At 37.9% G+C, this 260,033-nt stretch overlaps 5 protein-coding genes across 10 annotated transcripts; all 5 read left to right on the top strand.

Moving 5' to 3' along the window:
* Positions 1–3,921: 3,921 nt before the first annotated feature.
* On the top strand, positions 3,922–35,590 carry prdm15 (PR domain containing 15). 3 transcript variants are annotated; one of them, XM_028467406.1, is made up of 24 exons: positions 3,922–3,973; positions 6,496–6,538; positions 6,627–6,720; positions 16,689–16,848; positions 17,859–18,011; positions 18,085–18,193; positions 18,296–18,352; positions 18,892–19,113; positions 21,626–21,826; positions 21,914–22,008; positions 22,080–22,167; positions 22,258–22,425; positions 24,363–24,457; positions 24,566–24,697; positions 26,136–26,276; positions 26,365–26,528; positions 28,314–28,393; positions 29,117–29,236; positions 29,466–29,597; positions 29,674–29,757; positions 30,753–30,928; positions 33,110–33,184; positions 33,285–33,503; positions 34,873–35,590. In XM_028467406.1, the coding sequence occupies exons 2-24, from the start codon at positions 6,508–6,510 to the stop codon at positions 35,395–35,397; spliced, it is 3,321 nt and encodes a 1,106-aa protein (XP_028323207.1). In that variant the 5' UTR covers positions 3,922–3,973; positions 6,496–6,507; the 3' UTR covers positions 35,398–35,590. The 3 variants fall into 3 exon arrangements, with proteins under 3 accessions (XP_028323207.1, XP_028323206.1, XP_028323208.1); XM_028467405.1 differs by having other exon boundaries at positions 22,080–22,425; XM_028467407.1 differs by lacking the exons at positions 33,110–33,184; positions 33,285–33,503; positions 34,873–35,590 and adding an exon at positions 32,535–33,068.
* A 15,151-nt stretch (positions 35,591–50,741) lies between these two features.
* Positions 50,742–68,757, top strand: ripk4 (receptor-interacting serine-threonine kinase 4). The gene is made up of 8 exons (XM_028467135.1): positions 50,742–51,037; positions 59,073–59,364; positions 60,064–60,212; positions 60,302–60,351; positions 64,418–64,576; positions 64,708–64,823; positions 66,514–66,751; positions 67,076–68,757. The coding sequence occupies exons 1-8, from the start codon at positions 50,835–50,837 to the stop codon at positions 68,314–68,316; spliced, it is 2,448 nt and encodes an 815-aa protein (XP_028322936.1). The 5' UTR covers positions 50,742–50,834; the 3' UTR covers positions 68,317–68,757.
* Positions 68,758–80,982: 12,225 nt separating this feature from the next.
* On the top strand, positions 80,983–113,108 carry c14h21orf91 (chromosome 14 C21orf91 homolog). 3 transcript variants are annotated; one of them, XM_028467635.1, is made up of 5 exons: positions 80,983–81,110; positions 86,753–86,886; positions 105,752–106,234; positions 108,858–108,920; positions 112,344–113,108. In XM_028467635.1, the coding sequence occupies exons 2-5, from the start codon at positions 86,760–86,762 to the stop codon at positions 112,523–112,525; spliced, it is 855 nt and encodes a 284-aa protein (XP_028323436.1). In that variant the 5' UTR covers positions 80,983–81,110; positions 86,753–86,759; the 3' UTR covers positions 112,526–113,108. The 3 variants fall into 3 exon arrangements, with proteins under 3 accessions (XP_028323436.1, XP_028323438.1, XP_028323437.1); XM_028467637.1 differs by having other exon boundaries at positions 112,439–113,108; XM_028467636.1 differs by having other exon boundaries at positions 81,013–81,072.
* A 10,064-nt stretch (positions 113,109–123,172) lies between these two features.
* Positions 123,173–128,870, top strand: LOC114475705 (protein BTG3-like). 2 transcript variants are annotated; one of them, XM_028466757.1, is made up of 5 exons: positions 123,173–123,283; positions 125,897–126,099; positions 126,970–127,107; positions 128,070–128,268; positions 128,353–128,870. In XM_028466757.1, exons 2-5 carry the CDS (start codon positions 125,915–125,917, stop codon positions 128,536–128,538), a joined length of 708 nt encoding a protein of 235 aa, XP_028322558.1. In that variant the 5' UTR covers positions 123,173–123,283; positions 125,897–125,914; the 3' UTR covers positions 128,539–128,870. The 2 variants fall into 2 exon arrangements, with proteins under 2 accessions (XP_028322558.1, XP_028322559.1); XM_028466758.1 differs by having other exon boundaries at positions 128,070–128,259.
* An 11,996-nt stretch (positions 128,871–140,866) lies between these two features.
* On the top strand, positions 140,867–215,894 carry cxadr (CXADR Ig-like cell adhesion molecule). The gene is made up of 7 exons (XM_028467414.1): positions 140,867–141,065; positions 183,660–183,829; positions 192,245–192,449; positions 205,286–205,441; positions 205,712–205,834; positions 209,151–209,289; positions 213,716–215,894. The coding sequence occupies exons 1-7, from the start codon at positions 140,999–141,001 to the stop codon at positions 214,005–214,007; spliced, it is 1,152 nt and encodes a 383-aa protein (XP_028323215.1). The 5' UTR covers positions 140,867–140,998; the 3' UTR covers positions 214,008–215,894.
* Positions 215,895–260,033: the final 44,139 nt, after the last annotated feature.

Consider the following 260,033-nt stretch of genomic DNA (forward strand, 5'->3'; position numbering starts at 1 on the left):
ATTCCTCTGCTCATTGAACTTTATACGACAGCTTTTTATTTCCTTATCTAAATTCTGGAAAGACTAATATCCCACCCATCTCAAGAAATTATGTATTATTCAGAAAAGATTTTTAAGATTAATTTCACATTCAAACTAATTTGATCCGTCAGCTCCACTTTTTTTTAATTTTATTTTACCAGTTTTGCGATTCTAACAATTCACAAGCTAAACATTTGTCCGAGTAAGCAAAATGTTTCCGTCACTATTCAAAAATGTTTTTAGCTTTTTTATTTATTATTTAGATGAATAATTTATTATGTTTTCTTTTTGTTTTAAACAAAAAAAAATAATATATATTACACACCTGCATAAGACAGAGATTATTTTAATTTCTTGATGTGTGTATTTTCTTCTGTTTTTTTTTTTCTTCAAACCTTTTATTATTATTTGGAAAAATTCTTTTTCAACATTATAAGGTTCTAAAAAATGTATTTATGATACATGTATAAGTAAGGTGCCACGGTTTAGTTTCACTGTTGCTTCATAGCATGATGAGACGTTTTTTATTTTATTTTTTTACATGTATTTAAGAAGAATTGACACATAGGATGAACATTGAATATGTGTCATAATATTAAGGATAATGGATGTTACAGGTAAAGCTGCAAGCCAAGGAGAAAGAAAGGAACATCACGTATAACAGTTAATGAATGCAGTGAAACAGGACACAGAGGTTAAAGGTGTTAGAAAATGTTTAAAAAAAAAAAAAGAAAAAGAAAGAAAGAAGCTAAAATTAGATGAGAGACTGATCACATGTAGCATTCCTCAAAGTCAAAATAACAGAAAGATGAAAAAGAAACACAAACAGAGATTTGTTTTAACATTTGGGTTTAGTTTTTTTGCCTTTCAACTTATTTAGAAATGTTACGTTTGGTATTTGTTAATGGATCATTAAAAGAAAATAAAAACAAAAACAAAAAATTGTGGGAAATAATAAACAACATAACCATGCGCAAATGCAAAGTTAGATGTAAATAAATTAGCCCTAAAGGTCAGTAAAACAAAATTCATTAATTTCGGAAAGAGAAAAAAAACGGTAGATATAAGAATGAAACTAAACATGGAAATAATAGAAGAAGTAAAAGAATATAGGGTACTCGGAGTGTGGATGGACGACAAGCTGACCTGGAAAAAACATATACAAATAGTCAAAAACAAAGTTGCCAAAAGCAGTTACATCCTATGGAAGCTTCAACAAATCCTACATACCAAATCACTTAAAACAATCTATTCTTCACTCATAGCATCGCACTTAAATTACTGCTCCGAAATATGGGGTAATAACTACAAAACGTATCTTGAACCACTATTTAAACAACAAAAAAAAGCTATAAGAATTTTACATAAAGTACCACACAACACACACACAAACGATTTATTTGAGAAGTCAAAATACCTAAAACTGCAAGAAATAATACACTACAACACACAAATACACGCATTTAGGGCTGCATCAAAAAAACTACCACATCGAATACAAAAACGTTTCACATACAATCGAAATCCCTATGAATTCAGACATAATAATGTGTTTAGACCAAATAGGGTCATATCAAACATTGGCAAACATAGTACTGTGTATAGAGCCATGAACCTCTGGAACAGCCTTGACGAAGAGACACAACAGTCAGATAATCTGAAACAATTTAAGGACAAAACGAGGAGGACATTTTTACACACATACAGATCTCAAGTCAACTCTTCATTGAACTCTACAGCGACGACATGGAACTCATCAACTGGTCATTGAGCGCCATTGACAAAATTTTCTCAACGAGGCAATTGCTTCAGCACGAAATACCGTGTCCAAAGGACACATACCCAGGTGGATATGTCATGGATGCACGAGGGAGAAGCCAGATGCTCTGTCTCTCCCAGCTGACAGTAGAAGATGTGGAGGACATCTATCTGCTAGGAGTCATGATCTTTGGCCTGCTAATGATGGGGGTATGTGTCTGTGCATGTGCCCTCCGGATGGATCGTAAGCTGAGGCGACTTTCAGAGGATACGAAGGTTCTCCGAAAGAAGAAGAACTTCACGTTTGGAGAGTTGGAGGAACGTAAACAACGACTGGAAAAGAAAGCCCGAGGAAATACGGAGGAAAAGGACAGTGAAGAGGAGTAACAACAGGAACAATGACTGCAGACGAGAACACATCACAAAAAAAAGGACAAAATAAAAAAAAAAGGGAAGAAACGAGGTTGGATGTAAAATTATCTGTGTTCAAATTAGGGGACGGATCTGGATAAGCATAATGCTTTTTTCCGTCGCCCTTTCCGGCATGCAAAAGGACAAAAAAAAAAAAAAAAAAAAAAAAAAAAACAATGATGTGATTTTGCTCTGAATGTCAAATGAATTTCTGTGAATGCAACCATGTCGAAAATGAACTGATTAAATAAATAAAAATAAATAAAAATAAATCATCTAACGTGTGAATATTATTCTAGAATAGTGTTACACAAACATAAGGATTTAATAAACTTTAAATCACAAGTAATTCAAAATTTCCAACTAATATACAAATGTAATTATTTGTGCCAACATTTTTTTTAATAAATGGAATAATGTTGTATTACCAGAGGTGAAAGTAATGGATTATAAGTACTCACGTTACTGTAATTGAGTTGCTCTTATCGGTAGTATATTTTTAAATCTGTAATTTTACTTGTACTTAAGTACGTTTTAAAAGAGATAAAATAATTCATTACATTTCTACACCGTTACTGAGTAAATTATACGTTTTTGTGATTATTTTTTATTTCAATTTCATGGTCCTTTCACCTGAGGTCAGCAGTTTATGAAGGTACATTGAACATAATCCATATGTTCTTAGTCGTGCAATTTCTGCTTTTCTACCTATTATGTTGTTACCCACATGGCTCATTAGGCTTAGCACTGTTTTCATAAATATGTGCCTTAGATTTGGTTTTCAATTTAATTCATTGGTGTTATTTTATTTTAAAAATAATTTTACATTTTGACAAAACTTTTATTTTATATCGATGCCTTTGTTGAAAATAAATTGAGTTCCAATTGTTAAAGCTTTAATCTTTCTACTCACGTTACTGTAATCGAGTACCTTTTATAGGTACTTGTACTTTTTAGAGTATATTTCTAAATCAGTCATTTTACTTGTACTTAAGTATATCTTAAAAATAATTACAGTAATTAGTTACATTCATACACCCAACCGTTACTGAGTAAATGAATATGTTTTGTTTTGAAATGATCATTGTGAAACTACAAAAAATTAAATGTCCAGACAACAATCAAATGCGTCACATGATATCTGACCAATCAGATTCAACGTAATGTATGGCGCCAAAACACCATTGAATGACAGTTATTTTCTCAGTTTCAGAGTTCCTAAATTTAGCTATACTTTAGGCCTGATAATGTAATTGTTTTGAATTGAATTATTTGGTGTTATTTCATTTTTAAAATAATTGTACATTTTGACAAACATTTTATTTTATACAATTGCCTTTGTGAAAAATAAATTAAAGTCTAAATGTGCAAAATTTCATCTCTTTCTTTTAAAGTTTACACATGAGATGTTTACTGAATGCAAAGGAACAGTGACAACATTTATTACCAAAAATAAACATGGGGGGTGAAAGTAACTATAATATATTTTACTTTGAGTACTAATTAATTTAGCTATTTTTTACTTGTACTTGAGTATTTTATGTATGACTTACTTGTACTTGTACTTGAGTACAATTTCAATCAAGTAACAGTACTTCTACTTGAGTAGGATATATCAGTACTCTTTACAACTCTGTGAATCACTCATTAAACGCTGACTGATATTGAGACTCCAAACCCCACAATGCAATGGGCGCCGCACGTTTCCGGTCCTGCGCCGTTCCTGGAGCGGATTGGAACCCGGAGTCAGGATTGGATAAATGACGGGTCTCTTACAGATAAGGTAACGTGTTTTTCAGCTAATTCATCCCGTGTTTTCTCCAAATGCCGACACGGTTTGGTAGTGAGTGTGCAGTGTGTGTGTCCAGCCTGTTGAGGGAGGACGGAAGCTGCCTCCACTGTCCGCTATTTGGCGCTGAAAGGCGGCTCTCCGGGTTGGTAGTCTGCGTCTCCGGTCCATCCGCCATGCCGACTGTTCTTTGTTACATTGTAGTGGAGACGAGCCGCTCAGATCGGAGTTAAAACCCGGCTGGAGTTTGGGAGCGACTCAAATCCCGGATCCCTCTGTGTAGTGTGTATCCCACGGTCTGGAGCTCCCAGTGTTGACATATAGCTGTAATGCGGCAGTGATGCGTTCAAGTGTCACTTACAACATGTATCTCATCTGCAGCCTCGAAAAGTTCACACTCACACCAACAGTGAAGAGTGCATCCTGTGATTTCATTTATCTCTATTAGGGCTGTAACCATTCGATTTTAGCAACGATTCCATTCGAATCACAATTCGCTGTTGCCGATTTGATTCAAGGATGATATTAGTTCATTTAGATTTAAACATTTTTATCCGAAGCGATTCAGTGACTTGAAATCGATCCAGTAACTTTTTATCCTAAATAACAACAGTAGGGCTCTGCGATATGGACCAAAACTCATATCTTGATATTTTCTCTCAAAATGGCGATATACGATATAAATTTTGATAATTTTATTTCAAATGAAGTCTCACCAGAAAGACATTGTTTGTACATCGACTTCAATGTGTCGGTGGTAAAAGTGAACTAGTGAAATGACATAAACACACTTGAACATCATGCAGAAGACGTGTCCTACACAGAGATTTATGCTGCAGACTTTCATTAACCTCCTATTATGTGTCCTACGAGTGTCCAACACCTCATAAATTCACCTCTCAGCACTAGTATGTGTTGTATTCAATGAAACAGACGCTATGAGCTCATATTAACCTGTGACCGAATTATTGTAAATCCACACAAATATAGTGCTGTTGTGAGAAGAGTTTTGTATATATATATTAGGGGTGTGTATTCCCCTGGCAATATGATTCGCATCCCAATACATAGGCCACAATACAATATGATATATCCCTCAAAACATTGGCTTTAACATGCCATGTGCCAACAACCTAAAATAAAAAAAATAACATACAATCTGCCTGTGGCTTTTAAACCAGCTTTGACTTTAGTGCAACATGACTGAGGTATATGCCTAGAACAACAAATAAATGTAGAAAGTTAGTACTTTCTTTTTAGATTTTATTGAAGAAACACAAGCTGGTCAACATGCCCAGGTTTCAGTGCACTTCTTTGTGCAGTTACAATGTCTCATGCAGTGGAAAAGACTTTCCTAGTGAAATAAAGGTACATTTTTTTAAATTTAATTAAATTTTTTGTTAAAGAAAATCGATATGGATGCATTTAGAATCGATCTGAGAAATTATTTCTTGTCAATATCAACTGGTGACCCACTTCTGATGGTCTCAACATCCCACAGTTTACAGCTGCTCACAGGTAGCCTGAAAATAAAAAATAAAAATATATATATATATATAACTATTTAAAGACACTTAACAGCAAATTGAACAGCTGGCGAAACATGATTATGTGGTGCATTAAACACTTCTCTATCATATATTATTTTCAACTTGACTGTAAAGTTCCGTGGGACACAATAGGAGGTGCATAGCGGCACACAGCAGTGGTGGCTTGAACTGCTGTCCTCGCGTTTTTGAAGACAAAGCTTTGTTCGCTTACATGTTGTATTACACGTAGGGGAGACAAAAATATTAAAACAATAACCAACCAAAAGACGTGCGAATAAAAAACAAATAAATATTGACTAAACTGAGCCGTTAGGTCGCTACATTCTGTGATTGCCAGAAGTAAACAGCCTTTCTGACATTTCAGGGGAAATTACGTCATGTTCCTGATATTGTAATTTTCTATATCACCAAAATAGAAATCTCGATATATTGCCCAGCCCTAGTAACCAGTGTAAGTTAAATAATCTCTGAATACTGTACAGTGCAGGTGAGGTTTCATAGATTCCTGTTGTTTCTTGTAAGGGAATCATCTATAAATGTATTATGGACATAAACAAACAAGTAAACAACATATATTGGCAAATGTCTTCACATTTTATTTAAATAAAGCCCAACCAACACTTTTAAGTTTAAATGAACAGGATGTTCACCTTTCTGCTCTCATTGTCAATAATCAATACATTTTCAATAAAAATAAATATAAGTTTTACTTGATTCTTCTGCTTGTTTTTTCAACATCAAATACAATAGTAAAAAAAAGGAAGTGCAACTGAGATCTGTTCAGGTTAAATGAGCAGTGGTTAAACCTGATACTTTTAGTTTTAACTTGATAGTGAGCCTGAGGCAGCTTCCTCAGAGCTAATGCTAACAAGCTAACGCCACCACCCAAATCACTTTAAGACCACTGTTGGTTTGTGCTTCTGTGTTTGATTCTTTCCCACACAAACCCGTCTCCTGTGTCTGCAGGCTGGCATAATAATGGCTGCTCAGGCACCAGACGAGTTCATCTGTGAGTATGAGTCCACCTCCAGCACTGCATGTGTGACACATCCAGAGGGAGGGGCTGCTTTGACAGGTGTCATGTGTATCCACGACAGGGTGCGAGGACTGTGGCCAGTACCATGACTCTGAGTGTCCTGAGCTGGGACCCCTGGTGACCGTCCAGGACTCCTTCGTCCTTAGCAGAGCTCGGTGAGCCCAGGAACTCAAATATCACACACACAACACCATCATCACACATCACCAAACCTAGTCCTGGAGGGCTGCAGTCCTGTAGCAGTACACCTGTCAGCAAAGAGATGCTTGTAGATGTAGGATTTCTACTGGGGGTGTGCATTGCCATGAATCCAACCAAACGATTCACGCTGGGTTCTCACCAGGTGGCACAGCACAGGGGGATCGCGTGGCGTGCGAGCGAGCGCCATTGGAAAATTTTGACCTTTATAACTCTCTGAGGGCCAGATTTAGTGAAGTAAAGCTAAAGTTGGGTGTTTTTGTTGTTTTTTTTTTAATTTTTTTGTTCTAGTCTTACTTTAAAGCTAAAAGTTGTTGAATTGATGATGAATGTAGTTAAAGAGTTACTGATGCTTGGTGTTGGTCCTCCACTAATAAATAATCACACACTTTAGAGACAAGAAATAACATTTTATTCAAAAGACTGATTCCAAGACGCGCTTTTCAAATTTAAATGAGGTATTATGTGGGACCTGCAGTAATATTAGAACAAACACACACACGCAGAGGACACACACAGTAGAGCTTTAATCGTGCCAAAAAAAGAAGACCCAGCTCGAGAGAACACGGCCTGAACCCGTCCGACCATAATGAAACCGATGTCTCTTTAAGCCCAAACACGTTTCAACCAGACGGTATTCACATCGGACCGCACGCATGTAGAATGATCTGTTGTGAGTTATAAACATGACGAGCACATTCATGTGATGCTACACGCTACGTCCCTGTTGAAGCTCTGTTTATATTGGACAGTAATTACGCGGATGATGCACCCAGGCAGAATCAGGGGCAGTTAAGTGGCTACAGGGGTCCTCAGGTAAAGACGGGAGCATCCGAGCAAATCGCCTGTATTAAATTGTGCGGCTGATGTACGCGTTTCTCGGTTATGCAGATTAAAAATAGAGTTTAAAGAACCTGTGCACGCCTGGAAGTTACTTTTGTGTCCAAGTGTGCAACAATTATTACGACGCTACCGATTAAAAGAGGAAAAAAGTACAGAAAATCCCCCCTACGCTGCTGAAAACTATGCCTCTGTAGGGGAGAAAAATTACAACATCGGGGGCCCCTATGCTCAACAGCGCTGGCAAGAACCTGATTCACGATTTGCTTGATATGATACGATGTATCCTGATATAACCCGATATTAAACGATACGATTTATTATGACGCCTTATTAGCGCCACAATAAAAGGGTTTTTTTTCCCAAACATGCCTGTTTTCCAGAGTTTTAGCCTCTGAAAAGTCACTTTCTGAGCAACTCTACATAAACAGGCTGATTTGCGTCCAACTTATGCATATTCATGAGTGGGCGTGTCTATAGACGGGATACTTCCTCCTCCCCGCACGGTGACATAGGGCCCGAGGTCGGCCCGCCCTCCTCCCACCCACTCCATAGCTGAGCTCACGCTGCTTTGTAAACACTAGACAGAGCGTGGGGGCGGGGCATTCACCAGTACATACATAGACTGTAGAAAATACATACATAGCACTGCGCGAAGGATGCAGAAATGCTGACCTTCGTGGGCGTGTCTGTTTATAAGTCAATCACAGCAGAGAGCTTCCTGGAGGCGCGGCTTCTCCTGCTTAGTGCTGCGTTAAATTCGTCATCAAAGTGGGAACGTGTCATCAAATTGGAGCGCGGTGTTTGGGCTCACCCTGCAGTAGGAAAGGAGCAAATCACCCTCTAACTAACGATTGAGGGAATCAATGAAAAAACCCTTTGGGCATGTGTATGAAGCCCTAATAGCACTTTTATGATGTATAAAGCACCAAAAAGTCAATTTAGCGTAATATGGGCCCTTTAAAATCGGAATATTTTGAGACTAAAGTTGGAATATTTTGAGATTAAAGTCAGAATATTTTTAGATTATAGTCATAATTTTATGAGAATAAAGGTGTATCTGAAAAAAGAATTGTAATCGTCTAGCGATCAGAAGTCCCTGTTGAAGTGAATGCAACTAACACCGATAGCCCTGAAGTCAACAATTTCCAGCCACTTCCTCCTCCACTGAAGAGGCTGTTTGCTCCAAATCAGTCTGGTTTTCTCGTCGGATCAATCGCAAAAGTATTCAAAGTGTCTTTTTAAAGTCCTTCAACTGATACCAGTGTGCTGATGATGGGCCAAAAGGCTCAGTATTTCACCATGTGTGAAAAGAGAAATATAATCTCACAAAATGCTCCACATTCTCCGTAATGTATTAGTGCTTCTCGAAGTGTGTGGCACGCCTCCCTGTTGGTGAATGGAGGTATGGACCGGGAACAAAATGTGAAACTAAAGTGCAAAAATATTGATTTAGTCAGCATGTACAGTACTTCACATGGAGCGAAACAATAAAGAAATTCTCAATAGCTGACTTAAATAATTAATTTCCTGTTTTTATGCAGGTGATTAGTTAAAGTTAGTTTAAAATTTTAGTTGAATACATTTGAAAATGTATTATTTGTCAGGATTATTTGGAGGGAAATGGGCGCAGGTGGGGTTTGAAAGTTCACTTTTGTTCAATGTGGGGAACACCCAAAAAAGTTTGAGAACCACTGGCTTACAGGACTCTACTACCAACTATGCAATGTTCAAACTTCCACGCAGATATTCCTACTTTTCAGATCTATTTTTGGAGCAAATTATTGTTGATTTATTGATCTATGAGACCTACATTATGGATTTATCTGATTATAAATGTTCCATTTCCAGCTGCTTTAAAGAAGCTGGAAGGTTGCTAGGTTGTAGACAAATTAAGTGTTTCCTGTAAGGCTGGTGATAAACAATAACAATATAAGTCGTGATAGACATATGATCAATGTCAATAGAAAATATTTGCAGTAGAATGTTCAACAGTTTCGCTGAACTTTGTTAAAAAATATTCTGGCCTAGAACCACCAGGCATTCTGGGGCATGTAGGCAGAGGACCAGCTTTAGCCGCCCAGCAGTCGCTGTGCACAGCAGCAGTTTCATGTTTCACCACCTGAAAGGATTTTTAGCACTGTTACATATATATTGTTACATGCACCAGAGCAGCCTTAAAACCTGAGATGGTGGAACAGCTTGTTTTCTTTGCACAAAACCTGCAGTGAAGTCATGGTTGAATAGTGCTTGCTTGAATTATTTTTTTCTTTCTTATGGTGGTTAGATATTTCCATTATGTGACTGCACTGAATAGCAGCTTTTTGTTACATGTCACAGATGTTTAACAACACAACCTATTACTTTATTCTGATTTCTGTTTGTATTGTTACATATGGTAAATGGACTTGATTTATATAGCGCTTTATCACCACACTGAAGCAGTCCCAAAGCGCTTTACATATCAGCTCATTCACCCAATCACTCTCACATTCACACACCAGTGGGACAGGACTGCCATGCAAGGCGCTAGTCGACCACTGGGAGCAACTTAGGGTTCAGTGTCTTGCCCAAGGACACTTCGACACATAGTCAGGTACTGGGATCGAACCCCCAACCTCTCAATCAGAAGACGGCCCTCTACCACCTGAGCCACGGTCGCCCTATACCATATACCAGTACGGCCTTAAAGCCTGAGAATGAGAAACAGATTTCCTTGCAGTGAAATCATGTTGAGTTGTTTTTGAGTTTTTGTTTTTACAATTTTTGACAGTATTCTCATGAGAACTTTCCCACACCATAGGCTTGAAGGTGTGTGTATCTGTGTGTATGTGTGACCTACTACGCACCTGCCAAAGTAGAACTGATATTTCCCACTTTGTGGAGGGCGCGGCTTTCCCGCAAGGACATTGGTAATTCATGCAAACTAAGGGAGGAGCAAACATATAAACGCTCGCATGGCACCTCTTTATTCACATCATTGCTCATTGTTCTCTGTGTCCAGGGTTGGGGTCAATTGTAATTGTAATTCCGTGATTGATAATTAATTACAATTATGATGTAATTCTAATTGTTATTTAAAGAATCTGTTGCTGTCATAATCGTAATTAAATTGTAATTGAGTTGAGATAATTTACTGTGTAATTGTAATTGCAATGTAAATTCTATGAAAAATTGTCAATTATATTTTAACGCAAACCTGGGTAACCATGTTACAGTTCTATGTACAGTTCTACACATATGTACGTAGTTAACAATTATTAAAATGTTTCATATCAAGCTTTACCACATTTTATTCTATTTTCATTGATTAGGAAGTCAGAAGATAACCAATAGAAAGAAAATTAGATGATAGATGTTTGTTTTTAGTGTAATTTACACCTGATTTAGGATCCGTTATAAGAGATGCTAACAGAAAGCTAACACAAGAGTAAGGTTAACTTTTATTAGGTTATTTAATTCAGGCTCTGTAATTGTGATTGATTGTAATTAAACTTTCATATATAAAAGGTTTACTGTGAATGAGGTTTTTGAAAAGCTCTTTCACAGTGAAAATGACGTAGAGGAGATGGTGTTTGAGACAGAAGAATGTGTTGAAATTGTGAAATTAAAGAAAAGCAAAAAGCTTTATAGAGATAAAAATTTGACTCCTATAACATGTCATCCAAAAAGTCCACCAGTGTCTCTAGTAAAGTTTTTAAAATTAGCTCTTCTTAATGTTACATCTCTTGTTAACAAGTCACTAATAATTAATGATATTATTTTGACACATCACTTGGACTTTTTATTTCTTAATGAAACATGGTTGAATGATGGTATCAGTAATACTATTCTCAATGAAAGTGCACCACAAGACTTTATTTATTTAAATAAGTGTTGTACTTCCAGGAAAGGTGGTGGAGTTGCTGCCATTTTTAAATCAATATTTCAGTGCAAAGAAATAACATTTGGTGATTTTATCTCCTTTGAATATATGTCATTCTTACTGAAGGGTGATTCAAGAGTTCTGTTTTTAGTCGTTTATAGACCCCCAAAATATTCTGGAGAATTCATGGATGAGTTTGCTGAACTGCTGTCAGTTGTATGCACTGAATACAACTTTTTAATAATAACAGGTGACTTAAATATTCATGTAGACAATAACATGGACAATACTGCCAAAGAACTCTATGCTTTAATGGATACTTTTAGTCTTAACATGTGACTGGTCCGACACACACTCAAGGTCACACTTTGGATCTGGTTATCTCTAAAGGTGTTGATATCTCTGCTGTTGATGTCAGAGACTTAGCTCTATCTGATCATTTCTGTGTCTTTTTTGACCTAGAGACTGTAACATCTGTTCCCCCTAGTTATGTGTGTTTAAAGAAAAGGTACATAAATGAGAACACAAGTGCACAGTTTATGGAAGCCATAGCAATGACACCAACATTGAGTGCTGAGACAGTTGATGATCTTCTGGATGAGTATAATAGAAAAGTCTGTAATGTCAAAGATGTGGTGGCTCCAATCAAAACTAAGAGAAAACCAAACACACAGAAAACACCTTGGAGGAGGACTGAGATAATGCAGAATTTGAAATCTGACTATAGAAGATCTGAGCGTAAATGGAGATCAACAAAACTCCAAATTCATCTAGAACTGTACAAAATAAGTCTGCGAAAATTCAATGATGGCTTGTTCAAAGCAAGGCAGCAATACTTTTCTGAAATTATTGCCAAAAATGTCAACAACTCTCGCACGTTGTTTTCTGTAATTGAAAAGCTCACAACCCCCCCAGATCAGATAGCCCCTGAATTACTGTCAGCTGGAAAATGCAATGAATTTGCTGTATATTTCAATGAAAAAATACAACCAATATGGTCAAACATCAGAACAAACCAGCAAAATCACAAAAAGCTTGAACAGCTTCAACCACTGAGGGATGAGTCAACTACAATGTTAGAGTTTATTACAGTGAACCCAAAAACAATAGAGACTGTTCAGCAGCTGAATCCATCAACGTGTTGCCTTGACACAATACCCTCAAACTTCTTTAAAACTGTTGTAAAGTCAATTGTCACTGATTTGTGTCAGATAATAAACTGTTCATTCCAATCAGGCACCGTACCAAAATCCCTGAAAGTAGCTGCTGTGAAACCGCTGTTAAAAAAGAGAACACTGGATGCCTCTATACTGGCTAACTATAGACCAATCAGCAACCTTCCATTCATGGCCAAGATCATTGAGAATGTGGTCTTCAACCAACTGAGTCAATTCTTAACATTCAACAAAATATTTGATAAATTTCAGTCAGGTTTTCGTTCTCATCACAGCACTGAAACTGCTCTTATCAAAGTGATCAATGACATAAGGTTGAACACTGATTCAGGAAAAGTATCTGTTCTCATTCTGTTGGATCTAAGTGCTGCATTTGACACTGTAGATCATACAATTTTGTTGCACAGATTGCAAACATGGGTTGGACTAAATGGAAAAGTAATGCAATGGTTTAAGTCATACTTGGAGGAGCGAAGCTATTTTGTAAGCATTGGAAACTTTGAATCTGACAGATTACCAATGTCCTGTGGGGTTCCTCAGGGTTCTGTTCTTGGACCCCTTCTGTTTAACCTTTATATGCTTCCTTTAGGACAAATTTTACAGAACTGTAAGGTTGATTATCAGAGCTACGCAGATGACACACAACTATATCTATCACTGAACCCAGATGACCATGGTCCCATTGAGGTGTTGTGTGACTGTTTAGAAAAAGTAAACTGCTGGATGAGTGAAAACTTCCTTCAACTAAACCATGACAAGATGGAGGTGATTGTCTTTGGTAACAAGGAAAAGAGGACTGCTGTCAGCAATTATCTTGAGTCTCGACCTTTAAAAGCTAAAGACCAAGTCAAAAACCTTGGTGTTCTGATTGACTCAGATCTTACATTCAGCAGTCAGATCAACTCTATCACAAAAACAGCTTCTACCACCTAAAGAACATCTCCAGAGTGAAAGATTTAATGACTCAGAAAGATCAGGAGAAACTGGTCCATGCTTTTATCTCCAGCAGACTGGACTATTGTAATGGTCTTCTGACAGGAATCCCCCAAAAGAGCATCAAACAGCTACAGCTGGTTCAGAACGCTGCAGCTCGGGTCTTAACCAGAACAAAGAGGTCAGAACACATTACTCCAGTTTTAAAGTCTTTACACTGGCTCCCAGTCAGCCTCAGAATAGACTTTAAAGTTCTGCTGCTGATGTATAAATCTGTGAATGGGTTTGGTCCAGAATACATCAGTGACATGTTAGTCAGGTATGAACCCAGCAGGTCTCTCAGATCTATGGACACAGGTCAGATAGTGGAGCCCAGAGCTCACAGTAAACATGGTGATGCTGCTTTTAGTTGTTATGCTGCAAAGAAGTGGAACAAACTGCCAGCAGAGCTGAAGTCAGCATCACATGTGAACATTTTTAAATCAAAGTTAAAGGCACTTTTTTTCTCTACTGCGTATGATTGAGAGAGAGATTTTTAGTCATGTTGTTGATGTCATGATGATTTTAATTGATTTTACTGATAATTTTAAATGTTCTTATTGATTTTAAACAATTGAATGTTTTATCATGTAAAGCACATTGAGTTGCCTTGAGTATGAAATGAGCTATACAAATACATTTGCCTTGCCTAGCCTTGAGGGGTCCCTGATTTCAACAGTGATGAGAATGAGAGTGTTGACCCTCCAGAAGACACAATCACAATCCCTTCCAAAAATGGAAAGATAATATAGTCCCCACTTCAACAGCAGGGTACAGTTAGTGCTGCTAATATTGTAAAAATGGTTCCAGGCCCCACCAGATATGCAGTCAGCCATGTTGAAGACAGCAAGTCATCATGTGTTCTAAAACTGAAAGTTTGACCTGATGGTTGTATGAAAGGTCATATCATCACCACCACCAATAGGGTTCATACTCTTGTAGAAATTAATGTTGTCGGTAAATTTGTGAAGATTTGGATGAAAACTATTCAAGATAAATTAATTTAAATTGAATAATTTGGCCTGATGGTGGCACTAGAGAACAGGTCAAAATGTAATAATGAAAATGTTATTTATGTATTAGACAACAAAACAAAGTGTCTGACACTTGTGTGTCTGGAGACAAATATCCCTGGGGTCAGAGTCAGATTGACCCCAAGAGTGAAATGTGTTAGAAATATTTGAGGATAATAGGAGGGTTAAGAATTTATTTAATGTCTATCTTTCCACAATGATTTATTTATTTGACAGTTTTTTAGTTTTTTTTTCCCACTGTTGTGTTGACCTCTTTTTAACAGTTAAGGTTACATTTAAAATAAAATAATTTTAAATTCATCTTCAGCCTTAATTTTCCCTCCTGATCCTTATTTTAAATAAGTTAATTAAAAATCAATAATTATCGATATTGGCTCATATGAAATACTTAGATCGCAATACATTGTCACAGCATGATTCCCAGCCCTAGTTTTATGTTGAAAATGAGGCATTTCCTACTTATTATTCTGCATTAACTTTCCCTCTAATTAGAGTAAAACCATGACATTTTAATGTTTCAGGAGTGTATATCAAACTGGCAGCTCTTCGGACTATTCAGTTCTTTTGAAGTAGTTCACCATTTCACAAAGGTTGGTGACCTCTGGTGTAAGGAATGTGTGTTAGCGCTTGTTAACAGCCACTCACTGCAGTAAGAGAAGATCTCGCCTCCAGGACCTGGATTGTAAATCAAAGAATATATATATGACAATGAGAGGAGATATCTTATTGATAATTAACAAATATCAATGTAATGTAGTGATGTATCTGTGATGTGTTCAGGTCCGTAAAAGCAGGGAGAGAAAAGCTGTGTGTAATTTTTGATTTTAGTCATGTTAGTGCTGAGTAGAATGTTTGGAATTAATCTGATGTCAGAGACGACACAAGGAAAGACTGTTCCTCACTCGTCATCTCAGGATGACTCAGCATGACCAGCACATTTTATCTATGGTAAGGAAAACAGCCTCTGACTTCAGTAGAAAGCCTCAAACATTAAAGTTCACCGTTAAACCAATACTAAATAATCCACTTTGATGTTTAGAGAATCTACAAGACAGATGATGCTGTTTTAGGAAAATAAGTCACTCTTGATCCCTCAGTCAAATGATTGACATGAGCAGAAACACAGGCCAGGGAAAAGCCTCTGTCTTTACGCGCACGGCTATTAAACTAAAAAATTATTTTATTACAATTGCTTTTGTAAAGTTTACCTTAAAGGGGCAGTATTGTGAAAAATTCACTATATAATGGTTTTGCTACAGTGATATACATTCTTTTAGCCTCATTCAGAGGGCCAATGCTGGAAAATTTCTGTTTCCTCCCTCCCTTCTTGTTATTCCACATTTTGTAAAAAGTCAGTACCAAACAGGCGAGTTAGATTTTTCTCGCGTTGTGACGTCCTAACGCGAAAACTCCTTATCCTGACAATCCTGGCTCCTCCTACCCTATCACAATGTGAGTTCCTCCCTCTCAGACTACCTCACAGCTAAAACAAACCTAGAAAATATACTGTATTATGGTTAATATCACAGTTATTATTTTTACGAACAGTTTATAGATAAACCAAAGAGCGCTCATGATCAGTTCCACTTTTAGTAGCCGTTATACCGGGTTGTATCGCTTTCATGGGATGATCTGTGGTGTTTGTGACCCGATGCAATGCAGTGGTCGGACAAAATAAGACTATCGTCTTAAATGGACTAATCCTGTGAGGTGAGGAGGAGAAGGGAAACTGTTAATGATTTACTGCTGCTGCTGCTTTGATAAGCACACATGCTGAAGCAGCACTGAACAACTGCCTGTTTTTAGGAACGCTCTGAAAGTGACTTTTCAGAGGGCTAAAACTCCAGAAAACAGGCGAGTTTGGGAAAATAAACCTCAAATACTCTGTTGTTGGGGGTTTTAAAATAGCATAATACTGGACCTTTAAGAAAGTTGATTATGTCCGTCCCTTTGTTTTGAAATGAATCCAGTCAAACCTTTGATGGAGATTTAAAATAATTGTATGCTGATTATTTTTTTATGATGCTGGTCTGGTTCAGGTCATCTCTACCAAGCAGCCTGGAGATCAAAGCTGTTTCCAATGGAAAGGAGGGAATATTTGTTCAGCGCCGGCTGGTCAAGAGGACCCGCTTTGGGCCCTTTGAGGCAAAGAGAGTTTCTCACCTGGACAAGGAACTGGAAGGAGCATTTCCTCTGAAGGTGCAGCTGGAGCAGCGACACACACATGTTCGTTAGGAGCAGACACGGGAAACTGACGGCCCTAGGCCTAGGTTTGTGTGGCCCCCAAAGTAAATGTACAGATTGGCTCCAAAAATGCACAAAAAAAACAAGATACAAGAATATAGAAAATTTATTTAAAATATACAAAAAGACAAAATATTGGAAGACAAAAACACAAAATGACTCCAAAAATGCACAAAATGACAAGAAAAACATAAAACAGACAAAAACAACAATAGTAGAGAGAAATATAATATACAAAAATACTTCAAAACACAAAGTGACATCATATACAATGAGAAAAGAAAAATCCAAAATGTCTCCTAAAAAAAAGTGATTAAAATGTACACCAGAAGACAAAAAATACACTAGATGAGTGCAAAATATACCAAATTATGGCCCCAGGCTTAGTTTTGTGTGACCCTCAAAGTAAATGTTCACATCATCTCCAAAAACACACAAAATGACAAGAAAAACAAAAAACAACAGAAAAAAATCTTACAAATTGAGGGAAAAATATATAGAGATTTCTCCAAAACAAAGCGACGACATACAAAGTGATAAAACAATATACAAAGTTACTCCAAAAAATAGTCAAATGTACCGGAATACTCAAAATACACTAAATGAGTGTGAAATATACAAAATGAAATAGAAATATACAAAAATTACAACAAAAATACAAATGACTGCAACATTAGATATTGAAATAATATAACATTTACAAAATGACAACAAAAACACAAAAAAAAGTAAATACATAATGAATGATAAAATAAACAACAAAAACACACAAAATGAGTGGAAAGTATTCTAAATGATTCCAAGACATAAACACTTTATTCTTTCATGTAATAATGCTGCGGTTGGTCATTGTTCCGAGTGTTAATAGTGTGACCCTCGAATCAGAGAATAATGTTTGTGGCCCCTGCTGTGATAAAAGCTGCCCATCTTTAATGTGAACACCTTGTCCTCGTCCCATTGGTCAGATCTTTCAGAAGGACGGCGTGGTGGTGTGCTTCGACTCCAGCAGTGAGGAGGACTGTAACTGGATGATGCTGGTGCGTCCTGCTACTGACCACAAACAACAGAATCTGACGGCCTACCAGCAGGACGATGACGTTTACTTCAACACCTCCCAGGTACCTTTGGCTACCTTTACCCACAATCCCTTGAGAATCTGGCCTTGACTGTGATTGATGGTGTGTTCTCCAGGATGTTCTGCCGGGCACAGAGCTCAGAGTGTGGTATGGAGCTTTCTACGCTAAGAAGATGGAGAAACCAATGCTGAAGCCTCCTTTTCATGCCCATCGGTCACAGCCAGGTGCACTTATTTCATCTTTTGCACTAAAAGTGGAGATAGAGGTGATGTTTTTGTAGATTTACTTCCATCCTAATCTAATGTGGTGTTATTTTGGTGAAACAGAGACAATAGAGAAGAATGGGGTGCAAATTCAGACAGTGGCTGAAAGTGACAACAGAGGTAAGAACTACCATTATCACACTTTATTTCTGGCGTTCTTACTATTGTTTTAAAGATAGAACATGTAATATATCATATTGTTAAACATATGGCTTGTGGGCCAAACCATGGCCACCTATGGCAGTGGTTCTCAACTTTTTTTTTTTTTGTGACATCATGAATTTTGACACCTACTGATCTTTTTACTGGTAGATGGTACAGCTTTGGTCCACTAAAATAAATTATTCCACTTGAGATTAGCTTTTCAGAAATGACAGCATTGAACTTATATTTGTAGAGATATGGAAAATTGCCAAAAAACAAATGTGACAAGTTTGGTAATTGCAGAAAAAGGGTAAAAATAAGCAAATTGTTCAAAAAATATTCTTCGTTTCTTGAAGGCATCTGGTGACCCCAAGGTTGAGAACCCCTGACTTAGGGAAGCAATTTGGCCCGTTGTGTGCTTTACAAACTTGTAAAATTATACATTGTTCATGCATAAAAATAAAAAATAAATAAAAATAATTGAGTGCTTTCTTGTTTTCTTCTGTGGATCCCAGACATTGTGCTGAGTCATCTTGGTGAGGTGAAGACACTGACAGTGCTCAGTGCTGAGCAGCTCCCACCACAGGAAGAGTGTCTGTTTCCCCCCATGGAAGAGGAGGAAGATGAGCAGGAGGACCAGAGCAGCCACGGAGCAGCAAAGCCAAACCTGAAGAGAGGAAGGAGAGCCAAGGGCCGCCGACCTGCAGCTGTGACCAGTAAACATAAAGGTGACAGAGGTGAGGTGAAACGTCTGCTAGAGTTCACATGATCAAAAATTTCACTTTTGACTTCACCTTGTGACTTTCATTATCTATTTCAGGGGTGGCCAATCCTAGTCCTTAAGAGCCCCTATCCAGCATGTGTTAGATGTTTCCCTCTTCCAACACACCTGATTGAATTGGCCAGTATCGTTATCAGGCTTCTGCAGAGCTTGATGACGAGTTAATCATTTTTTCGATTTTTTTTTTATTGCACTTAAAAATTACTGCAGACATCAGATATATTGTCAAAAGTGCAAAAATCAGATTACAACAAAAAAAAAAGTGGTGTACAAAACAAACTTTATAGTGGCAATTTCAGAGAACAAATGATCTTTGATTGATTTATCTATGAGGCCTCTTTATCTGATAGAAAATTATTTTTTTCTTTTTCCATAGTTTGGCTATACTGTGTATATATACAAGTGTTGGTCATATAATTAGAATATCATGAAAAAGTTGATTTATTTCTGTAATTCCATTCAAAAAGTGAAACCTGTATATTATATTCATTCATTACACACAGACTAATATATTTCAAATGTTTATTTCTTTTAATTTTGATGATTATAACTGACAACTAATGAAAATCCCAAATTCAGTATCTCAGAAAATTAGAATATTACTCAAGATGATACAAAAAAAAGATTTCTAGAAAAGTATGAGCATGAAAAGTATGAACATGTACAGCACTCAATACTTAGTTGAGGCTCCTTTTGCCTGAATTACTGCAGCAATGAGGCGTGGCATTGGGGTCTATCAGTCTGTGGCACTGTTCAGGCGTTATGAGAGCCCAGGTTGCTCTGATTGTGGCCTTCAGCTCTTCTCCATTGTTGGGTCTGGCGTCTCGCATCTTCCTCTTCACAATACTCCATAGATTCTTTATGGGGTTAAGGTCAGACTAGTTTGCTTGCCAATTAAGAACATGGATACCATGGTCCTTAAACCAGGTACTGGTAGCTTTGGCACTGTGTGCAGGTGCCAAGTCCTGTTGGAAAATTAAATCTGCATCTCCATAAAGTTGGTCAGCAGAAGGAAGCATGAAGTGCTCTAAAACTTCCTGGTAGATGGCTGCGTTGACCTTGGACCTAGGTAACACAGTGGACCGACACCAGCACTTAACATGGCACCCCAAACCATCACTGACTGTGGAAACTTTACACTCGACCTCATGCAATGTGGATTCTGTTCCTCTCCGCTCTTCCTCCAGACTCTGGGACCTTGATTTCCAAAGGACATGCAACTTTTACTTTCATCAGAGAACATCACTTTGGACCACGCAGCAGCAGTCCAGTCCTTTTTATCTTTAGCCCAGATGAGACGCTTCTGATGCTGTCTCTTGTTCAAGAGTGGCTTGACACAAGGAATGCGAGGTTTTGTTTCATAATCCTCTCCAGGGCGTGGTTATTTCTATTACTTGTACACTTTTTTCTTCCCTTCACCTCTCTATTAATGTGCTTGGACACGGAGCTCTGTGAGCAGCCAGCCTCTTTAGCAATGACCTTTTGTGTCTTGTCCTCCTTGTCTTTTGGACAACTGTCGGGTCAGCAGTTTTCCCCATGATTGTGTAGCCTTCAGAACTAGACTGAGAGACCATTTCAAGGCATTTGCAGGTGCACCAAGTGTCTTCAATATTGAACCTCTGCACAATATTCTAATTTTCTGAGATACATTATACAAGTTTCACTTTTTGAATGGAATTACTAAAATAAATCAACTTTTTCATGATATTCTAATTATATGACCAGCACCTATATACTGTATATGTGTGTGTATATATCAGAAAATGCTAATCGAGCAGCAGGAAGAAAATTTGGAGTATGTGAAAAGCTTTCTCTTACAACAATGAAGAAACACAGAAAGCTACAATATAACATTGCATAATTGAGGTTAAGGTAATTTATTCTCCCTGAGAAGAAGTTCACCCTGCAGAAAAGACAGGTGAAATAACATTCACACAATGATAAAACTACACAGACATGAAGGGATCGAACAATATTCAGACTTAATGTGCAATAACGTAACTGTGCAGATTAATAGGTTACCAAGACAAAACAAAAATAAGACACAATAGAAACACTTTTTGTCAACACAATAGCCACACATTCACTCCACATTTACCTAAAGACTCCAGTAAACCCAATGTAAGTTTTCTGTACTGTGGGAGAAAAATTCAAATTCATTATAAACTTACAAATTATTATGACTAACTAAAATAATATCCCTTTAATCCCGTTACGTGATAAAAATGTGTCTTTCAAAGTAAAAGTCCTGGTCTTTGATCCCAGTCTATACCTGTATATGCGTCGAAGTGTCCTTGGGCAAGACACTGAACCCTAAGTTGCTCCCCGTGGTTGACCAGCGCCTTGCATTACAGCTTAGTTCCATTGGTGTGTGAATGGGTGAATAAGTTGATATTGTAAAGCGCTTTGAGACTACTTTAGTGTAGGCATAAAAGCGCTATATAAATTAAGTCCATTTGTCATTTCAGATGGCAAACTCCCCGCTGAGAGCTCAGAGCCTGTCGCCATAGCAACAGATGTAGCGTGTAGCCCTCAGCTCACTTCCCCTGATGGCGGTACTGTCCTGAGGCGGCACAAAGTCAGAGAGCACAAGAGGGTTTACCGCTGCTCGCTGTGCAGCAAGGTGTTCCAGAACAGCAGCAATCTCAACAGACACGTCCGATCTCACGGTATGAGGAAGGTGATGCTGAAGATGATCAGCGCTGAGGTTATTGTCTGGGAAATGACATCTATAATCTACATTACTGTCTCTACAGGTGATAAACTGTTTAAGTGTGATGAGTGTGATAAGCTGTTCAGTCGAAAAGAGAGTCTGAAGCAGCACATCTCATACAAGCACAGCAAAAACATGGTACGTAGTCCACGAGCCGCATCCTGCAGGGTTTCAGTTCCAGTCCTCATGAGCTGCTTTTCCTTCCATAGACCGACCAGGACTACAAATACAAATGCAACACCTGTGAGAAATCTTTCCGCCTGGAAAATGCCTTAAAGTTCCACAACTGCCGTACAGGTACAGGTCCCTCATTTTTACTCGACTTGTTATTTTGCTCCTCCTTTATTTCTCACTGCACGGCTTCCTGTTTTTCCTTCTGTTTTGCAGATGACAAGACGTTCCAGTGTGACATCTGCTCGCGCTTCTTTTCCACCAACAGCAACCTCTCCAAGCACAAGAAGAAGCACGGAGAGAAGTTGTACTCCTGTGAGATCTGCAACAAGATGTTCTACCGCAAAGATGTGATGCAGGAGCACCACAGGAGGCACGGAGTGGGTGCGTACCTCAAACACACGCTGCAGATCCAACCGAACATGTGACATTAACATGTAAAGTAGGGCTGCAGCTATCCAATAGTGTGGTAATCAAGTATTCTATCGATAATTCTATTAATCAGATAAATTACATTTCTGTTCATTTAAAGCCTTGTTATGCAACAACAACCTTAATTGTTAAATAAAAGCCACTGGATGGAGCCATTAAGTTGGTGTTTTTCAACTTAGTGACCCCACGTGGAGTCGCTTGGAGAATTTCTGAAAAATGTAAATAGATTTTTTTAAGTTTTGTGATTATAATTTATTTATTTTATTTAATTAAAACAACTCACAATCTTAAACAACTGTATTTCTATACTTTAACTTTGTGAATCTAGTTCAACTAAAATGCTGTAAAAAGAAAAAAAAAAAAAAAATCTGAGCTCAGACATGATCAAAAACTAATTCTAGATAAAAAATGTCTTTGGCGTTTTGATATCATAATTTGGTCACGATCCAAAAAAGGTTTGGAACCACTGCATAATACTGCTTCTTTCCACTTGTTTACAAAATAAGAATCTTTAAAATGTTTGTTATCACTCGTTCTTTCCATCATTATGCTTTCTAGTTGTTTCACTGTTCAAATAGTTTTCTATAATCAAAATATTGTAGTTGGACACATTTGGGACTTGGATTCCGAAATATAAAGAAAGCAGGTACTTGAGCCAAAAAGGTTCGAGAACCAGCAAACAATAGAGCGGTTTACATAAAGTTTTGTCACATTATTGTTTAGTTTAACAGTGTTTCTCAAATGGGGGCATGGACTGAAAATACAAGAGTCAGTCTTGGTCCCACGCTGGCTGTAGATGACCAGAAATTATAAAAACTATAAAAACAATTCTATTCAGGAAGCACTAAATATTGTTTCTTTCCACTTATTTACAAAATGAGTTTCTTTAAAATGTGTGTTATCACACTCATTTATTCCATTATTATGTATAGTTTTAGTCTAAAAAAGGGGGAACTTGGATACAGAAATAAGAGAAAGGGAGTACTTGAGCCAAAAAAGTTTGAGAACCACTGTCATAGAATATTTCACAGATTTATGAATTAAAGGGCTTATTGCTTCAAATATGTAAGTATATTAGTATATATATGTTATTAAAGTGTTTTGGAGAACTCTGACATTTACATAATCTTGGCATTTTTGGTAATTTGTTTTGTTACCGTTATTACAATATGGGGCAGGGAAAATAGTATTACTCTGCAATAATTTTATTATTTTACATTACACATACATATTTATTTGTGTATGATCTCTACCTTGAAGCAATAAGCCCTTTAATTCATAAATCATTGACTCATTCTATGATATGATAAAATGATTACACTATTATAGAGGGACAATGTTTCGCCTGCCCCATATTAAATTACATTAAATTAAATTAATATAATAAAGAACAAAAAGTTTTTATGTTTAGAACTCATCTTATTACATTATTGACCAGTTATTACATTTTGAGTTTTGTTACATTTATTTTTAGACCAATTCGGGTCTTGTTGCATATCAGGCTCTAACGAGCCTAAATGTACAACAGAAAATAAGACAATTACTCAATAATACTACTTAATTTAATTCATTTTATTGAAAAATGTAAGCAAAGTAGAAAATTTAAAAGCGTATGTATCGCAAAAAGATTCTACTACATGCGGTGTCAACCTAAGACAACAAATACAGGCATAGTAAAAATAAATAAATAATTAAGGCATTAAGACATTGAAAATTCATTGATGATTTTTCGTATTCAAGAATTTTGAGGAATGGTTGCAGCTCTAATGTGAAGCAGAGAGAAGGTCCTCTGAAATAGATATCACCATAACATAATGATAAGGATCGTTGGTCCCTGAAAAGACTCCTGAATCCATTGCTGAGGTAGGATTAATGATGTTTGTGAACAGGATCAAAGCACATGAAGAGGGAGGAGCTTGAGGCCAACGGAGAAGAAGGAACCAAGTACAGGAAGGAACCGTCACCCTGTCCCATCTGTGGCAAGGTGAGTCCTCAGAGCAGCAGGTCAACGTCCTCCTCAGGACAAAACCAGGAAGCAGAGGATGTGATCAGGTGCTGTGGTGTGTGTGTGTGTGTGTGTGTGTGTGCACAGGTGTTCTCCTGCAGGAGCAACATGAACAAGCACCTGTTAACGCACGGGGACAAGAAGTACACCTGTGAGATCTGTGGCCGCAAGTTTTTCCGTGTTGATGTCCTGAGAGATCACATCCACGTCCACTTCAAGGTGACACTGAGGGTTACACCATGCAGGTGTCGTTTAGTCAGGATGGTGGATATCTCAAAAAATGCACAAACCAGTAATTGGCACATTTCACACCACCATTTATTAGGGATGTAAGGATATATCCTAAATCGGCTAAAAATCGATGCAAATAAGAGGGAATTAAAGTGGATACAGCACAGTATACCGTATTTTCCGGCGTATAGGACGCTATTTTTTTCTGTAAAAGTTGACGGTACAGCCAATGTGACGATGCGCTTTATGTGCATTTTTCAGTCAGTCACACACCTGTCCAGTGAAAACGGGTGTTGGGAGGCTGAATATTACTGACAGTCACCCCGACAGCGGAATGAATGAAATGTAACAGCCACTGAACATCACAGTAAACTGAATGTTCAAAAACGAGCTTCGGATAATGTGATGAAAGTAATGCTCTCACAGCTTTATTAACAGCAGAAATCATACATCTGTTGAATATTTGTTTTTATTTATAAATGTATATATAAAACAAGATTTCTGATTGTTTAAAAATAACAGTAATAGATTGACGTTTGTGGAGCGGTGCTGGCTCGTATGCATTTACGGGAAGAGTGAATAAACAGTACAATAAGGTTTAAAATGTGAGATATCTCAGCCAGTTGTTAATAGAAACAAATAATAAACGCCATAAAGTTGTCAAATTATTGCGTTAGCTTTGTTCAGGAGCGATCACTCACAGGGCTATGAGCCTGAGAGCTAACCACACACACGCACGCACACACACACGGAGAGGGAGAGCGCGCACGCTGAAACACTCGGGATAAAATAAAAATCAACCGGTTAATGATAGAAATGAACAGCATAAAGTTGGCAAATAACCACGTTAAGTTTGTTCAGAAGCGATTGTGTCTGTATTCTGACTCAGAGTCTGATGCTGCGCGGGGAGCGGACGGATATGCAGACACGGTGCAGTGAGGATGTGATTTCATGTGGAGATGGAAACTCGTCCATTGAAACTGATCAGAATACACGGAAACCTCCGTTAACCGGAGAACAGCAGCCCACCTACCTGCCCGTTCTGATTGGCCGAGTCGTTTAAAGGGCACCCTCATCAGCCAATAGGGTGGGGCCTTTGTCACGGAGCGGCCTTTCCGTGGATTTTTCTTGGAAAATTGCTAAATTATTGGAATGCGGCCAATACAGCGGTGCGTTCAATAGCTCGTAAAATACGGTATGTGCTTCAATACTCTGCTTCAACAATAGGGGGTGCTTTGGCTGTTTTAGTGCTGCTTGTTAAGATGTCACACTTGGCTGAACCAAGAGCAGCAGGAGAAGAGCTTTAATCGAGCCAAAAAAAGAAGGCAGAGTATCCTTACACCCGTAGTATTTATTAACATTCACACATATAATGTGTAGTGTAAATATCTGCTTTTGAAACATGACAGAATGTTTTTTGTTCCAGGACATAGCCTTAATGGACGAGCAGGAGAGAGAGGACTTCATAAAGAGGATCGGCATATCACCGGGCGACAGCGACGAAACTGACGAGGACGACGATGAAGACGATGCCGAGCATCACAAGTACAACTGCAAAAAGTGCCAAGTACGCCACGGGTGGACTCACAGAATGTTGGAGGTCATCCTTCTGTTCTCCTCTGTATGACGGTCATGTCCTGCTTCTTTGTCCTCAGCTGTCGTTTGCAAAGGGCAAAGAGTACCTGAAGCACATCATGGAGCAGCACAAAGAGCGCGGCTACGGCTGCAGCATCTGTAACCGACGCTTCGCTCTGAAGGCCACGTACAACGCTCACCTGGTCATCCACAGAGAGCAACTGCCTGACCCCGCAGTGCAGAAGTAAGAACACACACATTCACCTACCAACACGTGGATCACAAAATTACATTTATTCACCCCTGAGAACAATGGTTTGTCTCGATCAATGTTTCTCAAATGGGGGTACATATAATGTATTGATTTCATATCCATGTCCATCCCACCCCTTTCCTTTTTATCTTCTTTATTTATTTTTTTATTGTATGTTGGCCATTGTATTTATAAACTACTATTATTAGGGCCATAGATCATAGTCATCTTAAAGATGTAAATCATTGTTTTAGTCAGAAATAAAATGGGTTAAAAGTGGCCAAAAATGGTGGAAAAGGTGATGAAATGGGATATTAAAAAACACAGAAATAGGTTAAAAGTTCAATATCAGAGTGGCTAAAAACAGGGAGAAAAATGATAGAAAGGGTTAAAAGTGTCAATATTGGCTTAAAAGTGGCTGAAATGGGGGAGTGGGGTTTGGGTAATGTAATTTAAAAAGTAGCAACAATTGGTTTAACTTGGTAAATTGTGAGTGTGGTTAAATTGTCAAAAAAAAAATATGGTGAAAAGAGGTTAAAAGTGACAATAATGGGTTAAAATGTGTGACATACCCTTGTATCTTTATAAACTACTATAGGGAATTTATACATGTTATCAATATACAGTGGACATGTAATTGTATGAATCTAAAAGACTAATTACATTATTGTCCATTGCTAACATTGTATTATTCTGTTATAGTTTCCGGTTTAACCCCTTGGGTGCCTGCTGTGTTGTTATTGTTGTGTTATGTATTGCTATACTAGGTTGCTTCTCTGCCTTGTTTTTATTTTTATTTTTCCTGAAGGAGCTTACAGATTCAAAGATTGCTATGTAGTAGAGAAACTCTACAACAAAAAATTAAGTTTAAAAAAAAAATGTGTGACATTAGGTGGGAAAAATGGAGGAAAGAGTTTGTGACGAAAATGTCTTTAAAGTGGAAAAATTGCACAGAAAAGGCATTGAAATTTGATGAAGTGGCAGAAATGGGAGTAATGCAGCAAAAATGCATTAAAAGGAGCAAAAATATGGCAATAAAATGTGGGGAAATAGTAGGGTTGTTACTTTAACGTGTTAATTATGATTAATAAAAAATAAAGCATTAAAAAACAAGCGTGTGGCTCACAAAATTACATTTATTCACCACCGAGAACAGAGGTTTGTCAAATGGGGGTACATATACCCCAGGGGTACACTGTGCAATATTTATTTCATATGTAAATGTCTATCCCACCCCTTTCCTTTTTTATTTAATTTATTTTTTATTTTATATTGGCCGTTGTCTATATATTGTATTCTTTAATCATTTTTTTAAATTATTGCTGACATCTTTTACCCTATTTTCTTTCTACACATTTGTTGTGCTTTTGTGCCATGACAAATACAATGATTTTGATTCTGATGGCAGAGAGAGACTGTTTTATAATGTTTATTTTTAGTAAAAAATGATTAACTGTACTGGACTGACAGAAACAATAAAAACCATAGAACTAAATTTATTCAGGAGGCACTAAATAGTAAATACTGTTTCATTCAACTTATTGACATTACTTATCACTCATCCATTCCATAATTACACTTTATATTTGTTTTTTTCATAGTATTCTGAGCAAAACATTGTAGTCAGACAAAAGTGGTTAATTGGATTCAGAAATAATAGGGAAGGGGGTCGTTGAGCCAAAAAAGGTTGGGCTCCTCTGGTCTAGATTCATGTAAAAATACATATTAATGTAGAGTATTAAGTCATGTTTAATTATTTAATGTCACTCCCTAAAGGTACATCCATCCTTGTGAGATCTGTGGCCGAATCTTCAACAGCATCGGTAACCTGGACAGACACAAGATCATCCACACAGGTGGGATTTTACATTCATTTACAGTTTGTAAAAGCATCATCTAGCACAGTGTTTTTCAACCTTCGGGTCGTGATCCCATGTGGGGTCGCCTCAAATATCTAGTAGTTCATTAAAAAAAATGAATTAAATACTGATTCAATTATATTAAAATATTTTTCTATTATTTTTTTCAATTTAAAACACCAGACATTATCTCAAACTTTCACTTTCTCAAATATAAATCTAGTTTTAAAAAAAACAACTATATGAAGATATCTGACTAATCCTGGCTACTTGTTGTAACACAGTATAACAAACATGATCAAAAACTAATTCTAGAAAGAATATAAGTCTGTGGGGTCACCATAATACATTTGTGATATCAAAATGGGGTCACGACCCAAAAAAGGTTAGGAACCACTGATCTAAACAGGTCATTAGGTATTAATCAACATCTAAAAGATTCAGTAGGATATATGTGATAAAACAAAATATTTTTTTCTGGTTTTATTTGAAATAAGGTTGGACAAATCAAACATTTATCGATCCATCAGTTTACCTTTTACAGAAGTGGTTTTTGTCAAAAAAAAAAAAAAGTAATGAGTAAATTTTGGTGTATCAATGCATTAACATTTTCATTTTTTTCAGTAATTTACTGTATAATTTGACCTGAGAACTCTGTTTTCTGAAGCATTATTTTCCTTGTAATTGTGTGTGCGTGTGTTGAATGTTTGCATCCACTAGGGGTGAAGAGTCACGGCTGTGAGAAGTGCGGAAAATCATTTGCAAGGAAGGACATGCTGAAGGAGCACCTCAGGGTCCACGATGATAACCGAGACTACCTGTGTGCAGAGTGTGGGAAAGGTCAAACTGTTGCTCTCACACACACACACACACACACACACACACACACACACACACACACACACACACACACACACACACACAGACACACACACACACACACACACACACACACACACACACACACACACACACTCTCAGAGCTTGTCACTCATTGCTCGCCGTGTAGCTAAAAAATTCAATATATGAAACGATTTATGTTTGACTGATGTGACCCTGTGCACTGCAGGCATGAAGACCAAACACGCTCTGAGGCACCACATGAAGCTCCACAAGGGCATCAAAGAGTACGAGTGTAAAGAGTGTAACCGTAAATTTGCCCAAAAGGTCAACATGTTGAAGCACTACAAGAGACACACAGGTGAGTGCCTAAGCTCGTGTGAGCTCATGATGAGCACCAACACAACGTCAGTGATGTGATGTCACTGTGTCTGCAGGTATAAAGGACTTCATGTGTGAGCTGTGTGGGAAGACGTTCAGCGAGAGAACAACACTGGAGACACACAAACTCATTCACACAGGCAAGTGGTGCTGCCCGCGGCCCCCAAAATAAAGGTTCCAGAGACCAGGGACCCCATTGTACCTCAAGGTGGTTGAACACAGACATAAACATTGAAGAACAGTCATGTGAAGACAGGGCCATCTATAAGGGGGAATAAAGGGGAGAGTTTTGGGGGGCCCAGCCATGAAGTCAGCAAAATGGAGATCCATTGTTCTATGAATCTGTAATAACCACATTTCTTGATTTATCTGAATAATATCAACTGTTGTCCATGAAGTTTATTATTATTTGGGCCATAGTACTGTATATAGCAGTCTTAGAGATGTAAATCCTTGTTTTAATCAGAAATAAAATGGGTTAAAAGTGACCAAAAATGGTGGAAAAGGTGGTGAAAATGAATTTTGAAAAACACAGAAATTGGTTAAAAGCTGCATATTAGAGTGGCCAAAAACGGACAATAAAAGTGGTAAAAAGTCTTCAAAGTGTCAATATTGGCTTAAAAATGAAAGAAAGTAAAAGAAGAGGGGGGGGGGGTGGGGCAATTAGTTTAACTTGGCAAATTGTGAATGTGGTTAAATTGGTAAAAAGAAGAATGAAATACGGTGAAAAGAGGTTAAAAGTGACTAATGGGTTAACATATGTGACATTAGGTGGGAAAAGTAGTGACGAAAATGTCTTTGAAGTGGAAAAATTATGCAGAAAAGGTATTGCAATTTGATGAAGTGGCAGAAATGAGAGTAATGCAGCAAAAATGTATTAAAAGGAGCAAAAATATGGCAAGAAAAAGTGATACTGCAAGAACTGATATCCGTCACTTATTCTTTTGATATTGTCAGTACCTTACATATTTCTCACATCATTTGTATCTGAAATTCCAAACTAGGGCACAATAATAATGAAATTGGTCCTTTAAACGCCTAAAATCTAAACAAAACAATGGTTCACGTCTGTTGGCTGATTTTTGCTTGATTGAATAATAAAAATCATCAAAGCTAATCAGCTGTGTCCCTGCAGTGGGGAAGACGTGGACGTGCACTACTTGTGATAAGAAGTACCTGACGGAGTACATGCTGCAGAAGCACATCCATCTGACCCATGAGAAGGTGGAGGCCCAGTCGTGTCACCTCTGTGGGACCAAAGTGTCCACCCGTGCCTCCATGAACAGACACCTGCGGAGGAAACACCCTGAGGTGAGTCGGAGCGTTGTAGTTGCTTCCAGCTATAGGGCTGTGCATTGCCATGAATCTGACGATACGATATGATTCACAATTTGTATGTCACGATACAATATTTCCCGATTCATCCCGATACTAAACAATATGAATACATTGTGATATACACTATCAAGATATCGATCAAATATCAAATTTCAGTAAAATGGTAAATGGTAACTAACTGTAATTCAAGTACCAATATCAAAATCAAGTGGTATGTTTATCAAACTGTCAAATTACATTCTTCAATAAAGTTTAACTTTTGCTTCTACAACAGATTCTGATCTATATAAATCTATAAAAGTGTCCAGCATGTTTTATGAAAATAAAGTGCCATCAACTTCCAGCTAAAATGCATTGAGTTGTGAGGTGGTTTAACAAGGTCTGATGTGGTTCACTGACACATAGTGACCAGGCGTATACGTGCTGTGCATATGTTAGTGCTATTAAATTGACTTTTTTTTAGAAAAATGTAATTTAAAAAAAGTAGATTTTTTACTTTTAACAGATGCAAATCTGCAGGATTGCAGCCCTCCAGGACCAAGTTTGGACAACATCAGTCTCTGATCAGTTGGTCATCTTCTTGGAGAAACACAACATTTTTGACACTTTTCAGTCCGGTTCGTAAGCATCACTCCACGGAAACCGCCCTGCTTAAAGTGTCTCGTGATATTATGATGTCTGCGGACTCTGTCCTGGTCCTGTTAGATCTCTCGTCAGCATTTGACACTGTCAGTCATCAAATCTTGTTGACAAGACTGCGTGTCCTGGTTGGAATGTCAGGACCAGTCTTTGCGTGGTTCTCCTCTTACTTATCGGTGACGAGCTTTAGTGTCTGCAACTCAGATGCCGTCTGACTCTGCCGATTTGTTGTGCGGGGCTCCCCAGATTTGTTTTTACTTTATGTCCTTCCATTAGGAACAATTATCCAGAGCTTTGATGATGTTTCATATCATGTGTTTGATGATGATATTCAGCTTTACTGCTCTTTTAAGACCTCTGAAATCCAGAAATTAAGCTCTCTGCTGAAATGTTTTGCGCAAGTTAAAAAATGGTGCAAATTCCCTGCAACTAACCTCAGACAAACAGTGGTACTGGTCATTGCCTCTGATGGTGCCATTCCAGGGATTCACCAGTATCTGAATGACCTGAGTTTGTCTAATAAAACAAGCCTCAGAAATGTAGGCGTTATGTTTGATAAAGTAATGTCCTTAGAGCATCACTAAAAACTGCTAACAAGGAATTGTTTTTACCAACCGAGGAAAATCTCTAACAATTGTGTCCAGAGATAATCTTGAAATGATTGTCCACGCATTTGTGTCTTCTCGTTTAGACTACTGTAACAGTTTTTCTTGTCTAAACAAAAAGGAGCTGTTTCATCTTCAGCAGATACAAAACTCAGCGACGAGGTTACTGACTCACACAAACAGAAGGACTCATTACTCCCATTCTAAAAGCCCTTCATTGGTTCCCTGCCACTTTTCGTTTACATTTTAAAAACGTGGTGCTAACCTTCAGAGCCTTGCATGGTCAGGCTCCCTCCTACATTAGAGACTTGTTGTGTCCTTATACCCCCTCTCAGAAGCTGAGGTTTCTGGATCAGAACCTGCTCATGGTCCCTCGTACTCATTTCAGGACCAGAGGAAATTGCTCCTACCAGGCCGTCGCGCCGACGCTCTGGAACGATCTTCCGAATTCATCGAGCTCACTTGATTCTGTTGATGTTTTTAAGAGCAAACTGGATTAAGGGTTGTTTTATGACTGTGAATGTACTTTGTATTTCTATTGTAATTCAGTGAAGCACCTTGTGACTTCTCTGTCTGTGAAAAGTGCTAAACAAATAAACATTACTTACCTACTTATTTACATATAATAATCTAGTTTCAAGGTTCAAACTTAGAGATTTGAAAACTTATTTTTTAATGTTTACTCACTGTTAGATTCTGTGTTATCTCAGCTTTTAAGCACTATATTTTTTAAATAAACGATAAAATTAGAATGTTGTGCTATGCATATGTTTGCGCAATTAAATTGTTTTTCTGGATTGATACGGTAATCACACAGTAGGATGTTATGATCTATTGCCAAATCAATATTTTTTTACACCCTTATCTATCCGTGTCTGACTGAGAGGGAATGTTCTCCTTCTTCCTGGAGGTGGTGTCGGTGAGAGTCAGCGACTTTGATGAACTTCAGGAAACTATCGACGACTCATCCATCAGCATCGCACCGGTGGGATTAGGAAACCTTTTTTTATTCCACAACACAGATAATTGAGTATGTTAAAGTGTTTGTCTCATCTGAAAAGTGTGTGTGTGTTTTTCCTCCTCAGCCCTCTCTCACCCTGGACAAAGACAGCCCACCCCAGGATCGACCCGGCCGCGCCTCCAGACACTCCAAGAAGAAGCAGAGAGTGGCTGAGCCGGAGCTCTCAGAGTCAGACGAGTACACGGATTTCACCGAGACCCGACATGAAAACATGGCGGACTTTAACGCGGTCATCATCGGTGATGAGACAGAGACGAGTTCTGCTGTGCAGAGCATCCAGCAGGTAGGAGCACACGGTCCAATCCACACACCTAAAAACATCTGTCTGTCTTCTATTCTGCAATGGTTTGCCTTGGAAACGTCACCTGTGAGACGATGGAGATAATGGATGACTGTGGATCTATAAAGTTCCAACACATCACCCAAAATGATCAAAATAAATAATAGAGAATGGTTCAGATCATCACACTGGGCTAAAGTTAAAATAGTTTATAATCCAAATGTTTATCATTTTATTTAATTTTTGTTCTTACTGTGTGTGAGGGACCAAACAGCAACGACTCAAGAAACCAAGGTCTGATTTCCCCAAAAAAATATTACATTTTTTCTTTCATTAAGAAAAACAATACAATGTGTAAATGTTAGACAAAAATGGCCAAATCGGAGCCAACTGAAAGAAACCAGTGCCCGCATTCACAAAGCTTCTCAGATTCCTCAGAGAGCTCCTAACTTAGCCAAAAAATTCATAGCAAGGAATCTTAGCTTAAGTGATTCAGGAGGTTTCTGAGAGAAACTCAGAGCAAGGAGTTATTTTTTATCTTAGTGAGGAGGTGTGGCTGACCCTGTTGCTGGATATGATGCTAAGAGCTGTGATTGGTTGTTAGAGAAACAGAATAAAAAGCGCTTTGTGTTCCTAGTAATGAATGGAAAGTAAAATCAACTGGTCATACTTGGACTGCATTAAGAAATTCAATAATTTAATTCAGCAAAATGTAATAAATTTTGTACACAACTTAAAATGTTTGAACCTCATTCATATGCCGATTCTTATATTGATTTACTTATTGTTGTTAACCTTCCACGATTGTAATTTTACAGCTTTATGTATTTGATATTCATGGTGGACGCAGATGCAGCTGTCAGTATTTACTGTGATTGCTGGAGCTTTTTTACAAGAGTATTAAGTGAATTCTTTTAGTATTGACCTTCAACAATATATGCAGTAAAAAAAATAATAATAATAGTCCGCCTCAGCCAATTTTGAAATTCAATTGTAATAGCCAACTCTTGGAGGCCAGTATATCTGACATTTTACAACTAAATACGCAAAATGTAAATACTTTTACTAAAATGTTAAAAGTTGGACAAGGATCAATCAACAGCACTACCCAAATACATATAGTATGTATTCAGCAGAAAAAAGTAGGTTTGGGGATTAGTTACTCTTTAAGTAATAGCAGATGCTGCAAAAAAAAAACCATTTCCCTTCAAAATAAAAGCACAAGTTATTTTTCGTTTACTAAGTCTGTGACCTCCTGGCCAGGTACCACCTTTGGTTCCTGAACCAGGGGTAGAGAACCTCTGAGTTTATTCCTCTGTCAGACGTCCTCAGTGTAAGTGATTGTGAGCGTTGTTGCCCTGCTGTGTTTCAGGTGGTGGTTCTGACCGACGCCAACGTTCCGACCACGGTCTCCAACAGCTCAGTGGGTCTGACGAACATCACCGTCACACCCATGACCAGCTCCGCTCCTACTCAGTTCACCAACCTGCAGCCGGTGGCGGTGGGTCAGCTGACAGGCGGCGAGCGGCCGCTCACGCTGGACAACTCCATCCTCACCGTCACCTTCGACACCGTCAGCGGCTCCGCCATGCTCCACAATCGACCCCCCGAGCTAGTCCCAGAGACTGTGGGGCCCGGTGGCAGTGCTTCGTCCCAGTCCGTCGCTCACTTCATCAACCTCACCACGCTGGTAAACCCCATGGGACACCAGCTGGATGCACCCACCCTGGCCTGGAGGCCCGTCCCGGCTGTGGAGGGAGCTCAGGGGGCTCCAGGGGTAGAAGGAGTGCAGGATCAAGACACCCAGAACCAGGCAGGACGTTCTGGCCCGGGACAAGCCCCCCTACCTCAGCAGCAGCAGCAGAGCAGCGCCACACAGCAGATGTTCAGCTATTGATCAAACAGCAGATGTTCAGCTATTGATCAGACAGCAGGTGCAGGTCACCTCATCACCCTGATGCCTCTCCAGCTCATTGAAATCAGATCAACTCGTAAGGTTTAAAAAAAAAAAAATCAAAACCAAGCAGCTGTATGATGAGTTTACAGTAAAAAAAAAAAACAGGAAGATGCTACATTTCAAACCAAAGCGATGTTACATATTCAGAATGCCTTACCAGCATCTTTAAACGTGCATGTATACAGTTCCACCTGCTGCTGCTCCAACGTTAACACAACAAGCCACAAACATGTTTCTGATTAGATGTTATTTTTTAATGCTGTAAATCATTGTTGATGTTAATAATTTTTGTACTGTTCTTTTTTAAAGAAATGTATCTTTAATGTGGAGTCATCCTTATTTTCACATCTACACTCACATCTGTTCTTTTTCTTTTTATAGTATAATGGAAAAGTGGTTGGGGGCACATGTCGGGCTGTGCGATTATGGCCAAAATAATAATCATGATTATTTTAATCAATACTGTAATCACTATTATAACCACAATTCTTCTTCTCAATATTTTTCATGTTAAGGAAAAATCTGTATGTTCATTGCACTAGTTTTAAACAAACAATATGTGTACAGCTTACAGTGCAAAATTAAGGTTTAATGAAGCTGTCACTTACAGCGCGTCCAAAACTCAGCCTTCCAGTGTCAAGCCCAGGCACAAGCCCTCCACTACCAGTCACCATAGAGTCACTGAGCGACATCTGGAAGGTAATACCCATGTTTAACTCCCTCTAAACAAAAGACAAGTTTGTACCAGTAAACTGAAGTTGGCTGTGCCAGCCAGTTCGCCGAGCCCCCCGACTTACGCCGGGGCGCGGTGTCTCAATCCAGTCAAGCTTGCAGTTTGCTCACATGGAGCAACTGGGCATCATCCGCCGCTCTGACAGCCCATGGGCAGCCCTCTGCACATCGTCCCTAAATCCAATGGCCGCCGCCTCAATGACAAGACTGTGCCCGACCACTAACCGGTCCCCCACATACAGGATTTTTCGGCACACCTGTCTGGCAAGCGGGTTTTCTCAAAGGTGGACCTAGTTTGTGGATATCATCAGGTTCCGGTGCACCCAGCAGACATCCCCAAGACGGCAGTCATCACCCCCTTTGGGTTGTTCGAGTACCTTTGGGCTCAAGAACGCTGCTCAATCATTTCAATGGTTGATGGACTCAGTTCTCCGGGACATGCCATGGATTTTCGTATACTTGGATGACATTGTCATCGCCAGCGCCTCTGAGGTTGAGCATCCCACCCACCTGCGGGCCCTCTTCACGAGGCTCAGCGAGCACGGGCTGATCATCAATCCGGCAAAGTGTGCATTTGGTCGCTCTGCCGTAGACTTTCTTGCGTCACCGAGGATGGGGCGACCCCCCTCGCATCAAAAATAGAGGCGGTTGTAGCTTTTCCACACCTGCAGTCTGCGCGGTTGCTCAGAGAGTCAAGTCGAATGTGGTCGCCGACTGCCCCTTGATTACGTCCGCATGGCGAAGGACCAGACCTCTGACCCCAGTGTGTTGGGCCCTAAAGATTCAGGCTCCGGGTTACAACTGGAGGAAGTACCCTTTGGCGATGCGGGCGCGGTGCTCCTGTGTGACACATCCACAGGTCGGCAGCGGCCAGTTGTTCCCATTGATTGGAGGCGTTCGGTGTTTGAGGCGGTCCATAACCTCTCGCTGTGTGTCTGTGCGTTTGGTGGTGGCTAAGTTCGTTTGGCAAGGTCTTAAAACTACTAGTTTACGGGCAGCCGCTGCGAGTCCCGGGGGACTTCTTGCTTAGCACTACCGCTCCCTGGTCGGCATCAGTTCAACATGCCCCCCTGCAGGGCATCACTAAGACTTTCGCCCCCGTGCCTACTACTCAGCACTGCACGTCTGTGTCTAGGGTCCAGGCGGAGCTGCGTTCGGCAAGTCACGTATTCATTCAACATGACGCGCATCGTGCTCCACTTCAGCCCCCATATGACGGCCCCTTCCGGGTCCTAGATCACGGGGTTAAGCATTTGGTGGTAGACGTAGGTGGCAGGCCAGATCGTGTTTCGGTGGACCGCGTTAAGCCTTCTCACCTGGACTTAAGCCTCCCACTGGAGTTGGGGGCGCCCTCCCACGGTGACTTGTTTGTCTGATCTGACCCCCCCTTCCCTCGGTACTTGGAGTCGTAGGGGCCGGCTCGTTGTGCCTCCTCGACACAGTGACTTTGTGTATGGGTTCACCCAGTAAATGTGGAGTGGCGGGGGAACTTATTGTGTTGAGAAGGGTGTTTATAATGGGAAGTATTTTGTATGTTGCACATGCTGTTCTCTTCTGTGTGTTAGAGAGGTGGGGAAGAGCCTGCTTAAATGGCAAATAAAGATTGGAGTTCTGTGTTGAATACCCACCTCCGACTCCTTTTCTTTGGCTCCACAGTACTACCTGGATCTAGGTTGTTTCTTGTCGTAAAAACAGCAGAGAATCATTCCCCGCAAAACTGGCTCTGGCAAATAGATATTCCACCCTGACGGATGATTGTCCTGCTCCCGCAACCTCATCCTTTCAATCCGCAAAAGTCATCAAAAGCTGCCGGAAAGTGTTCGTCGATCCAGCTCCCCCAGCCTTTCCACCGAAAACGGCGCCGTCGTCCGTCAGCGGTGCCGAGGTCTGCTCCTCCTCTTGCAACATGGTCTCCTGCTCCTTAAGGATGCAGTGTCCTGGCGTTCGGCTGCTCTACCACACTCAAATCCGTGTCATCTCCAAATACTGCTACTGATGTTGTTTCACCTCACCTGAGTCGTCCATCAATGGTGACTGGTCTCTCTGAAGCTCCACCATGTTATCTGTTTCCCTCCATGACTCTAATAGTGGGAGACAGCGTAACCAGGCATGTTCGCTTTTTCAATGCCATTACTCGCTGCTACCCAGGAGCCAAAGTCTTAGACATTGTTGATGTTCTCCCATGCCTATTGGACTCCCTCCATTCTTCAGTGACTCGACTTGTTGTCCATGTGGAACGATGCCAATCTGAACAGACCAAGAAAGATTTTAATGTCCTCTTTGACCTGCTCAAAAAATGCAAACTGTCCGTGTGAATTAGCTGTTCTCTGCCAGTATTATCCCCCGGCATCCTGCGTTTCAGTCGGCTGCTGGCCCTAAACACCTGACTTCGCCGCATATGCAGTCAAGATGACCACCTTTTACCGTGTGGACGGAGTTCACCTGAACTGTTTGGGCAGTTCAGTCCTGACCGCTTACATCCAGCATGTTATCCACTCTGCTCCACATTGACTATTGTTTACAAACACCCCTTCCTCTGCGCCCTCACACAATACCAATAGACTCTCTACATCCACCTACAGGCCCTTCCTGGCACAACACCCTGTTCCTCTCATTGTTAACAAGTGCAAATGCATGTTAGCAATGTCCCGGTTTTAATCTCAAGCAGAGTCCAGTACAAACCAAAACCAGGTAAAAACAATGCTAATTTTAATAATCTTCGGATTGTGCCTTTTAATCAAAAATCACTTCCCTTTTATTGATACACCTGTTTCACTGACAATGACACTTTTTATTCTACGTTCTCCTTTAAACAAGTCTTTTATTATAAACGATTTGATTTTAGACCACAAACTTGATTGTTTAAACCTGGGTACAGACGCACCAAATATTCTCGCTGAGGCCTTGCCACCGAATTTTAACTTCTCTTTTAGCAAACATGATGGAAAGAGGGGAGGTGGCACAGCATCCATTACCACCAACAACCTTGCCACCGTTTTATTTGATTCTTATTCTTCTTTTGAATTTCACGCCTTAATTTTTAACAGTCTTCCAATTTTATGAAGTTTTTATCTATTATTTAACAACAAATATGATAGGATGCTTTTAATTGGTGATTTTAATCTACATGTAGATAACCTTTTAGATTATTTTGTGAGGGACTTTTTACTTACTTAGTTTTATGGATTTTACTCAGCACGTCATACAGCTGACTCGCAACAGGGGACACACTCTGGACCTGGTCATCACCCATGTCCACGTGTGTCCTCTGTTGATGACTTGGCTGTCTCTGACCACTACTGTGTTTTTAGGTCAGGCTACTGGACGCAAAACGCCGCTCACTTGGTTCTTCATGTTGATGTTCTTGTTCTTGTTGTTGGGTCGACTAGTTAAAATCGCTACTCATCTGTTATTCGTGAACAGATCGGGCTGAAATTGAGTAGGTGTAATCTATGGATACGCTCGGAGCCCAATTTTTAATTTGGGGCCCAGGAGGGCCCTAAGGGGCCCTAAAAGAAGAAAAAAAAATTAAAGTCCATTTCTAATTTATTTGCAAATCAAATATTACGATATAGAAATGGGGCCCATTACCCCGTACGTGTCACGGGGGCACCAGTGGGCCCCTATTTTTCCAAATAATGACTCCTTTATTAGTTCTTGTTAGATCGGGAAGCGGTTTGGTATGAATATGAGCCCTTTTTTTGTAAATAGACCCCCCATTTCCGGTAATTTCTAAATTTATGGGAACGTTGTCATGTGATATGTCGTTTCAAAGGTAATAGATTACGATTATGCCTCACACAATTCGATTAGAGGCCCGTGGGCCCACCCCCCTTTTTTTTCAATTTTCATTGAAATCGTTTTCTCATTTATTTGTGAGTCAAATATTGCGACAGTTGGTGGTACCGAATCATTGACACATACCAATATATGAATGGGGCCCATTTCTTTGTATTTGCCACGGAGAATCTATCTTTACCTGAGGAAACACTGGACAGTTTTGTCCTGGTTGATGCTGAGATGCTTGATAAAGTTTTCTTCACAGTCAAACCCATCACATGTCTTTTAGATCCAATCCCGACATAATTTTTTAAAACATTTTATGGATCTTTCAGGGATAAACTTTTAAACATTGTGAATTGCATTCTTCGGACGGGAAGAAGAGCAATTTATATTTTCATGATTTTAACAATTATCGACCAATATCCAACTTAAGCGTAATTTTGGAAAAACTTGTTTTTATTCAATTGAATGACTTTTGAGCTAATATTAATATTTTTTAAAAGTACCAGTCTGGTTTTAGAGTGAACCACAGCATAAAGACTGCCCTCCTGAAGATTTCAAATGACATCAGGTATAACCAGACTCAAAAAGACAAACAGTACTGGTTCTACTGGACCTTAGTGCCGCTTTCAACGCCGTAGACCACACCATTCTTTTAAACAAACACAAACACCAGGTGGGCCTCTCTGGTGTTTTTCACAAATGGTTTTTATCCTACCTCACAGACAGTTGGATATGTTCTCCTCTAAGGTCCATAAAATAACATGTGGTGTGCCTCAGCGATCATTTTAGGCCCTATTTTAATTAATCCGTATATGCTCCCTCTTGGTGATGTCATCAGGAGGCATGGCGTGAACTTCCAAACTTATGCTGATGATACACAGCTGTATATCTCAGTGTCTCTTGATGACACCAGTCCAATAGATGCTCTTTTTAACTGTATGTTAGATTGGGTACAATCTAAAAAATCATTTAAATGTACTTGGCATCAAATACATCACAAAAATAAAAAATAAATTTAAACACATCAAAGCCACGAGGATACTTTAACATGTGGGTTCACTTGAAATTCAAATGGGGTCGCCTGAATAGTAATTGAAAAATTACTGATTAAAAGTATATTTTCACTATTTTTTAATCATTATTCCTTTATAAATTAAAACCAAACAATATTTCTGCTCCCCGGGTGCCACACCGTTTCTAATATGTGTAAACATATCTGACAATAAATAAAGGTGAAAGCCCCAAATTTAATAACTTTAATTAAACAACTGTATTCTATACTTTCACTTTCTCAAAAAAAGAAAAAAAAAATCTAGTTGAATTAAAATTAAATGTAATATTATAGAAATATCTCAGCTGGCACATCTAGTCACTTTGTGCACTAGTTCTGGCTACTCTGTATGTGTAGCTCAGTATAACAAACATGATCAAAATGTAATTAGTAAGAAAAAAAACCTTGTATTCATCATTTACATTTTTGATCAAATCATTGATGCACATTTAAATTGGATACTTCTAGACAATAAGAAATCCAATCAGTAATACATTAACAAAGTTTTAGTTTGTGTTTTCCAGCAGCAGGGCTGCGAAATGGCGACAAATGTTGCAAATTAGTGTATGTACATTATAATTCTGCATCTATTTAATTATTTGTTACCTGTTATGGCCGATGGAAATCATTGTTTTCATTTTTTTTTTTTTTTTTTCTGAGATGAATTAGATATTTTTCTACATTACAATGATAATCTTAGACTAACGGACGCTTTCACAAAATCTAAATAACAGTGTTGTGTGACATTACTGCAGGGTTCACATCTTTCTGCTGATTCTAAAGGCCTCAAGGCAAATTCATGTGATCCTCAGTAACACATGAGGTGTAAATATGATTTGATTAAATAAATGTACAAAACAGGAAGCAGCAGTGATGTTTGTGATGGAACAAGACATTCTGGTTTATTTTCAAACATAGAAAACGACGACAGGATTCTGAGTACTTAGGGCAGCAAAGCATGCTGGGTAAATTATACATAGAAAGTGCAGCTGAGGAGAAATTTCAAAACAGCACACAATAGGTAACCAGGCAACATTTGTTAAATTATGATGAGATGAGATATGGAGAGAAGTTGTATCGACAGACACACAGAAAAATGTTCAACATGTGGTGAATCAACAAAAGCACAAAAAGCTGCTTTTGTTCTACATCTAAAAGAAGGAATGCATACCTCGACTTTTCAAGTATTTGTGTAGGAATGGGAGGTAAGTTTGAATTCAAATTGAGAATCAGAGCCAAATATAACACAATCGTGTCCCAGAACTGAACTCTGACTGGGCCTCAATTTTCCTAGAAACAACATAATCCCACATGAGTAAGAGAGAGCCACAATGGAGCTAAAACTCCCTTTTAAGCAGAAAAGAACCGGGCTTCAGAAATCAAACAGTGAGACAGGCTCAGGTTCCTCCACAGGGAATGAACCCATGCAGGCTTTTTGTATAACTTTAGTTTTTCATGATCTGGTTGGTTTGGGGTTTTTTTTCATTCTTGTTGAAGCCGGTGTTTGTCATGTCTTCTATTAGCTGTATATCCTATTCAATTAGCTTTTGTCATCAGTGGGTTCTTCTTGGTTCGTTTTTCAATGACACTCCTTTGTCCCTTAGATTGTTAATATTCTGCTCAGTTCTGTTACGAGAAATGAAAAGTGAGAGAGTGCTTCTGTCTATGGGGCATTAAATGTAAAAACTTGGTCATATTTTGAATATTTAGCTCATGTAAAACAGCATATTAAAAATGTGTACACATGAAAAATAAATGTAAATGTAAATCTAGATGTTACATTTAAATGTTAAATGTAAATGTAAATCTAGTTGTTAAATGTTAATGTAATCTAAATGTTAAATTTAAATCTAAATGTTAAATTGATCACCAGGCGCTGAGCTGCCCACTTTATATAATTTAACATTAGGAATTATATTTAGCATTTAGATTTAAATGTAACATTTAGATTTAGATTTCACATTAACATTTACATTTATTTTTTGTGTGTACACGTGATTTAGAACATGCTGTTTTACATGAAAGTGAGCTAAATGTTCAAAATATGTCAGCTATGAAACGGTGACTGAGCTTATCTGCATTGTCATTGTTGCCATAGTCTCGAGATAAACAAATTCATTTGTCCCTTTTTTCCGTAAATACGTTTGATTTTGGACTGTTTTGAGTTTTTAGATTTGGCCATTATTTTGTACGTTGCTGGACAGTTTTAGTATGTTTGAGTTTCTTTAAAGAATGGATTAGTAGGTTTGTGTGATACTGTCATACTGCCAACAGAAAGGTGTCAAAACCACGCTGGGCACAGTGAGCAGTATCTCAAATACCCAATGAGTTCAATTTGAATTGAACTCATTGGGTATTTTATTTTTAAAAAATGTAAATTCTGACAAATTTATACAGATGCCTTTGTGGAAAATGAATTAAGTTCCATTTGTGCAAGATTTTTTAAAGTTTCTACATGAGATGTTTACTGTATGCAAGGGAACAGTGGCAAGATTTATTACCAAAAATAAACATACAATAACTTTAATTTTGAGTACTATTTAATTGAACTACTTTTTACTTATACTATTTTATCTATGTACCTTGAGTACAATTTCAATCAAGTAACAGTACTTTTATACTTTAGTAAGATATATTAGTACTCTAATCTGGATGTGAGCTCTGATATCTAAACAATATCAATAGAAATGCTTTCAGTTTGAAAATCCATCTTATTGGCTTTGGTTTTCCTACATAATGACATTATAATTGCATTTTAAATGTCTTTCTGCATCTTGCGTCACTGACACTTTCATTGCAACGCTCAAATCACTCGTCCAATAGGTGGCAATGATGGTAATAACATGTGTTGTAACCCAGTACAATTCCACTTCTTTCTAATGACTGCATGGATTTCCTAACTCTCATTGTGACCTAGAAAAACAGCTTGACTGTAATTTGTTCATGCTTAAAACAAACAAAGCACAAACAGTTATGTAACCACACATACCTTCATCGAACATGCTGTTCAACATTTTTGCATTACACTTCTTCCTTATTTTGTCATCTATTCTACATCACCTCTCAGCTTCAAATGCAGTTTTTAGCTCCACGCCCTGGAGTTTGCATGTTCTCCCTAAGATAAGTTCAGATAGCTTTATTTGTACCCCAGGGGTACAGTTAGTTACAGCAGCAAGTAGCGTCAAAGAAAATAACCCTTCACATGCTAGGAATATAAAAACCTATTGATTAACATGGGTAAAATAATAATAATAATAATAATAATAATAATAATAATAATAATAGCAACAAATAACAAATGGACACACATTTACAATATTTACACACATTAATATTATATAATAATAAATATTACATAAATTATAAATTCAATGAAATATATAAAAAATATAGCATGTGAATACAGAATTTTCTTCAGGGTGTGTGACACTGCAGTTTGCATGTTTGCATCTCCCCATGCTTGAATTCCTGTAATGCAGGGGTGGGCCACTCTATCACAGCGGGGGCCACGAAAATGTGATTATATTTGATCCGAGGGCCCCATTATCAACATTAGAATAGTGACCAATCTAAGCATTAATACATTATAGGGGGAAAAAGGGTTTTGTTTTCTTTTTTTGTCATTATGTGTGTTTATGTAATTTTTTCGTGTTCTCGTAATTTTGAGTATTTTTCTGTAATTTTCTGCATTTTTATTGCCGATTTGTGCATTATTGGGGTCACTTTCTGTATTTTTGTTGTTGTTTTCTGCATTTTCTTGTCATTTTGTGCAATTTTGTTGACAGTTTGTATTTCTTAGCTGCTAGAAGTGGTTGTTGTGTCTGTCTTTGTTTTGGGAGTTATTTCGTGTATTATGTTGGGCTTTATGTTCCTTACAATTTCTTAAAATACATTTTTGGGGGATTTGTTTTGGGGGTGGCACAAAATTAGACAGAGGGCCACATTTGACCCCCGGGCCACCAGTTGCCCATGTCTGCTCTAATGGTTCTAAAACAAAACGTTGTGTTCCTGTGAGTTTCCAAAGTGGCTGTTGTAATGACTTTGTGTGTCAGGCATCCTGCGTGGGGTGTACCCCGCCTTGGAATAACAATGAAAGTTTTTTTTCCTCAGTATCTCATGTGTCTGAGTGCAGACGCTCTAAACCCTGATGGACTGACATCCACTCCAAGTAGAATCAACAACCTCCCCCATGACATGTGTGTACTGATGCCTCACAGCCAGTTCTTCCAGTTCCTCAATTAATTCTAGAGTCTAGGGTGGAGTGAAAAGAAGTGGTAAACAAAGGTGGAATGAGTGAGTGAGCGCATGCAGAGGAATAATCATTTAGTGCAGAGGACGCAGTCTGAAGCCCAGAGAGTTAGGACACTATTTTATGATCATATTGTGTAAGAGACGTTTACAACACAATTAAAGGGAGGATTTCATTTGCCATCAAGATTTTGTATTTTTGACTGAACAGTAAATGTCATTCCAAACTATGCATTCTTGGAAGTAAGCTTGCTGTGGTGCATCATTAGGGGATTTTCACCAACAGATAATTTCGTGCACTTGAGCAGTGAGATCCATTTTCCATTCAATACAATAAGGTGGAATTAAGAGAGCGGCTGTTATACAGCAAAAGATGGTCAGACAAGCTTTTCCTCCTTTGTTTCCAAGCATTCAAACACTGACAATCAGGCACAAACTATAAGAAATGTTGATTTATTTATTCTATTTTATTTTCCTTTAATGTTCTGTTTATAAAAAAGTGTTTCTCTTGACATCTTGGTCCGACTGTGTTCTTTGGACCACCTTTTAGCGTTCTGCCACTTCTCATTTTATTCACTCAAATCTGAAACACAAGACATTTCATGTCTAACATTAACAAACTTGTGTCAAGACAACACAAACTTCCACTCCACAGGGTGTCTTCTAGTGACTGAATCATAGGCACGATGCAAAATAATAATACATTTATTTTATATGTGGATTCTCATCAAAGACACCAAATCAACAACTAAAGGCGTTAAAAGGTGAAAGCATTATTACGTAATAGTTAACCAGCTAAGATGGGACACAAAAAACAAAAGAAGCATAATCACTAAACAGCATCTGGTACCAGTCTCCCATTATAGGTTATGGGATGGTCCTGAGGAAAACAGTGATGGCTGCCTCTTAAAGTGCTAAAAGTCCTTAAAGTCCTATCTCCAGCTCTCATTGGCCGTAAGGCAGACACACCCTGCACAGGGCACCATGTCTCTCACAGACAAACAAACATTCCATTCAACTTAAAAAAAAAGAAAAAAAAAAGTTGTTGTTGGATTAAAAAAGAAGGAGCCAGAGTTTCTGGATAGAACCCTCACACGCACGGGGAGAACATGCAAACTCCACACAGAAAGGGTCCAGGCTACCAGAGGATCAGACAGGAATCAGATTCTAATCATGTCATATCTGCTACTATAGATTCTCAACACGTGTGTCATGATCCTGTAGTTGGTGACGTCTGCTTTTTCACTGGTTCCCAGGAAAGGATTGTCATATAAAGCAGTACACTGACTATACACACTTCAAAGCAGGTATCTAATCTTTCCAAAGCACAAGTGTTTCTATGTATATATAACTTTCAAAGATGTAATCAGAATAAAAAGAGCTCTCAGACTAACATCCACCAAGCGCCAAATCTGCTCTTTGCCAGATATTGTCAGTTATCTGTTCATACTTTAAAGGATTGTAAGAAAATTCTATTCCCATTAATAACAATACAGTAGGTCCTAATGTAAGTTCATGAAATGTGTACTGTATACCAGATCCGATCCAGATAAAACTCTGTGCTCACTGAGGAACAAACTCGACATAAAAGTCAGTCAAATATAAACCGAGATATGAATTTTAGTCATATCGTCAATGATGAGAGAGAGGGATCTTTAGATATTTAAAACAATCCCGAATCACCGTATTGATTCGACCCCCCCCCAAAAAAAAAGTTTTATCTTTGGATAAAGTTTTGTCATAATCTGTTCAAATACTCATGGAATAATCCTGCTAACAGGTAAACAGATTATTTAGGCTAGAGTTTTTGGAATTTTTAAATGTAATCTGCAATGTTTTTGTTTTTTGTGTGTGTGTTTTTGATTGAGAGTAATTCCCAGATAGTTGAAGGGTATTTTTCCTTCTACATGATCTACTAAACATTTTTTTATTAATATTTTATCATATACTCCTGTTTGAATTCTGGTTTAAATGGCTCTTTTTCTTTGTTTGGGTCACAAGGTTCTGATTTTTTTTTTTTTTAAACGAGTTGTTATTCCATCTGGGATTAAGTGATATTAGACTAAAATAGATCGTGTAGAGCCGTGCCAGTAACCTCATAGTGGAAATGTGCCAAAAGTAGTATTTTTACAGTCATTTTTCAAAATAAAGAATGTGAGGTGTCAGCAATAGCAACAGATCACTCAAAGAAGCGACTGAATAAAGTGAGTCTAACTGTTGTTAACACATATTTTCTACCTGAGGCAGGCTGGAGTCGTATAATGGTATCACAGTGTCACAAAGATGTGTTTCTGAAAAGACACATTCCTGAGTTAATGGAAGCTAATTCCTTCATATCTGTGATACATGATTAGCTGCTCAACCTCAGGGTGATTAAAGCACATTAGTGTGAACTAGGAGTGACAATATCTCGATACGGCGATATATCACAATCACGATCGATTATCGATATGCTCCCTCTAAGTATCATTTTTTTTTTTTTTTTTTTTTTTTTTTAACCCCTTTTCTGCTTTTTCACTAAAATGTGCAGGAACGTCTTCACAGAAAATCTGTCACTATTTGTTGAAGGAACCAATATATTGTTTACTGGAATATTTCACTATAATGATGTCACTGGTAAGAAAGACCCTATTGTTTGTTTACAGAAAGCACTATTGGAGATAGTTATTCGTTTACATTGGTATGTTGACACTTATTTACAGAAATGTTGCACTAAAATAGTGTCACTGTTCATAGGACACTTTTTTTTAATTTATTGTCTTTCAGAGATATAAAATAAAAATAGTATTTTTTCACCTAATCTTTTTTTTCTTGTTATGTCATAGATGATCGTAGATTGATTTCTGACCAATATATTGATAATTGCAGTATCGTCATATTGTGAGATAATCGTTACCGTGAGCTGTGTTTCGCGTATCGTATCGTATCGTATCGTATCGTATTGTATTGTGAGGTACCCAGATCCAATGTGAACGCAGGGTGGCTGTATGTCACTCTCTAAACCTTTGAACATATTTTTTTATGTTGTTTATTTGAAAAATACTAATTTATAACAGGACAGAGGTGTACACTATACAAAGATACAGAAAGGGGACAAGCAAGCAAGAATCATACATACACAAATAAAAATAAAATAAAGTAAATCAGTTATTATTCCACTTCGAAAATATTGTTGTATATTGCTACAGTTGTTATGCTTTTTTTTTTGTATGAATAAAATCATCATAAGAGATGCAAACAGAAAGCTAGCACAACTTTTATTATGTTATTTATTTCAGGCTCATTAATTGTAGTTGAACTTTAGTAATTAAGAACAGAATTGTATTTGGCTTTTTAAGGATAAAAAACAATTTTAATTTAATCATAATTGGAAAAAATGCTGGTAACTGCAATCATAATTGAATTGTAATTGAACATGGGTAATTGAAAACATAATTGTAACCGAAAAATGTAATTGACCTCAAACCTGAAGTACATGCTAGTGTATTGGATAAGTGTACTTGGTACTTAAAAGTGTACTGAGCAAAATATACTAAACTATACTGAAAGCTATTGAGGAGGATTTTCCCGTTTTTGAAAAAATGCACGTGCGCAACACTCAACCTGCTCCCAAGAGGGAACGCCTGTTAAATGAGTGCGAGAGAGCATGCACAAGCCCAATCTTCTTCGTACATAGCTCTGTTTACAAATTGGTGTCAGCATCGCTCATACAAGCTTACGAGCTTCAACAAATGTCTGAAACGGTGGCTCTGGAGGCACATTAACACACGTAAAGGTGCGTTCACACCGAACGCCACTGTAGCGACTGCAGTCGCTTCAATCGCCCGTGATGAGTCGCTTGAACATATTTGACACTTTCTGGTCACTTTATCATTTCAGTGACGTCATGACCAAGGAACAGTGTGTGTGTGTGTCTGTGTCTGTCTGCCGCTGACTGTGGAGAGAGAGGGTTGATCACTTCTTCTCTGACCGTATCACAGACAGCGCTGCTTTTACGGTTTAAATGATCAACTTACGGGGTTATTAAAGGATGAGTTCACGCAGAATGTAGGTTTATGCTGCGTTCACACCGAATGCGTCTTCCGCAGCACCGAACGCGTCTGCCACACGAAACGTACCGCAGGTTTCGCAGGATCAAAAAATTTCCCCATTCGCTTCATTTGCGCGTTTGAAGTGAACCATCGCCCACCAGCGACACATCCAACTTGGTGAGTTTCACTGCCAGCTGAAGGGAGTCTCCTGCTGTGTTCCTTTTTCTCCTCTCATAAACATAAACCACCAGTGAAAAAGGCCGGTGTGATTAGTGGCTAATGCTATCCTAGCTCAGTGCTACAGAGAGAACTTTTACCTGCTACTACCACCTCCTCACTGACTCTCCTCCACGCCAAATCCTTCCTTGTCCGGTCCTGGTTAAAAAAGCTGTGTCCTACAGCTCCAGGTGGTCACACACAGCTTCTACTCCATGGTTGAATGGGTGAACAGTCCGGTGTCCGTGTTGACGGCCTGACGTCATCGTCAACAAAGACTCTGATTGGCTTTCGTCATGTGAAACAGTCGCAGGAGTTCAATATTTTCAATTCTTGCGAATGTGTGATTATGACAAAAAATCGGGTGCGCGCTCGCACGACCGACGCTCTTGACGCACGGATCGGACCGCACAGGAAAGATTTTGCATCTGGGATGCATCTATCTAATGACTTTGTATGTAACCTGGTCGCACGAACATTTTGTGACGCATCCAGTGTGAACGCAGCATTATTCAAGAAGTGAACGACTTTAATTTTGCCCCAGTAATTTCAAGAGGTCCTTGCTGCAGACCTCTGCTGCAGCCGTCTCACTGTAGTGGGTGGGAGGGGCTGACAGTGACAGCTGGGGTAGATGTCGCTTGAAGTTGCTTAAAAAGTTAAAATTTTTCAACTTTGAGCGACTTGGTCATGCTTGACTCGACGCTCAAATCACGCAAGTCACGTCGCTTGAGGAGAAATAACTTGAGGTTGCGTCATTTATATTGATTTTAATGTAATCTAGTCGCTTCAGTTAACTCCAATCGCGTTCGGTTTGGACGCAACTTTAGTGCGCATGTGCAGCAAGCGAAAACAAGCTGGGGACGAGCACGTACAACGGCCTTACGTCAGAATGGTTGACAGTTAGGAGGACCAATAGTTTAGATGATCCACCCAGAATTGGAAACCAAAATAACATAATCTACAATACCTTTAAGTATACTTAGTATAATATTAGCACTTTAGGTATAATTGTTTTTGGTAAGGGATAGTCTGGATAGAAAATGCCAGGGCTGAGTTTTAGTTCCAGTCCAACCCCTGCTGTGATGTGATGTGATGTCACAGCAGCAGATCCAGATCCAGCCCCTGAGTTCACCTGAGCAGGAGGAGGAGGAGGAGGAGGAGGAGCAGGAGGAGGAGCAGGAGGAGGAGCCACATTGAGCTGAAAAACAAGGAAGAGCTCACAGGCAACAGCTCAGTTAGTCAGTCAGTTTTTTTGGAGTCGACTTCCTCACATTGTGTCTTGGTGACGGATAAAGGAGGACTTTGCCCTGTTGATGGGTTCCTCTCACATGGACATGAATGTCCTGGATTCTCCACGTGGGAATATGGGACTGCTGAGGACCTTTGATTCATCTGAGTTTGGAAACTGGGAGAGAATAGGTGCAGGTGGATTTGGACAAGTCTACAAAGTGCGGCATGTACAGTGGAAAACATGGCTGGCTATAAAGTGCCCTCCTTACCTTCATGTGGATGACAGGTAATCCCACACAGATGTTTTAGATCTCTGCTCTAGTCACTTCCTATTTACATGTGTTGATCTGTTGTTCTTTAATGGTAGACAGCAGAGGTGACAAGTCATGTACAAATACTTCTCACGTACTCAAGTAGAGCATTTGGTTTTCTGGTGACTCGTTACTTTTTTCAACAAATATCTCTACTTTCTACTCCTTACATTTTAAAAATGAGCTCATTCCTTTGAAGATGACGTCACGACGTAAAAACATGCAAAGCTGCTTGTAAAAGAAACCTGGAGAACATGATTCTACTGAGGCTTAATAAAAAATGTTGGTCGTTGGAGCTTTTTTTGTGTTAGACTTAGTTTAATTATAGCTAACATTTTCAAGTTTTTAAAGATGTTGAACTCAAAGCTGCTCTGCATTTGTTTTACTTTTTTTTTTTTTTTTTACTTAAGTACATTTAGTAGCATATACTTTTTTACTTTTACAAGTTCAATACTTTTACTTTTACCAGAGTCATTTTTTATTCAAGTATGTATACTTTTACTTGAGTACTGAAGAGTAGTACTTTTGCCACCTCTGGTAGACAGAGACGTTCCCAGAGTCAGATTGTGTGAATGAATGCCAGGTACTGTGTGGCTTACTCATAGGTTGTCTAAAGGGTTGAGGTATTTCATCAGGCTGTGTTGGTGTGTGCGCTGACATGCTGCGTGAGGGCCCTGTAGGCCATGGGCTCAGGTCCACAGTGTTCAGGGTCACAGAGGTGGCAATAGTACTAGTACTCAAGTACAAGTATAGATACTTAAATACACAAATGGTAAAAGTATTGAAGTTGCTCCCTTACTTGAGTCAAAGTCAAAAAGCACATGCTACTAAAAGTAAAACAAATTTCCCTTCAACAATATTGTATTAAATCAGCAAATTACATATATTTTATCATTTAAAGAACTTGTAGAATACATGAAAACAAGTTAAATATGTTAACTACGAACACCTGGAGAATTTAGCACTCGTAATAAATACAATTTGTAAAAAAAATGTGTCAAGAAAAAAAAAGGTGCAAATGCTCAATTAAACAGCTTTAAGTTTAATATTAAAACTAAGGAACCTGCCCAACAGATCTTTTTACACTGTGACGTCATCTTTGAAAAGTAAGGAGTAGAAAATACTGATATTTATTTAAAAAAAGTAAAGGGTAACACTAAAAAGTCGCCAAAAAAAATATACTCAAGTAAAGTACAGATACCAGAAAAAAAAAACTACCTAAGTACAATAACATAGTATTGTTAGTACTGATCCCTATGTACTCACCACGCTCAGTCCAACATGAAAACAAGTCAAATCAAATGGTTTTAACTCCACAAAGTTCATTTTGTCTTCTTATTGAATATGTCATGGTTTCGTTTATTCAGACAGCTTTTATTCAAGATGTTTACTTTGATCTCCCGATATGTTTATCGTCTGCTGATTGCTTTGATGTTTTCTTGACTTCCGCGTAATAATTCCAGCAAGTTCGTTTTGTCTATTCTTCTTGAATAATATGTTAAGGTTTCATGTATTCAGACAACAAAAAGTTGCCTCAAACATGGGTTTGATCTTGAAAACAAAGCAGATCACATGTTCTTACAAAAAGTTAACATTGCTGCTAGTATGTAGCATTGAAAACATCAGTGTGAGATGCATTAACTCACAAATATGTCAAATCTGGACATAACGTCTTAAATATGTGAATATTGCTGGTGCTTCGTTGACTTACAAAGTGAGTTAGGGCTGCACGATTTTGACAAAAAACCTAATTGCGATTTGATTTTACGATTTTTTAAAACATTTTATACATTTAAATGCATATGTGTTTATGTTTTTCCAAATTCAAATGTTTTTTTCCACATTTTTTTTTTATTCCGTTATTTTAGAAATATTGAATAAAAATAATGAGTCTTTTAAATTACGGACGGAGCTTCACAGACACGTTAAAGTTAAACAAGTACTAGTGGCTCTGTATTTAGGAGTCAGTGATGATTTGTATAGTTTTTTGCCAGTTTAGACAGTGTTTGGGGTGGTTTAGGTGGTGTTTGGGGTGGTTTAGGTGGTGTTTGGGGAGGTTTAGGTGGTGTTTGGGGAGGTATAGGTGGTGTTTGGGGTGGTTTAGGTGGTGTTTGGGGAGGTATAGGTGGTGTTTGGGGAGGTTTAGGTGGTGTTTGGGGAGGTATAGGTGGTGTTTGGGGTGGTTTAGGTGGTGTTTGGGGAGGTATAGGTGGTGTTTGGCGAGGTTTAGGTGGTGTTTGGGGAGGTATAGGTGGTGTTTGGGGAGGTTTAGGTGGTGTTTGGGGTGGTTTAGGTGGTGTTTGGGGAGGTTTAGGTGGTGTTTGGGGAGGTATAGGTGGTGTTTGGGGAGGTATAGGTGGTGTTTGGGGAGGTATAGGTGGTGTTTGGGGAGGTTTAGGTGGTGTTTGGGGGGTCTAGGTGGTGTTTGGGGAGGTCTAGGTGGTGTTTGGGGTGGTTTAGGTGGTGTTTGGGGAGGTCTAGGTGGTGTTTGGGGAGTTTAGGTGGTGTTTGGGGAGGTATAGGTGGGTTTGGGGAGGTATCGGTGGTGTTTGGGGTGGTTTTCTGTGGTGTTTGGGTGGTTTTAGGTGGTTTTTGGGGAGGTTTAGGTGGTGTTTGGGGAGGTTTAGGTGGTGTTTGGGGAGGTATAGGTGGTGTTTGGGGAGGTTTAGGTGGTGTTTGGGGAGGTATAGGTGGTGTTTGGGGAGGTTTAGGTGGTGTTGGGGGAGGTCTCGGTTGTGTTTGGGTGGTTTAAGGTTGTTTGGGGAGGTTTAGGTGGTGTTTGGGGGAGGTATAGGTGGTGTTTGGGGAGGTTTAGGTGGTGTTTGGGGTGGTTTAGGTGGTGTTTGGGGGGTTTTAGGTGGTGTTTGGGAGGTATAGGTGGTGTTTGGGGTGGTTTAGGGTGTGTTTGGGGAGGTATAGGTGGTGGTTGGGGAGGTTTAGGTGGTGTTTGGGGAGGTATAGGTGGTGTTTGGGGAGGTTTAGGTGGTGTTTGGGGAGGTATAGGTGGTGGTTTAGGTGGTGTTTGGGGAGGTATAGGTGGTGTTTGGGGAGGTTTAGGTGGTGTTTGGGGAGGTATAGGTGGTGTTTGGGGAGGTATAGGTGGTGTTTGGGGTGGTTTAGGTGGTGTTTGGGGTGGTTTAGGTGGTGTTTGGGGAGGTATAGGTGGTGTTTGGGGAGGTTTAGGTGGTGTTTGGGGAGGTATAGGTGGTGTTTGGGGAGGTTTAGGTGGTGTTTGGGGAGGTATAGGTGGTGTTTGGGGAGGTATAGGTGGTGTTTGGGGAGGCCAGGACGGGGGGAGGGGAGGGCGGTGCATCTAAAAAGCAGTCCCCAGAAACATTTCCCCATTAAAAAAAAAAACACTTCCTTTTACTCACGGTGACGGCGTTTCCTGCAAGCTCGTGTCCTGTAACCATCTCTGATTGGCCAGCAGCCCAGGAAGGCGGTTCTATGCAGTTCTGATTGGTGAACATATATATCACTGCAATGATGGGAAAACCTCAGCATCTGAGTTTAGGTTATCACAGTAGTGAAAACTGGTTCTTCCAGTCTTAAGGTTGTTGGTTTGGAACTTAGTTCATGTGCAGGAGACTGAACTCATCCAAAAGTGAGGCCAGAGACATATATGGCAGGCCTGTTCTGCGTGCGTGCGTGTGTGTGTGTGTGTAAAAACAAAAAACCAGTTGTATAAAAGACTCACTCCACTGCTTAGCTTAGTTTTTGACAGATATGTCTGACATATTTTGCCACCAGCCTTCAAAAACTCTGACCTGGTTGTGATCTAGAACTCTTTTCCCTGTCTATCTTTTATTTGGCCTCTTAGTATTAAAAAAAAAAAGTGTTCCACATTTTGCCAGATCACCTTTTGCCTTGTTCCTATTGACATTTTGATCATTCTGTACCAAAAATTAAGCCAATCTAACGACAGTAAAGGGTGACACACTTTTTGAAAAATGTTATTGCTCAACCAAAGGATGCGTAACTTTCAAAGATATAACAATATACAGCAATATTAAGATCAGTTATATGGTGATGAATAGTTTCTCCCTGTATTTAAACTAAATGAGCAAGATATGGTGGCGTAAAAGCTTACAACACAACACAAAATGACGAACGCCACAACGCAACACAAAAATAAAGCACACACGTACAAATCCCACAACACGAACGCTCACAACACAACAGGAAAGCAGTCTGGTAAAAATCCATGAAGAAGAGTGATGGAAAGGATCAGGCCTGTGAAAGGATCGGGTACTGACACCAACGGTAATGTCACTCTTCTTCGTGGATTTTTAGCGCACTGCTTTTGTGTTGTGGCGTTCGTCATTCTGTGCTGTGTTGTGAGCTTTTACGGCCATCGCAGTAAGAACATTAGAACAGTTCAAAAACTATTCCTGAAAATAGAAAAAAAAAAACTTCAACATTGTGAAAAAGTGTGCCACCCCTAAATGTGCAGCTATTGACTCTATTTTTAAAATGTCAGTGTGAACAAGGCAAAAAGCGATCTCACAAAATTTGGGGAAAATGAATTTTGTGAACCACCATAAAAGACATCCCGCCCCAAACCTGTTTGACATAGGGTGACCAGACGTCCCAGATTTCAGATTTACGTCCCGTGTCCCGGTCGATTTTCACCAAACCATTGATTTGTTCCGTTTTTCACAAGCTCAGTCCCGTTTATTAAGGAATGAACGTCTGTTTCCGCTGACAGGCTTAAAAACGTGATTTCTGTTGTCCAAAACTATTTTATGTTAACTTAAAATGTTGCTTTTTTTTTTGACTGATGGCCACTTTAAATGTGGTTCAGCTGTTTTAATAATACATTTCATCCAAAAGGAAGAAATAGGAAATGTTTCTGTTGAAAATCTGTTGTCTTCTTTCGTTAAATTACTGTCCTGGTTTTAGGTTTTAAATATCTGGTCACCCGAGTTTTCCAACTTCAGGGGACGTTATCACATTTTAACATCTGCAAATAGCCTGAGCAGCAGCAGCAGCAGCAGCAGCAGCAGTGTGACCCTGACGTATACTGACCCATACCTCAGCAGCAGCAGCAGCAGGGACTCAAAGGCACCTTTGTCTGACTGCAGCGGGGCTCAGACAATGCAGCAAAGTGGTGGAACCGGTCCTACAGGCTCTGCTCTGTGCTGCCGAGAACTGTGTTTGGTTCTGAAGCTTTGCTGAGCAGCAGCAGCAGCAGCAGTGGATTAGTCCGAGGCCTCAGATCTTCTCTGGTGTCATGTTGGATTAGTGCAGCCTGGCTGATTTGGGGGCTTGTGCTGGTTTTTCTTGTTTTCAGCTGAAAAGAAGTGCTGTTTAAATTCATGTTTGTTCTTTGTATTGAATTGTAAATGTTGGCTGACAACCAAGAACAATTAAATATCAGTCAATCAATACCTAAAATACTCAAGCACACGTACAAACTAGCTCATAGTAAAAGTTACTAATTACTTTCACCCACCACGTTTATTTTTGGTGATAAATCTTGCCACGCTTCCCTTGCATACAGTAAATATCTCATGTATAAAGAGATGAAGACCAAATCTTGCTCAATTAGAACTGGAAAAAAAAAAAAAATTCCACAAAGGCATCTGTATAAAATAAAAGGTTTGTCAAAATGTGTAATATATTGTTATATTATTACATTATGTCGTCATACAGAAACCATCCCAGTGAGTTATTATTTCATATGGTCACGGGTGAATCTACTGAGTTTATTTTTTCTATGCCACGTAAAGTGAGCGTACAGTAAATCTAACGCGGTTTGCGGAAATGTGTGTGTGGTTGTTTTGTGCTTGGTTTAAAGTAAAAGCTGAATCCACGTGGAATCCGTGTCCTCTCTGTCCAGCCTTATAAAAAGTTTTGGGATATTAAATGTGCATTCTTTTTAAATAAAATAACACCAATTAATTTAATTCAAAATAAAAAAAAATAATCAGGCTCTAAGTATAGTTACATTTATATGAACTCTAAAACAGAGAAAATAATCAGCATTAAATGCTGTTTTGGTGCCGTGCATTACGTTTAATCTGATTGGTCGCCTATGATGTGATGCTTTTAATTGTTGTCTGGTCATTTCATTTCTTGTCGTTTCACAATGTCCGTTGATCATTTTAAAAGAAAAAATAATGATTTTCTCAAATGTAACAAATTACTTTATTTCTTTTAAAACGCACTTAAGTACAAGTTAAGTTTCTTATTTTGAAATACGCTCAAAAAAGTACAAGTACCCATAAAAGCAACTCAATGACAGTAACATAAGTACTTGTAATCCATTACTTTCACCTCTGCAATTAGTGTAACCAGAGAGTCCGTGTCTACAATAGAACCTGTTGTCTCTTTTGTACGTTTACATTTTTTTTCATTGGGTGGAAAAAGTGAATTTATGCCCCAGAGTTTGGATGTGAAGTCCAGTGAGAGGAGACGTGGGAGGTGTTTGCTTTTATTTGTCCTCATTAGGAAACTGGAGGAATATCAGTGGACAGATGAAGGGCAGCTCCATCCTCCAAACTCTCCCATGATTTTAGTTTTTAATTTAGTGTTCAGGTAAAAGAAAAAAAAAACGGATCAGTTGGTTTACAAAAGATAACTGTGAACCAAATAGGCCTGTGTATTATATTGAGATTTCTATTTTGATTATATAGAAAATTATAAAAATAAATATTTTTTTTTAGCTTATTGTGTATTAAAATACCATTGCTACTTCTCAGAACAGCATGAAACACATAGTCGGGTGGATTGCTGGATAACCCAAACCTTCCCCTAAACAAGCCACACTACAGAACTCACTCACACGTGCTGTCCCCTATAGGAGAAACAGCCAAAGGTGAAACATATTGTGCAGCTGTTTGTTAATAAATGTACCTGTGTGGCATCTTGTATCAGCAAATTTAACCCATATTTGTCCATCTGGTCAGACAGAAGTTTCCAACCTTTTACGGGTGGTGATGCCATTTTGATATCGCACATTTCTGGCAACGTCAGGGACTACTTTATAGAATTAGTTATTGATCATGTCTAATAAAGTGTGTCACAAATACGGACAAGCAACAAGATAATTTCATACTGTATTTTATTTGAACTACATTTATATTTGAGAAAGTTTAAAAGTAACTAAACCCCAAAACCGCTTTTTTTTCTGCTGAATACGAATGTATTTGGGTATGAAGTAGTGCTGCTGATTGATTCTGGTTCAACTCTCAACATTTTAGTCAAAGTATTTACATTTGGCATATTTAGTTATACAATGTCAGAGTGACTGCCCTCTATGGGGTGAAACCCGGCTATTATAATTGATTTTTGCTATTGGCTGAGAACAAGATCACGTGACGTTTTAGGACAATCTTGCGTCACGAACGAGCACTGTTGGCCCCGCCCCCATCACCTGTGGGCTCTACAATCTGTGGTGAGTAGGTTGGATTGAGAGAAGAGTAAATATAGAGGTATATTGAGTAATGAGTAGCTAGTTAACATTGCATAGATTGTTCTTTGGAAATTTTATAGTATAGAGTGGGCGTGTCTTCACCTCTCCAGGAGCCACGCCCATAATCAAGGCATTTTTTAATTTTGCCTCCTAGTGGCAGGTCAGAAGAAAGCAGGGGTTTAGTTACTCTCGACGCATAGAATACAGTTATTTGATATTTATTATGTGTCGTGTTAATTTTTAAAAGAATAATTTAAAAAGTCATTTTAATCAGTTATTTAAAAACATTTTTTTTTTTTTTACCAATTATTATTAGACATTTCAGATGGCCCCAATTTAATTCTACACAACCCCACATGGGGTCACTACCCCAAGGTTGAAAACACTGTGGTAAGACATTAAAAATATTGAGATTATTGCCATTTTGTGAAAAAATATCAAGATATGAGTTTTGGTCCATATTGCCAAGCCCGAGAACCAGAGATTAAAATGTTGATCGATATAACTTTAAAACTGTGTTTAATTTTGAGAAGAGACGACTGAGAAATAAAATGTGAACTCTGTTAAAGTGACCAATCTCTGTTGTATTGAAGGGATCGTTCTCAGCTGCTGGAAGAGGCCAAGAAGATGGAAGCCGCCAAGTTCCGCTACATCCTCCCAGTGTACGGGATCTGTGACGACCCCCAGGGCCTCGTCATGGAGTTCATGGAGACTGGTTCTCTGGAGACGCTCCTGGCCACGGAGCCTCTGCCCTGGGAGCTTCGCTTCCGCATCATCCACGAGACGGCGGTGGGGATGAACTTCCTCCACTGCATGAGCCCACCGCTGCTCCACCTGGACCTGAAGCCAGCCAATATTCTGCTGGATGCTCACTATCATGTTAAGGTATGGAGTCACATCACATCCTCAGTTTTATTCTCTCTTTTTCCTCGTTTTTCTTCTTTTTTTACACAAAATAAAGGTACAAACCCATTGGGGTTTCATTCTCTGATTAAGTTTTGAGCTCAGTTGCCACTTGTTGTCATGACAAGTTCTGTTTTTTTGTTTTTGTCTGAAGTGCGTGAAAGAGAAAGTTGACTCACTGCAAACTTAATCTTAGCTACAGCTACAAATAAAGTTACCGTGACCTTGAACAGGGATAGAACTCTCCTACTTTCATGTTTTAAGGTCAAATATAAACATTTTTGCTTGGAAACAAGTGGAAGGTCACCGTTTCTTTCATCCATTTTTAAATGACAGCCATGCTCTGGGCAGACAGGTGTCTCATAGCCTCTGTGCTCTCAGAGGAACGAGTGGGAACCATCTCTTCAGAAGTGTCATACATGCATGTAAACACCTCAGCCAGACGTGTCCAGACAGGATTCATTGAAATGCTATTAAATCTCCCTCAGTGGGTGTGCACAGCGCCTCTCCTCTCCTGCAGGCTCAGACACGGCTGTGTTTGCCCTCATCATACCATGACTGCACATAATGAGAGCTTAGCTTCCAATGTTAGTCATCAGTGTTGCCATGTTGGATGAGAATGGCAGTGTTTTTTTTTTTAAATTCTTTTGGATGGTCATTTATCTGAAGTCTCTCTATCAGATTTCAGATTTTGGCCTGGCTCGGTGGAATGGTCTGTCACGAGCCGAGGACATCAGCAGAGATGGTTTCTGTGGAACCATCGCTTACCTTCCACCTGAGAGCATCATCGAGAAGGACAGAGTGTCCGACACCAAGCATGACGTATACAGGTTGGGCTTATTCAATGACATAAATAGTTGTTAAAATGTGGTTTGAGTTTATTTCCTTTTAAATGACTTTTTTTTTTTTTCTTTTCTAGTTTTGCCATCGTCATCTGGGGAATTCTCACACAGAAGAAACCCTACCAAGGTGTGTGTTCAGACAGAGATTGTGATTATCATCTCTATTAATATTCTACACCCTGGATATGTTACTTTTCTGTGTTTAACAAAAAAAAAAAAGAGTAAAATATGCATTTTAGGTAATTGGGGCATTCAAACTAATGGTAAATGTTAAAGTGGCAGATTTTAACAACCTATAGTCATAGAATCCTGTGCTGCCTCTCCAATACGTATTCAAATAGGTGAAAATGTTTGATGAAATTGTCATATTTCTCTTTTTTCCCTTTGATTTCCTGTTTATCTGCTTATCGATATAATCTTCCACTTTTTTCTAAAAAAACATATGGTCAAAGCATCACTACATACACAGTACAATAAAGGTCTAAAACTTTAACATGTTATATATATTTTAAATGGGAACAATAAATGAATGTCCCCTGGGTTCCATCCTGGCCCCCTCAGTTCGCCTTAATTATTATTATTTATTTATTTATTTTCATTTAATTCTCTATTCTTTTTTTCTCCTCTTTTTTCTCAATTTTATTATATGTATTTTGTGTATGTGTATATATATATATATATATATATATATATATATATATATATATATATATATATATATATATATATATATATATATATATATATATAGTAGGAGCTATTCTGTGTTTGTTGTTGTTGGCATGTTATTTAGGTGTGGATATGTCTTATATATTATTTTCCACTAGGGACACTGACGGTACTGGGGTGTGTATATAGTGGCATAGGTCAGTGTTTCCCAACCAGGGGTACGCATACCCCTAGGGGTACGTAAGCCCATTGCAGGGGGTACGTGAAAAAAATTAAGAATTTATTTCCAAGATAGTAAAAAATATTCGCAGTCATTTCATAAGTCTGTTAATAATACGGTACGTGTGCGCTATGACTTGATTTTAAAATTTAAATGTCTGTTTAAAGGGGACATATTCAAAGAAGCTCCTTTTGTGGTAAATGTCATAAAAACTTTATATAGCACAGGCAGGTTGATTATTTGTTTTGTATTTATTTATTTATATTACTTATTATTTTTATTTCTTCCAATTTTTTTTGCAATTTCTACTAGTATTTTTCTTTGATAACAATATAATCATAATATAGTATATAATATATTTATCATTTTTATTGCCTTGAAGGCAACATCATTTTATGTTTGTTTAATTTGAGTTAAATAAGAAGATAATGCCTCAATATTAATTGTTCAATTTATGAAGATGAAATAAAATGACTTGCGTTGAATATTCAGATGTGTTATGTTCTACTTTTGGAGAATCATGAGCACGTATGAGTGAGGGGGTACTACTATATACACACCCCAGTGTCCTCAGTGTCCCGAGTGGAAAATAATATATATGACATATCCACAACTAAATAACATGCCAACAATAAACACAATATGGCTCTCACATATATATGAATATTTCTATATTGTCGCTTTCCCCCACAAAAAATAAACAATAAAGCAAAAATACCTAAAATGGTAAAAGAAATGTGAAAACTTAAATTAGATTTTGGGAATTTTTCTCACAAACAAAAATAACAAATAATAATGGCATAAAGATATGTATTTTTGTCACAGCATATTTTCATGTAATGTATTATAATGTTGCATGCACTGTAACTGATTACCTTTTATTATTAACACCTTTGTAATTCTAGATTTTTAAAAGAAGGTGACATTTGAAAAATGATGAATTCCAATATAAATGAAAAATGATTCATCTGATCAGTTGTTTAGTTTAATCCTATCAAGTTTGACATTTTCAAAACTAAGTTACATATTTTGGTTTCTTGTAATCAAAGCTAAGTCATAGCTTTAACAATGATTGTAATGGATGGTTGAAAGTGAACAAATGGTATGGATGGTTTGAAGTCACCCAAAGGACATGAAATAGATTTTGTAACACTTGAACTTTACATAGTGTTGCCCAACACAGTACTGCAGCAGTGAGTAGCCATGACTGGCTCTATTTGATTTGACCCCAAGAGGTCCAAACTTGATTTAAAATGATTCCTCTGTAGCATCGGTCACTGTCTATTTTTAACATTTATAGTTCTAATAAAACTACTCTCTTGTGGACGCATTTACAGTATGTGTGTCTGCAGGCAATGTGTGTGTACTGTGTGAATTCCAGAGGAGGCAGGTTAACGGACACAGATTAAAGGGAGGGTATTTTCATATTTTCCCAGGGTTATCAGGCAGCGGCCTGTTCTTTAAAGCCCACACGTGCAGCTTACTGAGGCCATAGACGGGTTGGCACAGGCTTCACCCACTATGTTGAGGACACGGGTGAAAAAATGCGAAGAATCCTGACCACTCCCAGCTTTTTCCTCCATCGACAGAGGATATTTGAGGTGAAACGATAATGATTAAAGCAGTGGTTTTTTAACATTATTGAAAGTACTGAACCCAGTAAGCTTTTTCCGTGACTTCACCCAACACTTCCTAATAGGAAAAACATAGGTATATATTTTATTCAGACACACTTTAGCCTTGGTCGATTTTTGTTTTGCTTCGATCAAAACACCTTTAATTTTTATAAATCATTTTCAAAAGAGGAAAACTATATTTCAGGATACAATATGTTAGAACAACACTGAAAAGGATGAGTAAAACAACATCAAGGGTTAAATTGTGTAACTGCCTAAAGGATGAAATAAAACAACATAAATCAGTTTAAAAAGCTTTTTAAGACGCATATCATTAGTAAGTATAAGAAAGAAGAGCAACAATTTAACCTAGGACAGCATTAATTTATAATAATGGTATAAAATATATTAATACTTAATAAACATAAAAGGTTTTTGTTAATTTTGCCACTCCAAATTTAAGGCAAGGCACGGCAAATTTATGAAATAGATTTTATGAAATAGATTTAATGAAATTTGTTGTAGATATGAAATAGTATATTAATATTATGTACATGTCATATACATACATGAATGTACATGTGTGTATTGATGTTTGATGTGCATGTATAAACTATATATAAAACTTGTGCACAATATATATTGTGAAAACAGCAATATAAGTAAAAAATTTTTGTGTGATATTATGAAGATAACTTTGTTTTGTTGTATGGGGTAGGTACAGTATGTATAGGCATAGCTCCAACCTACACCAGGGTCAGCGCCAGCCACTATTAAATGGGGGGACATTAAGAAAACTGCGGGGGGCACAAGAACACTCCGCACTTACGAGCACCCCGAACAACAATCTTTGGTACTTTTCCTTTTTCTCGATTAGAATGATTGAAGCTGCCATAAACTACACAAAGCATGGGCATTTTGATTATTTCATACGACAGATTCAAGCATTCAAGCTACTTCACTTCCTGCCCTCCATCTGAATTTAGCGCTCTATATCTATATCTATATCACTCTGGCGATGCAGTGATGTGACATTACATGAATCAACAGAGCAGGCTCCATCCGCGCTGTCAGTGTGTGTATTCAGTTGCTATAGCCAATCAGATTTCTTGACTTTGAGTAATAAAAAACTCCTCCTGTAGCGTGGGAAGAGTGGGGTGGGGGCACAGTCGATCAGCGCGGTGGGGGCACTGCCCGCGAATGCCCCCCATGACGCCGACACTGACCTATACCCTTTCGGCTGAACACTGCCGAAATAAAAATAAAATTCTTTTAATTAACTAGTTGAAAATATATTTTGTGTAACACATTTTCACTGTGTGTTTTGACCCCTGCTGAGACTGACTCAATGTACCGCTGAGGTTCAATCAAACCCAGGTTAAGAACCACTGGATTAACTGTACCTGTTACTTCTGAATGAGTGTCCTCATGCTAGGAGAAATAACCCACAATGCTTTAATTAGAAACGGTGGCATGGTTTTCTATATCTGAACACAAGGGCAGATGGAGCTAATAAGGCAGTGACCAGATGACAGAGGGGATTGGAGCCATTCACTGTTTTGCTACAATACAAATATGCTGCGACATTTCACTCCCAACACATATTGTAATTCACATTTCCTGAGAACATCTGAAATTTCCCAGAAACATCATTTTTGGTGCCAAAATGTGTTGTTCTTTTTCTCCAGGAGAGAACAATATCCTGCAGATCATGGTTAAGGTGGTGAAAGGGGTGCGGCCAGATTTGGGAGCAATGCCACGGTGTCGACCATCAGCGTGCACAGGATTTCTCAGCCTCATGCAGCGCTGCTGGGCTAAAATCCCCGAGGACAGACCCAGCTTCCAGGGTAAGTCCCTCATCTTTCAACTTCAGGTTGCCAAAAACATGAATGATGTCTTTTCCCCCGTTTCAATTCAATGCTTCCTGAATCAGATTTTTTTTTTGCTGAAAACAAACAAAGGGCTCTTGTCTTTTTAGAAATCACATCTGAAGCTGAAGATCTCTGTTTAAAACCTCAAGAGGAACCAAAAACACCAAGCTTGTCTACGTTGGAACCTGAGCATATGCCCCCAAGAAGCCTCTCCACTGAGCAGGTAGGACTACTAAAACACAAGTGGAACAATTGACCTGAGAAAACTTGTTGGAGTACTAATGCATTGACACACATCGTCAAGTTAAAGAAACACATTCCCCAAAAACAAGAATGTTTGAGACCCAAACATTCTTGTTTCAGGACAAAAAATTAAAATCTACACCGCTCATCAAGAACCGTATCATCATTTCTGAACTCTGACCTCCAGCATGTCCTAATGTACACATAACTAAGGAAAAGCCAAAGACTCTGCCTGAAACAAGCTAAAGTAAATCAGAATAGATGCTCCCTATTCCTTTTCTTAACATCGCTTTTGTTTTAGTCCCTTGTCCAATTGAACACTCTCATTGGTATATTAGTGTGTTAGTTTAACCTCTTATAGAATACAATCAGCATTATTGATGTAGAAACAATTTTTTAAAAAAAATTCAAAGGCCATGTTCAAAATGGCATGCTAATGTACTACTCATACTAAGTTTGATGTCAAATATAGTATGTAGTGGGTTCACATTAGATAGTATGCGAGAAATACCAAGATGTATACTATATCGAGACATTTTTTAAGTAAAGGTGAATGGTGGGCACACTAGTCATACTCAACCACCCCATGATGCATTGCGGGCGAATCATCACGGAATGTAAAGTCGTCCCGGGACCGGCTTTAAGCTAAGAAGCAAACATCCTTTTTTTTTTTTTTTTTTTTTTCATAAAAAGCATCTATTCTTGTCTTGTTTGTAAATGGGGCTCTTGTTTTGAAGTTAACCGGAAGTTTCATCAGGAGCATTACAGCGGGCAATATGGATTCTCCCAAATGTCGAAATGAAATACGAGCTTAATGGATCAAATGACCACATTGATATTCTACTTGGGCACTTTCTTGCTAAAATGCTTTCAGAACTTAAGGTGGAGTTATTTAGCCCCAGTGTGCTTGGGAAACTTGGAAGTATGCTTCACTGGGAACGGCCATCATCGGTCATCATCCTAGCCATACTTATAGTTTATAGTAGACAGTATATACAGTACTCATTGAAATTATAGTGTATAGTATGTTAGTGTGCCATTTCGAACACAGCCAAAGGTCTTACTAGAAAATGGAATGATAACAAACTTGTGCAAAATGTATTGGTTAGGACAGAAGAACCCTACTTAAGAACTATTTTCATTCCTTTAAAACTGCTCCTACTTTAAGGTGTACAACACTTAATTATTATTTTTTGTAATTGGTTACTTTCTTTGTAGACTAAGGTTCAGCCTGGATGTTTTTGTTTTTCCACGTTAATGAGTTACAGAGATTATGAGGCCAGTCATCAACCAGATGCATTCATGACTTATTAAAGTAGACATGAGTCATATATTTAGTAGCCATCAACCTCCTCATTGCCTCAAGTAGAAGGAATGTTGGCCGATGATATGTAACCTGCGTGCTGCTTCCAGGTGACTAGAAAGAACATCCAATTTACAAGAAGTGACAGCTATGTTGCTCTGCAGGGAAATAAGCAGTTATGACCATCTGTGTATTTTCAAGAGGGTTTTTCCCCTAACAGCACAATGTTTGCTGTAGGTCATAATCGGTACAGACGTGGATCGGAAACATAACTTAGCGCCTCAGTAGGAACGGAATTTGCAGAATGCTGACCAGCAGCTATTTCAATGCTATGCTAATTGAGTAAATTGTTTTTGTTTCTACATAGGTGAAAGACAACAGGCCTGGGCGTCCAAAGTCGGCCATGTTGCCTGATGAAGATTGCAGCTTATCAGAGTTACTTAGCCAGGTGGATTCTGGGATCTCGAGGAGTTTTGATCGGATAAAGAAGGACGGCCACAGCAAGGAAAACACATGCAAGAGGCTGTCTGGCGTCTCGTCGGCAGACTCCGCCTTTTCTTCCCAAGACTCCATAACACTGTCCTTTGAGAAAGAAAACACATGTGGTAAGAACCAATGTCCAGTACCATCTCCCTAAGCTGGAGTGGCACCTTACAAACCAATCAGGTTCTAGAGGTGGCTTGTGGAATTTAATCTGTCAGTATCTGTAGCCTATCCTAGTTTATCATGGTGTACATTAGGATAAATCTATTGCAGGAATATTCAAGATATCCCCACAAATTTAATTCAAACTCTATCTTACCTAAAACATGTTTTTAGACTTGAGGAGGAAACAAACCTTGGTGGAATCATACTGATTAACTCCCTGCTGATGTTAATAAAATAGAACTGAGCGTTTTCTGAATCCATATTTCTTTTTCACTGTCCAGATTCTGCTGAAGTCCACAAGCGCAAACTGTGTGAGGCTATTCGGATAAAAGACACTGCCAAGCTGATGAAAATCCTCCAGCCTCAAGATGTGGACCTTCTACTTGATGCAGGAGACAGTCTTCTCCACCATGCCATCAATTTATCTAACGAGGAAGCCGTGAAGTTCCTCCTCCTCAACAATGCCAATCCCAACTTGTCCAATGCTCGTGGCTCCACACCCCTCCACCTGGCCACGGAGAAGCATTTGAAGCCTTTAGCAGAACTGCTGCTCGGTCGAAGGAGCACCAGTGTGAATGCCAAAGATGAGGACCAATACACTGCGTTGCACTGGGCAGCTCAGAATGGGGATGAGGCTATCGCAAGACTTCTGCTGGACCGTGGGGCGGCCATCAATGAGACCGATGGCCAGGGGCGCACCCCCGCTCATGTAGCCTGTCAGCACGGGCAGGAGAATGTGATTCGAGTGCTGTTGAGTCGTGGTGCAGAAGTTAAAATTAGGGGCAAGGAAAACTGGACAGCGCTTCACTTTGCAGCTTGGCAAGGGCATCTGGGTATTGTGAAGCTTCTGATCAAACAAGCCAGCGCCGACGTAGACGGTCAAACTACAGACGGCCGCACTCCGCTGCATCTGGCATCCCAGAGGGGACATTACAGGGTTGCCCGGATCCTGATTGAGCTTGGGGCAAATGTCCACCTCACATCAGCTGGGTCAAACACTCCTTTACATGTAGCAGCAGAAACGGGCCACACCAGCACCTCTCGTCTTCTGATCAAGCACAAGGCGGATATTCACTCTCAAAATACCCACGGACTTACGCCTCTTCACTTGGCGTCACAGCGAGGACATTTAGCAACAGTCAAGATGTTGATAGAGGAGGGTGCTGACCCTTACAGATCCAACACAGCCCTACGCACCCCGTGTCACATGGCAGCAGAAGGTGGGCACTGTGAAGTCTTGAAAGAGCTGCTTCTTCATTGTCCGGATGGGAGCAATCTACTAGACGAACAGGGCCTGAGCCCATTACACCTGGCGGTGAAAGGCGGATACTCGAATGTTATCACAATGCTGCTGCCTCAAGAGTGCCAGGACTTAGTCACAGAAAGTTCACTACAACCTGCAGCGGAAGAGCTCGTCACCCTGGACGACTCCAGGCAACTCCAGAGGAGAATCGTCATTCTCAAACTGACTGAGCAAAACAACAAAGACTACCCAACACACTGTGCCTCAGCTTCATGCTAACAGAGGCCAAAATACTGCATTAAGTGTTAATAAAATGTTGTTGTTGTTGTTTTTGATGCCATTGCTGCCTCAGAGTTGATAGGTGACAGTTGTTCCAAATTTGACTTTTAGGGACATCGAGCACTGTAGATATTTTCTTAATCGTCTAAAGATCTTTTTTGTAAATATGAACACTGTAAATAATATGTTTGAATACAGCTTTTTGTTTGAATTTGGACTTTTGTTTACTTTTTTTTTTACTGAAGAAGCACACCTATTATCTCTTTTGTGAGAAGGTTGCATCCTTTTGGAACCTGCAGCACACTGCAGCTGGTTGGGTTTATATTTAAACATTAACTTTGGCTCATTAGATCATCAAGCCAGTACTTGTAGTCAAATGATCAGTGTTCTGTGCCTGTTACATATGAGTGCTGCATCATTCATTAAAACATTCATAAAAGATTCTGAGGCTTTATGTTGTTGTATTTTGTCCCAGTGTGACTTTCTGCTGAGTTCATTGAGACAAGGTTGTCAACTGATGAGTTGGGGCCCAAAAGTGAGTCACCTGCCTGCGTTCATTTGGTCTTGGGCATTTAGCCTAGGCTAATGCTAGACCTTAACATTTTCAAGTGCAGTATTAAAGTACTTCTCTTTGTTTCTTTATACTTCTTGTTCCATCTGAATTTTCATAGGTTCGTATTGTGCCGTCTTTTCATCTATTTAAGATATTAAACATTATCTTAAATTGGGTTGTGGTTTGTTGTTATGAAGTAGATTTTTAGTTTCAAAGGCTGACTAGCTGATACAATAAATAAAATCAAATACATAAAAATGGCTTTTACAATGAGAAGCAGCAGTAATTACCACATTTAATTATGTTAGAAAGGGAATTAAAATGATTCTAGACCAAAATGGCACAGACTGTGTGTGTGTGGTCGCGTTGCTGCAACTTACAAACCAATCAATGATGTTAATCCCGTGTGAATCAGCCATGTCAGTAATTTGTAAAGTAAAAATTCCCCCGCAAATGACCTACTATATTTTGCTGAACGCCGAGGCCATGTGATAATACTAATCAAATGCGAATAGGCATCTCTGTAATTTGGACAGAAATGGGCGGGATCTGTTGTGTGATTACGCGTTGTTTTATTTCCGGTGTCACGGTCTGATTTTACCTCGTACTGAGATTGATTATGTACGGTGGCTGGGAAGTGTCAGGTGAATGCATTTACAGAAACCAACACAAATGCAAAATGGCCACAACGGAAGTGTTTCCGCAACGGAAGTGTTTCCGACAGACCGGTATTACGATATGATAGCCTGATATGAAAAATATAAGAGTATCCTAATCAACTTTCACTTACTTTCATACGTGTTTCGATGTCTTCTTGGGTTAAAAACATCTGCCAGAATTGTGTCCATCTGTAATACCGTCTTAGGAAACCACACACACCTGCAGCTCAGCAACACGCAAAGGTAGATGTGTCAAAAAAAGGACACATATGATGTGTGTACACAGCTGTGTAGATATGACATATATCTACATGTGTAATGCGCAATGTGCATTACACATGTAGATATTAATACACTGAACTCAAAGATGCTGCTTGCAGGCTAAAACTAGCCACATTGGACCTGAAATGAAGTATTGTGTTCTCTAAAGCTAGCATTATATGTCACAGCTGTTATAGATCCACAGGTCTCTAAGATAGTACGTATGTGTGTTAACTGAAATAACATACTGTCTAAATTCACCAGTTTCCAAAATGTGTTGTTATATTTTATAAAAATTATTGTTGTTGCACGTTATCATAGAAATAACATGAATTTATGTAGACCCCAAACATAATAGTTAAAACACTTTTGCCTTTGAAAAGACTTCATAAAAACAATAAAAAGTGTCCTCATCAAACTGAAAGCAAAAGTAAAGCAGATTTTTGGCATTGCATCAGACTATGGAACACCGTACGTACCTTCAAAAATCCAGCACACAACCTTCAAACAAACAATATTGTTGCTTAATGTATAAAAACTGGATTAAGGATAGTTTCCCGCCACCACTCTTGTTTCAGTCAAATCTAAACTTTACCCGTGAAATATTTACCATACTTAAATAAGCCCATTTCCTACCTTTTACCACAACAAATGCACAAGGTGTGTGAACCACTTATATTTCTTCTGTGCCCTTCACGGCTCATGTTTCTGCAGGCCTGTGAAAGGCAGCGTGTGTGTCTGTCTCAGAGGGTTTGCTGCCTCTCCACGAGCACGTGTTGAGAAATGATCAGGATGTTGGCTGGATTCGACATGTCTGCATCTGCACCTCCACCTGCAATGTTATTCTTTTTATGCCTGGATCTACTTGGGAGCATGTGGAGGTTGGCACAGACCATGGGAACTGCCCCTGAGGGGGATCACAGGCTGGAATATGATGGATGAGTGAAAAGGGGCTTCGACTGCATCCAGTCGTCTAATTCCTCAGACCACTTTAAGTTTCATCACTCACTCACGCCAACATGCCATCGCTGACGCCCAAAGGCTCAGCTCTTTGTAACCTGAGAACTCGGTGCGGGTGGCTGAGGCTTGTAATTGTCCTGTTTTATAGCTCGTTCTTGTGGAGGGCTTGAGTAAATTGTGTGTAATCTGAGGCTTCTGTTACGTGTACTCAGACCTTTGCTCTGCCTGTCACCAAGTGATCTGTCTCAGCTTCTTGATCGAGGAAGATGATGTGCTTTCGTTCCCTAATCTCATTTTTCTATCTACTGTCAACAGCTGCTGAGTTTGATTGACTCAGAGGCTTTGTTGGTTTATGTTGGATTAAAATAGATGTGCGCGATCCAACTTTTTCATTCAAGGAGCTGAATTACCTGTTTTTATAACTTCCTAGCTTGAAAAATGTCATATTGTCAGATTCAACAATGTGCGTGTGCTAAAAAAAAATTTGTTATTCCGTAAAACTTTTCTGCAAGTGTGTTCTTGTATGGCTTGTTTATATTCCAAATTCCATTTATACGTTGAGATCTGAGCATGTGACGTGCGTTTGACCATGTACATGCAAGCTTCGGTATTTATACATTTTTGACGTGAGCGTACGCTGATCAGATCTCACGTTAGGTCTGACCTCATGTACATAGTCTAATCAGAGTCTGAAAATAAAGTATTAGATAAGCCTCAGCTGTCAATTAAGCATATGCAGACACACATTCAGAACAGATCAAAATGGATTCTATCTATAAAAGCAAGGAACGTCTGTGTGTGTGTTTGTGCGTGCATCTGAAACTTTGTCAACGGCTTGCGCATATCCCGAGTGTATGCATCCGTAATTTTGGAGTAATTTGGTCTTTCCAAAACCAATTTGAAATGACCAATCCACACCGTGGAACTCCTGTCAAACTATGTTTTAGAACACTGAAATTTTCAGGAAATGTTGATAATGGGTCAAGGAACAGCTGATTACATTTTGGTGCACCCTGGACAGGGCTCCAGTCCATCGCAGGGTGACATAGACAGACAACCACTCACTCTCTCATTCACTCCTATGAGCAATTTAGAGACTCCAGTCAACCTTACAGTTATGTTTTTGGATTGTGGAAGGAAGCCAGAGTACCCAGTACCCACATGCAAACTCCACACAGAAAGGACCCAGGTGTCCACCCCAGGGCTTGAACTCAGGACCTTCTTGCTGTGAGGCGGACGTGCTAACCACTAAGCCACCCAGTGCGCCCAGCACTGTACTAGATAAAATAAATTAAACAAGATAAAATAAACTTTAAAAAGCCCACGTTATTACAGATACCAAATTTTGTTTTTTTCTTTCATGAAATACCATATAACTCACACTAATAAACTCTGCTACAAAACCCAGTGTGTACACATGGGACGCAGTGCTGCTATGCTTTGTCTTGGAGAATTAGGTCCTTTTTGCCCCCAGTGAGGTGCTGTGCAGAGGAAATAGGACCTCGTTCATGTATTATATGTAACTTTTACAAATGCGCTGCGGTAATCAGTATTGTGATGAACTATAGATGAAATTGGCTGAAGGCACAATAAACAACATTTGCTAATTTTTAAGGCTTTTTGTTTTTATAGCATTTTGATCGTTCATTTATTTTTATTTGATATTTATTACCTAAAGCGTGCGTATAACTGAGGCCGATATAAACGTCATACCCGTGTATGTTTCCAGGATCTCTGTTGGGAAGTTACTTGCAGCGCACACAGGTGGGCAGACGTCACCTGCTCAGTAGCTGATCCTCTGCCGCAGACCACTTAAATGTGCTTCTTTAATTCCAGTTTTCACGCAATCAGAAAACACATCTTGTTTTTGCTCCACCTTCGATATGAGGATGCAAATTTTTATCTTGGAAAAGCCTATTTTCTTGTTTGACCTCAGTGGGTGGGGCCTCAGAAACAGGAGGTCGTAACAAGGTAATGACGATTGAATTCAGCCGCTGCATTTATCAACATCCGATCACTTGTACGCTGGGATTGGTCAAATACAAATGTTTCATGAATCACACATTGGTCCTGTCATACGACCAAATGAGCATTTAAATTTGCACCCGTTTTCACAAAACTTTGATAAATGAGGGCCAGTGTTTCAATTAGGCTGTGTTATAATTCCAAGTACCTGCTAGTCTCCATTTAACTTCCCAGAGCTTTGGAACCACCCAAATGTGCACACAAAAAGCATGAAATCTCAACTCAAAAAGGTCACTTAGTGTCGCTCACATCTTACAATTTTAAAATAAAAACAGAAATACATGAAACAAGTGCAGCTGAACAACAGATAAGGAGAATCAGTATATTTCTGACTGACAGCCCTACGTTTCAGGAATGTCTAAAGTTATGATAAAGTTAAGATATGACAAACAGACCTCATGATAGCATGACTACCTACTATACCCAGAATATCGTACATGTCACAACCTGCACTTTGCCATCATATCCTATAAACACATTCATTCTCATACAAAGGATGTGAGACATTCTGTCATCGTCGAAGTTAAATATATTCTGCACTTTTCCGGTTTTGTGTGAAGGTGTTTGAGTTTGTTGAGATGATGAGTGAGCCGTGTCTAATAATATGAAAGGTCCATCTAGTCAGATGAGGTGTCTGATTACCTCTTTGTTTGCATAATGTGACAGGGACTTTCACAGAATAGCTGAGTCACACCTGAAGGCACTGTTTACAGTGACAACACAGCCTTCATGGATATATTAGGTCAGCTGATGAAAGACTTCTATCAGGAAGCAAAGGTAATCAAATAATAAAACACAGAACTATAAATAGTGTTTTTCCATATGTGTGTTTCCTCTTTCCAAGCAGCGTATCAACAACAACAACATGTGCTCTACTCTCTGTGAGCGGTGGCATGGTGGAAGTCGCCTCCGGTGTGTCATAATTTTCATCGCACTCATCTTACCTCCTCTCTGCCTCACAGAACTCGCTGAACAAGATCAGAGATCTTACTTTAAGATGTGAAAACAAGCTCCAACACGTAGATGTGGCCTCGGGGGCCAAATGTGGATGTGGGTACATTCTAGATTCATTATCAGTCGGTCAAAGTAACTGAGTGAAAGACACTAAAAAGATAAGGATTCTTAAAATTATGTTTCTTTGCTGCATTAGCTTGAGCTAAACCTGACTGACATCATGCAGTTTAGTCCAACACAAAAGCAGCTGTATAGATAAGAGTTTCCTGACGTCCGTGACGATAGTCACAAACAGATGGTAGAGGGCAAAGTCCATTACAACATGTGTAAGGTAGAAAACATGCCCACAGTAAGCAGTTTACAGTCACTGTGTCAACAGCAAGGGTCGCTCCTGCATGTTTGTCAATGTAGGTGCAGCTCAGGGACAAGACAGGATCTGCCCAGAGATGACATCATCATATTTGGTGAACCAGAAATTCTCTCAATAAAACTGGAGCCAGAAAACTGTTGATAAACAGGGAGAGTTTTTGGTTTGAAAACAGAGCAGATAGACTCTATGTTAGATGCATCTGCGTATTTGAGCATTCAAGGTTCAAGGTTCTTTATTTGTTGTTTCAATGTATTTACATATAAAAAAGCCTCTCAGCCATTTGATGAACACAATAACAGTCAAACAATAGGTCAAGACATGACGTTGGTATACAGTGTACAGACAAACAGCGTTAAAAAACATTAAAAAAATAAAAAACTGTAGCAGCCAGATCATGTTTGTATACGTGTAACAGCTGAGAATAAATAAATCAGTATAATAAATAGTAAAATTATAAAACAGTGAGCTACCATAAGCAGTAAAGGACCTGTGTGGTACACAGCATAATCATGGTGTAATGACTTAAGTAAAGGTCTGACTGTGATTTTCAACAGGAAAAGATCCTCCACAGGAGGATTGAGCAACTTTTTTTCATAGCAGGGGACACAAAAATGTGATTGTTTGATCCGAGGGTCACTTTAAACATTCATGTGAATAACGACATGACAACTGGAAAAAAACAAAGGATTTAAGTGTTTTTGAGTCATTTCAGGTTTGTTTTTTGTTTTCTGTATTTTTGTTGTCATCTTGTGTATATTTTTCTCTCATTTTGTGTGTTTTTGGCAATATTTTTTTATTTGATTTCAGCTCTATTTAATAGTTTTTTGAGTTATTTTGTGTATTTTTGTTGTTTTTTTATTTTCTGTCCTGTTGTGTATTTTTTTTCATTCTGTATATTTTTGGAACAACATCAGTTTTGTGTTTTTTGGTCAATTTTTTTTGTGTATTTTCATTGTTTTGTGTTTTGAAATCATTTTGTGTAATTTTGTTATCGTGTTGTGATTTTCTTCTGTTATGTTGTGTTTTTGGAGTCATTTTTGTGTATTTTTGCTGTTTTGTGCTTTGAAAACATTTTTTATAATTTTGTTATCCTTTTGTGTATTTCTCTGTCATTTTATGTGTTTTTTTTAAATTTTTTTTTTATGTTACCATAGTTTTTGGAGTCATTTTGTGCATTTACTTTGATGGCCACACAAAATTACACTCAGGGCAACAGTGGCTCCTAAGCTTACCCATTTATCCATGTGTGCTCTATACTCGCTCACACAAATCCCTTTTTGTAAGCACTTCCTTGATGTAAATAAATCATTGACTTTAAGGAAAAGCCTGTGATAAACCCCACACACCAACAGCTGCTGTCTGTGCTATTCATTATACACAACAAATGTCATATTATGCATCTATAATGATATACAGCAAGCTACAGTTTGATTTGTTTTGCTAGCAGCTTAAGGCAACTGTGAATTTCAGCTTATTTATATTTAATGAAATACTTTATAAATAAACAAAAAATAAATTCCTGTGATATCCTTGAGGGATATCTGGGGACTTTTTAACAACAATATCTCTGAGATGGAAACTTTTAAAGCCTGTGTTTTTGTTGCTTGGTTCTGGAAGCTGGAAGTGCTGTTGAGGTTTAGTTTAAAGATGTTTATCGCCTCTCATCCAAAAGGCTTCTTCAGGTCTGAAAATGGAGATCTGACGTTTATACTGAGCCTACTGAAGGATTAGTTGACTCAGCTAAATTATTGTTGTTGCTTAAAAATCTAATTTCTAATCTACACTAATCTATTTAAAAGAAATATTGTTATTTTAGCCAATATTGGGCCTATTCTTAAAATTATAATGAAATGCGATGTCCCAATAGATGAGATGCTAAAACTAACTTATTCTTGGTAGGACATCAAAAGCTTTGAGCAATCAAATTGACCATTAAAATATCCATTCAGAGAAAAACATGCTTTATTGAGTTCATAACTTAATACATCAGTCTGTAATTTGAGCTACTCTGAAAGATACTGGCGTGGTGAGCATCTCGGGCCAGTTGTTCAAAACATTTCATCGAGATCCTATAGGTTCCCAAAGTTTCCCAGGGCAAGATCCGGCACCTCCCAGATTTTAACTGGCATTTATTTGATTGGTTTTCTATTTTTCAGCATCTCATTTGCTTTTAGATGTTTTGATTAAATGTTGATGTATTATATTTGGACAGCTGCGTCTTTTATTGAGTTTAAATCACTGGAAATGTCATTGTAGACACAAAATTGAATGTAAAAACTGAGTGCGTGTGAGGAAAAGAAGGCAAAGTCAGGCCACGCTCACGCTACACCTAAAGTATGATTTTCCACAAAAATTGTGTCTTGTCAGCTTGGAAGACAGTAGAAAATGGCTTAAAAAGGCAGTTGGAAGCTAAGCCTTAGGTAAAGATGTGCAAAGTTGTTCCTGTGGAAATCACAGAGGAGAGCAGCAGCAGTTAGCATAGCGAGTAGCAGCACCTGTAGCGATGATGCTAATGCATTAGAACCTTCCTCTAACAGACAGGACACAGAAGGAGAACTATCCAAGGGACATGAGGAGGACTCAGGGACAAACAGAAGAGAAGGAGATGATGGGGAAAGTTCTGGTATGGACATTATGACTGGGTTCAGCTCAAAGACAAGATGAGCTGCTACTCTTGGCTTATGAAAGACAAGGCAGGCCTTGGCTGTGAAATATGTAAAAAAAAAGGTTGCACGGATACAAAGTTCTCCTTTTGGACAAATAAAAGATAAGCACACATTATACAGTATTTAAATTTTCTGCTGTGCTGCTGATTCATTAGAGGAGTTATGGCCTTGGTGTAAAAGTTAAGTGTCAAAATTAGCGGTGATTTTGTGCCGTCCTTGGTGCTGAAACATGGCAGATTTTGACAGCTGTCACTCAGAGTGAGAGACGGATGCACTCTGTAACAATTGTAAAAAAAAACAACTGTAATATAATTGTAATTGGAAAAAATGTTTGTCACTGTAATCGTAATTTCATTGTAATTGAACATGGGTAGTTGAAAATGTAATTGTAACTGAAAAACGCTGATGTTCAGTGTTCTTCTTCATCTGAGGAGAAGATTCCAGAATTTTCAAGCCTTGCGTTTGGGAGGTGGATCTGAAGTTTTGTTTGGTTTGCTGCAGTTGCGGGTTTGTAGTTAGTAGTAGCTCGTAGTCGCAGCATCAACATCCAACTTGTGGGCGAAGCAGATATTTTTATTCTGCATTTTATTTTAACTAGATTTATGTCACGTTCTGGGCAGTAACCTGGATGAGCGGCCATATTGGAGACGCTCAGAGGTAAACTGTGATGGATAAAATTCCGAACCCACAGAAAAGCTCCTCAAAATACATTATAGATGCAAAGGCATACAGGGAAGGTCTTGGTCCGCAGGAAAGGGCACGATATTGGTGGTGCAGATTCATACGAGTCGGCTCCCTCTTCTTCCATCTATTGCGTATCCTGATATCATCAACTACCTGGTTTTAACCCTAACCTAATGTGGGTCATCCTTATGATAAAGGTCAGACCTTTTACCTGGAACACAATGAGAAATACAGCACATTTTAGCACTACATATTAAGAACTGTGTTGCTACTGTAGCAGGCTATTCATTGTGATTATATTAAGTCAATAATGCCACATGCAGTAGCTTGATATGAATAATATTATTATCATCACACTAGAAAATTAGTTAAGAGCCGCTGCTATCAACAATTCACTTACCTGCCGAACCAATTCTGATGTTGTCCAGATTTTTCTCTCGTAGATCCTGGTTTAGTTTCACTAACCACAAGCGCCTCCTTTCTCTGATAACTTTTGACATGGTTTTCCCTGATTTTCCCTGAATTCTGGCAGTCTATAAAACTCCAAATGTTTTTTCATGGTCTGACCAATTGGTACAGCCAAAAACACAGCAATAATTCACCATTTCCTTTAGTTTGACGTTCGAGACCTGCTTTGTTTACCTGCTGAGTACCCCCAATTTGGTGACTTCCGGTTTGATGACGCGCTGTAAAAACCCTCTATTTAATTCTGTTTTTTTGCTTCGAGATTATTATTTTTTATTATATATTATTCCTCAACAGGATAGGTAAAATTCAGGGACACCTTTCACAGTAGGGCTACATTGTATCTGACATTACATTATTATGTATTTAAGTGTGCAGGAGAAGGGGGTGCATGGCTTCAGGTTAAATGTCTAAAGGGCTTCGGGAATGTGAAAAGTTTGGGAACCACTGCACTAAATTACATAGATGTATTATTTGACCAATTTTAAAGTTTTACTACATTTTCTTCCTGAAATCCTGTTCCCTGTTGGGATCAGGATGATCCTGCTTTTTTGGATCAAAGTTATCCAAATCCTAGTACTGAAATGTTCTGAACGACACAATCAAGGTTTGATCCAGATTAAAACTAGGATTGGAATCCGTGATCTAATCTGATTTCAAATTCTATTTTTCCTTTTTGAACAATTAACCCATTTTTAAGTTTTGATCTAATCCGATCAGATTACCTTTGAACAACTGGCCCCTAAGTGTTTTTCCTTTTGCTGTAATTTGCTTTCCTTGCCAGCAGATAGCGCAATATCTTTATAAAGCACCATTTTTTTTTTTGCTGTAGCTTTTAACAACAAGAAAGAGGGCTATACGCTCATGATTTACAGACAACTCAAAAGTCTTTCCATTGTTAATAACAATCAAAATTAGTTCACAGTTATTTAAAAAAAAAAAAAAAAAGTCTAAAACCCAACAAAAATTATTGTAAAAACAGATTTCATAAATATAGATATCCACAACAAACTACTGTTTTTAAAAGAAGTTTGAACATTTAATTCAAGTATTCCTGTGATGTGCTGAATATGTCACAATAAAAAAGTGGCTCTCAAACGTTTGCATAAAGGATTCCTATAACAAAACAGTAATATAATATTTCATGCCAAAAACATACTATATTAAATACAGTACAAACACATGGTTACCACCACACATTGTCAACAGTAATATGTCTGTTAAGTCACAAATAATGTATTTACTTTTGCAACAAATCCGGCACGTAAGTGGAACTGAGCAACAAATCCCTTTGATTGGGTTTTAAAAAGCACATAAATCTGTCAATAAAGTGGTTGATATATCTTTAAAATAAATAATATAAACCTTTTTAAAAAGGTTGTTACAATAGAGTGTGAGGTCACATTGGAGATGGAATTATGTAACAATGCAGATGATCTGGATTGTATATATTTATGGGTGTTTATGGCAAAATTGATGCTTCACATGAAAGGTGAAAACTGGTTAACTTGTATTTAAATCTGATGAATTTCACACTTTTTATACCATTCAGGCTGATGGGATCTACTGGAACCTTTTTGTGTACAAAGTAAAAGAGAAAAAAGATCAGTTTGGGTTTATGAACCACTCTTAACCAGGTGTATTCTACTTCTGCAAACAGACAAAGGCATCTCTCGTTGGAAAAAAGCAAAAAAAAAACAAAAAAAAAAACAAAAAAACAATGCAAGATCAGTTTAGTTTGGATTGGATCAGATTCCCAATTTTTGTAAATTTTTTCATGTCAAATTATGTTTAACCCAAAGCTTTGCCTCAAGGACTATTTTGCAAGCCTCTAGCGATGATCGGAATAGGGCAAACTCACGGTAAGAACGACAATGCATCACCCAACATGACAAGGTCTGAATTATAAAATTGTCCTAAATAAAAAATGTATATACATAGATTTTCAAAAACTAAAACAAAAGAAGTAAAATAAACCACAACATAAATATTACCACACCCACCAAGCAATAAATTGTACTCACACAGAATCAGCTTTGTACCTGTGGAAGAGACATCAACAAAAAACAAAAACAGACCCACACATCCCGACCATGAACCTGAAGGACTGAACCTACCAAGAAATACAAGCCATGAAATTATAAACATACAAAAAACAACAACAACTTACATTTAACACATCTGATACTGGGTGTAATGCAGTTAATAATTGTTAGATAGTTTGGTTCCCAACCTTTTTTGGATCCTGACCCCATTTTTATATCACAAATTGTTAGTGACCCCAAAGACTCTTTTTTTTCCTAGAAATATATATTTTTTTTCATGTTTGTTCTACTGTGAAAAAATAGAAAAATGAAAACTACAGAGTAGCCAGGATTAGTGCACAAAGTGACAAGATGTGCCAGCTCTAATATTGTCATAGTATATTTTATTAATTAACTCATTAATAAATTATTTTCTTCTTTTTTCTCTTTCTTCTTTTCTTCATACTACATTTTTCTTTCATAAATGTATAGACTGTTAGACCTTTTTATATGTGTTTTTGTGTTTGGATGTTTTTTATGGACCGCAAGTCTGAAATAAATCTATCTATCTATCTATCTATCTATCTATCTATCTATCTATCTATCTATCTATCTATATAGATATTTTATTTTTAATACATTGCATTAATTACTAGATATTTCAGGAGACATCATTTAAATTCCAGGCCTTGGGGTCATGGCCCCAAGGTTGAAAAAACCGGTTTACATTTACAGATGATTCATCTTAAATATTTAATATTCCATATTTAACATGATCCAAGTATAGAAATGTTGTGATGACGAAAGGCACATTTACCTGGTCGGAATAATAGGGCTGCATTATGGTTTTCTTAATAAAAATACAAGTAAAACTAATTAAACTAAATTTGCATTTTCATGGGATTTAAGTTTGAAAATATTGATTATTCTAAAATGTTTGCAGGTCAAATCACCTAAAAAGTAAAAATAAAAATAAAAAAACAAAGTGTAAAAGAATCAGTCTATTGTCTGTCCACCCCCGTGATAAACTAATGGTTTGTTCCAGAGCGCGAGCAGCGAGGCTCGTGAAGCTTCAGTAGATTACCGTGTTGAGCAGATGTAGCGTTTGTCCCCACTGACGGGAATAAGAAACCAGGTGAGGTTCCCCGACCACACGCACCTTCAGTAAAGCGGGTGAGTCTCACACAAGTGTTGTCCGTGAAACACTGCCACAGTTTGTGTTTTAATGTAGCAGCTCGATAATGTTTCACTAACACGGATAACGGTCACGAAGCAGCTGGATGCTGCTGCTAGCTCCGCGTTAGCAGGAAGATGTTCAACGCGTTTGTACTGTGAATAAAGCCACGACATTCCTGCTTTGTTAACGTAATTCATGGATAATACGTTTGTTACAAAGTAATGAGAAGTAACGAATACCTTTGTTTTAGTGACGGAAGTGAAAAGTTTCGAGACAGAACCGAGAGTTTCTTCGTCTAGTTGTTGTTGGTGGTAAATCATTTGAAGTGCTACCCGAAGTCTCACTAACACAACAGTGTGTTTACATGTATGGCCTTTTTGTTTCAAAGCGAATTGTTATGGGACAATATCATTGACATTTAGCAGGTTTCTCTCACTTTTTTTTTTCTCCTGTCCTTTGTGAAACATTAAAGGTTCTTCTCTGGTCATTGTAGCACATGTAAACAGATTTACTGGAATTATCATTTTGCGCCACATATTAAAGTAAATCAGAAGCTAGCAACTGTCAGAACACACAAAATGACAAAAAGTACATTAAACACCAGCAAAAATACACAAGATGATTCAAAAGGACAACAATAATACACAAATATACCCTTAACATACACTAGTTGGACTACAAATGTACACAAAAACACATAATTAACAGTAAAATATACAAAATTACTACTGGCAACATACAAAAATACTCAAAGTGACCCAAAAAAAAGGTACAAAACAACATGTAAATCATGCTGGACTCTTTTTTATTATCTGTGGTAAAGCTCAGATTTGTCATTATTCACATGACTGTTGATAATGTAGCCCTCAGATCAGACAATCCCATTTTTGCTGTTGTTACCCATCTCTGCAGTAATGGAATCGTGGGTACTTTACAGGAAACACACACACCCACACTTATGGCACATTGCCATTATGTTGAACTTGATCTGTACACCCTTGAGCTCATAGCAAAAAGTGACATTGCATTCATGCCATATCGAGTTGGGAATGTTTTTGTAATGGCATTAGAGAGAAGGGAAAATCTCATCAAGGAATAACTCATAACGTGTTGTTAATAGTCAGACACTGGAATAAACCAAATAGGGAAAATGAGGTAGAAATACACCAATGTTTACGTGGTACAGTAAAGTTTAATATGGAATGACCTGACCTGTACATTGAAGAAAAAAACATTGACTTGCTTAACATCTGAAATGGATGTGGACTTTCCATTAAGCATCATGGTGTGAAAATATTGTGGCCATGTTGGTAAGGCTGGTCAATATGGACCAAAATTCATATCTCAATAGTTTTTCTCTATATATTGGTGATATACAATGTAAATCTTGATATTTTAACTTAATAAAGTCTGACCATGAAGACAAATCTTGTTTACATTTGATTATGCAAAATACCACGCAGGTACATTTATTAACAAACAGTTGTACAATATGTGCCACTTTTGGCTTTTTCTCCTATAAGGGACAGTATGTGTGAGTGAGTTCTGTAGTGTGACTTGTTTAGAGTCTGGGTTAGGACGCACTCAGAAATCCATCTAACTGTGCTTTTCATGCTGTTCTGAGAAATAGTGCGAGCAGCAACTCCTAAAATGAGTATTTTAATACAAAATATGCTACAAATAGCAAATACTGTATATTGTAATCTATTTTATTGCAATATTGTAATTTTCAATATTGTCGATATATTGCCTAGGCCTACGTGTAGGGCCTCAAATGTTTCTAAATATGGTTTCAGGGTACACACATTTCCTATAATTTCCAATTCAAAAGAACAATTTTAATTTTATTTCTTTTTTGTTGGCTGTATTTAAGTTGATGTACTGACATGCTAAAGATCCAAATCCTGCCAAAAATGCATAATAGAGCTTAATTAAGTAAAATCTGCTAATTGAATGTGCCTCAGAAGTCAAAATGTTAAAATCTCACGAAAATGAGGGCAAAGAGGCCGTGGCGCAATTTCTTGTTTTTGTGCAATATATAATTTTCGTTCAGGTCCTAAACATGTGCTACACTTTTAACCACCTGTTTTATGGGGAAAATACAAGAAATTCTCCCAAAACATGTAGATGAAAGTATGTTTCATGTCAATGCAATTTACCTTTTCAGGAAGTTAATTCTGTGCTTTTCTGTCAGTTTTTCATAGAATAAAATGCTGAGACCCACTTTTAAGTTTGCTAACTTTAGTAGGGCCCCTGATTTTTTTTTTTTTTTTAGTGACTGCAGAAAACGGTTGGAAAATTATTTTTAGTTATATATTGTTTTAAAACTGAATGAAGCGAAAATTGGAGTATGAGACTGAATATAGCAAATGGACAGACACCAAAAATCACAGATTTCAGCACTTGCATTTGGGGCCCTTTTAGAAATATGAAATTAATGACACTAATTACCTCAATAAACTACATTAAGTACATTTGGCATGATTTTGAGAAGTTTGAAAGCCTGTAAATACATTCTGATTAGGAAAATATGATGAAACATTTCTTGTTCTTTTGATTAAAAACTACAGATTTTATTTAATTATTCTGGGATCCTTAATCTTAGGTTTTTATGTAATTATATTAGTATCCTGGTAAAGGTCACAGTGAACAGATATCCACATCTGTGGTTGTTTTATGATCTTGCCATATAGATGTACTGTAAATCTAGAAAAAGTCTTTTAAATGAAACAAGTAAAAGTAGATCTTCTGGCAATTCTGCTGTCTTTACTCCTAAAATATTCTCATCAATATCAGCTTCTTCTTCACTAGTAGTTTAAAAACATGGTAGTTAAGGGTTTCTTTTTTCTGTTATGAATGATTTTTACTGCAAAGCGAGATAAACGTGGATTATGTTTTCATTTCTCTAAATGTTTTGAAGTTAATTCCATAGCTGTGAGTTACTATGTGTTCAATGCTGAGATATGCTAAAGAAGAGGCTTCAGTGTGGCTGTTGATATTTCAACTGGGGATTCATTAGGATAGACATGATTAGGAATTAGGCCGGACATCACAGTGAGTGAGTAGAGCCTCTGATTTTTTTATTTCAAAATTTTCTCAATTCTATTTCAAAGTTTATCCATATCTGTGTCATCTCTGTGACAGTTTACACATTTCTTTTTCCTTTCCATTTCATTGGCTTTCCATAGATGCCAAACATGCCTAATATGATTAATGGAGTTTACTATATTAATTAATTTCATATTTATAAAACAGCAGAAATGTGCCAAAACAAGATCCCACAAGATTTTGCATGAAGTTTTACCATCCAGCAGTTTGCTACACACTTGCTAAAACTAGACATTAGACCACCTGTTTTATTGTGATAAAATATTGTGGACATGTTTGATATTGTCCCAAAACATGTTGGTTTAGTCCGTGTCCTACGATACGATTCACGATTTGCGTGTCGCGATACAATATATCCTGATACTAAATACGATTACGGCCGGGATAACGCGTCAACGTAATTGATGACATCAACGCAAAATATGCGTTGATGTGTGAGTGGCTCCTCCGAGTTTCAAAAGTGCAAGGCAGTGAAGGCACGCACTCGTTCGTCGAACGTAGCTGTTCCCCGTAACCCTCGTCCTTTATTCTGGGTGTGACCAGACGGCAGCGCGTCAACGTGACAAGGAGGAAACACCCGCCGTGACATCAGCAGCAGCACGCACGGACAAAAAATTAAAAACACACTCTTTCTATATTAGCATTTGGAATTTTGAGTATTAGAAAAATGAGTGCCAGAGTGTATTACTTTAAGTTGTTATTTTCAAGTGTTGAAGAGCAATACACATATATTGCAATGTTAAGGAATTCATGTTTTGTTTTGTTTTTTCATTTTAGATATGGAAATCAACTTGTCTAAATTACTTTTAGTCAATTAATGGGAATTGAACTGGAAAAATGAATCGTTAGATTAATCGATGCATCGAAAAAATAATCACTAGATTAGTCGTTTAAGAAATAATCGTTTATCCCAGCCCTAAATAGGATATATATTGTGATATCAATAAATACAAATTTCTAAAAGTACAAAATGGTACATAATACAATTTATTTCCTTTTTTAAAAACTTTTGAGAACAAATAAATGGTAACTAACTGTAATTCAAGTACCAATATCAAAACCAATTGGTATGTTTATCAAACATAAATTACATTTTTCAAAAAAGTTTAACTTTTGCTTTTACAACAGATTCTGATTCTGTTAAGTTCTTTAATTCTTCTTCGTCTTCTTCTTCTTAAAAAAAAAGCAACCACATACATCTATTAAAGTGCTCGGTATGTTTTTTTTTTTTTTTTAACTTCCAAGCTAAAATGCATGGAAGAGTGAGGTAGTTTAACAATGTCTGATGGTGCGTTCACTGACACCTAGCGATTGTTTACCTGCTATGCATATATTAGCACAATTAAATGTTTTTTTTTTGTTAAAAAAACACTATTTAAAAAAATCTATTTGGACATTTTTTTTGGATTGATACGATAATCGCTCGGTGAAATATTGCAATGTATCGTCAAATAGATTTTTTTCTTACACCCTTAGAAGTAGAGGTGTCCCGATCTGATATTGATATGGGATATCGATCCAATATCAGCCAGAAAACTTCTATCCATAGGTGACTGTGGTTCACACTCCAACAAAGTAACCTACTGTTGCTGACTATTGTTCTCTGTTTGAGTAACATCACTCGATCAAGCCTTTTCTAACATTCCACACTACAATATAAGTAATAAAATTATGTATGATTTGTGCTGATATTGTATCAGATCAATATCGGTATCAGTCGATACAAAAGGCTGCAATATCGGTATCATGTTAGAAGTGAAAAAGTTGTATCGTTTACTTGACCCCTAAAAAACAACAAGGACTTTGTCTAGATGCGAGTAGGAGTGTGACAATATCTCGATACGGTGATATATCGCGATATTTTTTCTCACAATTGATTATCCATATGCTCGCGGTATCGATTTTTTTATTTTTTTTTTATTTTTTTTATTTAATTTTGTTTTTTCAAAACCTTTTCTGCTTTTTTACTGAAATGTGCAGGTAGGTCTTCACAGAAATTTTGTCACTGTTTGTGGAAGAAACCATTGTTTACTAGAATATTGCACTATAGTGGTGTCACTGGTAAGAAAGACCCTATTTTTTGTTTACAGAAAGCACTATTGGAGATACTTATTCTTTACATTGGTATGTTGACACTTATTTGCAGAAATGTTGCACTAAAATAGTGTTACTGTTCATAGGACACTTTTTCAATTTATTGTCTTTCAGAGATATAAAATAAAAATTGTATTTTTTCACTTAATCTTTTTTTTTTTCTTCTTGTTATGTCATAGATTATTGTATAGATTGAGGAGGCTCGGATGCTCTACTGAATTACTTTTTTGTTTTTCTCAGTGTTTCTATCAGCTTTCTCAAAAAGGACGCTCATACCCATTCTGTTCCATTAACAGGTTTTTTTTTAAAAAAGTATAATTTTTGCTTTCATAAAAAAAATAACAATGAGTTTGTTTTTGCTGTGTGACTTAAGCAGTAAATATGCTTGAGGATTGTTCAAGCTTCTCCTTATTAAACAATGTGTTTCTTCCTCTAGAGCCATAATGGATGAAGAAGAGCAGTTTGTTAACATCGATCTTAACGATGATAATATCTGCAGCGTCTGCAAGTTAGAGACAGAAAATGGAACTTTATCATTCTGCCACGTCTGCTTTGAGCTCAGCATTGAAGGTAGGAAACAAGACAGACTTGGTGTTTAAAAGCAAAGCTGATCAGAATTTAAAAAATTCAAATCTATCTTCTGCTCCAAAAGCTTCACTGTCCTGCAGTCAGTCTTATGTGATTAATTTGGTTTTACTGTAGGCTTATGAGTTTTATAATCATTTTGAATTCTCATTTTCCACCACATTAATGGAGCAGTAGTTTTATTACAACCTCAAATCTTTTTAGATTTTGATATCTTATGGCACTGTCGTTCACAGCCACAGCTTTTATCGTCTACAGAATCATTACATAATATTTACTGTACGCACTCTTTACTGTACTGAGCCCCTTGGACCTCAGCCCCTCACTACTGTGAGGTGCTCCAATTGTTTGATATGCCCCTCCAGTTGAAAAGCATCACTTTGAGGTTTTTCATTATTAGTCTGTGGCCTATTTGAAGAGTGGCACTTCAAAGGGATTAAATATGCCTATTATTTGGCACTTGTCTCGTGTCTCCACGAAAGCTCTTCTCTGCAGCAGCAGAAGAGAACGTTTCATCTGTGCGCCCTCTGTGCACGGATTGTAAAACAGCTTTTTAGCACTAAAGGGAGCTGATAAGAGGGATGCCTTTTAATGTATTTTGCAGGAAGGATTGCGTTGACGTGATGTGCGGTTCTGTTCTTTAATGGTAAATTATAAAAGTCAGTTGTATTTATGAGCTACTGTTTTTTTCCGTGTCTTAAAATTCTCAGCTCTTCAAAACACAGTAATCATCTGTCCACTGACACTACAGAATGCATTAAAATACTGGCAGTAATTTGGAGTGATGACTTAACGTAATATAGAGGTCCTTAACTAATGTATTGCAATGTAAAAGTGGACATGGACCCATTTGTAATGGGTCATGTACATCTGCCTGGGCAACAAAGGAAGATTGTTAGTTGTAATTTAGTTGGATAGTAGGGGCGAGATTATACACTGAATTCAGAATAAATCCATGTACCCTTTGTTCTTTGGTTATTCCGTTTTAAAATCAAATCAAAACAACAAATAAATGGTGTAATTATTTTTGTTTTACTGACTTAAAACCAAAACAGAAATGCAGAAAAATCAAAAACCAGATAAGCAGCGTTTTTCTGTTTAACATTTTTTTTCTGTTTTTCTGTTTGTAATAAGATAAAAACATCAGAATACAATATCACTTCAAACTGCACCATTTGAATTTAACAATTTAATCGCAGAGGGCACAAAAGAATTGGATAACCGATTTGTTTTCCATGCGTTAAACCGACGCCCTGAAGGCAACAAGACAAACTCTGAAAATAGAGGATGTTGGAGCTGAGCCAGGATGCATTTGGCTTTTTTCAGCACCTGCTCCTCTCACAAAGAATGGAGGTCCCTCATTCTGACCCCAGTGATTTTGGCGCATGTTTTAACAATGCTCTGGACTTATTTTTGTCCTTCACTGACAAGCCTTGGAACCGAAAAATAAAAAAAAGTGAGGAGGCTTTCAATAAAAGAACAATAAAAGTTATTAAGAATTGTTTTGTTTACGTTGAACAAGTTCAATTTCCTCAGCCGATATGTTTTTTACAATCGAATTAGTGTTAATGTCAAACACGTCTGAGATCAATGGTCATATCCTTGGTTTTAGCAACGTTCAGATCCAGATAGTGATCCTCACACCAAGTGACAAATTCTGCCAGCGCAGGGCCATTACTCGTCTCTGATCCTGAAATCAGCGACACCAAAACTGTGTCGTCAGAGAACTTAATCAAAAATCTGTTCTCCTCTGAAGATATACAGCTGTCTATGTAGAGGATAAAATGAAGAGGAACAAAACACATCCCTGAGGTGATCCAGTGTTCGAGGTGGATGGAGGAGACATTTTTCCATTTAAAAAAACACACTGGACCCGATCAGTAAGAAAATTTAAAATCAAAAAAAGAAGTTGATCTGGGAGGTTAAAGTCTATAAGGATGTGGGGCTACATTTTATTTAAAGCAGATGAAAACGGTCCAAATAATATCCAAATAAACTGGTGACTGACTGTCGACTGTGAGGCTGGTGTGAGGAACAATAGATGTTAGAACTTTTTGGACGCATTTCGCGGCCCAACTAGTCTGGGACATTCGGATGGTCTATCCTTCTATCCTATCCTGTTTGCCCTTCTGTTCACTAACCCCAACCAGTCGAAGCGGATGGCTGCCACCTCTGAACATGGTTCCGCTGGAGATTTCTTCCTATAAAAAAGAGGGAGTTTTTTTCTTCATTGTCACTAAATACTTCATGTGGATCTTGTTGGGTTCTTTCTTTCTTACTATGGGCTTTATATTTTGTTCAGTGCTTTGAGATGACTTTGTTGTGTTTTGCACTATATAAATAAAGTTGAATTGAATTTGACATTTTTGCAAAAACAATTACAGCTTTTTTTGAAGGAAGTAAAAATATTTATTTGGCACATCATAATACCGCTAGACACTAATGGCAGTCGTCAACACACACGGAAGTTGATCACAAAAAACAAGGAGCTCCAGTAGATCCAATGCACCACCACTGGTTCCTTTAATCACATATCATGTGAATATTTTACATAACATCCCTTTTTTGGTTTTGATTTATTTAAGTATTAATTACATTTCAATTTACCAGTAATGTGACTTAGCGTTGCTCCTTTTTTGTCCGGGAGCAAAAGTCTGCCCAGTCACAAGTTTATTTGGATACTATTTAGACCGTAACACTATACTGTAAAGTTGGCAGATATTCACAGATTTGGACTTCCAGCATTAATAACTCTTTAACGAAACGTCATCAACACACAAATGACGCCTCTGCCATTGGTGGGAGGTGGACAATATGATACAAGATCATTTTATCAAACTCAGCAGAATAAAAGTTTGTCTGTCGGTCCTCTCTGTGTGGTGAGAGTAAAACATGAAGCTCTCGTTCATATGGTCCCATAAATATCCAAATATCACACAAACAGAAGATTTAATTTTAAAACAGAAAAACTCTGCTTGTTTGGTTTTTCTGTGTTTCTGTTTTGGTTTTAAGTCAGTAAAACAAAATAGTCTGTTTATTTGTTATCTTGATTTGGTTTTGAAACATTCTTTTTTATTGTGATTGTGTTTTTATTAATAATGAGGATACATGGCATCCTCCTCATTCTATTCATACCATTTTTTTTTTTTTGCTGAATACTAATACAGGATTAAGGCTAAACTTTATTGAAGATACAGATTAGTTAACCTGTCAAAATAAAACCAGCTGAAACCCCAGAGCCACAATTTTTGTACCCACTAGTCATTTTAGTCAGTGATACATTTTAGGAGACTAGAAATACTCTAAATTGTAAGAAAGTGTGTTTATCTGAATTATTTTGGTTGACAACACTTAAAAACACAATGAGAATTATGACCGCTGTGTTCATGTTATTGCATGTTTCATTTCTTGATTCTCCAATTTAGACAAGAAACGTTTAATTAGTGTTACTGGAGCATGGGTCTTGTTCTTTGGCACGCTGCGCACCACCTGGGCTGATTTCCATTAAGCACCGCTGCCCTTACTTATACTATTGAGTAGGGATGTAACGATTAATCGTAAGGCAGTTAAAAATTGATTCATAGGTATCACGGTTGATATCGATTTTCTGACAATTGAATCGCAGTACTTTTTTTATTTATCCTTCTCTAGTCCAAATGCTGAGGCGGCGGGCGGAATCTGCTACTACTTTCTTTCTGGCCGTCATCTACTCTTAAACATGTTCATAAATGATTCCTTACCCCTTTAGCACCGAAAGAATATCTGTAATATTACGTGAATATCTGTAAAAGTCACATTTTTCTATTAGCTCTGTCTGCTAGCATAGCATCTCTTCTTCACTGCAAGATATCTGCATGCCAACCGACCACTGGGTTACCAGCGCCCTCTGCTGGTCCAAACAAATATGACGTAAATCAGTGCAATGACGGTTTTTTTTTTTTTTTAAAGTCCAATTGTTAAGGCACAAAATACATTTTCAGTTGCACTTTTAAAAGAAAAAGAACTATTATGCAGTTTTGCATTGTTTATTATAGAACCAGAATTTAAATTAATAGGCTTCATTTTCATTTGTATTATTCCTTTATTTATTTAATTCAAGATTCATTTTTAGTTAAATTGCATTGTTTTGAATAGTTTATCAAGGAATTCTTTTGACAATGAAAAATAAAAGGAAAATAATACAGTATTTTCTAGTTTTTTTCCCAAAAAAAAAATTTGTCTACAGTCCCATTTTGTAAATGAAAAAAATGGTGAGAGAATCGTATCGTGATCCCATTATCGTGAATCGAATCGTATCGGGAGTTGAGTGAATCGTTATATCCCTACTATTGAGCTGTTGCCATGGTTACCCAAAGAAGCATGGAGTTGCAACCGAGTGTAGCAAAACTAGCGGCAAAAGTTTACTAAAAAGGTGATCAGCGCACATTATTCGTCATCATCATCTGACATCAGTGTTACACTTGTTATTTACTCTTTAGTGTGATCAAACTGGCTTTACATTGGAAACAGTATTATAACAATTGACCAGCGTGGACATAAAATATAATTACAGCATGCATGCTGATGACTAGTTGACTTAACTGGCGTACCGTAGTTTTGTATGAAGTAAAGATTGACAGTGACTCAAGATATGAAATTTGACAATATAAAACTCGATATACAGTATCTTGAATCTTGATATATTACTGCCCAGGCCTAGTACATAGATTTAATCCAATGATTTATGGCCTTCTCTTTTATTAGATATTTGTTTAATACTGAGATGTATCTAGCCCTGTGTGTGTTACAGAGGATTTCAGAATGCCTCAGTGCTAGAGTGATTTCTCATTGAGAATGTTCTGTCTCCCTTCATTATGTAACCGGGTGGTCTGAGCAACATGTGTTCCTGCTGCAGCTGATTGGAAGCGAGCTGCGTGTCAGATGCCCACTCATGTGTACCTAATCACTGCAGTGATGATTGATCTCAGTCCATGGTTTGATTAAACATAATGGCCCTCATTTATTAACCTTGTGTGAAAACGCGTGCAAATCTGAGTACCCATTGTGTGTACAACAGGACCACACAGGACTTGTGAAACATTCGTATCTGACCAATCCCAGCGCACCAATTATCGGGTCTTGATAAATGCCGCGGTTGAATTTGTTCGTCATTAACATGTTACGCCCCTTAAATATTCCAGGTTCGGAGGCCCCGCCCACTGAGGTTAAACAAACACTGGCAAAAAAAATAAAAGTTTCTCAGCTGAAAATCATCATCCTCACAGCTGAGGTGAAGAAAAACAAAGATGTGTTTTTTCGATAGTGTGAAAACTGGAATTGAAGGAGCTCATTTTAAATGCTCTGTGGAAGAGAATAACGGAGAAAATTACAGCGTTTCTGTGTTGGAGCGGACTTGAGCTGTGATCTGAATTAAATTCTCAATAGCTAACTTAACCAATGCCGAATGAAGGTTTTAATGAAATGTTACTCATCCACAGCCTAAACGCGTTAATCCCTGCTATTTGATTGAGACACTTCTTTACCTTTTGGTCAAGAAAAAGTATATGAGTCAGGCTTGCGAGCGAGGGCCAAAATGATTACTTTCTTATACATTTTATGACACTTCAAATGCTTTATCACAAATCTTTAAGCCCTTGTTTCACTGTCAGATTTCTGACTATTAATTTTTACAACTTTAGAATTGAACTTTTCAGCTTCACAAGCGTTGCGCAGGCCGCAATTGGCCCACGGGACGATAATTTGTGGCCCGCAGGATAATGTGATAATATAAAGTTAGTGCGGCCCGTGTGTTTTATACTGTATTGTAATGACGTGACTCGAGCCGTTATCAAAGGTTTATCAGCTTTTAAAACAATATGTACCCCTCATTCTCTGCTTACGCCCGCAATTCCCCAGCCTCCCAGCCAAACAACACACAGAACACATGTAAACAAAGATGAACATTTTTACCGAAGTTGTTTGTGGAATACCTGAAATTAAAGCTAGGTTTTCTCCAGATATACTTTTTAAGTTCTGGGTTGAAATTGTCTTTATGTCCTGACAGAAATTAAGATCTTATGTGCTCTGAAAAAGGAACGAAGAAAATCTATAGCAGCTGTAAACCTGTAATAACTTCAACCAATGGAAAAAACAAACCGTTTCTTTTTTTAACCAATCGCGTCCCCCTGCTCGTTCTCGATCCCTCGCATGCACGAGCTCGCACTGAAAACGCGTCACCGCTGACAGAGTTAAAACAGAGTTTTTCGTCACGTTTTTAACATGCATGTGAGTGAGACGGAGAACAGAGGGAAGGGGGGTAAAGGCGGAGCCATCGGGGAGGCTACATTCAAAATCATGCTAGCTTTCGAAAATTGCCTACCCTACCTTTAAAGAACTGTTAGTAATGACGTTTATGAAGATTTCATTTTGCATGTGTTTGTTTTTTCAGTCAAATATAATCTTTGTACTTTTGGTTTTTGTACTCAAACCTAAATAGGTAACCTGGCAAGAGCCAGATTAATGTGTAGCCCTCCCTCTAACTCGAGTTCTTTACATCAATCTGTGTCTTTTGAATCCTTTCGAAACCAAGGAGGGACATGAACAGAATGCTTGAAGCTGATTGGGCAAAGCTCCTATCCACCATGATTTGTTTTAGCCAATCACATGGTAACAAATTATGTTTTCATCGGCATGCGCCGCAGAGAAGTTGCTACAACAACAAGACTCCGCCGGTGAAAACTTTGTTTTGGGATAGTAATGCTGCAGTCATTATGTCGTTGAGTGACTTTTGCTGTTTTTGCAACACGGGTATGCGTCAACATCTTTCCATTTTGAGTCGACGCTATGCTACTAGCGGTAGCCCAGCTAGTTCCACTACCTCATGATTGATTCGAACCATTTTGGTTCGGATTCGAAAGGCAACAAAGGTGGGAACAGTACAAGATGGGGTCTGGCATTTGTGAACACCAGGATAATCTATCTTGCAGGCAAGGTTACTAAATAGGAGTAAATCAACTTATCCTTGGAAGCTTATTTAGCTTTTCTTTTTTTTTTTTTTTTTTTTAAGTATTATCACCGTGCATTGTGGATAAGAATTGCTTTTCCAGTTTTTTGGATGAGATATTTAATAAAAACTTCAGCCAGTGGCCCTCAGAGACACAATAATTTAAATACTGCAGACGAGAGACACAAAGCACAGTTGTTTTCATAAGCTTAAAATAAACTGCAGCTTTAAATAAGGAAACTAAAGTTGTTAGTGTTCCATTTAACATTCAACAACTGAAGAATTCAGTTGGTGTAAACCACTTTCATCTAAGTATTAATTTTCACCCACACATTATGACAGCTTTGCTCCGAGATTTGCATGAAACATGCATGTTTAAACTCATCCAGTGAAATGTGAAGTCTCCTGCTGTACTAAGTGCAGTGTATGTGCATGTGCGTGCGTGCACAGTTTCATGTGGAATAAATGCTCTGCAAACACTGTCTTTGATCTAAGTGGGTGTTTCCTTTATTGATCAAACACCTTTGGTCTGCATGTGCTGCTTTCTTCATGTCTTCGTGTCTGATACTATTTCAGCTTTATGCTGCTTTTGTGACGGCAGATTGTAATGGTAATTTAAATACCAAAGTTGCTTATAAATGTAAGCTGTAACAAAGTTACATCAAACTTTATTCAATTAAATAAAAAGCAGAATAAAGATAATACAAATCTCAGTTTTAGGTACTTCTCACACATATCTCTTTTTAAAGGATATGAGAATGAGATCATTCACTTCTCACATGAGCAAACACCAAAGAGATTTGTAATCTATACTTGGTAACATCTATCGTTTGATAAAAGCGTCCAGACACAGCGACTCCTGAGCTGATAGCTTCACTCAAAGCACAAACAGCATTCCTGTATGTGCTTGCATAATACTGATGGAATATCTGATCACGTCTGGTGAAGTATCCTGGTGGGTTTGTAATGAATGAACAGAAAGCTTCCAAAGCTAAGAGCTGAGATCATGTGGTGCTGATTGTAGCTGCTGCTCCACAGGGGTCGTTGTTGTGTGCCACTGTAAACAGCTCTTTTATTCGGGGTGAAGTCTGAACACTATAGGGTGCTTATGGAGGTCTAATTATGTGGTAGCTGTATGATTGAACTCTGTTGGGTGCCACACTATTACCATCTTATGAATTAGGACACCTTGGTGTGCCCTTACATGTACTACCATTACATAAATGCATCTCTATTGCGCATTTTTAATTATATCAGAAATGAGAAATGATAGTGTTCTGTTAATGATGTCCCACCTTGAATGAATCCTGTCCTCTAAAACATTACCAGTGCCTTTGTGATACAGCCGTTTCTTTCTCCTACCATTAACAAAGAGTCAGCAGCCACAGCAGTAAAAAAAAATTGAGCTCTTTTACATTTTAGCTTCACTGTATGCTTCATCTCATCACAATTTCTTATTACAGTGTCACCATATTCACATTTTGGCAATGCCTCATAGGTATACATTAGGGATGGGAACCTCTGGGTACCTCACGATACCATACGATACACAATACAAAGCTCACAATAACGATTATCTCACGATATGACGATACTGCGATTATCGATATATTGGTCAGAAATCAATAATCTATGACATAACAAGAAAAAAAACAGATTAAGTGGAAAAAATACAATTTTTTTCTGTCTCTGAAAGACAATAAATTGAAAAAGTGTCCTATGAACAGTGACACTATTTTAGTGCTACATTTCTGTAAATAAGTGTCAACATACCAATGTAAACAAATAGCAGTGCTTTCTGTAAACCAAAAATAGGGTCTTTCTTACCAGTGACACCATTATAGTGCAATATTCCAGTAAACAGTATATTGGTTCCTTCAAAAAACAGTGACAAAATTTCTGTGAAGACGTACCTGCACATTTTAGTGAAAAAGCAGAAAAGGTTTTGGAAAATTTATATTTTTCGCACGATCGATTATTGATATGCTCACGCTATCGATTTTTAATTTTTATTTATTTATTTTTTTTCCTAAACTTTTTCTGCTTTTTCACTAAAATGTGCAGGTAGGTCTTTCACAGAAATGTTGTCACTGTTTGAAGCAACCAATATATGGTTTACTGGAATATTGCACTATAATGGTGTCACTGGTAAGATAGACCCAATTTTTTGTTTACAGAAAGCACTATTGGAGATACTTATTCTTTACATTGGTATGTTGACACTTATTTACAGAAATGTTGCACTGAAATAGTGTCACTGTTCATAGGATACTTTTTTCAATGTATTGTCTTTCAGAGATATAAAATAAAAATTGTATCTTTTCACTTTTCTTATGTCAGATTATCACAGATTGATTTCTGACCAATATATCGATAATCGCAGTATCGTCGTATCGGGTGGTACCCTGAGGTTCCCACCCCTAATGTTGGTAGTGGTCAGAGGGGCTGTAGGCGAGAAATAGCTGCCACGCTTCTGTCAGTATGCTCCGGGGCAACTGTGGCTACATTGTAGCTTACCACCACCGGTATGATTGATGTGAGTGACTGGTGTGAATCAATAATGGTTTCTGTACGTGCTATAAATCCAAGCCATTTTTATTATTATAAGACTCATCATCATCATCATCTGTCATCAGTGTTTCACTTGTTGTTTACTTTTTAGTGTGATCATACTGTGGCTTTACCTTATACACAGTGTTAATATAGTTGACAAGCGTGAGGCAGAATTGATTTTTAAAATCGCCACCCAAAAAATTGCAATAAATTGGAAAATCTATTTTTTTCCCCCATCCTTAACATAGAGTTCCTCTGTTTGGCTTTTTTGTTCACTGGATGTACTTGTGGACAAGAATAGGATACCTCTGCTCATGTTGTCTCTCAGGTCACTTTGGGCCTGTACTACCAAGCCTGATATGTGTATCCGAGATATCTCTTTGTTAGCAGGCTTCACTTAACCAAACATTCTCCGTCACAGAGCAGCTGTACTAGAAGGCAGGCTATCTTCTTATGTAAAGCGGCTTTCAGTTCCCCAAAAAACGTTAGATGTATTGTTATTTTTTATCAGGTGATTTCAAACAGGCTACATGCACACTCCAGTGACAGGGGTGAAGATTGCTGTGACTAACCAATCAAAAGCACAGAGAAACCGTGCAGAGCAATTTGCGTCACAATTGAGGAATAATTCTTGAAAAATTTAAAGAATTCAAAATAATAATTCTGACCAAAAACAGCACTGTTGCTGCAGAAAAAACAGGAGGGAAGGAACACAGGCTGGAATTTATGACTGCTAATGCTTAAATTTGAGATTATACAATTTTAATTAATGGGAGAATAAACAGACTCTCATGAGTTTCACTTTATTAAGGCACAGCCCTTGTCTGTGGCTCTGATGCTTCATACAGCTCATCCTACATCATACGGTGGACAATATTTGTATTTTATACAGCCTGTATTTTCTTATTGGTCTGAAAGCACCGACGCACACAGAGTTTATCAGCCTAATCAGACTAATGTAGGTCAGTCCAACAGATAAATATCTATGTTTCTTATAGGATGTCATGGGGTAAATGAAAGGATTGCATTGATGTCTAAATATTCTCTCTCCTGTCAGCATCACATCAGATCCACGCAGCAGTGTGTCCACAGAATGATACTCTTTTTTTTTTGGGCAAGTCGTTTTCCAAGAGAGTAGATTGGTCCAGAGGCTGGGCTTTATACTCGCTCACATTCTAGCCAGATCAAAACCTACTCCCGATCACTTTAGGTGTTCATTCTAAGTTACCATGGCAATTTAGCCCCGTAAGAAGTTAACCAGCATTGTAGTACAGGACACACAGAATAAATTCTGGAATTTTGCACGAAAAGAGGAAATCCAGCTTTGTAGTACAGGCCCTTGATGTTTGTATTTATAGAGTGTTTTTTTTACTCTGTGAAAACAAAACTTGGCCCCATGGTCAGTAATGCAATTCGATGTAGTGTACCCTTCAGCATGCTGATAATGTTAAAATAAATAGAAAACCATTTTCAAATGTACCAAGAAATTTCTACCATCGACATTTATAAACAAGCTCCTTTAACAGCACGTTGACTAACAGAATTTTTGGCAACTTGTTTATTTATCTATGTAGTATTTGTTCCTGTGTGATAGCACTCGGTAGAAGCACTGCGGTAGGAAACCGGTGTATCAAGTTCACGTGTTGATGAGGTCAAAGTAGTCATGTGCGCTCTAAGTCAGCCCGTGCAGCTGCTAGCAGCACATTCTGCTTTAGTGTGCCATGCTGCACACTTTAATTTCTTATCACCACTGACCTCTGTCACGCTTGTCCCAGTAGTAAGTCTGGAATCGCCTTAACCCAGCAGGCAGAATGTTCCCAGCTAAATCAGCTCTGCAATACATGTAAAAGCACAGGCACATTTTTTCCATTTGGTTTGCTGACTGCACAGCTAGGGTATGTTTGGACACAAATCCAGCTGCCAAACAAAAGCAGTATTGGGTAAAAAAGAAGTCATGGCTCTATCCTGATCCTATATATTAAAAAAGGACACAGTACAGTGTTACGTTTACGTTTGACCTGAGTAAGGCAGTTTATTTTTGTGTTCTCTCACAGTATAATAATCTTAAAATTATCATAGCTTTTTTATTTCACTAAAGAATTACCACCAACTATGAAAATTAGCACAATGATAGAGCACTTTTTTTTTTTTAGGAAAAACTAGAATCACGTAAATTGTATTGGAAGATGTTTGTGTTTTTTATTAATTTTATTATCATAATACTGGTACTTATTTGCTCTTAAGAGTGAGTAACCACAGACCACAAGCTTTATTACAGTAGAAGGGAGTTCTAGTCCTAAAGATCCAACTAGTGTTGAACTTGATTCCCCTTTAACAGAAAAACCAGACAATTAAGGCTCATTGGACATTGGGTGTTAGCAGACAATGTTGTGCCAAATGTCTCAATTGTCACAGCTGAACATTGTGGATTCAGCAGCAGTGAATGGGCCGTGTATGCCTGTGCTTATGAGCGCAGGCATGAAAGACAGTAGTGATAAGCTGCTTAGCTGGAGTCGGGTCTTTAGCTGCTGGTTGTGGGCCAACGGTTTCTCTCTGCAGCCAGTGGTAGTCACTGTGTTTTTGTGGCCGTTCAAAGATGGGGACTGATCGGATTATAACGCCGTTGTGTAGCGCCTGCAGCAATTAGCAAAATGTCTGGGGATTCATCAACCATTAATGAGGCTGTATGTGTGCACACAGCACATCTTTATATGATGTGGGTGATTTTATGAACTAATCATGTGTTACTGATCTGTCTTGGATCTACTTTAGTCTAAAGGCTGGTTTACTCTACTTCTGAGTATATTTTGTAATGCTGTGGAATATTTTTTATGAACTGCCACATTTGAAGCTGATGCATGCATATTGTTTATCCTTATTGCCACTTAAATTTGTGTGCGTGCACCGCTGTTATTGCAGTTTTATGCAAATCTTTTAAGAGCATGCTGTTTTTTTACCGAGCAGGAGCTGGCATTCTAAACCACATTATTTGCAGTTCACGTTTTCAATAATATAGTCAACAACGTAAGCCTGGGTTTGTTTACATTTGCATTTTATCATACGAACGGCATCGATTTAAATTAAAGCTGCTAAGGATGATAATTATATATCATATTATATCATATAAATCCATAGTATAGGCCTCATAGATTCATAAATTGAAAATAATTTCCTCCGAAAAAAATATGTAAAAGGTTAACATTACTGCTCGAAAGTTTGTTTTAATCTCTACTGTAAACACTCGGTTTATTGACATTATCGAAAGTTTTTTGCACATTTCTTTGATGGATATGTAGTTCCGTAGACAGATGCATAGTTGTTTTTACTTTGATATGACCATAATTTCTTGTAGGCTTTACACGATCAGGATTTTTGGGCCGATCACCAATCAGTGAATTTAAAAAAAGATCACCAATTAGATCATATGAAGTCAGATTGTTATTTTTTTTTTTTTTGTTGTTGTTTTTTAGGTAATGACCAAATTCCTTTGGTAATACCTGACGCAGATTCACAGAAAATCAAATGCTCTACATGGCTCTGCACTCTTCACTTTCAGGACCCAATTGGGCACAGAGAACCCGTTCCAAATAGGAACCGGTTCCTAACGTCCAGTTCCAGAACCATTACGAAGATGTTTGCATTTCGATTCTTTTTTTCGATTCCCAAATGTCCGCACTAGTTTGTTTCCGTGGCTTGCTCTGTTTGTTTACGCCAGGTTTGTATAAGGTGTGTGTGTGTGTGTGTGTGTGTGTGTGTGTGTGTGTGTGTGTGTGTGTGTGTGTGTGTGTGTGTGTGTGTGTGTGTGTGTGTGTGTGTGTGTGTGTGTGTGTGTGTGTGTGTGTGTGTGTGTGTGTGTGTGTGTGTGTGTGTGTGTGTGTGTGTGTGTGCGCGGCTACGGTTTCAGTTTAGACTGCGGAGCGAAAGGGAGATATTAACTAAAACTCCAGACAACAATCACCAGTATAAACTAGGTGATATTACAGCCTCTGAATGCAGTACGGGAAGCATTTACTCCGCCTCCGGGTCCTAGTGCCTGCCAGTCGATGAAGCCTGTTTCGTTTATCGAGGTCTGTGTGTCTCCGTGTCAAAGTTCGCATGTTTATGACTAAACAAAGAATTAAACAGATAACCACACACGAGAACTGTTTTCACCTTTATTTTGATAGTAGTTTTGAATCAGCAGCTCGACAATGGTCATTGACTCCCACTCACTCCATGATGTGCTGGTCAACCATAGTAGCACCTTCAGCACCAGGCTGATTCCGCCACGGTGCTGCACAGAACGCCACAGGAAATCATTCCCTCCTGTGGCGATCAAACTGTACAATGCATTTCTGTAACTTGACAGCTTCAATCGTTGTATATATATTTATTATATTTGTATTATTATTATTTATCTTCTTTTTTACTACTGTAATGTGTGCACTTGTATTCAATCCTTATTTAATTAACAGTTTTTTTACCTACAGTAATTATGTACTTTATTTCTTTCCTTCTTTCTTTGTTTAATGTTTATTCTTTTAATTTACTAGGCATATCTCCCAGGGGGAGCAAAAATATGGGAGGAGGAAATGCAAATACATTTATGCAGGGGGAGCAATGCGATTCATGAAATCTGGAACTGTTTGTGGTGATAGTTTTAGTACCAGAAAGTAGTTTAAAATAGAATAGTAGATGCGCTGCGTGTCTGCTCCTTTCCAGCTCCGACAGTCCGGTGCCCTCCACCAGATATATGCAAGACTTCTATTTCTGGTGGACACCGGAGCACGACACATCAATAAGGACAGAGCAAATGAAGCTAAACAGGTAGTTAAGCACGTACTCCGCAATATAATACCCAGTTACTTTTCAAAATAAAACACGAGATTTTATTTCAAGTAACTACATCACTACATCCACACTGACCTGTTTATCTGTTTATTGTTGCGTTTATTACACAAACTTTTAACTGCGTTCTCGTGCGATTATATAAATATCGTGAGAACTCCTCTGTCTTGTGACGTGACAATTTTCCAACTGGAGTGCACCGTGGTGCACTCGAAAAGCCACTGTTTGGGATTACCGAACGGCGGACAGCGGAGCAAAACTGGATTGGTGCCGTGGTGCAGCGGAGACATATCCAGTGGAAACTCCCAATAAAGGATTTAGGGAAGCAACTGGTTTACCACCCCTTAATTGAGATCTTGGTGAATCCAACCCTCAGTGTGTAGACGGTGGTTGATGGATGCAGGAGGGGGCGCATGCACCTCACCTCTGGGCATTCACTGATTAATTCTATCAACAAGATATAAGTTCAGTGATGCATTTTGTCTGCTGAATCATTTGTATTAATAATAGACAACACAAATATAATAGAAAGGAAAAGGTTTTTACAGTTCTTTGTTCATAAGTTGTATTACAATCACCCATTTATTTTTTTATAAAGAGTTTACATAAATTTGCTTTTCACTTTGAATTTGGGGAAAATTTATCAATTTTTGTTTGTTTTGGGAAATTTGTTTATGGGGGAAAAGTCCTGTTCAGCTCTTTGTCACTAGCCAATATAACATTTTCTCTGTCATAACTTAGACATTAACAAATGTATTATCTGTTATATTACTTTATTACAGTAATTTGATTTCTGATGATGACCACCAGTCTGAACTCAAACATGTTGTTTGCAGAAAAATGATGAGTAAGGCCTTCACACAGATAAAGACACAACACTCACACACACAAAACACCTTGTCTGCTAACACACAAACTTCAGCTTTTTGTTTCTAAAGCTCTGACCTATTTTACTCGGCTCTTAATTTAATTTGGTTCTACTTGGTAAGGTGATATTTCCTCTGGAAACAAAATTGGTAGCAGCTTGACCTGCTTTCTTTGTATCCAAGGAGAAGAACTATTTATATCCAACAATACTTCCATGGAATTCCAATAAATGACCTCAGCTCTCTCACTGTTAAGTTTTCCTATAAAAGCCTGGAGTGTTTGTGTTTCTCAGGAAAGTTCTGGTTAGATTATATGGGCCCCTGTGAGTCAGGATTAAAATATTCAGACATGTAGAGAGCTCACATTTCCTTTGATATTTTATTTCTCTAATATGCTTTTTTTTTGCGCTGAGTGTGTGTTAATCCATTGTCCTTGCTATCAACGCTTGGCTGGTTAATCCACCTCACTCTAAGCAGCTTTCCAGCAGCATGCTGCTCGGTCAGGTATCCAAATTTAGCTTGCTTTTTCTCTGTTTACTTGTTTAGCTCCTGGGGCAGGTTCAGAAGGTTAGCAATACTTGGCTCACCTTAAAACTAAATATATGTACGGATTAGGGATGTAACGATTCACTCAACTCCCGATACGATTCGATTCACGATACTGGGTTCACGATATGATTCTCTCACGATTTATTTTACAAAATGGGACTGTAGGCAAATGATGATTGAAAAATATTTTTTTGGGGGAAAAAAATAGAAAATACTGTACTATTTTTCCTTTTATTTTTCATTGTCAAAAGAATCCCTTGATAAACTATACAAAACAATGCAATTTAACTAAAAATAAATTTTGAATGAAATAAAAGAATAATACAAATGAAGAAGTCTATTAATTTAAATTCTATAGTAAACAATGCAAAACTGCATAATAGTTCTTTTTTTTTTTTTTTAAAGTGCAACTGAAAATGTATTTTGTTCCTTAACAATTGGACTTTAAAAAAACCAGTCTGCACTGTATTTAGGTCAGATATTTGTGTGGACCAGCAGAGGGCGCTGGTAACCCAGTGGTCGGTTGGGATGCAGCTAATCTAGCAGTGAAGAAGAGATGCTATGCTATCAGACAGAGCTAATAGAAAAATGTGACTTTTACAGATATTCACATAATATTACATATATTCTTTCGGTGCTAAAGGGGTAAGGAATCATTTATGAACATGTTTTAGAGTAGATGACGGCCAGAAAGAAAGTAGTAGCAGATTCCGCCCGCCGCCTCAGCATTTGGACTAGAGAAGGATAAATAAAAAAAAGTACTGCGATTCAATTTTCAGAAAATCGATATCAACCGTGATACCTATGAATCGATTTTTAACTGCCTTACGATTAATCGTTACATCCCTAATACGGATTGATGAACTCAAGCAGAATATGAAAAATACTACAAAATTGACATAATAACTAAGTCTTAATATGTAAAAAGGTCCCTCTCTAATTTTTGTTTACTTATTTTCGCCCTATGCCTCAGTTCATTGAGTTCTCTTTATAACAGAGATCACGGTGTTTTAGGGGCTGACAGACATAAGCTGCCAGGAACCTATTGTTATCCTTCATATTTTTCTTGTTCTTCCAAGGGAATCCTTCTTCCCACGCATGAACTATCACCAAATTTAGCACAAATGTTCAATCCCATATAGAGCTGAGTGAAAAAAATAATTTAATCAATCTTGAATCGATTGAAACTTTTCAAATCAATTTTTTTTTCACCCTAACCCCAGTGGTCTCGCACTTTAGTCTGGTGTTAGCAAAGTACTATTGAACTTGCTCATTGCTCAACTTGAAAACGTCCAGAAATTATTTTTCTGGTTTGCTTTTATTTAAAATTATTTATTTATTTTTATGGTTGTGTCTCGTGTTATACAGTTTGTTGTAATGTGCAGCCACTGGAACATTAGCACAAAACCTTTGTGAGACTCAAAAGAATGAGAATGTCTTGAGTTTACAATGTGTCTGTTGCCACTTTATTTACACAGCCTGACCTGTGCTTTGAATTGATTCAAGTCATTGCAATTTTGTTTTGCTCAGGTCATGTTAAATAAAACGTACATGACTAATGTAGCATGAGGTTATATTATTAATATAAATATGAATATTTTTACTAATGCACCAAGATAAAGCTGTAGTTTCTACTATTTGCATCATTGGTTCTAATGAGAATGTCTTCCATATCCAAGTAAAATTGGTACAGCGTGATATCCTTAACTGAATCAAAAGTGAATCGTAAATCGAATTGTGAATCGGGCCCTTGTGAATCGAATCAATTTGGGAATTCTAATCCATACCCAGTCCTAGTGCCCAGGAACTTGAAGGTTTGGACCCTCTCAACACAGACACTGTTGATGTAGAGGGGAGCTGGCTCTACATGGTGCTTCCTGAAGTCGAGGATGATTTCCTTTGTTTTTGTGGGGTTCAGTGCCAGGTTGTTCACTGAACACCACGTTGTCAACTTCTGGATCTCATCCCTGTAAGCAGACTTGTCTCCCCCTGAGAATAGTCCAACCACAGTGGCATAATCTGCGAACTTGACAATAGTGTTTCCAAGGTGGGTTGGTCGAATGTGTAGAGGGAGTACAGTAGTGGACTCGGTACACACCCCTGTGGAGACCCGGTGCTGAGTGTGTGGGTGGAGGAGACGTGGTTGCAAAGTTTAACAATCTGGGGACGGTTCGTGAGGAAGTCTTTTATTCATGAACAGGTGTGTGAGTGGAGGCCTAAGTCAGAGAGTTTTTTAACCAGAATGTCCGGGATGATTGTGTTTAAAGCTGAGCTGTAGTCGATGAAAAGAAGTCTTATGTCACACCCCTGGTGTTCCAGGGCCTCTAAAGCCTCTAAAGTTAAAATGTTTTAAAATTTACAACAAATCAACTCTATGTGCTACAGATTAGATTATTAACTTTCACCAAAATGTAACACCAATGCTGAAGAAATATCAATAACAAAATAACATTTTGGAGTCTGCAGATACCATTGTACATTGATGGCATCCACCATGGTCTCTGTCTGAGGAGACTCCGCTATGTTATGACTACCGCTATCAGCAACATACACAACACTGAACAGCAGCAGATGTACTGAGGGACACACACTGAAAACTTGTTTACCTCCAAATCCCAGACCGGTCTGGTCCCCAAAACCCTGTGTTTCTGACCAGCAAAGTGCCACAACAATTGTAGATAAATAACAGAATTTATTTAACAGAATACAGTGTTTTGCATTTCACTCTCATGCTAGAAATTGGAGTGAATGCTAAAATTGCTTTTTTAAACATCAGTTTTTCCACTCATGGAGCCAATAAATCATTGTTGATAAACAAATTACCAGCAACTCTATGCTGTCTTGGTGCAATATGTGGATTTTTTTAAATTTTTTTCTTAATAATTGCATTTTTAACAGCCGTCTGAAATCTGCCTTTCAAACAGCCGATGTCTTGTTTAGGTGAAATTGCTTAGCCCTGACCATTGCTTTGCAACAGCTAGAATTAATTTTAGTTTGGCCCCTCGTGTTTTTTTTGCCTGCAGTTTCACCACTGTGTGTTCAAGTGCTCATTGTATTAATTGTGTGTTTACAGGTGTCTCGGCTACTACTTTGTTGCATTCCAAATCCCTGCGTGGACACAGAGACTGCTTTGAAAAATGCCACCTTATTGCCAACCAGAAGCTGTCATGTTCCAAGGTCTCTCGGAGTGCATACGAGGGCATGAAGTTGGCCTTCAGCCAGAAGCTCACCCGGATCATCCAGTACGCCCAGAACAAGGACTCGGTCTCCTCTAACGGCCCCAGCAGACGAGCGGCTAAGTTGCTTGGTTACAGTCAGCAAAGCGAACGCAAGCTGCTGCCACAGTCGGACGCGCAGGTGCCTCGCTACACACCTCAATGGGACACCAGCAAAGCACCAGGACTGCCCGACTACACCACAGAGGAGCTGAGGCCACTACAGGAGCTGCACCCTGAAGGCTGGCCCAGCGGTGGCAGCAAAGGCCTGCACAGACAGAGGGAGACATCAATGGGAGGACAGACACGGCACAGACAGGAGGGACACAGCAGGGACCAATGTAAGCAACTATTACACACATGTAGCTAGGCAATTATTTTGATAAAAAAATGTAATTACGATTATTCATCGTGTTAGGAAAAACATCTATATTTTTATTTAACTACTTTTTAACAAACAATATATGAACAGTTTAGCAAAAGAAAAACGTCAACAAGAATGATGATAAATACTATAACATTTTGTCAAAAATGTAAAATTTTTATAGGCTAATTATAAATACACTGTTACAGAGTACAACTCTTTGAAAACAATTACTGTATATTAAGAAAAGTTAAGAAAATTAGGGGTTTGAGCCAGAAACAGTGGCCTGTCAACATTTTATGTCTTGAGTGTCCACTAGATTAATTAATTATTACTAACTAATTAGGTACTTCTGTCAATCCACTCATGGGTGCGTGTTGACACGTGCAACACACAAGCCCTCCCACCTCAAAAAACCCTAAAACTGGCCGCGCACTTACAATTACGTTATTGGAGTATTATCAACTTGTTGCTGAGAGTCACACAGGTTGTGTGCACCAACACTCACGGCTCAACAAGCACACTCGCAGTTAAGATGACCTACATACAGGTACGTGTCCGAAACCGGCCCGACTCGTTTGGTTCTGTTGGGCTTGGTTCATCCTGTGTGAGAGAGTATCAGAAGAAAAACAAGGAGTGAGAGGTATAGACTGACATTTGGATGAGGGATCCAATTTTTTGTTTTTACCTGGTTTCATCCCAGCCGACAGCTGAAGCAGAGGGGCGTGGCTTATGGTTAACAGACCAGGCTGACTACCAGAGCTTGTCAAAATGTTGCTTTTCTGAATAAAAACCAGTAAAAAAGCAGCACTTCTACATCACTCGCTCTCATCTGTGTAGTTTACCGAGTGAACCGTAGCTTCAGAGGCGCTAAAGTCTTGTTCGCTGGCTATTAAGGTAGCTTAATGAAGCGTTAATCATGTGTTCACCCCCTGCTGGTTGGCTGACTACTGGGGCAGAGAAAGTGCCTGTTTGATAAGCGGCAGAGTCGCATTTTAAATGTCAAAATCGCCGACAATCAGGTTAATTTAATTGTGGAGGCCAAAATCATAATCACGATTAAAATTTGATTAATTGTGTGGCCTTACATGTAGCACAGTGTGAGCTAGGGCTGTGCATTGCCTTAAATCTGATGATATGATACGATTCACGATTTGTATGTCATGATACAATATATCCCGATTACTAAACATGACGATATACATTGCAATACCAATAATTACAAATTTCACCTTTACAAGACAGTACAAAATAATATGAAGTGCAATTTATTAATTTTTTTTTAAAATAACCAAGTAAATGGTAACTAACTGTAATTCAAGTACCAATATCAAAAACAAGTGGTATGTTTATCAAACTGTCAAAATACGTTTTTTAAAAGGTTAAACTTGTGCTTTTACAACAGAGTTTTTAAAAAAAAATTTTTCAAGGAACCACATACTTCTATAAACGTGCCCAGTATGTTTTATGAAAATAAAGTGCAATCAACTTCCAAACTAAAATGGATTGAGAAGTGAGGTAGTTTAACAACGTTTGATGTGGTTCACTGACAACCTAGTAACCGGGGGTTTACGTGCTATGCATATGTTAGTACAATTAAATTGTGTTTTTGTTAGAAAATATGATAACGATAGGGGAAATATCGCCAAACCTATTTTCTCTAACACTTTTATTGTGAGCTGCAGCTGTTTTTTCTGAAGCAGAACGAGTGACGTCAGTCTGTCAGCTGCCTCCTTTCATTCTCACTTCACTCACTGTGATCTGACAATCTGTCCTTAATCTCAGCAGAGAAGGCCACATTCCTGCTAACCTCCAGATAGATGTGATGTGTCCTTGCCTTTTTCCCATTATCTCCACTAAAGCACTCATGACTTCAAATGCAGCAGCAATGGGAGAGGGCCTTTTAAAGTCAATGATGACAGTTCACAGGTAGAGCGGATATGTTCTGAACATCTTTGCATGGTGAATATCAAAAAGACCCTACTTCTTTTTATTTATTTATTTTTCTTCAAATATTTGGAAATTTAGTTATTTCTAAGATTGATTATCAAAGATGAGTTTAAACATACAAACACAAGCACAGTATTTATGGAAAGCCGTTTGAGCATAGGTCAAGTCAAAGTGAAAAGTAAAATATCTAATATTGTCGTTATCCATTAAAAGGATCCTCCACTGTTTTTGCAAGTTTGGCCTACAATCTTTGAGATGTCTTTATTAGAAGATCTATGCCTAACTAAACACATTATTATGCACCATTTTCATTTTATTGCCTTTTAAAGATGGGACTACATTCCAGTTTTAAAACCTGTGTTCTGCTTTCTTGAAACCTTGCTTTTTAGATCATTTAGCATTTAGTGTGTGCGTGTGGGTGTGTGTGATGGAGGGATTGTTGTTCCTGTTTTGACATTTGTATATATTTTCATGATCTTTCTGTGAGGCCTCGATGCGTTTGTTTCTGCTTGCAGTTCTGTTTAAAAAGTTTTGTATTTGATGATAAAAGTTGTTTGTGTAGTTTGTCCTTCACAGTGTTTGATATGTGACTGTCTAACACACTAGATCTGTACCTCTCACACTGACCAAAACCTTTCCTTTTGTTGTAGTGACTAATATGAGTCTTGGTGAGCTCCATCAGCTGAATTCCAAGCTGCTGCTGCAGATTCAAAGTAAGTGTGTTAAAAGAAGCTAAGCTAACTCTTCCCATCATCTATGTGAGCTGAACTTTTAGTCTTATGTTGATGCTCTGCTGTTGGAGGTCATCACGTCAGATGTCTGTTGTCAGTACAAAGCTGCTAAAATGAGTGTTAAACCAACAGAGTGGAGCACTTACTAAAACAGCACGGCCTGCAGTCATCTCCATGTGACTGCTGTGTTTACTGTGTATACTGAGGGGTCTGTTGGCACTAGTGTGGCCCATTGAGTTAGGACGAGCATGGCTTCATGTCAGATGTCATCCATTAACATAACATCCTGTGAGCGCTCAGAAAGAGACGGGATTAGATTAAAGGATGGTTTATTCTCCTTTATGGATACTTTACAAAATATCCTAATAGAACAATATTACCTAATATTTTCACCGGTCTTTATTTATTTGTTTGTTTGTTACTAGGATAACGTCACAATTATTTACCAGATTGTAATTACCATTATTTCCTGGCTATTGAACGCACCGCTGTATTGCCCGCATTCCAATAATTTAGTAATTTTCCAAGAAAAATCCACGTAATGGCCACACCGTCACATAGGCCGCACCCTATTGGCTGATGAGGGTGCCCTTCAGACGACTCGGCTAATCAGAACAGGCAGGTAGGCGGGCTGTCATACTCCTGTTCGGTTTAACTGAGATTAACGTGGATTTCTGCGTATTCTGATGATTTTCCATCTGTACATGAAGTCACCCCATCACTGTCCAATGTCTGCATCTCAGTCCATTTACAGCTTTTTATGGTCAATTTTTTACTGGAAACTACCACTCTTTTTGTTCGTCTTACCATGCACTATACTATCAAAGAAATGATCGCATCGAGTCCGGACTCTGAGTCACAATACGGACGTGAATGCTTCTGAACAAACCAAACGTGGTGATTTGAAAACGTTGTGCCTTTTATTGTCCTAATATTTAAAACTGGCTGATATCTCTTAGATTTTATACCTTATTGTACTTTTTATAAGCTGTTCCCATCATAAATGCATACTTGCGCACCGCTTTCTGCTTCAGTCCACAAACTTCAATTTATTACCGGTATTTACTTTTTATTCAAGCAAACATCATCAAATAAAAACAAATATTCAAAAGATGTATAACTTATGTCGTCACTCGCTCTGATGCCATTTTCCTTCACTCGAACGCCGTCCTGCATATGGACCAAGTCTCATCCGTCCTGTTATTAAAGCTGTCAGAGTTTTCAATTCTCCCACATTATCCGAAGCTCGTTTTTGAACGTTCAGTTCACCGTGATGTTCAGTGGTTGTTACAGTTCAGTCATTCCGCTGTAGGAGTGACTGTCAGTAATATTCTGCCGACCGACACCAGCTTTCACTAGACATGTTTGCGAATGACTGAAAAATCCACACATAGAGTGCACCGCCACATCCTCAACTTTAAATGAAAACAATAGTTTCTCATACGGCGCAAAATACTTCATATGTTTAACAAAATATAGAGCTTACGTCATGGAAGATTCCATTAAAATTTGGAGTGGATCAATATGCTGATCTGGATCAGTTTGAATAATTGTAAAATCTTTATCTCTCATCATTTGTGAAATTTCAAAAATTCTTATCTTGATTTGTAATTGACAGATCTTTATGAAAATTGATGTTTCATCCTGAATGGATCTAGATTGTGTATTTCATCACAATTTAAAAAAAAAGGGAGGGGGGGGGGGGGGGGGGGTGGCATTCCCGTACACACGGTATGGTTAATAATGGGGTGAGGAATTTCTTCCAAACCTTTGAAGTGTGATTGATCTTGGTACGATGATCAGGATCACTGATCCATAACTGACATAACTGTTTGCTCTCTTTTACTTTTTGGACCATTGAAGAATGACCTGTTTGATCGATGCTCCTGTAAATAAAGAAGTAATTGAAATGTTGGTTGAACAAGCCTATGATGAAATGACGTGCCTGAGGTTTCAATAAGTTGTTGTTTTGCTGTGTGCCATGCTGGTAAAACAGTGTTGTTGTTTTTTATTATTATTATTTATATAATTCAATAAAGCAAGATAATTAAGCAATATCACACTCAAGGTCGTGCTGTGATACAGTAGCAGCACTGGTGTGATTCAGTTGTAGATAATCACACCAGTGCTGATATTTCACACAGCAGCACGACCTCAAGTGTGATATTGCTTTTATACAACAGTTCTACAAGCGCTTTTTATTAGTTAACTGTAATAAGTGACAAGAGAATATGATTTGTTTGTTTATATAATAATTTAGCTCCGCCAACAAAAATAGTTACATGAGTGGAGAGCACACAGGCTACGTTCACACTGCAGGCAAATGCGACCAAATCCGATCTTTTTGCCCATATGCGACCTGTATCCGAACTGTTAAAGACAGTCGGAACAACACAATTCTGATTTGTTTCAAATCCAACCCAGGTCACTTTCATATGTGGTCCTAAATCCGATACGTATCCTAACGGCCGAGGCGCTTTCTATCCGACTCCTATGTAACCACATCCAAACAGTTTGTTGTAAAGATGGAGCAGCATCACAGCAAATGGATAGAGAGATAAACTTGGATCTTTTCTTCTTCACTCTTCTTAAAATTGTGTAGTTCTGACTTCTGTTGGAAAGAAAACTTCTCAGCACAACACACAGTCCTACATTGGACGCCTCCATATTTACTTCCGTAAACACCGTACGTGCTTCTTCTGCGCATGCTCGTCACTTCAGGGTCACATTCCGTTCCTATTTCAAACTGACTGAAGATTCATTTAATATGTAATATAAATTATCACACAAAAACATTTTTTATTAGGAGCTGCAGTGTGAATGTAGTGAACGTGTACTGCGGTGTGTAGCTCAAGATGTTATGGTAATAAGCCTTTCCACACTCTCAGAAATCTCACTCTTGTTCAGTCCTCGCGCATGAGGTCAAAGGTCAAGAGGGATAAACTCGCCATGGCTGACAACAAGTCTGACAGAGATTTAGATTATTTTTACCGTTAGAGCATTGATTCATTGAAAGATTTTTTTGCAGAAATGTGGTTTCGTCTCCATGGCAGAAATGCTGAGTTAGTTGCTATAGCTAATGCTGCTCACTATTTATAACAGCTGTAGAGCAGATTGATATGATAGTCCCAGTGCTGCTGTTGCTTTGCTTGGTCAAAACTAAACTGTTGTATAATTTACAACATAAAATCTTCCATTTTGAATGAAAAGGAGCAGAATGAAGAAAAGTCTTGTAGTGGTTCTAACAGAGGTTCTGAAACAAAAGGACTGTCACACTGAGGTCACGTTCTACTTTCACAATTCTTTCCATTGGATGTGCTGTATCTCATTTTTTGATCTGTTGCTTGACCTTGTGTGTGAATGAAAGTATTTTGCCCTCGGCCCTCTCTCTCTTTTTCTCCTCAGAAGTTTTTGAGGAGCTGACTTTAGCCGTGCAGGAGAAAGACTCGCTGGCGTCAGAGCTGCATGTGCGTCACATCGCCATCGAGCAGCTCTTCAAAAACTGTGCCAAACTCCCCTGGCTACTCATCAGCAGGGCAGGGGTGAAGGCAAGCAACAGCGGGGGGGGCAGCGGCCCCACGGAGTGAGGGGTTGAGGAACATGTCTGACAGCTTTTCTCAGGTGGTCTTTAGACTTTAGAATCCACCCTGTGTTCCCTGGAGGAGGACGAGCCCAAGGTCCTGGACATGAAGCTTTCTATCTGACAAAGACATTATCTATAAAACCTCCTCTGTCGGTTGCTTCCATTAAGTTTCAAGACATTTAATCCAACTTTTATTTGTGACCTAAAAATCCATCAATTTTTTTATGTTTCATCTGCAATGTGTGAATGGAAAGCCCCGACAAACGTGATACAACTTGAGATTTCCCTTTGCCTTCCAGCTCCTCTAATGTTATGATCTGTGAAGATCAAAGTCAAACGCGTTTTAAACAAATGGCCTCCATCGTCTGGAAAGTTAAAAAACATATCCTTTTTTTAGTCGCCAGTTATTGAGAATATGATTAAATTATCTCATTTCATTCTGGGGAAAGTACAAGTAATGATCTAAATCAGTGGTTCTCAAACTTTTTTGGTCCCAGTCCCCCCTTTGTCCAACTATAACATTTTGCTTAGAAAACTATTTAAAAATATCTACAGAGCATAATGATGGAATAAATGAGTGATGACACATTTTAAAGAATCTCATTTTGTAAATAAGTAGAAAGAAACTGTGGTTCCCAACCTTTATTGGATCATGACCCCATTTTGATATCAAGAATTTCTGACGACCCAAAGATCATGTTTTAGCTCAGATATATATATATATATATATATATATATATATTATATATATATATATATATACACTACAATTTAGTTGAACTAGTTATATTTCACAAAGTGACAGGATAGAAATAGTAGTTTAAGATTGTGTTTTAATTAAAACATCTAATCTAATCTATTCCAAGGTTGAAAAACACTGATTTAGATCCTCCTGAATACATTTATTTCTATAATTTTTATCATTTCATTTCATCTCACGCCTGGGGTGTATGGAGAACAAGTAGTGTCACTATAAATAAGTACACTGTTAACTAATTAATCAATTAATTAATGTGTCAATGATTAATTCAATCCATTTTACATTTCATTTTCATTCCAAAAAGTATAAATATTTCACTTATTTATTTAATGATCGGTGTAGCAGCACATCATTAATTAATTTTATCTGTCAAACTCGCTCGTCAAAGTCTGTGGGGGCGGGGTTAACATCAATCCAGCCAATTCCATTGCTTTGGTCTTCCCTCGTTCAAACCATGGCGGCTACGGCGATGGAGGATGTGCATGAACTTCTCAGGGAGTTGGTGACAGAGATTTTAGACCTCGCTGAGAATGTAGAAGCAGGAATAAAAGCAACGTACAGATTATATAGCGCCACCCAGTGGATCAGAATAATGTTTACTAGCTCTGCCTCAATCCATTGTCAGGGATTGATTGTGTTTGGAAACCACACCCACAGACTTTGACGAGCGAGTTTGACAGATGAAATTAATTAATGAAGTGCTGCAACACCCACCAGACCATGAAATAAATAGTGAAATATTTATACTTGATACTTTTCAGAATGAAAATAAAATGTAAAATGGATTTAATTAATTATTGACACTTTTAATTAATCATTAATGAACGTCAACGGTGTATTTATTTCTCTCTCTCTCCCTCTGTAGTGCCATCACGTACCCCAGGCGATACACGTACCCCCATTTGAGAAACGCTGATCTAAATAATGTTACTGTTATGGAAAACCATGTTGAGGCTGTGTTGTTATGAAACTTTATGTTGTGAAGCTGTCGCTACAGCCAGGGTTTGGGTCAATTATTATTATTATTATTATTATTTATTGTAATTGATAATTAATCACAATTATAGCGTAATTGTAATTTAAACAAATCTGATTCTGTCATAATCATAAATAAATTGTAATTGAATTGTATTTGTAATTGCTGTGAAAATTCTATAAAAAAATGGTCAATTATAGTTTGATGCAAAACTGTGGAGCCACGTTATAGTTCTGTGTACAATTTCTACACATGTATAGTTAACAATTATTAAAATATGTTTCATATTAAGCTTTCACTCATTTTACCATTTAAACAAATTAAAATTGATTGCTATACTGACATAAAAAATATTAACACCTATATTTTTATTGATTCTGAAGCCAAACAAGGTAAACAATAGATGGGAAACAAATAAAATGAAAGATATTTGTTTTTAGTGTATTTTACATCTGATTTAGGACCGTTATCATAAGAGATGCTAACAGAGGAAGGTTAACTATTATTAGGTTATTTATTACAGGCTCAGTAATTGTGATTAACTGTAATTGAACGTAATGGTAATTGACTTTCTGAGGATGAAAAATGATTGTAATTGGAAAAAATGCTTGTCACTGTAATCATAATTGAATTGTAATTGACCCAACCCTGGCTACAGCTGCTAGCGCTGATTATTAGCACCGAGTCTTTTCTTTGAGCTAACGAGCACAAGTGGACTGAACAGCTTCGAAGGGAACGCTGAGTCACTAAAGAAGAAGAAATCAAGCTGCCAAACCAAAGTGTATTCCTTTATTATTCCACACAGACGTACAGTACGGTATATTATACAGTGTTTGAGCCTGAACCAATGACATTCAATCATAGATCAATACCGTGTTAGTGTAAAACTGGTTTTGCTCTCAACAGTTTATAAACGTGAGTGTTACTGTGTTCGCTTTAAACGCGCTCATGTATCAGCATGCGAGAGCGTTGTCATAGCAATAGATACAGGTCGGTTTGGTCTGATGTTTCAAGAAAGTTGGGAAAGACTAATCGATCATTTCCATTGGCTGGTGAATTATTCTGATTACCTATGCAAGACAGAAAAACCTGATCAGAAGCCTTATCGGTAGTAAAGTGGTGAAAGGTGTGCAGTCGCTGAGTTTCTCACTGATCTGTGTACAAACTCAGCGTTGCATTGTATGTTCTTCTCTCTTTGTAAGAGATCACATGTTTTTGACCCCTGTGAGGGTCTAAAGAGAGATTTTAAACTTTTGCTTTGATTGGTGTGCATGAGTGTATTTAGATTGCTGGTCCACAAATCCATTTTCTTTGGTATTTACTTTGAATTGTGTTTCTTTGCGTGACTTTTGAACAGTGTGTGTTTTGTACAGTGTGGAAACATGCCTGAGCTTGTGCAGGGCTGCCTCATTCGTCTGTTCTGGAGATGTTTTTCTTCTTCACCTCGACGCTTCAGGCTTGACTTTGGGTTTCAGATTCAAACAAGATGTTTAAAATGATGCATTTTATTTATTGTGTGTGTGTTTTTTTTTACTTTACACAAACTGTGATTTGTGCTTCAGTGGCAGTATGTAATTTGCTTTTATAAAATAAAAGTATTTTTTAACAGTTATTCAAGCCCGTCAGTTATTGTTGCTGTGGTTAAACAAGATTAGCCAAATTTGACTTAGTGATGATTAAGCACAGATACCGTACTTTTATATTTTACATTCAATATTAGTAATAATACATTTTATTAGAAAATTAGCACATTTCAGGTCACCCAAGGTCACTTTACAGTGCATAGTAATCAGAGGTCTCACAGCATGTTACAAAGCAGCTCATATTTATGAAAGTTTGACTAAACTGCACCAAAAAATTCCTGCTGATTATTCAAAGAATATCAATGTCAAATTGTGAAGATTTCCAAGTTATTTGTTTTTAAAACCCTTTTTATCCGTCTGATCTTAGATAATCAGCTGTTTAATTCAGGGGCCAAATAAGGACCAGTTTGATCTCAAGTGGGCCACAGATTTTAACGTTATGTGCACGAGTTTCTTCTTCCACATATTCATGATACGTAAAATATGTGAAGCGACAATGATATCCAAGAATCACTGTAAGTGACAGCTCTTAGTCCCTACAGGAACGTCAATTTAATTATTTGTTTTTTACCAATTGCGTAATTTAAAGCAATTTTTTTGAGATATTGCAGTTATTTTTTTCATTTCATTTTTTTTTTTAAATCTTTTGTTCTTTTATCAATTTGTGATTAAAAATGACTGCCATCGTGTAATATAAGTTTAGTAAAACTGTAAGCCCTAGAAATATTGTGGAGTTTCATTAAATGTGTGATTTTTGGCAGAAAACTGAATTATTTTGTAATTTACACAATAATTATTGTTTTTTTCAATCATGTTTACTTTCTTTGACATTGAACGCTCTAAAGCACATGTGTCAAACTCATGGCCCAGGGGCCAAATCCGGCCCTTTGATCATCCAATTCGGCCTGCAGAAGGAAGTAAAAATGACAGAGAAAACGTGAATCATTGTGTAAATGAAACTCAACAGTATTTGCAGGTGCTCACAGTTTTCCTATGGCTTATATTGCATGATTCCAGTCATTTCTTAACGTGTTGGAAAAACTTAAAATTCTTACAAAATCCGGGAAAGTGACTGTATTCTGAATGCTCTCAAATGAAACAGTAACTGAATGCAGATGCCCCCAATAAGTGTTCTAAATACGTATTCTGAATACATGTGTTCAGTTACTACCCAACACATAGATATGTACAGTATATTTATTTATTATTATTATCGTTATTGTTATTATTATTTTCTCTCGTTCTCTCTCTTTTATTACTTGCTATATCTCTCGATGCTCTTCACAAGGATGTTTTATTTTTTTTTCTCCTCTGCCCTTATAACATAAAACAAAATATGCCTAATAAAAAAAATTCATCACAAAAACAATTCTTACAAAATCCTTCAATTTTCCTCAAATTATGACATATTTCCCTTAATTATATAGAAATTGGTCACAAAATCTAGGAAATTTAAAGTGAAGATCCTGTTGTGACTGATATTAGTCACATATTGCTTTGATATGGTCGGTTTCTTACGTATTTTGTATTTTATGTACAGTATACATAGAAATGGGAAACTAGATGATGTAGAAATTACTTGTTTTTCCTGCATTAAATCTGTGGCCCACTTGAGATCAAACTGATCCGGATTCGGTCCTTTAGAGCCCCTGGAGTTTGACATGTGTTTAAGGCTTTGTTTACTATTGGATGCAGTGATTTAAAAAAATAAAAATGAAATAAAAAAGTAAAAGTTTATATATATATATATATATATATATATATATATATATATATATATATATATATATATATATATATATATATATATATATATATATGATGTAAATTAATTGTTTTGATGAATATGAAATATTTTCCTTTTCATGTAATGTAAACCCATAGAAAACATTGCTCCATTGTTATTACACTGCCACCTTCTGGTAATAAGTAGGAGTTTCCCTACTGTGGAAAAGTGTATCAGTTGTTGTTGTTGTTGTGACTTCTTTTGATGTGTGACAGGAGTTTGCTTCTTTGTTTTATGGTCATTTTAACATAACATAGCATAGCATAACATAACATAACATAACATAACATAACATAACATAACATAACATAACATAACTTTCTTTTAAATTATTGATGGTTTACTTTGTTTTGTGGCAATATGATAAACTCCCACACACAAAGTCAGAGTGATAAAATACAAACACATTACATTAGTGTATTATTGAACATAAGACAAAATAATTAAGGGAAATAGTCATATGAAAGGTGCTCATGTTTGTGTTGTAGATTGTATTATTGTTTATGTTTAAAAGTGTAATTACTAGTTTTTACTTGATGTACAGTATCAGATCTTTACTATTCTCAGTGAATTTCTTTTTTTTTTAAATATATATATATATATATATATATATATATATATATTTACATTCTGTATTATATTAGATTTAGTGTATTAGGTATTAAACTTTAGAAAAAGGCTGATCATGTATATTAGTCGACTGAATTTTCAAATTAGAACAATGGAAACAAGTCACGTTGTTGTGATTTTTATTTTACTTAAATTGCAATTATTCTATTTTTGTTTTTGGTTTTTTCAGTATGAATTTACATCATTGCATATGATACATGTAACTCAAACCTGCAGGACCGGCCCAAGCGTTTAAGGGGCCCTAAGCAACTTTCATTTTGGGGCCCCGCCCTTACACTGAAGCATGAACTACTGTTAATGGATACGTTATCATTCACACATGATTATCATTCACCTACAGTACACTAAATCTCTCACATCCATTATCAACTACATTATATATATATATATATATAGATATTTTTTTAGATCTGGTCATGTATTAGTATGCACTTCAGATTAAAAGTGGTAGTCAATGCAGTTTACTATCAAGTATCTTTTATTTGCTCTTGGTTTGCAAATGGGAAATTTCAAAAGTGCAGACAGTCAAAAATAACATGACATACTAAAATAAAATTTAATAAAAACTAGGGGTGTGGTGAGATCTCACAAGATTATTTATTTTTATTCTTTTTTGTGAGCTATCCAAACTTCTATTTGTGACCTGAAGAGGAGCAGGAGTAAATTTTAGTTTTAGTTTTAAATTGTGGAAGAAGAAGTTTATGAAGAGTTAAAAGAACACGACTGTGAAGTTGCAGCGTGTTGTTAATGACATACTTGGTCAGGCTCTGTTTGCACTATTTGCACTCTGTATTGACAGAGAAGAACTTTGATTTGGTTTTGCCCATAATATTGTTTGCGCTTGAAAAAATAAAGAAATATAAATTTTTATTTATTTGAACTTTTATAAATTTTAGTTTCAATTTGTGGAAGAAGAAGTTTATTAAAAGCTCATGCTTACATCATGCATGTAAAGAGTTATCATAAAACATTTCAAAATGCATGTGCAACTGGGTTAAACAAAAGTCTGTTGGTCCAGTCATTTATTTTATCATTGTAGTTTTCTTTTCTTTTTTTTTTTTTCCACTTTGTCTGCACATGCTGTCAAAGTCTCTACTGCGTATGATTGAGAGGGAGATTTTTGGTAATGTTGTTGTTGTTGTGATGTGTTTGTTGATGATTTTAAATCATTTTACTGATGATTTTAAATTATGTTCTTATAGATTTTAAGCTGTTGAATGTTTTCTGTTGCGCTTTCTGATCATGTAAAGCACATTGAGTTGCCTTGTCTGTGAAATGCAAGAAGTGTAATCTTTTTAAGCCCTCTCTAAGGAAGGGAAATAAACACTTTATTTTAGGGAGGATATAAAAAGAGAGGGCAGTGTTACACCTATGTGAGGGGGAAGGGAACAGGGAGGAGAGATTCAAGGTAGGAAAAGGAAAGGGTGGGGAAGAGTTGATTATTTTAAAGTGAGAGTGAGATGTGATGTAGTTGAGTATATTGTGCTTATTGTGTTGTGTAATCAAGCCAGTCTGGTGACAAGTGTGAAGTTTAGATACAATGGTGGTGGCTGTGAACAGAGGGAAGGAGTGAGTGGTAATACCTAAAACAGGTGTTTGGGATCAACGTGTCTAAGGTTAAGACCAGTACGAGTTTTATCCCACAGCCCAAGGCATGCCAGTGCATCGTAGACCAATGTATGTGCAAGAACTGTTACTGCAAACCCAAGCACTGCCCCAGGCCCGAGATGCAGCCAGGCCAGCAAAAAGAGCCCCAGGCCACCCCCCCAAGGCCGAGCAGCCCCCCACACACCCCCAAGATCCCAAGCTGAGAGGTAGCCACAGCCCCCCACATACACACCTGAGAAAGCTCCAAGAAGCGGAAGACCCTGCAAGCATGCAAGGGTGCGGCCTGCACCGCCTGCCCAGGAAGACCCCAGCAAGGACCAGCTCAGCGAGCCAGCCAAGCCCGCCGGACCCCAAGAGCACCCCCGGGACTGGGAACCCCAAGGTCGTGCCCCCGGGAGAAGCCCCCCACCCCAGCCCACGAACCGGCCACAATCCAGCAGGTCCGCACAGCCCCAGACGGTACAAGGACAGCAGCCCAGGGCCCACCGCCCACCGGACAGCGCCCCCACTGGTGCGCAAGCAACCAACAGCCACCACCACAGGTCGGAGGCACACCAACGGCACACATCCGGTGCGGTACAGCAGCCCCTAACCCCCGGCCCGCAGATAGCAGGACAGACCCACCAGGTGGCCGACAGCAAAGTCAACCACCGGAACAGCGAGCACCGCCCCCAAGCATACAGCATCATCCCGAAGAGCCACGCAACCCCACCCCAACCTCGGCACAGACACCAGCACCCCCCCAAGCGCTCCCACCCCTCACACTGGCACCGCAGGCACAAGCTCAGTTTTATCTACCCACATAGGCCACATATCTTCATTTTTTTTAATCAACAGAAAGCTTTTCAATTGTGTTATTTGTGAAAAAGTGCAAATGAAGTGTTTGAATATGATTACCTCACAAATCATTTTATAGTTATAATGAAATCCTGATTTATTTTGAGATTGCTCCTGCTGACTTTGGCGAACCATTTCGTTCTCCTCTCTGGTTCGGTTGGGAAGCCATACATTTTCACTCTTTTTTCAGAGCGATTGGAGCATCCCCATAAAGCACAGCAAACCATGACTACCACGACGACACCGCGTATGAAAGGCACAGACAAACTGCATGACAAGTTATTCATGTTTCTGACTTTAATAGACATTTATTTAATTAATTCATCTCGCGGCATAAGTGCATAGTAAAAATTTTATGTCTATTTTTATATATGTATAAGCATAATACATTTGTTTTCAATGTGTCCTGTCTGGATTTGGTGTGTTATTTAATGACCCTTTTTTCAGATTTCTGCACATGCAAGCCAAAGATATATTTCTGCCTTTTACAAAACAAAAAGTAGACAGTGAAATTATTCTGAATTTGTAAATACTATGTATTCATGTGTATATAGTGTTATGAAGTGAAGGGTTGCATAAAAATTGTAAACACAAAGATTGAATTCAATGTATTTGAAATGGATTTCTTAGACAAAGAAACAGCATCATGCTGTTGATGCTAATCTCCTCTGACCTGTTGATGATCATTGATAGTCACCAGTCAGACTCCTTTTGTCCTAGTCTGACACAGAGACCTTTTATCAATCAATCAATCAATCAATCAATCAATCTTTATTTGTATAGCGCCAAATCATAACCAATGGTATCTCAAGACACTTTACAGTAGAGCAGTCTTAAGGACGGACTCTTCATTTTATGGATACACACATATGCATATTTACGTATATACACATACATATGTATCCCACACCCAACATGAATTCATCATGGCGGCAAGGAAAACCTTCTGTTAAGCAGCAGGAACCTTGTGTGGATCCCATTCCTATGATGAACAGCCATCCACGTTATGCTGTGTTGGGTGTGTGCAGAGGAAAGGGTGGAGACAGAGCCGCTGAGTCTCTGTAACTCCACACTGAGGATCCCACGGACCTGCAAGACAAAAGCCAGAAGGAGTACAGGAGCAAACACACAAGGGAAGAATCAGACATAGAGGGAGTGTTTGAGAGAGGAATGGGACCCTCTCCGGTCCCTCTCTAGCCTAAATGACCTCTCTCTTAACGCCCTCTCCAACCTCTCTCCAACCGAGCATGCCAGACCCCCCCCCCGGCAGTCTATGCCTATTGCATCTTAATTATGAGCTATGAGCTGGTTCCTAACTAAAAGCTTTACCAAAGAGGAATGTTTTGAGCCTAACCTTAAAGGTAGAGAGGGTGTCTGCCTCCCGAACCGTGGTTGGTAGATGGTTCCAGAGAAGTGGGGCCTGATAACTGAAAGCTCTTCCTCCTATACTACTTTTAGAGATGAATGGAACAACGAGTAGTCCAGCATTTTGAGAGCGTAGTGTTCTGGGGGGATTGTATGGCACTACAAGCTCCTTGAGATAGACTGGTGCCTGTCCATTTAGGGCTTTATAAGTGAGAAGAAGAATCTTCAATTCTATTCTATATTTTATGTGAAGCCAATGCAGAGAGGCTAATACAGGAGTAATGTGATCTCTTCTCCTAGTTTTAGTCAGTACACGTGCTGCAGCATTTTTAAGGGCTCTGATTTGTGCTATAGTCAAAGATTACATTAAATCATTAAGATTGCATTGGCCCTTAATTACCATGAGTTTACTGCAATTGAAGAAAATAAACTAGTATGATTTTTTTTTTTTTAAATCAAGATTTTAAAGACACTTTATAGTTGTTAAAACAATTACACACAAAATGAAACTAACAATAATAAAGGTAAACACAGAAAGAAAAAAAAAAAATCACAAGTTAAAAGCTTGGGAAAAGGAATGTGGAAACAGAGGTCTGTCGCTTTAATACTGTTTTTGTCATTGGTTTTATAAAAGTGCTCGTATATGAGCATCATTCCCGGGTAGAGTCCGAATTCCGCCCGCTGGACACCCAGCTCCATCGGTTTTTAAAAGTGCTCGGATCGACCGAAAGTGGCTTCAGTGGAAAACCCAGGTCCCAACACGAGTCTGAATGTGTGTAATATTAATAATACCAACAATATACAATAAAACACTAAATATCTCTGGAATAAAATTACAAACACTGTTATGTTGGAAATATCAACAGAATGAACGATCTTGTAGACGTTTGTTATGACACACACACACACACCCCTCCCCCCCTTCCGGTCGCGCACGCGCAGTTCCAGAGTGTGATAACTTTCTGGAACTATTTGAGTCTACATAAATCACGTGACGGTCAAGCATTTTCTACTTCCGTTGTCGCAACTCTATACGGCTCTGATTGGGACTTGGATCGACCAATGAATGCGCATGAATGAATTCAACCAATTAAAACGGTGTATGGGCGGAGATTGTGACGTAAGGGGCGGAGTCAGAAGCGGCCGCGCTACGTTTTTGTTTTGCTCCTCGTCTGTCAGCCATTCATTTTCAATGCTCCGAGCAGTAAACAAACACTGTAAGTACAGCCTAAATACCTTCTTCTATCTCACATTATTGACTTATATACATCATAATGGGGCTACTTTTACAATCATTTGTTACTGAATACCAGGGTTGCCTCGGTTCGCTGTCGTGTTATTTGAAAACATGAGGCTGTTAGCGTGGGTTTAGCCTGTTAGCTGCTAACAGGACAATGCAAAAAGCACTAGAAATGCTATAAACACATTTTCTAATTAAATCCTAGTATATTTGATGTTGTAACTACGCGGTGTTGCTCTGTGTTGTAAAACTTGTGAGTGTAGCTCAGCTGGAGGCGCTTTCCTCTGAAATGGCTGTGCGTGGATTAGCGGAAGTTGTGTCACAAGCCCGCCTTTCTGGGACAGCTATTATTGCAGTGTCCAGCACTTGTTGATTGAACATTATAAAAGAGCTTTTAAAATAATTAATTTTACTCATTTACCTGTGAATACTTGAATCAATATTTGTGCTGCGTACATAGGAGCTGTAATCGCTGCTGTTGTCATAATAACAGGGTTTAGATGTTATTGTTGGGTATGAATGAAAAGACTTTTGAAAGATGCTGTTGTAATGTTTTGATGAGTATTAATCGTGTCAACAATCCTCTTACTGATAAATGGAGTCGAGTCATTTTTAGTTAGCTAGAATTTTAGAAGAATAGTATTTTACTATTTATCATTTTGTAATAATAACTGTCATCATTTTAATCAGCCCTGATCAAACTCATAGCTTTTGAATAACTCACGAAACTGGTATTTTTTTTGTAGTTTTCTTCCTCCAAATCTTTTACTTTCAGGGTCCCTACACTCATGAAATTGCTGAAAAAGTTATGGAATTTGAAAAACTGATTTTCCAGTCCAGAGATAGGAGAGCCCACTCTCGGGTCCCTGGGCCCTGCTTCCTGATTGTAAGGCGTGTCGGTGGGATTGAGGAGGTCTTCGAAGTCTTCCCCCCACCGATCCACAACGTCTCGAGTCGAGGTCAGCAGCGCACCATCCGCACCATACATAGTGTTGACGGTGCACTGCTTCCCCCTCCTGAGACGCCGGATAGTGGTCCAGAATCTCTTCGAAGCCGTCCGGAAGTCGTTCTCCATGGCCTCACCAAACTCCTCCCATGTCCGGGCTTTTGCCTCGGCGACCGCCGTGCCTGCACTCCGCTTGGCCCGTCGGTACCTGTCTGCTGCCTCCGGTGTCCCACAGGCCAAAAAGGCCCGGTAGGACTCCTTCTTCAGCTTGACGGCATCCCTCACCCCCGGTGTCCACCAACGGGCTCGGGTATTGCCGCCACGACAGGCACCGTCTACCTTGCGGCCACAGCACCGATCAGCCGCCTCAGCAACAGAGGCACGGAACATGGCCCACTCGGACTCAATGTAGGGTAGAGATAGGGTGAGAAGCTCAGTCATTCGGGAGGTGCTCAAAGTAGAGTCGCTGCTCCTCCGCATCGAGAAGAGCCAGATGAGGTGGCTCGGGCACCTAATTAGGATGCCCCCTGAACGCCTCCCTAGTGAGGCGTTCAGGGCACGTCCCTCCGGAAGGAGGCCCCGGGGAAGACCCAGGACACGCTGGAGAGACTGTCTCTCGGCTGGCCTGGGAACGTCTCGGGGTCCCCCCGGAAGAGCTGGAGGAAGTGGCTGGGGAGAGGGAAGTCTGGGCCTCCCTACTGAGGATGCTGCCCCCGCGACCTGGAAACGGCTAAGCGGGAGAAGATGGATGGATTTTCCAGTCTTGAAAAATCATGGAATATTTTAACTGTTTTGGAAATATAGCCTGTTTTATTTTATTGTTTAAAAGATGTTAAGCGTTATTTCAAAGTGTAAGTGCTGCATACCAGCAGCATATTTGAGCGTTAATCACAAGATGTCACAAATTCACTCTCTGCCTCATTTGTAAAACTGCGTAGGTAAAATCACTTCAGCTGGCGTTAAACGCTAAAAACATGGCGATGCAAACTCAAAAAGATCTCAGCACTTCAAGAACTAAGTCATGGAAATTTGGAAAAGTTTTCAAAGATTATTATGAAAAAAGTGTGGGAACCTGTACATTCCTGTTTTCTAGATCCATGCAAAATTATTTTTATAATATGCATGAATTACTATTCTATAACACACATCAAGAAAACAGCAAATTACTAAATTTTTGAACATCATTTTAAATTATGTTTACTGTTCCTAAAGATCATGTCTAATCCTTGTAATACTTGGTAGTGGAATATAAAAGGGATTAAAAAGAGAAAAAAATATTTATTTTTTTTCTACATCATATTAAATTAATAGATAAACAATATTGTGTTATTTTCAATGTTATGTGGTGTCTATTCATTTTCATCCAGTTAAAATACTTTTTATTTTATTCCCTTCTTATAATTCTTTCCATTGTGACATGTACACCGGCTCATTCTAACGCCCTCTACACCTGTTAATTTACTAAAACGTGTGATTTAAAGGTCAAATTAAATGTTACAAGTGTAACTAATGACACCATCGTTCAAACAAAGGTGAGAACATGTGAGCATTTCTTCTTTTTTTTTAGCAATACTTTTGGATAGTAGGTGTATCTGTGATGTGTTTTATGTATATTGTAATATATGTTTTTATTATTGTACTTAGAGAGAGCGTCTTCATGAAATGAAACGAATGATGAGGACAGAGATTGCAGCGGTGATGTTCTTCCTGAAAAGGCTTGTGAAAATGATGAATAAGGTGGAGGCGGAGAAAATCGATTTGTTTGCGGAGAGGCTGGCAGTAGCGCTGCAGGAGAAGTTCAAAGGACACTGGTACCCTGAAAACCCCAGCAAAGGCCAGGCATACAGGTACTGCTCAGTGGGACACCCATGTTTCACGCACTTCGGTCTTTTACCAATTTTACCAATTGTTCCGCGATTATTCAGTAGTCACACTGTATATTTTTAGTTTTTATCGGATGAAGACTTTTTGAGATATGGCCAATTTATTGAGGGGGGTATACGTGTTGAATTTATAGGGTTATATAAAATCTGTTTTATTTTTTCCCAAATTTTCCCTTTAATTTTTTTTAATTCTGTTTCTTTTTAGACATATTTATAATTTTTTAAAGAAAATATTAGTTTTTAGCTTCTGTGAGGAAACAAAATAAATACTAATAAATAAAAAACTCGTAAATAAACAAAAATGTATGTCAAAGATAAAGTAAGATACAATTAAAAGGTAGATATAAGTTGTAGTGACATTGATTATTCTGACTACTCCTTTTTAATTATTTATGTCATATAAAGATGTATGAGAACTGCATTAATGTCACCCAATTTCCTCTCAGGGATCAATGGTTTACTGAATCTGATCAAGTTTAATGATTAGGTTTTGATCAACTTAATTTAAATTAACCACGCATGGGGAGAACATGCAAACTACACACAGAGAGGACCCAAGTGTCCACCTCAGGGCTTGAACCCAGGACCTTCTTGCTGTGAAGTGGACGTGCTAACCACTAAGCCACTGCGCGCCCCGTATTCAACTAAACATTCAAAGTGTGACTATTGAATAATAAGGGAACAATTGGTAAACATTTCAGAATTTTTTGTGACCGAAGTGTGTGAGATGTCCTGAAACTGTGTTGAAATAACATGGTTTGACCCTTGTAGCTGTCCTCGGATCAGCCTCAGCAGCTAAAAGCGCTGATCCTTGTTTTTCTGTGTGTTTTTCAGATGCATCAGAGTGAACGAGTTCCACAGACACGACCCGGAGCTGCTGCGTGCCTGCAGGGAAAGTGGGGTTCAGTACAGCGACCTGGGGCTGCCCTGGGAACTCACTCTGTGGGTGGATCCAGGAGAGGTTTGTGGCAGGTAAGGAACAAAAACACAGGCAATTATTCTTCACTCCGTTTTTTAGACTTTCTACTGCTCGGGCCTCTGATTATCTGTGATCGTGGAATTCATGTTCTGAATCAGAAAATGCAATCTAAACCTTTTTTGTTTTTTTTCTTCTTTATTTAAAATCTGGTCCCAATATAACATGGAAATGCCTCACATGCTTGATTTTGGACAATTTTGTAAGTAATCGGATTGCGCCAACCATAGTATCAACGGAATGGTCTGGTTCCCCCGAGTCCAAGTATGTGCTTGGTTTTCGCATAGTCAGAAATGGGCCCGCTGAAGGTCTTTGTTTTCCTCTACAATGAGTAACCTCTATCAATGGATGGAATTATGATCTGCTTTGAACACTGAGTATTTTATTTTGAAATTAATCTGGATATTTTATTCTGTGTTGATGCACTACTTCCTGTCCCGCACAGGCTTATTTTTGTTAAAATAGCAAATAGCAAAAATAGAAGTGCTGCGTATTTGCTGCAGAGGGCTCCAGCCTGCTGTAGCTGTGACGGTGCTGTGCTGGAGCAGATTTGGATGCGGTGGAAATCGACACATAGACTTGAAGGGGCTTCTCTGTTGCCGGTGGTGTTCATACAATGGATGATATTGTGTCAGGTCAGCAGAAAGCAGGGGTTTAGTTACACTTTAAGTTAATTCCGGTCGTTCTGCGCATGCTGGTCCTGTCGCGATGACGCACTTGTAACAACATAATCCAAGATGGTCACTCAGACTAGTGCCAAGGCTATTTATTTAATAAGAGCCTTAGGAGACATGGCTACAATTAAAAGAGAGATGAACACACTGACTTATTACACACATGGACATCGGCAAACGGAACAGGCTTCATCGGAGATGTGAAAAACGACTTGATGTATCCATGGCCATTATGAGTTGGTGATATTTTTTTTTGTGTGTATGTGTGTGTAATTGTTGCACAGGTACGGAGAACAGAATCTCACCTTCTCAGTGGCCACATTTTCCAATGATGAGGAGAACTACAAGGACACGGCAAAGAAGGTGAGCAGCGCTCTGGAGAGGGTGACGTCGGACTACCACTCGGGTTCTTCTGATGAGGAGAGCACACATTCCTCCCCCCTCACCGTCCCCAACAGGAAGTGCTCTGACCAGGTAACCCAGGTAGCAGAAAGCCGCCCCCTCACCTGTTTTTAAACCACTGGTTCTTCTGTGTTTAAACTCATCTTTAACCTTTTCCTTCCCCAGATGTTAAATCCAGCTGCTCCAGCTTGGCATCCCAAAAGGAAGCCATCAGGAATGGGTCCCAGCATTCCACATTCTCAGCATGGCTACCAGCCCCGTGGCAGAACCCAACACCCTTGGAGACACAAACCATGGGCGCCTCCTCCCCACAAGGCAAGGCCTCCTTACTGGGACTCCAACCATCAGTAGGAACATTGGTGTTGTTAAATACAATTTAAAAATGGCTGATCAATGTGTTTTCTTTTTTAACAAGTTTTTATAGCTTGGATACTGGTCGTCTTTGACAAAGTCTTTTGCACTTTAGACTGTTATAGTTTGTATCACCTTTATTACATTGTGTATTTACTATTTAAATAAGAATACTACACATGGTCAGAAGTAGTGTATTTTTACTATGGGAGATGTTCTTATGTCACCTGCTGTCCTTTGTGATAAACTGTCCTATTTATTTCTAGTAAAGAATGTGTCAGATGTTTAGACCCTAATGGCATACACTATTAAAAAGTCCAAGCATCCTATCATTTTGTTGTAGTGTTTTTTTTTTACTACTACGTCTTTGTTTTTTGTGTGGTTTTCAGTCTTTTAACTTGTTGGACATTGAACTTGAGGCGGAACAATAAAATGGTATCAATTATGATGAAACGTAAGCAACTAAGTTACTCATTTGTTTAAGAAATGTCTTTGGAGTTATTAAAGTTTAGTTTAGTTTCAAACAGGTGTAATAATCCTTTAAATTTGGCAGTGCAATTTTGGACGTTTCTTCCAATTAGCATTTACATAATTGACCTTTTTCACACTTCCGTATTTTAAACCAGAAGTGGTGTTCAACAACTTCCTGTGGCTATAGCTTTAGCATTAGTGACAAAAATGCTCAGTCTCAGCGTGGTTGTTCTTGTTATATTCCTGGTTGCTCTTGTGGGGCAAGAAAACAGCCATACCTGTCTAACCACACTTTTCTGATGGACCCAGACCAAAGGAGGCACTTCAGCACTTCACTCAGGAGAATTTTGTCAGTGAATCTAATCACTATCAGCTGCCTAACCGTTCCATCTCTTAATAATTTTATCGAACCACCGAAGAGGGATTCTGCCTTTGAGAGGGCTCAGAAACGGCAGCGTGTCCTCTCACAGCAAGCTAGCTATGCTGAAGCTGCTACGGCACATCCACCCACAGGTAAATAAGACAAACACATATAAGAATGTTAAAATATAATTTAAAGGTCTATAACATGCCTCTCTTGAAACATTCCAAATATTTTAGCGAACTAAATTAGGTTTTTTTATTACAATGTTTATACTTCATATGTTGTAGATAGTTGGTTCACAAAGCTACTTCTTTTCTTGTCTTGATAGCTGTGAATATATTCTTTATGGAAGAACTAATACCCCTTATCAAGTTTATTTGTTCGGGTATTTGCTGATGCGGAGGCAATCGCAGCAGCGGATAACGAAAAAGCTGGCAAGTTGAGCAACGCTGTTGAAAAAACGAGCCATTTTCCCTTAGACCCACAAAAACAGGAAGTTACTCGGCACCAGGAGGCGTTACTTCCGGTTGTTGTGAAAAAGGTCAATTGTCAAGTCAGGACAAGTCTTTGTAATCCATAACCATAAAAAGTATGAAGAAATTGGTTTTTAATCCAACGTTTTAGTGCTTAGGTGTCATCCTCTGCTTTTGACCTTTATGACACTTTTCCCAAGAAGAGCAAAAACATTCCAGGGGAGGGATTTTGACGTTGCAAGCCAAATTACGTGCATATTTTTGATGTCCTTTCTTTAGAACTTGATATATATTCTTTATTGATACACACACAGGTGCTCAGTGTATGTATTACACAGATACTGTATAATACATACAAATTGTTTAAGTATATTTAGACCAGTGGTTCTCAACCTTTTAATAATAATAATAAATGTAACTTATAATGCACTTTTCATTCCAAGGAATCTCAAAGGGCTACATTTGAAAATAAAATAAAACTGCACAAGATTTAACACTTAAAAGCTTTCCTAAATAAATAAATATGTATTTATTTATTTATTAATCAGCTCGCGATTCCCATAAAAATTAAAGAACAGTCATGTGTAGACATCTATAAGGGGGAATAAATGGGAGAGCCTTATGGGGCCCATTCGTAAAGTCAGCAAAATGATGGTCCATTGGTCTGTGAATCTAACTACATTTATTTATTTATCTGAATAATATCTGTTATCCAAGAAGTTTATTAGGGCCCGAGCACCAAATGTGGTGCGAAAGCCCTATTGTTCCAGTAGGTTTTTAAAAAATTATTATTATTCTTTAACTGCCAATTTACTTGAATTTATGAGGCCCTTCCCGGGATGCAATTTCATGAAATTTGGCAGGATGGTATAGTTTGGTGAAAAATTGTACATGTAGTTTTTGATGCAATTTCAAGAATTGGTAGCGCCACCTTGAATTTGTAACTTTTCACTGGTTTGAACTAGCTGGATGGCATTTAGTAGGCAGTGACGTGCAGTCAGGGTAGGCAAGGTAGGCAGTGCCTACCCAAGGGTGAATTGATATTTTGATTATTTGTTTTAATTATAATATAATTATAAATTATTTATTTTTCCATTTCCTACAGTACCTATAAGTTTAAAAGTGTCCGCATTTTGTGTGTTTCATAGCCCAAATTACTAAACAGCGCTATTTCCTGGATCGGCTGCAGTCTCACTCCGCTGTAAGGCAGGTGGGGGCCACGCCCCCTCCCAAAAGCACACGGCTGCTCTGGCTCTGTTTCCATAGCGTGTTTTTATGAGTCAGTTCCCCAAGATGACAACCATTTACATCAGAAGGCAGCTCTCTACGCTGCCTTTGGACGTAACCGTGCTATGCTAAATGCTATACGTAAGTTCACAGTGCATTAGTGAATTGATCCCATGTGACCGCCGGTGCTACGTTCTCTCTCGCTCTAGCGAGTGAGTGGGACAACACTACAGGCAGGATGACAGTGCTAGAGACGATAGAGAAACTTTTTTTTGAGGAAAAACAACAGCATTTAAAAGATGGAGACCAACACCTGAGCTACCAGACCTTCAGCAAAGGTAAGGTCAGAAAATGTTTCATACTTTTCACAGTAAATGGTACAAAAGGAAGGATTGGCTTTGTGGATGCTCCTCACTGAGGCTGTTCTGAGTTCTTGTTGTTGTCATTTTCTCCGTGTTTCTGTGTTTCCAACACAAACAACAGATGCTCTGCCGTGTCATGAGATATATCTTGCTGGGAGAGTATGGAGGCTATATCAAATAATTGTTTATGTTTCTTTAATGGTGTTTATGATGTTGATTTTGTTAGATGGCTAAATGCTTGTTCATGTGGATCTTGTTGGGTTTTTTCTTTCTTATTATGAATTTTATATTTTGATCAGCGCATTGAGATAACATGTTGTAAATTGCCTTATACAAATAAAGTTGATTTGAATTGACTTAACCCAAAACGCAAAAATGTAATTTGGACTTATAGCCTAAATTCAACAGGAAGTATGCAATTTTGCCAAATTTAGCACTTTTTCAAATTTTTTGGCCAAACGACACCATCTTTAAAAGCAAACTCCTCTTAAGAGTTCATAATTTCCATATGAAATGGAGATGAATCATGTTCAAAACTGTGAGTTTTTACCACATTGCCAGGCCTGCAGGGGGTGCTAAATTTCCATCAATTTTAATACTCGAGATTTCAAAATAAACTCAGCCGAAACTCATTCAATCAAAACCCAAAGTCATACGTGCAGAATGAGAAACACATTCCGCATGCAATGACATAACAATTCAGAGTAGATTGGCACTACACAAACTGCACAAGTAAATTAAGTGGCACATAAGCATCCGCCAAACAGAATAAAACAGAGGGACAATAATGTCAGAGCGGTTTAGGGGAGACAAAGTAAAACAAGTCGACATATAAACAAAGGAAATATATGTTCCAGACACTGTCTATGCATGCAGAAGACAATTGCCATGAGCAGCTTGCAATGCATGGTGCCTTTACTCTGAGAAACTGGGACAATTGCGGTTGTTTGTGTGTGGTCATTGATGTAACTGCACCCAAAGAAGTAAGGAGAAGAATAATTTACTCATCTGCCAATGCATGGACTGTGAACCTGACTCTGAAAAGCAAGCCAAAACTAAAGAGAACAGTGAGCAGACTGGACAACCCGAGTGCTAAAGTAAACTTTATTGGACATTTTGTAGCAACAAAACAAAGAGATATAGACTAAAGATAAATGTGACAAGAGGAACTCAGCCACAACATAACTGTTGCAATGGTCTTTATTAAACACATGATGAGATCAAAACTGCTGATCTGCTGAAAAACTAATGCCCAACAGTTGTTGGTAAAATGAAGATAAAGCCCATTAAAATCACTCTTAAGCTGTCCCTGGCCTACAGTGTGTCAACAAGTGGTGACGGTGACAAATATTGTTGGTGGGGCTGATCATGTGACAATACATTTCTTTCTCTAGTTCTGTATAAGAATTTAAATTAAAAAGGCTTTTCACACTCTTGGAAATCTTGCTCTCGTCCAGTTATTGTGCATGAGGTCAAAGATCAAGAGGTATAAACTCACCATGGCTGATGGTGCAGGCAGTGAGTCTGACAGAGATCTACATTATTTTTCCCGTTGAAGCACTGATTCTTTGAACGATTTTTGCGGAAACGTGGTATCGTTCTCTAAGGCAGAAAGGCAGTTAGCTGCTAAAGCTAATGTAGATCATTTGCTAAATGATTATGTTTGTGCATACAGGGCCACCATACTAAGTAAGTGTGTTTACATGTTGTGCCAGTAGAGAGCTCACTTGGTTCACTGCATGTTGTCAGACTGCATGTTATGCTGCGGTGTCCACACTGACGTGTGTAATAAAAGTGTTCCAGTGAGATCATCATCACGTCTCATCCTTCAGACTCATGCTCATTAAGTACTCCCAGCAAGATAAACAACAAACTGTTTACATGGTGTCAGAATCTGAACGGACTCTCCTCCTGTGAGTACCTCCTTAGCGTTCTACCGGACTTCGCTAACTTGGAAGCTAACCAAAGCCACGTTGCATCTCTGTGATGGCGGAGGGATTTCGCTGACCAGACCAGGTCTTTTTTTAACGGGAATGTCGCTGAAAACTAGCGGATATTCGAGAGGGAGTACTACATCTTTGTTGCTGCAGCCCACCTTAGACAAGTCTGCAAGTACTAAAGCCTATATCCTCCTCAATCTCGTTTGTCTACATGGTTGAGGTGCGTGTTGTGGGCGGAGACGGAGCTATAATCAGCGGTACAGAGTACAGAGAGGACCCAGAGTGCCTGACACATCATTTTTTGTGAAATTTGCAACCCTCAAAACAACAAAACAATAGAGAGGCACACATTTCATACAAAAAAAATCAAAAACAAGGTGAGAGCATCAAGCCCTTTATCAGTGATGAGAATTAAAGCTAAAAGCTGCCATTTTGGAGATTTGGCTGATGAGCTAATCTGTGACCGAATAGTCTGTGGCACCACCAGTGATTCTCTGAGGAAGACACTTTTGAGAGACAGTGACTTGAACTTAAATAAAGCTATTTTCGTCTGTCGTAGTCACGAAATGACAAAGGAAAGAAGCAAGACACTTGCTATAAACGCTACCAGTGTTGTCAGCATGAAGTCCTTTTCACACAGAAAGCAGCAGCCTAAGTCACAACCACTGTCACTGTACAGGACTATTTCTAACTGTAATAACTGTGGGGGCAGCCATGCAGCTAAGCGGAAAAAGTGTCTAGCATTTGAACAACAGTGTCATAACTGTAAGAAGTTTAACCATTTCCAAAAAATGCTCTAAGTCTACACCATGCAGCCGGCCCAGTTTTAATAAAAGGACACTTAGATGTAGCAATAGAGGAGCCTGCCACACTCAGTGAAGATTCTTTTTATGTGGATGGCGTTGACATTGATAAGAACATCAATATCATAAATCCTTAAAATGATGAAAAAGATGTAGGATTTGAAACAGTTCACATTAACAACAAGCCCATTTAAAGCTGAAGCAACCTGTAGTTAAAGAAAACGCCACAAACCTTGTTGCTTATGGTGGCAGTAAAATTGAAACCAAGGGCCTTGTAACACTGTCCTGCAGTTTAAAGGAGCAGCGTCATGCTTTACCCTTCTTCATTGTGGACAGCCTCTTCTTAAATTCCGTGCTTGTGTTGACATGGGAATTGTGAGAATGAGCCAGGATGTTCACCAGCTCACCATGGATACTAACACAAATTTTACGCAGAGCCTACAGACAGGGTTTCATCAATGGTCGTAGCACATAAGACAGACAAAGAAGAGATCCAACACAGCTCTTAAATGACCACACTACCCCATGCTTAGTGTGGAGAAAGCCACAGCACAGATGGCAGGTGTGACTGTGTTTTCAGTTTTAGACGCTAAGAACTCTTTCTGGCAAATACAGCTTGATAAGAAATCTTCAATGCTAACAACATTTAGCACACCTTTCGGACGGTAAAGATTTGTGCACATGCCTTTTGGCATAAACTCTGCCAGTGAAGTATTTCAGCGTTCTATGGAGCAGCTGTTTTCTGGCTATGCATGCTCGGTGATTGTTAGGGATGTAACGATTAATCGTAAGGCAGTTAAAAATCGATTCATAGGTATCACGGTTGATATCGATTTTCTGAAAATTGAATCGCAGTACTTTTTTTAAAGTGCACAAGTGTAGGCGGAGGGCGGAGTCTGCTAATACTTTCTTTCTGGCCGCCTTCTACTCTTAAATATGTTAATAAATGATTCATTACCCCTTAAGCACCGAAAGAATATCTGTAATATTACTTGAATATCTGTAAAAGTCACGTTTTTCTACTAGGTCTGTCTGCTAGCATAGCTTCTCTTCTTCACTGAAAGATATCTGCATGCCAACCGACCACTATGTTACCAGCGCCCTCTGCTGGTCCAAACAAATATGACGTAAATCAGTGTAATCACGGTTTTTTTTTATTTTTTTAAGTCCAATTGTTAAGGCACAAAATACATTTTCAGTTGCACTTTTAAAAGAAAAATAACTATTTTGCAGTTTTGCATTGTTTATTATAGAACCAAAATTTAAATGAATAGGCTTCATTTTCATTTGTATGATTCCTTTATTTATTCATTCAAGATTTATTTTTAGTTAAATTCCATTGTTTTGAATTGTTTATCAAGGAATTCTTTTGACAATGAAAAATAAAAGGAAAATAGTACAGTATTTTCTAGTTTTTTTCCCAAAAAAAAAATTTGTCTACAGTTCCATTTTGTAAAATAAATCGTGAGAGAATCGTATCGTGAACCCAGTATCGTGAATCGAATCGTATCGGGAGTTGAGTGAATCGTTACATCCCTAGTGAATGTCGATGACATCATCATCGGAGGTTGTGATGTTGCAGAGCATGATGCTAACCTAAGGAAAGTGCTTGGTCGCGCAAAAGAGATCAACCTCAAACTGAATCCAGCAATGTGCCTGTTTTTTGCCCGGATCATGTTGGCGATGTGGGTCACATTTTCTCAAGTGAAGGCCTTAAAGCGGATCCAGCAAGGACCGCTGCAATCACAGACATGCCAGTCCCAAGGGATGTTACTTCACTACAGCATTTCTTAGGTATGGCTAACTACCTTGGAAAGTTCATCCCGAACTTTAGTGACATTGCAGCCCCGTTGAGGAAGCTAACTCACAAAGACACTGCTTGGTGTTGCTTTCAGCAGCATCAGGAGGCTTTTGACCATCTCAAAGTCTGCCTATCAAGCCCACCAGTACTGTCATATTATGATGTTAAACAATCTGTGAGATGCCTCATATTTTGGACGTGGAGCTGCCTGTTTACAAAATGGTAAACCTGTGCCTTTCACTTCACGCACCGTCACAGACACAGAGACTCGATACGCACAGATCAAAAAGGAGCTGTTGGCTGATGTTTTTGCCCCTTCAAAATTCAAGGACTATGTGTATGGTAAACTCATTGTGGTAGAGATTGACCACCAGCCTCTGGTGACAATTTTTAAGAAATCCAGCCACACTCCACCAGCCCGTCTCCAGACAATGATGTTACGTCTACAAAGCTACTGTACGACATCACCCTGGTCTACAAATAAGGTAAACTCATGTATGTGTAGACACACGTTCAAGAGATCCAACTACCAAATTTCTAATGAGTACAGCTGAAAATTATTCCTTTGAAGTCATGCCTGTTAGTTTCATCTCAACAGTGCACTTCGAGGAACTCAGAAAACACACAAAAGAGAACAGGATGCTAAAGAACTTCACTACAGTCATTCAGAGAGATTGGCCCTCCAGACAGAGCCAGCTCCAGCCTGCCATTCACACAAAACTGTTACTCCTCAGTCCCTGCAATATGCGTACATAGACATTGTACACAAAGGTTTCCTTGGTGCAGATGCAACCAAATCTAGCAGTCACGCTTTATCAATTCACTAATGCACTCTGAAGATACGTATAGCATTTAGCATAGCACGTTTACGTCCAAAGGCAGTGTAGAGAGCTGCCTTTTTTACGTAAATGGTTGTCATCTTGGGGAACTGACTGCGCATGTTCAAACACATAAAAAGACGCTATGGGGCCAGAGGCAGAGCAGCAATGTGCTTTTGGGAGAGGGTGTGGCCTCCTCCTGCCTTACAGTGGAGTAAGACTGTGCAGCGTCTCTGCCGTACCAGGAAATAGCGATGTTTAGTCATTTGGTCTATGAAAAGCACAAAATGCTGACACTTTCAAACTTATAGGTACTGTAGGCAATGAAAATGGAAAAATAAATAGTTTAGAATTATATTATAATTAAAAAAAATAATCAAAATATCAATTCACCCTTGGGTAGGCACTGTCTACCTTGCCTACCCTGACTGCACGTCACTGATCAGACGTCATGTGTTCCTGAATCATCTTAACCTCAGAAACAAACCAGAAACAAACCAAACACTTGGTTCACCAGCTGAACGCCTGATGTCACGCAGCCATTCCAGTGAGCACTAAGCTGGTAGAGCCCAGCTCAAAGCCAGCTATGCAGATCACGCCCAGCTACGCAATGAGAGACTCGTTTTAAAACACTATTGTGACGCTTCAAGCCGACCACTTACACCCTTGTCTCCAGGTCAAGTTGTCAGGATGCTGACCCCAAAAGGTTATGATAAGCTAGGGATCGTAAAGGAGACCTGCAAAGATTCCCGTTCCTTTCTCCAGGAGAAATCGTCGCCACATTCTTCTTGTTGCAGAGCCGCCACGACCCCATGATGACAACTTTGAGACACAGCACACTGCCCGTTTTGAGTTGAGCAGTGTTGGCCCTTCACCTGATGGTGTTCTCCCAACTCCACCAATGTTGAGGCCTACAACAACACAAGATACACCTCCTGCAAGACCTCCATGCAGACCTTTTCTAAAGGCAGTGTAAATTCATTAATACGTAACACGTTCAGGTCGTATTTCAAGACCAAATACAAAATACGTGCTGTGAAATGTATTTTGAAAAAACAAAAAAACTGTAAGAAGAAAAGTCTGTGTGATTGTTCTAATCCATTTAATACAAATGTTTTGTTATGTTTTTTGGATATATGTTGCCTGTTTAGATTTTAGAGCCTGTGGCTAAATTAAGCTTTGACTACAGCGAAATCATCACTGGTTTATAGGCTTGTCATACCTGGATCACAAGAACTGCTCATCTAATGTACAGGTGATTCACTAGAGGGCAGTAAACTAGTAATGTTACTCTTGAAAATATTCTGTCATTTATTGTTTTTATATAATGTATTTGTTTCTGAACAAAAACTGAGGAATATTGAGATGAAACAAAGACTATTGTGTTAATTTGCATTAAATATATTTACAGGTAAAATATATACAGTAGTGTTATGGATAATTTGGGATTTTAAATTCAAGTAACAGGAAGGTGATAAAGATCAGTAGAAGGATTAACCAACACCTACCACAATAACTCACAGTCTGTAACAAGGATCTCGGGTAAGTTTTACATGTTTTTGTGGAGTATTGAACATGTTGTGCAAAATCAAAAAGGTACATGTATGGATTTTCACTGATTCCATCCATCCATCCATTTTCAGACCCACTTTATGTGGGGTGCCCGTCCATCGCAGGGCAACACACAGACAGACTATCACATTCACTCCTAAGGCCAATCAATTTAGAGACTCCAGTCAACCTAAGTCATGTTTTTGGATTGTGGGAGGAAGTCGGAGAAAACCCACGCAGCACAGGGTGAACATGCGCAAACTCCACACAGAAAGGACTCAAGCGTCCACCCGAGGGCTTGAACCCAGGACCTTCTTGTTGTAAGAGAACTTCAAAAGTGTGAACTAAGTAAGATGTTATCTGTGAGGCACATGAGCCACCGAGGCAAGGCAAGGCAAATTTATTTGTATAGCGCATTTCATACACAAGGCAACTCAATGTGCTTTACATGATCAAAAAGTGCAACAGACAACATTCAACAACTTAAAATCAATAAGAACATTTAAAATCATCAGTAAAATTAATTAAAATCATCAACAAACACATTACATCAACAACAACAACATGACCAAAAATCTCTCTCTCAATCATATGCAGTAGAGATAAAGTGCCTTTAACTTGGATTTAAAAATGTTCACATTAGATGCTGACTTCAGCTCTGCTGCAGTTTGTTCCACTTCTTTGCAGCATAACAACTAAAAGCAGCATCACCATGTTTACTGTGAGCTCTACTCTCCACTATCTGACCTGTGTCCATAGATCTGAGAGACCTGCTGGGTTCATACCTGACTAACATGTCACTGATGTATTCTGGACCAAACCCATTCACACATTTATACACCAGCAGCAGAAGTTTAAAGTCTATTCTGAGGCTGACTGGGAGCCAGTGTAAATATTTAAAACTGGACTAATGTGTTCTGACCTCTTTGTTCTGGTTAAGACCCAAACTGCAGCGTTCTGAGTCAGCTGTATCTGTTTGAGAACAACACAAAATGTTTCTTTTTTCTCCAGCAGCTGTTCAGGTTAACACTTTGTCATCTTTTGTAGCTGTCTTTGCACATTCTGAGTTGAACCATTTGTCTTAGCTTAAGTGTTGTGTGTCAGTTTTGTACCAGTTACGTCTGTCATTTATTCGCTGAGCTTATGGCTGTAGTTGTGAATCCTGTTGATTGTTCAATCTTGTTTTACTGCAGTTTTGTGTCCTCTTAGTCTTTCATTACTGCTGTTTTTCATTTGCACATTTTACTACTGATGAAGTATGGTCACTCATGTATCTTTACTGCCTCACTAATGGTGATAGTTTTCCTCTTGGACTCATTAGGGCTTTTGTGCTCCATTGCATTTACATAAATTCAACACTGTGATTTCTAAACACTATGCTTGTCTACATGATCATCTCGTTTATTATCCACCAAGGTCTACATATGGAAAGACCATTTTTAAGAACTGATGAGTGCACACAGAGGCAACTTTTATCACAGTGGTGGCCACAAAAATGTGTGAGAGACACATTTTGGATGTATTTCTGGCATTTGTTTGGTATATTTTTGTTGTCCTTTTATGTATTTTGTTGTTCTTTTGCATATTTTGTTGTTCTTTTGTTGTGGTTTTGTGTGTGTTTCTGTCATTTTGTATGTTTTTGAAATCATTTTGTGTATTTTGATGTTTTGCGTATTTGTCATCTTTTTGTGTACTTTGGTATATTTTTGTTGTCCTTTTGTGTATTTAACTGTAATTTTAGTTCTTTTTATTATTTTTCTTCCACAACTTGCTTTGTTATGGAACTCCTCCTAAGCTATTAATGCTGCACCAATGACTCATATGTCATCTCATAGGGCAATGTCAACGATGTGCAGTTGAACTTTTTTGGAGCCAACATGTCAAGGTCAAGGTCACGTCAAGTGTCAAAAACCGAAATTCCTTTGCTCAAGGTCATATTTAAGGTCAAGGTCAGTTTTCTGTATTTCCTGCATTATATGACTCGTCAACAAATCCAGACAGAGGTTGTTTTTTTCTGTGCCAATTTTCAATTGGCAAATACGTATTTGCCTTGCGAATACAGGTCTTGCCTAGGTTTATTTTGTTTTGGTAAGGTGCGTTTACTTTGGGGGCCTCTCAAAATTAGACCAAAGGCCCCATGTGACCCCCGAGTTGCCAGTTGGAACCGTGGAAAGATTACCAACAATAAACGTGGGGTTTGAAAGTAACTAGTGACTTTTACTTTGAGTACCATTTAATTGTTCTACTTTTAACTTGTACTTGAATTTTTTATGTATGACTTTCTTGTACTTGAGTATAATTTCAATCAAGTAAAAGTACTTCTACTTGAGTAGGATACATCAGTACTCTTTATACCCCTGTATATTTATCATTGTCTATTTTACTTTTATTCTGTTCAGTTTGGTGTCTGTTAATCTAGCTGCAGTAACCCTTGGCTGCCGGCAGGGGGAGCCCCTGTATGCTGAGATTCATCCAAGTGTCATGACGCGCTGCCCGGTGCACCTGCACGAGAGGAGGAGGAGGAGGAGGAAGAGGAAACGAGGAAGAGGAGGAGTGGAGTTTGGATGCTTCAGACCAGCGGGGCCGCTGCGTTTCACACGGACTCGGTAGAAGTTCTCACACCGACTTTTGAAGCGCTAGTGTTGGAATAATGGCCTCAGGAATGGAGCGTTTGACGAGCCGGATGTGCTGTGTTCTGCTGAGCCTGTTGTTAGCAGGTATGTGGACCCCACGGAATGTTTGTGTTTGTGTGAGCCGCGGACGGTAGACGTTGGTTAGCCATGGACGGCAACACGGAATTACGGGCGAGATATATATTAAAAAAAGGATAGAAAGATCACTTCAAGTTGTATTTGAAGTCTGCACAGTTAATGAGTTTGAAATCTTAGTTTTTGAGCGAAATATTGAGTTAATTCAAGCAGGACAAACTCCAGCGGAAGGTAGTAGTAGTAGTAGTTCGTACTCCCCGACAACAGCCTGTTTGAGATGTGGCCTCCAATGTACAATAAAGTTTAAGTATTCTTTAAAAGAGGGAATTATTACATCATATTTTAAACCGTATCACTGTTTACACTACCTACATTTTACACCAGATGTATTATAAATGTAAGGGGGGAAAAAAGGTAAAACCAAGGAGTAAAAGTAGTGTGTCACAAGTCAACCATTAGTAATGATTCATTGTTTCATTGAAATAGTTCTGTCCTAAATTTGTCTCCATACCCTGTGAAATGTATTGTGTTTGAAAAGTGGTTACCATATTGTAGTATGATATATACCAGTGATTCTCAACTAGTGGGTCGGGACCCCAAAATGGGTCGCAGACAGCTCATCAGAAATAAATAAATACTTATAAGTACTTAATGTCTCTCATGTTGGACTTGTTTTTTTTATTTTGAAATAAACTTTTCTTTTGACAGGCATGTTGTGAATTGCATGTTGCACAGGAAAATATAAAGATGATTAAATGTTTTTTTTTTTTTTAATTATTATTATTATATGAGTTTTCAACAGCTATTTTAGAAAAACTAAATTTGGTTGGATTCTAAACAAAAAACAAAAAAAAAAAGTGGGTCGCGAAAGTGGCAAAATGTGGGTCCCAGGGTGACCAGTTGAGAACCCCGATATATACAATACACACACGCGTACACACACACACTGATCTGTTTTTAAACCTGTGGCTGTAGGACTTTAAAGTGTGCCTCCTTTTTGTCTGCCATCTGCCCCCCACATTACCCCACCCTGTCTGAAGACTGTTGCCTCACCTTAACCACATGTTTGCTGTGTTTGCAGCTTTGTTTACATGAACTAAAAAAAACAGGTTAAAGGAATTTTCTTGAAGAGATCCAGGAATCTTCAACTAAATAATTTTTCCGACTTGGATGCTATGAAGTTTATTGTTGGCTTTAAGATTTGGAAACCCACAAAAGCAGGTTTTCCATTTCCTCTGAAGACAACACCCAAAAACACTATTATACAGGCTTGTTATTAATTGCCCACGATGCACTTTTTAGTGTGGATTTTAAAAAGTCAAGTCTCGTGTGTGTTTTTTTTTTTTTCAAGCTGGATGACAATTTTTTTCCCTCTTGGTCATGAATTCTTAATGAACAATAAATAACTTTTAATAGTGAGTATTGTTTTCTTTAATGTGGGCAAATCATGGTTTGATTCACACAGTTCAGGGTGTGGCTCCTGGAATCTACAGTGAAACCAGCACTTTACTGACTCCTCCTATCAAAACAACAGTGTGTAACCTTAGCTTTAGACTTAGTTTTGCCTCGCAATTGTTGGAAGAATTTTTCTTTGTTTTGGGCGTTGATGAGAAGCCACAGATTTCCATTCATAACAGGGACATACCAATGTGCTGATTAGTTTGTGAATGAATAAATATAATAAAGAGGAGCTTTGTTTGGGATCTTCCGGCACATCCCTCAGTGTAAAAGCTTGAGTTATTGAGTGTAAGATAAGGTTTACACTGTGTTCTCTTTGGCTTCCCTTTGTCTCCTGATTCTCATTGTTGTGAACACAAGTTTGTGCTCATTACCATTTTAATGGCCCCACAGTCTCATCGTTTGGGCTCCGTTCCACTTCAGTAGGCAAGAACAGTGTCTGCCAGAATTTTAGTGCGACTTAGGAATACATCGGGGGATGTGAACCTCACTTTAATAACAAGCAGGATATTTCTGCTCTATTTTCTTTGGCCTATTTATCCACTAGGCTCTATGTGTTGAGTATTGGCGTAGAGGGAAATCCAGAATCTCTAAAATGATGATTTTGTCATATTTGGTCATTATTGTGTTCATGTTCAGTGATCCTTAATGGGAGGAGATTATTTTCTGGGAATATGTGGAATGGTGTTTGGGGTCATGTTACCATTAGGTTGAAAATCAGATTTTTTGAATTGGACAACGTGTCAAGAGGAATGCTTGAGTTTTATTCTGATGTCCTAAAGATGTAATGGTATCATTTGAAAATATAATAAGTGTAAAACAATTTTTTTTTTCCATCTTTAGCTGGGTTTCCATTACAGATTTTGGCAAATTAAAAGCGATATTTCTAAATGTCGACACAGTATATTTGCGCTTTGAATGTGTTTCTATTGAGCGTTGTTTTGGGCAGGAGCCCCGTAACTCCCGTGAAGTCTCATCCCGCGAGACTTTGCTGCAGGAAGACGGACGCTCAGAACCTCTTTATAACACTCCGTATTTCTTTGTTGTTTCACGTCTAATGTGACAGTAATAATTTTAAAGTATAATGCTAAGAAATGTCTCGGTCTCCTCTTTGGTTTACACGTACCGCGTCATGTTTTTTCGGAGAGAAGTGACCATGTACGTCGTATACGTCCGAAAAAGTGTTTCCATGACACTTTTGCGACACATTTCAATATTGAAACGTCTGAAATACCTCCTCATGAAAACATCAAAACCTTTTAGTGATATTTGAGTGCTTTTTCGAAATTCAGGTGTTTCTATTACCGGTTCTTCTTGCAATATTTAGATTTTGCGCATTTCCAAGGGTAATAGAAACCCAGCTTTTGATAATGTTTTTAATAAGGAGTAGGGATCGACGATTTTAAGGCCGATGCTGATGCCGATTTTTTTTCTATCAGCCTTAGCTGATGACCGATACTGACTGCCGATATTTGGAGCCGGTACTACTTTTGCTCCCTCAATTAACACAAAATTACACAATGATAATAACAAATGGTACAAGTCTCAATTAAAAAAAGGAACATTTATTGAAATGAACAAAGGTAAGGTAGAACGACACCAAGTAAAAAATATTTAACAAATAATAAAAACAGGCGATGTAGAACAAGTAAAAAACAGAGTGAGACATCTCATAAAATATAATGAATGAGAACTGTTCGTCCTTGTCCTGAAAATAGCTTTCACAGTTGGCCTGACTGAAGATATATTTTATTAACAGGATTATTAAGTATAAATATATATAATTATAGTATTAAACACAAAAAGAAGCCTTGAATAATAGTCCATTCCAACACAACCACAGAACATACATTAGCAGAGGAAAATAACGTGATGTCAGAAGCAACAAACTGTTCAAGTTTCTGTTCTAAATTGCATCAACATTAACAGGAATAAATATTCAAACAAGTAGTAAACTGCTTCTCAAAGTTTTAAAAACTATCCTCAGTGCAGAGAGAGAGAGAAACACACACGCCAAACCTCCAGCCAGCTGCTCATTAAATACAACTGTGACAACAACACGGAACCATGGAACATCGTCGGCTAAGTTAAACAGTTAAAAGATGCATTGAAAGTTTAAAACTTGCCGTTGGGGTTTAAGAGCTTCCTTCATGCTCCGCTAGTGGGGGGAGGGGCTCTGCACTCTGCAGCCTCTGTCTCCAGCAACACAGAGCAGCCTGTGGCAGCTGCTCTGTATATAAAGCGGATCGGCGAACCCAACACCGCGCATCGGCCAATGCCGATACAGGTAAAACACGCAAAAATCGACCGATTAAATCGGTTGATCACTAATAAGGATTCACCAATCGATCGGCTGCCTATTTCCTTTATTTTGAGGGATCGGCCATAGGACGATCTTTGCATATGAAACCAATCTTTTTTACCTCTGCAAAGATCTTAGGCAGCCACTGTCCCCTTCTGCTGTGAGATGACTGACTGGCCCATCCTACCGCATCATGTGTGCATGTCTGTTACACAGGTTAAAGAGTAACTAAACCCCGGCTTTCTGCTGACCTGCCACTAGGGGGGAAATTCAAAAAATGACTTGATTATGGGCGTTACTGCTGTAGCAGTAAGACACGCCCATTCAGGCAGCCGGTCAAAGCTGTGTGCAAAGAGAGATGGTAATACACACAATGATGTGTCTACTCACACTCACAGCAAGTTCACACAGCGGAGAAAATTATGGAGTTCATGGCATTGGATATCAATAAAAAGCTTCCATTAATGTACAAGTGACTGCAACAAGTCTGAGAACAAGTAACCTGTGCCATGTTTAGTTTTGTCATTACCCGTTGTCTTCGGAAAATGTTACTCATGCTTCACTTCATTTTTTGTAGAATGTTTGACTTTTCGGAGCTTTGATCCTGTAAGCCAGGAATGGGCAACTTCTATCACAGTGGGGGCAAAAAAAAAATTGTTTGATCCGAAAGTCACATTGTCGACTTTCATTCCAGTATTAAGAATAATGACAAATCTGAGCATTAACACAGGAAAGAACAAAGGGTTTTTTGTAGTTGTTTGTCTTTTTGTGTAGTTTTTTTTCTGAGTTTTTAGTAATTTTGTGTGTTTCTGGAGTCATTTTATGTATGTGTCATTTTGGGAATTTTTGCTGGCAATCTGTGCCGTTTTTTTTTACGGTTCCGTCATTTGTGTAATTGTTGTCGTTTATTTTGTGTATTATGTTACCTTTCATATTATGTCCAAATTCTTGAATTACAGTGGATTTGTTATTGGGGGCGCACAGAATTAGACCGACGGCCGCCAGTTGCCTATGTCAAGTTATTTTTATTCTTACATTTAAATATTCACAAAGCTGCTGCACTTGGACATTTTAATTTTGGCACTAACATTATTTCATCATCTACTTCAAACCTTGTCATTTTCTTTATTTGTAAAACCAAAATACTGCTCTTTTATTTTTGGCAAAGTGCTTAAAACAGGTCTGCAGCGTAACCTGTTGCACCAGTATTGTTTGTTTTTAAAATGTGAAAAATGAAAGACTAAAGGAACTGCTATAATTTAGTGTTTTGGACAGCAATGCTCTAAACTTTTCATTTATATTTGAGATAACTACATCATGTGCAGTTAAAACAACTTTGTATTGTTTCACGGTTGTTTAATGTTGTCAGTTATAGAAAATAAATTGGGATTGGCTAAAATCGGAATCCATGCACCCCTAGTTTTTTTTATTGTTAGTGAAACACTGCAATTTTTTTAATCATCACCAAAGATCCTGAGGACCGCAAGCTTTGGAAATTCCCAATGTTGTGTTCTTTCATCATGACCTCGGCTCTTGTTTTCATGCTGCCATCTCACACTTCTCTCTGCGCTCCTGTTCATTGGGTCAGTGTGGAAGGAGGCGGCTGGCCTTAAACAAACAGAACGCTTGTAAAAACATGAACATGCGCAGAAGACGCTTACCTGATAAGCCTCCTGCCAATGACTGGTTGCCTGGTTACGTTTTGAAAACAGACACGTCGTAGATACGAGGTAGTGCACTTGAGCACCAACAGTTACCCTCCCCCTTGTTTGCATGCATGCTTTGAGTCATTTATTTTCCCAGTAGATACAAATACTCATGTTATTTGGCACCACAGTTAGGGTCAATTATAATTTTAATCACTGTAATTTAAATGTAACTGGAAAAAATGCTGGTCACTGTAATGGTAATTGAATTGTAATTGAACATGGATAATTGAAAACATAATTGTAACTGAAACATTTAATTGACCCCAACCCTGCTTTGCACAGATACTTTGCTTCAAATATGGATTTCCAGAATCACCTTAAGTTACTTATGATTCCTAATTAGACAAACAAGTGTTTTGCTATTCAGTTGCGTTGGTGAAGCTGTGGGAGTCTTTCAGGGCATTGACTTGGAAGCAGAAATAGCCCAACCTGAGCAGCTGTCATCTGGCTCACTCAGACAGTTACACCTGAAGGTCACATCTCCTCTCCATGATGACCCAGCAGTCTAATGCTGCTGCTGCCTCGTGTGGGCTGAAACATGTTGCAGCCTCACCTTCACCATTGAGTGCCTTGTCTTTGGAAACAAAACAGGCATCATGCAGAATTGGATTAAACTCCAGAAATATCACCCTGTCCTTCACCGTCCACTGATGGGCACGACCGCACATGAATATTCACAAGCTCACATGTTAATATTTTAACACAGCAGCCCTGGGCATGTGTGCCGGGCCTGTGCAAACTCCGGCTCACCTTTCAAAGAGTGTGAAGAGCTGATCCGTCTTTTACCTCATCACCTCACCACCACCCTCACATCCCATTTCAAATCGGAATTACCGAGTGGAAAAATTACTGCCTGGGAGAGAATCAGTGAAAAGATTAATAGCCAGGCTTGTTTTAGAGATGTAGTAATGGAGGTGTAGCTGCTTTGTATGCAGAGCTTATTTTTTGTCTTAGGTAAAGTCAAACTGCATCCTGGAGCTGCTGCCAAAGCCTTTTATTAAAGAATGGACTGGAAAAATCATGTTTTAAGCCCTTGGAAATAATGACTGTGTGAAAATCCCAACCTGATCTCTGTTTGTTACTTTAAACTTTAAGTAGAGTTGCAATTTAATTTTTTTTTTCTAACTGGTCTATTGCTAATTTTTTTTTGTTTAGTCACGATTATTTAAATATTTTTTTGCACATTTTTAGGACCGCTATTTTAAACGTACTTGCTTAAATCTTCACACCTGTGACAGTTACCTTGTTGTGCTCTGACTGACAGCATGTTTTACAGAAACAAATCAAAACATGCATTTGTAAAATGGTTACATTATAACAAAACATCATTGATCATGACTTTTAAAAAATAAAATAAAATTAAAAAAAAGTGCAAGTGGTCTTGAACCAGTACGGTAATAGTAAACAAAAACACTTTGTAAATCAGTAACTTAAAAAAGCTGTAGCTAATCTGGATGTAATGAGGTTTATACCAACTACAGAGTTGCTTTTATTAGATTCATAAAAGTATGAATAATAAATAGATAATGACATAATAATCCGTTTTTTAAAGTCCAAACAGCTTGGTGTAGAAATAGCTTAAGGAAATATATGTATATATATTTAGTTTCAGTGCATGATATTTACCGTGAGCATAATCACAGATTCCCTAATTTATTAGGGAGTAATTCATGTATAATATTTTCCAAATCACATGGTTGATTATAAATGAAAGAGGTTTACTATTCAGAATAAACACCAGTATCTTCAGAAGGATGAGAAAAAGGTATTTTGAAGCAGTAATTCACTGATAAGTGCAGTAAGTTACACATAAACGTATATGAAATGGCATTTGTTAAGCAAGCTTCTTCCATTATTGGAGGTTGGAGTTTTTTGCACCATTCTTCTTCATTGTTTAGCGTCCCGAGCAGTCCTTTACTACCACCTCAATGCTAAACATGTAGCGGCTAGCACAGACACTTGGACAGTGCTAGCTGCTACATTCTGCGAGCAGGCAGTGTTGCCAAACCTGGACAAGATGACAGAATTCAGAGCCAAAATGAATAAATCCATGACTGACAAATGAACAAAGTCACTGGATAAACATTATTTTCTGAAGGAGAAAAAAAACAACAAGGATGGTGTTAATTGTATTGCTGAGAAATTCAAATTTAATTTGTATTTTTTTTATTATTTAGAGATTGACAAAAGTACACACCAATATTTACCCCTGATGGTTAAAACTAAAGGTGTCAGCAGCCCTTGGGTCTAGTCTCAAATAATTAAATTAAATATTAATTAATTGCACAATTTTTTTAAGCTCTTGACAGCTCTAATTTAACCCATAAGTCTCTTTTTTCATTGTCATATAAAACATTGATTCCACCCAAAGAAAATTCAGGCTTTTGTTATGTTTCCTTATAATTTGTATGAGTGTTTCTGTATTTAAATACATAATGCCAATAGGTTTAGTCAAGGTTGCAATTTGAACTAATTGCTCATCTTGTAAAAAGAAAAACAAAAGAAAATACGCCCCTACCCTTCATGTGGGTATAATAAATCCATGAGCTCATAGTAGGGATATTTTATACTTTAATTTTTGACACATTCTGTAATTTACAGCTGACACAATTTAACTAGATCTGTAGTGTTTACAGGGAGCTGAAGATTGTAGTAAAGGACAGGCACTCCCTCTGCTATTTTTTATAAGCTATCAGTTAAAACAAGGTCACACCCTTGCTGACATTCCCCGCTCTCCTGAGTCCATCGGTCATCATTGCTGTGTCTCACTGTAAAGGCAATAAACACCCTCCCCAAGCACATTCATCATTTAGCCACTTGATGCCCAGATCTGCTGCAACCAACACACCCTCCGCTGCTAATGAGGAATAATGGAGTGTGCAACACATCAGCTGTAAGCTGTGGCAATAATAGTTGTTACATAGCTCACATCTCACTACAAACAGCAGCAGAGGACCATTTTTCTCAAGATGAACTGTTTGAAAGCAGCACAGCAGGCGGTGAAGGTGATCTGGAGGGTTTCTGTTCTGTCATTTGGAAAGCAGTGTTACTTGAACATTTGGCAAAACTGGTTTTCCATTTCAAAATGTCCCAAATTTTGTTTAAATTTACCAATGGAAATTAAGGCTGAATGATTCATTTCAATTGTGAATTTGAGTGGTTACATAACTTGCGTGCAAACGAAGCTGATTATGTGGGAACTGCAGTAATATTGGAACAAACATACAGGCACTCACACATGCGTGGAGGAAGCACCCATAGAGATTTAATCTGGCCGAAAAAAGAAGACCCGGCCTCAGTCTGAGAGAACACGCCTGGACCTGTCCGACCCGAATGAAGTTGATGTCTCTTTAAGCCCGAACACGTTTCAACCACACGGTATTCATATCCATACGAACGCATGTAGAATGATCTGTTGGAACTTGTGAGTTAGAAACATGACGAGCTGCTTCATGTGCACTACACGCTACTGTACATCTGGTTGAAGCGCACTGTTTATATTGGACAGTAATTACGGTTTCCAAGCGGAGGATGCAGACAGGCAACGGGGGCAGCTAAGTGGTGGCAGGGGTCCTTGGGGTCCTCAGGTAAAGAGGAGAGCATCCATATTCAGATGATGCAGCAGATCTATTTGTTTCTTGGTTATGCAGATTAAAAAGAGAGTTAAAACAACCTGTGCACGACCGGAAGTCCCTTTTGTGTCCAAGTGTGCAACAAATATTACGATGGTACCGATTGGAAAAGGAAAACACGACAGAAAATCCCCCCTACGGTGCTGAAAATGTAGCGTAGGGGGAGACATCACTCTGTATCTCATCAGCGCTGGCGAGAATCCTGGGTGTGTATTAATGTACAGCCGAAGTTGTAAATATACTGGATTTAGCTAAACGGTATATTTGGTATATTTTCCAAAATTGTTCAGCCTTAATGGAAATTGGTGATATGGTCCCAAATTATTATTTGTGTTCATAAAACATTGGAGGCCTTGCAAAACAGTCTATGCTTAAAGCGTTTACAGCCTTGTTTGCACTGGGAAGGAAAGTGATGGATTCCTTATAGCTAGGCAATATATAGAGTTTTCTGATTTGGGGATTTAAAAAATTACATTATCACCTATATTGATGTCCATAATTTTGATAGCTTATGTTTTAAAATACTTGTTTTTGGAGTTGCTGCTTTTACTACTTCTCAGAACAGCATGAATAGCCCAGTTTGATAGATTGCTGAGTGCGTTTTAACCCAGACCTTCCCCTAAACAAGCCACACTATAGAACTTAATCACACGTGTTGTCCTTTATTGGAGAAAAAGTCTAATTGTGCCGCTGTTTGTTAGTAAATGTGTCTGTGTGGCATTTGGATTGTTGAATTTACCCCAGAATTGTCTTTCTGGTGAGACTTCATTAAAATAAAAGTAACAAAATTTATATTTAATATCGCTATTTTGAGAAAAAATATTGAGATATGAGTTTTGGTCCATATCGCCCAGCCCTAGGATTCCTTCAATTTTGTAATGATAATCACTTTTTTCAAACAATGAGTTTTCTGAAGTCATAAAGATAATAGGCAATACTCCTTTTTAATTTTCAATGTGATTCAAACAGAGAAACTGAGCGACGTCTAAAGCTTTACTCTAGTTCCTTCGTGCTTATGCTGGTATATTTTTGTCCAAGCTTTGTAACTATGTATTCATTGTTGTTTTTTTGTGTAACACTGAATAAGACATCTTGGCGTGAGGATACGTGGTGTGGCAGGCTGGCCCCCGGGGTTCTGCGTGTGTGCAGGACTCAGGAGCCACTGGTACCTGCTAGAAACCTGTCAGCTCTGTCCCACACGTGCCTGAACATCTGATTATGGTTATCTGTGGTGCAATGTCATAGCACTGAGTGTTGTGATGCTCCACGCATGGAGCACCTTATCGTGTGGAACAGACTTTATAGTTTATTGTGGCTAATAATGTCTTACTGGGCACTCTGGATTCTTCATTTTATAGATAACACTTTGTGTTTTGTATTATTTCATCTAAATATCTGAGCATTTTTTCATTGAGCTGATGTGAAGGTGAGGATTTAGCTGCAAGATGCCCTGCTCTGACTACTAAAAACACCATAGAGTAATCGTGTGCCTAATCTTCAAAAAATGGAAAAAAATTCAAAAGAAGTAGATGACTGCAGCAGATGGGAGATTTAGGAAGTAAAGCAGCTGAAAAAGGATGTTTTTTTAGCAGTTCATCTCATTGAAAAGCATTAAATATTGTAGCCATAGTGCAATAGTGTGTTGCCTGCTAAAACGTTTGATTCTTTCCTTCTTCCCCCCCCATTGTGCTTCTTCGGTGTTGTTTAATCATTTTGTCAAATGATGACACATTTATGCTAATACTCCTGTCAGTACAAAAGAAAGGTGATTTGTTAGAGGAAAGTCATTTTCCTCGCCATTTTGATTGCTGACAGAAATTATAATGTTCCTTTGATGTGGGCTGTAGTTCCTATTTAATATAATATTGTTCCAAGGCAACACAGAATTAATGCCAGAAAATCCAATTTCTTAGGACATTGGTTGCCTCATCAGATTGTAAAAAAATCATCACAGAAAAGATTTTATTCCAATTTTTCAGAGGCAAAAAACCCATTCTGGGTTATGTTTTGTTTTTATAGAATATCTGTTCCAGCCTCAGTGCTTTGTTAATGTGGCTTCAATCCAATCTCAGGATTGCAGTGAACATGTTTATCGTATCGGAAGATAAGACATAAGACAGTTACTGTAAACTGTGGAATTTTTTCCAAATGTTCTTTGTCTGTCAGATTTATGTAGACAAAAAAATGTTTTCTTTTATAAAAGAGCATTATATGAGATTCGGCTGAAACCCTTTTCTATGAGAGAATCAGGTCATTGCAGTAACACAAAGGAAAAACATACTTCTTACATCTTGGAGGAGCCTTTGAACAGTGTATTTCTTTCAATTGTGATCTTGTATTTATAATGAGGGAAACACCGTGTCCTAATTTTCCAGTAAAGCAGACTCCAAAGTCAGTTCTGATGCCTGTGTTTGTGTGGAAGTAAAATGCTAATTAGCTTATCACATTACAGGAACACATTGGCCGTATTAGTCTGCAATGCATTGGTCTGTAATTTTAATTAAAAAAATAATTAGAGTATGTTAACATGTTTTAGAAGTATTGGAGTACATACCCATGACTTACTGGGTTACTGTTAACAATGAGCGATATGTTATCGTTTGCGATATATCATCTCAAACATACTCACCGGTAAGAATATGTCATCAAATGATAGAAACGATAAATTCTCATGTCGGAAATTAGTGAAGGCCACAGGCCATTTGTGCGGTGCTCGTCACGGCTTACATGAAGCTGCCAGGCAGCGGTACATCACACACCGCTACTTGGTTAAGACCAGACAACCATCCAACAAAGCGAACCAGTCCAAGTTCCTCCGTCAGATCCACCCAAAGTTCCCACAAACACAGGGACAGAGATGCAACAATTATGAACTGGAAACTGGACTAAAGCTAACTAAGCTAAGCTAACCCACAAACATATAAGACTGGGCTAAGAGCTAATGCTAATCACTCCATTAAAGGAATAGACCAAGTAAAAAGTACACGGCTTACTATCATCAAACCCCAAAGAGCCACCGATTTGTTTATGGTATGATTTAACACTTTAATGGAAGGATAAAAGCTAACATGTCACACGTCGTGTGAGATAAATGTTAGCATGAATATTAATGTCACTATTCACTGGGGGGTCCCGATCGGACATCAGCCAGAAAACGAATATCAGATTTTATCAAACTGCATCTAAAATCTCTGATATATATTATATTATATTTATTCAATTGTAGAATGCTCTAGATAATATGTTGAAGGTTCAAATTTATGTAACTAATTTGTTAATAATTAATGGGTGAGTTTTTCTCATTCCTACTGTTGCTGACTATTGTTCTCTGTTTGAGTAACATCACTTGATCAAGCTTTTTCCAACATTCCACACTTCAAAATAAGTAATAAAAGTATGTATGATTCGTGCTGATATCTGATCGGTATCGGCCAATACTCAAGTTGTATCGGGACATCCCTACTATTTACCCTTCCCAACTTGTGAAACGCAATATTTATATTGTGATTATTACACCAAAATGACCTGAATGATGAAATCTATAAGCTTGATCTGACTTAATTATAGGAAATCAGAGAGATACTTATCAACGCTAACTTAATGTAACTCATTATCAGATATATACATAAACAAGATTAAAGCAGTAAAAATACTATTAGAGCTATTTTTAGAAAATGATTTTATTTCCAGTGAGGAAATAAATGAAATACATACAATAACACTAATAGTGACCCACATGCACTAATATATGAGCTCTGAGTCAGCAGCTATTGTAGCCTTTTTTAATGTGTCTAGCGTTGATGTATTCAGATTTATTTGTGTTTGTAAGGAAGGTTTACACTTTAAGTTGGGAATTGTTTTAGTTATTCATTTATTTATTGTTTTTATTTATTGTAATTTTTATCATTACGTGATAAATACCAGAAATTATCGGGACAATTGTTTTAGTCTATATCGCCCATCCCTATTTCCTGTAAAAAATCAATTTGTGCCCTTATTATTCTAAGATTATTGGTGTAGAATCTGAGTTCAGGAGGTTGGTGCAGGAGCAGGTTTTGGTTAAAAAAGATCAACTCCAGAAGAACTCAGTGTGTACCCTTTGGAGCTTATCCCATTTTACCATAGGAAAAACAACGCGCGCGCGCGCGCACACACACACACACACAGCCAAGTTTGATACAACCAATCAAATGGGAATGTTTTTGTACGAGGAGAAAGAACTAGCCACAGATGCCACACAAGTTAACCCTGCAGATTGTGTTCTGCACACAATGTTCTGCCTACGAGGCAGAAATGCTAACCTCCATATTTATTACTAATGATGCCAGTAATCTTTTATTTGTCCAGGTTTCCTATTAAGTGTTGAGCTAAGTCTGCAACAACAAATAACAATTGCTTTAGAACATTTTCAAATTTCATTATTAATTTGTGATATGTCAATAGTGTCTGACTCAAAGTTTGTAAGATGGTAGGACCACTTCAAGCTTCTCAAGGTATGTTTTGATGGAGTTTATCATCCAACAACCTTGGGGGTATTTCATCAAAGTTTAAACCTGGTTTAGCTAAGCCGTCTGTGACCATGCTGGCTTTTACCATTCCATCAAACTCTTCTCAGCTTGAAGCTCTCCAGCTGAGCCAAGCCATCTGACAGTGTTTTAGCTTAAGTGGACGTCATAAGACCCACGAGATCAATCACAGATTTAATGATTAGAGAGTGAGGGCACATGCGCTGCAGCTTTTACAATGAATAAGCAGCCAATTAAAACCACTGACGAAAACCAACAGGATGTGAAGTCATCTGTTACGGAGCAGTGAGAATCAAGGATGGACACGTAAAAAAAAAATGTTGTCAATGAATCACAGAAAACAACTGAAGCATGTGATCACACACTGATCAAGTGAGTTTGATACGTTTTTAACACGTGTCAGCGTTTAATGAAAGACTGCTGTAACTCACAATTAAATATGTAATTTATGAGACTTGTGAGTGTTTGAATTGTTTGTTGAACTCAGCACTTAAAGTTAAATTCAAATAAACAGAGGGAGTAGCTCAGCGGTGCTGTGTGCGTTGCTGGATGTCCCATCCAACACTGCAGATACTTCAGGTGCAGGTGAGCACTGCGCTCATATCCCGAAATGCGATGGTGTATTTTTTATCATTGGGGAGCCTTCACTCTGCCCTGTGACTGTCCCTGAAGAGCCCCTCCCTCTCTGTATTCAAAGCTTTCTCATTATTAATCTCTGATCAATAAATGGACATTTGTACCGTGCGGTAAACAGAGGCGATAGATACGCATGCATCCTCATACTAATGGTTTAAACACATGGAGACTGTGATCATCTAATTAAAAATACGGTACAAATTAAACACATAACAATGATTCTATAGTTATTGCAATTTTAAATTATGTTTAAACATTTACCATGATATTCTATTTAATTTCCTTTTAAAATACCTATATTAAAGCGGTATTTGAAAAAAAAAAGAAATTAAAAAAAAAGTTTTTTTCCCTTTTTTTTCATTTTGTAGAGATCTTTGTGTTTTAAAGCATTACTAAATGACTTATTTAATAATGATGACGTGGTTTCATGAGTGTGGGTCTGCAGCTTAAGCCAAGCCTGCTCCTTAAACCTGGTCAGGAGCAGGTTTGACCCACGGACTGTGTTACTATGGTAACTAAGGTGTTTTCTCTTTGATAAAATCGCCATTTCAGTTAGAACCCGGCTTAACTGAGCCTGACTCTCAGGTTAAACCTGGATTTAACCCTGAGCTGGGTTTGACGAAATACCCCTCAGATCTCTGAATGGTTTAGCCAGACTCAAACTATTCATAACTAAACCGTTGTTAGCTTTAAACAACTGTTTAATTTAGTGGTATGCACTAAACAAATGTTGAGTATACACTTGACTAAACAGTAGTTGAGAGGTCTGAGTGGAGCTGGTTGCAGGGTATTGCCAGACATTGGCATAATGAGTGTTTATTATGCTCTAAGCTCTCCCAATACTTTAAAATGGTTTCATAAATAGATTTCCAAAGCCAATGTCGCTGTTTGCCTCTATTTTTTCTTTCTCTTCCATTAAAATCATTAAAACAATATAACCTGTCCCTATGCCTTTGAAATTTGTACTCTGTTGCCTTTGTATGATCAATAGGTGTGTTGACTGCGACATCTGCCGTATTTAGTTATAATAAAAGGTTTAATGTCTGGACTGCTGCAAGGCTGGCAAGCTTCAACAGACATTTAATTACTATAGTGCATCTCAACACCATGTGAGGAAACCAGTAGTTGGCCTAGTTGTCCCTCAGAATGATGAGATTGAATTGAAAATAGCTCAGTGACTAGGTGGTTTATGTTGGTCAGGACACACATTACCGCACAACCGTAATCACAAATGCTGCTGTTTAATAAGCAGGCACACTGGTAGCTAGGCAGCACTAGCTGCTGTTAAGTTCCTTAAGAGCCAGCTGTTAAATGTCTTTAGGGAGCTTGTGTATAATTCATGAAGCCCTCACAGAGCTGCGTGGCTTGCTGATTTTGAGTGGCTTATAATTGGAAGAGTAAATCCCCCAACCAGTTGCCAATCAACCTGGCACTCGCAACAACTGGCTCTTTTCACTAGCTGGGGAAAAACATCATTTCTACATTTGTTCTCCCTGAGACAGAGCATGCATTTGACAAAAGTCGAGGAAATTATTTAGTGCATGCCTTAACTAAGCTACCAGAATTAGCATGACCTGGATAAATGAGAATCGTCACAGACATAAACAGTGGACACGTTTACATGAGAGCTTTAATTCCCATTTCATTTAGAATAAAACTTCAATTCTCTGACCTTGTAAACAGTTAATTCCGAATGCAAATGTAATTCCGAATTAAACATAAATCCAAATTTGTTGGCTGGTTTGATCCTATTTTCATTCAGAATTAAATAATCTTGTAAACGTTTAATTCTGCTTTAAGTTATTTCCGCACTGGTGACGACATAATCCAAGATGGCAGCCCGGACTAAAGCTGAGACTATTTATTTAATAAGAGCCTTAAAAGGCATGGATATAATGAAAAGAGTGGATGGATGGAGGCATGAACATTCACATGGACACATGGACTTATTACATACACACGGACATCGGGAAACAGAACAGGCTTCATCATCAGACGGGTGATACTAACACCCGGAGACAGATTAAATGCGTCCTCGTACGGCATGCACAGCTTTCATTATCATCATGTTTGTCATTGTACCGGTTGTTAGAGCTACTATCTTTACCAGAGAGCAAATATTTATTCCTGGTTATTGTTGTCCGGAGTTTTATTGGGCTTTATTTACAGGTGATTAGTTCCTATCTCCTTCTCCTGCTCAGCGGACCAAAGTGAAACCATTTGTTATTGTCAAGCTGCTGCTTCAAAACTACATTGAAAATAAAAGTGAAAACACTCCCTATGTGGTCTTCTATGTTGTAGCCGACAATAAAAAGTTTGTGATGTGTCTTTCCCCGATAGACGTGAATGCGTCACATTCGCTCTCTATCCGATCAAGCGGAATTAAATGAAGCTGAATAAACCAATTTCCATGTAAACACGAAGTAGAACACTTTGATTCTGAATAACTAATTCCAAATTTAAAAAAAAACATAACGTAATCGTGCCCATTGTGTAAATTTCTTTGTTAAAAAAGGTGAATTCATGAAGCAGGTTGATTTGTGTTCCACCTGTGCTGGCCAAGGACACATCACTCAGTGGACCGCCATCAACTGCTTCATCAGTCACTGTAATTGAAGTTATCTGCTTGTCGCCCTAGTCTTTGCGTTAATGTCCAAGTAGTCTTTGGCCGTTCTGTCTTCCTGACTATGCAGTGCCGATTTTAGATGTCATTAGAGTCGTCAGGGAGTTGGCTTGAGTGGCAAAATTCAGGCTAAAGCACTTTAGGATGTCCACGACAGATTTTAGAGCCAGGTGACATGGGAGAACCTGCTCTGGGATGGCTTTTCTCACTTTTCTCCTCTTTAACACTCACCTACATGATGAATGATGAACTCCAACAAAGTGATGTTTAGTTCCCTTCTTTTGAAAACTTGTAAGGCTGAGTCTCTAGTACATCTGTTATTACTATGATGTAATGTGATTGGAGTGAAAGTTATTTCATTTGTCTGCGTTTGTTTAGTTTATCTGTAAACAGAGTCACCAGCTGGGCTTCTTTTATTCCACAAATCTTTAGGATGTGTTTTCTGGAGCATCAAACTCCTCTTCCTATTTCAACCGAAACCACAGGAGCCAAAAATATGTAGGTTTGGGTTTAAATAGTTGGTTTTGTAAGGGGCACTCTGTGAAGATATATTATGAACATCGAGATACAAATCATTGTGACATGTTTTTACATCAGGTACATCACCATACCGGCGACTAACTATGTGAGATACAATACTGATAATAGGTTTATTTTATTAAACATCATGTCTAAGGCTGCAATGATTAGTCGACATAATCAATTGTCAACTACAAAAATTTGTCGACGCTGATTTTATAGCGTTGACGCGTCGTTTAACCTTGTAAATGAATGAATAAAATCCTGCCCGCGGCCACTTCCTGCTTTCTTTCTGCTGCAGTACCTTTTATTGATTGCTAGGGACAGTGTCGGCCCACTAACTTTGTACAAGTAAACAGTGAAGAAGAATGACGGAAAGAAAAAAAAAAACTGAAGAAGCTTAACGTGACCTAAAGCTACTAAAGCTTCAGAACTTTTCACTGAAAACAAACGAGTCAAACACTTTAAGTGTAAACTCTGAAGTTCAACTCTCAATCATTAAAACACAACGGAGATACACAGACACCTGAAACGGAAAAGCAGCGGAGCCCGGGTTTATACATGACCCATAGAGGAGTGACATCACTACCGCTGATATTTCCCCAATCTTTCTAATCACATGAAAATGTGTTTGTAAGCCGACAGTCTGTGATTCAAATGGCTATTATTTAATAATAGATTTTATTAGGTCTTTATGTACGTCTAAAATCAGTGAGTTATTGACGTACGTGCTTTGAAATATTATTTTTCTGCTGATACTAGTGTTTTTCTTAACTTGTACGGATTTTTTTCAAACAAGATGTTATTTACTGTTCTATTTTATGGACTTGATTTCAGTAAAAATAATTCTGTGATTGGTTTAAACCTCATTACCTCCACAACCTGCAGGCAGATTAGCTCCAGCTTTTTAAAGTTATTTATTTACTCTTTGTTTGCTACTACTACTCAAGACAACTTACACTTTAAGTTTGTGATATTTAATTTATTCAATATTTTATTATGACTTCATTGTTTTACTTCCTCTCTGTTAAACATGCTGTCACAGTACAACAGGGACACATTCACATCTGGAAGGATTTAAGCAGGTGCGCTAAAAAAATTAGTCCAAAATATGTGCTTCAAAACAAATAATCAATAGATTAGACGACTTCAAAATATTTGTTAGTTGCAGCTCTGATCATGTCTTAAATTGTAAGGATAATTTTCCTTTTTTAAAGTGCAAAATAAAGTATTGTTTTAAGGAATAATTATATATATATTTTAAGTGAAGTAAGCTTTTTGGCTGTAGTCATAAAGTCAAAAAATATAAACAGTATCCAAAGGTTAACAAGCATCATGGTTCCTGCTCTGAAATCCATTACCTGTTGTAACAACATATTGATGTTAGTTTGCATTAAGTTAGCTTTTATCAGCTTCTCTTTCCTTCCTTAAGTCACAGATCTGATTAGCCAATCAGGCTTCAGATAACAAAGCGTGCACTTGCAGCAGCTCAGAGCAGAACCTTTTTAATTTGAGCTTTGTGTCCCTAATAGGCTTCCTGCATTCATCTCCACCGTCCCAATTTAATGCTTTTCTTTGACAAACCCTGATATTTCACTCCGTTTGTGAAGACTGCATAGAGAATGAGTAACACCATTCTCTAGTCAGGATACAATCCTTGTATTTAAGAAAGGATTTTTACCATCCCTGTTCATGGTGAGTCATTTATCTAGTATGTAGTGAGATTGGCCTTTTTGAGCTCCTTTCTCATGTCCAGGCTCAGTGAATGAGCTGAAGGCAGGAATAAACCCAGCTGTCTTTGTTAAGCTGTAACAACAACTGACAGTGTTTGCCTGTAGCTTCCTACAGGGCTCACCACTCAGGTGCATTCAGTACACCTGCCTTCAAGCCGCTCAGCGAGAGCGAGACACTAACCCAGAAATGTGAAGCCAGTCTCACCGGCTGTGCAGAAGCAAGACTGGGAAGAGAAAAAGGATTATCCATCCTGTTATCTTTCACCAGCCGCCTTATCTTGATGTCCTGTTGACCTCCTTCCAACTTCATGCACACAGGGGAGACGACGGGACTGTCTGTGTTGCTGCACTCTGACCAAAACATAATTTTGCCCAGACAAGAGTGCTTTGACCAGATGAGATATTATTAATGATTTTGAAACCGAATCAATAATTTTGCTGCAAAAACAAAAGTTCTTTGTCAACATGATTGAGGAGGGGATTGAGTCCTTGGGCAGCATTTTGACCTCACGCTCGCAGCTCAAGGTGTTTAAAAACATCTAAAAGAATGTCACAAAGTAACGTCCTTCAGTTAGGGGACCTAAATATAGCCGAGAATCTAAAGGCAGCGTCATGACCATGATGGACTCATTGATCGCCTTCTGGCCATTTCATACGTGCCTCTGCGCTACGTGGAAAATAGACTGATGTGTAAACCCAGCCTTGGCACAGATAAGATTACCTTTCAAAGCCTTTTTCCTATATAAATTGCAATTCAATTTCTTATACTGTATAAGGGAATAAATGGGTAGAAATGAATTCAGAAACTGTTGTATGATTTTAGAATATTAACGATAAAGATTGTGCTTGACCTCCCAAAATGCTGTAAAAAGACCATAGAAAATTAGGTTTAATCTTGGCAAATTTACAAGATCCTTTTTAGTGGTTCACTTTTGACCGAAAACCTTTTAGGCCCTGTTTACACAAGATTATTTTCTAATGAAAGCGCAATCATTTTGTTGTGTTTGGCGGTGCATTTACACGGCGACGGCGTTTTGGTGCTTGAAAACAGAACTTTTTAAAAATGGGCTTCAGAGTGGAAGTTTTTGAAAACGCTTCCCCTTCCGTGTCCGTGTAAACAGGGAAACAAAACTTTCTGTATCACGGGCAAGTGCACTACAGCTGCAGAACCTCAGATTTTAGGTTCAATCGAACCTACAAAGTTAGACTCGACCCAGTCCACAGCCGACAGAATATGGCCCAAACCAGAATAAAGTCGACCTCCCTTTGATCCTGAACCCATTGATGCTACACTATTCGCATCCATGCCCGACGTGCACATGTAAGCAAGTTTCTTTAATAACTCAGCTTTATTTAATAGTCACTCATTCTGTATTAAATTATAAACATGACGAGCAGCTTTATGTGATGCTACAAACGCTACGTAGTGGTTTAATGCTGTAACACACACAACTCAGTGAGCTGCTCCCTACATACAGTATGTGACATTTATGCATTATAACAACATTTATTCGTTTGCCAGAGGACAGCCTCCATTTGCCTTCTCAGCAAACTTTTGTGCGTCATCTTGCGCTTATTAAAACACAACCCTCATTGCACAGTGTCCGACCAGAGTCCGCGTTAAAAAGATAAAAATTAAGTGCGACCCCGGGTTCGGTCAAATAGCTCTCAGAAGTAGTCCAGCACTGTTATAGTCGTCAGAATCTGGTGCAGGCATGAAAAACGTCTCCACTGAACCAAATGATGTTAAAGTAAATTATTTTGGTTAATTTCAAAATCTTTCCACCATCTATTGGCCTAACATGTTTACGACATCATTTTTGATGCTTCCAGCGGTGTCATGTAAACGGAGATTGTTTTGAAAATGCGGAACTTTTTGGAAACGAAGGCTAAATATTGTTGTGTAAACGGTGCCTTAGACTTTTCTCACCAAAACAAATAGGAACAGATTTCACTGTGATAAAGAAAAGAAGCTGCTCTTCATAAACAACAATTCAAATGTACTTTGTGTTCTTTATTACAGAACATATAAAACCTTAATATTAATGTATTCTTTATTTTTAGTTATGTTAGTACACAGTCAGAGCCATAAATGCAATGGTACTAATAAAATATTTTGTTTTGGTTTTCGGCCTTGATTTTCTTATCTTCCCGTTTTCGGCAAAGAATGTTAATTTCGGTGCATCCCTAATCCCTTATTTTAAAAACATTGCCTTAGTTATTTGCAAACAGCAGTTATAATTAATTATTGAGTGTTTGCTTTATAAAAAGCTGAATTCCTTCAATAGGATTGAAGGAGTATCTCAGTAATTTATTGGACAGCATTTGTGTTTAAATTCCGGATAGTTTTTAGTCTTTTAAACTGTCTGTAGTCTGAACCAACACTTCAATACTTTTGAGTTGGAAGCAAGGCCCAAAATTCTTTACATCTTTGCAGGGGTGTCCTGATTGTATGGTTTGTGTAAAAATGCCTCTTTGTACTTGGATGCATTGAAAACACTTGTGTTGCCATTTCAGCGCTGACTCAGTGATTTTGTTTTGATTTTTTCCAACCAAATGGAGTGAGTAGGTTGTTTCCTATGACGAAGAACAAAATGAGCTAAACTCCCTGTTCATTCTCAGGACCTCAACTGAACATTCCAGGGCTCTACATTATGTTAAAAGGTCATTCGTCATGTGGGGCAAGGATGGCATTTAATCGACTTGAGATTTTGTTTGGAATCTTTTTATATATCACTTTAAATTAGAGCCGCAGACCTATACTTCGATTACCAAAACATCGACCGTTGAATTTCCTTTGCCTTGAAGCCTCATACAAGTTTTTTTTTTTAATTGTTTTTTGAAAACATGTCTGCATTTGTCATCTGAGGTTGACACTACATATAACGCAATCCCTTTGAGCTCTCTACTTCTTCTTCTTCTTCTTCTTCTTCTTCTTCTTCTTCTTCTTCTTCTTCTTCTTCTTCTTCTTCTTCTTCTTCTTCTTCTTCTTCTTCTTCTTCTTCTTCTTCTTCTTCTTCTTCTTCTTCTTCTTCTTCTTCTTCTTCTTCCTTCTTCTTTCTTCTTATTCTTCTTCTTCTTCTTCTTCTCCAGTTATTGTCAAATTGCAAAGAGGCTGAGTTTTACACAAACTCCTTTTAGTGTGGCAAAGCGTGCTTGCGTTACGTGAAGACTGTGTAGAATGTTGCAAGCCGATAGGATGGCAGATGCCGGAACTTAATACAGTGACCATACGCAAACACAGCAAAGCAAAAGCAGCACGCTATCCAACCAAGTTTCTGCTGTGTATTCCAGCCACATCCCCACCATCAGAGCATCTGTTTTCAGCAGCAGCTAACATTGCGATCACGCCAACAATGTGGATATGCTGTACAACCACTAACTCCATCACAATCGCAATATTGAGGAAAAAATCGCAATTAGATTATTTTTGCCTTTGCACCCATTATAGCACCACCTAGTGGTGCACTTTTTGGTATGGGTGGTTTGTGTGCTCTTCTATATATACCCTGTAAATTAATTTTACAGCCATCAACATAATACTTGAGCTGTAATAAATGTTTGTTTATGTTGTAATGAGAAACGCCCACTTTGACCTATCGCGATTAACTTCGAGATATGGCCGCAGGAGCGACCCAAGGTAATACCCACCAAATTTGGTAAAAATGTGCTATTTAAGAGAGATAAATTTCCCATATTTGCAGTGCACCCTAGTGGCCAACATTATTCAAATTCGGTTTATACCCCCACCGTCAAATGCCAACCAAGGATCTCAGATTTGGTGTTGTTAGCATTTACTTTGACCGAGATATGCAACAGTTTGCGTTTTTATAGCTAGCTAAAAAAATTTACTCGTTAATAATTTGTGCATATTTTGATCAAACAAAATTCTTTACTCAATTTTAGATCAGGTCCAACTGAAGACTCTACGTGCTAAGTTTCACACTGATTGGACAAAACCCTAAGGAGGAGTTTGAAAAAGTAGGTTTTCCAGTCTTTGCACCGCTCTCCCTTGCACGGTTTAGCCTGCAGCACCACTTTTATTCTGAGAAAAAAAAAAATCAGAACAAAAACAATAGGTTTCCCTGCACCACTGGTCCTGGGTCCCCAGGCCCCACAGGCTTGGCCCCCTAATTAGTGTTTAAAGAGAAATGTTCAAGTTCTGCTGCTCTAAGTTGACTTGTTGAGTTTTCACCTTTTTTGATGGTGAAATACACAAAGACCCTTTGTTTCTTTTTGTGCTTTTAGTTGTTTGGCATGTTTTCTGTTGGAATCAGCACTTGCAGACTTCTAATTGCACAAAGTGAGCGCTCTGTGTGAGTCAATCCAAAGTCTGAGAGAAGTAGCTGCACTCTTCTGCATTTGTGTCTCAGTTTGAGACTCCTGATCACAGTTGGCATTGTGCCCTGGGGGCCCGGACAAAGGCTGGGGTGCCGGCATGGGTCTGTTCTGTATCAGACACTTTATTTGTTTTGGGGGTTAGGGGGATGGGACCGGCAGCACCATCGCTGCACCCCCGCCCTTTCACTGAAACTCCTGTGTCAGACCACAAAGAACTCTCCTCCACATCCCCACTGAGACATGTGGTTCTCATTTTTTAAAACATTTTTTGGCTCATTGGAGGCTGCTAGAAGTTTCGAAGACAAATACCTGTCTAAAAGACATGTTTTTGCTTTCAGCACTTCTACCCCTCGCCCCTTAAAATGCTTTATTTTACAAAAAACTGCTTAAAGATTGCTTTGCTATAAAAAGCAAGCTTAATTTCTTCTTGATATGCTTCTTCCGTTTAAAATGTATTATTTAGATTTTTACAATTTAAGTCACATCTATTTAGTCTCTGACAGATAAGGCTGGAAGTTTTAAGAGCACAATATTGCTGTTCTTGGTCAACACATACCTAACTCTTGTCTCACTGCTGTGTTTGATTTTACTGTACATACAATTTCTTCATTAAGCGCAGACTCCCTCATTTTAAGCCCTACATCTGATCCTCCAGCTGCAGGAATTAAGTGGAAAAGAAAATACGAAAAATCTGAGTCATTTTTAGGGAAAGTTCTGTTTTGCATCATGTCTCAATTCAGGCAAAATACTCATGTTTGCTAATTGCTTGCCGAGAACTGTTTATTTTACCCTAAAAAGTAAGGACATGATTTTGTAATTATCCTTCTGGCATCTTGCAAATAGGGCAATATTGTGTATTTCTGTGGCAGCAATATGTACATACAGACCCAGTGGATCTATTTGGCATCTTCCTTTTAATTTCGTTTTTAAATTACTATTGGACATGTTTGTTGTTTGCCAAGCATGCGTTCAAACCAGCATATAGAGCAATTTAACCAATCTAGGCTTTGTTTCCACAGAAAGTCTGCTTCGTTCAGCCTGACGTGAACATGCAACCAAAGTCTAGAGCCCATCAGAGAAGCAAATTGTACTTTGAATAATAACAGCAACCTCTGCATGGTTTCTATCAAATTCACAACTCTGGCTGACAGCAGCACTGTATTGCAAGTAAAATAAAAAAACACCATAAAAAATGTTAAACCACTCATCTGCAGACAAAGCAGTGAAGAGAGATAGACATGTGGATGTTTAAAGAAACTCACTGGAATAGAGGTTTCATTACTCCAAGTTAAGTTATTCTGAATTAAAGTGTTCTGCTTCGTGTTTACATGGAAATAGTAATTCCAAATTGAAGTTTACATAGAAAACAGGTTTATTTGGCTTTATTTAATTCTGCTTTAGGTCTGGCAGTTGGGAAGGGGTCTGATTGGACAGGGGGTGAAAGTGACATAGTCACGTCTATCGGGTAAAAACAGAACAAACCTATTTTTTTTGGCTACAACATACAGTAGAAGACCAAACAATAAGAACTGTTTTCACTTTTATTTTGATTGTAGTTTTGAAGCAGTTTCGCTTCCATCAGCTGAGCAGCAGGAGATAGAAGACGTACTTTGGTCAATCAAAGGTCACACAGCTGTTCTACCTCCACTCTACAGAACGTTGAGTGAAAAATTAACTTTAAAATGATCCGCGCGTCATTTGTGAAGCTGTGTGTCTTAGTGCGTCATGTCTTCGGATGAAGCCTGTTCCGTTTGCCAATAAGTGTTTACAAGGTCAGTTTAAAGAGGATTAAACTTTTATTCTGAATTAAAGGGGAATTAAAATTCCGACGTAAACAAGGCCAGTGACTCAATTGCTCACTTCTCTCCACATGTCACAGCCCTATAACTGCAGGAAGCGCTCAGGAAAAACTTAGCTGCATTATCTCCCCTAAAAATGCTAAAAGCTGTTTTGTCCAGTGAGTTTTCCAGACACGCCCGCCTCTATTTACAGCTTTCCATCTGTCTGTGAGTCGTTTTTAATGTTTTATGGTTTTGTTTTTACTTGTGCTGCAGCTGAATGTCAGATCTCTGTCAGAGGTGTCAAATTGATTGGAGAAACACAGAGAACGGCCAATGGAAAAACTATGGAAGTGGAATTCACTAGTCTGATCCGCTGTAGACTGCGTTTGCGTGTTCACACCAGCCCACACAGAGCAGAGTTTCCAAGCAAATGAATCCTATGGCATTTTGCCCATCTGTTTTGCAACATAGCTTGTCCCACACATACAGTAGGTATCTCTGTGTTTCAGGGCTACTCCTGAAGAACACAAGCCTTTTGTTGGTGGATACACATGTTTCAGAATTAGCGGAGTGGCTTGGGCTTCTTATCTTGCTCTTTGGGGGTAGAGATAAGCTTTTTCCATCCTCCCAGTGGGGTGGGGTAAGCATGTGTTATGGTAGGCAATTGTATATATCTTTTAGAATGGTTATCATTGTCATATTAAGAGTACACTTTAACCGCCTCATTTTAACAATCCGTGAGATGATGCCATAACCACCCTTTAAAGGTCCTATATCATGCTATTTTTCACCCATCTCCATTTGGTCAAAGAACCAAACAACATAGTATTTGTATGAGGTTTATTTTCCCAAACTTGCCTGTTTTCTAGAGTTTTGGCCCTCTGAAAAGTGACTTTCTGAGCAGTTCTCAAAATGGGCTGTTTTGGGGCCTGCTAATGCATATTCATGAGTAGGCGTGTCTGTAGACACTGACTTCATGCCTCGCTCTAGCTAGGGTGATCAGTGATCACCAAAGCGATTTTCTTTTTGCTATCCACACCCTGGTGTCATTGTTTTCAGCCAAAAAACTGCACATTAGAGTAAAACACATGGATATTTAAGCGGCTATTGTGATTGAGTCCATCTCAGCCCTTCATTCTGTGTGCTGCTGCTGCTTCAAACACTGGAGCGTTAAGCTGCTAAGCCACTTTCTTCTCCTTTTCAACTCTATTAACTACAGGAATAGTGCGTTTAAGGTGATAATCATTTGTTTTGTCAAACCGCTGCGTCGCATTATATCACAAACACGTCAGATCAAGTCAAAGGTGATACAAGGCAATATAACGGATACTAAAAATGGAACGGCTCAGTGCATTGAAAAATTGCTTGCATGGGCTTGGTTTGTAGAGGGCGTACTGTACTGTACCCATACAGTTGGATATACTTGCATTTGGTACTTACACCAGCAGCAGGCACTTCCTGGAGGGCTCGGTTCAGACTTTTGTGATGTCACAAAAGTCTGACCGCTCATTCTTCAGAAGAGGGCAGAGCAGCAGGTCAGAGAGCAGGATTAGTGAGGATTTCTCAGAGATGCACGAAGGAAGCCCAGCAATACTTTGGGGGTGTTTTTTGATAAGGAATTAACATTGTAACAAGGTTAAAAGCTCAAAAAAGTTGATTTAGCATGATATAGGCCCTTTAAGGCAGAAAATGGTGCAAATTCTTTCTTTGTTTCAGTTTGGTAATTTAAGAAGTCTCTTTTTTTTTTTTAGCCTTGATTGTACTAGTATGTTTTTGTGTTAGATTTAGATCACAATATAATTTAATTGTAATGTGAAGATTTTTAAAGCCATCTTAATGTTTGTGAAGAGATCACTTTTAGTTTCTGTTATCCTACATTTCAAAAAAAGTTGTAGCTCATGGGTCCTACTGTAAACTACTCGGGAAGTGTTTGCGTAACAACAAAATAAAAACGTTGAATAGGCAAAAATTTAAAATTAAACTTTTTTCAAGTTGCTGATTCATTTTTAGTTCTAGAGCTGGGCGATATGGACCAAAATTTTATATAATCTCGATATTTTTCTCAAAAAGTCGACATGTTATAAGCCTTGATATTTTCAACTCAAAGTCTTACCAGAAAAACAATAATGGGTTAAAGTTGCTGATTAAAAATGCCACACAGGCACGTTTATTTACAGACAGCTACACAATATGTGCGGCTTTAGTTTTTTCTGCTATAAAGGACAGCACAGGTGAGTGAGTTCTGTAGTGTGGCTTATTTAGGAGAAGGTCTAGGTTAGGAGAAACTGTTCTGAGAAGTAGTGAAAGCGGCGACTCCTAAAACAAGTATTTTATTCCAAAATAAGCTATAGAATATAGGCAATATTGTAATTTTCTACATTCCCATAGTGTACCTCGATATATCGCCCAGCCTTAGTTGGTTCCAGTGTTTTTGGAAAACATAATTTAAAATTGATCACAGGTAAATGATTACAATTAGTATATGGGGTTTTAATAAGTTTTTGACATAAGTATTAAATTTTTAATAAATTCCAGCCAACAAAAACCTTTATAATAAACATGCAAATGAGTATAAGATAAACTATGCAGTTCATGTCTATGGTTGAGTGAATAAAGAGCAGGGTTAGTGAGGCCCTATTATAATTACATGTATTACCAATTATATTTAATACTAACAATTAAATTTCAATAATTAAATATTAAGGTAATTGGTTGCAGTGTACGTTCACATACTGCTGGTACCGTTTAACCCCTTTTCAGGCCTGTCTAGAAGCTGTCAAATGCTCAGGCAACCAAGTAAAGTGCCTGTCATTTGTCACCCCTTCATCATTTAATGTTCATTTATGTCAAAACAGCCTTGAGGTCATCTGCGCTGGGGATTGATTATGGCTGCGTGTGGCAAGTGGAGCTTTCAGACTGCATTACAGAACAATCAGTATGGGTCAACAGACCAGCCCCTGTGCAGCACAGACCACACCACACCACAGCTAAGCTCGCTCTCATGGCACCCATAAAGCTTCCGATTGAGTGGTTTTAGTGGAAGCAGTGGGACAAGGACTCAGTGATCTATTTTTGAACAGACACCATGATAAGAAGTTGTCCCTGCTGTGCCCAGAAAATATAATATTCTTTTGCATGGTCACAATGGACAAGCTGGCCTGTTTATTATGCACAGTTCCTGTGCTGTTGAATTTAGTCATTTTTGTATCCAAACAAACTGCAATTTTCCTGCGATGGATCTTAAATGTTACTTTTACCAACCTTTGTCCTTACTTGTCGATAATAGAAACGATATTTGTAAATGTACCCGTTGTAACAAATTCTGCTCCTTTCTAACATCCTATATAAGTAAATCTAAAATATTCTATCTATGTTTGGAGAAAAATCCAAAGTTTTCCCTGGCAGCTTCATGCACTGACTAAAACATGGAAAGATGACTGAACTATTGAGAAGAAGACTTACATTTCAGTGAACGCTAGCAGTGGATGCAAACTCTAAAATAAGTAAATAAAAAGAAATGTAGGGAAGGCTGTGTAATTAACATTTTTACCCTTGCCAAGCTTTTGTGACTGTTGATGATTAAGAGCCTTTGTCTCCCCATGGTAAGACTTAGCTTTTTAAACATCAGAAGAAGCTTATTATCCACTGTGGTCTCTGCCAAGTCTTTGAGGGTCTTTAGCTTGGGTCAGGGGAGGTTAGCTTGTCAAAATCTCTCTTGGTTTCAGGGTTTATTGCTGTCTGCTGGTGTTACTCCGTATAGAAAGCAGCTTAACTTTGTGTCTGTTGACACCCCCGACAAACATGCTGCAATGACTAGTATGCGTATTCAAAAATGTTTGCAAACTATTGAAAACAGTATTTCCTTGCTTTGCTCTTCAGTGTAGAGAATAAAAGAATGATTTGAAGTGCTTTGTATTTTAACAAATTGCACTAAGTCACAAAAATGTATCCTTGTCCCTGTCAGGCTTGGGGAGTAACGGATTACAAGTAACAGCGTTACGTAATCTGGATACCAAAAAATTGTAACTGTAATCTGTTACAGTATATTAAAGAACATGTAATCAGATTACTGGTAAATAACGGGGATACACAGTGTGCACACACACATTGCAACAACGTTTGTGTGTGTGTGTGTATGTGTTCGTGTGTGTGTGTGTGTGTGTGATTGTGTGTGTGTTTGCGTGTGCATGCGCCAGCATGAACCCGGAGCTTTCACTGCATGGAAACTCCAACGTAATTTTTCATTTAAATCTGAGAAAGGAAATATCACAGTACAACGTGAATGATGACTGCCTGCTGTTAAAATGTCGTCATCCAGGGATTTGACGTCCAATCTGAAGAAACTTCTACAGGTAAAATTTGCCAAAACACAGAAAAAGGTAAGATAAAGTGAAGCTTTGTTAGCTTACCAACCTGTCAGTACTTCCACAAACTACTAAAACAGTACGACCTAACTAGTATCGGGGGGGATTGGACTGTGAGGGCTGAAGTTAGTCCTTAAAAACTTAATCACCCAGTTTATATCTTAACATCTGTATGGATGTACTAATGAAACTGGGCGCGCCATTATTATCTGGTCACTGTGAGCCGTGACCACACCAAATAAAACACTGTAATTTACCGCTCCGGTGAACTTATTATGGTCTCCAGCTAACTCTGATCATAGTGTGCAGTAACATACCAGTGGTATTTGTGTTTGTGTCTTATATTTTTGCTTATAGTCTTTATTATTTTATCTGAACTGTGTTGTAAGTTAGCGGGTCAGAAAATGGATGGATGGATGGATGGATGTGTTGTAGAGGTGGGAGAAAAAATTGATTCTTAGATGCATCGAGATTCCGAGGTGGACGATTCTGAATTGATTTTTTAATTTCCAGTAATCGGAAATCTAAATTTTAGAGGCCGTTTAAAAGTCAGAATAACAAGGCGGATAAAAGGTGGAACAAAAAGGCCAGAGGGACACTTTAAAGAGAGCACCACAACAAGGCGCATGGACGTGCGGGAGTTAAGACCAGCCCCGTGCAGCTTAAAATCTGATGTTTCTTTAATGTCCACTGTGGAAGTGAACTGGCCAAGAGCAATGCTGTATGTAAGCTCTGTTACACTAAAATTAAGTACTTTGGGAACTCAACAAACATGAGAAGACCTATAGCACGATTTCACCCGGAGGAGGCGGCAATGTCGGCTGCTGCTGTTGCTAAAAGTTCCTCTGCTAACCAGAGAACAATGGAACAAGTCACAACAAAGCTTCCACCCTCTTCAGAAAAGGTAAAGTGGATTAACAAGTCGATAGCAACATTTATTGCTAAGGATTTACGTCCTTACTCAGTCGTAGAAAACCAGGGCTTTCAAGTGCTGCTGCATGCTTGGAGCCGAGATATACCATCTCTTCTCTACAGTACGCTACTGATACGGCCTTCCCAAAGCTTTACAACCAACCAAAACAGAAGTCATAGCATGTGACATGTGATGCGTGGACATCTTATAACCACCCACTTTATCTCTAACTGGAAGCTAATGTCATACGTCATTTATTTTTATTTTTTATTTGAAGTTATGTTTCAAGGAAGGCTTTGTTTCAAAAACTTGTGCATTTTCAGTTCACATACTTCTTCCATTAGTGTAATAAAGGATAATGAACTAACTACAAATAATATATATATATATATAATATATTTTTTTTACAGTGCATGGACACAGTGAATACAACAGATATTTTGTGAATAAAACATGCATCAAAATACATTAATAATCGATTTAGAATCGAATCGAAGCCCCTTGAATCAAAATCGAATCGTGAGGTGCCTAAAGATTCGCACCCCTAATGTGTTGTAAGTTATAACCATCCAGTTTTTAAAAAGCTCTTCTCAGGGAGGTGTAAAATAAAAACAAATCATGTTTTAGTGAAATATAAATATTTCTGCCAGAAGGCTGCAGGATGCAGGCTAACTGCATTTGTCAGTCTCTGAATTTTTCAGAAAATTGTGTTTGGCACACATTGAATTAAAGTCACTATCTGTACATTACATGACCCATGAAAGACAGGCTGACAGCAGTGTAAGGAAATTACTTAAGTTATAGTTAACTTTGGAGCATGTTAATACAGTACCTGTAACACCTACTTCAGATGGTGCTTTTTTTCATAGAAATGACAATTATTAGTAACTATGTTGTGTATGTAACCTTTGTAACTATAACTATAGAACTTCTTCAAACCTGTCAAACCACTTTCAGGTGGTGCGTTTTTGTTTTACATATATTAGAAAAACTGTAACAACATTTATTATATACAATACAATAATCATTATTGCATGGTCTGTGGTCTAGGTCAATAGTTTAACTGATCAGCTGTCCTGTAAAACTTTCTTCACTAAATTTACAGAAAATACTTTAGATTTAGGGTTTAGATTTACATGTGCAAAAATAGTTGGAGGAGCTTCACTATGTGTTATAAAAGCGTTGCTTAAAGAAGTTGAAGTACCCACTTGTCTGCCAGTTGTAATCTGTGTAGTATTTAGCCGTGTTTGTTGACCTCCACAGATGTGGATATAACTTATTTATTACACTTGCTTCATATGTCCTCCTATTTAATGTCTTTTTTAGTGTTTTTGAGATTTTTTCGCTATCTCATCTACCTCAGTCTCTCTCAAGCCGTCTCTTAAGCACCACAGCACCACTCTCCTAAGGACTGGTTGCCAAGAGACAAGATTTGCTTCCCATTGTATGCAGTCAATGGTGGAGAGTGGGGGGGGGGTTAGGGTTACAATGAGCAGTCATCGAGAGAAATGCTGGCCTTTAGAGGGAGGATTAGACCGGCACTATTAGTGGGTGTGTTAGAGGGGATACTGGCCAAGTCTAGGGGGATGTGGGTGAGGTAGATAGTGGTCGTAAGGCTATTCATTGGAACCAGCTGACACATTACATTCTTCATTCTCATTCCTGCTGTCCCTCTGACCATGCTAGATATGTTCTGTTTGTCTGGTGGACAGTTGTGTGCAGAAGCAGGGGTGAAAAGCTATTAACACACATCTTCATTTGGGGATCATGGCCTACCAATGCACACGCACACGCACACGCACACGCACACACACACACACACACACACACACACACACACACACACACACACACACACACACACACACACTAGCACACCAGGTGAAAGCTTGGGTAGCCACTTGTTTCTGTCACACCGTCATACTGTGGTTACCAGCGTACAATATTCATACACTGCGTGCCAAAAAAGCTCACCGCCTGAATTTAACTTAGTAATTAGGTAAGAACCTCCCATTGGATAAATACTGCATTAGTGATTGTTTCAGCTGGCAACAAGTTATTTAACCTGAGCTGATGCAGTGAAGAGCTTCTCATTTGTTCAACAACCATGTGGAGAGACACATCGTGTGGTTTTGTAAAAGATAAAATGACTAAAATCAAGTGAGGAACTGTGGAACGCATTATTAAAAACTGGAAGGACAGTGGGTAAACCTCTTCAAAGAAAGAATGTAAAATCAAGGGATTGGCACTGAACCGCTGTGTCGCCATAACCACTTATCAGTGAGGCTAGTTAGAAAAAAATAACTTACATTTTTTGGCATCAAATTAGACTCAGGAGCAATGGAAGAAGGTAATGTGGACCCCAGTGAGGCACCCATTTTGCCCAGTGAAATCTGTACAAACCTGTGCCTATGATCAGGGGTTGCTGCATTTGTTCAGGTCTAGGTTCACCAACGTTACGTGTCCAAAGAACGAGGTCAGCTGACTACTTGAATATAGTGAATGATGAGTTTATTCCATCAATTATTTTTTTTCCCTCCTTGATAGCACGACATGTTCCAAGATGACAGTGCCAGGGTTCATTGGGCACAGACTGTGAAAGTGGTTCAGACATCATGAGGCATCACTTTTGAGACATGGATTGGCCACCATAAAGTCTAGATCTGATCCCCAATGAGAATCTTTGAGATGTGTGCATGAAGACATTACGCAGAGGTCTGAATCTTTTGTCCGACGCTCATTGTCTTGACTTGTCTTGGCAACTCTGGACAGAAATAAATGTTTGACATAGCAGAAGCTCGTGGAAACACTGCCACAGCAAATGCTTACCGTAGTCAAAGCTAAAGGCGGTCCAACAAATATTATGCCTTTTTTTTGGCCAGGCAGTATATTTAGTTGTATTTTACGCACCATTACTTTGAAGGAATGGTAAATGGACTTGATTTATATAGCGTTTTTATTGGGGATGCACCGACTATTTGGCCACCGAATATTGCAAAAAAACATCTAGCAACATTTGGCCTTCGATTTTGTTAAAAGCAAGGCTGAATAGTAGCGTGTGACGCAATCAAACAACGTGCAGTGATTTTGAGTCGGAAAAGTGTGTGCGCGTTGCAGCAGGAGCAACAGTTCCTCCCTTTCACACACAAACACAGCCAGACTCTCTCCTTACCACTGTCCGTCGTCCGTCACCGCGTAAACCGTGCAATTCCACAACCAAGTCCGTTGTTAGCGCTGTGAGCCACAAATCCGTAGACATCCTCATCGCTTTCTCCTTACACTACACCGAGTCTCGCTGACAGGTATAGACTGGGATCGAAAGCCCAACCTCACGATTAGGGGTGTGAAAGATAATAATTTTTATTTAAAAAATTTATTTTATTTATTTATTTTTTTATTTTATTTTATTTTATTTTATTGGCTATTTAATCAATATTTGTTTGTATTTGTGCAATATTTTAGTGGTGGTTACAATGCTTTCAATAGGTTGCAATGTTTTTTTTATGCACTTGATTTTATGATGGCAGTGTGTAATGCCTGCAATATTTATGTATGCACAGACATTTTATTTTCATATAATCTGTTCAGATCAGTGTTTTAACTGATACAATAAGATACATTATTTTTTCTTATTTTTGTGCATTGTCAGTAACTCAGGGCGCTTTAGCCTTAATGTTAGGGATGTAACAATTCACTCAGCTCCCGATACGATTCGATTCACGATACTGGGTTCACGATACGATTCTCTCACGATTTATTTTACAAAATGCGACTGTAGTCAAATGATGACTGAAAAATATTCCTTTATTTTTTTGGGGGAAAAAAACTAGAAAGTACTTTATTATTTTCCTTTTATTTTTCATTGTCAAAAGACTCCCTTGATAAACTATTCAAAACAATACAATTTAACTAAAAATAAATCTTGAATGAAATAATAAAGGAATAATACAAATGAAGAAGCCTATTAATTTAAATTGTGGTTCTATAGTAAACAATGCAAACCTGCATAATAGTTCTTTTTCTTTTTAAAAGTGCAACTGAAAATGTATTTTCTGCCTTAACAATTGGACTTAAAAAAAAAACAGTCATTGAACTGATATACGTCAGATATCTGTTTGGACCAGCAGAGGGCGCTGGTAACCCAGTGGTCGGTTGGCATGCAGAAATTCTTGCAGTGAATGAGAGATGCTATGTGCTAGCAGACAGAGCTAATAGAAAAACGTGACTCTTACAGATAGTCACGTGATATTACAGATATTCTTTCGGTGCTAAAGGGGTAAGGAATCATTTATGAACATGTTTAAGAGTAGAAGGCCAGAAAGAAAGTAGAAGCAGATTCCGCCCACCATGTACACTGCTGGACAAGAGAAGGGATAAATATATAGCGCCCTCTGCTGTTTAAAAAAAGTACTGTGATTCACTTTTCAAAGTATCGATGTCAATCGTGATACCTATTAATTGATTTTTAACTGCCTTATGATTAATCGTTACATCCTTACTTAATGTTCTCACTTACAGTTGTTACAATGCCGTCATTATGTTATAATGGTTACTTTGCGACTTCTACACAGTAGTTTCAGTGAAAAGAAACTTGTTGCATTTTATTTTATGATGGCAGTGTGTAATACTGCATTTTCTTTTTTTCAGTGAAAATGTGCAAAAACACTAATAATAAATAATAAATAGGATGTTTTGAAGCAAATACTTTTGACTCAATTTGTCCTCTGAATGATCAATATCTTCTGATGAACATATACAGCAACTTGATTTTTCATCTCTATGTTTAATTTAGATATTTACTGGGTAGAATATCGCGATATATCGCGATAATATTGTGTCGTGACCCATGTATCGCGATACGTATCGTATTGCAACATCCTTGGCAATACTCACCCCTACTCACGATCTGGAAGTGCATGCTGTACTTTGTGTATGTTTTCCACAATTATGGAAAATCAGAGGTCCTACACGTTATATAACTGTTGGTGATGGTTACTCATCATTTTGAGGTGTTTTTTTTAGTGCTTGTGGTTTGGGTTAAAAATGTTTGTAAATCCTAATAGTTTGGTCCAATAAGATGATATTAGACTTTTTATTTCCCACCTCTTGGTTAGAAGTTTTACCAAGCCATGATACTGTTTCCTTGGCGATTTGAAAGCATTTTAGTATTGCAATATAAATCAAGCTTTTCTTATTTTTCTTTTTGTTTTCTATCTCTGCTCATTATTTTTCTCTGTTGATTTAGCAAGCTCATTGAGAAAAAGTTCTACAATCAACGTTATATACAGTAGGTTATCTTGTACTTCCAGTCACAGAAACCTTCCCCCGGTTTGTCTTTTCTTGATTTTTTGAAGGCATTCTCAATTACCTGCCTGTTTCAAGGATGCTTTTGGGCTGTTAAAGGATTACGAATGGTCTTGGAGTTCTTGAAAAAAGACTGCATCTTTGGATTGTGATGGGTAATCAAACTTGTATCTTCTTTTTTTTTCTTTTCATGGATCCGCTGTCACCACAATCCCCAACCCCTGAAGTGTGTGTAAACAAATCTGTTTGGCTTGGCGAAGGAGGATGTTAAGAATCAGCACATGGTGCTAACTGGATGAGCCTCTGGCTTTGCTGTAATTTAACAGAATGCCTCATTACATCTCATGTATGTCACTGATTGAACAGTTGCAGTAGACTTTATTACCCGTCAGAGAGTGTTCGCTCTGAAATAATATTCCAAATGATACTTAAACTTCTATACAGAATGTATTGATTTGCCCCAAAAAAATGTAGAAAATCTAGAAAAACAATTTTTTAATTATCATTTCACACTGCATCATGTGATAAGCTTGCCAAGTTGAAAATCTGATAGTTTTTTGTTTTGCTGTTATCCAATTCCTTTGCCCCACTAAAAGCTTTGAGCTTCAAAAATAGTTTGTGACTCAGGTTGTCACTTTTTAAATGTGTATAGTATTCCACAGTTTGATTTTTATCTGTTCTAGCTGACAGACTGTTGCCTCAAGGTGTGAATGGAGAAACCTCTGCCATGCAGTCTCTTGTCAAAATCACTACAAATATTTGAATTGCGAACAGTTAAGTTACACACTGGGTATCCTGGATGTTGCTTTGCTTTGCCCAGACACTGGAAATATATTTAAATTTGAAGCATTACATTTGACACATCATTGGGAGTTAGTGTCTGCTCCCCTGCTGTATGCCATTTGTAATGATGCCAGATGACTTAGAACAGCAGTTAGTATAGATGGTTTGTTTACATTGTCATCTCAGATTGATTAAAATGCCACTTCACATCAAGGAAAAAGCATATCATACAGTCAACATATTCTCTCAACTGTGGAAGTAATAAAGCATTTTTTCCCTTATGTTTTTGCTGTCAACTGCTAAAATCAAATGCAGGTTTTGTGAAAAGATGCACAGAAAACAACATAACCAGAAGGAAAAAAATAAGACAATATAATATTAATAAATTTTTTTAGTCTACAATTGATTCACTATCTGATGTGGGCTTGTTCAGGGCCCTATAAAATCCACGTTAACGGAATTGCAGACGGAATCACGGAATTGGTCAATGAAAACGGCATCTGCTGTTGAATGTGGAAATGGACAAAATCGGGATGAAACTCCGTCACCTTAAGAAAAAGTTTTTTTATGGGGAAATATATCCGGGGACCGCTCATTGGGCGTGCTGCCCTCCCTTTCCCATCCTGGCCGCTTCAAACTTTGCCTAAAACACCATCTAAACTGCTAAAAAAAAAACTACGCAAATCATCACTGACTCCTAAATACAGAGCCGACCAGTGCCTGCTTAACTTTGCTGTGCCTGTCAAGCTCCCTCCGTTTCTCGTCAAGCGCCGTGGCGCTCCGTGAAAACATGACCAGTTTCACCTGCTCACAGTGTTTGAACAACATCTCATCAGTGCTACAGAAGATCTGTGGGAACAGTTGCGTGTTGTTGTGAACGAGACCATTGATACCAGGATTATAGAGTCTGAAACATCTAGTGATAACTTCTAATACTGGAAAATATTCTGGCTCCCAGTGGTGAAATAACCGATGCATCCTTGCGTCCATTTATTTTTGTGTAATCATTACGGTCTGGAATGATGTCAGCAGATTAATTTAAATTAGTTTTGATTTAAATCAAGTTAATTAAAACTTAATCAATAAACCCACTCAGATTCAGTATGCCATTGATCCCCGAGGGGAAATTGGGTGACATTAATGATGCTCTCATACATCTTTATACGACATAATATAAATAATTAAAAAGGAGCAGTCAGAATAAACCATGTCAGTACAACTTATAGCTACCTTTTAATTGTATCTTGCTTTATTTGTTACAAACATTTTTGTCAATTTATGGGTTTTTAATTAATAAGTTACTTAATAAGTTTACTTTCTTCATCCAGATCCTCTAGGTTGCAGTTTTCTATTTTGTATTTTCGCTCAGTCCCAAGATAGTATTTCAATGAAAGATATTCTTTATTTGTCCCCTAATGTTTGCCTTTGGTTCAAAAACCTTGCAGAACAAGCAAACAAAATAATTGCAATTGTTATTACAACATTGTTTTTTTTAACTATTTTGGTTCCAGAGGCAATAAAGAAGGTGCAAACCTTGCTTAGTTACGACACAATAAATTATTAAAACAATACAATCCATTTATTATCGTAAGGTATGTTTGTATTTGTTTAATTGCACATATTGTTAAATTTTTTTTTTTTTAAAGATATCATGTTCCATTGTTTTTTTTTTGTGTTAATAAAAATTGAAAAGGTCATGTCAGAGCAAACATTACATTAAATCATGTATAAGACCAAAGAGTGGAGCAAATAATAGCTCAAGCATCCCACTTTCACCTTGCTTCGAAAAGGGTTTTTGCATTAACAGGGCCTCCTATTCATAGTGATCACAGAAATCGGATGGAAATCACAGATTTAATTTCCTGAAATGAAAATAGTTATATGAAACGGACACCCTCACCTACATGTTTTGGGAGAATATCAAGCATTTTCACCTTATTTTCCCCACAAAACTGGTTGTTAATTGTGTAGCAAGTGCTTGGACGATATAAACAAACATATAGAGCCAAATATCACACTACATATTCCGCAGAGTGTAACATTTGGACTTCTGAAGCATAGTAAAATACAATTATGTACAAAATTTAACTTGAGCATTTTTGACAGCATTTTGTGAAGATTTCTGTCAGTGATTACATCAAAGTCATCAAATAAGCTGATAAAATGAAAATAATATGGTGGTATAGGTTCTATAAAATGGGAAAAAGTGCAAAACGAAATTCAGAAAATTTTGAAACAGAAAATCAGAGTCGCTAAATTGTCAAATATTCAGTACACATTTTCGCATGCATTACAGACAGCACACATGATAAGTTTCCTGTTGTACAAACACTAATTCATATATTAGCCCCATATATTAGGCTTGCACCTAACAATATTCACAGTGGACTAAATAATAATAATAATGATATTTTTATTCCTAAAACAATGTTAATCTGTACAGGAAGACTCAATGTCCTAGTGTATTTTCTGGGGTCTGAGGAGCTCAATCATTTCATGTAAACTGGTAATCTGAGATGTTTTTGTTCAGGCTTTTCTTAGTTGTGGCCTTAAAACAATACTTGTTTGACATTATCACAGGTCTTTCAGACACAATTGACAATTAATAGTTGAGCGCTAACAAACCCTGAATTAGCAAGAGCGGCATGGACGAAGCACAAGTGAGAATTTGAAGGTCCCGTACCATATTATTTTAAGCATTTTTTTTTTATCAACTCTTTTAATTATATAGTCTTTCAATTAGTGAGTCTTCAGTTTTTGTAAAATCTTTATAGTATGTGACTTAAAACTATTTAACTTGTCTGTAGGTGTGAGCTGGTGTTGTGAACAGTAGTTTTTCAAGAGACTTCTCCAAATCTTTTCAAAGTCTTTAGCTGTATGCGTGGTATTAGTATTAAATATCTGTTTGGTTTGAATAATGCTCCTTTTTTTTGGTTCTACTTACTCTTGGCAGATTTAATTTCAGGAAATATCTTAACGAAAGGGAATGCTTTTGTTCATTGTTTTAGATCAATGAAAGTGTATATTAGTATGTCAATATTTTCAAGTGCATATTTTTGATAAGGTGTTACACATTTGCTGTTGCAGAATGTTGATTTTTATATATTTTTTTCCCACCAAGATTTTTTTCTCACGCTTATTGGCGTGGCAGTGGCAACCACCAGAAGGATGTCATTCCATTGAAGCAGCATGTGACAACGCCATTATCTATGGGCTGTGTTTCTCCAGGGGCTTAAGTCTTGTACTGAATGGAAATCCTAATCCAGTTGATGTCACCAAAAATTATGTTTATTCGTTCCAAGAATAAATGCTTGCGAATCTGCCTGGGTGCAGTTATGGGTTACAATTTCTTTATTACAGTCATACTTCCTTCTTCTAAGCTTCGTTCTGCTGGATTAGGCCTTTTTTTACACTGTGATATGCATTTTGCATGATATTTTTAGACAGGCCAGTCTTAGCAGAGGACTTAGGCTAGATGTCACCATCGTATTTTCATGACCAATGTGTTTAGTGATTTAAAAAATTGACAGCCAACTAAAATATGTCAAGGGAAATTCTGAGAGAATAAAATACCATGCAGTGTTTATACGGCTTTATAAGTAGAGAGGGAAAATCACCACAGGACCTGAATAATAAATACTTCGAATCTATAGTAGTGTAGTGTGTCAACTTTATCTTTTGGATAAGCTCTGCTGCTTTTCTTCAGTGTCAATGGTGTGATGCAACACTCAATCAAATTTTAGCCTTTTGTCAGTCATTGGACACCATGCAGGGTTCTCGCCAGCGCTGTTGAGCGTAGGGGCCCCTACATTGTAATTTGGCTCCCTAACGGAGCAATGACGCCCCTTACGTTCAGTTTTCAGCAACATAGGTGGGATTTTCTGATGTTTTTTTCTTTTTTTAATCGATACAGTCATAATAATTGTTGCACACACAGACACAAAAGAGGCTTCCGGGCATGCACGGGTTGTTTTATCTTTCTTTTTAATCTGCATAACCAAGAAACACATTCATCAGCTGCACCGTCTATTGAATACAGGCTCGGACGCTCCCGTCTTTACCTGAGGACCCCTGCAGCCCTTTAGCTGCCCTTGATGCTGCCTGTGTGCATCCTCTGCTCAAACATGGGCCCGGCGGCAAAGGCACAGCCCCCGTGCCCAACTCGCCGCTCACCGGGGCCGTGGACATGATTACCTCGCTAAGCCCTGTCCGCTCTCCAGTTGGGACGGAGCCTCCTTGCCCTCGGCACGGACTGTTCTCAGTGCCCCAACACGGGGATGGGATCAGGACAGTTGGCGCAAGGGATCGGTGGCAATGTCAGCCACCCACCCGACCCATCTAGAAACACGAACCGCTGTGTAACTGCACAGCAGAGCACAGTGAATGGAAGCATGTTGACCACCAGCTCCTTTTCTTACACAATCATTTGAAAGTAAAGACAGCAACGATGATGATTAGCTGCACATTTGTCTCATCACTTACAGTGCCTGGCATTAATAATTCATTGTGTTCTTTTATCCATCCACCTTTTATTTACAACAACATATTCCACATGTGTTATGAGAGCTGATATTGTAGGTTTTATATGTTTTTAAAGTTCACACCAAAATGTTTAGTTTCTTGTGTGATTTATGCTATTCATTTAAGTTTTGTTTGGAAGTCTTTATTTTTACTGAATAAGCTTTTGTGTTAGATTAGATTAAATTAGCTCAACAAGCTAATTTCTAGTTATTTTCATATATATTTATTTTTTTTGTAATATGATTACTGATGGATTTGGTGACTTGATATACAGTAAATTAATACAATAGTGATACATTTGTTTGCTTACTTTAACTAATTGGCTGCCAGCCATTTTCAGAACCAAAACCCCCCTCACTACCAGCCATTTTAGCGCATTTTGACTGATTTTTAAAGACCCACAGAATATTTTGTACTGACCATGTAAATTCTGAAACTAGATTCTGAAAGAATAGACTCTACTTTCATCAGTGACAACTCTTAACATCTGAACATTGTTTCCTTATACAAAACAACAGAAAAACACTGAGACAGGGCTTTTGATGGCAAATGTATTATTATTTTGCTATCTGGGCCAGAGCTGAATGGATTTCTTACTGTATTTTGGCATTCCTCTAAGTCTCTCCACCGTCAGTCTGTACACACGCAACTTCCTCCATCTCCCAGACATTGCCACGTTTTTTTTATCGTTTTCTCTCACCGCCGCCACACTCTCCAATTGTCGACTGAGTTCTACACATGCTCTGGTCAAATGTGCGCTGCTGTGAGCTTCAGCATCAACTCTTGTAGCACCATTTTCTGTCTCGTGAACGCCTTTCCTCTCCCTTTGAGCTCTGCTCAGCACAGACGATCTCTCATCTAAAGGTGCGCTGCTGCCACCTACATGTCACCTATTATTTTGCTATCTGGCTCACAGGCTTACTGTATTTTCATAGCGCCATAATCTCCCTCGTCCCTGCTTCTTCCTCCTTAGCTAATGGTAGCATCAGTGGCTAATCTCACATCTAAAGGTGTGCTGCTGCCACCTTCAGGGCAAAATTGGTTACTACATCACATTACAGCTTAGATATTGATGAGGGACCTCCGCCAAGGTGTATTCTAGTAATCTTTATGATCAAACGCGCAAATGACGTGTTTTCTCGTTAGTGGCACTGAGCGTTTAGATTTGAAATGACAAATTATCTTGTCAATGGCACTGAGTGACCCAGATAGCAAAATAATAATCATTTTGCAATTAACACAGATTTGTATGGTGCCCTTACAGTATTTTGGCCTGGTGAGAACCTTGCCGTGTTTTCTGAGGAATGTCCAAATGCCAACCCAATAATTTACATTACAATGATTTACTCTGCCAAAAAGCACACAGCTTGAGTGAACTGATTATTATTTGTAGTAAAATAGTTTAATCATCTAAGATAAATGAAAAAGTCCTTCAATATTTTGCACGTGTCTTTGCAGGTGTGGCCTCTGCTCTCGAAATTACTTCTACAGGACAAACAACAATAGACAAGGCCAGCACTCAAAGTGTGAAGCTGGACTGTCAATTCAGTTTGGCGGCCGAGGACTTCGGACCACTGGATATTGAATGGAGCTTGGTCCCCTCTGACAACCAGAAAGATGAGATAGTGGTAAGTGTCTATTTACCGACCAACTCATTTTCATCTGGGACAGTTTTGCTCTGACTCTTGTGAGGAACTTTTCAAATATGTCATAGCAGAAGTCAGTAGACCTTTTCCTATTGGTTTAAAGGTTCATAGTGTGTGTTTGAGGATTTTCACTAATCTCTTCACTGAGGCTATGCCTCTGAGATTTCTATTACGTAAGAGGTGAAACTCAGTGCAAGTTCTTTCCTGAGGTTTTTCTTTTCACTGTAGTCGGTATACTGTATCAAGACAAACATAACTTGAGACACATTCACTTTGATTGTACAATTGTTCCCTGCAGTACTCCGACAGACTTTGATAAGAGGATGTGCTGAGCAGTGGTGTAGTTTTGATTTTTCTAGTGGGTATACTGTGTTTTACCCATGCACTAGACCCCCCTCCATGTGCACGCGGACCTATACCATCATATAACCACAACATAAATGCACACAGGCATTTAAAACGTTGTATTTATTACAATTCAAAGCATTATTTTATATTAACACATCTGACAGGATTCATTGTTCTGCAGTTTTGCATGTTGACTGGTATTTACCTAACTTTCTGTCCTTCCATTCTTACGAAGGATGCCTGCTTTTAAATTCCCTAGCCTGACTTTCGGTCCATAGGGCTGGCCAGGAATTCACATCAAGAAAGAAAGAATAAATACAGATACTGTAGCAAAAGCATTTCTAATTCTATTATATCCACATCCACATGCACACACACGTGGCTTTATTGGCTCCACAGAAATGTCAACATTACATGCAATTCACGAGTTAGCTTGACTGACAGCTAGATGCGAAACCAGCTAGCTTTAGAAGACTACTTACCAGAAACGCTAGCGGCGTCAGGCTCATCTTCTTCGCTAAAACCTTCATCAGGAGCTTCCGAGGCTGAAGGGCGCTTTTAAAAACGATCAAAAATGTGGCTTGTTTTTCTTTAATTTTTTGTGTTAAAAATCAACACTTTTCTATGCCATGAGGTGGGGATAGGCCATATGGAAAAAAAAGAGATTTTTTTCTTTGTAAAAATCACGAACATGATTTTTTTCATTTGGATGATTTAGAACATTTTCAAGTTATTTACTAGTAAACAAACCAATTCACCTACTTAAAATCATTGTCCTAAATGGAAAAAAGGATACAAGATAATTTAAGTCAGGGTAATTTTTAAAAATGTATCTAAGCAATTTATCAAACTGGTTCCAAGTATAATTAACATCAAACAACAAGGCTGACATGCAAAACTTAATGTACTTTTTGTTACACATAATACTTTTAACTAAATTGGTGTAGCATTAGCAACACTTGCTACATAACAAGGCAGCATATCAGTCGAGTGATTTAGATTTGTTTTTGAGGTAACACACTGATGTTAATAAAATCCTTCTTTAAGCAGTGTTTAGACCCCCTCATTTTCCACTGTTTAGACTATCCCTTTACAAGATAAAACGCTACTGCTTTGGTTACATTAGGCCTGGGTGATAAGGTCCAATATTTTTCCTCAAAATGGCGATAAGCAATTTAATCTTTATTTATTTATTCTTTGGTGTGTCTGTACTGCTGATATGAGCCGGATTAGCAAATGGTGTGATTTGGCAGAGAAAAAAACATTTGGATGTGCTATGTGTGTATGAGCCTTAGACATATGACATATGACTTGGCAGATCGTTGTCATATTTTAATCCTTCATCGCACACCCTTACCATGAGGCATACTTCGCGTCTCCTGTATGCCGCTTGTTGCTTGCTTTCTTGTTTCTCCCTCCATCCATTTTCCAGAATTGCCCAATCAAAACACACTGATCTGTGGGAACATTGGAAGGCCTGGACGACACACACACACTATGGCAGTGGTGGCTGGCTGATGTCCGCTTTTGAAAAAACGGGGACAATTTAGCGAGTGCTCAGTTTATTTACCCTGTTACTTATCTCAGGGCAATTTGTAGTGGGTATATGGAAATTCTGGGGCTTTCTTAGCGGTTATATGGCGTATACCTGCATATCACATAGACAACACTGGTGGTGAGTGCACTCTATCAAAGGCAGCCAATACTTTCTGGTCAGGCCGTTTGCCACAGAAATGTAAGACTACTAAACTCTATAAGATTTGTACAGGCCCTCTGGCCTGTACCAGTGATGGAGAAAGATCGTGGCCACAGGTTGCTCCTGTGGTGTGGTTGTCTCTGTGGCTCTCTGCACTCCACTGCCTCCCACCTGTCACAAAGCCTTCTCATCGCACTTTCCTACTCTCCTTCATGTCCTGTGGCTTTTTTAGTTTATTTTTTTTGGTCAAACTACTGTGATGGCGCGTTTCCACTGGCGGTATCGGCTCTGCTCGGTTTCACTCTCTTTTTGTACGTTTCCACTGGGAAAAAGTATCTTCTCCATGGTACCTGGTGCTGCTTTTTTTCAAACATACTTTGTTGAGGTTCCAAAAAAGTAGCCCTGGTCTGAAAATGTAACGTAGGCATCACGCGCAGAGAGAAAAAATTTTGCCACCATTGATTTGTGATGGCCATCATGTGAGAATGAATTGAACTGAATTGAATTGAGTCTGGCAGTTTTGTGTGTCAGGTTGATGCTCAATGGAAATGCTCCGGAAAAACAGCATTGGGTCCCGAAAGCGTGGAGTGCGGAGCCATGTAGAGCCGATACCGCCAATGGAAACCATTAAGGTGCTTTCACACTGAAGAATCCTAGAGTGGTTAAAACGCTCTAGGATTTGTTTGCTTGCGTAATCCGCCTCGTTGGGGCCGTGTAAACACGCCTGGAAGTGTAGAGCGGATCAAACAAGGGAATTCTTGAGCAATTGTTTTTAGTCGGTCTCAAACAAACAAAGCCAAGAATGCCTGATCTGTGCCGTGAACACAAACGGATTCGGCGCAGACTAAAAACAGGAAGTATGGGAGAAGACAAAGAGGGCATGGTGTTGTGGGGGGGCAGGAGAACCGGCTTTCTCCCAACTTTTGTTGTAACCATTTCTCAAGCTGGCGAGGGCAGTGTCAACATGTGACATCATAAATCACAAGGTGCCGTAAACTAGCAGAGCTGATAATAACGACCAACGTAACGAGTTTATGAATAAAACACATTTACAAATATGAAACGAAGGGCGTTATCGCTATAATTTAAGTTAGTTTCAGTTAGTTTTTGTAAACACAAAATATAGTTTCAGTTCATTTATTTTACCTCTAGTATTTTTTTTTTTTAAATTTATTGAATTTAGTTGCCTTTAATAACCTTGGTGAGCCCAGGACAGCTTCCTCAAAGACTTTTGTCCTTTCATATCTGAATGCAGCTTTCGGTAAAGAGCAACTGTCTTCAAATTACATTTGGTTCCTTACATTTTTGCTGTTATGGCAAAAAAATTTTTTTAGCCCACTGCACTGTTGCCAAACCTTTGTAAGAATTTAAACCGGTCAGTCATCTCCACTGTGAATGAATTTGTTCTCCTTGACTTGTCAAATTCTGCTCGCTATACACACACTCGTATTCACAACCCCCAAACAAATGTGAAGCCAAGGTCACAAGAAATTCTTAGCAGTTTGTATGACATAATAATCTCTTTTAGTGTATTTCATGGCATTCAATAGAATTAGGCCAATCTGCTCAGAAGGCATCCATGCTAATAATATAGAAAAATGCCCTTCTAGCCAGAAGCTTTCTGATTCTGAGAAACCACAGTGAACATTTGATCACATGGCTCAAAGTGAGCAAAATATTATATTAATTAGATTTTCCATATGACTGTAAAGGGGTGTGTGAATGTGTGTGTTGGTCTCCCAGACTGGCATCCTCTCCTAGGCTTTCCCCATAGGCCCAATGTCATCTGGCCTTGTTTTGCAGACCCATTGACCTAGTACAGGATGAACAATTAAAATAACTGATACATAGTGAGAAGTCATACATCACATCAGAATCAACTGAACCTGCCAGCAATTACGTAGATCTATTTGTTTATCCTGACATTGTACAAAAACCAAATCAATACCACAAAAACTTTGTATTAAAAAAACCACACTATCAGCGTTTGCCCAAAGCCATTTTTGCATCACTTTCATTCCATTTGTTGGATCAATACAGAAGTCCACATGAGAATCATTGCATTTTCTACTTTTGAACAAGTTGTCAGCTGAAAAACCTAAAAATGACCCCTAAATAAATGAAGTGGCCTTTGAGGTTTTGGCTACTGTTGCATTAATGTTGTTCTGCCTTACCAAATATCGTTTGACAGCCAATTAAAGTTATGGTCCAAAATTTTGTTTTAAAACAGATTTGTTTCAAAACCATTGTCCTGATTAGGAGACGGATCTCAAATGCCGAATATCTCTGGAGTCGTCTTCTCAATCACTATGGTTGGCTTTGTGACAGCATCCAGGATCATTTTCAGACACTGGAAGAGCACTGTGTACCCTCAGTTAAATAACTGGATCAAATAAATGGCGGATACAGCGTCGTATGAGGTCATGTTCAACAAGTTGAATAGGGGCTTTTTGGACTCTCTTAATGCTGATAGAAGTGTCATATAAAGCCTCTGTGTTGCTTGCAGTGATATTGTTTTGTGTTTTCCACATTTCCACATTTCTTAATTGTCCCAGCTAATTGCAGATTATTGTTTTTCAGATTTATTTTTACTGTAACCTTTTTTATGCTGTTACCTTGGGGATAGGGGGTGGGTGCATCAGCTTTTATGTTAATATTGTGTTGTTTCTTGTTCCTGTTTTATAAATCTTTTGAAAGTTAAAATAAACTTCAATTACAAAAAAAAAAAATGTCCTTAAAAACAAGGTTGGACTATTTTAAAACCTTGAATCAAACCTGCGGTATGACTCAAATAATCTTTTAATGCTATGTTTCTTTCCTATTGCAGACACGTCTGAAAACAAGGTTTTCTCATAATATGACCTCTCATTTCAGGCACAGCGAGTTATCCTGGTAAAGGTTTTGCTACAACGCACATCTGCAAGATTCCAAAATATTTTGCAGCGTGGTTTAAAAGATTAAGTCACTGTCAGAACGAACAGCTTTGCCATATAAATCATACTTTGAGAATGAGGTTAATGTTGATGCGCTGTTTATTTCTGCTGCATTGCTTTTCCATGATTTCAGTCAGAAGTAACGCAGCAGCTTTATCTATTCAACCTAGAGTCGACAGGGGAGTGATGGCCCCCTTCATCTGACATATCCCACACATCATTGGGGTCTTTTTTTTAAGGTGCTGAAGCATGGTGAATTCATGCTGCTTTGTTGGGCTTAAATCAGAGATACCGGGCATGCCTACAGTAACAGTCATTTGCATGTAGCTCTCACTGCCTGGCAGCAGATCAGCTGAATGGAGGATGTGCCTGCTCAGTATATATCAGCACATAGAGAAAAACATAATAAATGTTAACAAAAACTAAATATGAATAGTGTTTATGAATGATGGGTTTGCTCAGAAAAATACAGGCTTTATTTCTTGATACATAAACAAGTCTTTTCATCTTTGGGAACAGTAGCATAGCCTTATTGTTGTTTTGTTAAGTTGTTGCCATAAGAAGTTGAGCTTGTCTTGAAGCACTTGAGTGGAAAACCATGACAAAGATGATTGAGATCTGTATTGTTTTGTTGTTAACATGTTCTTTGCCATGTTTTCAACATCCTCAGTGAAAGCCTGAAGGAACAAAAGCTGTTGCCTCTGTGCTCTGTAGGTTGTATGGGATATACAGGTATCGCCTTGCTGTGCTTTGCCTCCCAAATGAGCCATGGCGCCTCTTCCTGTTTGCTGTCTGAGACGCTGTAGCAACACATGACGTTGATCTCATGTCAACATATGTCTGATGAGACCTTTACCTCTGCAACTGGATCCTTTCACTGAGAACGGTTCAGCCAGGTGCTCGTAGTATCACCCAATGCCCTGCCTGTTGGAAAATGCTACACACAGACACTGCTGCTCTGTTGTCCTTTCTGGTCCCTGCCAGATTGTCTAGTCATTTGCCCTTTTCATTTTAATTCCCCTGGCTCTTTATGGGATTTTCAAGGTTATTGTGCAGTTGGGGGTATTTTTCCTCCTCAGCTGAGGGTGAATGTGAGCACTCCCATTGGTGTGCTTGTGAAGTACTTGAACTCAAGTGAGAGTTCTTCTCTGGCTGAGCTCAAGGCAATTTAATTTCCTTTCCTTCGTGGTCTCATCGAATATGTCGGCATGACTGCTGATGGTTTGATCCCTCAGTTACGTTAATGTAGCTTTCTCTCTCGTCAGAGCCAAGTGGAATTGTACCTGTTGACACTGCTATTGTGTTGGAGATGAGTTTACTAGACCATTTACCTTTCTGACTAATCTGTTATAAAACCAAATCAAAATAACAAATAAACGGTGTGGGTATTTTGTTTTACTGACTTAAAACTAAAACAGAAATATAGAAAAACCAGACAAGCAGCAGTTTTCTGTTTTAAATGTTATCTTCAGTTTGTGTGATATTTTCACAGTCGATAGTCAGTTACCAATTTATTTGGAGACTATTTGGTAGGGGTGAGTATTGGCAAGGATGTTGCAATGCGATTTGAATCGTGATACGAAAATGAAGTTGCTATATATGTTCATCAGAAGATATTGATCATTCAGAGGACAAACTAAGTCAAAACTATTTCCTTTAAAACATTCTATTTATTATTTATTAGTGTTTTTGCACATTTTCACTGAAAAAAGAAAATGCAGTGTTACACACTGCCATCATAAAATAAAGTGCAGCAAGTTTCTTTTTACTGAAACTACTGTGTAGAAGTCTCAAAGTAACCATTACAACATAATGACGGCATTGTAACAACTGTGAGAACATTAAGGATATATCACCCTGAGTTACTGATAATGCACAAAAATAAGAAAAAATAATGTATCCTATTGTATCAGTTTAAGCACTGATCTGAACACATTATATGAAAATAAAATGTCTGTGCATACATAAATATTGCAGGCATTACACACTGCCATCATAAAATCAAGCGCATAAAATAACCATTGCAACACATTGAAAGCATTGTAACCACCACTGAAATATTGCACAAATACACACAAATATTGATAAAATATATTTAAAAAAAAAAAAAATCAACACCCAAAAAATCGTGACATATCGTGAAATTGTTTTTTTTCTTCATTTGGACCGTAACATAGTTCGGTAAAGTTGGCACAATATTCACAGATTTTGACTTTCAGCATCCAATAACTCTTTAACGAAACATCACTGACACAAATTATGCCTATTTGCCATTGGTGTGAGGTGTACAGCATACTACAACATAATTTTTTATCAAAAACAGCAGAATAATTCCGCCCCCGTCTGTGGGTCCCCTCTGTGTGGTGAGCTTAAAACATGAAACTGTACTGTTTCACATGTAACACACACCTTGCACCGTAAATTAGCTCAGTTATATTCCATATGAGCCGCTGTTGGTGCATTTCCCAAAATTTTCTCAAAATTAAAATGTTGTTGTGGATGTTTTTTTTTTTTCAAATGTTGTATTATATACATCGCATATAGTTGATATTGAACTTGTTTTTTTTTTAAATTCATGATGCTGTTAGTTTTAATACATCACCAAAACACAAATAAAAACAATAGGGTTTTGACAGCTGAATCCTGTCAGCGTGTGGTGTATACACACTAACTGTTTACACCATCATTCTTATTGTTAACAATTGCCAACACAGCGTAATTTGTAGAGGGTCGATCTCTTGTTTCACTTCTTTCTCTGAGTACTTCTCTTCTGATCGGTTTAATTGACCTCTTTTCCCATGCCTTGTAATGTATCCTGATATCCTCTGTGTATTGCTGTGTGTAAGCAACATGGCTGCTGTTGATAGTAGAAAAATAAAACACGTTGACGTGGAAATGTGAAAGATTATGTAGTGGGGATTTTTTTTGTCATTTTTGCTCATATTTCGTCTCCCTCTTTTGTTATTTCTTTAGTCGTCTGTTTCCTTTTCTTATTATTAGGCAAGCGTGCTTTATGGCTTTACCTGTTCTTATATTTCAACCATGTCCTTGCTGTATAGACTGCGTGCGTGTGTGTGTGCAGAGACGGAATTAAATGCTTTGTTGATACAGCAGGTGTTGATTTAGCTCCACAGAGAAGGCTTTGTGCACTCTACCTTCATTCTTTTTCCACATAGAAAAGGCTATAGAGCCCAAGCTGCCAGACTGAAGGGCAGCGTGAAGATAAAAGAGAGAGCACTATCTTTTCCATTTTATTTAGCCTGGTTCAGTGAGCAAGGCCTTTTGCTTTCAGAGAATCTTTTAACTTGTCCTTCCATGGCCATTGTTTGGAGGTTTCCTTGAAGGACTATTGTAAAAATTGAGTTTGCAAAACACAATGTGACATTTCTTAACTTTTCTATCTTCTTTGTCTTCTATCAGGTAATTCTGTTCTCAGGCGACAGAGTTTATGAGGACTACTATCCACCCATGAAGGGACGAGTTCACTTTAATGCAGCTGATCCTAAGAACGGCGATGCTTCCATCAACCTAATTGGGCTGAAATCTTCCGACTCTGGCACCTACCAGTGTAAGGTGAAGAAGGCTCCTGGTATCAGGACCAAGAAGATGGTGCTGAATGTCATGGGTGAGTAAAATAATTATGAAGCTATCAGTTTTTTTTTCTAATTTCTTTCTCTCAGCCCCCCAAAGTTTAACACATCAAATCACACAACATCACATCCTCTTTGGCTGTTTGTAGTCGTATACATTTGATTATAATTTTCTTGTACCTGCTAGTGATGCATTTTTTACTATTTACATAAATAATCAACTATTTTGTAAGTGTAAACACAAAAAAAACCTTTGCGACATTTTAAAGTGTCAGTTTTACCACCGAGTCCTCCTGAATTCATTTTAATTTTTTTAATTACAGTGAAGCTCAATCAAAAGGGCATATAAATGGTAAAAAAAATTGGCGATATATCACAATATTTCACCACACCAGACCTTGTTAACATACCTCACTCCTCAATGCATTTTAGCAGGAAGTTGATTGCACTTTATTTTCATAAAACATACTGGGCACTTTTATAGATGTATGTGGTTACTTTTAAAAAATAATTTAAGAACTTAACAGAATCAAAATCTGTTTTAGAAGCAAAAGTTAAACTATTTCAAAAAATGTAATTTGACAGTTTGTTAAACATACTACCGGTACTTGTTTTTGATATTGGTTACAGTCAGTTACCATTTACTTACCTTCACAAGTTCAAAAAAGAGAAAGAAATTGTGTTACGTACTATTTTGTACTGGTAAAGGTGAAATTTGTACTTAATGTTGCGATGTATATCGTATTGTTTAGTATCAGGATATATTGTATCGTGCCATGCAAAACGTGAATTGTATCATATCGTCAGATTCATGGCAATGCACAGCCCTATTATAGGCACCACCTGCGCGGCCAAGCTTGCCAACTAAGAAAGACACGCACAGACCCCACTTGCTTTCCCCGACACCCCACGCTGTACTCATTGCAACACACAGCTGCCCTTCCTAACAGCTCCACAGCACACATCGAGTGTCCCCACGTCAGGCGCACGGTGCACACAGTCGATGCAAACACGGTGGCATGATGCTAAAAGCTGGTGCCACTGGGCGCACACTTTTTGAGATGACTGAATAAGCTTTAACTGTGTATTAAACACTGTCGGATCCCTTTCCAACTCTCCACTCTGGCACATTTGTCTTACTGAACCACAGCCCTGAATAATAAGAAAGTTTGATCCAGTTGAATGAAGCAGGTGCAATACTAAGCGCAAACGTGCCGCCTCTTTCCTCCAAGAACACACCTTAAATAGACAGATAGATAGATAGCTTTTTATTGTCATCGTACAAAGTCATACTATGAAATTTGTAGCAGGTTGGAATTGTGTTACGACACACAAAAATAGATCAACAAGAAAATCTTAATAAATTAAAATACTCAAATATCTACTTAAGAAGAGGTTAAAGGCATGTATATAAAATGTCAAGTACAACAGTGCAAAGGTCCAACACTGCAAAGTCTACATAGTGGAACAGGGCAATACATTTTTTTGTTTGTTTTTTCTTTAGTGTGTTAGATGTGGGGTGGAATGGTGTATTTGTATGTTTAGTTTGATAACTGCTTGTGGGAATAAGCAGTTTCTTCCCACAGTTTTTGAGTCTCCTTTTGGTTTGGATTGACCTGTAGCGCCTAGCGCCTTCTGACCACACTAGGAATAGTTTAAACAACTCAGCCTCTAGGTCCACTGTGCACTGCGCACTCAAATTCGGGGCCTATGAGTGTTCAAAGAATCGGTGGATACATTTAAAAATTAGCTCTCAACAGAAAAGGGAAAAAGAAAAAAACGATGATTGGCTATTACGAACCTGAATAATAATCTATTATTTCCATAAATATTATGGAAACAAATAAGCTGTACTTTGTAGTTTACCTCTTGTACACAGTCATTCAGTTAATTAATATATTTAAATAAATGTCAATGAATAAGACAATAATGTACCTCATCAATAACATTCCTCTTGAGTTTCTTTACTATTTTTATGTCGCAGAGCGTGTATATTTGTGTATATTTCAGTAGGCCAGTATGTGTGCTTGTGTTTTGTTTGTATAGAGCATGCTCAATACAATAATTCATGATGTTAGTAGAGTTTATTGATGGTGCATACCAGGCTTTAATAATGGATCAATGAGTAAACACTTTGGCAAACATGATAATTTGGCAGTATTTTCCCATGTTTGATGCTCCAGCCTGTCAGCCGGCTGCACAAACACACTGCATGACGTCAGCCAGGTTAGACTTTAACAAAGCTCCTTAAAATAGTATAACCATCTGAAAATAGTAGGTTCAGCCTTAACCAGTGCAGAATTGCCTGTGTCCAACTTGTGAAACGCCAATTAAACAATATATTTATACTGTTTATATTTAATCGCTAGTAAAGTCAAAACCATGTTCTTACATAACTCTACATTGTTTGTGCTTGTTGATGATTATCAGTCTGTTTATTTCTGAATAAGTACATATTTATCTCCATCAGGATTGGGGTCAATTGTAATTGAAATTGTGTCATTGATAATTACTTACAATTATGGCGTAATTTTAATTTTAAAATCTGTTGCTGTCGTAATCGTATTTAAAATGTAATTGTGTTCAGATGATTGACTTTGTAATTGTAATTGCCATGAATATTCTATAAAAATTGTCAATTGTAATTTAACGCTAAACTTGGGAACCATGTTACAGTTCTATGTACATACACATACTGTTTGTAATTAACAATTATTAAAGTATGTTTCATATCAAGCTTTCCCACATTTTACCATTAAAAATATAAATAAATCTAGGGGTATACTAACACAAAAAATTTTCAAATGCGCACACCAAAAATATTAAAACCCATATTTTCATTGATTATGAAGCTTAACAAGGTAACCAAGAGATAAGAAAGAAATAGATATATATTTTAGTGTATTTTACAGTTGATTTAGGACCCGTTGTCATTAGAGATGCTAACAGAAAGCTAACACAGGAGGAAGGTTAACTTTTATTAGGTCATTTATTTCAGGCTCAGTAAGATTAATTGTAATTAAAGTTTAGCATTTGAGAATAGGGATGTAACGATTCACTCAACTCCCGATACGATTCGATTCACGATACTGGGTTCACGATACGATTCTCTTACGATTTATTTTACAAAATGGGACTAGACAAAAAATTTTATTGGGAAAAAAACTAAAAAACTAGAAAATATTGTACTATTTTCATTTTATTTTTCATTTTCAAAAGAATTCCTTGATAAACAATTCAAAACAATGCAATTTAACTAAAAATAAATCTTGAATGAAATAAATAAAGGAATAATACAAATGAAAATGAAGCATATTAATTTAAATTCTGGTTCTATAATAAACAATGCAAAACTGCATAATAGTTCTTTTTCTTTTAAAAGTGCAACTGAAAATGTATTTTGTGCCTTAACAATTGGACTTTAAAAAAAAACCCGTGATTACACTGATTTACGTCATATTTGTTTGGACCAGCAGAGGGCGCTGGTAACACAGTGGTCGGTTGACATGCAGATATCTTGCAGTGAAGAAGAGAAGCTATGCTAGCAGACAGAGCTAATAGAAAAACGTGACTTTTACAGATATTCAAGTAATATTACAGATATTCTTTCGGTGCTAAAGGGGTAATGAATCATTTATTAACATATTTAAGAGTAGAAGGCGGCCAGAAAGAACGTATTAGCAGACTCCGCCCGCAGCCTACACTTGTGGTTAAAAAAAGTACTGCGATTCAATTTTCAGAAAATCGATATCAACCGTGATACCTATGAATCGATTTTTAACTGCCTTACAATTAATCGTTACATCCCTATTTGAGAATGTAATTGTAATTGACTGTTTGAGGATAAAAAATTATTGCAATTGGAAAAAAGGCTGGTGACTAATCGTAATTGAATTGCAATTGAACATGGATAATTGAAAATGTAATTGACCCCTTCCTTGAATTTTCCATTACTCCCTCCAAAATAAGATGTCGCATCACATGGCACTATCCTTGTAAAAAATATCTAGTAGCACAAGTTATTTATGCAGTATATTTAATATGATTTTCTGAGAACATTAGCTTTGGATTGTCATACTGAAATGAACATTTTTTTGTTACCCTCTGTAGAGGTTTATCCATACTTAGCTTTTAAATTTTTTTGAGGAAAATCATTTTTACCTTTTCCTTTTTGTGAGAGGGAAAAACTGAAAATAGATACTGTTTTGGTATTGTGCTGCGATACGGGTGACGCATCCAAGTTGCATAAGTCAGATGATTCACGAGGCAAACATTCACTCACACACATTGGCCTCACTAGTCAGTCAACCAGCTAAATGTTCTCGAGCGAAACTCACTTCCCCAAACCCGCTCACTCTTTTGCATGTGGGAAAAACCGGCTCACATGTGCAGCACCAGTTTGTGTTGTCATAATTCTAAAGAAGCTCTGCACCAAACAATCCCTTCATCCTAAAATGGCGGCCTTAGGCTGTTGACATGTTAAAAGGAGTGACTGAACAGCACTAACTTGTTTAACCAGAAAAACCTCCATCACTTTGAAAAAAACATGTTGGCCAGCAGTTATGAAAGCATTTCACCCTTCTTTAAATGTGACAAATAAATCTAGCGACCGCTAACCCAAAGCCCTCAGGACTCAGGAGGCTGACCCAGAATTACCCGGGGGGTAAAGGCGGAGCCATCAGGGAGGCGACATTAAAAATCGTGCTAGCTTTTGAAAATTGCCTGCCCTACCTTTAGGTTTTCCCAGTACCTGACGGTGAATATTCACACTCATAAGGTTTAGTGTAAGTAAGGTTTAGTGGGTTAGAGTTAGGATATAATAGAATTGTATTTAAATAGGAATGGGACAATTTTACAAAGTTACAGAACTGTGACTGTATCTGATGTTTTGTACAAAGAATTTAAAGCTATTCCTAAATTCCAACCCTTGTCGCTAGTGGGGCTTTTACATAAAATATTAAAATAAATTTGCTAAAATATATTTATGTAAAGATGCTAAAGCGACATTGTACATACAAAAATATGCATACAATCATCACAACGCGATATGAATGAAAGTCATTGAACTTTAGTAATTGAGAACATAATTGTAATTGACTTTCCGGGGAAGAATAATAATTGCAATTTATTTGTAATTGGAAAAAATGGCAGTTATCCTAATCATAATTGAATTGTAATTGAACATGGATAATTGATAATTGATAAAGTAATTTTGAAAAATGTAATTGACTCCATCCCTGACCATAGTTTACAGATACATTTCTTAATTCAATAGGTTTTTGTTGTTTTTTTTAGTTGTTTTTAAAGAATTTTGTCAAATGTACTACTTGTGTTTTTTGGAATGCAGTTAATGTGTCCGTGAGAGAAAGAGAAAACACACACACATACACACAAAGGAGAAGCTGACAGACTGTTAGCTCCTGACCCCAGGGACAGGAGGCTCTAAGCAAAGAAACGTTGACAAGGAGAGGTGGGGACATCTTGCCTGCTCTGCATTTTACCTTGACTTTGATTTTGCCACAAGTGGATGGTCCTCCAAGAACATGAGGGAGGTGTGTGTGTGTGTGCGTGTGCGTGTGCGTGTGCGTGTGTGTGTGCGCGTGTGCGTGTGTGTGTGTGTGTCCATCCCTCAGTAGATGCCCCTGGTATGCTTGCATGCACGAGCGCGACACAGTGCTGACACCTGCAGTCCACACCATGTCCAGGCACTGTAGTTGAGGGAGCATGGCTTGTTGTGTATTCTCCTTTTGTTGCCGGAAGACATTGAAGTTTACAGGAGTGTATTCACCTGCACTTCACCAATGTCACCATCTTTATCAGCCTCTGTTGTCTTGGTTGGCTCTTCCTTCCTCGTACTTTCAGGAGCTGGTCAATGAGCTTGGCCTGAGTAATCACAGTTTACATCTGATCCACTTAAATATAAGTTATTGACATATTGGCCTAATACATTTTTGATGATGCCTTAAAAAACCACATATATATACATATACAAGGTGGAGCCCAACCTTATTGTTTGAATATTTATTATAACTATAGTATGGTTTCCTGTTCCAGTATTCAGTTTGATTTTTTAACTGGATAAATTAAAAAGCTCCTGCAATACCCCAGCGAAAAACAATGTTTACCTTCCAATCTCTATTGGTTTTATCTTTTGAAAGGGAATTCAAAACATAAGGTGGGAAACCACCATATCTGGCAACACTCAAAAGGATGCTTTTCTAAAGCTCAAGCTGATTGAGAACCTTTCTGTGCTCTGTCAGCCAAACCAAATGAATCTCTCTGGCAGCCTGAAAAGATGCATCATTGAAGTACTGAGAGATTTTGTCAGGGAAAATATCCTAAATCTAGGTCCAGCACTGAAATCTCTGTTTCCCAGTGCTAAAATTGACAAAAAATTTAATTCAAGTTGGTGCTATTTGAAATGTGCTCTTTTGTTTAGTTTTTTTTTTAACGTACCAAAAATTTAGTTTTGCCTCCATGTTGCGCCCTCGTTTAAACTTTCCTATTTCTTATTCTGCGTTTTGGAAATAGAAGGCAGTGTGTGTATTTTGACTGATAGTGGTCATTATTTTATGAACGATTCTAATGTGGGGGAATACCAACATTAAAGATGTTTACTAATAATTTATGAAAAGGGTTTGTAGAAGTAGAAATATTCATTTTTGTATGGTTGATATTTGTTACCTGAACAGACATGTGTTGAGCTTTTCAGTTCCAGGTCTCTTATTGGCTGAGCAGTGGGAGATTAAACTGGTTTATGATCCACTTATCACTCTCTGAGAAATTTCTCCTGTTGTCTTAGTGTTTGGGTTATTACTGTAAATAGGCTTTGCATATTAAAATTCATAAAGTACAAGTTACTCCCTGTCTTATATTTATTCAGCATATACAGCTACATCCCAGTTGCATAATAGGGAGAGAAATAAAAAATAAGCTCCCACTGCCAGCCAAATGGGTGATTTTGTTTAGTTGTTTGTATATGTAGTCTATTTGTCATGGTGGCATGTGACTGAATGTAGCAAGAATAATTACATTGATTTGTCGTTACACTGACGATACAAACTTTAAAAGCTTTTTTTTTTTTTTTTACTTTAATTAAACATGATTTTGCAGTGAATACAATTGTGTAAAGAGTTCCAGATTAGTTTACGAGGGAACCAGTTACTAAAGCTCCCACTGTTCCAGTTCAGCTGGTGAATATTTGAATTGATGACTGACTTTAGAAGGCTCTGTATATAAGTGATTCTAACTGTTGGAATAAGTATTTTTACATTGAATATTTTGCTGTATGCTACCATAAACAACTGCAGCTGACTAAACTGAAAATTACCACAAAAAGTTTTTTTTTTTTGATGATGATCTATGCTCTAGTCATGCATTTTAATACATGTATAATTTACATGCATTTACACACTGAGTTTTGAATGTTGAGTTGTTGGTAGATGTGGTACCGCTTTATTTGAAGTTTTATAGTTGAGGCTGGCATTACGCTGTCATTATTTTGACATGACACCTGTCATTAGCATGAATAAGGTATCCTGAAGGCTGTTGTTAAGCAGGGTTCTCGCCAGCGCTGTTGAGCATAGGGGCCCCCGTCATTGTATTTTTTCTCCTCTAAGGAGTAATGTCACCCACCTATGTTTAGTTTTCAGCAACGTAGGGGGGATTTTGTATTGTTTTTTCCTTTTTTAATTGGTACCATTGTAATAACTTGGACACAAAAGTGCACACGGGTTGTTTAAACTCTTTTTAATCTGCATAACCGAGAAACGCATACATCAGTCGCACCGTTTATTTAATACAGGCGATTTGTTCAGATGCTCCCGTCTTTACCTGAGGATCTCGAGGACCTCCTGCCGCCCTTTAGCTGCCCCCAATGCAGCCTGTGTGATCCTCTGTTTGGTAACCGTAATTACCATCCAATATAAACAGTGTAGCTTCAACTGGACATAGCGTGTAGCGCACATGAAGCTGCTCGTCATGTTTTTAACCCACAACAAATCATTCTACATGCGTGCGCACGGAGGTAAATACCGTCTATTTGAAACGTGTTCGGCCTTAATGAGACATCGGCTTCATTTGGATCGGACGGGTTCGGGCCGTGTTCTCTCGGGTCAGGTATTCTTTTTTCGTCCTACTCGTGTGTTCCAATATTACTGCAGGTCCCACATAATACCTCATTTAAATTTGAAAAGCACATCTTGGAATCTTTCTTTTGAATAACATGTTAATTCTTGTCTCTACAGTGTCAGTGAGTATTTATTAGTGGAGGACATATACCAAGCACGAGTAACTCTCTAACTATATTCATCATCACCTTCATCAATTCAACTTCAATTGTTTCCTGATCCTACAATTGTTTCCTCGTAGCAATACTTCAAATGAAGATGATGAAATGATGATGGGATTCCCCTGATTTTATTTTTCTCACGCTTGATCAAAGAGCATCCAGACTGTGTCTCCATGTTGCTAACATGCAACTCTATCTGTCTGACCTTTGCTCCCTATAATCAATGTATTTAAACTTTAACATGCAGGACGCAATCTTTACTCAATGCTGCTGTATTACATTCCATTTCCTCTGAAGTAGTTCTCTACTGATGCTGACCATAAGTTAACCTGGTGCTAACTCATCAATCTGATTGAGCTGTCAGTGTAGCAGAGGTGTTTTAGCTTCATCACTCTGCCCTTAGTGTGTCTACACGAACACAGCCTTTGTCACCTTCAATGACCTCATCTCTCCAATAAATAAATCCCCTTGTGAAACTGCATCTGTCCTAATATGAGGAACCGCGTTACAGCCATTGGACACCTTTTTAAAAGATGCATTCAAAATGCCAGCGTTCTGTGACATTTATGGTTTGCTCAGTGAATCTTTGTGTAGGTGAAACACGGGAGCTTTTATATCTGTGGCTTCCAACGCATCACTCTACCAAACTGTCCATCAACTCTCACTTCATATGTTTTTGGCTCTCCTGCACTCATTTCTTGCCGTGTTTATTAGATTAATAGGAGCCCACATTGCTGTCAGCAATGGTTAATCCTCATGGTTTCTCCTGCTAAACACAACACAACACTCCAGATTTACCCATTACCACTCAGTAGAAGTATTGTTACTTGATTGAAATTGTACTCAAGTACAAGTAAGTCATACATGAAACACTTAAGTACAAGCAAAAAGTAGCTCAATTAAATAGTATTCAGAGTAAAATTTACTGGTTTCTTTCACCTCTACATGTTTATTTTTGGTAATAAATATTGCCACGTCTCCCTTGCCAAAACTTGCACAGTTTGAACCTAATTTATTATATTATTACATATATATAATATACAAAGTGTCTAGAGTTCCGGACCCGGACCTCTGACAAATCTGCCTATTGATCCGGCACTAACCCTGACCCGTCACTGCCGGACCTTTTCTACATAAGTGTAATGTGCCTGTGGTAACACCGTGTTAAGATAGCCGAATGAACATTTCCTTCCGCTGATGTGGGTTCAAATCCCAGTTCTGACATATTTTTCTTTTTTCATTTTAACATATTTAACACAGCAAATTGCACCTTTAAAAATACATATACAAAAAAAGAAACATTTTAGGGTATTTCCTGGGTTAGGGATAGGGTTAGGTTTAAGTTTAGGGTTAGAGCTAAAATAAACTATAGCTAGGACACGGGTCCGGCAGTGATGGAACTACCGGCATTTGGCTTACTGCGCATGAGGATGCATGCGCACACAAAGTGCTGGAACAATAGTCTGAGGTCTGGGTCCAGACCAATAGCAACAGCCTATAATATATTGCATTATGATACTGTCGCCTTTCCTCTTATTAAATGCAAATATGTCCAAAAGATGTAACCAGGGATTTGCATCTTCACCAGCATTTCTTTTTTAGTTTTTTTTGTTTTCGGACTGTCTCCTTTTCCATCAATGGTTCACTTCAGTCCACATAAGCAGCAGTAGCTAGTTCCTCTGGCGATGCTATGAGAAAATAACCCGCATTCAATGCTGTTTTGGCGCCGTGCATTATGTTCAATCTGATTGGTCGGCTATGATGTGATGCATTTGATCTTTGTTAGGTCATTTATTTTTTGTAGTTTCATCATGTCTGCTGATCATTTTAAAACAAATAATAATAATAATAATAATTTACTCAGTACCGGTTGGGTGTAGAAATGTAATGAATTACTTTACCTATTTTAATCTTCTTAATTTCAAGTAAAATTACTGATTTAGAAATATACTCAGATATGTACAAGCAACCATCAAAGCAACTGAATTACAGTAACGTGAGTACTTGTAATACATTACTTTCACCTCTGCCACTCGGTGATGTCGGCCTTCTGTCTGTGTGTATGCAGACATTCCCATCAGATTTATTTTTTATCCTTACATCAATTCTACTCCATTCCTGCCTCCTCATCCCAGCTCACAGCATTCCTGGGCTTCATTTCAGTGTGTCTGCTTTCAATTTAGGGCTCTGTTTGTTTTTGAAGCCACCATTTAATCTTCTGCCAACACTCCTGACTGAGAGAGGAGTGTTTGTGCACCTTTTTTTTTTTTCTTTTTTTTTTTTAAACCGCTCTCAGCCAGAAAAGCCTGATTTCCATCCTAAATGTGGTATAATGTGCAGCTAATGTGCTTGTGTGTCCAAAGGCATGCTTTTCCTTTCCTCCTTGTGGTTATCCTGACTGACAGCCCCTGTAATGACAGCAGCTGTATCAATTACTCTGATTACTGCTCCCATGCTGTTGATCGCAGCTGCTTTGAATGCTGGCAGAGGCAGTGTTCAAAACTGCATACTAACGTACTACAAACTCAATGAGTATACTGTATGCTATGGTGCATCAAACCTCACATTAAATTTTCTTTAAATATTTTTCTGTTTTCAATCTAAGTTTGTTCCAATACCAAAAAATGAGTTTATGGTCCACCAAGCCAGTGCGAAAAATTAAAAGGCACCAATAATAACAGAAGATATGCATTATTAAGAAATAACCCAAAAGCTATATTAAATGTAAAAATCGCTCATAATGGGGCAAATGTGAAAATTTCAACCTTGATGTGGACTCCATGAATATAAATTGATTTACCAAATATTTTGCAAGGTCACTTTTTATTTTTTTCATTGGAACATAATTAGACTTGAGACAGATTGATTATAAAACATTATGGCGTTTGATGTACCCTAGTATCAGTAACGTGCAGTCAGGGTAGGCAGTGCCTACCCAAGGATGAATTGATATTTTGATTATTTGTTTTATTTATTCTGTGATATAATTACAATTTATTTTAATTAAATACCTATAAGTTTGAAAGTGTCAGCATTTTGTGCTTTTCATAGCCCAATTGACTCAACACAGCTATTTCCTGGTACGGCAGAGGCACAAGTCTCACTCCTGTGCTGTAAAATAGGAGGAGGCAGGAGGAGGCCACTCCCTCTCCCGAAGGCACACTGATGCTCTGCCTTTGGCTCCATAGCCTGTGTTTATATGTTTGCGCATGCGCAGTCAGTTCCCCAAAATGAAAACCATTTACGTAAAAAAGACGATTGCTACACTGCCTTTGGATGTAACCGTGCTATGTTAAATGCTATACGTACGTTCACAGTGCATTAGAGAATTGATCAATCGTGGTCGCTGCTACGTTTTATTGCTATAAGCGGAATAACACTACAGGCAGGATGATCAGGTGTTGGTCTCCCATCTTTTAAAAGCTATCAGACCTTCAGCAAAGGTAAGGTCAGAAAATGTTTTGTACTTTCCACAGTGAATGGTACAAAAGGAAGGATTGGCTTTGTGGATGCGCCTCACTGAACCGGCTGTTCTGAGTTGTTGTTGTTGTCATTTTCTCCGTGTTTTTTTGTTTCCAACACAAACAACAGATGTGTCATGAGATATATCTTGTTGGGAGAGTATGGAGGCTGCTATTGAATAATTGTTTAAGTTTCTTTAATAATGTTTTACGATTTTGATTTTGTTAGAATAACACTTGCCAGCAGACACATACTGTATGAAATTGGCATTGGTGTCAACATTGGTGGCTACTCAACACTAGTATATGTCTACTGCTGTAATAATAGTATGGTTAGGATGGACCGTTACCACTGAAGTATACTTCCAAGTTTCCCAAGAAGCATTTCCAACCTTTCACAACAAAAACTTGAAGCACACTGAGGCTAAATATCTCTGATTCTCTACCTTTGAATTGTTCTGAAAACATTTTAAGTTAAAAAGTCACCAAGTAGAGAATATTAACATGTGCTCATTTGATTCATAAAACTTACGGAAACAAATTTTGTGTCGACATTTCGAAGATTTTTGGATACCCGCCATTGTGCGACGAAACTTCCGGTTAACTTCAAAACAAGAGCCCTATTTACAAAAGCGTTAAAGCTAATAGAAGACCAGATCGATGTTTTTTTTTTTTTTTTTTTTTTAAATAGGCAAATAAACGATTCCTAGGAATTGGATTACTGGGAACCGGTTCTCAGAAAGAACCGGTTTTCGATTCCCATCCCTAATAAAAACTGGTTACAGAAACGCCTGAACTTCGAAAAAACACTTAAATATTGCTAAAAACTTTTTATATTGAAACAAAAGTGGCATGGAAACACTTTTCCTGCAAATGCACATCTCAGAACGTGACGTATATGGTCACATGACGAGAGGTACCGGTCACATGACCACTGCTCTTCGAGAAAACATGACGTGGTACGTGTGGACAGAAGAGGACACTGGCACATTTCTTAGCATTATACTTTAAAATGATTACTGCCACATAACAAAGGATTCAGTTATTCTAAACTAAAGTCCCCATCTGAATGTGTTTATCCATTTTCTGAAGATATTTTTTGTTTTGCTTCACTCCACAGTGAGGCCATCGAAACCCAGTTGTCACACTGAAGGCTCCACGCTGGAAGGCAAAAACATTGTGCTGAGGTGTACGTCTAACGAGGGAACCAAACCACTACAATACAACTGGGAAAAGACTAGCGGCAACAAGCTTCTGCCTGAATCAGCTGTGATGGGTAATCAATCTATTCTCAAACTCCTCCAGGAAAACAAATCTATCGATACATACAATGATTATTTTAGTAGACATTGTAACTACAAGATATTAAGCAAAGCAACACACAGACTTTCTTCCTCACACAAAGATCCGTCTGTTGTGTTCTTAGTTTATCTGCTGATGTGTTTTACACATTGTTTTACTGCAGCTGTCATTTTATATGATCCATTTGCTAGATTATCAATCTGTTGAAAGTAACAGCAACAACTTTTTTCTGACCTACCTGTAGATCCCATGGGAGGCACCATTAGTGTGAGGAATGTATCCAACAGTGCATCCGGAACCTATCGCTGTATTGCCACCAACCGCGTTGGCTCTGAGGACTGTATACTCCATCTCAAAGTGACCCCTCGTGAGTAGCCTACACCGTCATCCCACTGCACTGGTTCACATGGAGACCTGTTGCTTTGTATGAAAGTAGATGTGTTGCAAAATGGGAGAGCTTGTAGAATGTGGTGTGAGCTTGTGTATAAAAAATCCACACGTGAAATTAATTTAAAGTCACAAATAATGGGAAAAATGTGAACCTGTAAAGTTAAAATTTAAACCCACAGAAAATATTCACATATGTGTGATCTGAATGTAAAGTCACCGAAAAATTATTCACAAATGTGTAGACTATTTACACAAATAAAATGACAGTTGAAAACTTGTAATCCTACGGACATCTTGCAAAATGTGTTGCATAGTCGAGCAGTGCAGATTCACGCAAGAGAAGTAGTTTGTGCATCTGTAGCAGCAGATTGGAGAAGTTGTAACAACAAAGTTGTGGTTGTAAACAATAATTGACACAAGTAATTAGAAAAACATGCAATGCTGTGATTCTATTTGTGTCTACACAGTCTACACATTTGTGAATACTTTTTCTGTTGCTTCACATTCAGATCACGCATTTGTGAATATTTTCTTTTGGTTTAAATTTGAAATCTACACGCTCAAATTTTTTCCATCATTTGTGACATGAAATTTATTTCACGTGTGGATTGTTCATACAGAAGTTCTCACATCACATTCTACAAACTGCACCATTTTGCAACATATCTATCTTAATACTCACGTGACTGATTGATGGTAAATGAAATGTCTCTCACACATTCTGTTTGGATGTCTCTGATTTGTGTAGCGTTCTTATTATTATTGAATAACAATTCTGCACCAATATTACAGTGCATAATTGTATTACACCAAAGAATGAATGTAATGCTATGCTATCTTACCTTTAGGGCAGTGTTTTCCACTTATCCATGTGTTAAGCAGCATGTTTCCATCTTCTAATCCTGTTTATCCCGCCCAGCGATGCTTAGTACTGTACAAAAACACTTTATTATGAGGCTTTATGTTCACTTGAGGTATGTATGTATTAGGGGTGTGCCATGTCGTGGGTGCGACGTGGGGTGGCCCCTGCTTGGGCGGTACCCAGAGAACCACCTCTGGTTTGCGCGTGCCGCATGCCTGTGTGGCGATCTGGCTGGGCCCATGGGGGTGGGTGGGGTGGCGGGGGGACTTTAGCAATAACTGAGGAACATCGCGCTGGCGGTGTCAAAAAATTGTGAACTGGGGTGCTCTGGGGGGCTGGGTCGGTGCGCCTGGGGGCGGCGTGCAGCGTCCCCTCGTTGCCCAGCGCGGCCGAGGGAGTGGTCGTTGTCCTCGGGCGTGCTGCTCCCGGTGCTGCTTCTATTCCGGGTCCTTCTGGCCTGGGGTCCGGTCCCTGCTGGCTCTGGGCCCACTGATGGGTGCCCGTCGGCTGCCCGTTCGTTGCGGCTCTGGCCGTCTGCTGGGTGTGGGCCTTGGCCCCTCTGCTGGGGTCTCGGGCGGGGGACTCTCTGGGCCCTCCCCTCGGGGATTGGGTGCGGGGGTGGGGGTGGTGGGGTGGATGCCGGTGGGGGGCCTTGAGGTTGGGAGTTGGGGGCGGTGGCGGAGTGCGCTGGCTCCTCGGCTTCTGGGTGCTTCCTAGGATGTGTATGTGGGGGGCGGTGGCTGCCTCTCGGCTTGGTGTCTTGGGGGCGTCTGGGGGGCTGCTTGGCCGGGGGGGGTTGCCTGGCCTCCCTGACCCCCGCTCTTTCTGATATCCTGGCTGCGTCCTCGAGTCCAGGGCGGCGCTTGGGTTTGCAGTGGCAGTTTCTTGCACATACATCGGTCTACGATGCACTAGCATGCCTTGGAATGTGGGATAAAACTTGTAGTGGGCTTAACTTTTGACACGTTGATCCAAAATACCTGTTTCAGGTATTACCACTCACTCCTTCCCTCACGTCTACAACTTCACATCTCACTCTCACTTTACAGTAATCAACTCTTCCCCACCCTTCCACTTCGCTACCTTGAATCGCTCCTCCCTGCTCTCTCCCCCCTCCACCTCCCCCCCACCCCCTCACCTAGGTGTAACACTGCCCTGTCTTTTTATATTCTCCATTTAATAAAGTGTTTCTTACCCTTCCTTAGGGAGGGCTGGTGATGGTCAAAATTATGCAATAAAATAATGCAATTTAATTAATTGCAATAACAAAAATAAAATGCATTGCTGTCTAAAAAAGATTCCACTTCTTGTAGTGTTGACCTTTGACAGCATGTGCAGACAAAAAAAAAAAAAAAAAAAAGGGGCGTGCCATCTAAGGAGCATCACGATTCAATTTCAATTTCAATTCAGGGTGCCACTGTTCGATTATTCAGTTATCGAGTTTGAATATTCATTTACAACATTAACGATTATCACGATTTTTGATTTATTTTTTTCCACCACATTCAGTGTTTTTCAGCGATTGGCTCTGGCCGCACACGTGACTCTAGCTCGCCACTGTGATTGGCTCTGGCGCACACCAGAGCAGAGCTGTGCAGTGATTGGCTCTGGGAGCACACGTGACTCTAGTGGCACTGCTTTGCTCGCGGTACACAATTTTATGAAATTATTCAATAAATGGACTATTTCAGTACAAACAAATCCCACGTCGCACAGCTTTGAACCAAGCTGCAGCTATGTTGCAAGTATGAGCTCTGTTTGTCCCTGAACACCAGAGATATTTGAGGCACAGACATACACACAGAGATGTTTAGGCTGTTTCTGTTTCAGCCACATTTATTAAATGTGTGTTATGAAAGCATCTACCATCTTTTATAAGATATGTGTGGGTTTGATTAGTTCAGAGGGTTGTGCCGGTGGTATTTTTATTTGCTGAAAGTTGCCTGAGGGCTTATAGATTATTAAAATGGTGTCAAAGCAATTGCAACAGCTATAGCCGCTTACTGATCGACAGTAATCAGCGCTTGGCGTGTTGGGTAGTCATCAGCCCGGGGCCAAAATGTGCACCGTGTCCTGCTCCGTCCGTAATGTAAGAAACAGCAGGGGGAGAAACACACTGATGTCAAAACCTTCACATTCTTAAACAAACAGAAGCAGGTTATTGGACCTCGGTGTTTAGATCTGTTCCTGTTCAAGTAAAATCGCTAAATGTACAAATAACCAAATTAGCTAGCAAGTTTGACTTAAAGGTCTCCAGAATGGGCCAATAGATGGTGAAAGTTTGTGGGGTTTAATCATATTTAATGGCACCATATCAATCATAAACAAAGAGCAATAACTTAGGGTGTCTTTTTATTTCTTTTAAATTATCCATGGCTCTACTAACCACTTTATATTTACTAAACCCTTCACTCTTGTTCTTTGTCATTAGCGCCAAACACTGCAGGAATTGTTGCCGGGTCCATTATTGCCGTCCTGCTCTTCCTCCTAATCATCGCTCTCATCCTCTTCTGCTGTTGTCGAGCTCGTCACAGGAAGAAGTATGAAAAGGAAATCTGCAACGAGATAAGGTACACTCAGCGAACAGTCACACAAAGCTGTTTATAGTTTTAATGTTTCTTATTTACTGAATAATGGGGAGTTTGTGTCGTTTGCTCCGCCTCACATCAGATGGAGCCATTACAAATGCTCTGAGCTCTGTGTGTCGTTAAACCTGTGGTCATTTTAGGAAGTCGCTCACACAATAATGAAATGCGTCTCAACCCCTCCAACAGGCATGGAAATGTTTTTTCTCTATCAGCGTTTTCCTTTTTCATCCCTCCTCAAATAAACAGCTGTGGTAATCAATTTGAAAGCTTTGTTTGCTCTGTGGATCATGGCTGCCGGCGTCACCCCCACCCCACCCCACCCCACCCACCACCATCATCCAGCTCTTCATCCGGCCTATGGGCTCTGACGAGCAGTGGACTTACCATCGCTGTGCTGTGGCCTGAGTTCGTCTAAGACCACAATGTGACAGAGCTGGTGCTGTAGGACAAAGAGGATTAGTCCAGTCGTCCTGTCCGCCACACACAGGCTCACAGTGGCTGAAACACCAACGCACAGAGCTCCGGTCTAAACAAGCTCTCAGACCCCTGGGCTCAGTTTGAATGAGCATTTAACTGGATTATGGCTGCTTATTAGTTGGTGGTGTGGGTGTATTTGGATGCTGAGCTCAGCCTCTGCAGGCCATTCCACTGTCAGTGTGACGGAGCCGTGCAGACACTGCTGAGCCAATCAGACAGGCCCACTGCACTTATTTGACACTTTTTTATTGAGTCCAATTTAGTTATATTGTGAAACGATGCATGCAGTGTTTCTCAGCTCTTTTTTATGCTTTTGCACTTTCAAACTCTCCTCCAGTTACGGCAGGTCCAAAACAGTTTAACATCCTTTGTTTTTGAGTCTTTGGCTGTGCATCTTTTATCCCTAAAAACGCTGATGATAACCGCAGGGTCAATGAATGTAAAATGTAAATGAAAGCACAACAAAAACAAAAGGTCAACCTCATGAATAATTATTAATTAGGATAGTAGACACAAGTGCTTGGTCTTTACCAGGGTTGGGGACAATTACATTTTTCAGTTACAATTACGTTTTCAATTACCCTTGTAATTTTTTACCTTGTTAGGCTTCCAAATCAATGAAAATATAGGTTTTAATATTTTTGCTGTGGACATCAGAGCCTTTTTGTGTCAGTATACCTCTCGATTAAATTTTCTTTTAATGGTAAAATGTGTGAAAGCTTGATATGAAGCATATTTTACTAATTAACTACATATGTGTAGAACTGTACATAACTGTAACATGGTTCCCCTGTTTTGTATTAAAATATAATTGACAATTTTATAGAATTTCATGGCAATTACAATTAAAATTAAATTATCTAAACTCAATTACAATTGAATTACGATTATGACAGCAACAGATTTTTTTATATTACAATTATAACTATGCCACAATTGTATCTAATTAGCAAATATGCGATTACAATAATAATTGACCCCAACCCTGGTTCTTACATTAATAAAGTTAATTATGTCAGGGTTTGTCAACAGTTATTGAGCAATAAAAAGGACGCATCAAAATTTTTGAGTCCAGTTGTTGTTCTGGCCTGTATTAACAGCATGAGTAGCTCTAAAACATGGCTCAAGTTTCCATCAATAATCCCAAAAGTACAGGTCGGCAAAGCCATGTGCTCCAAATCTTCATCCTACCATCAAGGATGCTTTAAACTGTGTGCTCCATACAGACTGGATTGTCTCTTCCATCCTAAAGTCAAAGCATTAAGGGTTTTACTAAAAAGAAAAGCCCAAATCTGCAGTCTAAATTGTATTAGCTTTGCCTCTAAGAACAACAGCAGTTTTTCTTGCATAATTGAGCTTTGCTTGATATTTGTGGATTATTATTTGGATAAAACACAATGACTTTGGTGAGATCACTCTGGATCACTTATTTGAAGCAGTAATTACTGCATTGTTTTTTTTTCTTTAATTTTTTATTTTGAAATGTACAATTTATTTCCAAACTTTTACTCTACTGAAGGTGAAACGATGCTTGGTTGCATTTCTGACCTTTACAAGGACAGGGAAACGCTGCAGATTTCACAGACTTCCATTCATTTTCCAGACATACAGTAGGCTACGTTTACACAAGAGCTTTAATTCTCCTTTAATTCAAATTAAAAGTTAAATCCTCTTGAAAAAGATTAAAAATATTCTTATAATGCTTATATGCTCGTCCTGTCGCGATGACGCGCTGGTGACGACATCATCTAGGATGGCCGCCCGAAGCAAACGTTGGGCTCGACCCGAGACTATTTAGTTAAAGCTGCAGTATGTACGTTTTTTTTAATCATTTGGTCAAAAATCCATAATCACCTTTAAGCATAGTGTAATCTAAAGTGTTCTGAATGGACAGTGAATCTCTTCTCGTTTTCCTGGCCCTGTAAATTAGGTTTAGAGATACAGGAGGGTGACGCTAGATTTCAGCCAATCAGAGATCTTTCTACAGAGTGTTCCATTAGCTGTTTTGGGGCATCACTATTGGCTGCTTGAGCTGCTCGTCAAAAGTCTGTACGTTCACCTTCTGAGTAGAGACGTTCCAGCAGGAATCTCCATCGTGGCGTTGCATAACAGTGACACGGCAAAGCAAGAGGAAAAAAGAAGACCGAGGTGGGGAAGCAACAGAATAAAGTTACAAACGTGTTTGGGCTGAACGGACTCATCAGAATCAGAATCAACTTTATTGACCAAGAGTGTATGAATACACACGAGGAATTTGTCTTGGTGACCTGTGCGCTCTCATGGAGGTCCCTCTGACTCAGTATGTGGTGCGGACTGCGTGCAATCTGCTTTCAGTGCGCACGCAGTTTGCCCTACATACCGAGTCAGAGAGAGAGTCATAACAGATGGGATAAATGGCTTGTAAAACTAAGAGAAGCATATCCAAGGAGGAGAGAACAGACACAATTAATTTACAGTCTGGACGTGGAGTGTCTGTCTGTCTGATCAGCTGGGATCAAGAGGCGGAGGAGCTGCTGTGGGTCTCTTACTGACCCCACGGCAGCCAGTGATACGTACTGTCATGTCTCTAAAACTTTAGAACTTAACTCTCCAATAACAAGATAAAGTCCACACATTTGTCACTAGTCTCTATTGAGAAAATTTTTTAATTGTAATTGTAATTTAAAAAATCTGTTACTGTCGTAATCATAATTAAATTGTAATTGAGTTCACATAATTGACTTTGTAATTGTAATTGCCATGAAAATTCCATAAGAATTGTCAATTATAATTTAACGCAAAACTGTTGAACCATGTTACAGTTCTATGTACAGTTCTACACATATGTAGATAACAATTATTAAAATGTGTTTCATATCAAGTTTTCCCACATTTTACCATTTAAAAAAATATAAATCGAGGGGTATACTGACAGAAAAAAGGCTTGGATGCCCACATCAAAAATATTAAAAACTATATTTTTTTGATTAGGAAACCTAACAATGTAACAGATAGGAAAGGAATTAGATGATAGATATTTATTTTTAGTGTATTTTACAGCTGATTTAAGACCTGTTATCATAAGAGATGCTAACAGTAAGCTAACAAAGGTTAACTTTTATTAGGGTATTTATTTCAGACTCAATAATTGTGATTAATTGTAATTGAACTTTAGTAATTGAGGACATAATTGTAATTGACTTTCTGAAGATAGAAAATAATTGTAATTTGATTGTAACTGGAAAAAATGCAGGTCACTGTAATCATAATTGAATTGTAATTGAACATGGGCTTTAAGTTGTGGTTTCGAAACAGGGAGCAGAGGGAGGATTCTACATACTGCAGCTTTAATGAGAGCCTTAGAAGATATGGATATCAAAAAATAAAAATAAAACTCAACATCCTGTAGAGTGGAGGAAAAAGCAGCTTTTGCACTAACCGCTGGCTTTCATTGGCCGAAGTACGTCTTCTATCACCTTTCTCCTCCGAAAGTGTGTTGTTGTTGTTGTTAAACTGCTGCTTCGAAGCTACAATCAAAATAAAGGTGAAAAGAGTTATTATGTGGTCGCCTATGTTGCAGCTGAAAGAAAATGTTTAGTTTGCGTTTTTATCCAGTAGACGTGAATACGTGACGTTTTCCCCCTGTCCAATCAGAACCCTTCCCAACCCACCGACCTAAAGGGGAATTGAATAAAGACTGTTAAACGCATTTCCATGTAAACCTCAGTTCGGAATTACTATTTCCATGTAAACCTGAAGCAGAACACTTTAATTCCAAATTAATTGATTCCAAATAATTATTTTAGAACTAAAAACATCATGTAACCGTGGCCATTTACTGTGTAATTTACCAGTGATGCTCAAAGTCGAAACAGCTTTTCTTGGGTAGTTTTTTTTTCGTTGTATGAAGGTTTTTTCTTTTCACTCACTGTTGAAACCTGCTCTCTTCCAGAGAGGACGTTCCCCCACCAAAGAGTCGTGTGTCCACAGCACGCAGCTTCACCGTGGGCAGCCAGCGCTCCTCACTGGGCTCCATGTCCCCCTCCAATCTGCACGAGTACGCCCTGAAGCCCCAGTACGACAAGATCCCCTCAGAGGAGTACGACAGGCCTCCGAGCCAAATCCCCCTGCCCCCTCCCTCGGCCACCTCCACCGCGGCCAGGATGTCGGGCCCAAACCTCAGCCGCATGGGTGGAATCCCTGTAATGATCCCGGCCCAGAACAGGGACGGCTCTATTGTCTAGTTCAGCCTCTGCTTTAGGACGAGGGGAGAGAAGATGGAAAGAAGGGAGCGGGACATACACCAGGAGCTGACTTTTAGAATCTCACTATAATGAAGGGAAGGACCATCATCTCCTGGTTGGAAAACCAACCCCACACCGCTCTGACTTTTTATCCTCTACAAATATAAAGAAGAATTGATGAAATGTATGTCCTGGACTCTTATTAAATGAAGTAGTGTGGTTATGATGCAGAATGGTCAATATTCATATAATTTTGTACAAATGTGAATGCATGTTTTTTGTTTTTTTTTGTTTTTGTTTTATCTTTTTTTTGGTAAATCTAGATTTCCCTCACTGTAGAGACAACGTGTGCGCAGACCAGTTCCTGGTCTCTGGTCTGCTGTACAACTGTGTGCATGCATAAACTTTAGGGCTCTGTGTGTGCGTGTGTGTGCGTGTTTATTTAGCTGTAGGTGTGAATGGGATTCTGGGAAATGTGTAGCTCATTGATGTTCTTCTAATCCATCATTCCTAATCCCGGTTTAAGTGTTGTTTGTTTTTCATCTATTTTTTAAACATTTTAAAAACATTTTAATTCTGTGTTTTCAGTCGATGATGAATTATTTGGACCTTTACAGGATTAAAGAATCCACTGATGTTGTTGAATTGAAGTCTCTCCCTGTAGGTCAGTCCGTGGGTCTCTGTTTAAACCGTGGCTGCTTTGTTTGAATTTTCCACTCTGGATTAAAGCGGGGGTATAAGGGTCTCCTGATTGGCTTGCGCTGTGGGGGGAGGGTCAGTCCCCCTTTACTTGTCATTGGTCGGTTTTATTAGTGTACAAAGGAACAATGCAGGCAGGTGGACAACAAGGTTCACTGAGCAATCTGTTTTAATAGTGTTTGACTTTCCTCAGCCATGGAACCCCCGTGACCACCACCACCCAGACACACTGGGTTTTAATTAATCATCAGGAGCTGCTCCTTTTGGTAATCCTCCTTATTTGTAGTGGCATTAACACAGAGCCAATATCTTGATTACCTCCTCTGTGGTCAGTATGAGGCCTTCCATGGCTTATGTAGCATTAAGTGGACATTTTAATGAAGGATGTAGAGCGTGGGTGAAGCATGAAGATGGTTCCCACAGCGGGTGTCTGCAATAAACAGGTTTTGTGCTAAAGCGTGTAGCCAGTTATAGTTCATGTCCTTCCAGTCTTCCCAGCATCTCATCTTCCACTTTCGACAAAACTACCAACACCTTATTCTGGTCACCCCAAGATCTCCAGCTTCCATTATTACAGCTGGATTATGATCTACTGTGCCTTGTTGCCCCTTTTGTCCATTAGCGTTAGCATTGTCTCTGCATCCTGCCTGAAGAACATCGTAACAATAACATGCGAGCCTATTGGTTACTTACTGTTGCCTCGTTTAGAAACAGCCTTGGACTTCCATACGCCCACCTGTTTCCCTCCACAACTTTAGACGAACAGCATCGTAAACAACACACAAGCTTTTTAATGATTTGTTTTTCATCCAATGGTAATCAATATGCTTTTTTCTAATAGCAGTAATAATTCAGTATAAATATCCTGTCCAGTTATTCTAATCCATAGTCAGCAAACGAGGGAAGCTTAGGGATGACTGATGTGAATGTGGTTTAGTGGATATACAGTACAAGGTGAAGGATTCCAGTGAGCTGCTGTTGACGTGTACAGAGCGTGTAGAGCGATGGTTCTCTGTGCTCACATCAGTAATAATAACTAATGAGAATAGATGATTTAGCTTTGACTTCAGCATACTAATGATATATGAAGGTTTTCTTTGAGGTTTGCACAATGTGAAAACCCCCTTTTTTCTTTTACCTGTGTGATTTTTGTGCTGTATTTTTGATTAATAAAAGCTTATAAAATGACAGAGGAACCCCTAACTGTCTGTTTTGTTTTGTTTTAAGGGTGTAAGAAAAAATGATTCAGCAATACATCTTGATATTTTGCAGGGCGATTATCATATCAATTTTTTAAAACATTTTTTCATGAATGTTTTTTAACAACAAAAACTATTTATTGCGCTAACATGCATAGCACATAAACGTTTGGTCACCAGGTGTCAGTGAACCACATCAGACCTTGTTAAACTATCTCACTACTCAATGCATTTTAGTTTGGAAGTATGTTTATTTTCATAAAACATACTGGGCACTTTTATAGATGTATGTGGTTAAAGAACAGAATCAGAATCTGTTATAGAAGCGTACCACTTGTTTTTGATATTTACTTACAATTAGTTACCATTTACTTGTTCTCACAAGTAAAAACAAAAAAACAGCATAATAAATTGTATGTCAGACCATTTTGTACTTGTAAAGGTTAAATTTGTAATTATTGATATTGGAATATATATCATATTGTTTCGTATTGTGACATGCAAATTGTGAATTGTATCGTCAGATTCATGACAATGCAAACTAGGGCTGGGCAATATATCCAGATTCAAGATCTATTGAGTTTTCTCAAATGACAGTATTGCCTATATTGAGATATCTTTTTTTTATTTATACAATCACACAGTACAAATAACATCATACAAGTATTTGATATTAATCTTAGAGTACAGTCAAACAGTGTCCTGTAATTTTTCCATATTTCTGAGATATATATTGTATAGCTTAATTTGTATTAAAAATGTTACGAGTTACTGCTTGTGCTATTTCTCAGAACAGCCTAAAAAGCAAAATTAGATGGATTTCTAAATGTGTCCTAAACCAGACCTTTCCCCTAATCAAGCCACACTACAGAACTCACTCACACGTGCTGTCCCTTAGAGGAGAAAAAGTGTTAACTGTTTGTTAATAAATAAGCCTTATGTGTGGCATTTTTCATCTGCAAATGTAACCCAGAATTGTCTTTCTGGTCAGACTTCATTTAGTTTAAAATATCAAGATTAATATTGAGTGTTGCCAAAAATATTGGGTTGTGAGTTTTGGTCCATATCGCCCAGCCCTAATGCACACCCCTAGTTTGTTTAGTGAGGATGTAGGGGTGTTGGAAAAAATTGATTTGGTGTGTAAAATATGCCAATAAAATATATTTCACACATAATTTTCTCATGAAGGTACACATTTACAGAATAGTTGTTTCTTAAGTCATATAAAAAATAAAAAAAAAATCTTCCTCACCCTCCGCGGGCGGTCTGTTTTTTCCTCCAAGCTCGGGTCCTCTACCAGAGGCCTGGGAGCTTGAGGGTTCTGCGCAGTATCTTTGCTGTTCCGAGAACTGCACTTTTCTGGACAGACATGTCTGATGTATTTCCTGGGATCTGCTGGAGCCACTCCTCCAGTTTGGGGGTTACTGCCCCGAGTGCCCCAATGACCACGGGCACCACTGATGCCTTCAACCTCCAGGTTTTCTCCAACTCTTCTCTGAGCCCATAGTATTTCTCTAGTTTCTCGTGTTCCTTTTTCCTGATGTTGAAGTCGCTTGGTATTGCTATGTCGATCACAACGGCTTTCCTCTGCTCTTTGTCCACCACCACAATGTCTGGTTGGTTCGCCATTACTATTCTGTCCGTCTGTGTCATTTGCAATAATCTCCTTATACTTTAATATTGGGATATATCGCATCGTATCATGACCTTTGTATCGAGATATGAATTGTATCGCCAAATGCCAGGCAATACACACCCCTATGAGGATGTGATGACGGCGGCTCTTTACACCAGGTGAGGTGACTTTCTAACCACTTAATGACTGTCATTAATCAATCAGGTGGGAAGGCGTGTCTCCTGCTCTGAATAATCACTCAAAGGTTTGTGACCTGGATCGCGGCTCCTTCTCCACCCTTTTCTGTATTGACTAATTGTCGTTCCTCTCGCTGCAGTATTAATCCTCAACTTCCAGCTCATTTATTTTAACAATCACTTTTTTTTTTTCTTTTAATGACCGTCAATTTCCTTCCTCATTTAATGTGCTGGGTAATTACTTTCATTGCGCGCCAGCACTAATCAAAGTTGTACAAAATGAGCTTCCTAATTAAGTTTGCAGACTGATGGGAGATGCTTGGTTAACAGCTGAGGGGACACATCATCATGCACGTCTCTCCTCACTCTTTATACACAATACACGTCTGTGATGCTGACATGTGAATGGATCAATAGCTGATTATTAGCCAATAGGTGCAGCCTGTGGACAGGAAGTCAATAAAAGGACTAAAGCACTTAGTAGCAGTGCTAAGCGGGTGAACATTGCTATAATTGGATGCCAGTAACTGATCTGGCCCTGGAGCATTGATCTGCATCCAGTCCCAGTCTCTGATGGAACCTTATGTGGAACCTAATGGCTCCCCAGTGGCTGAGGACTACTCGTCTGCATCTATGAAGCTCTGTGTGATGGAGGGATGGAAGGAGCGAGCAGCCTCCAGGAGGACGTGTTATAAATATAACGGCTCGTTTATGCCACTGCCTTCAAAACACTCATTAACAGGCTATTATCGATGTGTGCCACTGCACGTGCTCAGATGGGATTCATGAACTTAATGTTTCTCTTTCATTGAGTTAATGTATGATGAGTCATGCATCATCCATCTGTGACATTTGATTTGTTTGGTTTTTTTACCTCAGTGATGGTGTGCACAACACCTGCAGATTTGTGCCTGTATCTCCCATCCTCCTCTTCCTCTTCCTCTTCCTCTTCCTGCCTCGATAAGAAGGTATTAATTGTTTGCACAGATCAAGTAAACTGAGGGGGGGGGAAGTTACCTCATTGGTTGTACAGGAGGGGTTTCCTTGGCAACCTTATCTGGCTATACACAGTCTAAGCTGTGCTGCTGGTGGGATGATTTATCTTTTTAAGCGTGATTCTCTTCCTGCTAACAAAAGAAGGCTCCCAAAGTACTTGGTCTCATCAAAGTTACTCTATCCTGACGTGACGTTTGCTGTCAGAGGCGTTATAAGCTTTGCTGTTTTTAGAAACCCACAGTCAGGTTGGGAGTGGTGGTGGTAGTGGTGGGGGTGGAGGGGTCGCACAGGGAATTCTTCATCGGATGGTGGAATGTGCATATGCATGAGGAGTGGGCTACACAGAGTACATTAACATTTTTGGCTTGGTGTTCTTGTCTGCACTTTGGATGTAACATGACAGTGATTACAATGTGAATATAAGCTTTTTACAGCCACGACGGAGGAATGAGGGAAGAATTACAGCTGCTTCTGGACACAGTTCCTCTGGTTTATTGTTTATTCCATTTGTTTGCTTCATCAAATTGGTTTTCCAGGCTGCTGGAGCTCAACCAAACTCAGACGAGGCAAAGACGAGGTATCATAGGGACAGATGGCCAGACACGCAACCACCTGTTACATTTAGAATTTCAGATTTAAACATGAATGTGGAATCGTCAGGTATACAGATAAAAATAGACAAGATTTATTCATATTAATGATAATAATAATCTTTTTGCACTGATTCTTTTTCCTATTCAAATCACACATACTGTTTCTGATGAAAATAAATAAAACTTTAAAAATCACATAGGCTTAGTTTAAGTTAGAACTCCAGACTTGGCTGTACAGGCCTGTACTACAAAGCTGGATAAGTATATCCTGATATCTCTCCATTAGCAGGCTTCACCTAACCAAACATTCACAGTCACAGAGCAGCTGTACTATGAAGCAGGATATAAACATGTTCACTTAACCCAGGCGATTTCAGCCTGGCTATTTGTGCACTACAGTGACTGGGGTGGAGACCAATCACATTCATGGATAAACTGTGTAGAGCAACTTACGTCACAATCAAGGAATAATTCTCTGAAAATATGAAGAAATAAAATCTATAATTCAGATCAAAACCAACACTGTTGCTGCAGTAAAAGCAGGAATAAATGAATACAGGAATGCTTAAAATACTGTTAATATGTGTGAGATTATACAATATTAATCATTGGGATGATAAACGGACAGCGATATGATCAGTTTCACTTTATTACAGCACAGACGTGTTTCTATTCAGGTAGTCCACCTCAATTTATCACACACACACTGGGATGAAAGCACATTTCACTGTAGTATGTTCCTGCTGATGCTGACAGCATCACTATAGCGTATGAATGAATGAATGAATGAATCCATCCACGACACAGGATTCATCAGTCACTGTAGATCAGTCCATCAGATGTACTGTAAATTTATACTATCCTAAAGGATGTCATTGGTAAATGAAAGGATTGCATTAATCCATAAACACAGCTGTCAGATTTGCACCAATCAGGATCTTCTAACAATGGACAGGTCATTTTCCAAGAGATCTGATTGGTCAGGAGGCGGGACTTTTTTACTCGCTCAGATCTTATCCACTTCTTAACCTGGTCCCGACCAGATAATGTGTTCAGTCTAAGTTACCATGGTGACATAGCCCCGTAAGACGTTAACCAGCGTCGCAGCACAGAACTCACCAAATAAATCACAGAAGATGGCGTGATAAGAGGAAATCAGCGTTGTAGTACAGACCCTTAATGCTAAGTTATAAACAATCCTTGAATCATCGTAATAATGACTGAGGCCGCAGCCTTCCATCGCTCCAGGACCTGTACGTCTTCAGAACTCGTTGGCGTGCAGGTCGGATCACAGCCGACCCTTCTCACCATGCACATGGACTAATCAAATCTCTCCCCTCGGGCAGGAGGTCACAGTCCATCTGGACCAGAACCTCCTGCCATAAGAACAGTTTCTTATAGGGATGTCCCAATACAACATTTCCACTTCCGATACGATGTCGATATTGCAGCTTTGAGTATTGACCGAAACCGATATCGAACCGATGCAATATCAGCACGAATCATACATACTTTTATGATTTATTTTGTAGTGTGGAATGTTAGAAAAGGCTTGATCAAGTGATGTTACTCAAACAGAGAACAATAGTCAGCAACAGTAGGTATGAGAAAAAACTGACTCATTTATTATTAACCAGTTGGTTACATTAATTTTAACCTTCAATATCTACAGTATTCTACAATTGAATAAATATAATATAATTAATTTTAGATGCTGTCCGATACAATCCGATATTTGTACACCGGCTGATATTGGACCGATATCCGATATCACTATCGGATCGGGACACCCCTAGTAACTATGTAACTATTTAACTCGCTGCTTCAAACCCCACTCACTTTTACAAAGTCCACAAACTTGACACTTTATAATTCAGGTCACTTTATAAATCATGTCCTTAATAACCTTCACTGATGACATGTTTATTGTATATATTTATTGTTTCATACTCATTTAGTATATATATTTCATTGTTATCAAGAACGTATTATTGCATGCCTTATTTAAAAAAAAAATCTATTTATTTTTTATCTATTCTACTGTTTGCTATTGCACCTTTTTAAGCACCTGTATGCCAAAACAACTTCCTAGTTGTGAATTTTGTTCACCAACAATGGCAATAAAACATTCTGATTCTGATTCTGATGATGATGATGATGATGATGATGATGATACTGATGATGATGATGATGATGATGATGATGATCATCAACATCACACGTGTGGGATCCTGGGCCTAAACTAAGTGAAGTGAGAGTTGTATTTCTTTAAACAATGCAACAGTCTGTCTAAAACTAGTCAAATGAAAGCTGACAGTGTGAACTTTACACACAGTGCCACTGTGCCATGTCGTATGAAGAGGACAAAAGCAGACACGTTCAACACTTCAGGCTGCATCGCCTCAAACGACCCACGCTGCTGTGGCCGTAGACCGTGCTGGATGTGGCACAGGAGAGGGATTGGAACCCAGGCCCAAGCCAATCAGCCGCTCCGTCTGTTGTGCCTGCAGAAAGCCAAGATTTCTCATGAGGCCCACCCAGCTGCCGTGCACTCGTTTGTCTGTGCTGGGAGACATCTGTCCAATACCAGCACCCTCACCTCCTCCAATGCTCCCCGGTCATCTAATTGTTGACCTCCATCGCCTGTTTCATTCCTGCATCATCTTGGGTCGCTCTTTCGACCTCGGACTGCTCACATTTTGATGAGTGATGTGTGACTTTTGATGAATGACCTTCTCTCTGAGCCGTGGGGGAAATCAGAGAGTACAGTGTGACTCCACGCTCACTCAGTGTCAGGAGTGAAGGTCTGCGGAGCGTTTCATCAGCAGACAGGACATTTTGTTCACAGACAGAAAGAACTTTGCATGAAGTGTTAATCATAAGCATCATTTAGTTTCTGTAAGTAAACACCAACTTCTGTTACCACATATAATGCCTCTCTGTGCTAAACTGTCACATCTATTTATCTGCTACACATTTGATTAAATGTTTCAAATATATTTTAGCTCCTCATCGATTGTTCTTCATCAATAAAAAGGTCGTCATATTTCTTTATTATTTTTATTGGAAGAATTAAAACTGCATCTGAACTTTCTCCTGTGTGTAGTCCAACATTAATCAGGAATTCAAGTGTTTTATTTGTTTAGTCATGTTGTTTTGGTGAGTTTTAGATTTAATCGCTTCCTTTTTATATATTTAAGTGTTGTGTAAATAATTACCACATAAGGGAGGAAATCTGTATAATAATATTAATAATAATAAATAATAAATTCAAACAGCTAAAAGACACTTTACAGGTTAAAACAACAAGAGCAAATGAAAACAAAGAAACGTAATTTAGAGAAAAAAAGAACATCAATAAAAAAAAAATTGTGGACAATGCAAATGTATATTTGCAAGAAAAACTTAGAAATAATTTCAGTTTTTTAGAAAATTATTGTACAATTGTTACCAAGTTGTAATGTGTTACGTACCTCTAGGGTCAGGGTGTTAAACTCAAGGCCCAGGGGCCAAATACAGCCCTTCAAAGCTTCCAATTTGACCCGCTCAAATACGTAAAAATACATTTTTAATCCCAAATTGTTGAAAGAACTCAAATTTTTTTTTACAAAATCCAGCTATTTTCCTCAAAGTATTCCACAAAATTTCCCCAAACTAAATAAGAAATTGTTACAAAATTGAAGACATTTAGGTGTCGATCCTTTGTCACTTATTGCTTGGAGATTGTTGGTGACTTACATACTTTATAGAAAGTGTCTATTTGTACGGTTGCCATACGGACAACCCCCAGTGCTATTTTTACGGTTACCAAAGTACACGTATGTAGCCTCTTAGGGTTAGGTTTTAATCCAATATCACAACAATTTTTAGGGCTAGGGTCAGGGTAAGGTTTAGTCTTAGTCACGTGACCTAAACTGGCCAAATAGGGGCGCAGCGTACGGATAGAATGTTGGTATATTGATACAGCAACCATACGGCTCGTCACTGACTACTTTATATATCATTTAAAGGTGGAAGTGCAAACTAGGGCACATTAGTATTGGAAGTGCTTGTTTTCCCACCTATAATCTTTGACCCACTTTAGATCAAACTTGTCTGTATTCGGCCCATTAACTGCAATGACTTTGACTCATGTGCTTTAGGGGAACACGTACCCCTGATTGGGAATCACTGGTTTTGACCCTGCAGGTGATTCCAGGGGTCACTCAGTGTGACTCAGCTCAGTTGTTCTCCATGTGATTTGTTCTTTTAATCTGCAGCCCTGCTGGACTCTATTGCAGGTGACCACCCTCCAATGCCATGTCATCACCAGTAAAATGTAGCCTTGTGCTGGGAATGGGCCCCAGTTTCCCATTTCCAACCTCTGATGATTGGGGTCATCTCTATTATCACCTGTGATGTCAGTGATGCATCGTGTGAGGATGCTTCCAACTGTGTGTCCGTGTGCAGTTGCATCTCCAGCAGTGGCCACAGAGGGGTCAAAGGTCACGCCGGCGATTTAACAAGATCCTGTATTTGCCTCTGAACCATCTTCAACAGCTCAACCAATTACAGCCAGTCCTCTCTCCATGCTGGACACGTACTTCAGGCCACCTTCACACACCCAACCCTCCCCGTCATGCAGTAATCACACCATCACAGGCAGAGGAAAGGCTGCAATGAGAATTAATTAAAAACCCAACAGGAATCCTCCATCTTGATCAAAATCAGACACATACTCAACTCAATAGATCTAATCAGGTCACTAGGACCATCCCTGACATATTGATTTCAACCATCTTCAAATGTAATGGTGCTAATTGTTGCCAGGTGCACAAAAACATGGATAATAGTGGTTGAAACAATCTGCTGACATCACAGAATAAATATGTGAAACTGAGTAGGGATTCTTTGAGCAGAGCATGATCACTTCCTGTCTCATTGATTACAGCCACAGGGGCAAAGATAATGAGGTCATCAGTGTGAGCGACTGTTGATGAGCTACAACAGGTGTCTGTGCTGGACTGGAGGGATTCTGCTGTGGTTTGAGGAAACGACTTTGGATCTTCTCTAGGATCCACTGTGTGTGTGTGTGCGTGTGTGTTTGTGGGCGGGCGTGCGTGTCATGGTGATCAGACCCGCTGCAAATATTTTTTTTGTGCCCCCACCCTAAACACAAGTACACGCACACACACGCATGGACACACTCAGACACAGCAAAGTGAAATGTCCTCCCTATTATTCATTTTCTGAAAAGAACATTTATTTTAAGGGTCGCTAGAATTAGGAATCAACTGAGAAGGATTACAGACAGTTCACATATTTCACACATATGAGGTTACAAGTGCATTGCTATAGGTTTAAATCCCACTTCAAAACAAACACAAGCTGTAGTCACTTATTAAAGTCTCATCTTAGGGCTATTATATCGTTTTTTGTCTTGTCATCAGGAGGCAGAGTGAGGTCCAGTTGAAGTAGTTGGGCCAAATCCTCCCAGCAACAGATCCACTGGTGAAGCGGGACACGGTGGTAGTTTGGGCTGAAACGTTGATTACAAAAATAAAAAAATTGTGCCTCGAGGTATCGTTACATTCCTATGACACGCACTATACGTGCAGGTACCACACACCACTAGTGCATCATCAATGCGCAACAAACATAGTGCATTTAGTTGGCGCCATGGCGGAGAGTAAGTAACAGAACATCACAAGTCTGGGATTATTACATCCTCAAAGATGCAGAGAACAGGTGCCATGTGTCTACTGCAAACAACACCTGGCATACCACAGCAGTGCAACTTCAGTGATTCAGCATCTGAAGCGAAAGCATCCACATGCTGTTTCAACAAGCGTTGCTAAAACAAGGTAATGTAGCGCTAATTTAGGCCTGGTCCGATAATCAATAAATACATAAATGAACCGGAAGATAAATGAAAATGAACGTGGAAGTTTTCCACTCTCGATATATTGACATATGCATGTGTATTTGGCTGTGTGCCTGGCGGCTGCGGCTACAGAGGTTAGCATTAGCAACGAATAATAGACAGCAGCTAACTCAGTCAGTTCTAATAATTTCTCAGTGAACCTGCAGCATAATTACTCTAAAATAGTACACGACTGCCAGGCAATCTTAGAATTAGGTAAATCAAACAGTTACAGTACGGTAGATGTGGCAACGCTAGCTTCGGATTGCTACGGCCAGCGGCTACGGCCAGCGGCTACGGCCAGCGGCTACGGCCAGCGGCCTGTGTAGCAGCGGAGCCTCGTACCAGCGATGTCGGCCAGCTGAGGAGACGTAAGTGGTGATCTGAAACACGCACGGCACACGTACACACACAAACCAGGGTAGACGGTCTTTAAATCCTTATAAAAGTAAGGTATTAAATTTGATGTAGCCAAATCTAAGGCCTTAAAATCTTTAAATTTGAGAAAAAAGGCATTACATTTGAATAAATATTGTGGTATGTCTCAGTGCCTGTGCTCTGAAGTGTTGTTGATTTTAAACACTGTCTCTGATCATCACTGTGACAATTCTAATAATGTCAGCAGCACAATATTTTGATTAAGAATAGAAATACTTTATTAAGCCCGAGATGAATTAATTTTCTCAGCTAAAAACATAATTACACACAGGTTTCTAGGTTACCATAGCAAATAGGCTCACCCCAGAAATGATACATTATTTGTTAGTAGTTAGTTAGTTGACTTAACTGTATTATTTAATTGTTGGCACTGGCACTTATAAACACTACATGGTTAATTTGAAATAAATGGGCTTAGTTTTGGAGTCAAATGTTTTTAGAAATAAAAGCCAAATGCTTGATCATTTTACAGCCACGTCATTTTCGTTATGCATTATTTGTTTTGGTTGCTTAAAAACGCAAAAAAAAAAAAAGAATTATTCGATTAATCGATTGATAAAGTGCTAGATTAATTGATTCCAAAATAGCTGCAGCCCTAGTCGTAGTATTGATAATGCGCTTCAGTGGAGCTAAATGGAAAGCTAGCGCTAGCCTTGGACGGGACTTTAACTGTTGCCTGGTTTGAGTAATGAACCTGTCTAAGTTGGTCATTCTACTATTTTATTTCCTCTTTTGCACAAAACTTTTTTTTCTTGCAGAATGAGTCATCGTGACTTTGTGTCGCACTGACACGTTTTCTGTCCAACAGAAGTCAGCACTACATAACTTTAAGGAGAGTGAAAAGATTAGAGCCAGGTTTACCGCTGTAGTGATGGCTGCTACATCTCTACAGCAGACTGTTTGGATGGTGATGACGAAGGAGTCGGATAGAAAGTGCTTCGGCCGTTCAGACTGAAGTCGCTTTGCAAAATGTCAGATTTGTATCGGATTTAGGACCATGTATGAAAGTGACCTGGGTCGGATTAAAAAAAAAAATTAATTTTCCCATTCAGACTGTTATTAACAGATTGGATACTCAGGGCCGGCCTTCCCGTCAGGCAACATAGGCGGCTGCCTAGGGCTGCTGGAGGGGCGCCAAATTGCACCCCCAATTTTTTATTTTTTTCATATTCATTTAAAAAGGTATAATAAATGTGAAACACACCCTTTACAATCACTGTACATGTTTTCTCTTAATTGAATAACAATATTAAAAATCTGTAACTATACCTGCAAATCTTCTGCCCATATTTATTTACTTTATTTCTTGTTCTATTCTATATAATTCTATTGTGTTGCCTGCAGTGTGAAAACAGCATTAAGCACAGACACCAACACAAACACACACCTGTAGCTGCTGCACTAGCTCGCTGCTCCCACTCAACTGGATCCAGGCCATAATCATTAATAACAGTAATAGTAATACTAATGGGTGCAAAATGCTTGATGATCATTGGTTAACTACATGTATGTTTTAATGATGGAGGATACCAGGACACCCTGGTATTTTATCACAGCAGGGGCCACAAATTGAGATCGTCTGATCCAAGGGCCACATTATCAAAATTCATGTCAACATTTAGAATAATGACCAATCTAAGCATTAATAAAAGAAAAAGATCAAGTGGTTTGTGTGTTTTTGTGTCATTTTTTGTTGTTGTACATTTCTTTTGTCATTTTGTGTTATGCATATTTGTCATTTTTTGTTTAGTATTTTTTGGAATTTAGTATTTTTAGTCATGTGGGATTTTGTATTTAAAATAATTATTTGTATATTCTTTCAGTTTCTTAATTTTTTTATATATATATTTTTGTATGTATTGTATATGTATTTTGTCTTGTGTGCTTCTGGAAATGTTTTGTGTATTTTTTGTCATTTATCTGTCATTTTCTGTGCTATGTATATTCTTGTATTTTTTATATTTTGTTGGGATGTTTTTTGGTCATTTTGTGTTTTTCTTGTTGTTGTTTTTTTGTTGCATATTTTAAAAATGCTTTGAATACTTTTATATTGTTGTTTTTTGTAATTTTGGATATTTTCTTTCGTCTTGTGTGTTTTTGGAGACATTTTGTGCATTTTTTTTGAGTCTGCACAAAATTAGACTAAGTTATGTGGACTAACATATCTGCATATGTGATGCAGAGGGCAACCATGCAAACATGAGGAGAACATGCAAACTCCTGTTATCCTTTTAAATCATCGCCAGATTTATTCATTCTTTTTTTATGTAACCATCTTTGACTAAACGTGTGTGTGTGTGTGTGTGTGTGTGTGTGTGTGCGTGTGTGTGTGTGTGTGTGTGTGTGTGCGTGTTCTCTTTGGGTTCTGTGCTTGATGTATACTATAGTAGTTTTTCTCAAATGGGGGTACATGTACTCCTAGGGGTACGTGGTGGCACGACAGGGGGTGCTTGAGAGAGAGAGAGAGAGAGAGAGTGAGAGAGAGAGAGAGAGAGAAATTAACAAATGAAAGCTGTAAAATATGGAGTTTTATAATGTTTTTTTCTAGTTAAAAACTAAAAATGATAATAACAGTAAATAATACCAGCGACTCACAAAATTACAACAAAGACACACTTAAAGACACAAGATCACAACGAAATACACAAAAATAACATAAAAACATAAAAAAACGACAAGAAATAACCAAAACACACCAATAACACACACCCTGAGATAGAATAATTTAAATAATACCAACAACATACAAAAATGACAACAAAAACACACAAAATAAGAGAAAAATATACAAACAACAATAAAATACACAAAATGACACCAAAAACTCACAAAATGACACAAAATCGATCAAAAATGATGATAGAAATTATCTTGATTAGAACATCAACTGAAAATACAGTCAGTCTAGGTCTTACATCAGCAAGGAGATGACCGGAAATGACAAAAACTATAGAAATAAATGTATACTAAATACTAAATACTACTAGCACTAAATACTGTTTCATTCATTTATTTACAAAAAGAGATAACACATTTTTAAAAATGATAATGTGTGTTATCATTCATTCATTCCATCAATTCTGAGCAAAATGTAGTAGTCAGACATAAGGAGGCATAAAAAGTTTGAGAACACCTGGTATATACATGTATGAGGGGAAATGTGTGGAGCTCTTTGGACACTGTCTATTAGGTGTCTCATGTATCTCTATTGTGTGAGCTGCTGATTGGATGGTTGTGTGTGAATCGTTCCTCCTCTGATTAACTTTCTATGTGTGCACGAGTGAATCTCTAACTCTGAGCTAATGAGGCCAAGCTGTGTGAAGGTCGTCCAACGTCCTGCTGGAAATAAAGTGAAGAGAGAGATTAGGAGGATGCTTTGTCTCATGGCTGTGGGTCAGTGTGAGAAAAAGAATAAAATATGCAACTAGTGAAAATGAACAAAGGCAACATGTTTGAAGGACTTCTGTAGGCTTTGTTCTGACTGACAATACACTGAGCTTCTCCTCTGGCTGTGTGTGCGTGTGTGTGTGTGTGTGTGTGTGTGTGTGTGTGTGTGTGTGTGTGTGTGTGTGTGTGTGTGTGTGTGTGTGTGTGTGTGTGTGTGTGTGTGTGTGTGTGTGTGTGTGTGCGCGCCAATGAAGGTCACGCCTGTGTGAGAACACTCAATGTCTTCATTCCTGATCCTGTGTGTGTGTGTGTGTGTGTGTGTGTGTGTGTGTGTGTGTGTGTGTGTGTGTGTGTGTGTGTGTGTGTGTGTGTGTGTGTGTGTGTGTGTGTGTGTGTGTGTCCTCTCAGACTCAGGGCTGAAAGCCTGTTGACACACAGCTTCTGGGATGTAGAAGCATTCTCTCTCTCTCTCTGCAGATTGCCATGAGGTTTCCCTCAGTGAGGAGCTGGTTTTATTCCCATCGGCACACAGAACATCACATGTAGCTGAGGTGGGAGGATCAAAGGAGTCCAGGGACATGGAGGTATTAGTTGTCTGATGTGACAGCTGTGCTGATGCAGCTCCTGTGAACCCAGGGCCAATGCTTCTCTCTCCATGCAATCATGGTGATGGCTCGAAAAAATATAATGGTAATGAAACGCCAACAGTTTTAGGTCAGAATCACACAACAATATGGAACTACCAAATGTTTGCTTAAACTTTTTTGGGTATTTCCCACTTTGTACAAAGGTGAACTTTCTTTTTTCTTTTTTGAGCTTTAAATGTTATCTGACAATGAAATTTTTTCCTCAGTTTTCCCGTGATCACAACTTAATTATCTCAAGATCTCGAGATAACGAAACAATAGTGTAGTATGATAAATCATTGCAGGAAACATATTCAGTGTCACAATGTCAGAGGAGCAGGAGCATAGAGATCACCACATCAGGACTTCAGTAAAGTTAGAGTTATGAGATAGCCAATGAGCTACAAGCTGCTAGAGTTGATCTTCAATACAATTATTGGTCATTTCAGCAAGAATATCTCATTGTTCCTATGAGTAGCTCACGCTGAGCCGTTGCGCAGGGACCGTCAACAATATATTTTTGATTATATGTATATTATATTGATTATTTTTTGTTATTTTTTATCTATTTTTCATTTTCAATAACTTTTTCAAAAATACATTTACAAAATGAGAGGAGAAATACTTTGATGATTGTTTGATGATGATATTTATCATACTACACTATTGTTTTGTTATCTCTGGATCTCGAGAAAATTATCCTGTTATCACGAGAAAACCAAGTCTCGTTATCTTGAGATCTTGAAAAAATTAAGTGGTTATCACAGGAAAATGGACGAAAATAATGTATGAAAGCATGGCCTTTTAGGGTTTCCGTAGAAATCAGAGCAAACAGAAAAAGCCTTTAGATTTCTCAGCAGAAGTGAAGACGAACACGTTCATATCAACACGACCATGAGAAACATTCAGTGATGCTAAGCTAGGTTAGCAGCTAACCTTTGACCTGTGTGCAGTATTGGGCGGTATGCGTTACCGCTCGTTACGCGTAACGCGTTACCGCTAGTTACGCGTAACGCGTTACTGCTAGTTACACGTTACCGCTAGTTACGCGTAACGCGTTACCGCTAGTTACGCGTTACCGCTAGTTACTTTGACAGTAACTAGTACTGTAATGCAATATCTTTCTCAAAAAATATCGCTGTTGCCATTGCTGTTTACTTTGCTAGCTGCAATGTACTTCCTGTTTACAGTGGCACTACATATTTTTGTGGGATGCCGTGCCGAACATGGTAAAACAGTAGTAGAAGAAGCATTGTCAGCGTGTTTCTGTTTACATCACGTGCGCCAATCATGGCAAGTCAATGCGGGAGCAGGACGTGCTTCTCAGAGTGGAAATACGCGCATTATTTTTGTGAAGCTAAGCTAACGCTGCGGCTGGATTTTAACGTACTGTGACTGTTATCCAGGTCAGCCAAACTATTGCACGGTATGTTGTTGTAAATATGCAGCCTGTCGCTACTGCTGAGTCACTGCTAACAACAGCTCATTAGCCTGATATGTTTAGCATTGTGTAGCTGAGAAAAATGCTGTGAATTAGTTTTTCCACATTTATTTTTATAAGCATTTTCAACAGCAGAATGTGCACCTGGAATACACACAGCTTACTTTACATTACTGTGCTAAGGCTGAAAAATTACTGTTTTAATTTTGGAGCAGCTGTTTTGTGCTTTATATGCACATCATTTATGGTTGTTTTATAGCAGTTGATCAACAGTGGATTATTATATTATTACAGCACTGATATGAAGCTGTATAAACACAAATGACCCAAAATAAATAATACATTCTTTAATTCTAAGTAACTCAAAAGTTACTTTTTCCAGTAACGCATTACTTTTTGGTGTTAGTAATGAAAATAGTAACTGAGATACTTTGTGAATGAAGTAACTAGTAATGGTAACGAGTTACTTTTTTTCAGTAACTAGCACAACACTGCCTGTGTGTGACGGAGAACATTTCACCGTTAACAGCAGAACAAGAAGAATAAATACAAACATAAACAAACGCCTCCCACTGCGTTTCTATAACAGCAAAAACACGTCCACTGAAGGACACTCCACTTCACCCAAACACACGCCCACTTTAGCTAAAGGTATTTAGAGCACTAAAGCCCCACCTACTTTACTACAATTATGCATAAACTTTGGATGTTCACTGAAGACAATTAGTTCTACTTTAACCGTCAGGGTTTATATTTGGTCTTTATTATTTTATTTCTTATATTATATTTAAACTCTATGTAATAATTACATCAGTGTCTGTGATGAAAATACTAAACTTTTTTTTAAAATACAGATTTTCTTAAACAAAACAAAAAAAAATACTTTAAATGTAGTTTTGATTCACTTATCATGATATTTCTTGTTCCCTGTTAGTAGGTGATTTTTCAAGTCCCACCTGCACACATTGCCCCCCAAATAATCCTGTTAAATATTACATTTTCAAATGTATTGAACAAACACGGAACAAGTAACATCATGAGGAATCAAAAATCACAAAATGAATTGAAACTGCAAACATTGATTTATTTATTTGTTTATTTGATATGGACATAACAACTGCATTGGACAAACCAGATACATTGTTTTCAGTGTTATAGCAAAACTGCTATTTTGCAACACCTGTCCATAGGAGGCAACACATTTCACAATACACAATGCAATACAATACACATTACACTATTTAAAAGGTAAACAATACACATCAGGATACATTTCATAAAGCGTTACCATGTGAGCAGCTTTGACTTGACTTCAGCCATTGTTTCAGACCTCTGTAAAACCTGTTCATGTCAGTCTGCAGTTTTAAATCAATGGGCAGAGAGTTCCACAGGCTGGATCCATAAAGAGAAACTGGACTGTCCAAAAGATTTTGTAAATTTTGGGAGAACACAGTCCCCACTGACCGAGGCTCTGGTGTTGGGTCTACGGGAGCCCTAGCACCTGCTGGGCCCATCAAGACACGAGGCGACTCCTTCCTAAGGTCGCGTTCAAAGTCAAACTTCATTCCGTATGGCACGAGGTCTGGTTGCGGAATGGGTCGTCTGTCTCTTGTGAACATCTGTGTGGTACCGGTAGCATTTTTGTTTTACACATTAAATGAAAATGTTTCAAAAAATGTCCTTATGCTGAAGAACAGGGGTTTTCAAAGTGTGGGGTGCGTCTCCCTTGGGTGGTGCTAGAGTTCTTCAGGGGAGACGAAGCATGCAAGAAAAAAATAAGCCAGAAGAAATCGTAGTAAACATGATCACACAAAGGAGGAGAAGAAAGGGGGTTCTCAAACTTTTTGGGGTATTTCCCACTTTGAACAAAGACAAAGTTTAAAACTTGTTCTCAGAACTTTAATGAAAAAGGTGAAATTTGTAATTATTGATATTGCAATATAGCGTGATATATATACATGGTATTGTTTAAAATCAGTATATATCATATCATGGACATACAAATCATGAATCATATAGTATCATCAGATTCCGATTCACGGCTATGCACACCCCTATTACATATCATTTATATGTGGAAGTACAAACTAGGGCAGAATAATGTTTAAATTTCTCATAATAATAATAACCCACGTGAGATCAAACTGGTCTGTATATGGCCCCTGAACTAAAATGAGTTTGACAGCCTTGCTCTGATACAACCTGTATGTTTGAGGCTCTTCTTCTTCTTCTTTTGTTCTTTTTAAAGCAAAGCCAACATCAACCTCCCCCACCATGCAGCACATGTGTTCTCCTATTATTGGAGCCATTTAACTAATGATGAATGAGATCCAGGACCACCAACAGCCCCAACAGCAGGGTGTGTTTACAGGCCTTTGCTCAGGAGAGTGGAAGCACTGGGGGAATGTTGCCTTCTTCCCTCTATAAACGCTAAGGTATTTTTAGGCTGGAACAGGCGTGTTTGTTTGGAGGTGATTAGAGCTGCACAGAATCAGCAGGCAGAGAAGAAGAATCACAGGGTGTGGAGAGGGAAGGTAGAGGATGATGATGCTGTGCTGCAGGAATGGACACACACACACACACACACATGCTGCTCCTCCTGTTTGACAGCACACAGCAGGAGGTGGTCAGACTGGTTCTCCTCGTGCAGGTTGTGCTGACACACAGGGTCACAGTAGAGTACATGTTCTATGTTCTACTGTATGTGCTCACTGTGCTCAGACCTGATCTCTGCTGTGCTCTACCGCCACCCAGTGGTCAACAAGTGGAAAACACACATGAAGGTCAGAGAAAACACTCAGCACTCAATAGCACTCAGCAGTCCCAGTTTTCCCAGTACAACGGTGTGCTTGGTTTGTTAGACTTGACCTACTAGAAGAAAACAACAACAACAACAACAACAACAACACAGATAAGGCTGACATTATCTGTCATTATCTGTCATTAGCAGGAATAAAGTGTCACGAAGGCTGTCATTAAGTGTTGTACGCTAAATGATGTTTCTTTTGGAGCTATGTTGGCATTTTTTGGGTTAGGTGGAGGTATCTCGTGTGGTTAGGTAGGGTTAGGTTTAGGGTAACAAATTAATGACGGCCTTCATGACACCTTAATAATGTTAATGACAGGTGTCATGTCATAATAATGACAGTGTAATATCAGCCTTTAGGCATAAAACAAATTGTTACCCAACCCTCTTATTTTCTCCTTTTGTTTCAGGGCAAATATGAACACATATTTACCCCCAAATTTACTTTGTCTGCCCACCCTGTAAATAGGCCAGAATCTGCTTTTTTTTTTTTTTTTTTTTTTTTTTTAAATATAAAAGTAATGTTTTAAAGTGTGGCCTTTGTTTTAGTTAAACCTAAGGAAGTTAATAGTAAATAAAAGTAAAAAATCCTACTCTCATAAATGGAGAAAGCAGGTTGTGAGTTGGGAATATTATATCAAGAGAAATTCTGATTTTATACCAACCACATGTTTGCATTTTTACCAAACACTGTACCTAACCTTACAGTATGTATCAATGTATGGAAGTAACTGAATTAAGAATAAAACAAAACTTGTTTTAGTTACTGAAGTAGTTATGATACTGTTTGTCTTATGCACTGTCTCCTAATTAAGACCAGCATGTTGATGAAAGATAGACACAGATATATACACAATGCACGCCACTGTCTGAAACACTTCAATCTGAGTCAAAAACACCTATTTTTAAATAAACCCTTTTTAGATGGCAGCCCTCTGGAAAATTATGAAACAACAAGAATACGCAAAACGAGAACATAAATACACCAAATGACAGCAAATTATACAAAATGGCAAGAAAAATGGACAAAATGACCTCAAAACGCACCAAACAACAACAAACTCAAAATGAGAAATGATAAACAAAGCAACAACACAAACACAAACCCTTTGTTCTTTCATGTATTATTGCTCAGCTCGGTCATTATTCTAAATGCTGACATAAAGTCTGATAATGTGGCCCTCAGATCAGACCAGTACATTTTGTGGCCACTGCTGTGATAACATTTGTCCATGTCTGACTCAGATTATAAGAACTAACAGTGTTGAATAGATGATGTTGTTTTTCTCTATCAGGTGAATCTGATGTGTTGTAAAACCTGATCTGAGGTGACTCAGCATAACACACGGTCTCTGACTGATGATGTCAGCGCTTGTTGATGTTTACCTTCCCTGTCTTTTCTGTTGTGGTCGGTTGCTGTTTGAGGAGGTTTGATTCCCATGATTCCTCCTGTCAGAGATCATCAGTACATCAGCACATGTGGAAGAACTCTTTGTTCCCTTTGGAAACCAAACACTATGACGTGGACATGCAGCTGCATCAGGAGCACATGAGGATGGTTGGTGGTGTGAGGTTGAAATGACACATGGATGACAGCAGCTTATTGCTAATGGTGCTGGCTTTGGCTTTACTCACTGTTTAGGATTTATTATCAGGCTCAGTGATCAGTAAACAGCAGAGAGAACAAACATTGGCTGGTATGAGAGGAGTAAATATAAATGAGGTTTTGTTTTGTAGTAAAAACATTGTGAATAAAATAAAGCACTAATCATCTGTCTTTGAAAGTACGACTTTTTACTTTATCAGACTTTATGACTATTAACAGAAGTGCTGAACACTAAGCCTTCATCCCAGGGCCGGCCTTCCCAACAGGCAACACAGGTGGCCGCCTACGGCGTCATCTGCTGGCGGGGAGCCAAATTGCACCCCCCTAAATTTCTTTTTTTTTTTTTTTTTTTTTTTTTTTTTTTACCCCCCTAAATTTCTGTATTATTTTTTATTTTTTTTTAATAAAAATTTAAAAAGGTATAATAAACGTGAAACACACCCTTTACAATCACTGTACATGCTTTCTCGTTACTGAATACTAATATTATTAATCTGTAACTATAACTGCTAATCTTCTGACCATATTTACATTTATTTTATCTTAATTCTTGTTCTGTTCTATATAATTCTATTGTGTTGTGCACCAAACAGGAAAGTAGAAATTTCCTTGTACTGAAATCAAAAGTTGAAAAAAAATAAATAAATAAATAAAATTATATATATATATATATATATATATATATATATATATATATATATATATATATATATATATATATATTTTTTTTTTTATTTTATTTTTTTCAACTTTTGATTGCACTGTTTTGCATTGCTTTTGGATTTTGCACCAATTATTCTAAATTTTAAAATAGGTTGTATTTTTTTTAAATTGTGTGTTGTGTCACAGAAATTGCATTGTTTTGCCTTGTTATTTCAAATAAATAATAATGTGTACACAATAGGGATGCAACGGTACAGTTTTCCCATGGTTCAGTATGCATCACGGTTTTTGTGCCACAGTAATGGTAAGGTTTCAATATCTTAATATAAAACTACTCAGACTAGCAAAGGCAATATTGCAGGGTAAAAATAATTAAAAGCACAGATATAATCAAACCACAAACTTAATTAAAAAACAGTGCACTATCAGATCAAATTAAACAGCAAACCACACAAATTAAATATTACGTTTGATACTGAACACCACAACTACAAATACAATTAAATGTGAACATGACAAAGTGCAGCATCCCTTCAAAATACAAACCTTTTAACAACCTGCACACTTGAAGGCAGTACTTGCTTAGGCCTCTTGTTATGAATAATACAAAATGTAAAGTGCAGCATCAAAAATAATTGAACAACAGGGCTTAATACAACCTGCACAAGGGAACTGCTATCCCTCAGTTATAAATAGGTAATCTGTGAACAAACAAAGCAAACATTACACAAAGTGCAACATCAAGTCAGTTAAAAAATCTGTCTTTATGTTGAGGTTATTCTGCAAAATGATGAGCATATCAACATGCTCTTGATGAAATGTGACAAAATCCGGTGTCCTCAACCACTGAATACGACTGCATGTCTTTCGCTATGAAGACGCCCAATGCTTTTGTTATCGTTTTGTGTTTTTTGGAGTTTGTCGCATACAGCTGTTGAGAAGGCTGCAACAATTTTGACATTGAACAGTGTTTCCCAAACGTTATTGCCCCATGTACCCCTTCACTTATGTTATACATTATTTATGTGTCAGCAGGCTCATCTAAACTCTTTTCTGTCTCTCGTCCAACATTAACCTTGAATTTAGGCCTTTTTGTTAATTTAATTCTGATGTTTTGCTCATTTTAGAATTTAAACTTCACCTTTTGGTGCATTTGAAAGAATTGTGCAACAAATTATGATTTCTGGATAAAAAAAAAAAAAAAAAATATATATATATATATATATATATTGATATATTAAATTTTATAGTTTTCAATATCACCAAAATAAACTCTCTGTCACAGTTTACAACGTATTTACATCAGTTCTTTGTTTTTTTCACTGGAACGTCTTCATTCATCATCTCTTTTCTGAGTTGTTTCCGAGTTTGTTGCAGCAAATGGCACTAATCTCACGAGAACTGCCACTCAGGCCATTTCAGGTGGCAGTTCTCGCGAGGCTAGTTACGGCATTCAGTTTAGTAAGGCATCTATTAATTATTATTACATTAAAATACAGATACTTGACAGGTATGCTTGCCTTACTGTTTTATTAGCCCTGTTTAGTATGTGCATTATATTTGCAGTTGTTTTTTTTTTTTTTTTTGGAAATTTTTGAAAAATAATCCTTACTTTTGATCATTAGTGATTTTTGTTTTTTTTTTTGTCAGTTTTTGTGCCTTACTGCTTTCTTAGCCCTGTTTTGGTATGTGCATTATATTTGTAGTAGTTCTTAGGGTCTAATGATTGTCTTAACTCAATTTTTGTTTTTTTTTTAAATTTTTTTAAAATTATGCCTTGCTATAGCCTTACTTCTGAATTTGGGTGATTTTGGTTTTTTGTCATTTTTTGTACCTTACTGCTTTCTTAGCCCTGTATGTGCATTATATTTGTAGTAGTTCTTAGGGTCTATTAATGGTCCGAACTCAATTTTTTTTTGTTTTGAAATTTTTGAAAAAATATGCCTTGCTATAGCCCTACTTTTTTTTTTGGGAGTTTTTTGTTATTTGTCATTTGTTGTGACTTACTGCTTTCTTAGCCCTGTTTAAGTATGTGCATAATATTTGTAGTAGTTCTTAGGGTCTAATGATTGTCTTAACTCAATTTTTTTTTTTTTTTTTTTTTTTTTTTAAAAATATGATTTGTTATAGCCTTACTTTTGATTTTGGGTGATTTTGGTTTTTTGTCATTTTTTTGTGCTTTACTACTTTCTTAGCCCTGTTTACGTATGTGCATTATATTTGTAGTAGTTTTTTGGGTCTAGTGATGGTCCGAACTCAATTTTTTTTTGTTTTGAAATTTTTGAAAAAATATGCCTTGCTATACTTTTGATATTGGTTGATTTTTTTTTTTTTTGTTGTCATTTTTTGTGCCTTGCAGCTTTCTTATCCCTATTTAAGTATGTGCATTATATTTGCAGTAGCTTTTAGGGTCAAATGATGGTCCTAACTCATTTTTTTTTTTTTTTTTTTATTTTTGAAAAAAATGCCTTGCTATAGCCTTACTTTTGATTTTGGGTGATTTTGTTTTTTTGTCATTTTTTGTGCCTTACTGCTTTCTTAGCCCTGTTTAAGTATGTGCATTATATTTGTAGTAGTTCTTAGGGTCTAATGATTGTCTAAACTCAATCTTTGTTTTTTTGAAAATTTTTGAAAAAATATGCCTTGCTATAGCCTTACTTTTTAATTTTGGGTAATTTTGGTTTTTTGTCATTTTTTGTGACTTGCTGCCTTCTTTGCCCTGTTTAAGTATGTGCATTATATTTGTAGTAGTTCTTAGGGTTGAATGATGGTCCTAACTCATTTTTATTTTTTTGAAATAAAAAAAAAAAAAATATGCCTTGCTATAGCCTTACTTTTCATTTTGAGTGATTTTAGTTTTTTTCCTTTTTTTGTGCCTTACTGCTTTCTTAGCCCTGTTTAAGTATGTGCATTATATTTGCAGTAGTTTTTAGGGTCTAATAATTGTCTTTACTAAATTTTTTTTTTTTTTAATTTTTGAAAAAATATGCCTTTCTTTAGCCTTACTTTTGATATTGGTTGTTTTTTTTTTTTTGTCATTTTTTGTGCCTTACAGCTTTCTTATTCCTATTTAAGTATGTGCATTATATTTGCTCTAGTTTTTAGGGACTAAGGATGGTCCTAACTCAATTTTTGTTTTTGAAATTTTTGAAAAAATATGATTTTTTTTTTTTTTTTTTCATTTTTTGTGCCTTCCTGCTTTCTTTGCCCTTTTTAAGTATGTGCATTATATTTGCAGTAGCTTTTAGGGTCAAATGATGGTCCTAACTCATTTTTTTTTTTTTTTAATTTTTGAAAAATATGCCTTGCTATAGCCTTACTTTTGATTTTGGGTGATTTTGTTTTTTTGTCACTTTTTGTGCCTTACTGCTTTCTTAGCCCTGTTTAAGTATGTGCATTATATTTGTAGTAGTTCTTAGGGTCTAATGATTGTCTAAACTCAATCTTTGTTTTTTTGAAAATTTTTGAAAAAATATGCCTTGCAATAGCCTTACTTTTTAATTTTGGGTGATTTTGGATTTTTGTCATTTGTTGTGCCTTACTGCTTTCTTAGCCCTGTTTAAGTATGTGCATTATATTTGTAGTAGTTTTTAGGGTCTAGTGATTGTCCAAACTCAATTTTTTTTTTTTTGAAAATTTTTGAAAAAATATGCCTTGCAATAGCCTTACTTTCTAATTTTGGGTGATTTTGGATTTTTGTCATTTTTTGTGCCTTACCGCTTTCTTAGCCGTCTTTTGGTATGTGCATTATATTTGTAGTAGTTCTTAGGGTCTAATGATGTTCATAAATCAATTTTTTTTTTTTTTTGAAATTTTTGAAAAATGATGCCTTGCTTTTGCCTTACTTTTGATTTTGGGTGATCTTTGTTTTTTGTCATTTTTTGTGCCTTACTGCTTTCTTAGCCCTGTTTGCGTATGTGCATTATATTTGTAGTAGTTCTTAGGGTTGAATGATGGTCCTAACTCATTTTTATTTTTTTGAAATAAAAAGAAAAAATATGCCTTGCTATAGCCTTACTTTTCATTTTGAGTGATTTTAGTTTTTTTCCTTTTTTTGTGCCTTACTGCTTTCTTAGCCCTGTTTAAGTATGTGCATTATATTTGCAGTAGTTTTTAGGGTCTAATAATTGTCTTTACTCAATTTTTTTTTTTTTTTTTTAATTTTTGAAAAAATATGCCTTGCTTTAGCCTTACTTTTGATATTGGTTGATTTTTTTTTTTTGTCATTTTTTGTGCCTTACAGCTTTCTTATCCCTATTTAAGTATGTGCATTATATTTGCTCTAGTTTTTAGGGACTAAGGATGGTCCTAACTCAATTTTTGTTTTTGAAATTTTTGAAAAAATATGCCTTGCTTTAGCCTTACTTTTGATTTCAGGTGATTTTTTTGTTTTTTTTTTGTCATTTTTTGTGCCTTACTGCTTTCTTTGCCCTTTTTAAGTATGTGCATTATATTTGCAGTAGCTTTTAGGGTCTATTGATGGTCCTAACTCATTTTTTTTTTTTTTTAAATTTTTGAAAAATATGCCTTGCTATAGCCTTACTTTTGATTTTGGGTGATTTTGTTTTTTTGTCACTTTTTGTGCCTTACTGCTTTCTTAGCCCTGTTTAAGTATGTGCATTATATTTGTAGTAGTTCTTAGGGTCGAATGATGGTCTGAACTCAATTTTTTTTTGTTTTGAAATTTTTGAAAAAATATGCTTTGCTATAGCCCTACTTTTTATTTTGGGAGTTTTTTGTTTTTTGTCATTTGTTGTGCCTTACTGCTTTCTTAGCCCTGTTTAAGTATGTGCATTATATTTGTAGTAGTTTTTAGGGTCTAGTGATTGTCCAAACTCAATTTTTTTTTTTTGAAAATTTTTGAAAAAATATGCCTTGCAATAGCCCTACTTTTGATTTTGGGTGACTTTGGTTTTTTGTCATTTTTTGTGACTTACTGCTTTCTTAGCCCTGTTTAAGTATGTGCATTATATTTGTAGTAGTTCTTAGGGTCTAATGATTGTCTAAACTCAATCTTTGTTTTTTTTTAAATTTTTGAAAAAATATGCCTTGCTCTAGCCTTACTTTTGATTTTGGGTGACTTTGGTTTTTTGTCATTTTTTGTGACTTACTGCTTTCTTAGCCCTGTTTAAGTATGTGCATTATATTTGTAGTAGTTCTTAGGGTCTAATGATGTTCATAAATCAATTTTTTTTTTTTTGAAATTTTTTAAAAATATGCCTTGCTTTAGCCTTACTTTTGATATTGGTTGATTTTTTTTTTTTTGTCATTTTTTGTGCCTTACAGCTTTCTTATCCCTATTTAAGTATGTGCATTATTTTTGCTCTAATTTTTAGGGACTAAGGATGGTCCTAACTCAATTTTTGTTTTTGAAAGTTTTGAAAAAATATGCCTTGATTTAGCCTTACTTTAGCCTTACTTTTGATTTCAGGTGATTTTTTTTTTTTTTTTTTTTTTTCATTTTTTGTGACTTACTGTTTTCTTTGCACTTTTTAAGTATGTGCATTATATTTGCAGTAGCTTTTAGGGTCAAATGATGGTCCTAACTCATTTTTTTTTTTTTTAAATTTTTGAAAAATATGCCTTGCTATAGCCTTACTTTTGAATTTTGGGTGATTTTGGATTTTTAAGTATGTGCATTATATTTGTAGTCGTTTTTTGGGTCTAGTGATGGTCCGAACTCAATTTTTTTTTGTTTTGAAATTTTTGAAAAAATATGCCTTGCTCTCGCCTTACTTTTTATTTTGGGAGTTTTTTGTTTTTTGTCATTTGTTGTGCCTTACTGCTTTCTTAGCCCTGTTTAAGTATGTGCATTATATTTGTAGTAGTTCTTAGGGTCTAATGATGTTCATAAATCAAATTTTTTTTTTTTTGAAATTTTTGAAAAATTATGCCTTGCTTTTGCCTTACTTTTGATTTTGGGTGATCTTTGTTTTTTGTCATTTTTTGTGCCTTACTGCTTTCTTAGCCCTGTTTGCGTATGTGCATTATATTTGTAGTAGTTCTTAGGGTTGAATGATGGTCCTAACTCATTTTTATTTTTTTGAAATAAAAAGAAAAAATATGCCTTGCTATAGCCTTACTTTTCATTTTGAGTGATTTTAGTTTTTTTCCTTTTTTGTGCCTTACTGCTTTCTTCGCCCTGTTTAAGTATATGCATTTGTTACGTGTTTCCTCTATGGCCGGTCTCCCTCCTTCCCCTTTCTGAGTGGCTGTAGCACACCTGATTGCTGTTGGCAATCAAGGTGAGGGAGATTATTTAGGATGGCAGGAGAGAGGAGCAGGCAGAGCAGAGTTGAGCACTGAGCCACACACACACTGCAGGACAGAGGTATAGTGAGGTTTGGTTGTTGCTTGGTTGGTTGTTGCTTGGTTGGTTGTTGCTTGGTTGGTTGTTGCTTGGTTGGTTGTTGCTTGGTTGGTTGTTGTCTTGTCTTGTTGGTTGTTTTGTTGAGTGGTTTGAAACCTTTTTCTATTTAAGTAGTAATTATTTAACTCAGGCATGTTTAGATTGCTGGGCTTTGTTATTTTAGTTTGGCTATAGTCGCCGGTAGTCCTGTTTTCCGGGTTTTCTTTTTTGGTTTAATAGTTAGTTTTGGTTGAGGTAGCTTAGCCAGGGTGGGGCCTGGTCCGATGGCCCATGGAGCGGTTAGCCAGGTTCTTAACCCCTCTTTTCCTTATTTTGGCCGGCGCCTGTAGCCTTTTTGGTTTGTTGATTTATGTTTTGACTCATTAATGTTTTATTTACAATAAACTTGCCAACTCGAACCCTTTTGTCTGTGTCCTTTTGTATATGTTAGTGGTCTCCCTTCATCAAGCCACATTTTCTTGAGGAGACCGTAACATATATGGGGGCTTGTCTAAAAATAAAATAGGCTTTGTTTAAGCACTTGGGTATTGATATTTTGCTTATCAGTACAGATTAGTGGCTTTTGCGTGTGATTTTTGGTAAACTGTGTCAGTTGTAGTTCTGGTTTTGATATCTTTCTTTAAACTGGAGAGTTTTGGTAACCACTCTTCTGATACTTTGCTTGTTTACCTTTTGTTATGCATGCTTTGCCTACCTTGTGAGACCTTTTGCTCTGTGTGGTTTCATATTTTTTGTATACTTGTGTATTTATGGACACAGGTTTTGTGTTTTTCTGGAGTTTTTTGTGTGTGTGTGTGTGCTTTATGCAATCTCTGCTCTCGCTAGGGTTTTGTATGTGTTTCCCATTGCATACTGGCTAAATTATCTTTGATTGGCGGCATTTGAAGACTTGTTCTTACTTGCGAAACTTTTTTCTTATTGAAATGGAGTTTAATATTGATGAGTTTGTGGCTCATCCAAGCCTTGAAGTGTTAAACCGTTGTAAAAAAGAACATTTGTTTACAATTGCAGATCGTTTTGGTGTTACGGTTTCGAAACAGAGTAAGAAGCACGTGCTAAAGGCTGATATACTTGCCTCTCTGTTTGAAAAGGGGGCGTTGGAATCCGACCCAGCTGTTTCAGCCCCAGGTACATCTACTATCCAGCCTGTGTCGGAGGACTTGCTTCGCCTTAAAGAACTAGAGCTCGAAATGCGCCGCTTAGAGATAAAAGAAAAAGAATTGGATATTGAAAAGGAAATAAAAGAGAAAACTTTGAAATTTGAATTTGAGTTTCGCAAAATGGAGTTTGATTTAAAGCAATCAGCCTTTATGACCTCTTCTCCTGGTTTAGACAGAGTTGACTTTGATTTGAATAAATGTATTCGCTTAGTCCCTCAATTTAACGACAGAGATGTTGATCGTTATTTTGTGATGTTTGAACGTGTTGCCAATACGCTTAAATGGCCTAAGAATGTGTGGACCTTGCTATTGCAATCAGTATTTACGGGTAAGGCTCAGGATGCTTACGCCTCCTTGTCTCCTGACGACTGCCCCGATTACGATAAAGTGAAATGTGCTGTTCTGCGTGCTCATGAGCTTGTGCCGGAGGCTTACCGTCAAAAATTTCGTGGGCTTAAGAAAGAAGAAAGTCAAACTTACTGTGAATTTGGTCGGGTGAAAGAGTCTCTGTTTGATCGCTGGTGTCAATCGCAACGCGTAAATGATATTCAGAAGATGAGAGAATTGATTCTTTTGGAAGAATTCAGAAATTGTCTTCCCGAGCGTATTGTCACTTATGTAAATGAACAAAAAGCAACCACAATCTCTGATGCGGCTGTGCTCGCAGATGAGTACGTCCTTACTCATAGGGCTAACTTTGGAAAGTTGACTTCGCCCTCTGAACGTGGGGATGGCGCAGCTGAATCTTTTACCTCTCAGGTAAAACAGAACTCGCAGGGAGAGCCTAAAAGCTGTAACAAAGAACCTGTCGATGTTAGGAATGAAATTGTATGTTTCTATTGTAAAAAGCGGGGCCACACAATGAACCGGTGTTTTGCTTTGAATAAAAGGAACACGTCAAAAGTGGTCAATCTGATGGAAACAGAGGTTTTATCCTGTGAACAGCATTTAACCAGTCCAGAGAAGGCTAAGCAGGACCTTAACGTGTACGCTCCCTTCATTATGAAAGGTTTGGTCTCAGTAACTAATGCAGGGCCGAATGTCTCGATTAACATCTTGAGAGATAGTGCTGCTTCACAATCTGTTCTTCTACAGGGTGTTTTACCACTATCAGAAAAATCAACAACTAGCTCCAGTGCATTAGTTAGGGGGTTTGGAATGCAGTTTGTGTCGCTTCCGCTCCATAGCATATATCTGGAGTCAGCACTAGTTAAGGGACAGGTAGTAGTGGGTGTAGCACCTCAATTTCCCATAGCTGGGGTGTCCCTTATTTTGGGTAATGACTTGGCGGGAGGTAAAGTTCTTTTAAATCCTGAGGTTGTTGCTGTTCCTATTTCAGAGCACCCAGAGGAGTTGGAGCAGAAATTCCCTGATGTGTTTCCAGTTTGTGTTGTCACACGAGCTATGTCTGAAAAACGAGGAAAACAGGACTCTAGTAATGGTTGCAATATAGATCTAGCTGACAGCTTTATGATGGATGTTGATGTTGTAACCCCTTCATTGAGAGCCTCCCCTGTTCCTCCACACTCTGTGGTTGCTCCTGCGGCCCCGGTTGTCGAACCGCTTGCGGACGAGGACCTTACCATTAAAGTTTGTATGTCTCGTGAGCATCTTATTTCCGAACAAAAGAACGACTCGACACTTTCTGTTATTTTTGATGCCGTTGTGTCTGAGTCTGAAGCTGAACAGTTGTCAACCTGTTATTTTGTAAAACATGGGATGCTGGTGCGTAAGTGGACACCGCCGCATGCATCCATAGATGATGATTGGAGTGCTCTGACACAGATTGTGATTCCTAAAGCGTACCGGAAAGAGGTTTTAACGTTGGCACATGATAATCCGCTTGCTGGTCACTTAGGAGTGAATAAAACCTATGACCGCATCTTGCGGTGGTTCTTCTGGCCCGGATTAAAACGCGATGTGCGGCAACATTGTAAAACATGCCATGTGTGTCAAGTATGTGGCAAACCCAATCAGACTATTCCGAGGTACCCATTGTATCCGATTCCGGTTGTTGGTGAACCGTTTGAACGTGTCATAGTGGACTGTGTTGGGCCTTTTCCACGCACAAAAGCTGGTAATAAGTTTCTTTTGACAATTATGTGCTCGACGACCCGCTTTCCTGAGGCTATCCCCATGCGCAAAATTACTGCTCCGGCTGTAGCAAAAGCACTGGTGAAATTCTTCTCTCTGTTTGGATTACCTAGAGTGATTCAAACTGATCAGGGCTCCAATTTCATGTCAAGAGTTTTTGCACAAGTTTTGAAACAACTCGATATTGTCCACCATTATTCGAGCGCATACCATCCCGAAAGCCAAGGAGCTTTGGAGCGTTTCCATTCCACGTTGAAGAGTATGCTTCGTACGTATTGTCTCGAAGCTAATAAGGACTGGGATGAGGGCGTTCATCTCCTTCTCTTTGCAGTTCGTGAGGTCGCGCAGGAGTCTTTGGGGTTTAGTCCAGCTGATCTGGTCTTTGCGCACACTGTGCGGGGTCCTCTAAAACTTTTGCGAGATAAGTGGTTGGGTGGTAGCGATCCGCAAAATCTTTGCGATTATGTTTCTAATTTTCGCTTTAAACTTCACCGTGCATGTGAGTTAGCAAAACAAAACATGTCTACTGCACAACAAAAGATGAAATTATGGTTTGATAAAGACACCAAAAGCAGATGCTTCAGGCCCGGTGATAAAGTGTTGATACTGCTTCCTGTCCCCGGTTCAGCTTTGCAAGCCTGTTACAGTGGTCCCTATGTCATTAAGGAAAAGAAAAGTGACCGGGATTACATCGTTGCAACCCCAGATCGCAAACGACGTAGCAGATTGTGTCACATTAACATGCTAAAACCTTACTTTGACAGGGAGTCTTCTCACCCGACCCCTGTCGGCGACGTTTGTGACAGCATGTTGGTAATGTCTAGTGCTGAAGCTACTGGTAGGGCCCAGGTGACAGAGGTGCTGTCCGGTGCTGAAATTCCAGAGGCGCTGCCTGCGGGGGCTGCATCTGACCTCGAGGATGTTGTTGGGCCGTCTCTTGCTGTTGTGCAGGGTCGGCTAAAAAATTCTGAAATATTATCCAAACTTGATGAATGCTTTGGACATCTTACTGAGACTCAATGTGAGGATGTGGTTCAGTTAATAAAGTCTAATATCTCCTTATTTTCTGATGTACCAAAAAAGACTAACATTCTTGAGCACGATATTGATGTAGGAGATTCTTCTCCAATTAAGCAGCACGCTTACAGAGTAAATCCGGATAAACGTGCTCGGTTACAAAAACAGGTTGATTACATGCTGGAGAATGGCATTGCAGAAAGGAGCTCCAGCTCATGGAGTTCGCCTTGTCTCCTGGCTATGAAATCTGATGCCTCTGACCGTTTTTGTACTGACTTTCGCAAAGTCAACAGTGTCACTAAGCCTGATTGCTATCCACTGCCTCGAATTGACGATTGTGTGGATCACGTTGGTAGTGCTAACTATGTGACCAAACTGGATCTTTTAAAAGGTTATTGGCAGGTGCCTTTAACCTCTCGAGCAAAAGAAATCTCTGCATTTGTGACTCCAGATGCCTTTTTACAGTACACGGTTATGCCATTTGGCGTACGGAATGCCCCGGCAACCTTTCAGCGTTTGGTTAACATCATCTTGTGTGGTTTACCTGGTTGTGAGGCCTATCTAGATGACATTGTGGTGTACTCAAGTTCTTGGGAAGATCATGTCAAGCAGCTTGGGGCAGTGTTTGCACGGCTAAAGGATGCCAATCTCACGCTTAACCTGGCGAAGTGTGAATTTGGTCAAGCAACTGTCACATATTTGGGGAAGGTTGTAGGTCAGGGGCAGGTAAAGCCGGTTGACACAAAGGTTGAGGCAATCATGTCTTTCCCTGCACCCATGTCCCGGCGCCAGCTTCGTCGATTCCTAGGCATGGCGGGTTACTATCGAAGTTTTTGTAGAAACTTCTCTGCTATTGCCGCTCCGCTCACTGACCTCCTTAGCCCTAAACGCCGATTCCACTGGTCAGATGATTGTCAACACGCATTTGACTGCGTGAAAGCGTTGCTATCCCATGCCCCTGTCTTGGCTGCCCCTGCATTTGATCGTCCTTTTAAACGTGCTGTTGATGCCAGTGAGGCGGGAGCCGGTGCTGTCCTCCTTCAGGATGACGATGGGGGTCTTGAACACCCCGTCTCTTACTTCTCAAGGAAGTTTAACACTCACCAGCGTGTTTACTCCACAATTGAGAAAGAGGCTCTCGCATTAGTGTTGGCTTTAAATCACTTTGAAGTATACGTCGGTTCATCCATTTGTCCCATTATCGTATACACTGACCACAATCCTTTGGTTTTCATTAATCAAATGCGCAACTCTAATCAGAGAATTATGCGCTGGTCTCTTTTGTTGCAGTCATTTAATTTGGAGATAAGACATATTAAGGGGGTGAAAAATGTATTGGCTGATGCCTTATCTCGTTCATGTTGAATGTACTTTTGGGCGAGCGTACATCCAACATCTTAGGGTGGGGGTGTTACGTGTTTCCTCTATGGCCGGTCTCCCTCCTTCCCCTTTCTGAGTGGCTGTAGCACACCTGATTGCTGTTGGCAATCAAGGTGAGGGAGATTATTTAGGATGGCAGGAGAGAGGAGCAGGCAGAGCAGAGTTGAGCACTGAGCCACACACACACTGCAGGACAGAGGTATAGTGAGGTTTGGTTGTTGCTTGGTTGGTTGTTGCTTGGTTGGTTGTTGCTTGGTTGGTTGTTGTCTTGTCTTGTTGGTTGTTTTGTTGAGTGGTTTGAAACCTTTTTCTATTTAAGTAGTAATTATTTAACTCAGGCATGTTTAGATTGCTGGGCTTTGTTATTTTAGTTTGGCTATAGTCGCCGGTAGTCCTGTTTTCCGGGTTTTCTTTTTTGGTTTAATAGTTAGTTTTGGTTGAGGTAGCTTAGCCAGGGTGGGGCCTGGTCCGATGGCCCATGGAGCGGTTAGCCAGGTTCTTAACCCCTCTTTTCCTTATTTTGGCCGGCGCCTGTAGCCTTTTTGGTTTGTTGATTTATGTTTTGACTCATTAATGTTTTATTTACAATAAACTTGCCAACTCGAACCCTTTTGTCTGTGTCCTTTTGTATATGTTAGTGTCTCCCTTCATCAAGCCACATTTTCTTGAGGAGACCGTAACACATTATATTTGTAGTAGTTTTTAGGGTCTAATAATTGTCTTTACTAAATTTTTTTTTTTTTTTTAATTTTTGAAAAAATATGTCTTAATTTAGCCTTACTTTTGATATTGGTTGATTTTTTTTTTTTTTTGTCATTTTTTGTGCCTTACAGCTTTCTCATCCCTATTTAAGTATGTGCATTATATTTGCTCTAGTTTTTAGGGACTAAGGATGGTCCTAACTCAATTTTTGTTTTCGAATCTTTTGAAAAAATATGCCTTGCTTTAGCCTTACTTTTGATTTCAGGTGATTTTTTTTTTTTTTTTTTTTTCATTTTATGTGCCTTACTGCTTTCTTAGCCCTGTTTAAGTATGTGCGTTATATTTGTAGTAGTTCTTAGGGTCTAGTGATGGTCCTAACTAAAATTTTTTTTTTTTTTAATTTTTTAAAAATATGCCTTGTTATAGCCTTACTTTTGATTCTGGGTGATTTTAGTTTTTTGTCATTTTTTTGTGCCTTACTGCTTTCTTAGCCCTGTTTAAGTATGTGCATTATATTTTAGGAGTTTTTAGGGTCTAGTGATGGTCCTAACTCAATTTTTTTTTTTTTTGAAAATTTTTGAAAAAATATGCCTTGCTTTAGCCTTACTTTTGATTTTGGGTGACTTTGGTTTTTTGTCATTTTTTGTGACTTACTGCTTTCTTAGCCCTGTTTAAGTATGTGCATTATATTTGTAGTAGTTCTTAGGGTCTAATGATTGTCTAAATTCAATCTTTGTTTTTTTTTAAATTTTTGAAAAATATGCCTTGCTATAGCCTTACTTTTGATTTTGGGTGATTTTGTTTTTTTGTCACTTTTTGTGCCTTACTGCTTTCTTAGCCCTGTTTAAGTATGTGCATTATATTTGTAGTAGTTCTTAGGGTTGAATGATGGTCCAAACTCAATTTTTTTTTTTTTGAAAATTTTTGAAAAAATATGCCTTGCAATAGCCTTACTTTTTAATTTTGGGTGATTTTGGATTTTTGTCATTTTTTGTGCCTTACTGCTTTCTTAGCCCTGTTTAAGTATGTGCATTATATTTGTAGTAGTTCTTAGGGTCTAATGATTGTCTAAACTCAATCTTTGTTTTTTTTTTAAATTTTTTAAAAATATGCCTTGCTATAGCCTTACTTTTTTTTGGGAGTTTTTTGTTTTTTTGTCATTTTTTGTGCCTTACTGCTTTCTTAGCCCTGTTTAAGTGTGTGCATTATATCTGTAGTAGTTTTTAGGGTCTAGTGATGGTCCTAACTCAATTTTTTTTTTTTTTGAAAATTTTTGAAAAAATATGCCTTGCTCTAGCCTTACTTTTGATTTTGGGTGACTTTGGTTTTTTGTCATTTTTTGTGACTTACTGCTTTCTTAGCCCTGTTTAAGTATGTGCATTATATTTGTAGTAGTTCTTAGGGTCTAATGATGTTCATAAATCAATTTTTTTTTTTTTTGAAATTTTTTAAAAATATGCCTTGCTTTAGCCTTACTTTTGATATTGGTTGAGTTTTTTTTTTTTGTCATTTTTTGTGCCTTACAGCTTTCTTATCCCTATTTAAGTATGTGCATTATTTTTGCTCTAGTTTTTAGGGACTAAGGATGGTCCTAACTCAATTTTTGTTTTTGAAAGTTTTGAAAAAATATGCCTTGATTTAGCCTTACTTTAGCCTTACTTTTGATTTCAGGTGTTTTTTTTTTTTTGTTTTTTTTGTCATTTTTTGTGACTTACTGTTTTCTTTGCACTTTTTAAGTATGTGCATTATATTTGCAGTAGCTTTTAGGGTCAAATGATGGTCCTAACTCATTTTTTTTTTTTTTAAATTTTTGAAAAATATGCCTTGCTATAGCCTTACTTTTGAATTTTGGGTGATTTTGGATTTTTAAGTATGTGCATTATATTTGTAGTCGTTTTTTGGGTCTAGTGATGGTCCGAACTCAATTTTTTTTTGTTTTGAAATTTTTGAAAAAATATGCCTTGCTCTCGCCTTACTTTTTATTTTGGGAGTTTTTTGTTTTTTTGTCATTTGTTGTGCCTTACTGCTTTCTTAGCCCTGTTTAAGTATGTGCATTATATTTGTAGTAGTTCTTAGGGTCTAATGATGTTCATAAATCAAATTTTTTTTTTTTGAAATTTTTGAAAAATTATGCCTTGCTTTTGCCTTACTTTTGATTTTGGGTGATCTTTGTTTTTTGTCATTTTTTTGTGCTTTACTGCTTTCTTAGCCCTGTTTGCGTATGTGCATTATATTTGTAGTCGTTCTTAGGGTTGAATGATGGTCCTAACTCATTTTTATTTTTTTGAAATAAAAAGAAAAAATATGCCTTGCTATAGCCTTACTTTTCATTTTGAGTGATTTTAGTTTTTTTCCTTTTTTGTGCCTTACTGCTTTCTTCGCCCTGTTTAAGTATATGCATTATATTTGCAGTAGTTTTTAGGGTCTAATAATTGTCTTTACTAAATTTTTTTTTTTTTTTTAATTTTTGAAAAAATATGTCTTAATTTAGCCTTACTTTTGATTTTGGGTGATTTTGTTTTTTTTTTGTCATTTTTTTGTGCCTTACAGCTTTCTCATCCCTATTTAAGTATGTGCATTATATTTGCTCTAGTTTTTAGTGACTAAGGATGGTCCTAACTCAATTTTTGTTTTCGAATCTTTTGAAAAAATAGGCCTTGCTTTAGCCTTACTTTTGATTTCAGGTGATTTTTTTTTTTTTTTTTTGTCATTTTATGTGCCTTACTGCTTTCTTAGCCCTGTTTAAGTATGTGCGTTATATTTGTAGTAGTTCTTAGGGTCTAGTGATGGTCCTAACTAAAATTTTTTTTTTTTTTAATTTTTTAAAAATATGCCTTGTTATAGCCTTACTTTTGATTCTGGGTGATTTTAGTTTTTTGTCATTTTTTTGTGCCTTACTGCTTTCTTAGCCCTGTTTAAGTATGTGCATTATATTTTAGGAGTTTTTAGGGTCTAGTGATGGTCCTGACTCAATTTTTTTTTTTTTTTGTCATTTTTTGTGCCTTACAGCTTTCTTATCCCTATTTAAGTATGTGCATTATATTTGCTCTAGTTTTTAGGGACTAAGGATGGTCCTAACTCAATTTTTGTTTTTGAAATTTTTGAAAAAACATGCCTTGATTTAGCCTTACTTTAGCCTTACTTTTGATTTCAGGTGATTTTTTTTTTTTTTTTTTTTTTTCATTTTTTGTGCCTTACTGCTTTCTTTGCACTTTTTAAGTATGTGCATTATATTTGCAGTAGCTTTTAGGGTCTATTGATGGTCCTAACTCATTTTTTTTTTTTTTAAATTTTTGAAAAATATGCCTTGCTATAGCCTTACTTTTTTTTTGGGAGTTTTTTGTTTTTTTGTCATTTTTTGTGCCTTACTGCTTTCTTAGCCCTGTTTAAGTATGTGCATTATATCTGTAGTAGTTTTTAGGGTCTAGTGATGGTCCTAACTCAATTTTTTTTTTTTTTGAAAATTTTTGAAAAAATATGCCTTGCTATAGCCTTACTTTTGATTTTGGGTGACTTTGGTTTTTTGTCATTTTTTGTGACTTACTGCTTTCTTAGCCCTGTTTAAGTATGTGCATTATATTTGTAGTAGTTCTTAGGGTCTAATGATGTTCATAAATCAATTTTTTTTTTTTGAAATTTTTTAAAAATATGCCTTGCTATAGCCTTACTTTTGATTTTGGGTGACTTTGGTTTTTTGTCATTTTTTGTGACTTACAGCTTTCTTATCCCTATTTAAGTATGTGCATTATATTTGCTCTAGTTTTTAGGGACTAAGGATGGTCCTAACTCAATTTTTGTTTTTGAAATTTTTGAAAAAATATGCCTTGATTTAGCCTTACTTTAGCCTTACTTTTGATTTCAGGTGTTTTTTTTTTTTGTTTTTTTTGTCATTTTTTGTGCCTTACTGCTTTCTTTGCACTTTTTAAGTATGTGCATTATATTTGCAGTAGCTTTTAGGGTCTATTGATGGTCCTAACTGATTTTTTTTTTTTTTTTTTAATTTTTGAAAAATATGCCTTGCTATAGCCTTACTTTTGATTTTGGGTGATTTTGTTTTTTTGTCACTTTTTGTGCCTTACTGCTTTCTTAGCCCTGTTTAAGTATGTGCATTATATTTGTAGTAGTTCTTAGGGTTTAATGATTGTCTAAACTCAATCTTTGTTTTTTTGAAAATTTTTGAAAAAAAAAGCCTTGCAATAGCCTTACTTTTTTTTTTGGGAGTTTTTTGTTTTTTGTCATTTTTTGTGCCTTACTGCTTTCTTAGCCCTGTTTAAGTATGTGCATTATATTTTAGTAGTTCTTAGGGTCTAGTGATGGTCCTAACTCAATTTTTTTTTTTTTGGAAATTTTTGAAAAATTATGCCTTGCTTTAGCCTTACTTTTGATTTTGGGTGACTTTGGTTTTTTGTCATTTTTTGTGACTTACTGCTTTCTTAGCCCTGTTTAAGTATGTGCATTATATTTGTAGTAGTTCTTTGGGTCTAATGATTTTCTAAATTCAATCTTTGTTTTTTTTTTAAATTTTTTAAAAACATGCCTTGCTATAGCCTTACTTTTGATTTTGGGTGATTTTGGTTTTTTGTCATTTTTTGTGCCATACTGCTTTCTTAGCCCTGTTTAAGTATGTGCATTATATTTGTAGTAGTTTTTAGGGTCTAATAATTGTCTTTACTAAATTTTTTTTTTTTTTTTAATTTTTGAAAAAATATGCCTTGCTTTAGCCTTACTTTTGATATTGGTTGATTTTTTTTTTTTTTTTTTCATTTTTTGTGCCTTACTGCTTTCTTATCCCTATTTAAGTATGTGCATTATATTTGCTCTAGTTTTTAGGGACTAAGGATGGTCCTAACTCAATTTTTGTTTTTGAAATTTTTGAAAAAATATGCCTTGCTTTAGCCTTACTTTTGATTTCAGGTGATTTTTTTTTTTTTTTTTTTTTTTTTTTTTGTGCCTTCCTGCTTTTTTTAACCTTTTTAAGTATGTGCATTATATTTGCTGTAGCTTTTAGGGTCAAATGATGGTCCTAACTCATTTTTTTTTTTTTAAATTTTTGAAAAATATGCCTTGCTATAGCCTTACTTTTGATTTTGGGTGATTTTGTTTTTTTGTCACTTTTTGTGCCTTACTGCTTTCTTAGCCCTGTTTAAGTATGTGCATTATATTTGTAGTAGTTCTTAGGGTCGAATGATGGTCTGAACTCAATTTTTTTTTGTTTTGAAATTTTTGAAAAAATATGCCTTGCTATAGCCCTACTTTTTATTTTGGGAGTTTTTTGTTTTTTGTCATTTGTTGTTCCTTACTGCTTTCTTAGCCCTGTTTAAGTATGTGCATTATATTTGTAGTAGTTCTTAGGGTCGAATGATGGTCTGAACTCAATTTTTTTTTGTTTTGAAATTTTTGAAAAAATATGCCTTGCTATAGCCCTACTTTTTATTTTGGGAGTTTTTTGTTTTTTGTCATTTGTTGTTCCTTACTGCTTTCTTAGCCCTGTTTAAGTATGTGCATTATATTTGTAGTAGTTCTTAGGGTCTAATGATTGTCTAAACTCAATCTTTGTTTTTTTTTAAATTTTTAAAAAAAATGCCTTGCTATAGCCTTACTTTTTTTTTTGGGAGTTTTTGTTTTTTGTCATTTTTTGTGCGTTACTGCTTTCTTAGCCCTGTTTAAGTATGTGCATTATATCTGTAGTAGTTTTTAGGGTCTAGTGATGGTCCTAACTCAATTTTTTTTTTTTTTGAAAATTTTTGAAAAAATATGCCTTGCTTTAGCCTTACTTTTGATATTGGTTGATTATTTTTTTTTTGTCATTTTTTGTGCCTTACAGCTTTCTTATCCCTATTTAAGTATGTGCATTATATTTGCTCTAGTTTTTAGGGACTAAGGATGGTCCTAACTCAAATTTTGTTTTTGAAATTTTTGAAAAAATATGCCTTGCTTTAGCCTTACTTTTGATTTTAGGTGATTTTTTTTTTTTTTTTTTTTGTCATTTTTTGTGCCTTACTGCTTTCTTTGCACTTTTTAAGTATGTGCATTATATTTGCAGTAGCTTTTAGGGTCTATTGATGGTCCCAACTCTTTTTTTTTTTTTTTTTTAATTTTTGAAAAATATGCCTTGCTATAGCCTTACTTTTGATTTTGGGTGATTTTGTTTTTTTTTCACTTTTTGTGCCTTACTGCTTTCTTAGCCCTGTTTAAGTATGTGCATTATATTTGTAGTAGTTCTTAGGGTTTAATGATTGTCTAAACTCACTTCTTTTTTTTTTTGAATTTTTTTTAAAAATATGCCTTGCAATAGCCTTCCTTTTTTTTTTGGGAGTTTTTTGTTTTTTGTCATTTTTTGTGCTTTACTGCTTTCTTAGCCCTGTTTAAGTATGTGCATTATATTTGTAGTAGTTCTTAGGGTCTAATGTTTGTCTAAATTCAATCTTTGTTTTTTTTTTAAATTTTTTAAAAACATGCCTTGCTATAGCCTTACTTTTGATTTTGGGTGATTTTGGTTTTTTGTCATTTTTTGTGTCGTACTGCTTTCTTAGCCCTGTTTAAGTATGTGCATTATATTTGCAGTAGTTTTTAGGGTCTACTAATTGTCTTTACTAAATTTTTTTTTTTTTTTTTAATTTTTGAAAAAATATGCCTTGCTTTAGCCTTACTTTTGATATTGGTTGATTTTTATTTTTTTTTTGTCATTTTTTGTGCCTTACTGCTTTCTTATCCTTATTTAAGTATGTGCATTATATTTGCTCTAGTTTTTAGGGACTAAGGATGGTCCTAACTCAATTTTTGTTTTTGAAATTTTTGAAAAAATATGCCTTGCTTTAGCCTTACTTTTGATTTCAGGTGATTTTTTTTTTTTTTTTTTGTCTTTTTTTGTGCCTTCCTGCTTTTTTTTAACCTTTTTAAGTATGTGCATTATATTTGCAGTAGCTTTTAGGGTCAAATGATGGTCCTAACTCATTTTTTTTTTTTTTAAATTTTTGAAAAATATGCCTTGCTATAGCCTTACTTTTGATTTTGGGTGATTTTGTTTTTTTGTCACTTTTTGTGCCTTACTGCTTTCTTAGCCCTGTTTAAGTATGTGCATTATATTTGTAGTAGTTCTTAGGGTCGAATGATGGTCTGAACTCAATTTTTTTTTGTTTTGAAATTTTTGAGAAAATATGCCTTGCTATAGCCCTACTTTTTATTTTGGGAGTTTTTTGTTTTTTGTCATTTGTTGTGCCTTACTGCTTTCTTAGCCCTGTTTAAGTATATGCATTATATTTGTAGTAGTACTTAGGGTCTAATGATTGTCTAAACTCAATCTTTGTTTTTTTTTAAATTTTTAAAAAATATGCCTTGCTATAGCCTTACTTTTTTTTTGTGAGTTTTTTGTTTTTTGTCATTTTTTGTGCGTTACTGCTTTCTTATCCCTGTTTAAGTATGTGCATTATATCTGTAGTAGTTCTTAGGGTCTAGTGATGGTCCTAACTCAATTTTTTTTTTTTTGGAAATTTTTGAAAAAATATGCCTTGCTATAGCCTTACTTTTGATTTTGGGTGACTTTGGTTTTTGTCATTTTTTGTGCCTTACTGCTTTCTTAGCCCTGTTTAAGTATGTGCATTATATTTGTAGTAGTTCTTAGGGTCTAATGATTGTCTAAATTCAATCTTTGTTTTTTTTTAAAATTTTTTAAAAACATGCCTTGCTATAGCCTTACTTTTGATTTTGGGTGATTTTGGTTTTTTGTCATTTTTTGTGCCTTACAGCTTTCTTATCCCTATTTAAGTATGTGCATTATATTTGCTCTAGTTTTTAGGGACTAAGGATGGTCCTAACTCAATTTTTGTTTTTGAAATTTTTGAAAAAATATGCCTTGCTTTAGCCTTACTTTTGATTTCAGGTGATTTTTTTTTTTTTTTTTGTCATTTTTTGTGCCTTACTGCTTTCTTAGCCCTGTTTAAGTATGTGCGTTATATTTGTAGTAGTTCTTAGGGTCTAGTGATGGTCCTAACTCAAATTTTTTTTTTTTTTTAATTTTTTAAAAATATGCCTTGTTATAGCCTTACTTTTGATTCTGGGTGATTTTAGTTTTTTGTCATTTTTTTGTGCCGTACTGCTTTCTTAGCCCTGTTTAAGTATGTGCATTATATTTTAGGAGTTTTTAGGGTCTAGTGATGGTCCTAACTCAATTTTTTTTTTTTTTTGAAAATTTTTGAAAAAATATGCCTTGCTTTAGCCTTACTTTTGATTTTGGGTGACGTTGGTTTTTTGTCATTTTTTGTGACTTACTGCTTTCTTAGCCCTGTTTAAGTATGTGCATTATATTTGTAGTAGTTCTTAGGGTCTAATGATTGTCTAAATTCAATCTTTGTTTTTTTTTTTAAATTTTTTAAAAACATGCCTTGCTATAGCCTTACTTTTGATTTTGGGTGATTTTAGTTTTTTGTCATTTTTTTGTGCTTTACTGCTTTCTTAGCCCTGTTTGCGTATGTGCATTATATTTGTAGTAGTTCTTAGGGTTGAATGATGGTCCTAACTCATTTTTATTTTTTTGAAATAAAAAGAAAAAATATGCCTTGCTATAGCCTTACTTTTCATTTTGAGTGATTTTAGTTTTTTTTGTTTTTTTGTGCCTTACTGCTTTCTTAGCCCTGTTTAAGTATGTGCATTATATTTGCAGTAGTTTTTAGGGTCTAATAATTGTCTTTACTAAATTTTTTTTTTTTTTTTTAATTTTTGAAAAAATATGCCTTGCTTTAGTCTTACTTTTGATATTGGTTGATTTTTTTTTTTTTTGTCATTTTTTGTGCCTTACAGCTTTCTTATCCCTATTTAAGTATGTGCATTATATTTGCTCTAGTTTTTAGGGACTAAGGATGGTCCTAACTCAATTTTTGTTTTTGAAATTTTTGAAAAAATATGCCTTGCTTTAGCCTTACTTTTGATTTCAGGTGATTTTTTTTTTTTTTTTTTCTTTTTTTGTGCCTTCCTGCTTTCTTTGCCCTTTTTAAGTATGTGCATTATATTTGCAGTAGCTTTTATGGTCAAATGATGGTCCTAACTCATTTTGTTTTGTTTTGAAATTTTTGAAAAAATATGCCTTGCTATAGCCCTACTTTTTATTTTGGGAGTTTTTTGTTTTTTGTCATTTGTTGTGCATTACTGCTTTCTTAGCCCTGTTTAAGTATGTGCATTATATTTGTAGTAGTTTTTAGGGTCTAGTGATTGTCCAAACTCAATTTTTTTTTTTTTGAAAATTTTTGAAAAAATATGCCTTACAATAGCCTTACTTTTTAATTTTGGGTGATTTTGGGTTTTTGTCATTTTTTGTGCCTTACCGCTTTCTTAGCCCTGTTTAAGTATGTGCATTATATTTGTAGTAGTTCTTAGGGTCTAATGATTGTCTAAACTCAATCTTTGTTTTTTTTTAAATTTTTTAAAAATATGCCTTGCTATAGCCTTACTTTTTTTTTGGGAGTTATTTGTTTTTTTGTCATTTTTTGTGCCTTACTGCTTTCTTAGCCCTGTTTAAGTATGTGCATTATATCTGTAGTAGTTTTTAGGGTCTAGTGATGGTCCTAACTCAATTTTTTTTTTTTTTGAAAATTTTTGAAAAAATATGCCTTGCTATAGCCTTACTTTTGATTTTGGGTGACTTTGGTTTTTTGTCATTTTTTGTGACTTACTGCTTTCTTAGCCCTGTTTAATTATGTGCATTATATTTGTAGTAGTTCTTAGGGTCTAATGATGTTCATAAATCAATTTTTTTTTTTTTGAAATTTTTTAAAAATATGCCTTGCTTTAGCCTTACTTTTGATATTGGTTGATTTTTTTTTTTTTGTCATTTTTTGTGCCTTACAGCTTTCTTATCCCTATTTAAGTATGTGCATTATATTTGCTCTAGTTATTAGGGACTAAGGATGGTCCTAACTCAATTTTTGTTTTTGAATTTTTTGAAAAAATATGCCTTGATTTAGCCTTACTTTAGCCTTACTTTTGATTTCAGGTGATTTTTTTTTTTTTTTTTTTTTTTTTTTTTTTTTTTTTTTTTTTTGTCATTTTTTGTGCCTTACTGCTTTCTTTGCACTTTTTAAGTATGTGCATTATATTTGCAGTAGTTTTTAGGGTCTAGTGATTGTCCAAACTCAATTTTTTTTTTTTTTAATTTTTGAAAAAATATGCCTTGCTATAGCCTTACTTTTTAATTTTGGGTGATTTTGTTTTTTTGTCATTTTTTGTGCCTTACTGCTTTCTTAGCCCTGTTTTGGTATATGCATTATATTTGTAGTAGTTCTTAGGGTCTAATGATTGTCTAAACTCAATCTTTGTTTTTTTTAAAATTTTTTAAAAAATATGCCTTGCTATAGCCTTACTTTTGATTTTGGGTGATTTTGGTTTTTTGTCATTTTTTTGTGCCTTCCTGCTTTTTTTGCCCTTTTTAAGTATGTGCATTATATTTGCAGTAGCTTTTAGGGTCTATTGATGGTCCTAACTCATTTTTTTTTTTTTTTAAATTTTTTAAAAATATGCCTTGCTATATAGCCTTCCTTTTGATTTTGGGTGATTTTGTTTTTTTGTCACTTTTTGTGCCTTACTGCTTTCTTAGCCCTGTTTAAGTATGTGCATTATATTTGTAGTAGTTCTTAGGGTCTAATGATTGTCTAAACTCAATCTTTGTTTTTTTGAAAAATTTTGAAAAAAAAAGCCTTGCAATAGCCTTACTTTTTTTTTTTGGGAGTTTTTTGTTTTTTGTCATTTTTTGTGCCTTACTGCTTTCTTAGCCCTGTTTAAGTATGTGCATTATATTTTAGTAGTTCTTAGGGTCTAGTGATGGTCCTAACTCAATTTTTTTTTTTTTGGAAATTTTTGAAAAAATATGCCTTGCTATAGCCTTACTTTTTTTTTTGGGAGTTTTTTGTTTTTTTGTCATTTTTTGTGCCTTACTGCTTTCTTAGCCCTGTTTAAGTATGTGCATTATATCTGTAGTAGTTTTTAGGGTCTAGTGATGGTCCTAACTCAATATTTTTTTTTTTTTTTTTTGTGAAAAATTTTTGAAAAATATGCCTTGCTATAGCCTTACTTTTGATTTTGGGTGACTTTGGTTTTTGTCATTTTGTGACTTACTGCTTTCTTAGCCCTGTTTAAGTATGTGCATT

Source organism: Gouania willdenowi, chromosome 14 (assembly GCF_900634775.1).
Source record: "Gouania willdenowi chromosome 14, fGouWil2.1, whole genome shotgun sequence".
Lineage (NCBI taxonomy): Eukaryota > Metazoa > Chordata > Actinopteri > Blenniiformes > Gobiesocidae > Gouania > Gouania willdenowi.

What these genes read in the sequence shown, in the direction of transcription:
- prdm15 (XM_028467405.1), top strand. Translation starts at nt 6,508, where the DNA reads ATGGCTGCTCAGGCACCAGACGAGTTCATCT. An exon ending in CCTGACCCCGCAGTGCAGAA is followed by an intron (nt 26,529 to 28,313) that starts GTAAGAACACAC and finishes CACTCCCTAAAG; the next exon opens with GTACATCCATCCTTGTGAGA. An exon ending in CATCCATCAGCATCGCACCG is followed by an intron (nt 33,185 to 33,284) that starts GTGGGATTAGGA and finishes TTTCCTCCTCAG; the next exon opens with CCCTCTCTCACCCTGGACAA.
- LOC114475705 (XM_028466757.1), top strand. Translation starts at nt 125,915, where the DNA reads ATGAAACGAATGATGAGGACAGAGATTGCAGCGGTGATGTTCTTCCTG. An exon ending in CCAGGAGAGGTTTGTGGCAG is followed by an intron (nt 127,108 to 128,069) that starts GTAAGGAACAAA and finishes ATTGTTGCACAG; the next exon opens with GTACGGAGAACAGAATCTCA. An exon ending in GCTCTGACCAGGTAACCCAG is followed by an intron (nt 128,269 to 128,352) that starts GTAGCAGAAAGC and finishes TTCCTTCCCCAG; the next exon opens with ATGTTAAATCCAGCTGCTCC.
- cxadr (XM_028467414.1), top strand. Translation starts at nt 140,999, where the DNA reads ATGGCCTCAGGAATGGAGCGTTTGACGAGCCGGATGTGCTGTGTTCTG. An exon ending in ACCAGAAAGATGAGATAGTG is followed by an intron (nt 183,830 to 192,244) that starts GTAAGTGTCTAT and finishes GTCTTCTATCAG; the next exon opens with GTAATTCTGTTCTCAGGCGA. An exon ending in GAAATCTGCAACGAGATAAG is followed by an intron (nt 209,290 to 213,715) that starts GTACACTCAGCG and finishes GCTCTCTTCCAG; the next exon opens with AGAGGACGTTCCCCCACCAA.
- c14h21orf91 (XM_028467635.1), top strand. Translation starts at nt 86,760, where the DNA reads ATGGATGAAGAAGAGCAGTTTGTTAACATCGATCTTAACGATGATAAT. An exon ending in CTTTGAGCTCAGCATTGAAG is followed by an intron (nt 86,887 to 105,751) that starts GTAGGAAACAAG and finishes GTGTGTTTACAG; the next exon opens with GTGTCTCGGCTACTACTTTG. An exon ending in GGGACACAGCAGGGACCAAT is followed by an intron (nt 106,235 to 108,857) that starts GTAAGCAACTAT and finishes CTTTTGTTGTAG; the next exon opens with TGACTAATATGAGTCTTGGT.
- ripk4 (XM_028467135.1), top strand. Translation starts at nt 50,835, where the DNA reads ATGGGTTCCTCTCACATGGACATGAATGTCCTGGATTCTCCACGTGGG. An exon ending in GGACAGACCCAGCTTCCAGG is followed by an intron (nt 64,577 to 64,707) that starts GTAAGTCCCTCA and finishes TTGTCTTTTTAG; the next exon opens with AAATCACATCTGAAGCTGAA. An exon ending in TGAGAAAGAAAACACATGTG is followed by an intron (nt 66,752 to 67,075) that starts GTAAGAACCAAT and finishes TTCACTGTCCAG; the next exon opens with ATTCTGCTGAAGTCCACAAG.